The sequence below is a fragment of the Castor canadensis genome, chromosome 4 (genome assembly GCF_047511655.1).
Source record: "Castor canadensis chromosome 4, mCasCan1.hap1v2, whole genome shotgun sequence".
In the NCBI taxonomy this organism is placed as follows: domain Eukaryota; kingdom Metazoa; phylum Chordata; class Mammalia; order Rodentia; family Castoridae; genus Castor; species Castor canadensis.
The window spans coordinates 50,091,032-50,316,894 of record NC_133389.1 but is presented as its reverse complement, the minus strand read 5'-3'; the positions used below and the strand labels follow the sequence as shown (position 1 = coordinate 50,316,894).

The window sequence follows — 225,863 nt, the reverse complement described above, 5'->3', positions numbered from 1 at the left end:
AACTTCAGCATGCTACTCACACCAGTACATAACTTAAAACTTTTGAACTACTTATACCTGGAATTTTCCATTGAATACTTTTGGACTGCAGATGACTATGGGTAACAAATTACAGAAAGTGAAACTGCAAGAAGGAACACTAATGTAATAACCAAATTTAGTAATCACATAATCAGTTTGTTGCTTCTGAGTTGCTGGTGAGTTTCAAACTTTTATTTTCCATTATCAGGTAACATAATGCTTTCTGTTCCGAAAAATTAACTATTAGTAGCTAGTAAAATGATTTAAGAATATCTTTTTAATTGTGTGATTGTGAGTGATATACGATGTATACTACCTTTGTTTTTAACTCTTAATGGTATCAGTTACGAACAGAAGTTCTACCACCTAGAGTCCCATGAAGGTGATTTGCTGGTCTTGGGTTCCTAAAGCTTTTATTGTTTCAACTTTCACATTTAGCTCTGAAAATCGGCTGGAATACATTTTTGAGGTAGAGATAAATATTTGGTGGAGGGGGGTGGCTTTGTTTTTTTGGTTTTGTTTTTGTTTTTCATATGGATAACCTAATTGGTCCTGCAGGTCCTGCAGCATTTACTGACAAGACTATCCTTTCCTGCATAATAAGTCAGGTGACCTTTTGCCTATTTCTCTATATTTGCCAGTTTCATACAATTTTAATTACTGTTGCTTTATAATGACATTTTATATTTTAAATAAGTTAGATTTGTAGTAGTGTAAGTCCTCTGATTTTGTAATTCTTCCAGATAGCATTCTTGGTCCTTTTCATTCCCATATAAATTTTTTAAGAAAACTGTTAGTTTCCACAAAAAAAGGAAAAGAAAGAAAAAAAAGCTGCTGGGATTTTGATTAGGCTTGCATTTGACATGTAAATTAATTTGGGGAGAGTCAATGTCTGTAATTTTGCCTTCGAATCTATACAAGTGGTAACCCATTGCAAAAATGAAACCAACATATTTGCGAGTGTTGTAATTGTGTATGAAGAAATCAATAGTGAATTCACAAGGACCACTGCATTCAGGGTCAATATACAAAAATAAGTTATTTTTTGTGTGCTAACAGACAACTAGTGAAAAAAGTTTAATACTATTTATAAGAATAAACAAAATCCACTGAAAGATGTGTAAGACTTCCACCAAGAAAATCATGAAGCATCAGAGAAATTTAAGAAGACAAATGGAAATAATTTTTAAAGAATATCATTTTTACATAAAGTTAATAAAATAAATGGTCATGTTCTGAGAAGCTAATGAGATTGTTAACCTTCTTAATCCATACTTTTATATCATAATCACAATTTTATTTGTATAATGTTTACTGCTGAAGTCAATTTCTGATTGGATATATGCATATAAGGCTGCATGCAATACTCGAGGTATACTTTCTTCCACATCTTTTATGCCTTTAGTGTTATTTTGAGTAAAATTTATGCTTATTGGAATAAATTAAATACAGAAGGGTATTGCAGTAAAAAGTCCAAGTTGCCCTACCTAAGCCTTTCCTTCCCCACTCCCAATTCCTTAGTAGCCAGTATTAACAGTTTACTGTGTTTCTAATGAGTTATCACCAGAATATATGTAACTTGGATTTTTGTAAGGTAGGGAAAGACTAATACCATTAACTCCACTTTACAGACGGAAAGCCAGAAGTACAAAGCAATTTAATACCTTCCCTAGTTTTCAAATTAAAATATGACATTTCATGAGCCATCCTGTTTCCCATACGTAACTATTTTGAGATGGTAAAGATAGAATGGGGGGAAATGGAAACTTTTAGAATCAGATTGTATAACTCAACAATCTTTAGTGTAGTATTCACATGCTGTTTAATCCTATAAATGGGGTTCCCTACAGTTTTACATAAATTACTATATAGGGTAATTTGGCCATTAAATTGAGTAATCTCTTTGCCTGGATCACTGTCAGAGTAGAATCTAATACTCACTTAGATGAATTGTTTAAGAACATTTATAACTTATTAACAAAAATGTAATAATGGCCCAGTCATGTAAAAGGAAATATTTTAAGTCTGCTTTCTACTTCAGCTTAATGGATGTTTCTTAAATACTCATCATTACTCTACATCACATGTAATTAATTCTACTTGAATAAGTTCTGCACATGCAACACATTTGCTAAACCCAGTGGCAGTTCTCATTCAAGGTATGTCAGTTTATCACAACAGGGACCATCTAAAAGTAAGCATAGATTATGTTAAAATGTACAACTACTAGAAGAAAAGAAAACCAACTGTGTCCTCTACTACATTTATTGCTATTAGATCACTCGATCTTGAAACTATCAAATATTTCAAAGTCAAAGCATAACTTCCAGTTTACTTAAAACATCTTTATTTAGTACCCAAAACTTTGCCATCCGTAACTTATTGATGAAAAAAACTGAAAATTTAAAGTGTTAATAATGCCCTTTTCTAGGTCACACAGCTACAAATCTCAATTTTCTAGTTAGAATATGAAAGCTAACACAGCTTTGAAAGAACACAGTCATGAATTTGAATCTTGACTGCTTTGCTCAACTGTAGTTTATTTCAGTATCATAACTTACTGTTCAGGGAAGGAAACACTATTTGATTTCAAAGTATGAAAAAATATCAATTGTTTTTCTCATAGTACAAACTCATCACATTCATAGTAAAATGACATACAGATAGGAACATTTCATCAAATACAAAATAACAGGGCTGGAGGTGTAGCTCAATGGTAGGGTGACTGCCTAGCACTTGCAGGGCCCTGGGTTTGATCCTCAAAAACACAAAAAAAGAAAAACATTATTTTTTTAAACTAAGTGAACTCTTCTAGTTGATAGGCTGCGTCTCCTGATAGAACTACTCCATTATGAGCCATATGAACACCAGAGAGAGTGTTCCTGCATGTGTCATTTAACAGGAACTGTTTTCAATGACACCATCTCTGCATGTCCACGGACACATGTTGCCAGTTTTCATTATTTCATAATACTAAGAAACAAATACCACAGTGGCTCATGCCTGTAATCCTAGCTACTCAGGAAGTGGAGATCAAGAGGATCCTAGGTCAAGGCCAGCCTGGGCAAAAAAGTTCATGAGACCCCATCTCAATATAGCTGGGTGCAGTGGTATATGCCTGTCATCCTAGCTATGCAGGAAGCATAAATAGGAGGATTAACATGAGACTCTATTGGAAAAATAACTAAAGCAAAAAAGGGCGGGGGGCGGGGTGTGGAGGTATGGCTCAAGTGATAAGAGTGCTTGTACCACCAAAATGGAAAAAACTAGAACTTGCTTATAGAAGTTCTTTTCTTTTGCATCATATATACATCACTACGGTTTACTTCTATACTGTAACTAACAATTCCTACCTGTCTTCTTACATACCACACTGTTACTCTAACTATCTGTATAATTATATTGCATAGAACAAGGCTATCTGTGGGCCCCTTTATTTTACTTATTTCAGACATTGGGATTCCTTTAATTCTGTAAAAAAGTAACACAAAATATGGTTCAATACCCGCAACCTAGAGTTAGCAAATTAAGTATTAGGAAATTAAATCTATTAATTAAATCTATTTCCTTCAAATCATTTTAAAGAAAGAAAATATTAGGAATATAATAGAAGGTTTCTTTTGTATTCTTTTACTGCCTTTGTATTCTTTTACTGCCTTTCCTTACAAAGGCAGTACATGCAAGTAATTTGATGTATATTCTCATTCATACTCTACCCCTTTATATTTTCATATAAAGTCATTTTATGTGGTTTTTACATTTATACAAATGGCACTATGCTTTTCACATGTAATATTCTGTGATTTGTTTATTTCATCATCGTTATTTGTGGTATTTGTAACCCACAAGCTTTCAAGAAAGTGCATTTGCAGCTGGGCATGGGTGGCTCATGCCTGTAAATCTTAGCTACTTGGAAGGCAGAGATCAAGAAGATTGTGGTTGAGGTCAGCCGAAGCAAATAGTTTGAGAGACCCTATCTTGAAAATACCCAGCATGGGCTGGTACAGTGGCTCAAGCAGTAATAGCGCCTGCCTAGCAGCATGAGGCCCTGAGTTCAAGTCCCAGTATCAGAGGGAGGGAGGAAAAAAGAGAGGAAAGAAACACCCAACAAAGGGCTGGTGGAAGTGGCTCAATGTAGCTAGGATGACAGGTGCACACCACCACAACCAGATTTTTAATTGATTGGGATGGAGTCTCACAAACTTTTGCCTGGACTGGCCTTGTACTGCAATCCTCCCAGATCTCAGCCTCCCAAGTAGAAGTTTTTCAGTCTGGCTTTGGATGCTGTCCAAAGATACAGTAAAATGTATGTGCATCTACAAAGACTGTCAAAAACCAAAACTATCTTGGGCAACTATTAACTGTATTTCAGGGTCTTTTTCTTTGCAAGTTCTCCCAGAGTGTTTTTTTTTCCCCCAGAATAGTGTAGTCCGTATTTCAGAACATGGCATATAAAATTATCCATAATCAGTAATAATAGTACTTTTTTATTATTTTAATAATAAAATAAATAAAATTAATATTTTAATTAAAATAAAATTTATATTTTATTATCATTAATTGTCCTTTAGAAAGCCTTTTTTATTCGCCTCTGGTAAATGGATTACATGTGTTTAATATATTCTTTTTTTAATTTTATCGGTTTTTACATTTACTCACATGTGTATACACTGTTTGAGCCACCTCCCCCACTCAGTATATTCTTTCAGAGTCTAAAGGATCACAGGTTGCAAACAATTTATTCCAGTTGCTTCAGGTGTTACCTTCTTCCTAGAGAACATTCTCTGTCCTTCCAGTTTCTGATAAACTTTACATAACCACAGGATTTCACAGCTTCTATCTCATTATCAGCCTCACATTTAAAAATCATTCTTATTTCAACTACTACTTCATTTCACATACACACAAAAATCTTCATTTCAGGTGTTTTTTGTTGTTCTTTTTGTTTGTTTTTCCTTACTAGGGTTTAAACTCAGGGCCTACACCTTGAGCCACTCCTCCAGCCCTTTTTCTTGAAGGGTTTTTTTCCAAATACGATCTCAGGGAACTATTTCCCCAGCTGGCTTCAAACCCCAATCCTCCTGATCTCTGCCTCCTGAGTGGCTGGGATTCTGTGTGAGCCACCTGCACCGACCTTTAGGTTTTAAAAAACTTCCTATTACTGAACTTTTGTAGATTTGATTCCCTTATGATTGTGGTACTTTTTCAGGATGCAAAGAAGTACAGTTGGTATCCAAACAATTAGTTTTAGAAAAATCTGGAGAAAAAATAATCCTGACATGAATTTCCTATATTTATTAATACAGAGCTGGCCTCATGAGACTTAGAGCTACCTTGACTTTGCATACACAGATCAAATTAAGCCTTTATGAATGTGGCTCTGAACCTTTAGGGTCTGCATGACCACCATGAGACAGTTTAGCTTTGTCATTGCCATAGTTTGGATCTGGAATGTCCCCCAAAGTTCCCTGTGTTAAAGGCTTGGTGCTCAGTAGAGGTGGGACCTAGTGGGAGGAAGCCATTGGGAGCGTGCAGTTGAAGGAAATATTGCAACCTTGACCCCTTCTTTCTTTCTTTTACTGGCCATGTGGTAAGTGGTTTTGCCACTACAGGCCCAAAGCAATGGTGCCGAATCTGGAATCTCCAAAAGTGTGAGTCAATATAAACTTTTCCTCTTTATAAGTTGATTATTCAGGTATCTGTTACAGTAGTGGGAAGTCAGCAAGCATGGTCATCCTATCAGTCCAAGAGGCTACATTATGCTGTAGCATCCATCTTCCAAATCTCATGGCTCACAAAAGCAAAAGTTTCTCCCTGAAGCTGCATGTCCATCATGGGATAGCTGCAGCTTTGCTACAGATCCTGTTCCCTCTGGGACCCAGAAAAATGGTGTAGCCTCACTCTTGAATATTGCCAATCATTATGGCAAAAAGGTGAGAGAGAGAGAGAAAGAGAGAGAGAGAGAACATTGTTACCCATGAGCTAGCACTTAACACTTCTGCCCAGACATGATAAATATCACTGCCACTAGCATTTCATGACCAAAGCAAGTCATAAAGCCAAGTCTGCCATCAAGGGGGTGAGGATTCATAATCCTCCCATATGGAAGAGCAAGAAATACTTGGAAACAATAATGTATTTTGCCATAATTACTTCCTTTGCCTTTGACAAAAAAAATCAAAGTTTTCAGACACGAGCACCTCAAATTAGTCCCTATGTTTTGTTGAACATGGAGTTGTTTTTCTATTTCCTTCCATGTAAAGTGCCCCTTTCCACTTTCCCCTTAAAGCTGGATTTCTAAGTCACAAACTTTTAACGTTGGAAGTGACCAGAGGTAGGTAAGTTTAAGCTACTTACTGTTCAAGGATATCAGTACTCAAGAAGGAAATTTTTGTAACATGGATCATGTCTTCAATTGCAACAACACACACAGAGACACACACACACATACATACATACATACATACATACATACATACATACAAAGCTGACGGAGTAGCTCTGGCTTAAGTAATAGAGTGCCCGCCTAGCAAGTGTGAAGCCATGAGTTCAAACTCCAGTACCACCAAAAACAACAGGGTCTCCCAATTCATAATATAATGTTTCTTTGACTATATAATAGATGGAGTTATTAAAAAGGAAGTGGTTAGGGGTTAAACTGATTTAAGCACAATATATTTACAAGTAAAATACCAAGGCAAACCTCACTGAACAATGAACAGACAAACAATAAAGGGCAGGAATATAGAATAGGTCACGTTACAGGGAGGTAAATGAAGAGGGTAAAGGAGGATGAATATGGTTGAGGTACTTCCTATACCTGGGTGAATATGGAACATTGAAACCTGTCAGTCATTTTTAAGAAGGAGGATGAGGAAGAAGAATAATGGAAGGGATGAGCCAACTGGGGTATGTTGTATGCATATATGGAAATGTTGCAACAAAACTCCCTAGAACTATTATATACTAATACGTTTTTAAAAATAAAATGGATATGCTTTTTAATAAAGGAGAATGTTCAGTATATAAAACATGATTACAGAATACATTAAATATGTGGGAAGAAATGTAAAATTAGAATCCATTTCAGGAAATCATTTTTATGATATATTCATACGGAATCTTTTGGTTGCAAATGGAAAACCCAACTCAAACAGTCTAAAGAAGAGGAAACTTATTGATTCATTAATTTAATCTGCACCTCCCCCCCCATTTTAAGTACTGAGGATTGAACTGAGGGCTTTGTGCTTGTTAAACAGCTGCTCTATCACTTGACCCATACCTCCAGCCTAACTCAGGTAATTTAAAACTTCAGGGGAAAAGTAGTTTTGAGCATGAATTCTAGTGCTCAAATGATGTCATCAGAAACCTTCTATCTCCACCCCAATTTTCTTTGAGTTACCCCTGCTGCCAGAGTCCACCATGTCACTGCAGCACCTGGTCTAAACTCACAAAATGTGGCATTGTCAGCCCCAGGAACATCTATTTTGCCTTATCATTCCAAGGAACTGGGGACTTCTCGTTGCCTGGGTCATGTCTATCCTCATACCAAACACTATTGGCCAAGGGGAGCTGTGTTCTGTTTGGTTGCACCAGGATCATGTGAGGCCAGAGCTGCCCACACAAACCATTTGCATTGAGAGAGGAAGGAAGGTATTGGCTTACAAAGAGAAAATTTGGGGTGTTTCCAAAATAAAACCAAGAGGGAAAACCAACAAAGTTTTCCCATAGCTACTGGTTGCTTTGATTTTATACAGGTAAAATAAGAAAATGATGACAATTTTCATATTTATTTTAAAAATGAGGCAAGGAGTAGTGGCTGAAACCTGTAATCCTAGCTACTTTGGGAGGTAGAGATTGGGAGGATCATGTTTAATGTTAGCCCTGGCAAAGAAATTCAGGAGACCCCGTCTCAACCATATTGGTGTGTGCCTGTCATCCCAGCTACAGCAGGAAGCACAAATAGGATGTGGTCCACATAGCCTAGGCATAAAAGTGAGACCCTATTCAAGAAATTGGAGTGGGATGTGGCTCAAGGGGTAGAGCACCTTCCTAGCAAGCACAAGGCCCTAAATTCACAGTCCAGTACCACCAAAAAATAATAATAATAAAAATCATGAAAAGAATTTGGTAAGTAAATGTACAAGGGGAAAGGGGGAAGTAACACTTGGGAATATTAAGAAATTCGGGGCTGTGGACATGGCTCAAGTGTTAGAGTGCCTGTCTGGCAAGCACAGGCCCCGAGTTCAAACTACAGTACCATAAAAAATTTGAAAAGAAATTAGAGGCAGTATAGTGGTGCACATCTCTAATCCCAACCACTCAGGGTGCTGAGGCAGAAGGATCATGAGTTTGAAGCCAGCCTGCACAACTTAGTGAGACTGTCTCAAAATAAAATTTTTAAAAGGGCAGGAGATGTAGCTCAGTTATCAAAGTGCTTACCTACAATGCATGAAGCCCTAGGCTCAATACCAAATACCAAAAAAAAAAAAAAAAGTGTGAATGATAATATATATACTTTAAAAATCAGTCCATTTTCATTTGGTTGGGGTCTGCACATTTTCCACTATTTCCCTCCTGCATATCCTATCCACCCCAATCTTCATTCAAACACCTTTAACAAAGGAGAGCAATGCTTAGTCTTGTTGCTAAGGTTCCCAGGTGAGTTGTTGATAGGAAAATAAGAATACCACTGTTATTTTCTGACAGAGCATCCTTGAATGTGAACAACACAGGAGCAGATTTCAAGTCAGTGTGTCTACTGCTGCCACTTGTTCTCCACTTTAATTTTCTACTTCAGTATTCCAAAAGTCTTGTTCCAGAATACATGATATTCAAATCATCATTTAATAAATTTGTGAAAGAGAATACAGTGGAAAATGTATACATTTAGATGTACTAAATAAAATGAACTGCAGGATTTGTGTTGATATTTTAAAACAGAAAAAAAATAAAACTAGCTCACAATGTAGTTTTTGTTTGTTTGTTTGTTTGTTTTTTGCAGTACTGGGGTTTGAACTCAGGGCCTACACCTTGAGCCACTCCACCTGCCCTTTTTTGTGATTTTTTTTTTTTTGAGATAGGGTCTCATGAACTATTTGCTCAGGCTGGCTTTGATCTGCAGTCTTCCTGATCTCTGCCTCCTGAGAAAGTAGGATTAAAGATGTAAGCCACCAGCACCCAACTACAATGAAGTTTTTAAAGATGCTGGAGTCATAGAACTTTATAAGAATCTCAGCCCTCCTTTCAGCTTGGTCTAGAGGAACTATACATGTTTCTATATTGGGATAGTGAGCTCTTCCAGAGTTGTCTGAATTATTTTCCAGAACCAAATAAATGGCTCCCATTCCAAATAACAGCTGTGAAAGCAAGCATCACTTCAGTAACCTACTGCATAACTTTTCATGTTTAACTACACTGTACACACATAAACTTGGTCCCCAAGGTGGTGCTATTAGAAGGTGATGGAACCTGTAGGAGGTGGGGCCTTGTGGGAGATCTTCAGGAAATGGGAGATGTACCCTTAAAGTAGAAAGTGGGAACCCAGCCCCTCCCTCTTCCTGTTTCACTTCCTAGTCACGAAGTGAGCCATTTTGCTCTACCAAGCACTCCCACCATGATATGTTATCACAAGCCCAAAGCAACAGGGCCAACTGAGATGAACTGGGACCTTCAAAGGTGTGAGCCAAATAAACTTTTCCTCTTCATAAATTGGTTATCTCAGATGTTTATTCTAGTGACAGAAAGCTGAGGAACACAGCCAGAACAGTTATTCTTGAATTAATCTTATCAAATAGTCTTTTACCATAGGCCAGGAATATCATACTGAAAAATTGTTCATATAATTAAAGGAGAGCAATAAATGAGCAGGAGCTGGGATTATGGTATGTGTTAGTTTCCATCATTATGACAAATCCCTGAGAGAAACAGTTTAATGGGGATAAGATGGTTTTGGCTCCTGGTTTCAGAGGTTTCAGTCCATGACTGACTTGCTGAGAGGAAGAGAGAGAGACAGAGAACTGGGAAGGTTCAGCTCCCAAGGACATCCCTTCTCCAGTGACTTACTTCCTCCAACTAGGCCCCACCTCTGAAGGTTTCTATCATCTCCCAATATCACCATCAAATTATGAATACATCAGTGGATTGATCCATTGATTAGGTCATAGGCCTCATGATCCACTCACTGCTCAATAATTGGATCCACCAGATAAGGACCAAATTTTAATACATGAGCCTTCAAAGGACAGTTCAGATTCAAGCCCAGAGTTGATTAAAGGATATTTTGCTCATATCATAGTAATTGTACTGTTAGGCTTGGCTAATGTAAAAACTCTTGAATCTAACATAATATTCTTGACCAATTTTACATGCGTTTGTACACAGTGATGATGAAGCATTGGTGTCTTTTATTTAGCTTGAGATGGAGACTTACTACATTGCCAGGCGGGATTAGAACTTACAGTACTCCTGACTCAGTCTCCTAAGTAGCTGAGATTACAGACAGATATCACTAAGTTTTACTGCATTGGGATCTGTTTAGTCTTATATGGTGGCAGGGACAGAAACACCCTAAAGGGAGCACTTTTAGTTTTGTTATTCTTCATCCATTTTATTTTTCTTCTGGTTTCAGCATCTCAATTTTTTAGTGAATGGGAAGAACTTTGCTTCCACCATTGTATTCTGCTTTGACTGTCAGTTAAGGTGACACACCTATTTTAGTGGTATTATGATTGGGGTTTAACAGTGTGATGGCTAATTTTACTGAGTCATGGGGATACCCAGACATTTAACCATCCATTGTTTTGCGTATGTCTGCGAGGGTGTTTCTGAATGAGTTTAATAATTGAATTAGTGACACATCCAAACAATGGAATATTCTTCAGCACTAAAAAAACCAAGCTATCAAGGAATAAAAAACATGAAGGAGCAGGGCAAGATGGTGGATTCCAAGCATCCTCCAGCCAGGTGCTCATGACTCACACCTTTAATCCTACTCAGGAGGCAGAGCTCAGGAGGATCAAGGTTTGAGGCCAGACCAGGCAAATAATTTGTTAGACCCTATCTCAAAAATACCTAACCCAAAAAAGGGCCAGGTGAATGGCTCAAATGGTAGAGCACCTGCCTAGCAAGCATGAGTCCCTGATTTCAAACCCAAGTACAACCAAATAACTAACTGACTGACTAACTAATTAAATAAATATAAGAAGCATCCTCTATTTTGACTTATAGAAGAATGAGAAGAGTTGGGTAACAAAAGAGATTCTATATTCTGAAGAGAGAAAGAGGAAGGGCACTGGGAATCACAAACAAGGCAAAAAAGCACAGAGACACAGAGAAAAGCACAAGACAGCAGAAAAGCACAGAGAAACAGGCAACAAAAAACAATCCCAAGCCTTGCTCTTGCTCCTTGGGGATGGGGTGAAAGGAAGGCAAAGATATAATCAAAGGTTAGCCAGGTGGCCCTGGTGACAGAATGGCAATTCTAGCTTCAGGTTAAGTATACACCACCCCCACCAACCTTAAATCTAGTGCAGGGATTTGGAGAGACAGTGACTGCTCTGGTGTGGAAGGTTTGCCTCAGTGAAGAAAGACATTCTGACATTCCCCTTATTTTGGAGCCCTAAATCAAGGTACCATCATGAGAGAGGACCTATTGTTTGAGACTGAGGTACTCTGGGGGCTTGAAAACAAGGAACAATCCAGACTCAGAAAGTGGTGGGACTCTAGCCACAACGTCTTAAGTGGGAGATGGCAACAAGAGGCGGTCATGGAGAAAGAGAGGGTCTGACATGGACCTGCAGAGAAGTTCAAGCCGTGGGGAGCTCTGGTCACAAAGGATATAGTCGTGAGATGCGCTAACCTCCCCGGTGAGAAGCGAGTCCCATGGCTGGAGGGTTAAGCCTTTGACTGGCACAGTGCGGCCTCCAGGTCCTGCCTCCTGGCTAGGTGTGTTGCTTCCAGACAGGTCTGAGAGCCCAGACCTTCTGAATCATGTGATTTCCACAGCCTCTTCACTCACTGAGACTCACCTTCAGGAACTGCATCCCTGTGTTGTTTGCCGCCAGGTGGGACTGAGAGCCCTGAGTCTAGACCCTCCAAATCACATTATTTCCACAGACTCCTCACCCCAACAAGGAGGTAAACTGCTAGGCAGGGCCTGAAAACACTGAGAACAGCTGAAAGAGTACCTAGGTCCCTCAGTTCTCCCCTGCCAGTGTAGATCTCAGGGTTCTATTTGGTCTCCCCACTCTCTGATGCATTTGGGGCTAACCCCTAGACTTGCATGGTTGTTGCCCCTGGGGTCACAAACTTAGGGGCTTATAGAGCAATAGGGAACTTGCCCAGCCCACAGGCTATAGAGCTCCCTATGGCCAGCAGTGGCTCTCAGTACACAAAGAAAGAAAGCATCTATAGCAAACCTAGCCCAGAAGTGGACAACCCACCCTTCTACAAGAGATTCCAGCTAGTTTTCCTCAATCTGAGCAGTGATGGAGATCAGGTCCAGTGTCCTAAGCAAGTGAGTGAATGCTTAGCTACTGAACCATACCCCAAGTCCATTGGTGAGAAATCTCACCTCAATCTGACCACTACAGTGTCCTGCCTGAACACTAAAAATATTTCAACTAAAAAAAATACAGGTGATTAAAATTTCCAACTAATGACTTGGTCTCAGATACACAAATCCCAATGCAGAAACACAGAAATATGAAAAAACCATCACTCCAAAACCAAACAATTCCATGGTACCAAACACTACCAATAGTGAAGAGAATGAAATCTCAAAAAATTAAAAAATCAAAACAAAACTAGGGGCTGGAGAAATGGCTTAAGTGGTAGAGCACCTGCTTCACAAATGTGAAGCCCTAAGTTTGAACCCCAATACTATCAAAAAAAAAAAAGGTCAAAAAATGATTAACAAAATTAAAGAGGACAAAAATACATGCTTGAGTAAATTCCAAGAAAACAAAATAAACAGCTGAATGAAATAAAGAAGACAATGCAGGGCATGAAAGAGGAATTCAATTATGACACAGGTAATTACTTTCTGAATAGGACTCCAATTGCTCAGGAAATAAGAATTGAGAAGTGGGATTGCATCAAATTAAAAATTTTTTTTGCAACATACAGAATGAGAGAAAATCTTTGTCAGCTATTTATTGGATAGAGGATTAATATCTACAATATGTAAAGAGCTCAAAAAACTAAACATAAAAAATGCAATTAATAAATGGGAAAATGAGCAGACAGTTCTCAACATTCTTAGCTATAAAGGAAATGCAAATCAAAACTACACTGAGATTCTATCTCACCCAGTCAGAATGGCTATGATCAAGAAAACAAAACAACAGCTGGGCGCCAGTGGCTCATGCCTGTAATCTTATCTACTTGGGAGGCTGAGATCAGGAGGTTCTAGGTGACCTGGGCAAATAGTTTGCCAGACCTCCATCTCCAAAATAACTAGATTGAAATGGACTGGAAATACGGCTCAAGTGGTAGAGCACCTGCTTTTTGAGCCCCTCCTTTGCAAGCATGAAGCCCTGAGTTCAAACCCTAGTCTCACCAAAAACAAAACAAAACAAACAAACAACAAAACAAATGCTGGAGCAGATATATGGGAAAAAAGAACCCCTTGTACACTGTTGGTGGGAATGTAAATTAGTTCAGCCACTATGGGAATCAATATGGAGTTTCCTCAAGAAACTAAAAATGGAACTATCATATGATCCTGCTATACCACTCTTGAGCATCTATCCAAAGGAATGTAAGTCAGCCTACAGTCCAGATGCCTGAATACCCATGTTTTTAGCAGCACTATTCACAATAGCCAAGCTGTGGAATTAGCTCAGGTGCCCATCAAGCACGAATTAAGAAAATGTGATATACATACACAATGGAGCACTGTTCAGCCATAAAGAAAAATGAAGTTGTCATTTGCAGGAAAACGAATGGAAGTGAAACAAGTTAGATTGAGAAACATTCGATGTTCTGTCTCATATGTGAATCTATACATCAAAAATATGAATCTAGACATTAAGAAAAAGAATGACATGAAAAAATGGGGACTGTATGGGCTTAGGAATCAGTGGGGGGAGTGAAAGGAGATGATGAAGTGTGTGTGTGTGTGGAGGTGAGTATGATTAAAGTACTTCACATGCATGTGTGAAAACAGAATAATGAAACCCATGAAAACTGCTTTAAAAGGGATGAGGGAGAATAGGAAAGAGTAATGGAGTGAATTTGGTTAAAGTACATTACGTGCATGCATGGATTTATCACAATGAAACCCCTCTGTACAATTAATATATGCCAGTAAAAAAAGAAAAATATCAAGAGGACTTAAATGCATATTGCTACATGAAAGGAGCCAACCTGAAAAGGCTACGTACTACAGAATTCCAAGGAGAGGGAGGATGAACAGATGGAGCACTGAGAATTTTTAGAGCAGTGTAACTTCTGTTTGATACTGCAATGGGGGCTGGCAGAGTGGCTCAAAGTGGTAAGAGCACCTGCCTAGCAAGCACAAGGACAAATTCAAAACCCAGTGCTGCTAAAAAGAAAAAAAAGTATGCAATGGTGAGCATTTATAGACTATCCAGCACATAGTGAGCCATAATGTAAACTGTGGATTTGGGTGATGTGTCACTGGTGATTCATTGATTGTAACAAATGCACCACACTGACAGGGGATGCTGTGTAAGGCTGGGGCTAGGTGAGAACTCTTCTCTTAACACTCAGCTTTTCCATGAACTGAAAACTGCTTTTTAAAAATGAAGCCTATTAATATTTTTAATAATGAAAGAGGGATACTTTCTTAGACATACATACATACATGTGCACATATGCACACACACCACATAAATTTACAGATGGACTCAACAAGATAAGCATCCCCATAGACCAGAAATGGACCAATCTATCAAAGAGGTGAGTAGGGCAAAGCTGTGTCCTGCTGGCTGAGGTCCTAGAAGCAGGCAGTGATGATGAGGTGAGCTCTTGTAGAAAAACAGGTTAGATGCTCAACTTGACAAAATAAGTAGAAAAAAATTGCTATAAAGGACATTTTGCAATAATTTGAATAAGGCCTCTATATTATGTGATAGCATTATTTTATTAATGGTAATTGAGATAGTCGTCCTATGTTATGTAAGTAAATGCCCTTGTTCTTGGGCATACACACTGACTTATTCAGAGCTAAGAGGACATCAGAAAGAAATCATGTGTGGGGTTAGTAGTGTGGCTCAAGTTGGTATGACATCTGCCTACTGAGTACAAGTCCCTGCACTCAAGCCCCAGGACTGACCCTCCAAAAACCCCTTTAGAAAGCCTTATATAATGTGTGCCTTTAGATAGCTAGATAGAGAAATAAAGTGAACGTGGTGAAATGTTAACAAGTAGTGAATCTGAATGAAGATTACAAGGAATTCTTTGCATTATTTTTGAAAATTTACTGTAAATTATTTCAAAATAATAAAGCCTTGTACAGATAATACTTTATTAAATTTTAAATGCAGATGATATTAATGTGACCTTTTAACTTTGACTCATGGGGATCCTTATATAAGAATTTTTGACTTAGGTTAATGTCGCGAGTTTTCTCACGAGCTCCTGTTCTACCAAACCTAACTGGGGGAGACATGCAGAAAGTTGGGGCCAGGTGTGCTGGGTGCTCGGATGGGGACGCACAACTGACTTGTTGCTTCTTCTCTATTCTTTAAGGCCTTACTTCTAAAGTCTTTCTTGCTTCTTTTCTGTTCTTTAAAGTCTCTTACCTCAGACTCGCACTGTCCCATGTTTCCTCTAATCTCTAGCATAACTCAGCTGCAGCAAGCCTTCAACCAATTAGTCCATCCCCCATCAAAACACCCTCCATCAATTCCCCATCAAAAAACATTTGTGTCCTCTTTCAGTCAGTCTTTTATATCCAGTGGTAAACAAGGAGGTGGAGCAACAGTTCTAGGGGGAGGGGCGTGACATTGTAACAAGAGAAACCTGCTTTCCTACTTCTTTCTCTGAACATAAACAACTTAGGAAAAGCAGCTGTGCTGCATTTTGTCTTCGTCCCTCTCTGCGGCTGGGGCCATGACAAACTCAGCTTGTACAGCACTGGGCACAGCTGCGCTTATGTCAAGTTCTCATAGGCTTCTCATAAGCTGCTCCCCACTTAGATCTTTGCTTTGACATGAAGGATCATCTGGAAACGTTGATACTACTTTTGTGATGAACAGAGACTTTGAGAAGATAGGGAACTCTACTTAATTTAAAGTAAGCTTTTTATCCTGGCACTCAGGCTTTCTCTGTAATCACATATCTAGTACTCATCCTGCCTTATCTATTACACAGTCCCATACATATGTCCCCTACTCTATTCTAGCTGGCCTCCCTCCTTTCCTGCACATGCATTGTTATTACATATTTTATTATTTTTCTACATTTTCTGGTGGACTGTGAGCTCCTGAATGCAGGATCCATGAACATATAATCAACAAGTAATTGCTGAATTAACAGATGTGATTGCTTTGGGATTTTGCTTTCTCTGTTTCTCTAGAAACTTCCTGTCCCTGACTGCTTCACACCCACTTGAATTGACTGAAATTCTTTTGTTTCTGAATTCTTTTTACCATACGCCACACCCTAAGCCATTCATGCAGAAATTTTTAGAATGCCTACTCCATGCTGGCTCTGGGCCAGGTCAAGGGGACAATAGATGAACAAGATAGATGCAAGTCATTGTCCAGATATGAGGCAGACACAGGTAAGGATCTAATTGTAATTATTAAAGTGATTCAGAGCATGATATAATACTGAATTCTCTAATTGAATCAATTGTCAAATATTTCTGAAGGAGGTGCAAAGAAGTATTGAGTCTGAATGGAAAGATAAAATTTGTTTTTCATATATATATAAAACATTTTCTATATAACATATTTCTATACAGAAAACAGATAGTAAACGTTAAATGTTAAAAGAGAATAATTAATATTCTTTCAACACCTTGAAATCTGTGGTTTCAGAAATCCAAGGTGTTTTACTTTGCTGTGCTGGGGATTGAACTCAGGGACTTAGTTCATGTTAAGCAAGTGCTCTACCACTGAGCTATGCCTCAAGACCCAGGCAATGAAATTTTGAATAAAGTAAAAAGCAGTTGCTTACAGAGAGGCAGAAGAAACTTTCCAGTTTGTAGGATTTAGTTACGTGTCAAGGAGCTGGGAATGTAGCATTGTTGTAGAATGCTTGCTTAGCTTGTGTGAGGCCTGGAATTTGATCCCCAGCACTGCAGAGAGAGAGAGAGAGAGAGAGAGAGAGAGAGAGATCGATCTATCAAGTAGGTGAGATATGAGAAAGTGAGTGGAGGGAAATTGGGGAGGACTCTCCAAGGCAGGAGTGGGGAGCAAAAGAACATAAAGCATAAAAGCATAGTACAGTCACAGTTTGAAGGGAAAAATAGTTTTTCGATCCATGGTTGGCTGAGTATGTGCATGTGTGACTTGCAGACACAAAGGGCGGCCTGCATATTCAAATATCATTGATATTAATTGAGATAATATAGGTAGAGAAATACTAGGAACAGACTAGAACAATATATTTGTGTCCAGTTGTGAAAAATTGTGTTTCTGAAAGAAACTTTTGGAGGGTGAGGCTTACAAATCATATACTTTGTTTTGGCTTCAATAATTGGACTTTGGGGTGGTGAAGTGGCTCAAGTAGTAGAGTGCCTGCCTAGCAAGTGTGAGACCCTGAGTTCAACCACTAGTACCTCCAAAAAAAAAAGAATTTCAGAAATTGAACTTAATCTGGAAGGTAGATGTGTGAATGTACAAGTGCACCTATTTGTTCTAATCTAGATCAGCTGTATTTGGTCTTTATTCTTGACATAAGGTGCACTAAACTAGCTCTTTAAATCTTACACTCCTAAGAGTATTCCGGGATAGGTAGCATTTTCATTTTATACTTGCAAAAACTAAACAGCTAGGAATTTTGTCACTTTGTTTAGAGTAGCATTATAACTTTGAAGATTCTTTTCAAAAGAAACCAACATTTGCATGGCAGAGACCATTGGTTTTCTACCAAAATCCACTGTTGCATTTTTGCATAAAAATAGGACTTCAGCTTGTGCACTGTGCTGGGTTACAGACTCCATTTCCCAGGTTAGACATGGCATGAGTTTTCACCAATGAAATATGAATGAAAGTAACTTGTACACATCCCTCTTCTTGCTTAAAAGGAAATTACTGTCCTGTGTCCTTCCTTCCTTCCTTCATCCCTCCCTTCCTTCTTCCTGTAGGCTGAAACCTGGACGTGCCTGCAACACATCTTCAACCAGGGAGAAAAATACATGTCTCTTTACACCTACTGAAGAGGGCAACTATAAATAACAGCATTTTCTGAGAGCTTATTAGACTCTTAGACTCTACAGGAGAACTACAGAATCTAAACCTACTTTTTTTTTTTGCCAGTACTTGTATTTGAACACAATGAATCTGCATTTTAACAGGATCCCAAGTAATTTATATTCACATTCAACTTTGAGAAGCACTTCTGCAGCAGGTAACACAGGAGATGTATGGATGGAATGGTGCCCATGCTCTCCCCTGACTCCTTCGAACAATTAGATCTTAAGGCCTCCTTGTTACAGCAGCGTGCATTCACTTAATATGATTTGCATCATCTGTTCATTCCAAACTACATTTTGCATTCATTTAGCAAATATTTATTAAGTATTTTTTTAAAGTACTGTTCTAAGCTATATATACATATGGAGGATTCTACATTATTTAGAGTTAGCCTTTTTTCCTCCAAACATTTACAATTCAGTAGAGAGATAAACACAGGAATAGTAAAATGATAGCTGCTCTAAGAAACTGTAGTGGATATTTTCTATTTGTATTTTATTTAATTTGTTTTTGGCTCTGGGAGAATAATAATCCCAAAAATATGTCAACATCCTAATCTCCTGAACCTATGAATATGTTCCCTTCTAGACAGGCTTTTCATTTTTTTTTTTTTTTGGTGGCACTGGGGTTTGAACTCATGGCCTCATGCTTGCTAGACAGGCACTCTACCACTTGAGTCACTCCACCAGCCCTATGTTTCCTTCTAGAAGGGAACTGCTGGTGTGATTAAGGATTTTAAAAGAAAATTGTCTTGAATTATCCAGCTGAGGCAATGTAATCATACAGGTCCTCATAAAGAGGGAAGGAGAGGTCAGAGTCAGAAGGAGCTGCCAAGGTGGGGTGATGCCATCACAGGAATGGTGTCAGTGACCAAGGAATGTGGATAGCCTCTTCCACCTGGAAAAGACAAAGGAAAGATTCTCCTGTAGCATGTCCAATAGGGATGCAGTCCTGCCAGCTGGGATTACAAGTGTGAGCCACCATACCTGGCCAGTCAATTATATATTGTTACTCAGGAGCCAGTCTTGAATGATTGAAGTAGACATAGGATTAGGAATTGCTCATGGAAGTGGTACCAGGAGTGGCCAGACTATTTCTGTGACATGACCCTGCCTCTGTTCCATGCTGCCAACTTTCCTTGTTCCTTATTTATTTTCTGTGACTGATTTCACTGGTTTTCCTATTGATTCTGTTAGCTCTCCTATATTTACCAATCAATTCTGTTGGCTCAGTTGCTTCCAGCAAAGAGCTCCAATTTAGAGAGCCATGGAGTTTATGTGTGTATGTCCTAATATTCCTATTTATTCTCAATCTTATTGGAGCAGACCTTTGTTTGATTCATTTTGTATCCACAACTTCCATATTGAGTGTCTTGGACTCACAATATACTTATTGAATAAAAGAAACTAGGTAACAATGTAATACTAGTTGGCAAGAGGGGTATTTGTAGAGTAGCCTTTAAGTTTATCTCAAAGAGTTAGCAATAAGTGGGGAATTTAAAGTTGGACAGGATTTGTTGGCCAGATGAGAAGCGAACACTACGTAGTCCATCAAAAACAAAACACACAAAAAAACCCCTTTCTGATACTTGGTCATATTTTATGGGCCTTATTTATTCATAAACATACAGGTTAGGATCTTACCAATACACTCATTGCTTAAAGAAGTTGATCCTAAGCCAAAATGTGTATCCATTAAACATATATAGGCAGAGCTTAGCAATGTATGGCCTGTGGGGCAAAGTTTATCATCCACAAGTCCCTCCCACATTGAGAAGGGTTGCTTCTGCAATTTTTTTTTTTGGTAATGCTACCATTTAGTAGCATTACCAAAATGGTAATGCATGATTCCACATTCTTGCTCTGCTCCCATTTGTTTTATGTTTAGGTCAGTAAATCCCCAGAGGCTGGCAGAACTAGTTGTACCAAAGGGAAGTGCTGAAAACAAACATGGTCCAGAAGGTTCCTTGGTCACCTATGGAATAAGCTTAAAGTATGTTGCTTTCACAGCAACTTCTCATAACATCAGATAATGCCTGAGTGCCTAACAAACAGCAACCATTCCTGTTATAGTGGTGGTGGTGGTGGTCTGGGTTGGGGGGGCTAGGGATATACAAGTTAAAGAAATACAAGTGTGATGAGAGTTAAGTGCATTTCAGAGGATGATTTGCATTTCTGTGCTTCCATTTTTAGGCCTCCCTCTTTGTCAACTTCAACAAAGAGGAGCAAAGATTGTTCCAATGATGAACTATGCAATGTATTTATACAAATATATCTTTAAATCAGCTTTTTGTTTTGTTTTTGATGGTTTGGACTCAGGGCTTTGCATTTGCAAGGCAGACACTGTATTACTTGAGCCATACCTTCAGGCCTATACAAATATATCTTTAAATATCCTATCAAACATTTGGAAAAGGAGACAATAAAGATACCTGTAGTTTGTTACTCTAACCTAATCTTACAACATTTCAAGGGCTGGTGGAATAGCTCAAGTGGTACAGCACCTGCTGGCAAGCATGAGGCCCTGAGTTCAAATTCCAGTACTGCCAAAAAAACCCCAAGCCTGTCTTTACTGTGTAATTTATAATAGTTGCCACTTAATGCATACTATGCACCACACACTAAGCTAAGCATCTATACATAACCTTAATCATAACAATCATAGTATATGCACTATTTTTTTTGTCATATTGGGGTTTGAACTTAGGGTGTTTGCTAGGCAGATGCTCTACTGCTTGAGCCACGCCTTCAGCCTTCTATGATGTAGGTACTCTTACCTCCAGTTTGTAGATAAAGAAACTGAGGCTCAGAGATCATACAGCTGGCGTAACAGCTGGGATTCAAAATAGATCTGGGTTTATAATCACTAATTTTACGTACTTACTTCCGGTGTTCAATAGAATTTTAGTCCCCTCAATAAATATGATACAGAGAGCTAGGCTTTCCACTCCCAGCTCTTCTACTGGATACGTTAACAAGAAGGAAGAAAGTGTTCCGGTTTTACTGACCCACCGTTTTATGAAAAAGGTGGAAATCATTTTCCAAGTTGCCATTCCGTCAGAGGCCGGGCGGGGGCGCGCTATAAACATGCGGTCCGCTGCGCTAGAGGGCAGGCGTGTAATGCGCAAGCGCTCATCTACTCCGACCAATCGGGCAGCGCGTCAGCAGCCCCCCCCCCCACTCCCTCCCTCGCCTTGCCCCACCCATTCCTGTCCCGCCTGCCCCACCCTCCCCACCCTTCAGGACCCGCCTCCTACCCATTCCGCCCGCCCCTTTCCTTGCCTCCCCTCCTCTCGCCACCTCCCAGGCCCCGCCCCTGCCCGTCGCGCCGAGCTTCTTCCCTGCAGTGGCTCAGCGGGTGAGCTGCGCGGTGCTGCGTCATCGGCAGTGGCCGGTTTGAATGAGACTCGTCGCACCGGAGCCGCCGCCACCTCCACTGCCGCGCGTTCGCCTCGGCCGCCACTACCACCAGTCTTCTTCTGGACCCTCTTCCTTCGCCGCCCGTGCCAGGCTAGCCTCCTGCTCCGCCGCCGGCCCCTCGCGACCCGCCATGCCACTGTACTCTGGTGAGCTCCCTCCTTGCCTTGGTTTTGGTTTCCCGGCCGCCGCTAGGCCTCCGCGTAGGTCAGGCCTGCAGCGGCGCGCGCCGGGCGCGGGCCCAGGTACGGGGCGCGGGGTGGCGGCGGCGCGAGGATCGGCCTGGCACCCTAGATTCCTGGCGGGGTGGAGGGACGCTTTCTCGCGGGGCCGCCGGTGGGTGGAGATGGGGAGTCGTGACTCTGCAGAATAGTTTCTGTCGCTGTTTCAGTGTGCTGGGAAAGGTGAGGGTGTGTCCTGGGGCTCCGGAGGAGACCCGGCTAGAGTGATGTGCGACTGCTCTTGGCTTGTGGATGGGAACCGTGGAAGGGAGCCCGGAAGAAGCATAGGGATGGATGGAGGGACCCGGCCTTGGGACAGCCCTCCTCAGTTTCCCTTTCCTCCTCGCTCACTCTCTGCTGCCTTTGGCTCTACTCCCCCGTTTATACCAGCTTCAGTTCTGTCTGTCCAGAGGCAGGTTGCAAACCTTCGTTTTCATTTCATCTTGGACTTTTTTATCCGTAGCATAGTGTTAGCTTTGAGAAGTATCCGCCGGTGTCATTTTTTTGGCATTTGACAGGGATCATTTACTTTATGGCTATCCAAGGTACTGGCCAGGAATCACATTTTTACTTAGTTAATGTACTTCACTGTTTCCCAGTCTTATTCAAAATGGCACCTAAAATTGTGCAGTGACCCCAATTGGCTGTGGATTTGTGATTCATTGACCATGCCTCTTTGTCATGATTCTTTTGTTGAAGATTCATTTCCAAAGAATATGAATCAAAAGAGTAATATTTAATCTCAAAGTGGATTCTTGATGGTCTAGAATTTTTTTCTTTTATCGGTTTTACATTTACTACTTGTGTGTACAATTGTTTGGGCCACCTCCCTCACCCCCCGAATATTTTTTTAATTTATTTTTTGTTCTTGGTGGTGGAGCTTGGGTTTGAATGCAGGGCCTTGTGCTCGATAGGCAGGCACTGTACTACTTGAGACACAATCCCAGCCATAGGCTAGAATCTTAAATCCAGTGCTTTAATGATTGCCTAACCCCTTTCTAAAGCTGTAGCAATTAGCGGTAGAATGGTTCTTGGAATATTCTGTTAATGCAAAGCAGAACTGAGGGGGCCTCGAGTAATGCTGATGAAAAAAGGCTATCTGCTGATACTTAAAGACAGTGGTAACTTCACACAAGTACAAAACCAACCTTTCTTTGTTCCCACACACAAAAAGCCACCAGTTGCCAAAGTTTTAGCTTAAATATTTTCTTAAATATTTAATAAGATCGTTTCCTTATCCCCAAAATGAGAGTCCTACAGTAGATCCCAAGAACCCTTCCTTGGACATCTCCATATTGAGAATCAGTGTTTTCAGGGTCAGCAAAAAAGCCTTATGTTAAAGAGGGCATTTTAAGTACTGTTTCATAAATTTTAGTAGAAAACTATCCAGATCATAAATGGTTAAATGCAATAAAGATTATTGAACACCTACTGTGTGCCTGACAAAGAGCAAGGGTTTTATACATTTTACATTTTTTATATGTTTTTATGCATATTTTAATTTTTACCATAATTCTTTGCTGCTGTTATGATTCCCCTTTTATGGATAAGAAGTTTAAGTAACTCATCCATAGTGATACAGCTAAATAAGTTTCTGATAGGTTCCTCTCCTTTATTTCTAGTACTGTTATTTATTTATTTTTTTCATGGTTTACTGGTTGAACCCATTGCTTCACTCTTGCTAGGCAGTTGCTCTGCCACTTGAGCCACTCCTCCAGCTCTCTAATACTGTTTTGATTTAGTCCTATATCATCTTTAGTTTGTACTATTATCATCTTTTTCTTTAAAACATTTTTTTCTTGGTGTTGGAGATCAAACTCAGGGCGTTGCCAAGCAGGCAGTCTACCACTGAGGTATATTCCGAGATCCTATTGTCATATGTTTCTGTCTTAGTGATTACAGTTGTGCCACCTTCCAATCCATTTTCTCTGTTGCTGCTGGAGCGATTTACTATTCAAACTAGACCAAGTGGTCTTTATGGAAACCTTTCAGGGTTACACATTCCTAGTTGGGTGCACATGTCTGTAATCCTAGCACCTAGGAGGCTGAGACAGGAGGCTCCTGAATTTCAGGTTAGCCTGGGCTACATAGTGAGACTAACTTAATATCCCCAGCCCCTCAAGAAATCCTTCCTCAAGAAGCATTCCTCATACTTACCTGGCAGGGGAGATACCATGATCACGAAGAAGCATTCCTCTGTGTTCCTGTAGCCTGTATACTAATTATATTGTTAATTATTATAGCATTCCTCCATCCCTTCGTTTCTTTCTTACTAGACTGTAAGTTCCTAGAGTCTCCCTAATGCTTGTCATTAAATCAGTGCTCATTGCATTCATTGAACTGGTGATAAAGTTGGGATTTGGAGTCAGGGTCAGGTTTTCAAATTCTGATTTCAGAAGTTGAACATGAAACAACTATTAGTTTTGAGATTCTTATCTTTGAAAAGCAAGTTTTCACTGGAAACAATGTATATCCTTATGCTTGTTATTATTTGCATATTTCAAAAGTTAATCTATTTTGAGGCTGACTGAGATTTTTTTCTTTTTTTTTTTGTAGGGGTGGGGAGTGCTGGGGTTTGAACTCAGGGCTTATCTGCTAGCTAGGTGCTCTACCAGCTGAGCCGTGCCTTCAGCCCTTTTTGTTTAGTTATTTTTGAGGTAGGGTTTTTCTTTTGTGCCTGCGACCAGCCTGAACATATGCTTCCTGTGTAGTTAGAATCACAGGGGTTCACCACCATACCTGGCTTGTTTGTTGAGATGTGGGTCTCACTAACTTTTTGCCCAGATTGCACCTGGTCCTGATTGAGTTTTTTGTTTTGTTTTGATTTTAGTGACACGGGTTTGAACTCAAGGCGCTCTTGCCGCTTGAGCCATTCCAACAGCCTTTTTTTTTTTTTTTTTATGATGAGTTTTTTCGATATTTTTGAGATAGTGTCTCGTGAACTATTTGCCCATGACTCCTTTGAAATAAGATCCTCCTGATCTCTGCTTCTTGATCTTTCTGCAGGTGTGAGCCACCAGCACCTGGCGAGATTTTTTTTTTTTTGCTGCACTGGGTGTCATTCTTGCTAGGCAGGCACTCTACCACTTGAGCCACTCCACCAGCCCAAGGTTTTTTTTTTTTAATCGTGGTAAAATATATGTAACAAAATTTACTATCTTAACCTTTTTTTTGAGATAGGGTCTGGCTGTGTTGCCTAGGCTGGCTTGAACTCCTGGGCTCACGTGATCCTCTTGCTTCAGCTTCCTGACTAGCTAGCTGGGACTACAGGAACATGCCACAGCACATGGCACTGTCTTAACCATTTCAAGCATACAGTTCTGTGTCATTAATTATACTCACGTTTTTGTACAACCATCACTACCATCTGTCTCCATAACTTTTTCATGTTCTCAAACAAACTGTACCCACTAAACAAAACTCTTCATTTCTGCTTATCCTAGGTGCTGGCAACAAGCATTCTCTTTGTCTCTATGAATTTGACTACTCTGGATTCCTCATATAAATGGAATCATACAGTATTTGTCTTTTGTGACTGGCTTATCTCATTTCACATAATGTTCCCAATATTCATCATGTATTGTACATAAGAATTGTCTTCTTAAGGCTGAATAACATTCCCAGTTGTTTATTATGAATAATGTGGCTCTGAACATGACTTTATACGTATGTTTGAATTTCTGCATTCAGTACTTCTGGGTAGAGTTAAATATGGTAATTCTACGTTTAATTCTTTGAGGAAATGCCATACTATGTCTCATAGCAGCTGCCAGTTTATGTTCTCACCAGCAGTTCCAGTTTCTCCACATCCTAACCAACACTTGTTATTATCTGTTTCTAAACACTTTTTTGTTTTGTTTTGTTTTCTTGTCAGACGTGGTGTAACACACACCGGTAATTCTAGCACTTGGCAGGATAAAGCAGGAGGATTGCCAGCTCAAAACAAAAACAAAACAAAACAAAAAACAAAAGCAGAAAAACAATAAAAAACTGAAACAGACAATTAAAAAAATAGCTATCCTAATAACTGAACCGAGACTTCTATATTTCTTTCTTTTTTTTTTTTTTGAAGAACTGTGCCTTGCTTGCTAGGTAGGTGCCCTTTTTGATTTGGTTGTTTTTGAAATAGAACCTTGAATTTATGCCCTGCTGGCCTGGACTTCTATTTTGTTTCTCATGTAGCTGGGATAACAGGTACACACCAAAGTGCCCGACTTTTATTGGTTGGAATGGGGTCTTGCTAAGGCTGATGTCAAAGTGTGATCCTCCTGATCGCTGCCTTCCAAGTAGCTAGGATTAGGCTTGAGCTACTGTACGTGACCTCATTCTTGAATAGGTAGACTTTTTTTTGTTACTGGAAATAGAACACAGGGCTTTGCACAGGCTAGGCAAGTGTTCTACCAGTTGAGCCATGCCCCCAGCCCTAAGTAGACATTAAAAGATACATAGGACATAGGGCATAAAAAGATGAAGGGCACAGTAGGTGATTCTTAAGTCTTTTCTAAATCTGAAGTCTTATTTTACAAGTGAGAAGAATTTCTGGTTTTGTTTGCAGTTACTGTAAAATGGGGAAAGGAGAAATTTGAAGGTGTAGAATTGAATACTGATGAACCTCCAATGGTATTCAAGGCTCAGCTTTTTGCATTGACTGGAGTACAGCCGGCCAGACAAAAAGTTATGGTGAAAGGAGGAACATTGAAGGTAAAATTAGTCCAGATTTTTATTATGTACTATTATATAATTAATGAAAGTAGTTAAAAATAGGAAATATGCTTAGTGTTAATGTAGCATTTAAAGTATTTTTTGTTTGCTGAGAGTAGATAGTGGTTAAAACTGGTTAAACTGCAGTTAAAACTGTCCTGAATTCATATTGTGTATGGGAGGAACATTGTACCTATATCAAAATACAATATTATAAAAGATTCATTTAAAATTTTATTTTTCAGTTATATCTCTTGGTACCAGGGAAGTGGAACACTTTATAATTATCTGTAATGTTGAATTTTTTTCCTGTGAAGATATATTAAAACTATTAATTTTATTTTGTTTCATTAGTAATTTTATGTTATTGGAATAGAAAATTTTGTTAGACTATGCAACAATACAGGTAAATTTTTAAAAATAATACAAAATATAGTTTTGTACATGCATTTGAATGTCGAAATTCTAAGAACTTCAACATCTTTACCAAAGCCCTGGTTCTGAAATACTGGGAAACTTACAATTTTTTTTCTTTGTCCTTTTGTATATTCTACACATTAAAGAAGAGCCCCTTTCTTTTAAGAGTAATCACTATTTACTCCTATCTTGATGGTAGAAATAACTTTTGTTTTAAGAGAGGCAGTCTAATTTTTCCTTAGTTCCTTTGGAATGATCATACTGCCTCCCCAGTTAAAGAGTCAACTTCATCAACTTTGTTATAAAGGCCACAAGAAAAGATGAGAAGATTTTTTTTCTATTACTATTTTAATACTATATAAGGAGAGTTTAAAAATTATTTCCATGAAGGGTTTGCTATGAAATGCTAAATTACAGTAGTTAATTTCAAAGATAAAGACTAGCTATCCTGCATAAAGACTAGCATAATACCCCTGCTGGGCATTAAAACACATGTTGATTACCTCCCAAATTACAGTATGAACCTTTGGCTTTTTGTGAACTTCATAACCTAGTTTGTGCTGAGCTATGTACTGGTGGCATATTGCGGAGAATTGCAGAAAAATGCAATCAAATGAACCTGACTAGTATAATAGTTAACTTTTATTGAATACTTCCTGTGCTGGCTTTTCATGTATGTGTGTATGTGTGTTTTACTTTATGTTATCTGTATTTTATAAATGAGAAAACTGAGCATCAAAGAGGCTTAAATAAGTATTCTGAGTGGTTTATTATATCTTAAGATTAACAGTAATAGCCCTTAAATTTGAATGGCCTGTAGAAAGTTACTGTTCCATTTTAAAGCAGTGTCCAGAGAGATGATTAGTGACACCAAAGAAGGGAAGTGAAGACAAGCTTATTGAGTACTTGGTATCTTCTGTCAAAAGAAAGGAGTGGGCTGTGGGTATAGCTCAGTGGTGGTAGAGTACTTGTGTAGCATACACGAAGCCTTGGGTTTGATCCCCAAGCACCACAAAAAGGGAAAGAGAAAGGAGTAATATGGAATGGGCTTTATCCTATGAAGGAAAGAGCTTAGCTGTAGTAAGTTAAAGTATGTCTGGACCAGTGATGGATCATATATAAAAAGATCTTGATTCTTATTTAACACATTGAAGTGAAAGTATTTGTTAATTGCTTCGTAGATGTGAAATTTAGGACTTCAGAAATATTTGTGCATATGCAGATACTGTTAAGAGTTTGTTTGCCTTGGGCAGTATGGTCTACTCTCCTGGTATAATCTTTAATCACTTGTATTAAGAGTCTCCTGGTTCAATGATGAGTTATATAGTCACCTTAGTTACTTAGACCTTATTTCATAAGTTACTCTTCATTCTTGTCATGTAAGCTAGTTACTAATTAGCTCTTCTGTTTCCAAACTTGCAAAAAATTAGGATCTGTCATTGCTAAGTATGTTAAGCATGCTTTTAGTACTTGGTGATGCCAAGCTTACTGTCTTAGATTATGCTACCTTATGTGATTTAAGCAGTTGGTACATTTTCTAGCTTTAGAACTGCATTTTTGTTGTTACTTGTTTTTGTGGTACTGGGGTTAGAGCTCAGGGTCTCGAACTTGCTAGGCAGGCACTCTTACCACTTGAGCTATGCCCCCAGTCTTGCATGTGTTTTTTAAAAAACATATTATCTTGATTACAGTAATTTTGAATAAATCTGCAAAAAGAATTAATTTTATTTTGAGATAGCTTAACATTTAGTACATTTGTAGAATGGTTACTTTTTTTTGTTTGTATTTGAAACAGGATGATGATTGGGGAAACATCAAAATTAAAAATGTAAGTATTAAGAACACTTATGGTAACTTAATTATTGAATCAAAATATATTTCAAATGACTTTTTTGCATAACTTGTTCTAGCATCATCTACTCAATAATTTCTTTTTTCCATTGATTTCGTCTAAGTTTTGAAAATAAGTAGGTCTGTTTTTGAGCTCTTACTTCATTGAATCTGTTGATTAAAGTTATCCTAGTACCATGTGGTCTTGCTTACTAAAACTTTATAATAAGTCTTGAAATAAGGTAGTGTAAGTTCTTCAACTTTTTCTCCTTTTTCAAGAATATTTTAGCTCCTTTGCACCTACCTATAATTTTAGAATTAATCTGTGAATTTCTACAAATTGACTTGTGGGGTTTTGTTTGAAATTACATAGAATTCTGTAGGTCAATTTGAGGAGAATGAATATCTTTATTGAATGTCCTTGAATATGGTATACTTTCTATTTTATTTAGGTCTTTATTTTGTTTTATCCGAGTTATAATGTTTTAGTATAGAGATCTTGCATTTTTTTTAGATTCCTAGAACTTAATAGTGCTTTGCTGTTGAAAATGATTTTTAAAAATCTGTTTTCCAGTTTTTATGGCTAGAATATAAAACTATAATTGATTTTTTCCCCCTAAGTTTATTTTCATCTTATGACCTTATAAGTAATTTACTTGATAGTTCTAGTATTTTTTTTTTTTGGCAGATTGCAGTAAGTTTTCAATGTATGTAGTAATTTTATCTGCAGGTGGTTCAACAGACCATACCTCAAAAATACCCAACACAAAGTAGGGCTGGCAGAGTGGCTCAAGTGGTAGAGCACCTGCCTAGCAAATATGAGGCCCTGAGTTCAAATCCCAGTATCACCACCAAAAAAAAGAAATTCATTTTAAATATAAAGAAACAGATGGCTTAAAAGCAAATGATGGAAAGTGGTAAATACAATAATTTTTTAAAAATATGGAGTGGTTATATTAAAATCAAAGTATATCTCAGAACAAGTAATAATACCAGAGATAAAGAATGTTTCATAATGATATAAGTTCAGTTCACCAAGACATTACAGTCCTACATATATCTATACCTAATAGTATAACTTCAAAATATATGAAGCAAAAAAATGATAGAATTGACAGAAGAAATAATCAAATCCATAATTATATTAGAGATTTGAACATGATAAAAAATAAGTAGGATATACAGGACTTGAACTCTATAAACCAATATACCATTTAGGGAGTGCTTTACAGAACCACAGACTACATAGTGTTTTCAAGTGCATACAAGACATTGAACAAATACACTGGCCATGGAACAAGCATCAGTAAATTTCAGACTACTAAAATGATATTGAATTTTATTTGACAACAGAGTCAAATTAGACTGTACCTAGCAAGCATGTAGTTCAGTGTTGCTTTTTTATTCAGTCTGACAATCTCTACATTTTAATTGGTGCACTTAGGTCATTTATGTTCCTTACAATCAATGTGTTTTGGTTTGTAACGACCATCTTTTTTTCTTTTTTTGGTGGGACTGGGGTTTGAACTCAGGAGTTTGCACTTGCAAAGCAGGCACTCTATTACTTGAGCCATACCTCCAGTCCATTTTGCTCTGGTTATTTTGGAGATGGGGGTCTCTCAAACTCTGCTCAAGCTGGCCTGGAACCTTGATCCTCTCAAGTAGCTAGAATTGCAGACATGAACCACTTGGCCACCTCACTCATCTTACCATGTTTTTTATTAGTGCATATTAATTGTACAACTATCATAGTGCTATTTTTTGTATTAATTTTAAAAGTGAGGGTTTTCATTGTGAAATTTCCATATGTGCAAATAATGTACTTTGATTATAATCTCCCACTTTATTACTCTCTTATTCCCCCTATACACCTTCTTTCTGGTGTGTTTTTTTTTTTTTTCCTGTGGTACTGGGGCTTGAACCTAGTGCCTTCACCTTGAGCCACTCTACCAGCCCTATTTTTGAAGGGTTTTTCAAGATAGGGTCTCGCTGAACTATTTGCCTGGGCTGGCTTTGAACCGAAATCCTCCTGATCTCTGCCACCTGAGTGGCTAGGATTACAGGCATGAGCCACTGGTGCCCGGCTTCCTTTCTGTTTTTTTTTTTTTTTTAATTTAGTAGTTTTTATTATATTTTCGTACATGTATACTGTGTACTTCTACCATTTTTATCCCCCATTATACTCTCTTTTCCTCCTCTCCTTTCCTGCTGGTTCCCCCACCATAATCCCCCTTTTATGTTTATGTCCTTTTGTTCAAATGACATTGTTTCTTTCTTTCTTTCTTTTTTTTTTTTTTTTTTTGGGCAGTGCTGGGGATTTCAGCTCAGGGCTTCATACTTGATAGGCATTCCTCCAGACCTTTTTACTCTGGCCATTTTGGTTTTTACTCTGGTTACTTTTTGACCAGTCTGGCCTGGTGACCTGGACCATGATCCTCGTGTGTGTGTGTGTGTGTGTGTGTGTGTGTGTGTGTGTGTGTGTGTTATTAGGGATTTAGGCAAACACTAAATCACTGAGCTACATCCCCAGTCTATGATCCTCCTATTATATGCTTCTTACATTAACTGGGATGATAGACCTGTGCCACCACATCCAGCTTTTTTTCCGTCTGAGTGGGTTCTTACAAACCCCCATGGGCTGGCCTGGAACTGAGATCCTACCAATCTCAGCCTCTCAAGTAGCTAGGATTACAAGTGTGAACCACTAGTACCTGCTTTATTCTTTTCTCATTGTATATACCACATTTTCTTCATTATCTGTTGATGTGCACCTAAACTGATTGCTTAGTTTGGCTATTGTTTCTCCATTGTCTTCTGACTTGCCTAGTTCTTTTTAGTCTTATTTGTGTTCCTTTGCATGTAATGTCTTTTCTCTGAATTCTTTTGAGATTTTCTCTATTGGTAATTTTTTTTTTGACAGTACTGGGATTTGAACTCCAGACCTCACACTTGCTAGGCAGGTGCTCTACCACTTGCGCCACTCTACCAGTCCTCTTTTTGTGTGTGTTAGGTATTTTTGAGATAGGGTCTCAACTCTGCCCAGGCTGGGCTCGAACTGTGATCCTTCTGATCTCTGCCTCCTGAGAAGCTAGGATTATAGGTGTGAGCCATTGGTGCCTGGCTCTGATTTCTATTAATTTAATCATGAAGTGCTTTGTGGGGGGTTTCTTTATGTTTATTCTGCTTCTACTTACAGGTTTATAGTTTTTACCTACTTTTTAATTGGATTATTTGTTTGTTTTTGCTTTTTTTTTTTTGGTATTGGGGTTTGAATTTAGGCCTCGTGCTTACTAGTCAGGTATTCTGTCACTTGAGCCCATGCCTCCAATCCTTTTTGCTTTGGTTATTTTTGAGATAAGAATTTGCATTTTTGTCTTGACCAGACTAGACCACAGTCTTCCTGTTTATGCTTCTGTGTAGCTGGGATAACAGGCATATGCTATGATGCCCAGCTGTTGTGTTTGTTTGTTGAGATGGGATTTTGTCTGGGCTGCCCTGGACCGACAATCCTGATCTCTGCGTCCTGACTAACTGGGATTATAGGTGTGAGGATCTTATCATTTTTAGTTTGTTAAGGGGAGAAAAGATGCTGCTAAATATTAATGACAATTTGAGGAATTCCTTCCCTTCTAAGACTGTAAACATTATCATTATTTTATGGTCATATTTGTTTTTTCCCTGAACTTTATTTAGGTATAATTTATATGGGGTGAAACTTACCTATATCTGGTATAAAGTTTCATGAATTTGGATGATTTTAAACAGTCATGTAACCACCATCACAATCAAGATTTAGAAGTTTCATTACTTTTAGAAGTTCCCATGTGCTCCTTTGCTGATAAATAGGTGAACTCTGGCCCAAGAAGCCACCCCGGTACTTTTTAATTTTTTTAACAATTCAATGATTTTTTGTAGTATATTTACAGAGTTGTGTAATTTTCATCACAATCTAATTTTAGAACATTACTCTTACCCCAGAAAGAAACTCAGGGCTTTTAAAAGCCACTTCTTCCCACCCTCAGCCCTAGGTAACCATGAGTCTTTTTTCTGTGGACTTAACTTTTGTGGCCTGTAGAATCATGTAATATATGTTCTTTTGTGTTTCTCTTCTTCATTGGAACATAAACATTGTCAACTTTTAAGATTTTCATGAATTTTTTTAAATAACAGGGAATGACTCTGCTAATGATGGGCTCAGCAGATGCTCTTCCTGAAGAACCTTCAGCTAAAACTGTCTTTGTAGAAGACATGACAGAAGAGCAATTAGCATCTGCTGTAAGACATACCAGATTTTATGTTTGCTCCCTATTCTTTAGAGGACAATTATTAAGATGTCTTTCAGAAAGTAGCATATATTTTAATTTAATCAAATACCAAGGTAATATTAATGACCTAATCATTAATTTCAAGGTATATATTTTTTAATGTGCATCTTTTATTATTTTTGAAATTAGTTTAAGAGAGTTCTTCTATAGTCGCTTAATCATAAAAGTGGGATTTCTTTTTTTTTAGTATTGTTCACTTTATTATTGCTGTTATAAATTCTAAGTGAATTTACTTAGGCTTAATGTATATTTAACCAGTACAAAGTTCATTATTGTATTTTTGAAGCTTGTACTTTTAAGGACTGGAATTAACATTATCTTATAGATGAGGTGGTTATAAGATGCATGCACAAATATGCAAATATAATATCTAATAAATATGTGTCTGTCTGATAGCAATGTTGAAGTGTTTGCTGATATTTTATGAGAAAAGAGGATCAAAGTAGTTTAAATGCTGGGATATTTAAATTCTTCAAATCTTCCATGTTAAATATCCCGATGATCTTTTTTTTCCCCCTATGGTGTGAGAGAGGGCTTTGAGCATGCTAGGCAAGTACTGTAACACTAAACTATATCCCAGCTTCTGTCCTGAATGTGAATGCAAAATCAGTTTAGAACTGGCCAATACAGGTGTCCAGTTTTTTTTTTAAGACCTAGCATGCATATGGTTTAATTCTTTTTGTTTTTTATAACACAGGGTTTCACTGTGTAACCTGGGCTGATCTTGAATTCGTGATCCTCTGCTTAGCCTTGAATGCTGGGATTAAAGGTGTGCATCACCATGCCCAGTTTATTCATTTTGTTGTTGTTGTTTGTTTTGGGGGGTGTTTTGATGTCTTTCTATGCATATTTTGCTACACTAGTCTCCTAAAAAGCCTCCAAAAATATCAGGACTGGACTGATACCCCTTGTTCTCTTTTTTTTTTTTCTTTTTGGGTGATACTGAGATTTGATCTCCAGGCCTCATGCTTGCTATGTAGGCTCTGTCCCACTTGAGCCACTCTGCCAGCTTATTTTCAAGAAGTAAACTAAGACAGAATTATTGCCAGCATGCTGCAAGTAAAAATGTTTTGTTCTGGAAGATGAAACATTTACTTTAGGGTGAAGGTAGAATATAAATTGGTAGGGGCTGGTAAATGGCTACTGACTGTATAGTATGAACTTTAGTGATTATATATGCCACATCATTTTATAAATGAGTTAACTTTTTTTTTTTTAAACAGATGGAATTACCATGTGGATTGACAAACCTTGGTAACACTTGTTATATGAATGCTACAGTTCAGTGTATTCGTTCTGTGCCGGAACTCAAAGATGCCCTTAAAAGGTAAGACTTAAGAGAAATAGTTTAAATCGTTGTGTAAAGGAAGTTAACATTTGGGTGAGTAGTATTGTTTTTGCTTTTTTAGCATCTTTATTGAGACACTCTTTGATCATGCCAATTCACCCTTTTAAAGTGTTGAGTGGTTTTTATTATATTCACAAGGTTTTGCAACTATTACCAGTTTTAATATTTGAATACCTCCTGTATCCAACAAAAAGAAACTTCTTACTCATTGGCAGTCACTTCTGTTTTCATCCACGTTCAGTCCTAGGCAGACATTTATTTACTTTCTGTCTTATATGTTTATCCATCTGGGGCATTTTTTATAAATGAAATCATGACGTGTAGTCTTCTTGTGATTTTATTCACTTTTGTAGTAATTTCAGGGTTCATTTTTGTATGACATTTATTTCGCTTTCAATATTTCAGTGTATACGTGTACAAAGTTTTGTTTATCCCTTTGCTCTGTTGATGGGCATTTGGATTGTGCCAACTTTTGGTTATTAGGAATAATGCTGCTATGAACATTCGTGAACAGAGTTTGGGTGGACAGTTTTTTTTTTAGCAGTGCTAGAATTTGAATTCAGGGCATTGTGCTTGTAAGCAAGTACTCTCTCTGTTGCTTGAACCATACCTCCAGCCCTGTCTGATTGTATTCTTGTCCCTTGGTTATGTACCTAGGATTGCTCAGTCATATGGTAACCCTGTTTAACATCTTGAGGAACTCATAAACTGGTTCTCAAGTAGCTGTATCATTTTACATTTTCACAAACAGTGTAAAAGAGGGTTCTAATTTCTTTACCTTTGTACCAGTACTTGTTATTATCTTTGAGTATAGCCATCTAAAGGGTGTTGAGTAGCATCTCATTGTTAACCTCATTTATGTTTTCCTGATGTCTGATGATGTTGAGCATCTTTTCATGTGCTTATTGGCCATTTGTATGTGTTTTGGAAATGTCTGTTTAAATCCTTTGTGTTTTAATTGGGTTATTTGCCTTATTTTATTCAGTTGTGGTTTTTAAATATATTCTAAATACCAGACTTTTGAGATAATTTTCCATATTTTTTCTGTGACTTATTTCACTTTGTTGACAGTATGTTTGTAGCACAGTTTTTTTTTGTTGTCATTGTTGGAATTAGAATTTGAACTCAGGGCCTGGTGCTTGCTAGACAGATCTTTACCACTTAGGTTACTCCACCAGCCCTTTTTTGTGTTGGGTATTTTTTTTTTCAGTACTGGGACTTGAACTCAGGGCCTACACCTTGAGCCACTCCACTAGCCCTTTTCTGTGTTTGGTTTTTTTTGAGATGGGGTCTTGTGAGCTATTTGCTCTGGCTAGCTTCGAACCACAATCTTGATCTTTGCCTCTTGAGTTGCTAGGAATGCAGCCATGAGCCACCTGTGCCTGGCTGCTTTTCTTATTTGTTTGTTTTTCTTAGGCCCTGGGGATTGCACATGTTAGTAGACAAGCCCTCTGTCACTGAGCTATGTTCCTAGCCCTGGATTTGATTGGTTTTGACAAATGTAAATGTTCTTTAATCCTATAAAAGTATAGAACATTTCCATCATTCCAGAATGTTTTCTTATAGTTTTTCTCAGTTAATCCTTATCCCCTCTAACCACCTCAGTGAATTCTGATTTCATATTAGTTCATACATTCTGGATCTTAAGATAAATGGAATCATACAGTAAGCCCTTTATTTTTGGCTTGGCTTTTATTTCTCAGCAAGAAGTTGAGATTCCTTCTTGTTTTTGACTGTCTTAGTAGTTCTGGTGGTGCATTCTTGCCAGTGTTGGTGTTGAGTTTCATGAGTCTTTTTCATTTTAGTCACTCCAGTGGATGTGTAGTATGTAAGTTTAGTTTTAATCATAGTGAATATACAGTGTCCCTCCTTCCTCAATATTTGTCATGAATGACAAATCCTTTGTCATAAGATACTGTGTCAGTGAGGACTGTGGTTGATTTTTTCCTTTAGATGACTGGTTCTCTGTATTGTTGTAAATTTACTGAGCATCATAAAGCTGAAAGTGAATTTAGAAATCCTTTAGTAGAAACCCATTACTTTACTATAGATTAGCAAGCTGATTTGAAATCTATGACTTGTTTAATGTTATACAGGAAGTTATGGTTGAGTGTAGGTATATGATTTTTTAATTTAAACATTCTTTTCTAAATTCACATAATGCTTAAATGAGCAAAAAACAGAAGAGAAAAAATACTTTGAGAAACTTACAGTTGAGGGTGTCTTAATATATAAGTTCTTTTAACTTGAGTTTTTCCCATTTTAGTTTCAGGATGGATTTAATTCTGTTACTTGATACTGTCTTGATGTTCCTAGGTATGCAGGTGCCTTGAGAGCTTCAGGGGAAATGGCTTCAGCACAGTATATTACTGCAGGTCAGTATGTTAATTAGACTATATTTGGAGAGAAATTATAATATTCAGTAAATGTTGTTTTCACCCATAATTTGTTTAATACCTTTTCAGTTTACAAATTTTTTTTTTTACATTACCTCATTAAGATTGGACTACTTTTATGCTTACATGTTAAATAAGTTGGGACCTATCCACATTATAAACCAGTGATATATATATATATTTTTTGAAAAATAATCTTTGGAAGCTGGGCATGGTCCATACTGTAATCCCAGCATTCAGGAGGCTGAGGCTTGAGGATCTCAAGGTGGAGTCCAGCTTGGGCTATATACCAAGACCTTGCTTTAAAAGAAAGAAAGAAAAAAACCTTGAATTGTTTGGATTATAGTTTTGTTTTCAGTTTCTTATTAGATATATCTTTGGAATGACTTTGGGAATAGCCAGAAGTAGGTTTTATTGGTGTTGACGCTATCATTATAAAAGTCTTAGTAGCCAGGTGCTGGTAGCGCACACCTGTAATCCTAGCTACTCTGGAGGTAGAGATCAGGAGGATCATAGTTTAAAGCCAGCTGGGCAAATAGTTCAAGAGACGCTATCTTGAAAATACCTAATGGAAGAAAGGGCTGGTGGAGTGGCTCAAGTGGTAGAGCACCTGCCTAGCAAGCTTGAGGCCCTGAGATCAAACCTCACTATCACTCCCTCAAAAAAATGTCTTAATGATTATTAGTGTAAAAAGTGATATGTATGAGGAGAAATACATACACATATATGTATAAGTATGCTTTTGTGATGCTGGGGATTGAACCTAGTGACTAAAGCATGACCTCTTACTAAACTTTGTGTGGATATGTTTTCATTTCTCTTGGGTATGTATCTAGGAGTAGAATTGGCTGGGTTATGTGGTAAATTCATACTTAGTCTTCTGGGGACACTGCCAGATTATTCCTGAAAGGCATTCTACCATCTTACATCTCCAGGAATGTGTGAGAGTTAGGATGTCTCCACATCCTTGCTAACCCTTAGTGTTATTTATCTTTTTTACTATAGCCTTCCTAGGGATGCAAGGTAGTATCCCACTATGGTGATGAGCCATTAATTTTTAGTATATAAGTAGTAGGTTTCTTTGTATCCTTTAGAGTTAGATTACCTTTTTCATGAAAGTAGATTTTTTTGTGAAATGAAGTTTTTAATGAAAAAATATGATCATTCATAAGTAGTTTATTTGATAGTTTGTGTGTCTAGGAGTAACCCAGAACTTAAGCAACATGTAGGAAGAGGCTTATGTATTTTGTGTGAAAAATACTATTGTTTACATTTTTGCTTTTTTTTAACTTTTTGACATTTAAATTTATAGAAAAATTACATGAATTCACTACTTTTTGTCATATTTGGTTTTTCGTTTCTCTCTAACACATGAGATTACTATCTTCTGAACCATTTTTAGAATAAGGTGCCAGACATATCTTTTTTTCCTTAATATTCATTGTGCGTTGGTAATTACCAATTTTCAAAATCTGGGGATTTAACACTAGTTTAAAATACAGACATTATTTGGATTTTGCCACTTGTTTAACTATTGCTCGTTAAAAGTTTTTTTCCCTCTTCTGAATCCAGTTGCTATGATGTCTCATGACTTTTAATCTAAACTATATTTCTTCACCTTTTTCATTCAGACTAATGAAATACCTTTGAGATGCTGGGTTGATGGGATATACTAAAAATTAAATCATCTGGGTTTTCTTTTGAGCAGTGTGTACTTCACAGTATTATCAAAATTTAGATTTTTAGGGTTGGTGATGTTGCTCAAGTAGTAGAGTGTCTGTCTGTTAGTAAGCATGAGGCCCTGAGTACAAACCACATCCAGTATTGCCATAAAAAAAGTATGTAGGTTTTTTATTTCAACATAATGGGCTTGGTAGAGATTCTCAAATTTTAATCTTGCTTCTAAAAATAGTGCTTAAATGTTATGTTCAGTTTTTCTACTGTGGAACATTTTATTGAGCTCCTGCTTGGTGCCACCAGACCATATTTGCTGGGTTTCAGTCTGTATTATGAAAGATGACATTTCATGTATTAGGTATTTACAAAATAATGCAAGTCACCATAAGATATAACATACAAATCTCAATAAGAGTTTGGCCGCACATATAATAAGAGTAAGGTGTGAGCCCCATGAGGTGGCTCACATCTGTAATATTGGGAGGATCATGGTTGTAGGTCAGGCTGAGCAAAAAGTTAGTAAAACCCCATCTGGATCAATAAAAAGTTGGGTGTGATGGTGCATGCCTGAGCATAAATTGGAGGATTACTGTCCAGGCCAGCCTTGGCATAAAAGCGAGATCCTATTGGAAAGATACTGAAAGCAAAAAGGACTAGAGGAATGGCTCAAGTAGTAGAATGTCTGCCTAGCAAGGATAAGGCCCTGAGTTCAAACATCAGTATCTACAAAAATAAAAAATAAAAAAAGTAAAAAAATAAAAAAGAAAGAAAAAACTCAGGTTCGGTGATAGCCAGGAAGTCAGCAGAGGAAAGGTATTCTGAATTCTGAAAACCCAGCTGAGTCCATGACAATAAATGTAATGTTGGTGGGAAGGAATAAAGAGGGAAATGTTTTAAAGAAGGTAAATTCTTTTTGTTCTTAGCTGTTCAGTGGAGTCAGGAAGTGTCTTTAAGGAGCCAAATTTCAATATCCAGGCGTTCAGTAGATGGGAGTCAGCTATAGGTTTAAAGGAATGTAAGTTGGATTACCTCATGGTCTGATACTGGCAGAATGGCAGAGCAGTGATGATAGCCTGTTTAGTCCCTAGACAGATTGTGTGTTTATGGTATTGAATCAATACAACCTGCTTGTTTTGGAAGACAAAGGCTGACAAGAAGAAAGAAAGAAGCAGGGTTCAGAAGTTTATAGCTGTTTGTAGCTGTCATAAGGTCATCTAATGAGTTAAGAGTAAAGATGTTTATTTTCTTTTTCTTATTAGCAGTCCAACAATTGGTAAAGATAAATATACTTAAAGCAGGTTGATTATGGTGTTTCATGCCTGTAATCCCAGCATTCAGGCTGAGAAAGGAGGGTTGTGAGTTTCAGGCCAGCCGGGGCTCAAAAAAAAGAGAGAAGAGAAAAAAATTTAAGTTGTGTTTTTATTTTATTTTTTTCCCAATTTAAGAATAAAGAATTTATAGTAACATGTATTAAATACATCAGTGTTTTTCTAAGGCAATGTTTATTTTGTTTTTAAGCCCTTAGAGATTTGTTTGATTCCATGGATAAAACTTCTTCTAGTATTCCACCTATTATTCTACTGCAGTTTTTGCACATGGCTTTCCCACAGTTTGCGGAGAAGGGTGAACAAGGACAATATCTTCAACAGGTAATCAGGGAGAGGGTTTTTTCATTCCATTAAGTGTGAAATTTAAGTTTCTTACACTTAATATACTTACTGGGAATGCAAATATCAGTCTCCTGTTGTTCATACCACTATGATCTCTTGACTAAATTGGGGTATTTCTCTGTTGACTGATGATGTTGCTGCTGCTTTTGCTCCTTGGCAGTATTTCTCTACACAGGTACCAGTGTCCTCTTAAAAATGTATAATAGGGGGCTCTGGTGGTGGCTCATGCCTGTATTCAGAGCTACTCAGGAGTTAGAGATTGGGAGGATCAAAGTTTGAGACCAGCCTGGATAAGAAGTTAATGAGGAATTTGTATTTTTATATGTCTGTATTCTCCATTGGGACTGTCTTTATTATTTTTTTTTGCTATGTATTTCAAATGTCTAGAACAGTGTAAAACAAGTAGGAGCTCAATATCTGTTGCATGATACCTATTCTGGAATTCTTCATTATTTTCGAAGGTCTTATAATACTTACTTTGACTGAATATTTTGAAAGAAGAAAACCTCTCTTCCCCCCTAAGGAAATGATAATTATTTTGGAAGGATTTCACTCTGTGTCATGTTTTAAATTATAGGATGCTAATGAATGTTGGATACAGATGATGAGAGTATTGCAGCAGAAATTGGAAGCCATAGAGGATGATTCTGTTAAAGAGGTAATTAACATGTATTTTTGACTTTACAGACTTTCATTATATCATTTTTTTGTTGGTGGTGATGGTTTTTGTTTTCGTGCCCCAAAGACTTGAAATAAATTCATCTTGAGGCAGATGTGTATTTTAATACTTTATGTGCTCCCACTGTAGTTGGAATTTGATAACTTGCAGTTGATATTTAATTTAGTGTGGTATTCATTAAATATAATTTATTGCTATTGCTGAGCATGTGTAATCTTTGGTAATGTTTTTGAATCATGGAAGGATTTTACAGAAAGGGACTACATTTTAAAAAATCTTGATATGTATTACTAAACAGGCTTGTGTTAAAACATTCATTAATATCTATATAAAGTAAAACTAGAATTTTAATTTCCTTTTACTTTTGCAGACAGATTCTTCATCTGCATCAGCAGTGACACCTTCTAAAAAGAAAAGCCTAATTGATCAATTCTTTGGTCTTGAATTTGAAACTACGTATCCTTATGAGCCAAGATTTGTATAGACTATATTCATAATTTATAAGAAGTATTAGCCAGGCGCTGGTGGCTCACACTTGTAATCCTAGCTACTCAGGAGGCAGAGGTCAGGAGGATGGTGGTTCAAAGCCAGCCTGGGCAAATAAGTAGGGCTGGTGGAGTGGCTCAAGGTGATGGCCCTGAGTTCAAGCCCCGGTACTGCAAAAAAAAAAAGTATTGACATAGGTAGCATAGTTGGCTGATTGTTATGATGGGTGGAGAAGAAAAATTCATCAGAAGTTTTTTGACTTTTGGCAATATTGATGTTTGAACTACTTATGGCTCTACTGTTTAAGCCATGCCTCTAGTCCTTGTTTGATCTGATTATCTTGGAAACAGGGCCCTTGCTTTTTTCCTAAGAACATCTATAGCGGAGTCCGCCTTACTCATTTATCTCATAGAGAATTTTGAATTGTATGAAACAAAGTATTAATTAAATTCTGTATTTGGAATTCATCTAATTCATAAAAGATGAACTCAAGGAATCATTTTCTGGGTTATGGTTAGAAATCTAAAGACAATTTCTATTCTCTTAATGGTTATTAAGACTATTTAAGATAATACTAAATACCACCTTGTATTTTTTTAGAGTTTATTGCAGTTTAACTTAAGCACATATTCATTACTTGTTTATAGAGTTGTTGATAGGCAAATGAATATAAATCTTTATTGGGAGACAGTGTTTTAAATACCAATTAATTATTTAATAGCATTAGGATAACTCATTATATTCAAGATTATATAACAAATCAAGTATCTGTTGGCATTCCTTATTTTATTTTGCAAAGCATGAAATGTACAGAATCTGAAGAAGAAGAAGTCACCAAAGGAAAGGAAAATCAGCTTCAGCTTAGCTGTTTTATCAATCAGGAAGTCAAGTATCTTTTTACAGGACTTAAATTGGTAAGAACCATAGTGGCTGACTTAACATTTGTGGAGTCCATATTTGTGAATACACCTATTTGCTAAAATTTGTCAACCCAAAGATAGTATTCACTGTGTTTTAATGGTCATTTGCAGACATATTGCAGAGCAGCACAGATTTTGTGTAGGCTGACATACATGGTCCCAGATGAGGTCAAACAAGAAAATGCTGTGTCTTTTAGTGCACATATTGGGTACAAGTGTCTTTTGTACAGAAATTTTGGTACCCTGTTTCTCATGTTTTGCTTTTTGTGGGTGGATTCAGTGTTTAGAATGTTCCTCAAGCAATATAGTATTCGTAAGAGCAGGCGGGCTGTGATGTGCCTTACAAGACTAGACAATGCTTCATTTGGGCATGAGTTATGTATGATTTTGTTGGCTGTAAGTTCAGTGTTGATGAACCTAAGCCTGGCTTCAGCTATACTTGATTGAAAAACATGTATTCCTGGGTTGTATTTATTTTCTTTATGAATTTTAACATTTTTAGTATGATAATCCAAGCACTCAGGAGGCTGAGGCAGGAGGATCACAAGTTTGAGGCCACCCTGGGCTACATAGTGAGACCCTGTCTTAGAGAAATAAAATCGAAGTAAAAATAATGTAATTTTTAAGTGTTTTATCATTATTTGTTCTGATTATTGTTGCATCATTTTTCTCCATGTTTCTTCTTTGCTGCTGAATAAACTTGGTTAAATATTAAAGCTCCCCAGTGATTCCTGTTATAATGTGATTGGTACTTTGTTTTTTTTAAGAAAATCAAACTTAATTATACCAGTGTTACAAACTTAAGCATAAACAGTAAGTTCTTTTCATTTAGATTTCTTTGTTTTAGTAATGCTCACTTTTTATATATAACATTAGAAATAGTAGCTAATGTTTATTGAATACAGACTATATGGCAAATAGTTTCTGATGTTTTCTACATGTACTCACTCTTGTACTTTAGACAACACGCTATAATGTAGATTTTATTAGCATCTTTAACAAATGATGCCCAGAGGGGAAAAGTAGATTGTAGGAAGTAGAAAGGTGGTCAGGATTTGTAGAGTGGCTAATGATTTCCTCACATTAGTTATATTAACAGAGCTTTTTTTTGTGATGTAGTTTTTCAGATTTAGAAATAACTTGACGGTTGCTTGAAGTCTTTTATACGTAAAACATATGGAAAAAGGTTTTCTACATTCCCTTAATTTTCCTCTAATATGAGTATTCTGATAATCCATAAAAGAGGAATGACAGAGGCTTTGTTACTGTGTAAAACACAGTATCATTTCTCTGAATCTGATCAACAGTTGGTTCATAACTGAAAAATTTCAAAGATTATACTGAGAGGAGTTCCTAGTAGAACAGATTATTTGATGCCTTTATATGCTATCTATTTAGTGTTTTTTTTTTTTTAAGACATTAGAGGAGTATTTCTATGTTGCAGAAAAAGTCTTTTTAAAACTGATATTTGGTTATCTGTTTTGTGCCCTTTTAGCGACTCCAGGAAGAGATCACCAAACAGTCGCCAACGTTGCAAAGAAATGCTTTATACATCAAATCTGTAAGTTGTACATTTCTTCTTGAAACTGTTTGAAAAATTTCCAGTGAATGAATTTTACCCAGGCTTTGTTTTTATCACCATGTAATAACTCTGGTATTTGGATGTAAAAGATTTTTTCCCATTTTCTCTCCTTAGTCGAAGATCAGTCGGCTACCTGCTTACTTAACCATTCAGATGGTTCGATTTTTTTATAAAGAAAAGGAATCTGTAAATGCCAAAGTTCTTAAGGTTAGTAATGAATTTCAGTTTGTATATGAAATATAATTCTTTGAAGGTAACCATTATAATAAGCTTATTTCCTTTGGAGATAGTCAAGCTTTCTTTTAAGTATTTAGAGTAGTCATTAACATTACAGTGTGTTTTTTTTGAGACAAGTTCTCTTCCTATGTAATCCAGGCTGGCCTGGAACTCAGACTCAATCCTTCTGCCTCAACTGCCTGAGTACTGGGATTACAGGCATCCATTGCCATGCCCAGATTAGACAGGTGGTTCTTAACCAGGAGAGTGTATTGGAATTATCTATTGTCCTTTTTATTTTTAATTATACACATTTGTGGCTCCTCCCTCCAGCCCCAAACATCTGATTAAGGCTAGGGCTAGGTGGTATCCAAGATCTTATATTTTTCTAAGGATTCATAAATAATTCTGATAGATCATTTGCACTCCTTAGAAATACTACCGCATCCTTTATTTCAGAGATACTGATTCAGTAGGTTTTGATGGGAGTGAAGAAAAAAGTAGGCTGTCAAGCACACTACGTTATGTTTTATGTAGTTTCTTTCAGGTGACAAGAATTAAATCACTGGAGCCTGAAGAGTACTTAAATGGTGGTGACTCCTTGATTTAGGAGCCAGCCTTATGATTTAACCATTCATATTGAGCTGTGTGCTCATGGAATTCCTGGTCATTGGGAGAGGCATTTAAGTCTACAGCCTCTTAAGATGAAATTCTTAACACATTTTCTTACGATCTTAGATTTATATTAGAATAAATATTGTTTGTCTATTAGTGTTTAATTTATTAATATAAGTTATTGGGCTGTATAGTATTGTTTTTGTGTAACTGTCTCATATTTAAACAAATGTTTACAAGTTGAATTTCTGAATTGCTGTTTCTATCAGATGAATTTTAGTACCTTCTCTGTGGTCAGTTTTATGGGTAGAATAGTTAATGGAAAAATGTATTTGAAAAATTCTTGAGCAAGTTAGAAGCAGGTCATTATTGAGAGTAAGTCTGAGGAGGTTTTCAACTGCAGTGTTCCACATGATTTTCGCAGGTTTTATCTTCAACTTCACTTTGAAATGTGATAGATGCTTTAAATAATAATCTGTCAGTCTCTACACATTTTTTTCTTTTTGGTTTGTAAATAGGATGTTAAATTTCCTCTTATGTTGGATGTGTATGAACTATGTACGCCAGAACTTCAAGAGAAAATGGTTTCTTTTCGTTCAAAATTCAAGGATCTAGAAGATAAAAGAGTGAATCAGCAGCCCAATGCCGTAGGTTTTATTGCTTGCTTTCTAATGCCACTGTTTCAGCCTTCAGTCAGTGCTTAGCAGTTACATTGTATTGTTAATGTATGAATGGTTGAGTCTTTCAGTTAGGAGTGTACACATTCTACATAGATTGGTATAAGCTTTTAATGGTTGAGTCTTTCAGTTAGGAGTGTACACATTCTACATAGATTGGTATAAGCTTTTAATGTTTTAGATGTAAAACTAAATTTAGTGTAAGAAGCAGGAACTCTTAGAGTAAACTAGTCCTTTATGGTAGAATAAGCTTTTAAGTTCAGTTAAGATACAACTGAATGATATGATGAATTTTTTTCTTTTTTTTTTAAATTTAAATTTTTTTATTATTCATATGTGCATACAATGTTCGGGTCATTTCTCCCCCCTGCCCCCACCCTCTCCCTTACCACCCACTCCACCCCCTCCCTGTCCCCCCCACCCCTTCGATACCCGGCAGAAACTGTTTTGCCCTTATCTCTAATTTTGTTGAAGAGAGACTATAAGCAATAATAGGAAGGAACAGGGTTTTTGCTAGTTGAGATAAGGATAGTTATACAGGGAGTTGACTCACATTGATTTCCTGTGCATGTGTGTTACCTTCTAGGTTAATTCTTTTTGATCTAACCTTTTCTCTAGTTCCTGGTTCCCTTCTCCTGTTGGCCTCAGTTGCTTTTAAGGTATCTGCTTTAGTTTCTCTGCATTGAGGGTAACAAATGCTATCTAGTTTTTCAGGTGTCTTACCTATCCTCATATCTCCTTTGTGTGCACTCGCTTTTATCTTGTGATCAAAGTTCAATCCCCTTGTTGTATTTGCCCTTGATCTAATGTTTGCATATGAGGGAGAACATATGATTTTTGGTCTTTTGGGCCAGGCTAACGTCACTCACAATGATGTTCTCCAGTTCCATCCATTTACCAGCGAATGATAACATTTCATTCTTTTTCATGGCTGCATAAAATTCCATCGTGTATAGATACCACATTTTCTTGATCCATTTGTCAGTGGTGGGGCATCTTGGCTGTTTCCATAACTTGGCTCTTGTGAATAGTGCTGCAATAAACATGGGTGTGCAGATGCCTCTGGAGTAACCTGTGTCACAGTCTTTTGGGTATATCCCCAGGAGTAGTATTGCTGGATCATATGGTAGATGAATGTTTAGCTTTTTAAGTAGCTTCCAAATTTTTTTCCAGAGTGGTTGTACTAGTTTACATTCCCACCAACAGTGTAAGAGGGTTCCTTTTTCCCCACATCCTCACCAACACCTGTTGTTGGTGGTGTTGCTTTGATGGCTATTCTAACAGAGGTGAGGTGGAATCTTAGTGTGGTTTTAATTTGCATTTCCTTTATTGCTAGGGATGGTGAGCATTTTTTCATGTGTTTTTTTGGCCATTTGAATTTCTTCTTTTGAGAAAGTTCTGTTTAGTTCACGTGCCCATTTCTTTATTGGTTTATTAGTTTTGGGAGAATTTAGTTTTTTAAGTTCCCTATATATTCTGGTTATCAGTCCTTTGTCTGATGTGTAGCTGGCAAATATTTTCTCCTACTCTGTGGGTGTTCTCTTCAGTTTAGAGACCATTTCTTTTGATGAACAGAAGCTTTTTAGTTTTATGAAGTCCCATTTATCTATGCTATCTCTTAGTTGTTGTACTGCTGGGGTTCCACTGAGAAAGTTCTTACCTATACCTACTAACTCCAGAGTATTTCCTACTCTTTCCTGTATCAACTTTAGAGTTTGTGGTCTGATATTAAGATCCTTGATCCATTTTGAGTTAGTGTTGTCATAGGGTGATGTACATGGATCTAGTTTCAGTCTTTTGCAGACTGCTAACCAGTTTTCCCAGCAGTTTTTGTTGAAGAGGCTGCTTTTTCTCCATCATATATTTTTAGCGCCTTTGTCAAAGACAAGTTGGTTATAGTTGTGTGGCTTCATAACTGGGTCCTCTATTCTGTTCCACTAGTCTTCATGTCTGTTTTTGTGCCAGTACCATGCTGTTTTTATTTTTATTGCTTTGTAATATAGTTTGAAGTCAGGTATCATGATACCTCCAGCATTGTTCTTTTGACTGAGTATTGTCTTGGCTATTCGTGGTCTCTTGCGTTTCTATATAATTTTAACGGTAGATTTCTCAATCTCTTTAATGAATGTCATTGGAATTTTGATGGGAATTGCATTAAACATGTAGATTACTTTTGGGAGTATCGACATTTTTACTATGTTGATTCTACCAATCCATGAGCATGGGCGATCTCTCCACTTTCTGTAGTCTTCCTCAATCTCTTTCTTAAGAAGTTTATAGTTTTCCTTGTAAAGGCCGTTCACATCCTTTGTTTGATTTTTTTTGAGGCTATTGTAAATGGAATTGTTTTCATATATTCTTTTTCAGTTTGTTCATTATTAGTGTATAGAAATGCTAATGATTTTTCTATGTTGATTTTATGTCCTGCTACCTTGCTGTAGCTATTGATGGTGTTTAGGAGCTTCTGAGTAGAGTTTTTTGGCTCTTTAAGGTATAGGATCATGTTGTCTGCAAATAGGGATATTTTGACAGTTTCTTTGCCTATTTGTATTCCTTTTATTCCTTCTTCTTGCCTAATTGCTCTGGCTAAGAATTCCATTGGAGTGGAGATAGTGGGCATCCTTGTCTGGTTCCTGATTTTAGAGGGAATGCTTTCAGTTTTTCTCTGTTAAGTATAATGAGCTGTAGGTTTGTCATATATAGCTTTTATAATGTTGAGGTAATTTCCTTCTATTCCTAGTTTTCTTAGAGCTTTTATCATGAAGTGGTGTTAGATCTTATCAAAGGCTTTTTCTGCATCTATTGAGATGATCAGATGGTTTTTGTCTTTACTTTTATTAATGTGGCTTATTACGTTTATTGATTTTCCTATGTTGAACCACCCCTGAATTCCTGGGAAGAAGCCTCCTTGGTCATGGTGAATAATCTTTTTGATGTGTTGTTGAATTCGGTTTGCCATTATTTTGTTGAGGATTTTTGCATCAGTGTTCATTCATTAAGGAGATTGGCCTATAGTTCTCCTTTTTGGAGGTGTCTTTGCCTGGTTTGTGGATAAGTGTAATACTGGCTTCATAAAATGTGTTAGGCAGTTTTCCTTCCCTTTCTATTTCGTGAAACAGTTTAAGGAGGGTTGGTATCAGTTGTTCTTTAAAGGTCTGATAGAATTCAGCAGAGAATCCATCAGGTCCTGGACTTTTCTTTTTGTGGGGACTCTTGATTGCTGCTTCAATTTCATTTTGTGCTACATATCTATTCAGGTGATTAATTTCCTCTTGGTTCAGTTTTGGATGATCATATGTTTCTAGAAATCTGTCTGTTCTTTAAGATTTTCAAATTTATTTGAATACAGGTTCTCGATGTAGTCTCTGATGATTTCCTGGACTTCCATGGTGTTTGTTGTTATCTCCCCTTTTGCATTCCTGATTCTATTAATTTGGGCTTTTTCTCTCCTCATTTTAGTCAGGTTTGCCAGGGGTCTGTCGATCTTGTTTATTTTTTCAAAGAACCAACTTTTTGTTTCATTAATTCTTTGTATGGTTTTTTTGGTTTCTATTTTGTTGATTTCAGCTCTTACTTTTATTATGTCTGTCCTTCTATTTGTTTTGGGATTTGCTTGTTCTTGTTTTTCTAGGACTTTGAGAGGTATCAGTAGGTCATTGATTTGGGATCTTTCAGTCTTTTTAATATATGCATTCATGGCTATAAACTTTCCTCTCAGGACTGCCTTTGCTGTGTCCCATAGTTTCCAGTAGGTTGTGTTCTCATTTTCATTGACTTCCAGGAACTTTTTAATTTCCTCTTTTATTTCATTAGTGACCCATTGTTCATTACATAATGAGTTATTCAGTTTCCAGCTGTTTGCATGTTTTTTGTCTTTACTTTTGTTGTTGAGTTCTAGTTTTATTGCATTGTGATCAGATAGTATGCACGGTATAATTTCTATTTTCTTATATTTGCTGAGGCTTGCTTTGTGCCCTAGGGTATGATCTATTTTGGAGACGGTTCCATGGGCTGCTGAGAAGAATGTATATTGTGTAGAGGTTGGATGAAATGTTCTGTAGACATCAAGTAGGTCCATTTGATCTATTGTATATTTTAGATCTTGGATTTCTTTATTGATTTTTTGTTTGGATGACCTATCTGTTGATGATGATGGGGTGTTAAAGCCTCCCACATCCACTGTGTTGGCGTTTATATATGCTTTTAGGTCTTTCAGGGTATGTTTGATGAAATTGGGTGTGTTGACATTGGGTGCATATGGGTTGATAATTATTATTTCCTTTTGTTCTATTTCCCCTTTTATTAGTATGGAATGTCCTTTTTTATCTTGTTTGATCAATGTAGGTTTGAAGTCTACTTTGTCAGAGAAAAGTATTGCTAGTCCTGCCTGGTTTTGGGGGCCATTGGCTTGGTTAATCTTCCAGCCTTTCATCCTAAGCCTATGTTTATTTCTGTCGGTGAGATGGGTCTCCTGTAAGCAACAAATTGTTGGATCTTCCTTTTTAATCCATTTCATCAAATGGTGCCTTTTGATGGGTGAGTTAAGTCCGTTAACATTAAGTGTTAGTACTGATGGGTATGTGGTGATTCCTGTCATTTAGTTGTCTTAGTTTTTTGAAGGTTTGATTGTGTATACCTAAGTGGAGGTTACTCTCTACTTTCTTGCTTTTTCTTTTCCTGTAGTGTGGTGCTGCTGTCCTTTCATGGTTATGTTGGGTTTCACTTTTTGCATGCACAATCCCTTGAAGAATCTTTTGTAACGGTGGCTTTGTGGTCACATATTGTTTTAGTTTCTGCTTATGGAAGACTTTTATTGCTCCATATATTTTGAATGATAGTTTTGCTGGGTAGAGTATCTTGGGGTTGAAATTATTTTCATTCAGTGCCCGGAAGATCTCACCCCAAGCTCTTCTTGCTTTTAATGTTTCTGTTGAGAAATCTGCTGTGATTTTGATGGGTTTACCTTTGTATGTTATTTTTTTTTTCTCTCTTACAGCCTTCAATATTCTTTCCCTAGTTTCTGAACTTGTTGTTTTCATAATGATATATCGTGGGGTAGTTCTATTTTGATCTGGTCTGTTTGGTGTTCTGGAGGCCCCATGCATCTGTATGGGACTATCTTTATCTAGATTTGGGAAATTTTCTGTTATTATTTTGTTGAATATATTATGCATTCCCTTCACTTGCACCTCTTCTCCTTCTTTGATGCCCATGATTCTCTAGTTTGGTCTTTTGGTGGAGTCAGTGAGTTCTTGCATTTTCTTTTTACAGGTCTTCAGTTGTTTAATTAATAGTTCTTCGGTTTTTCCTTTAATTATCATTTCATCTTCAAGTTCTGAGATTCTGTCTTCTGTTTGTTCTGTTCTGCTGGATTGGCCTTCCGTTTTGTTTTGCAATTCTGTTTTGTTCATTTTTCTGACGTTTTCCAGATTCCGAGTTTCTTCCTTTTTAATGTTGCTTATTTTCTTCCTGAGTTCATTTATCTCTTTATTAATCGTGGTTTTTGTTTCACTTTGGTGTTTATACAGTGCTTCTGTGGTTTCTTTGATTCCTTATTGTGCTTTTTCAAATTCTGTATTTTTGTTTTCTTGGAATTTCTTGAGTTTCTCCTGTACATTTTGGTTGACCATATCCAGTATCATCTCTCTAAAATTCTCATTGATTACCTGTTTCTTCCTTTAGATTATTCTTGTGGGCTTCATTGGGTTCTTTGGCATAGTTTATCTTCATTTTGTTGGAGTCTGTGTCTGAGTATCTGTTTTCTTCATTTCCCTCTGGTTCCTGTACTAATTTTTTGCTGTGGGGAAACTGGTTTCCCTGTTTTTTCTGTCTTCCCATGATTGCCCTTGGTGTTGTTATTGTCCCTGTACTGTGTGCAGTTACGTATTTTATGGCTATAATAATAGCACTAGTGATATTTAGAATGGAAGGGTGAGAGGAGATGGAAAGCAAAGAAGTTAAAGGAAAAGGGAAAAACAAATAATCAAGTAGAAAAAAAACACCAAAAAGAAAACAAAGAAATAAACAAAAAGGGTTCAAAGATATAAACAGGGAGAGACAGTGTACTAATCAACAATAAGCTGAAAAGGCATTAGAGAGACAGAGAGGATTGAAAATAAAAAATAAAAAGAGTAAAGATAAGAATAAAAATAAAGAAAAAATGTATATATTTATATAAAAATAAATGAAATATCTAAAATAAAAAATTAAAAAATAAATAAAATTAAAGAAAAAAACAAACCCTCCAAGTTCGAATGCAGTGAAGTTTCATTCTTAGTAATTTTGGTGTTCGTCCCTTAGCCTCCAATCCTGGAGATGGTGCCTCAGATGTTCTGTAGCTGTCTCATCAAAGGGGTACCATAAGAAAAAGAAAAAAAAAAAAAAAACCCTCGAAGTGTCCCAAGTTCAAATGCAATACAGTTTCAGTAAGTTTTTGAGCATGCAGGTGTAGGTCAGTTGTTTTCTCTTCAAAGGTAGGGAGAGAGAAAAAAAGAGTCTGGAGACAGTTCTGAGAATGGTATCTGCGAGTGTGGCTTGCCTGCTCGCTGCTGTCAGCCTGCTGTTGCTGGAGGCGTTATTCATGCAGATCTCTGAGGTGAGCTTAACACTCACCTGGCCCTGCAGGCTTTGTTTACTCAGAGTTCTGTGCACGATGCCACTGCTACAAGGTGTCCCCTTCCCAAGCACGCTGGGTGAGGTGACACTGCACCTGCTTTCTCAGGTCTGTGTGTTTATTTACAGTTCATGTGCGAAGTGGGCTTTCCCCCCTCTCCTGTGGAGGTTTCCTCCCACTGCTGCTTTTACAAGCTTTCCCGCTCCTGATTGCTGGGCATGTGCTGCTGCTCCTGCTGGCAGGTGTGTTTGTTTACAGCTCATGTGGAGGATGGTGGGTCTTCCCCCCCTCCTGTGGAGTTTTCCTTCCTGACCACTCTCACAAGGTTTCCCGCTCCTGGTTGCTAGGTGCGCGCCCTCTCCGCCCAGGCCCGGCTTCTTTATTTACAATTCCGGGAGAGATTCCCCTTCCCCCTTCTTCGGTGCTCAGGGTGCCCGAATCTCTTTGCTACACGTCTTTATTGTTCTTATTGCTTATTACTCTTTTTCTCTTTTTTCCCCTGGTTGGGTCGGTCTGTACAGGGGGCTACACTGATCTGGCCCAGGGATGTCTGTGGAAGTACCGTGTACCGCTTAGCTCACCTTGTCCGCCTGGGTGCCAGTGATGGCGGCCCAGGGGCCCTCCTGGTTTCTCCGTTCAATTTGAAGTGGAGATGCTCTGTAGGCTGGAGGTGTGGAGGGGTCAAAGTTTTGCCTCTTCTTGGTGGCCTTGCCTGCAAGGTGTGTCTCTAGCTTCTCTCCAAGATTCACTTTAGGAGACATGCTTTCTGCTTCCTCCCTCTAGCCGCCATCTTGGAAAACAATTTTTTTCTTAAGAATGAAAAATTTGTTCAGCTTATCATTGGATGTATTGTTAAAAAAACACTTTTTATAGAATTAAAATTCCTGTTGAGAATCAGAGGCAGTTATGAGAAATAGAACAGAGGTCTGGAGTTCTTTTTGCTTAGTTTCCTCTAGTGGTAATATCTTACGCAGCTATAATGCAACATCACAATCAGGTTATTAATGTTGATGCAATACGTCTCCACCACCAGAAAGATCCCTCATAATTGCCTTTTGTACACATAGACCCGTTTCTGCTATGTTTCTTTTCAAGACAGTTATATAAATGAAACCAAAACTCCATTTTTCTTGGTGTGGGGGGGGGGGTTGACTTTACCCACTAAGCATAATTCCTTGGAGATTCATCCAGGTTCTTTTGTGTATCAGTAGTTGTTCCTTTTTAATTCCTAAGTAGTCCCTGTGTGGGTATGTCAAGGTTTGCTTTACCATTTCCCTATTGAAGGACACCTGGATTGTCCAGTTTTTGTCTGGCATATATAAATATTTAGGTACAGATTTTAGTATAAATATGAGATTTAATTTCCCTAGAATGAATGGAGTGGAGTTGCTATAGTGAATGGTGTTTGGTTTTTTAAGGAAATTTCAAATGTCTCTAAAGTGGCTGTATCATCGTAGGTATCAGCAGTAGGTGATGATCCACTTTCTTCATATTCTCACCAGAAGTTGGTATTGTGACTGTTTTTCATTTAGCCATATTTGTGGTGATCTCCCATGTTTTCCTTGGCATTTCCCTAGTGGCTAATGATGATAAACATGTCTTTATGTGGTTTTACCATGTTTATACCCTCATCAGCGAAATGTCTCTTGTCTGTTGTCAGACATATTTCTATTCTCAATACTAGCTCTTTGTTAGTTATATGGATTACAAATATTTTCTCTTAAGTCTGTAGCTTGTCTTTCATTCTCTCTTTTTTTTTTTTTAGGTACTGGGATGTGAACTCAGGGTCTCTAGATTACTTGAGCTACTCCCCCTACCCTTTTTTTGCTTTAGTTATTTTTCCAGATAGGATCTCATTTGTCTAGGGCCACCCTCAGACTGCAGTTCCCCCATCTGTGGCACTCACAAAGCTTGAATCACAAATGTGCTCACTATGCCTGGCTTGTTGCTCGTGATGAGGTCTCAATAACTTTTTGCCCTGGCTGCCTTGAACAGCGATTCTCCTGATCTCCACTTCCTAAGTAGGTGGGATTATAGGTATTTGCCACTGTGCCTGGCCCATCCTCTTTAACATTAGTGCCTTTTGCAGAGGAAAAACATATTTTGATGAAATCCAATCTATTTTGTTTTGGGTTGCTATGCTTTTGGTGTCTTATCTAAGAAAACACTGCCTAGGTTCAAGGCCATGAAGATTTATACCTATGTTTTCCTTTAAAATTTTTATAGTTTTAGTTCATCCATTTAGATATTTGGTCCATTCTGGGTTGACTTTTTGATATGATGTGATGGTCAGATTTACTAGTTTGCATGTGCATTTCCTCTAGTCAGTTTTACTCTGATTACTTTGGAGATGGTATCTCTGGAACTATTTGCCCTGGCTGGCCTTGAATCACGATCCTCCAGATATCAGCCTCCCTGGTATCTAGGATTGCAAGTGTGAGTCACCAGTGCTCAGTTGAGGACTGAAATTTTGAAGTATGAACTTTCTAACTTTGTTCTTAAATATTTTATTTTTCACCTTTGCTGAATTCATTTATTAGCTCTTTTTTTTCCCTTTTATTTTTTGAAAGTTGTATAGAATTGTTTTATATTTGGGATAATTTGGAAATAATCAGTGTCTGGAGATTTCTTTTTCAGGAATTTATAAATTACAAATAGAATTTCCTTCTTAGGTATAGGGCTTTCAAATGATCTATTTCATGATCCCCAACCCTCCCCCCATAGGTCTGAAGTTTGAATTCAGGGCTTTCCACTTGCAAAGCAGAGCCATGCCTTAATATTGGATTTGTTTTGGTAGTCCTTATTTTTGCAGAATTGATCAATTTCATTTAGTTTATCAAATTTGTGGAATTATTGTTCTACTTTTGATATCTTCAGGATGTGTAGTTATTTAACCCACTACATGTCTAATATAGATAATTGTAATTGGTGTCTTACTCTTTTTGTTTGAAGATTGCTAATTTTATTGATCTTTCCAAATAACTAGCTCTGTCTTGTTGATTTCTATTTTCTGTTTTTAATTTTATGACTTTTTTTGGTCTCTTCTATTTGCTTCAGATTAATTTTATTCTTTTTCAATATTTTTGAAGTGATAACTTAGATTATTAATTTCACACTTCCTCTCAATATATTTATTACTATAACTGTCTCTTTAACTGAAAGTGGTTTCACTGTGTCCCAGAAATTTAATATATTGTATTTTCATTTTAAGTTTGTTTCTTATATTGTAACAGTTTCTATAGCGACTTCCTCTATAGAGTATGGATTTAGAAAGGTCTAAATAATTTTGCTGTTATCTGTTGTTGACTCTAGTTTTATACTATTGTTGTGAGAGACCACATGTGATTTAAATTGTTAGACCATTTACATTTAGTGCAATTATTGCTGTATTAGTGTTTAAGTCTACTTTATTTCATAATGTTTTTGTTTTTGCCATATTTTGGGTTACCTTTTGGGCTTTTTTTTTAAAAGTTATGTTTTGATTTATGTACATGTTTTTAATGTGTTTCTTTGTATAGTGGTTGCTGTAGACATAATCTATGTTATGTAAAAGAAATGGTTGACCTAATTGCTATTTTTTATTGTGGGATTCCTTCAGTTTTGCCACTTCAGCTGTCTCTAAACTGCTGCTATGGTCTTTGTTACCATTATAGTTTTCAAGAACTTTGTGCCATAGCCCTGGCTAAATTGTTACCCTTTTCATCTTATACACTGAAGTGGGTTGAGGCAGTGAGTTCCTACTAAAGGTACCTGTCATGAAGTAAATCATACCTCTTTTAATATAGAGAAATTCTTTGCTCAGTAAGTATTCCAGCTACTGGATTTCAAGTGGTGTGGCTTAGTAGATTAATTTAACTTAACCTGTTTTTGGCTTATAGTACTTTGGTAAAATTATGGATTTGGGTTTCCCTTCGCTACCTTAGAGCACTGATAACTGCTCTGTTTTTCCTTCAGTGACTTATTGTCACAGGGAGGCTGTTGTATTTTGGCAATATTGTTATATTATTAAAGAGTAGGATGTCTGGCTCACAGTTTTATGCTAGTGTAGTTATTTAAGTAATTTATAAGGTAGATTACTTTTAGTGCTTTGTGGACAGTAAATATTGGTGGAATTGAATACTGAACAATACAAATGTTATTTCTATTATTATGTTTTAAAATTAAACATTTTTCTTTCCCAGTGTGACAAGAAGGGTAGTCCCCAGAAGGAAGTTAAGTATGAACCTTTTTCATTTGCAGATGGTAAGTGAAAATTTCATTTGTGTGTGGGTGGGTGTGTTTTGATATAAAATTACTTATGTTGACACATTTATTAAAGTATCATTCTTGTTTTTAAGAGTCAGGTTTCTTGAATTATTTAACATGACATCCTGTAAAATTACTTAGTGTAGTCATAGGTGATAAACTTCTTAAAGCATTATTCATGAAATATTAACTCTAATCACAGTAATATCTTATTGGATTCTAATAAAGTAGTACTTCTTTAATCTGAACTCCAGGGTTATACTTGTTATCTTGCTTGAGTTAAACATGCTTATTCATTGTCTGACATTTACGGATTCACATCTCTTTAGATATCGGCTCCAATAATTGTGGATACTATGACTTGCAAGCTGTGCTAACACACCAGGGAAGGTCTAGTTCTTCAGGTCATTATGTATCATGGGTGAAAAGAAAACAAGGTAAAGAGTCTGTTGTTTTTCAGTTGTTGAATAGTTTTACTATAAATTTTACAGCACTGAGAGATTTGTCTCAGAACTTTCTGTATATTTTTAAAGGCTCTAGAGCTTTTATGAGGTTTATACACCTTAATATTTCCAGTATTAGCAATTAAGGCTGAAAAATTAAATTCACTAAAAATTAACAGTAATAAACATAATACATGTTAATAAAGTTTTTTAAATGATGTTTTCCAACACACAAAATTAGTGGGAAAAGATGCCAATTGACATTTTTATAAGTCTTCCTGTTATCTGGCTTAATATAATACTGCTGGGTTCTCATATCTGACTTTTTTTTTTTCTCTGTGTGTGGTGCTCGGGATGGAGTGTAGGGTCTTGCATATGCTACACAAGCTCTCTACCACTGAGCTACAACTCTTAACTCACATCTGTTCCAGTGTCACATGGCACATAGGTTCTGGAACACTCCAAAGTGCATTTGAGAGAACACAGGTAGAAAAGGCAATAATGCTGTCGTAGCAGTATTGAAATAGCTGTGGCATCGTGGAACCTTTGAGATATTCTCAACATGTGCGGTCCTTGGACCAACCTGGAAGACAGTTGTTGGTAGGCAGATGCCAGAGTATTGCTGTGCATCAAATTGGTGTTGGTTTTGCAATGAAACTCTGAAAAGATTTGTGTTAAATATGTTCTTTTGTTATTTAGATGAATGGATCAAGTTTGATGATGATAAGGTCAGCATTGTAACACCAGAAGATATCCTGCGGCTGTCTGGTGGTGGAGACTGGCACATTGCTTATGTTCTACTTTATGGGCCTCGCAGAGTTGAAGTAATGGAAGAAGAAAGTGAACAATAATCTTTAATTTACTATTTATGCTTAGGTGTGAAATACATGTTACTTGTTGATCATTTCTATAATCCAGAGCTTTAAAGGAGGACAAAGTGGTTTTATCTGTTTCCTCTCATGTGGAACAAGAGAGAGCAGAATCAGACCCACTTGTGCATCAACCTGAAAATTATAGAAACTTACCTTTGGAAATGCTGCCCTGTGTAAAGGTGGCTAGAAGACATTCTGTAAAACCTTATTTCTTGCATTCTTAAAAAGCCTTTCAACCATTACCTTCTGTGGTCAATTTTTTCCTCACCTTTTCAGCCTAAGATTCAGCAATGATGTTTATTGCATACCTATTACCTACTATTTGTTATTCTTGCATGGTTCACATCACCATTCAGTAGCTGTCCATCCTCTGCCTTATCTAACCAATATTTTTCCAGGAAGATGGAAAAGGAAGTGTTGCTCTCATCATGTAACTTGAGTGCTGCTGTCCACATCCCATACATGGGTGCAATCAAGTATTTGTCCAGCCTAACTGTTGCTGGCTTTTCACGACTTTAAAATAAATTGTGATCAATAAGAGTACATTGATTATACATTTATTATTGTGTCTCTCTGATGTACTATGGTTTGTACATTTAACTTTCCAATGATTTTATAGTAATCAGTCTTAAAAAATGTTAAGCTCTGGTTGCTTATTTTTAGAAAATGAGGATATGTAATTAAAAAAAAATGGGGGGGGGAGATTAACAGCTTTTGACCTCTAGTATTTTGTCTTTAGTGTTGGAGCTTGGCTAAAGATTCAATATGTTTTAATACTATACAACTTTTGCAGATGGTTATACTACTGTACTGTGAAGCATCCATTTAAAATACTTAGTATCTTTGCCTGCCCATATTCCATTCAAAAAGCAATGCAGAGTTGTAAAAATAATGGATTCCTTTGGATGCTGAATGCAGTGATGTGTATTGATTCATTCCTTGGCTCATTTGTTATTTGTTTTTACTCTCCTGTTCCCAAAGTCCTGACGTCCATCTCAAAGTTTATTATCAGTGATTTTAAAGTTGTGGTAGAAAATACCAAGAGTACAAGATATCTGAGTATGATTAGTTATGTGTATTTTAATATATTCTAATTTGTTATTGATCCTTGTTTTAGGAGCCCTGATGGATTGCTGAGGAAGGGAAAAAGGATCACTTATTAGTTAATTGGTCTGAGGATTATCATGACATCTACCTTTGCTTATTTTGTTTTAATACTCTGCAGAGTTACAACACTAGTAACTATTAAGATTCCTAGAAAATAATGGCCATTTTCCTCTCAAGTCTGTAATCTAACACTAGGAGATAAAAATGAACATTTCAGGGATATGCTTTTGTAAATATATCCTGAACTAAACTCTTGACTACTGGCAATCAATACTTTACTTTGGTGGGAGAGTTCAAAAAATAAAATGGGGAGAATGACATCCTAAGAATTTTAATGATTTATGTTTGTGTGATGCCTGTGTTAGCATTCTGTTTTTATTGTCTTACTTGGTCTGAACAATTTTTAGAAGGAATAAATTTAGCAATCAGAATTCAGATTTTCTGACCTGATGGATGATCAGGTGAGGTAGGTTTAGGGTAAATTATGGAAAAGCCTTGTATAGAATGTATTAAGAATTTTAAAATTAAAAACTGTATTTCCTTGTCATTATAAAAAGCTCGATTTCCAAAAAAGCATTATCCCAAAGACATTCTTAAAGTAGAAATTGGATATCTACCAGTGTTGTTTAGAACTAAGGCTATTGTAGAATTCAGCTTTGCATAGGTCTTTGAGAAGGGAGAGTAGGCAAAAGTCATCTCAATTCCTGAATGTGCCTTATATTTGCTGTGCCACTGACACTGAGGCCCTTTCAATGTTAGAACTATGCTAGGTCACTTCTTACCTCGCTACTGGAAATGAGGCCCAAACAAAAGCATTTACAGTGTTCTGTGCTCAGTAGCTCTTTTTAGGATCATCAAGAGTGACCTAAGCTTATTGGGCTGAGTGCCCTTCATGGAGCTGCTGTGTAGGAACAGTAGGTGACACTACCTATCATCTTCAGCCATTACTACACAGTGTTGTGCTGTGTACAGAGTGCTCACACATACATCTCATTTAAACTTCAGTAATTCCTGGCATAGTTTAAGGACTTGAGAGGTCAAATGATTTTTAGAAGGCATAAAAAATGAGGTTTTAGACTTCATTTCTTTTAAAATTAAGGTCTGGCAAACATTTCTGTCTTAGGCCACATAGTAAATATTTTAGGCTTTGTAGGCAGGCCATCAGCTGTAACTTTCTACTGTAGTGTTTAACAGGTGACATAGACATTAGGAGTAAGTGTAGCTGGGTGCCAATAAAAATTTAATTATAAAAACACATAGCAGAGCACTACTGGTATTCTGCCTTAAAACATGGAAAAGAACAGTCTTAAGACTTCAAAAAATCATTCTGGGATTTCAGAAGAGCTAAATTTTATAACTACTAACAAACAGCATGCAGGAAACTTGGTGTAAGAATACAGCATCCATAAATAGTGCTTGCTTAATTTCATAATAAATATATTTAACAAAAATAAAGTTTGTGATCTTGAGGTCACTCCACTTTGGCCATTTTTCTAACCCACCCTTCTATCCCCCAAACCCTGAGGTTTGAGCCAATGTGTGTTCTATTGTTTTTGGAGCACCAGCCAACTGTACAACAACTGTTATAAAAATGTTTATTGTTTACCAAAACCAGTGGACCTCTTATCAAATGCTGCTTGGTAACAAAATCTTATCACAGTTTTAATAAAAAGAAAAAAAAAAAAAGAAAGAAAAAAAGAAAGAAGCTAACTATTTGTCTCATTGTCATTAGTTAAACTTTCTGCAAGGTCACTTAATCCAGACTTGTTTAGTGCGCTAATCAGATTATCAGGTGTTGCATGGACTCCTTCTTGATCTTGCCAGGCAACTAGGAGCTGCTTAGCTCTCATCTTCATATCTTCACTATCACACTCAATCTGCCTAATTTCGGAGTCTTTCATTTCCAAGTAGGGAGCCAGAATCTTCCATTGTTCACCCAGCTTGTTGGCAAATACCTCTATCTGTTCCCCTGTTACAGGTTTATCCCGCCGAACATCAGGACCTAGAAAACAGAGAATATAAGTTACGTACAAATGACATGTACGACTGTAAGTATATAACAGAACTGGGACGCTAAGGGGCCTTTGGATTATTAGTCACCTCAGTAAAGTATTAGATTAAAACTTTTTTTTTTTTTGTGGTGCTGGGGTTTGAATTCTGCCCTTACAATTCATGATAATTAGATCATCCCTTCTACTGTAATGAAGACTTTCCCTGAAAGGAGTTGCTCCTTTCCAGTTCCCAAGAAGAAGTAGGGTGGTACCTTAAAATCAGTATCTTCTTTCCCTGTAAAAATACATCACTTCCAATTTAATTACACAAAATGTAATATTTTAAGTAGTAGTTTTAATTCCTCACTATAAGCAGAGGTGAGATAAAAATGTAGAAGTTGAGAAGTAGGTCAAATTAAATAACATACCTCTCAACAAAGAACCCCAATCTTTTCCAATTTTGTAAAATTGCCAAGAAAATTCAATTCTTACTTTCATTTTCCTTCAGTAAAGCATCATTATCTTCCTCATCTTCATCCTCACCTGTTTTTATTTCTTCAGAAGGAGGCTAAAGATGAGAAAGAAGAACATTTAAAAGAATGCCAGCTTCTTAAGTAAGATAACAAGAGATGCTTTTGTTTGAGAGTTCATACCATTCCCAGTGCTGGGCTTAGAACTTCTCCCACAACCCCCAAGCATGGGCATAGGGAAGGTAGTGAAAAGCATAGTAAGCTGATTTGCAGATACGTAGGGTTTAGATAAGTAAGGTATCCATTATTACCAGACTGTAACTTGTACTGCAAAGATGGGCCAAGTGCCCTACTCCTCTGACCCCGTCTTTGATAAGAGACAGTATACTGCCTTGGCAAACAGGGTAAATGTCTGAGTTTACAGGTCGATAGTAACTTTGCCCAAAGAGCATTTTGAACATGTATTAAATTACCTAGTTCACAGATCTGTAAATGTATATTCAGATGCATTTTCCCCATTCTAAAACATGGTTTGTGGATCACTATTTTTTACATGAGAAACTAAATTCAGCTATTTGCTCAAAAAGTGATGGCAGTTTTAAAGAAGATAATGTCAACATGGAGTATGGAAAATTATGTATGTTACTTACTGGTAATTCCTTGGCTAGCTTTATTACCATGTTTTCGAGATACTCTGGCAAACTTTTGAACTGTTGGTTGGTTGGCTGGAAGAAGTGAGGGCTTCTTCGTGCTAATAGTCTCAAGGCTCTCCAACCATAATTTGAATTATTCACAGCTCTAGGAAAAGAGATGTCAGTCTTGTAACTTAAAGTTTTCTATTTCTATACTCCCTTCTACTTAATATAATTCTGCCATATGAAACTTTACACTCCACAGCAAGTAACTGCTCAAAGTACCATTCTTTTCATTTTAATTTTACTCCTAAAGGACCTCTCAGTGTGCAGTCCACACATTCAATAATAGAAACCAGCATTCATAATCATAAAACTAAGAGTTAGGATCAAGTGCAGAAAACACATTTTGAAAGTTTTACATACATTTTACTCTAACAACAATGAATATTATATATCCCCAGTGCTGGCTAGATGCTATATGTGTAGAAGAGGAACCACCCATCAAGTTCTTTGAAAGAAAAATTTAAAAACTCAACAGGTAGCTCTGTTCAGTGAGTACAGCCCAATAATTGCAACATTTCCTACAGATGTGAGTTTAGAGTATTTTGTAAGCTCAGTTTATGATGTTAATTTGACTAACAGGTCAAACATACCTAATCCAAAAATCTAAAATGCTCTAAATCTAAAACTTTGAGCACATCAACATGCTGAACTGCTAAAGTCTATGCAAGTATTTCAAATGAAAAAAACCACTGGCCTCAAGCATTCCGGGTAAGGGATACTTCAGCCTTTACCTGTTTCCTATTTATGCAATATCTAAACATTAATTCAGCTAAAAATCAACCTGAATGGTGGCTCAAAATGCCATTAGCTAACACAGCAAGCAGTGATGTTAAGAAAGGCTGTGATATCAAGAAAGGAATCATGAACCACTCCCTAATGAAATGTAGCAATTAGATGAGGTAAGAAACAGAAACCTGAGAACTTCTAAAGATAATGCAGCAGCAGCAGAAACAGTGAACTTCTGAAAAAAGGTAATGCAGCAGAAACAGACAAAGTTGCAGAAAAATTTAAAGCACAAATTTATTTCATTTTTAGTTTTTGGACGTCTCCCCTATCCTGCTAAATTCACAGATTAGCAATCTCATTTATTTGGTCTATATTACCTTAAGATGTGATTGTATCACTAAAGACCCCCAAAATTATCCCCAGATAGTTTGCACCTGTTATGTGGCTTTCTTTGCCTACCTCTCTGACACCTGAGTTTAAACCACTTGGTTCTTTTAAGCACCTTCAAAATTCCCTGTCAATTATACATAGGAATGTGCTTGTTTTTCACAGATCTGTAACATACAAGTTCTTAAGCCAATCCTAGATAACTACCACTTTAAGAATATGGCTGGCAGAGGGGCTCAAGTGGTAGAGAGCCTGCCTAGCAAATGTGAAGCCCTGAATTCAAACCCCAGTGCCACCAAAACAAAAAAAACAAAAAGTCTAGAACCACCTATCTTGTCTAATGTCTGCATTTACTAGCTGAGAAATTCAGGGAATTACATATCCCTGACATACAAGTGACATGGAATGTGTTGGTGAACATTACTGATAAACACAAGGTATAAAACAATTTTAGATAGTGATAAGGATGACAATAGGAATTATGGAGCATAGTAAAAGATGTTAGGAAATAACAGGAATACCACACAGGGACTGGTGTGGAGAGCAGAACCAGTGGAGGGGAAGTGCAAGCAAGAGGGATGGTGAGTGCAAAGGTCTGAAGGGAAAGGCCTATGAGGTGAACAGAAATAGCTGGTGTGATTACAGCAGAAAAGGAGCAAAGTTGTGGATGGAGAGGCAGGTGTGAGACTGAGGGGGACTAAAAAGACCTTGGAAGGAGTTTGGTACAGGTACTTGCTATAAGATTTTAAGTATTAAGATTGGACTTGTGACTTAATTAAATTTAACTAGTTTTTAATTGTATAGACAGGATATCTATGTAGTCTAGGCTGGCTTCAAACTCAATACTGGCTTAGCCTCCTGAGTGCTAGGAATACAGGGGTATACCACCATGTCTGGCCTTTGTGCATTTATTTTAAAGATCTCTTCTGATACACAGAAAATTGACCCGGACTAGTTGAGAGGTCACAGTAATTGCAAAAGATTATCACAGAGTCACGGTAGTCATGAATATTGAATGGTTCAATGTGAATCCTTTTATTTGATCCTGAGAATAATCCTGTGAAATGGGCTATTACTACTTAACAGATGAGGAAAGGGGCATAGAAATTACTAAGTTAGTCCTAGACACCTAGTCAGTAAGTGATAGGGGGGAATAAGGGTACTAGTCTTTAAATCACAACTCTGTAATGTCTATTTAAAATTATGAGACTGTGGTATTAACCTGGAAGATTTACGATAAAAAGGCTGAACTTGAGTCTTGAGGTTACCCCAAATTTGAGAGCTAAATGTGAAGAGCCAGCAATGGAGAATGAGGTGGAAGGGCAGCAAGGTAAAATGACACATAGTACGAGAGTGGTTTCATGGATGCCAAGAGGGGAAAATGTTATCTCAATATGGAGCAGGTCAACTGGTGAATGCTGCTGAGGGGTCAAAGAGGTGACCTGGATGGAAGCTTTATCAGTGGAGTGATAGAGAAGGAGTGAGCTGACAAAAACAGGGTGAGGCAGTGAAGGCAAGAATTACATGAAGGGAACAGAGAACAGAGGCAACAGCTGAAGGGAGACATGGGATGGGGGAGGGGCACTGTGATTCCAAGTCATGTTTGATAGTCATAGGAATAATCCTTGAAATCAGGATGTGTAGTATTTTGAACTTGGTACATAAACTCACCTAAGAGAATTACTACTCTGAATAAGTTTGCTAGTGTGTGTGTGTATATGTATATATATGTATATATATATATATATATAAATGCCTAGGGAAGAATACTGGACGAAATTAAAATCAGCTCATGAGAAATATTACTTACTTATATTCATTTTCAACCATATTTTCAGGGTCTGCTTGTTCAATGGCTTCTTCAAAGAACTCCTCCAAAGTTGGCATGTATTCCCTGGAATTACAAAGTAACTAGTGAGGATCATGCATTAATAATACTCAAAATGGTAGCATAAAAGATTCTAAAGTACTTGGAACGTTAGAGCTAGGAACAAAACTTTGGAACTCTTCAGATTTTTAAGGAGGTAAAAAGACTAAAAACTAAATTATCAAAGGGAATAATCAAGAGCCTGTAGTCTGATAACTATATTATATGTCACCCATTATTTATCACACATGATATGTATTATTCTATTCACAATGAAATGTAAGTATAATGCTACTCTGAGGGGAACAAGGGCTAACAGCCTGTGAGTTTCACCAGCAAATATGAAATTTTCACATTCAGCCCCCACTGTTCAGGCCAGAATTAATTTAACCAAAACTAATAATTGAACCATAATGGGATTTCAACAGTTTCACTTTTAATTTTTATTTTAGATTACCATGGTAACATGGTTGGTTTTAAATGAATCTTTCGAATTAATTCGTAGAAATAAAATTTGGAAACAGTCAAAGAAACTAGATCCAAGGACCAGAAGTTCCACATCTTTGACTGAAACTAAAAAAATGGGCTCAGGAAAACTCAGGTGTCAAATCTTACGGCATATTTCATTGCAATAGCAAGATTCCTGATCAATAAATACTACAGGCTTGCAAGGCTTCTTGTGAGATTACCATCACTCTTTCCTTCTACATGTCACACCAGGAAAAACAGGATTCACAATACTACCAAGCCAGGCCTGATTGCCACTCACATAATATTCTGAAACCATTTGCTACTTTTGAGATTATTATAAATTTCAAAGAAATCAAGGCTAATGTAACAAACATTTCTGAATCCTCACCCCAGGCTTCAACATTTGCTTCAGATTTTTAAGCCCTCCCTGATTTCATTTTCTCCCCTAGAGGAACTATTATTCAAACAAACAACTTATTTTGAATCTTTTCCAAATTAAATTAATGGGATCCTTTGTATCTTGATACAGTTTGAATTTTCTGAAGTATGCCCAGGCTGATCCAGTAGTTCTCATCCATTAATTCTCTGATACTGTATATATAGTATTCCATTTTATGAACATGCCACAAGTTGCCCGTATCCTATTGATAGATATTTAGGGTATTTCTCCACTTTTTAGAGCTTTGACAATGACAAACAGTCTTACACTTGACTCCTTGTCTGGATGAACTAGTTTCTTTAGGCACTGGGCCCTTCATAATTGTACTGCAACCCACAGCAAGAAATCCATTTTATGTTGCAACCCAATACACATACAAATATGCAAGTATTTGTTTACCATATTTAAGTAATGGCAGTATTTCAAAAAAGTATGTTTTCTATTTCTCTAAAAAAGTGCTGATTGAGGCCAGGTATGGTGGCTCAACAATGCCTATACTCCCAGCACTCAGGAGGTGGAAATTGGGAAAATCATGGTTCAAGTAAAACAACCCCAGGCAAAAAGTGAGTGAGACCCCATCTCAGTCAATAAGCTGGCATGATGGCACATGCATGTGACCCCAGCTATGTGAGAGACTGTAGGTGGGAGGATCACAAACAAGGGCTGGGTTGTGATACTGGTAGAGCACTTGCCTAGCAATCACGAATTACTTCAAACCCTAGTACCATCAAAAAGAACCAAAAAAAAATAAACAACAGCTGATTGAAATTACTAGCTTGGGTTCACAAACCACCAGTGATTCTCAGCCTGAAGTCTTCAGAGCACTGTTAGGATCCTGTGGCCGGGAGTGGAATGACTAAGTCACAGGGAACACACTTTAATTTGTCTTTCAAGGTGGGTTTTATCTGATTTTTTTTTTTTAAGTAATGGTGGGTCATTCCCTTGAATGTATGTAAATTTTACTGGTGGGCTTATCTTTAGACTCTGATCTGCAGGAACCTTTTATGGCTTGATTTGAAGATACGAGCTCCATATAGATTTTTGCCGCCACTCTGAGACTTTGCAGCACACTGTTCTAGCTTAAGGGTTCCTTTATGCTGCTTGTGGTATAAACGTGAACTGTAAGGTTGCATAAAATCAGGCTTGTCTTAATTTCTCAGGAAATATCTTTCCTTTTTACTCACAATCCTGTACAAAAAGATAAGCTTCCAGGTTTCCTGTGCCAGAGAGCATGTGTCCCTACTTTCTCTGCCCCTTTTTCCAGAGGGTATAGTGTGTCAACAGTCTCGGCTTTACGTAGGAGAAAGTTGTTCACAATTTGTGCAGGCCTAAGGCCTTACCTCTTCTGTCTTCCAAAACTGAAAATCATCCACACTGCTCTCCAGGTCAATGCAACTGCATCAGGGGAGTGCAGCTACGTGTATGTCCTTGACCGAAGAACGGACATCCTCTATCAGGGATGGTCGTCCTCTGTGACTAAGTGTGCAGCTTCGGGAGGGATGCGCATGGAGCGGTGAGGAAGGGGATGCCTGTCTAGCCAGCCAGATCAGCTGAATCAATCAATGGGGTAACAGATGTTGCAGCCAGATTACCCTCACATACATTGATGCAACCACATCAGTTTACAGTTTTACTCTTCTGGTGTTTAGTTCCGATTTCTATTGTGAATCTGTTATTTTTTTTTGTGATCTAAAATTATTTTATCAGTATTTCTAGATGTTTTATGGTGAGAAGTTATGTTTTACCAACCACAATAGACTTTTAAATTTCTTTTGAGCTCTTATCATAGCTAAGAAAAGCTCCATTCACAATAAGAAAAGTAATACTTGAAGTTTTAAACTTGCCTTGTCTCTGATTTACAGGCTTCCATGTTATCAGGACACAGATTCCAAAGTCTTGTTAACTCCTCACTACAAAATACAGAGACATAAGTTTTATGGAGACCATCCTCACATGCCTTAAAAGTGAACAGAAAAAGAATAAAACAAACAGTAGATTTCTGGGTGGTGATGAGTTTTACTTTTCTCCACCATAATTTTTTGCACTTAACAAGTTTTTTTTAAATATGAACATACATTTAATAATATAACTACTCATTTTAGGAAATGTTCAAGTACAATAAAAAACAATGAACAGTTAACTGGAAGGTAACACAACTCAAGAATTAGGATAATTCACAATCACTAGAAGTGAGTTACATTAACCTGTTTAGGACAATTTTATTGTTGAAGACATGGAAAAAAAAAAAAAAAGCACAGCCTAGAGCCAAGTATTTTGGAAGCTGCAGACAAACTAAAGATTTATCTATTGCTTGAACTCATATAATGGCACCATATTTAGTTTTAGTTACATATATCTAACACAAATTCACATTACAGACAGATGCAAAAAGGAATATTTAGTTTTAGTTACATATATCTAACACAATAAGGAATATTTAGTTTTAGTTACATATATCTAACACAAATTCACATTACAGACAGATGCAAAAAACTGCAGCGTTCTTATAGTAATATCTTCAAAATATAAAAATAACTGAGAATATCCCACATATGAAGACAAGTTAACCTACTTTCCCATCAGAATTTTCTTGTTTGGTCCCTTGCCTAGGAAGTCCTCTGGGGCTGTTCTCTTCCGTACCACTCTTGTAGGCTTGGTATCTGATGTTCTGTGAAAAAAAAAATACATGTTTTTGGAATTCCAAATGGGCAGCAGAAATGGAGAGTCATTAAAGTAAAACAAAATTGAGGGCTGGGAGGGTATAGCTTAGTGGTACAGCACTTGCCTCGTGTACAAGGCCCTGTGTTCAATCCTTAGTACCGCAACAAAACAAAACAAAACACAAGAAAATTTAGTTACTGTTTTTTTCCTAAAAAAGATGAAAACAAAACTGGGTATGGCGGTGCATTATCTGTAATCCCAGCTACTCCAAAGTGGAGGCAGGAGGGTCATGAGTTGAAGGCCAGCCCCGTCAAAGTTAGACCCCATCTCAAAACACAAAACAAAACACAAAAGGGTGAGGAATGTGGCTCAAATGGTAGAGTGCTTGCCTGCCATACACAGGCCCTGAGTTCAATCCCCAGGATTGAAAGAAAAAAAAAAAAAGCTTCTTATTATGATAGAACACTCATCAGACAAAAGATAAAGATTACCACATAATAGGGCAAATTACATTTTAGTCCCTTTTTTTGTGGTACTGGGATTTGAACAAGCGGGAACTTGCTAAGCAGGTGTTGTACTGCTTGAGTAATGACCTCAGCATTTTTTGCTTTTATTATTTTTGAAAGATTCTAGCATTTATGCCCATGCCAGTATGGACCACGATCCTCCTGCTGGTGCTTCTCGTGTAGCTGGGATGACAGGAGTGTGGTTGCCATACCCAGTTTTTTACTGGTTGAGCTAACTTTTTGCCTTTAACCACATCCTCCTAATATCTGCAACAGAGCAGCTAGGATTATAGCTATGAACCACTGCACCTGGCCTACAATGTTTTTTTTTCAGTTATTAATATAGATCAATTTGTTCTTAAAACTTAATTATAAGGAATTTGAGGCTAAAAAAATACAAACAGATGTAAATTAAATTTGTTTTACACTCTTACAGAGTTTAACTTACTTTTTTGGTGGTTCTACTGGGATTTAAACTCAGTCTCATGCTTGTTAGGCAGGTGCTCTACCACTTGAGTCACACCTCCAAAGCCCTTTTTACATTGTTTATTTTTGAGATAGGGTCTTGCTCTATGCCTGCCTGGCATAGACTAAGATCCTGCTATTTTTGCTTCCCCACACAGCTAGAGATGACAGGTGCAGACCTCTGCAACCAGTGATTGGTTGAGATGGGTCTTAAGGACTTTTTTGCCTGGTCTAGCTTCAAACCTCAGTTCTCCAGATCTCCACCTCCCAAGAAGCTAGGATTACATGCTTCAGTCAATGCATCTGGCAAGCTTACATTTCTTACGTGAAATACACATACATGTATTATACACAATATAAAAGAATCACATCAAACTGTATTTTGGAATTCCTTTTTCCTATTTCTTGTGGTGAGTATTTACCTTTCTTTCACAAAACTTGGACAGCCTTCATTTTTCCATGAGTTCCAATTTTCTTCAGTGTTTAATATATGCTGGGAAAAACAAAGAGATTATATTTGTATAATGTAATCCTTTGAAATTATATTTGGTGCTAAGAAAACTATGTAAATATTAAATACATACCTCTACCATCTTTGAAAATCTTTCTCCATCGGGGGGATTTTCAGATAGTAGCTGTGATTAGAAAGAATATACTAAGCTTTCAACAACTTTCTGCATCATAGGAGTGGTTTGTAGGCAGAGAACCAAGAAGTGTTTGTGTTCTTGTACCTGAGCTTAACTTTATCCTTATTTTCCTATTTGGGGCTGAAACAAAGAAAATTCTAAATTTTCATTGTTTTCAATCATGGGTTTGTTGCATGTTGGACTTACTTGATAGACTGACTTTGTAGTATCTTCAATCCAGAGTGACTGCTCATCAGTTAAAACATAGTTTGAACTAGGGACAGAAACAATAAAAGAATGCTTGAGTTCCAGGAGTGTATATTAGTTTTAAGGTGTATATATGGTTTTGAAAAACATACAAGGCATGTACTAAATAAGTTAACCATGTTGTATAGTGTCAAAAATTACAAAGGTAAGAACTATCACAAATGAAAGGATGAGAAAATGCTTGAATTTCAATCCTCAAGATAAGTGCTAGAATTAAAGACATGAAAGTGTATAAGGGAGAACAACACATTCAATTACTGATCTGATTAAAACAGCAATGAATGTTTTGTAAATTTAATAAGAAATGAAAACCTCTGGACAATCTTAACATATTCTTATACACGATGCACTTGTAGATAGGCATGCTTTATTTTTTAAAAACTCATTCAAAATACACTGGAAAAAACCTAAACCTAAGCCCTAGAAAAGGTCACAGGCAAACCCAAATTGCTAACAGCTCCCATTACCTAAGCTCTGCCTATATACTAGAGTTATACACTACAGCCATTCAACAAATACTGAGATTGCCCTGTACCAGGACCTGAAGCACTGGACACATGTCACTCATTGAACTCTCTGAAAAGTCACATATATAAAGTAAATATAGATTACTGTGGCTCAAAGATGTGCCTGAGGCTGCAAAGCTTGGAGTCAAACCTAGGTCTAAACCCAATGGTGTTGATCTTTCTACTACACTATACCAAACCTCTGAAATAGCTAGAAGGATAAGAAATAATATTTTGGAGTATTTACCACATACTACCTTAAAATTCTAATTCTGAAAGAGCAGCACTGAGATCAGAGAAATTGACATTGGGATTTGAATTCAGTAGGCAGTAAAGTCATGTCCTTTACACAACTCATACTGCACTGCTTTTGTATGTACTTTAGTGTCAAGCAACAGTGGGGTTTCTTCAATTATGGATAGGACAAGAAGAAATGGGACCTGGAGGCATTGCTCAAATGATAGAGCACCTGCTTAGCAAGTGCGAGGTCTCAAGCGCAAAACCCACTAATCATCCACCCACCCATCCACACACAAAAGAACAATGTGGAGGAAGAGGAGGAATAGTACAAGTAGGTGGACAGATCCTGATGAGGTTTTCTGAACCCCAAAGACAATGGAACTTCAACAGAACTTGTCTTTGCTTCATGATTTTCTTTGCTCCTTTTAGTTCTGATGTCCTAGACAATGCCACACCTTGTGAGTATTAAACATTGCTCAATGTTCAAATTAGTTTGGAAGGAGGTCTGAGTGAGAAGAGAAAGGCAAGATTTAAGTCTACATCAGAGACTACCATCCACCAATAGAAATGAAACTGCATGGGAAGGCTCAGCAAGGAGACTTACATTAGCAGACTCACATTAATAATAACCTTTTCCTCAAAACAAACACCCTGCACCAAAAAGCTCATAAATGGCAATATGCCTGCTACAATAGAAGCGCCTAAGGCATATAGCCCATATACATAAAATGAGTCCAAGACATAGGAAAAATTCTACAAGTGAGTCCTTTTGTTTGCCACTGTTTAAAATCCCTTTGCTACCTATATGAACTTACCTTTTGAATTTGACCTGTCCCTTGAGATACTGGAATAAAATGAGATACTGCAACAGGATATGTCGGCGAAAGTTACTGTCACTCAGTTGCAAATCCATCAACTACTCAAAAAACAAGCACACACAAAGCAGCACATTAAAATCAAGTTTTGAAAAGGTACAGGTTATACTACCATAGAAATGGAAGATTTCAATTCAATTAAAAAACATACGTTGTGAGCTCGCTCCATGTAAAATATTACCACACAAGCTCAAGGACAGCCCAGGAAAGGTTAAGTTTAGATTTCTTGGCCATTTTATGGTGTGGTATATTCACACTGATGAATGACAATGTCCTGACAGCAGGATAACATAAGGCAGAAATGTTAGTAGCTGTTACTTGTCCACACATAAAGGAGTAATGGCTAAAGGAGAGGGCCATGTGGGAAAATAGTGTAATAACCACAGGCACCACTCATTTCTGGAGCCTACATAATGCCCGCACCAGGAATGATTAGAAGGGCAGAATTACCTGTGAATTATTTTTTAGATTTTAGAGAAAATTACATCATAGTATATTATCATAGAATGTGGACAAAATGAATTTGAAGATCATTAATGAGAAAACTCTTCTTCAGCAACCTGCCATTAGGCTGGTTCTACTATAAAGAGGCAGAAAGCCCTGGTGATTGTTTTCTAGTTCAATGTCCCCAAGTTCTATTGCCTCAGTTCCACAGGGCATGTCTCTACGAATACGGCCCATCATGTACTCGCCACTTTATTCACTAGCAAGCTCTTCCACACAGCTGGCTCTTGTTTAGTCAAGCCCATCTTTTTTATTTTAAACATGATTGGCCTTCTAATTCGCATTCCTTCATCCTTACAAATTTATCTTATTTTACTTTTTTGGTGATACTGGAGTTTGAGCTCAGGGCCTTGTGCTTGTTAAGTAGGTGCTCTACCAATTGAGCCATGGTCCCAGCCCTTTGGCTTTAGTTATTTTTTTCTAATAGGATCTTGAATTTATTTCCTAGGCAGGCATGGACTTTGATTCATTTATGCTTCCTGAATAGCTGGTATGACAGGCATGCACCACTGCACCCAGCTTTTATTGGTTCAGATGGGGTTTGGCAAACTTTTTGCCTGGGTTAGTCTCAAATCTCAATCCTCCTGATTGCTGCGTCCTGAGTTTGAACTCAGGTCCTCCAACTTGATAGGTAAACACTTTGCCAGTTGAGCCCCAGGCCTAGCCTAAGGAATTGAATATTTGATTCTATTATTTATCATACTGACTTTCCCATCCCAAACTGGCAAATGTAAACAGCATACCATCAGTTTTCCATTCCTCGAAATCCTGGGTGACTTTACTCTTGCCACACAGGCTCCAGGTTTCTGGCCCTCAACCCCACTGACAGGTACATCCTCTCTCCTTTGGCTACTCATGGCATGGCCATAAGTTAGACCTAGTGATTGCTCACAGGGGCCCCAGCTCTGAAGTCTTACCTCACTACAACCTCCTATCTGTCCTAGGTCTCTCACCCACTTGCTCCCAATATAGCTGAGACCTTAAGTCCTCAAACTCTATTTTCTATCTGTAAGTTCTATCTTGTTTTTATTATAATCCTATTTCATTGTAGATGGGGTGGGGGCAGGGTGGATTTCAGGAAACATTTTCCTGAAGGGACAAAACAGTAAATATTTTCAGGCTTTGTGGTCCAGGAAGTGTATTATGTAGGTACTTAAGCAAATATTTTAAATGTAAAAATAAAAGCAGTGAGCCAGGTTTGGATGTGGGATGTAGTTTGCCAAAAGTCCATGGTTTCTTTTCAACCATTTTCTTGCCAAATTCCTCAATGCTTTGTCCAACGGTTCTGTCACATCTATTGAGCACAGGACAACCTGGATAAACCAACTTAAGTCACCTTCTCTGCACCAACCCTAAGCTTCCACAGAAGCTGAACATGGGGGTGTCTTAGAGAATACACTAAATCATACAGCTACACAGACCATACTACCACTCTGTTGTCTCCAACTTAAAAATTTATTTCGATGGCTCAATGTATACACGTGAGTAAATGTAAAAATGATAAAATAAAAATAAAACCTTTCTCATCTCTAATCAGCAATCTATTCTTTAAGATTATCCTCTCCTATTCCCCACAACTATTTAAAATCTTTCCACTTACCAAAAACACTATTTACTACCCCCATCACTTTTAATTGCTTTCAATGAGGAGAAAAATTCACTAAGTTGGAAGTCATTTAATTTCTTGACCCCTATAACTGCAAATCTGTTGCAGCCACAACTCTGTTTTCCCATTTCCTTCTGTCACATCTTCATGGCTAAAGGAAATCCTTTCACCTGGTCATGTCAATCTCCCTAGGACCTGAGTTGCACCAGTTAACTGCCTGCTTCCTGTATTTGCTGCTCCTCCTCCTTTACTGGGATTAAATAGCCTTTCTCAGAGAAGCCCAACATCTGCATCTTGCCCTCCCTTTACTGGCAAAGATTCTTGAGAGAACCAGCCTCGTCCACTGTCTCTGCTCTACCCCTCAACCTGTTCTACTTTGGCTTTCTCACTCTCTAATCCATTCTATGAGTTTTTGCCAAAACCACCAAATGACTTATTCACTGTTAAATTCAATGAACTCTTTTACAGTCCTCATCCTACTTGATATGCTTGACTTCCATGAGTCCATGCTTTCCTAGTTCTGCCTTGCTCCCCTTCTCCCCTCCTCCATTCAATGTTGGTTTTCTCCAGGCTTCCAATGAATGGTTTCTTCTCTTTCCAGTCCAAACTCTCCTCCTTGGTTGATCTCTTAACATACTACAGCTTTAATTATCACTTAACAACAGACAACTCCCAAATCTATAGTCTCAACCTGGATCTCATTCTAAATCTCCACATCTGAATACTTAACAATCTACTAAAAAAAAAAAAAATCTCTATTTGAATATTCAACTGACATCTGATCAGATTTCACGAAGAAAATAAAACATCGATTTTCCTCACAAAGCTGGTTCTCCATTGCTGGATAATTCAATGAGTTAAACCATCTGTCCATTTACCGAAAGAACTCTAGGACAGCTTCTTGGAGGAAGCAACATTTAACCTACAGCAGTGGGAAACCTAAAGCTGGAGAATACATGGGAAGAAATGAACAAAAAGAAGGAAGAAAAAAAACCAAAGATGTTGAGTCATATAAGAGATTGGCCCAGTTGAAGAACCTAACTTAGGTAAGTCTGAATGGAGAGGTGGTCTTCTGACTTCAAAAGATGAACCAAAAATGATTAGACATTGTTTACTGGCTCTTCACCTATCTTACACTCTTTTAGTCCCCTTTATCATATTTCCTTTTATTTTGGAAGATGATTTTTCTTGAAAGAAACAATGAATTCAAAATAGCAGTCAACAAGACTGAATCAGATTAGAAGGGGATAGTGTGATAATGCAAACTAATTGCTTCATATTATATTTAAGGAAATTGGGCTCAGAGATGACAAAAATGCCTATTTAAATATATATAGTTAGCACAGCTGAGACCAAAACTGACATACTCAATAGAACTCTTTCTTTTGTAGTACGTACTTTCTAGTTCCACTTTTCTTGGGTTTTCTACTAAATTACATCATTTTCAGCATGCATGAATCAATCATTTCTTTGCAAATGTCTTTGTTTCTGGAACTAAGGGTCTTTTTGGCTTTTATTGAACCTATGAACTCAGGCCTCAGCCTTCCTGGTATTATTCTAAACCTAAAAAAGGCTCCTGCTATTGCTTTTGGTAATCTTTATACTTTCTGTCAACTTTACATGTAAACATTATTCCTGATAAAAATTAAAGCAAGGTATGAAATCTTCCATTTCTATAAATTTAACACAAAATGCTTTAATGATCTTTCTAGAAAAATATTCAAAACATGTTGATTATTTAAAATCTAATTATCATTAACACAGCACTTGAGATCAATGATTCCATTTTAAAATTATGAAATATTAAAAATGTTCAAAAATGGTGCAGTTACAGTTCAACATTCATGTACTACTCCAGTTAGATGCTACATCCTGACATTTTGCTTATCCCACACTGTTAACAGATTATAGCACTAGTGAAACTCTATGACCGCCCTACTCTGATTCGCCCTTCCTCTACCATATAAACCACTACTGTCATGTCTTTGGTGGTTAGGATTCTTATGCATATTTTATAGTAGTAATACATATGTAGACAGCTATACTCTATAAATGTGTTTTCAAACTCTATGCTATATTATTCTGCACTTTGCTGTATTTACACAATACTAGGTTTGAAATTTACACATGTTGATATGTAGCTCTAGTTCAGGGGCTGGCAAATGTTTTTCTGTAAAGGATCAGTTAGTAAATATTTTAGGCTATACAGATATAGTCTCTGTCACAACTGTTCATTTCTGCTCTCATAATGTAAAAGCAGAGACAATAATGTAAATGAATGTTCCAATAAGTCTTACTAACAAGCCAGATTTGCTGACCACTGCTTTAGTTCATCCATTTTCAGTGCTTTATAGAATTTGTTGTGTAAATTTACCACCCAGTTTCTTTTGCTTATGAACATTGAGGCTGCTTCTAAACTTTCACTTACAAACTATGGAACGGTGAGTCTCTGTATTTCCCTGGCACATGTGTAATTCTTTAGGTGCTACCACTAAAACAAGTTTGAACTTCACTAGTTACTATAATATTGCTGTGAAAGTGGTTGATTCAATTTCTACTTCATTCAATAGTATATGAAAGTTCTCATTTTCTTACACCTTTGCCAATACCATTTATTAAGCTTTTTTACCTTTGCCAATTTGCTAAGTATAAAATGGTCATCATTCTATTTCTACTAGAGATGTTTAGCATTTCTTATTAGCTATTTTAGCTTACTTATTAGCTATTCAGGTTTCTGTATCTGTAAACTACTCATATCATCTTTCTACTTTTCCATTTGGTTGTCTTTTCCATTTGTTTACCAATGAACTACTCTGAATACTAGTCCTTTTCAGTTATTTAGGTGGCAAATCCCTTCCCTTGGTCTATGGCTTGTCTTTTCACTTTGTCTACAGTATCTTCACTATTCATTACCTTTTAAAATTAAGAATATTAAATTGATCTTTTCCCTCAACTTGTGCATTTTCTGGTTCTAGAATTTACCCACTCTAACCTACTCTAAATTTACGTATTTTGTATTTCTTTCAATTAAGCTACAACTCATCTTTATGCATGTGCAGTGGTTGAACTTAAGTTTTCCATATGGATGAGTTGTCCAAGCAACAAAAAATATAATTCATCCTTTCCTTATTAATTTATAATGAAACCTCTGCTTATCAAGCTACTCTATAATTTGAGCTTTCTATTGTTCCAGTTTTTTCTTCTTACACCTGCAGGACTAGTTACCTTACTGTCTTAATTACTGTAGCTTTATGGGCCTTGATATATGAAGAAGTGTCCCCACCTTCTTCCACTTTTTGTTACTCTTAGTTTTTCCATGAAAACTTTAAGATCAACTTTCTGCATGCCCTTGAAAAACCGATTTGGATAGTGATCCAAAATACAGTGAATGTATGGATAAATTGGGGAGAAGGTGAACTGGGTCTTCCTACTTAGAAATGTACTAATATCTCTCTGTCTTTGTAATTTTGAAGATTACTTAGAGTTATCAGTTCTCATTGCTATTTTGAATGATATTATGTAATGACTAATGACTTACAGGAATACTACTGTGTTTCTCTTGCACCATTACTGAAGCCTTGTTAGTTCTAAGTTTGTTGATCTTCTTGAATTTTCTCTGTAGCCAATTATATTGTCATCAAATAGGGACAGTTTTAGTCTTTTCTTTCCAATACTTACAACTCCTATTCCTTTTTTTTTTCCCTCTAATTGAAATGGTTAGGTCCTCCAGTATCATGTTGAACCGAAATATGGTTAGTAGATATCCATGTCTTGTTCTTGAATTTAATGGGAACACTTTTGAAAGTTTGATCATGATGTATGATATTTGCCATTAGGTTTTATCAATCTCCTTCAACTTAAAATTTCCTTCTATTTCTCAGTTGTGTGGTGAATAGTAGACTTTATTGAATTTTCTTGGCTTTTAACTGAGATGATCATACAGTTCCTTAAAACCTTAATCTGTTTGCTAATTTGATATTACAATAATCTTTTTTTTTGGTAGTACTGGGGTTTGAACTCAGGGTCTCATGATTGCTAGGAAGGCACTCTACCACTTCAGCCATTCCACTAGCCCCCTACAATAATCTTTCTAATGCTGAACCACACTTCTTATATTGCTAGGAAAAATTCTTTGTAGTTTCTATTAAAAGAAACTTTAAAAAACTTATGAGTTTTAAAACATTTTTTTTCATCTCTATAGATGAGACTCAAAAATATACTTCTTTTCTTATTCTGTCCTTATTAGGATGTTGAAAGTGTTCTTATATCATGAATGGGGGTTCTCTTTTTCAAATTTCAGAAAATTTTCACTTACACTAGGGATCATTTATTCTTTAAGTGATAATATGTGCCTAACAACTCTGGTACTCATGTCATTCAAGAGGTGTCATTTTTCTGCTATTGCTTTAATGGTATGCATTTACTCCAGTTTTCCACTTGGTTTTGGTGATGTTTTTTAGTATGGATTTTTTTTTCTCTCAGGTTCTGCTTTTGAATGTAGTTTCTCTCTTGCATTTCATTAATTTATGCTTTTACTTATATTTTCTTGACATTTATTCTGCATTTTTCTAGCTCCTTGAGCTGAATGCTTGATTTACCACTCTTTTCTACTACAGTCCTTTGTACTTTGTTTTATTGGTAATTATTACACTGACACATAATCCTTTCCTGTATTCTGTACCACCTGGAAATGCACTTTTGTTTCCATAATTGCTCTTTTGAAACTATCCTTTTTGTATTCTAATTTTATAGTTCTAATTTAGTTAAACTGTGGCCAGAAAATATGTTCTGAATGATATGTAATCTTCAAAATTTGCTGACTTCCTTTATGACCTAATATGTAGCCAAACCTTGTGAATGTTCTACATATATGTAAAAAGAAGGCATTACCTGTTTTGTATAGGTTTCCACACATACTACATCAAGCTCAACACTTTCATTGTTCAAATCTTCCATATGCCTACTAAATTTTGTTTTGAGACAGGGTCTTGCTATGTAGCCCAGGCTGATCTTGAACTCACAATCCTACTGCCTCAACTTCCTGAGTACTGGGATTACAGGTGTGTAACACCATGTCTGGCTGCATCCTACTAATCTTTAGTCTCCCAGACCTATCAGCTTTTGATGAGAGCCCTTAAAAAAAAATTTCTGCTACAATTCGGTTCTACCAACTTCTCATAATTTTACAAGTTTTTGCCTAATTAATGTATTTCGAGGACATATTGTTAAGTACATATAAGTTCATGTTTTTTCCTTGGTGGGTCATTCCTTTATTTTATAATGTTTTTATTTTACCCTATTTATACTTTTTTGTTTATGTAGTTTTCTTTTAAGTTGGTATTAGCCTTGTATGTCTTTTTATCCCAATATTTCAATTTTTAAATAATTACCAAATCTTTAATTAATCCTAACATTTTACTTGTTCCACATTGTTAATAATAAGAGTCCTTCTGGTGTAAAAGTAGCATGGCTATAGACATTGCCTATTTCTCAGAAAAAAATTAACAAGTATTTTTATTAAAGCAATAATAGTTCATACTATATGTAAATGACCAGGTTGTGTGTTTTGAGAGGTTTCTTTTTTGGCGGCATTAGAGTTTTGAATTCAGGGCCTTTTGCTTGCTAGGCAGGCATCTTGCTGCTTGAGCTGCTCTGCCAGTCTTTTGTAATGGGTTTGTTTTTTTTTTTGTGATCCTCCTGATTTCTACTCCTGAGTACCTAGGATTACAGGCATGAGCCACCAGCGTACTGGATTTCCTTTTTAAATTGTTTAAAAGCATCACTAAGTATTTATATAATATTGGGTGAGGTACTGAAAATCTTACCAGAAAATTCAGAAATCAAGCTCAAATTACAAATTTTTTTTTGGTGGTGGTATCAGTGCTTGAACTCAGGGCTTCACGCTTGCTAGGTGGGTGTTCTGCTACTTGAGCCACTTTGCCAACTCCAAATGCTTTTAATGTGTTCATTTTCTCTCCAGACTGGGAGAAAATCCAGGTTTCACAATCATTAGGTTCACAAAAGTGGTCAATGGTTTAAACTTTTAATTTTCACAAATAATCAGATTAGAGGCTAAATTAGGGTTTAGAAAACTAAACTATAATTTCTGATTGAGGCTAGGTATACCTTCCACAAATCTTATTCAACTGAGTTATAAGGCATTTGGTTTCTGAGAAGAGTTGATAAACACATATAAAAACTAAATTATAAACTTAAATAACATAAATACCCCTGTTTTGTAAAAATTCTTTCTTTGGTGGGTCTGGGGTTTGAACTCAGGGCTTCAAGCTTGGAAAGCAGGCAGTTTACTGCTTGAGCCATACCTCCACCCCATTTTACTCTGGTTATTTTGGAGATGGGGGTCTCACAAACTATTTGCCTTGGCTGGCTTTAAACCGCAACCTTCCTGATCTCAGTCTCCTAAGCAGCTGGGATTACAGGCATGAGTCACTGGTTCCCAGCTTCTAAGAATTTTTTTAAAACTTTCTTTCACAAAAAAATTTTGGAAAATGAAAAGTCAAATTTTCGTCTTGGTGTATCTGCTGAATTGACAGAAAGATCTCCACTGAGCTGTCATGTATCTTTAATAAAAAGGTAACTGTATTTTTATACAGCCACAAATTAAAAGGTTTAAAGAAACATTCTGGGGCTGATTGAGTAGCTCAACTGGTAGAGCATGTGCCTAGCAAGCATGAGCCCAAGTTCAACCTCCAGTACTACTATCCACCCAAAAAGAAAAGAAACCTTACACACTAATACTTTTAAGGAGATCCAGAAGACTATAACATTCCTCAGCCAAATAAACCCAAAAATTTAAATATTAATCCCATTTCCTTTAATACTTCAAATCAACCTAAAACACACTTTTTAAATTTACCTGTGACCTTAGCCCTTTTCTTTAACCATATTATTAAAAAAAGGAGTAAACATGGAATTTTAGCAAATGTAAGGGGTTTCTCTTTTTCTGCTTCAAACGCTGAATTAAATGAGACTTCCCAAATAATTGTGTTGCTACCTATACTAATGATTATTTAAGCATAAACATGGGTGAACACCTAAATCATTAGTTGTGATTAAATAGGCAATGTCTATATATTGTTTTTCATAAACTTCAGACAATAGTACTGATAACATAAATTCTCACAATACTCCTGCAGTTTTAATAATCTGGACTAGTAAAGAAACTTCTAAGGAAATTAAAATTAAGGTACAGAAAAAAAAAAAACAAAAAAAGTACCTAACCATAATGATTCATGTGAGTTTTAACCTATGTATCTTTGACCATGTATAAACACAACTGTCCTTGATAATATCCAAATTAAAATGAACTCTGCTAATGTATACATGTTAAACATCTTTGATACGATTGTTTTATAACCAGAATTGTAAAGTGTTAAATTCTGTTATTAAACACTGTTTGATCTATTAACTTGGAAATCAAAGCATATTTAACGTTAATAAACAGTTGGGCTGGTGGAGTGGCTCAAGTGGTAGAACGCCTCCCTAGCAAGTGCAAGGCCCTGAGTTCAAACCCCAGTACCACTAAAACCAAGAACAAAAAACAAACAAAAAAGCCCCATAAAGTTAATAAACACTTAATTAGGGAACAGAGCCTGATTAATTCAAAGAGAAAATTTCTTTTTTTGTCTATGGGTATGTAGTCCACTCTCAAAGGTCCTAAAATGGTTTTTGAGCCCTCAATATTCTGTCCAGAAGTTAGCAATTTCTTTTTGAGCAATTTCTTTTCAATGATCCTTTTGACATTTATGAATATACCACCTTCATTCTGCTTTAGTGTAAATCATGAGTGTGCTGTTGCAAACATGAAGCAAACCAGAAGGTAATCTCAGCACATGGAGGCTAAGTTCCAGGCCTGCCTCAAAAAACAAAAACAAAAAACCCCAAAAAACTTAGGTTAACAACAAATATCAAGGTTGGACCATTTCTTATTCTAGCTTTGCTTTTTCTTTATATCTGTTTTTCTTATCTTATCAAGTGACCAGCCTCCTCTACTACCAAGCTTTTCAGAGTTTGTCCTTCTCCAAAGTTAAGATTCAAATTCAAAGTCTACATTGGCAGAGGGTCTTTTGTACTCTATTGTCTTCAGTCATTCCTAGATGACTGTTATTAATTTGCTGTTTTCTATCTTGCTTGTATGACCATGACTAGGGATTCCACAGGTAATTTAGATAGAATGATGATTATGCTCTAAATTTTCCAGTATGTTTAAACGCATTTAAGAAGCTGTTCTATTTATCCAATCCACAGCGTCGAAAGCATCACAACACCCTCTGCTTTATGGACCACTTCAAGTCAATTTTACTTATATAAAAAAATTAACCATCTGAAGAGATTTTAGTAATTGAATTTACCTTTTTAGGATAGGTGGAAACACACCCAGATACTATGACTGACATGACTGTCAGCAAAAGCCTTTTAAAAGACTGCAAATGGCAAAGTTTGTGACATTCTCAAGATTCATCAATGCTTTCACTGCCCACAGAACGTGGATTCACCACAGCTAATCAAACAATAAATTAGAATTGTGAAAAATAAACTAACCCTAGAGTTTAAGCTAGTTCAACTAAAGTGACAAGACAGATTGCCTATATAGCTCATAAGACGATGAAAACTGTAACAAACAGAAGATTTGGTTTCCTCTTACTGAAATATCAATAGTAGGCTAATAAATGTATCTGAATTTTAATTTCTTTAGAAGTTTCTTTAGGAGTGCAGAATTAAAACTGGAGTATTGTGAGAATTTATGTTATCAGTACTATTGTCTGAAGTTTATGAAAAGCAATACATAGACATTGCCTATTTAATCACAACTAATGATTTAGGTGTTCACCCATGTTTATGCTTAACTAATCATTAGTATAGGTAACAACATAATTATTTGGGAAGTCCCAAATCTGCTACTTCCTCAGTGGGCATCCAACACAGAACAGTGATATACTAGATAACATTGTGTTGGATGAAAGCTGTGAGAAGACCTAGTAGACTCAGATGGGCAGTGTTAAGCCATAAAGCCTGATAAATGATTTACATAAAGGTCCATCAATGGAAAACACCACTCCAATCTTGCTGAGACTGCTCAGTGTTAATATGGCTTTTAAGTAAACATAAGGCCTTTTCATTATGAATCTATAAGAAAATGTCAGTCCTACTCATTTAATAGTTTTTTGCTATTAATTTCTTTTTTTATGCATAGACAAATGATCTAATTTTGAAAACCTGCATGTAGTTCATGGTTACCAGGGTGGCTAGCTCTGTCTCTGGCTTGCAGACAAGGAAAACTCAAGCCATGTTGCTATAGCTGTCTAAAAACCTCCCCGACCTATTTAAAGTGAGTTAAATAGGTAGTTGTTTTCACCTACACTGAAAACAACTGATGAGACTAAAAGAACTGTAGGACTGTGGTTAGCCTGCCTGCTTTTCAACAGGAGGGTCTTGCTTCTGACTTCATTTGCTCCCAACTAGGTAATGTCTTAAAGAAACAGACGCATCTTTGCCTGTACTACAGAAAGACAGCCTTAGGTACCTCACATGGACACAGAAAATACAAAAAAAATTAAGGAAGAACCTTTCTATTGATAAGTTTCTGACTATCAAGAACATTAAAAAAAAAAGTCCAATTATTGGGACATGCACGTTCCGGCCAAAGTGGGGTAAATTTCCCAACTCCAGGAATTTGTGGCAGAGGGCAAATAAACATGGCTCTCCTGGTGCCCCAATGCTCACACTATGTCAAGGAGCAAGCTGGTGAGACCCCAGCACATCAACCCAGAGGACCAGGGCGAGCAGCCAGTATAGCAGCCGACGCCAGAGCCTGCAGATGCCCGACTCAGACACCCCACTTTCTGCGAAGATGGTTGCTACTTCTTGGCTCCCGAGCCTCCCCATTTTTGTTGGGGAAAGGATGTAACTTCCTAAGTTTATAATAGTTAAATAAAATCTCCATTCCCCAACCAAAAAAAAAAAAATGTCCCAAGTCCTAATGTGTGGTCTCTTCACACAATGCTGAGACTAGAGAACTGATTTTTTTTTTGTTCTGCCACATGAATAAGCATGGCATTAATGACCATGAATGTCAAAAGTATGGGACTGCAGGAGGCCACCCTGGTATTTCACCTGATTTTTTTTTTCATTTGGTCAAGTCTCAACTGGAGCACTGAGTAATCCTGAATCATACACTTACTAATACTATACTCTTTTTTTACTTCTTGAGACAAGGGGCTGTTGCCTAAGCTGGCCCCGAACTCACACTCCTCCTGCCTCAGCCTGCCAACTGCTGGTACCACGAGCTTGTGCCACCACACCCATAAACTCTTTTATGAGAACTCAAATGCAAAAAAAATACTCCTTTAACTATCATGATAATATTCATGGTGCTTAAACTTTTTAAAATGTTGGTTCTGCATTTATATGCTAGAGCTGAGGAAGGAATCAGAATAATATCAGGACAGTTAGAGGTGAATTCTTCCTTTAAAATTTCTGAATACAACTCTAGACTAACCTAGAAGAACAGGAAATTCTCCATTTCACTAAAAAAATTAAATAAGAACTAAAGATGTTATACTACATTTAGTGACTGACACATTCCTGAACTATTTTGCTTTACTAACAGGGGACATGTACTATTAAGAATCAGTGTTTGTTACCATACCCTAAACAGCACAAAAAAGGCGTCCCTAGAAAATTATAATGTCATAATGCTCTACAGGAATCTTATCTTTAAAATTGAAGTTATGGTAACTAACAAAGACATTGCCACATGATTGGTTTGTCTCTAAATACAAAGGCTACATCATCCTTGCCATGCATCCTCCTGACTCTCCCAAGGCAAAGTCTGACCACATTCATATAAACAAAACACAATGCTTCTGGGTAATAGCATTCCCGTAAGATGGGGTCACAGGCTCTATTACAGTGATGAAAGACCTAACCTTGCAATGCCAAAACCACTTCTCTAAACTTGCTCACCAATGAGATGATAGGCTATGGAATTATGCTACAAGTAAATCACAGCTTTAGATTTCACTTTACCTTTTCCTGGCAAAGAACAAGGCACCTACACCCCTAAACAAAACAAAAAACAAAACAAAAACCTCAGAGCTTTGAATGCCATATATTTAGGTGGGATGGACCTTTTGGGAATTCTAAAATTTAAAATACATGTAAGGTATTTTAAAGTATACAAAGACTAGTGGGCTCCTTTCAGTGGAGCAGTAAAGTCTATAGAATATTTCATATTTCTAATGCTACAGATAATGCATTACAAATATTTTCACTGGCTATTAAGTAGTAAATACTGAAAATACACTAAAAATATGAAGAATATATAAGCAGGGTCCTAAATTTAAGATAAATTTGTTGTTTACAAGGCAACAAGGGCACCAAAGATGCAAAACACTATAGAGCCTCACATTCCCTTAGAATACAATTCTCTTTTTTTCTTTTTTCATATTGTTAGTTTTTAAGTTTCTCAAAGCTGTTTTTTTTTTACCTACTTCATGGTATTAACTAATGAAATTCCAGCATTCATCCCTGAAAGCTCATTCTTTCATCTAGCTGTAAAAGCAAGCCTCAAAGTTTCAGAAAAGGAGACAGTATTTGAAAGCCAGGATAGATAATGTGAAGAAGGATATAACACCATCAATCCTATACTCCTATGTAGAGTTCTGTGAAAAATATTTAACCCTGCTGTTTTTCATTACTGAAATGTCCTCAGAAATGCTTTATGTACCAAAGTGTGTGTGGGGGGAGTGAGTATTAAGACACTCAGAGTTTTGAATTGACCGTCATGTACTAGTAACTTGTAACTCCTAAAAGTACATAATTCTTGGTTGTTTTATTTTATAATGCTTTTGCCCTCAGCCCTTCTGTTTGTTTTTATTTTTAATTTGCATTTATTAATTGTACAAAGCAGTTTCATTGTGATATTTCCACACTCTTACTTTTCCTTCTCTTCCTTTTATAAACAATTTTGACAGGTTTTACTATTCTATTTTTATACGTGTGTATAAAGTACTTTGATCATACTCATACCTCCTTCCCCATCTCCTCTGCCTTGTTTGTTTTAAGAAGTTTCTTTGTTAAGCAAGAGTTTTGGGACTCTCTTTTCCTCCTCTATGTAGGATAAAATGAAAGTTTTGAATTCTTTATTCAACCAAAGAGTTTATATGTTTGTTCCACTTAAATTAATAAATATAGCTCAAGTTTTAAAAATTCACTCTGATCATCAGTCCTATTAGGTAAATTAAATCAACTTATACTTACTACTGATGTATTTGGATCTCCTGATATATTTCTACCTCCTTTATGCTCCTTTTGTCTTCCCTTTCTGCTACTTGTTGGACTTATAAGGTGGTCTAGATTCTTCCCTGCCCTCCATGTGATCTCTTTGCTGTTTGAGAGCTACATGTTGTTTTTCTTTTGGTGGTTACCCTTTTAACACACATACAAAATCTAAACTTACTGATTATTCCTTTCTTCCTTTCGAAGATTATAAAATCTGTAATGAGCTTAAATTACTCACTAAACACCTGCTTCCTTCCCCATATTGTTACTGTCATCTAGTTAAGTTCCACATTAATTTAAAAATCACTTGTTCTGACTTTGTTTTTATAGTCAACAGTAAATTTATTGTCATATTTTTCAATTTTTGTGCTCACCATTGCTTTCTGTATCCCACTCCTTTCTTGTGGGTTCATTTTCCTTCTTCCTGAAGAACATCTTTTAGTAGTTTTTTTTCAGAATGAGAGTCTTTGAGTGGTAAGTTTTCACAGTCTTTGAACAGAAATGTTTTTCTTTTATTCAGTCTTGAGTATATTTAGCTGTGTATGAAATTCTACAATCACAGCTATTTTTTTTTCCTTAGTACTTTAGTATCTCCCCACTGTCTTTTGGTATTGATAATTGATAAAAGTCAGAAATCTCTACCATCAAATAGCTTTTCCTTCCCAGTATTATCTGTCTTTTTATTCCTTTGGTGGCTTTTAAGGTTTTCTCTGTATCCCCACAGTTACATCACGGTGTACTGCAATGTGGATTCATCTTTCTTTATTCTACTTGGTAGCTGTAGCATACGATTTGAGGACTTGAGACTTCCTTCAGTTCTTTTCAATATTGTTTCTATGCCATTCCCTCCATTTTGTTTTTTGTTGACCTCTTATTAGCTATTGGAATTTCTCAATCTATGTTCCATAGCTTTTAACTGCTCTTTCACTTAAAGCAAATCTCTTTGTGCTGCATTCTGGATGAAGTTCTCATCATTATCTTTGATTTACTAGTTCTCTTTTGACCTGTGGTCCAATCTATAGTCCTGCGTGTTACACTCTGGTTTCCATGATCATTACTTTTCATTTTCAAGACCTGCCATCAGTTCTCATATTCGATTGTCTTACTGTGTTTCTGCCTGTTTCTGCTTCCCAACTTTTCAGTGAATGCCATCTCACCAATTATCTCTGAGGCTCCAAAACATTTATAAAGTCTTGGTCAGGCTGTATATTTCATCTGTAATAAACATATGTATTTCCCAACGGTGATTTTTTGTGGGTGATGTCTCATGGATTTATTTAGAGATTTTGGAGTTTCAATTTATCAGAGTTTGAATGGGAAGCTTTTGTTTTGGGTTATTTCCTTCTCTGTGTATACCCTTCCCTGTCTAGCAGAAATTTTGCATTTATTTCCATCAGGTCCCCGAGGCCCAAAGTCTTTTTGGAGCAGATGATTCATAAGATTATAAAGGATAGCATGTATCCAGTCACTGGGCAACAGATGGACACAAAGCTGTGTCTTTGTTATCCCTAGACCTGTAACTTTCTATAAAATCATAGCCTTTGGCAGAAGATTGGTAGTATTTTTTTTCTTAGCTTCTTTTTGAAAGTGGGTAAAATTCCACCCCAGTTCTCAGCTTCCAGCAGTGAATTTGGCTCTGGCCCTTGATCCTACATGAAACACATCTGGTTTCTTATTTTCAGCCAAACGTCTGGTGCCACCACCTGCTTTGGATTGAGTCCAACAGGCCAAGGCTTCAGTTTCCTCCATTACTTGGCATTGCTGGTCCATGAAGATATTTATCTTGTTTCTGGAAGCCCAGCTTTGTCTTTTTGGCTTTCTCTTTTTATATTTTACCTGTCACTGCTATGTGTTTGGAGCAAAGGGAGTGAGTCGAAACATAAACTCAATGTGCCATTTTGACTAGAAGAGTTATACAATCTCTTAGCATTGAATTTGAACAAAATTTACTTAATAAAATGTATAAATAAGATTAACAGGGAACTTTTAAACCCCTTGTATGTATATAAATAATAAACTAATTACAAAGTATTACTTTCATAAAAGCGTATTAAATCCTAATTTAAGATGTAAAATATATACTTCATATAATTAAGTTGCATTTACTCTAAAATAAGTCTACAATACAGACATAATGTGGAAACTCTTTCATCTTTGAAGTCAAATTAGTCCTACTCGTTCAAGGAAGTGAGACTCTCAAACTGACATCAACTTTCACCAAAAGTAAAGTAAGAAATATTTCTATTGAACTTAAATCAGCTACCAGAAGAAAAATCTAATTATACTTAGTGAAAAAAGAAAGATTTATACCTTTTCGCTTGTTAAAAATTTTGCAAAATATACATGTTCTCCTCCCGTTTTCAACTCTTCCATTTTTTTCCTGGAGGCCTGAGTATCATCTAATTTATAACTCTTAAAAACAGCTAGAACTTCCTCAGAATACTGCAAAGTGAAAAATTCAGTTAGCTTTTTATCATTGTTACCAAAAATTCATTTCATGCTTTTCTGTATCAAATACTCAACAATTTGCTCCCAATCATGTATGTATGGTATAAGGCACACTAAACAAGAAAAAATATGATAGCAAAATGGAGCTATAAACTATTTCGTATGTGATTTCGTGGTATAGGAATAAACTCTACTCCTGAAGAAATATGATTTTTTTTTTTTTTGGTAGGACTGGGGTTGAAACACAGGATTTCACACTTGCTGAGCAGGCAATCTACCACTTGAGCCATGCCCCCAGCCCTCATACATTGTATATATGCTATGAAAATTTATTTGTTACACTGTATTATTCGGGGAAAAATGACAAGCAAAAAGTCTGTACATGTTCAGCACAAATGCAATTTTCATAAATAATTCCAATCTATAATTGGTTGAAGCCATACATATAGAACCCACTGATATGAAAGACTAAACAATTAATTGTTTAACCAAGAGTGGAAACTCTGAAGCATTTCTTGTGCTAAGACTGTCCAAGCAAAAACCATGATGCCAAATTCTGTCCAGCTGGAAGACAATTTCTTATGATATGATTTCTTACTGACCACCTAATCTGAATTTGGATGATGCTGCTTCTCTAAATTGCATATAAAATAAAACTATTAAAAATAACACAGAACACATAGCATGGTACTTTAAGAGCTGCTTATTTATCCTGGATTTTGACTACAACAGAAAGGACAACTCATGTTTAGGATTAAAAAAAAAAGGAAAAGAAAGAGAATTCTAAAATGGGCTGGCAAACTTTTTGTGAAGGATCAGACAGTAACTATTTTAGGCTTTGTGGCACATGTAGTCTTAGTCTTAGAGGTTAGTTCCATCTGCTAACCTCTGACATAATAAGCAAAAAACAGATAAATAATCATTATGGTTGTATTGTAATAAAACTTTGTTTACAAAGCAGTCAGCTGGGATGGTAGAGTGGCTCAAGTGTAGAGCACCTGCCCAGCAAGTACAAGACCATGAGCTCAACTTCCAATACCACCAAAAAAAAAAAAAAGAAAGCAGTAGGCTGATTTGGCCCAAAGATCCTCATTTTTAATAGGACAGATAAAATAATTTTGTGTAAAGACAGGATATATTGTGCAAAAAATGATCAATATATGCTGCTATATATATCTTGAATACTTACATATATTCAAGGTTTTAATCACTAATTTTTAAATCTCCAAGTCATGTATAAACATTCCACAAAGTCAACATTTTACATGTTAATTTAAAATTTAGTTTCGATACATTATAAAATAGATGTAAAGATATTAGGGGCAGAATTCTATAGTGAAAAGCATGCTAGACAAGAGTAAGTTTTAGTTCTGCCATTAGCACTGCCACTAAACTTTTGATAGTCTGTGATTGGCAACTCACCTTAAGAAAAGTTTTCCATGAAATCTTCTCATAGCATTGCACTGGATTCCTGAAGTAATCCTGAAGTGACCAGAATTTTCTATACAGGTTATAATCGATTGGAATGGAGCTAGTGAAATAAACATTATGTCAAATCATTTAAATTATTTGATAAATATGTAAACATTCTTAAATTTTTCATGGCTTATGAAAGGCCATGGCCTCTTTTCCTAGAAAAGTGTACATTCACAAATAATTACATAAACTTTTACAAACAATGTGAGGGGATTTAGAGACTCCAACAGACTCTCTGTCTGTAATGGTGGAACCCCTGAATTGTGAGTATTCTTCATGGTTATTTAGAATGGGAGACTATGCTTCTTGACCTCTGTTGTTGATAGGGGTAGCCATATGAAATCACCTGGGAGTAGAGGTCATGTGCAACTTTTGGGTTGTGTTTTATCATTTACTTTTCCCTGTTCCTGGTGGCTCATATGTAGATGTGATGGTGAGCCATACTTCACTATAGAAAATGCCAAAGAATACTGGAACAAGAAGTTAGAAGAAATCTGGATTCTAAGAAATCTCAAGAATTTAAGAACTGCCCTGCAAGCCCTGGACTGCCTGGTTCCAGACTATAACATGGGAAAGAAATCAACTTCTATGTTGTTGAAAATAATGTTAATTTGAATCTGTGTTGAACACCACAGGCATTATATCCTAGCACGCTAAGTTAAGAAGTCCTAGTTTGGGCTTCAAGTGCTAAGAGTACTTGCCTAGCAAGCATGAGGCCGAGTTCAAACCCCAGTGCTGCTAAAAAAAAAAAAAAAAAAAAAAAGTCCTAGTTTAAGACAAATACATAAAGTAATCAAGTTATTACTACAAAAATCTTTCTCCAGTGACTTCATTGTGATGTGACCATACTAATTCAACCTCTAATTTGGCTATGTTATAAACGTCTAATGCCAATAGACATTGTTTTCATTTTAAAATTTATAAGTAATCATTATACTATAACATTTTTTAATATTAAAGCCAAAATTTCAGACTTCTTAATCTAAGAAGTTGTTTTTAGTATATCATTCAAAACAATCAATGTAATCATTTAGTTACTCATATCTATTTCCTACTCTAAACTTCAACTTATCTCTATAAAATTGTCTGCAAATGCAGCTGTGTATTACCTTATTCCATTCTTTCAAAATAAACCTTAGTAAGTTGAACCTATGCATTATAGTTAGTATTTCCCCTTGGCTCATGCCCACACAAATATTACAAGTAAGATTAGAATTTTACATGGGAAACATCAACTTGGTTTAGTCACCCACAATATTACCACAATCTAAAATCCTGCCTTCTGTCTTCTGACCAATAAAAGGAAGTAATTTTATTCCCCATTCTTTATCTTTGGGATGGGTACTTAAAACTACTTTTTCTGATGCATAAGAAATATTATAATGCATTTTAAAGGATTATATTAAAAGCAAACATAATTTTTAGCACATACTTTTGTACAGTTTTTTTGGGGGGAGGGGTAAATGATGGAAAAATTTAAAAATGCTTTAGTTCTTTGTAAAATAAGGAGGTTAGACTAGAAATGTATAAGTCTAAATACTTATAAATAATTTATAAGTCTAAAGTTAGTTCTCTATAAAAGAGTTTCAGAAGGTATAAGAGATCTCAAAGTATTTTTAATAAAACACGCAGAAGCACATTTGATTGAGAACAGGAATCTAATTCCTATAAGTTTATAAATTGTAAATCACTATCATAAAACATCTTTTTAAAGAATTTTATTAAATTTATACCAAGAAAAACATATATACGTCTATATGCAGAGTAATATCACTTATCTTACATTTAAACCTCTGTTCAACTAATTGGAACAAAACTGTGAACTTGGAAGTAACTGAAAAAGTCCTTGGTCTGCAAGAATTAGTTGTCACAAACTTCATCCACTTTACAAAAGAGGTGTGAAATTCTGCTTAGGTATACTTAACTCTGGTTACACTGGCTTTGAAATATGTGTACTGTGAAGTAAATAAAAGGAAATATACCTAATTTTAATAAAAGAGTATTAACTTTGCCAGAGTAACAGCTAGTATCTGCAGCATGCAGTCCTTGCTTCAAGCCAAAAATGAAGACTACTGACAGTTTTAATTGACAAAATCTAGCTCCTCGGGCTGGGAGGTGGTTCAAGTGGGACAGCGCCTGCCTAGCAAATATAAGACCCTGAGTTCAAACCCCAGTACCACAAAAACAAACAAAAGCAAAACAAAATCTAGCTCTTGCCAAAAGTTTTTATAAAAACTAGCAGTATTTGAAAAAATCTTACGGACTTGTTAGCTTTCATTCTTCCCAAAACCAGTAAGTACAACTCTGATAACAGGAAAACAATGATCTGAATATCAACCTTTCTACAAGTAAAGCAACTTCACTGATTTACAACGTGATTATATCTCTGGGTTTTCTATGGATTGAGTTAAAAAAGAAAAAAAAAAAGCACTATATAAATTATTTGTACCCATGAAATACCAAGAACCAATATTTGTCAAGTTCAACACATTTAATAAAGGATATTTCTGAAACAAAACTGTTTTTGAAGATTACATATAAAAATGTATGTATGTACACACACGCAAGATTATACACAACTGAGGTCACTTCATTACAATAGATCAAGAGTGATCATAATAAATACCTCTTGAATACAATACTAGGGAACTTTGTCTAAAGAAAAATGGAAGGCTATTTCTGTCAGAGACAATCATAAAATTATAAGCCAATTTATAAAAAAAAACCCTGTATGTCCCTTTTTGCCTCAGTTGCCAGGAAGCTAACATCTAATCTAATGCTTGACACCAATAACAATCTTATTCAAACTTGCTAATTATCATCTCCCTGTATAGGCTTCTGATTTCTCTCTTTATTTTTAATTGGCTTGGTATGTGTCTGAGGTGCCTTACAGAATAAATTTTATTTACTTATTTATTTATTGTGGTGGGGATTGAATGCAGGGCCTTGAGGGGACTAGCCAAAAGCACTCTACCACTGACCTATATCCTCATCCCCGGAATCAATTGCAGAGTAGTTCTATATATTAGGAAACTTTCATAGTTGAGGCACTAATGTTTTTAAAAAATCCTCCCTTGATGGTTATATTTCCATTTGCTAGATGCTCTTTTCATTCATGGCTAGACTTCTTCAAAGAGTTGTCTATACTCAGTGCTACCACTTCACTATTTTCCATTCATTACTCAATCTACTGCAGTTTACCTTCACCATTCTGCAGAAGCTTTTTAATTTCTTGTCCATACAAAGCATGTGTAACTACTTATTACATTTTCAAGCAATAATAAATTGGAAGTTAGAGTTTCTATCTTATATAGAATGTCTAAACTCAAGTGCAGTTGAGTGTGATTGTAGCTCTAGCTATATGAGAGGCTGAGGCAGGAGGATCTCTTGAGCCCGGAATTCAAGTCCAGCCTAGGCAACACAGCAAGACCCCATCTCAACAACAACAAAACATAAGAGTGCCTTGTAACTATTTCAACCAAAATGACCTATAAAACCTGATGTATGTTTTAACCACTGAACAATTTTATAGGATGTTACACATTAGAACTTTATCATAAAAATTTTTATTGGTGTGGGGAGTGGATTACGAGAAGCCTATGAGAACTTAACATAAGCACAGTTGTGCTCAATGATCTGCTGAGTTTGGCACGGCCCCAGCCACAGAAGGAGGGGGCGAAAGAAAATGCAGCACAGCTGCTTTCCTACGTTGTTTACATTAGGAATGCAGGTTTCTACTATTACAATGTCACCTCCCCCACCAAGGGCTATTGCTCCACCTCTTTGTTTCCACTGGATATAAAAGACTTGCTGAAGGAGGACACGGAGGGTTTTTTATGGGGTTTTTTGATGGGGGATTGATTGGTTGGCTGCTGCTGTTGAGTTATGCTAGAGATTAGAGGAAACATGGGACAGTGCAAGTCTAAGGACCCAGACTTTAAGAGTTACGCTAATGCAGTTTTTAGACGTGGCTGCTGTTGTTTGTCTGCAAGTCTGAGCACCAAGACTTTAAGAGAGAACATGGGACAGTGTAAGTCCGAGGGCCAAGACTTTAAGATTATGACCATAACCATACAGCTGAATTGTCTCCAGAGCCTGGGCAGAATCTAAGAGTGTCTTTGGGTGCTCTGTTTACACCTCAGGTAACCCATTACCTTAGAGCCTACTACCTTGGCCCAGAGTTGCTCATAGAACTAAAAGCCTAGTCTATCTATCCATAATGTACAGAAATAAATAGGTCTCTAAAAAAATTAACTATAGCTAATAATAGCTAGCTAGTGGACACTGAACAGCACTGGTCCAAGTGCTTTTAAATTTTCCACTATATGCAACATCAACAACTACAATAACTAAGTGCCTTAGACCATTTCTGATCATTATCTTATTTAATCCTCTCAAAAATTATAGTTAGAAGCATTGCAGTATTTTAAAGATGTTGAATCTGAATTGTAGGGAAAGAAACTTGCTCAAGGAAGTACTAGAATTTAGCTTGGAGTCACACTACTTCTCAACATTTCTTATGGGATATGTGGTTGAATTTAAGATCTGTGATACCAAGAATACATCTTCCTGTGCAGAGAAAGGAATCTCCTTCTTGATCTTTTAGGCAGTAATGATGGAATTTTTTTTTGTTTTTTATATTACAACTGATGGTAAACTTCCATCACCCCAGATCCTGGAAGAGTGCTGGTGAAAGTTTTCCTTTACATCATTCCTTCCCTTCCTCATTGCTTCTAATACTATTTAGAAATTATTTGGAAAGAAGGATTAGGGGTGTAGAGGATCAGAAAAGACAGAGTGGTAAGAGCAAGAAGAGAGAGAGGAAAGGGAGGTTTCCTTTCATTAAAAGTCATTCCAATACCCACAGGCACCAAGAAGAACAAGGGGAGGAGCTCCTAAGGTTGACAATGATTGGCTTCTCAAACGCTGGCAATATGCATAAGGTAGGCTATATAAACAATGAACTATTTGTACATAATTTAGAAACCAACAGTAGCTGGTTAATGATTTATGATTATTTTAATCCACACACATGAAAGCTATATATAAACAAGAAAATCTATAAGCACAATTTCCTGCCTCCTTGTCTGTATCTTCAATCTAGTACTTGATAGGTCATTAAGAGACTATCTTTGTAAGTCAAGAAATCATAAATTCTAACAACTTACCAAGTTGTTGGAGCTTCATCATCTCCCATTTCACCTTCTTCTACATCCATCCCTTCTTCTCTATCCTCAGTGTGCTAAATTTTAAAAAAAAATGGACAGCCTGTCATGAAGCAGTCATCAGGCAGAATATAAGTGCCACAGCATTAGGCCATTTACACAATTCTACACAACCATTAGAGAAGTATAGTTACAGTAACTATTCAGACATATAACCATCTGAGGCAATGGGAATTATATGTGCAGGAATCCAAGAACTTGAGAGTAGTATGACAATGACATAACACAATCATGAAGACATAGTGTACACTCAGCCTAGTTATTTCTCTAAACAAGGTCAATGGATCCTTTCTGGGAACAAAGGGTTCATGGCAAAATATTTTGGAAATATATATGACAAAGACAATTCCAGAGTAAAATGGGTAAGTAGCAGGAAGAGGCAATTCATTCATAGAAGAAAAACAAATGCTAATAAACATATAGTTAAGTCCCTCAACTTTAAAAATAATCAAGAAAATATAAAACCAAACAACCTATTTTTAAGTTTTTTTCATCAATTAAGCAAAGTTTCTTTTTATTGGTGGCACTACGGTTTGAACTCAGAGCCTCATGCTTGCTAGGCAGGTGTTTTGCCCACTTGAGCCACTCCACCATCCCCAAAGATGGTTTGTTTGTTTTTTTTTAAAATGGTAATTCCCAGTGTGAGACAGGTAGGCATTCTCTACCTGTCACTGGTACAGAGCTGGGGTGTGACTTAAGTGATAGAGCATCTGCCTAGCAAGTACAAAGCCTTAAGTTAAAAAAAAAAAAAAGTATAAATGGTTATACCTTTTTGAGAAGTAACTGGGCAACTGCTATCAAAATTTGAGATATATTTTGACCTAGCAACATTACTTTTCCTAAGGAGACAGCTGCATAATTTAGCAATGATATAAACTATACTATTTGCTATAATGCTGTTCACAATTTTTTACTGTAAGAGTTTATCCCACTGATAAATTGTGGGATTGTGACATATCCAATTCAAAGACTAACTTGTGAGCTCTTAAAAAACTGAGACAGATCTAAATGTACTGATACAGAAATATCAGTTAAAAGAAAAATAAATTTAAGGACTATGTTGTATGACCTCACATGGGAAATAACAACTTAGATTTGTGCACACACACAAAAAGTCCTATTAGTTTAACAAAGAACATTATGAATGTTTATGGACATAATATGTATTTATGGAAATAAAGTTGGGTATGGTGACACATGCCTGTCATACCAGCTACACAGGAAGCATAAATGGGGGGATTGTGGTCAGATATAAAGTTAGATACTATCTCAAAAAGAATAAAAGTAAAAGCAAAAAGAGGCATTACTCAAGTAACAAGAGTTCCTGCCTAGCAAGTAAAAGGCACTTAGTTCAAACACCCAAGTTTTGGCAAATCCTCAGGTTTGCCAAAAAAAAAAAAAAAAAAAAAAAAAATCATAGCTATTCCACAATCCACCTTATGATTACTATTATTAAAATACTAAATACAAGCCAGGCACTGGTGGTTCACGCCTGTAATCCTAGCTACTCAGGAGGCAGAAATCAGGAGGATGGAGGATCAAAGCCAGTCAGGGCAAATAGTTTACGAGCCCCTATCTTGGAAAAAACCCATCACAAAAAAGGGCTGATGGAGTAGGTCAACTTGTAGGCTCTGAGTTCAAGCCCCCAGTACTGGAAAAAAAAAACAAACTAACTACAGTTACTCTGATAATCCATTTTAATAAAAAGTACAATTACTCCATAAAAAACTTACCATAATCTACTTTTGATTAAAGAGTAGTTATACTTTGCTTTAAATATTGATTTTTTTTTACACAGAAGACATATTACTTGTATAAATTAGAAATACTTCGTATTTTTGATGACTTAGCAGTCCATTCATATGAATTATCTTAACAAAAGCTTATCAGTCTCACCTTCTGACCCAGGGTGCTTTCCTGCTCATTGGTATTGAAGACAGTGACATTTTCCAGGTTGAATTGACTTTGCAAGTTAAGACCTATTTAAAAGAGTTTTTCAATGTAAATCCAAACTTATGTCATATACCCAAAATATGTTAAATACATAATTAAGCAAATTATGTCATATACCCAAACTTATGTCATATACCCAAAATATGTTAAATACATAATTAAGCAAAAGAACAAGTTAGAAACAACATATTTGATTTCCAAATACTTTCTAAAACTTACATCTTAAAGGTACCTGTAGAGTACAAAGAATTATAAATTATGACATATGTTTGATTTTTTTATTAGCATAAAAGAATCATACACAGGGGTTTCACTGATACCTATACACATACATCCCGAGTGAGGTGTGAGCTACCAGCACCCTGCTAAGTTTGTTTTCTTGATGACAGCCATTCTGATTATGGTGTGATGGAATCTCAGTGTCATTTTGAGTTGCATTTTCTTTTTTTTGGCAATGTGGGATTTGAACTCAGGACTCTTACTACTTGAACCACTCTGCCAGCCCTGATTTGGATTTTCTTTATGGCTAAAGATACTGAACATTTATTTGTGTATTTATTAGCCATTTGCACCTCTTCTGAGAAATTTTTGTTCAATTTGTTTGCTCATTTGTTACTTGCATTATTATTATTATTTTTTTTTGCAGTACTGGGGTTTGAACTCAGAGCCTACACCTTGAGCCACCCCACTAGCCCTTTTTTGTGAAGGGTTTTTTTTCCGAGATATGGTCTCATGAACTATTTGCCTGGGCTGGCTTTAAACCATGATCCTCCTGATCTCTGCCTCCTGAGTAGCTAGGATTATAGGTGTGAGCCATCAGCACCTGACTTATTTATTCTTTTGATGTTTAATTTTTTTGAGCTCTTTACATATTCTGGATATTTATCCTTTGATGAATAGCTTGCAAAGATTTTCTCCCATTCTTTGGCTTCTCCTTTACAGTAACTGTTTTCTTTGATGTGTAAAGCTTTTTAATTTGATGATTTGTCAATTTTTGCTCATTTCCAGAACAATTAAAGATCTATTCAGAAAGTAATTACCTATGCCTACCTTACATCTTCAAGTGTTTTCCCAAGTTTCAAAGCTTTAGATCTTATATTATGATCTTTGATCCAGTTTGAACCTCAATACTTCCAAAAAAAAAAAAATCTATGATCCATTTGGAATTGATTTTTGTTTGGGTGAGTCTTCTGCATGTGGGCATCCAGCTTTCCCAAGACTATCTTTTCTGCAATGTATGTTTTTGGCTCCTTTGTCAAAAATCAGATGGTTGTTGTTATATGAATTCATTTCTGGATCTTCTATTCTATTCCACTGGTCTACAACATATCTGTTTCTAAGTGTCAGTACCAAGTTGTCTTTGTTACTATGCCTCCGTAGTATAATTTGAAATCAGGTATTGTGATAACTTTCAGCATTGCTCTTTTTGCTCAGGATTGCTTTGGTTATCCAGAGGTCTTTAATTCTTCAATATAAATTTTTAGATTGATTTTTCTATTTTTGTGAAGAATGACATTGGGATTTTGATGGGGATTGTCTTGAATCTGTAGAGTGTCCTTGTGCTTGCTAGGTAAACACTCTGCTCCTTTTTGCTTTAGGCTATTGTTGAGATAGGGTCTCCCATTTTTGCTTAGGGTCAGTCTCACACCCCAATCCTCCTACCTATGGCCTCCAGCACACCTGGGATCACAGGCATGTACATCATACCAAGGTTATTAGCTGAGATGGAGTCTTGCTAACTTTTTGCCTGGATTGGCATCAAATCTCGATTCTCTTGATATCCACCTCTAGGGTTTACAGGTTAAGCCACCATGCCTAGCCTTTTTTTTTCTTTTTTGCTGTGTAGTCCAGGCTGCCTTTGAACTTACTATGTAGTCCAGGCTGGCGTTCAACTCTCTATCCCGCAACCTCAACCTCCTCACTTGCTGGGATTACAGCTGTGAGCTACCACACCTGGCTTAGTCAATCCTTTTTATTCAAGAACAAAGAATAAAGAACAAAGAATGCACAGAGTATATTTTTACTAAGGCATAAATATAGATTGTATCAAACAATAATAAGCAAATATATTATAGGTAATGAGAGCCATGTTTCTTACTGACAGAGAAAAAAATTAAAGATAAGCAGTTCTTTACTCTGGAGGCAGAGATAGGAGGATCATGGTTTGAGGCCAGTCCAGGCAAAATGTTTGTTTGCAAGACCCTATCTCAAAACACAAGCTAGGTGTAGAGGTACACACCCATTTCCTCAGGAGATAGCAGTAGGAGGATCTCAGGCTGAGGCCTGCCTGGGCAAAAAGCTCCAGACCTCATCTGAAAAATAAAGCAAAAAGGGCTGGGAGTGTAGTTCAAGCAGTAGAGCCCTCTACTAGTAAGTGTGAATCTCTGAGTTTGAACCCCAGTAACACACACACACACACACACACACACACACTCACTCTCTCTCTCTCTCTCTCACACACACTCACACAAACAACAACAAACAGGTGTACTGTTTGTTGGATTTGACTCAGAAACACCAGTATGATTCCATGGTTTTTGTTGCTGTTCATTTTAATATATGGACACTGAAATAAATATAGGTGTGTGTGTGTACATGTGAGTAAGTATTACACCCATATCTTTTCTAGCTCTGCCCACTTAGATGGCCTAGAAGAAGTGATACTCCAATAGCAATGAACATATCTAAGGCTCAGATCTTGGTTTAACTACCATTTTTAAATAAAGGGAACTAGGCTTTTTGGAAAAGTGGGCAATTCCAGATACGGGGTAGGGAAAATACAAGATAAGCCTGGATAACATCCTGCCAAAAAAATCTGGAAGAGCTACCACTAGCTAAAAATGGGAACAATTTGAGCAACCAAGTAAATAATGATAGATGGGATTACAGCACAAAGAACAAAATAAATATCCATGAGTTCATTTGGAAATAGTTGAAAAAATTAATAAGTAAATGAGAGAAAAAGAGACAACTTTTCCTTATGGTAGAATCTCTGTTAATAAATGTAGAAGAAACGAGAGACAGAAATAGTTAATGCTGTATCAGTGTTAATTTCTTAGTTTTGATAACTGTACCATGGTTAAATAAGATATAAACACTAGGGTCAGGTGTGGTAGTACACACCTGTAATCTCAGCTACTTGGCAGGCAGAGATTAGGAGGATTGCAGTTCAAGGCCAGCCCAGGCAAAAATGTTGAGACCCTACTTCAACACACTAGCCAGATGTGGTAGTGCACACCTGTGGTCCAAGCTACCCAGGAGGCATAGGTAGGTGGTCCAAGGCCACCCTAGAAAAAAAGTACAAGACCCTATCTGAAAGATAACTAAAGCAAAAAGGGCTGGAAGTGTGGCTCATGTGATAATAATGAATAAAAGGGCTTACAGAAGGAAGAGCTGGCACCAAGACCCTAAGGTGGCAATTATCTTGAAGGTATAAATAAAGAAGGCAAGATGGCAGTCTAAATGAGGGAAAGAACAGTTTTTCAATGAATGTGCTGGGACAACTGGTATCCACATGTAAAAGGATGAACTTGAGAGCTGGGCGTTGGTGGCTCATGCCTGCAATTCTAGCTACTCGAAGGCTAACTAAGATCAGGAGAATTGCAATTCGAAGCCAGCCTGGGCGAAGTCTGCCAGACCCTACCTCAAAAATACCCAAAACAAAAAAAGGCCGGCAGAGTAGCTAAAGTGGTAAAGTACCTTCTTAGCAAGCAAGAGACCCCATGTTCAAACCCAGTATTGGAGAAAAAAAAAAAAAAAAAAAAAGTACCTGAATCCCTACCAAACACACATATAAAAAAGAACTCAAAAGAGATAAAACAGATCACACACAGACTTAAAGGCAAGAAAAGAGGAGCAAATCTCTGTGACCTTTGGTGAGGACATGTTTTTTTAGATAAGACATCAAAAGCACAAGCGACAAAAGAAAAAAATAGATAAATGAAAATATGGACAGGGTGTGTAGCTTAGTGGTAGAAGATGTGCTCTGCATGTATGAGGTCTTGGGTTCAATACCCAAAACCAAAAAAGAAAACACAAAATGTGAGGAAATGTTTGCAAATTTAATCTGATATCCAGAATCAAGAATATAAAAATACTTTTATAACTCCACAATAAAAAGATATGTAACTTAATTTTAAAAGTGAGTAAAAGATTGGAATATGTCAGAGAAAGACATAAAAATGACCAATAAGCATATGAAAAATGCTTCAACATTATTAGTCATTAGGGAATCAAAGCATAATGAAACATCACTTTACACTCACTAAAATGACAGTAATCAAAAGGCAATTTGTCTTGAATAAATAAAAGTGTTAGCGAGGATGTGGCAAAACTGGAATCAACATGCATTACTGATGGGACTGCAAAATGGTAAGCTTCCTTGGCAAACAGTTTAGTTCCTCAGACATTTAAATGGAGAGTTATTATATGACCCTACAATGCTCCTCTTGGATCTATGCTCAGGAGAAATTAAAACTTAAGAGTTACCACATGACTTAGCAATTCTTTAAGCATTTATGTAAGAAAAATGAAAACAAACACCTACATATAAACTTGTACAAAATATTCATTGTAGTACTTATAATAATTAAAAAGTGGAAATGACCCATATGTCTATCAATTGATGAGTAGATAATCAAAATGTGACACATTTATATAGTGAATATTAACTGGATATAAAAAAGGAATGAAATAATAACACAACATAAATAACTCTGAAAATACTATGCTAAGTGAAAGAAGCCAGTCACAAATGAACACAAATTATATTGTTCTACTTATATAAGTGCCCAGAATAGGAAAATACATAGAGAGATTAGATTGTTAGATTAGGGAAAAGTAGATTAATGATTGCTTAGGGCTTGAAGGAGAGGATAAGGGTTGGGTAAGTGGGGAATGACAGCTAATGCGTGCAGATACATTTGAAATGGGTGAACTTTCAGGTATGAATTTACATCTCAATTAAGCTATTAAAAGAAAAGCAATTTTTAAAAGGTGAGATTTCCAGGAATGGGAGACTAAATTACTCAGATTAATCCTCTCATTAAGGACAAGCAAAAAGTTAGGACAAATTGTATTAATTTTATAAACATTTACAGAGTATACACCATGTTCATGTTTCAGGCAATGAAACAGAAGAATGATTTTAATTTTTTGCAGTGCTGAGGATTAAAACTGGGGCTTCATGTGTGTGAGGCAACCACTCTGTCCAGCTACACCTCCGGTTCAGAAAGATTAATTTTTTAGAAACAGTGAAGAGCTGATGTTAATGAATACCTGGGAAAAATCCAAAGTCCAAAAAGATAAACAATGTATGGCTAGCACTCGAAAGCCACTTTTACCTGAGGGCACTTCCCAAACAGGAGGAATCACTTGCAAAATTGAGCGACTCTTTCTTTTTTTTTTTTTTGCTTATCGTTTTTATATTTACTTACATTTATATAGATTATTTGGGCTACTCCTCTCCACTCTTGCCCCAAGCTACTCTTTTATTAGCTTCCTGGGCCTAAGAAGGAAAGGAATCTAATAAACTAAGAAATCCTATACTCAGCCATCTTTAAAGCTGGGAATTTATAGAGCTACATCTAAAGGTAGAGATTAACCAAACTGTAGCCTAGTACCATGTCTTCAGAATGATCTGGGGAACCACAGGCCTACAACTGGGCTGGATTACAGTAATACTGAATTGGTAGTAGTCCCCCTTTAGGGGACTGACAGAAGCAACGAAAACCCTATCTGGAGAAAGGTATCTGTCCCACGCCTCAAAATTATTGCCTTAGGTATTTCCTCAAAAATAACACCTAACAATAAGCAGACATACAAAGAGAAAAGAGACCATGAGTAAGAAATAATTGAACCAGACAGTTAAAAACAGATTCACAAAGAATCTGGAATAATCAGATACAGACAATAAAAACTTCCCACGTTTAAAAAATAAGAAGCAATCTTGAAGACATTAGTAGGATATAAATTAAAAAGTGATATAACAGAAAAGATCTTCTGAAAATAAGAAACACTATGGTAATTAAAACAAAAATCAAATATGAGAGAGGAAGGGTAAAGGAAGGAAGTTAAGAAGGTGAATATGGCTGATGAAATTTCTATACAAAAATAAATATAGAATTTTTAAACCTGTTCAAATAACCTTAAGAAAGGAACTAAGGTAGAAAGAAGAAAAACAGAGGAGTGAATCAATTCGGGTTATAATACATAGGTACATGGAAATGTCACAAGGAAACACCTTGTATAGCTATCTTAAATAAAAATAGCATTTTTTTTTCTTTTACAAAATTGGAGAACAGGAGGGAGGATCAGGTCCTATCTGCAGGGAGGATGTGGGGAAAGGGTGTAGGAGTGTGAATATACTGCAAATACTGTATAGACATGTATGTAAATAGAAAAATGAGACCAGTTGAAACTATTCCAGGAATGGGGGGAGAATGGGGATAAAGGAGAATGGTAGAAGGGGTGAATTCAAGTATGATACATTTGATATGTTGCAAGAACTTTTGTAAATGCCACAGTGTACCAAAGCACAACAACAACAACAACAAAAAACCTAAGTGTAAAACAAAAAAATAAACAAATAAAAAATCCTTATCAGCAATTATTGAAAGGCGAAGAAAGAAGCACTAAACTGGAAAACAGTTCTTAAGAAATTATTCAGAATTGGATAAAGAGATCTGGGCGCAGTGGCATGTACCTGCAATCCCAGTGACGGGGAAAACCAGTCCCAGCTGGTCTGGACATAAAACGAGACCCCATCTCATAAACTAACAGTGCAAAAAAAGGACTGGCAGAGTGGCTCAAGTGTAGATCACCTGCCTAGAAAGCACAAAGAAATGAGTTCAACATTGGTATGGCAAAAAAAATTTTAAAAATTCAAAAATTAAAGAAATAAAAAGGGCAATAGATAGAGGATACAGTGAAAAGGCATAGTGGCTATTTAATTGGAGATACAAAAAAGGGGAAAAAGAAAAAGAGACATAAACAATACTGAAGAGAAAATGGCTAAAATTTTTATGAACTGAAAAAAAGATACTAATTTGTAGATTTAAGATGTCCAAAAATCCCAAGCAGGATAAATAAAAAGAAGCCCATGCATAGATACATCAGAGTAAAACTAAACAAAAGCAAAGAAGGGGGAATGGGAATATAATAGAGAGGGTGAACTTGTTCAAGGTACACTGTAAACATGTATGGAATTATCACAATGAAATTCCATTGTATTAGTAAAGTATGATAATTCAAAAATAAATAAAAAAAAAGACAAAGAAAAAATTTAGATTATCTTTAAAAAAGTTAGACATCTGATTTGTCTATAGAACTATGGCAGACCAGAAGATAAAATAAAGATTGTATCTGATGAGATGAAATCTCTTATCTAGTGCCAATCTAGAAAGAAATCTCTTATCTAGTGCCAACCTAGAACTGTAAATCTACTGGAACTAGGAACTACTGTACAAGAACAAAAGAGAAATAAAGATTTTCAGGTAACAGACATGTACTGAAGAAAAGTCTAAGGGAAAATGATCACAGCCAGAAGGTTAGAAATACAAGAAGTGGTAAATCTGTATTAATCCTGAGTACATACGTAAGGATGACTACATACATACTAGGCCTAGTATGACAACAAGAAAGCACATAAACCCCTATCATACACTATAGAACTTACTACAAGCAGGCACTATTGTAAGCTCTTCACATATTTACTACTACTATTACTATTATTATTATTGGCAACATTAGGGGGTATGAACTCAAGGGCTTTGTACTTTCTTCACGTATTTTAATTCATTTAATCCTCACAACAATTTATGAAGTAGATGGTATGCTAGCTCTATAGTAAGATAGCAAAAATGAAGTGAAGAAATTCTAAAATCTGGCATACTTGAACAGATTTGCACACAAGGAAAGCTCTGGAGAACTGGTGTTCCAGTTATTGAGCTAAATGACAGTGGTTATTCAAAGTGTGTTTGCTTCATAATTACTATACTCTATATCTGCTTTATGTACTTTTCTGTATGAATATCATATCTCACAATGAAATTCTGTAAAGGAGAAGGAGGAGAGGGAGAAAAGGAAGGGAGGAGAAAGAGGGAAAGAAAAGGAAGGAAGGAAAGGAACTATGGGTAAACAGTAGTGATTCAGGGGAAAAGTATAAACAGAAAACAGGTTTACATTATGAAATAAAATGTAGATAGTATGGTTGTAATCCACATATTTCAGTGATTCAATTGCACATTATTAATAAGCTTTCAACTTATAAAAAAAAACCAATGAGTTTGATAATTTTCTGTTATCTTTCAATGTCTTATAATAATTTTTCTTATTATGACAGATTTTAATCCACTAAAAAGTGGAAACAATTTTCCGGCAGAGAACTTATTTAATGTATAAAAGCTTACCTGATTTCTCAGAGAGAGGAAAAAGCCTGGCCAAAAAGAGTTGAATTCGTCCACAGAAGACTGTATTCTGGGATTTAGATAATCTTCTTAGGAGATCTAACAATGTATGGAAACAAACATTACATAGAAAAGGTCATTCTGTTTATTACTACCATAAATTTCTTAACCAGTTTGTCCAGTGCTTTCCTAAAGCAATGGTTCTCAAAATGAGGGTAGAAACCATTGTTACAAAAAAGTACTATAAATTAGGAACAAAACAAGTTCATCATGGAGAAGATATATTTTACTGAATTTTTCTAATTTTCATTAAGTTTGCACCTAGAAAAGGAACAATTTTATTTAAAGTGAATGATGAGTTTTAATCAATGAAACTGTCACTTAGTAGACACTAATCTATCTAGATACTGTTATCTATCTAAAGACAGATACTAATCTATCTTTAAAATGTTATTACTGACACTTCATAAAACCACCAGTTTTGGGCACATTTATCAATCCTTTATTACTGAATTACTTACCATTGCACATACGAAGTAAATAATTTTTCCCAGCAGAATAGAATGTATTCTGAAATTAAGAGAGAAATTACTATTCTTCAGTTGTGACAACTCCTTCACTAATAAGTCACAGGTAAATAATAAGGAACACTAACATACTGTGAACCTACTATGCTACTTTCACTTTTTAAATCTAGTAATATTTTCAATGAAATAAAAATATTTTCAGACATATAAGATAACATGACCCTAAATAACTGTTGTAAACATCTGATTATTATTATTATTATTATTTTTGGCAACAGGTTCTTGGTATGCAGCCCAGGTTAGCCTTCTGCCTGTGTTTCTTGAGTGGTGGGATTATAGGTGTAAACCATCACGTCTGGCTGAAAGCAAGTGTTTTCAAGTTAATTTTTACTACTCAATCAAGTTTTACACTTTAAATTTTTCTCTACACAAGGTTCTTATTTGGCTCTCCCAAGAAAGCACAGTATATAATTCTTTCACAGGGACAAACCTTTTGGCAATAAGCAATATTAGGAATACAAGCAAAAAAACACAAAACTATCCTCAGAACTCTAAATCTATAGAGATAACGTTAGCAGGAAAAGAAACTAAAGCACTTACTGATTTCCAAGTAGCAACATTTTTTTCCACAAAAGTGAATATTGTGTCACACTGATCCAAAGGAAGACAATCCAAAACATCTCCCAACAATACAAAAGGTGTAGATGCAGTACAAATACCTTCAAGTGGAGCACAAGTCAATTTAAAAGTTTAAGAAATGCAGAGTAAAAATAATTCTGAAGAATATCTTTTTTTTTTTTTTAATTTTCTTTTTGGGTGGGACTGGGGTTCGAACTCAGGCTTCATGCTTGCAAAGTAGGTGCTCTACCACTTGAGTCCATTTTGTTCTGGTTATTTTGGAGATTGGGTCTCACAAACTATTTGCCCAGGCTGTCCTTAAACTATGATCCTCCCTATCTCAGCCTCCCGAATAGCTAGGATGGCAGGTGTGAGCCATCAGCGCCCAGCTCTGAAGAATATCTTAAAAAGGTACACTGTCACACATAACAATGCTTTTAAAGAAGAAATAGAAGCAACCTAAAAGTCCAAAATAGGACATACTTAAGTAATTTTTGATGTGTGCACTCAATAATAAAAGATGACATTACAGTAATTGTTGATAAGAACCAGAGCATTTATTATATGTTAGGCATACTTAATGGTTTACATATAATAACACAATCTCTACAACCTGTGAGGTAAATCATATCTTCATAGAATGGGAAAACTGAGACACAGAGAGATTAAATAACTTGCCCAAGATCACAGAGCCAGTATGTGGTAAAGCTGGGATACGAACCCAGGCAGTCTGGCTCCACAGTCTGTTCTCTTCACCACTAAGCTATTCAAAAGAATATAATGCAGCCAATTAAAAACGATGGTTATGACGACTATAATAACTTGGAAAAATACTTCTGAGATAATGTCAGGTGAATAGGGCAGGATTAAAAACTATTATATTATGGTTACAATAACTTTAAAAAAAAAACTAGAAACTAAAACCATAAACCAAAATGAATGGTAGTTTTTAAAAAGCAGAAAAATTATGACTAGTATTTTCCCTTTTTCTCATTTCCAAATGTTTTGTAATGCTGCTAAATTGTCTTTGCGATATGAAATAATTACTTTTAAAAAAGGTAACAGAAAGGTTTAAATCGACTTCAAATATGATTTTAACATTTAAAGTAACAGCATCATATTAGAGAAAAGAATAAATACAAAGTTACTGCTTATCTCTAAAGTCAATGCTTGTGAAGACTAGCAATAAATTAAAGATTCTCCTTAAGGTCAGTTAGACTAACAAAAAAAAACCTTTCATATCCCTACTCATTCTTCCTTCTATTGTAAGATAATAGGTACTTGCTAACAGTATGTTTAAAAACTGCAGCCTATTGCATATGGTATGTGGGGGGAAAAATCCATGGGTAATGTAAGCTCAAAACATTGCATTAACATATGTCCAGAAAAAGCAAGTCCAGCTTTACTCTACACTGGTGAGGCAGTATCTGGAATGTGATGTGAGGAATACCGCCTAGAACCAGTGGGTGGCATAAAGCAGCAGATTTTACTTCAACACAAGGGTTGAGGTAGTCAGACCATCAAACAGGACTCAAACAGTGAGCTCTTCAATGGGCATGGTCCAGAAGAGGCTGGACAATCACTGGTCAGGGACGTGACTAGGCCAGAGATGAGACTGGACTAAATGACATCTAAGTGACAGTTAAGATTCTGTGACATCATATGTCCTCTGCATCCAAGAGATTTGAGAGATATGCTCTCTGCCTTTTGTTGCTATATAGTCTGGCATAGTTAACTCATACAACTTGAAGAAACTATATTCCACTGCTAAAGATTATGAACCAGTAGAACTAAGCAAGGGTCTGGTAATCTCATTTAAAAATAGAGATTAGCTGGTAATTCTGATGAGCTGCTAGGTGTGGGAACCACTGATTTATACTACCTCCCAGAACTTTCACAACCTATGACACAGCATCCATACCGATGTCTCTGCTTACCTTAACCTTGGCCACAGATATTTCTCTCCAGTTCTTAAAACATGGGTGGTGCTATGTTCATACTTCCATGGTTTTGTTTACAATATTTTTTTCTGCCTAAATAGTTTTCCTCCTCTTTATCATATGGCAAATTTTGACTCCATCTTTCAAAGCATAGAATAAATGTCAGCTAACCTAATAAAACTGTACTATTGTTGAGCAAACTACTTCATCTATGCTTCTGAAGCACACTGCACATAAATCTACATTAGTCCTAACTAATTACTTCTGAAGTACAGACTCTGAGTGTTTTAAAGGTAGGCATTTATTTATTTTTTTAAAATATTTTAGCCAATGTCTGACATGGAATAGTACCTCAATAAGTATCGGCTAAGTTGAATTAAATAAAACATTTATGGACAATTTGAAAACATGTCACATAAATAAACAATAATAATTTCTAAAAAGAAACTTTCCTCCCCTCAAACTAAAATTAAAATATATCTAAACCTTTACTTACAGTTTTAAGTTCACAAAAGTTCTCATCTTTCTCAAAGTAAAAGTTCTAAGTATAGGCTTTACAACTTTGTGTTAAAACCATCACCAGTCTTGCAAGAGTAACGTATCAAGTTAATCAATGAACTAAGCATACACTGCTCAGTTATGAACTAGGCAAGGAAAACAGCACTGTGAAACTCATTTAAGTATGCTTAAGGGATGAATGGATGATTACGCAGCTTGTATAAAACTTTAACAGGTAAAGATTAGAATTTAAGAATTTAAGTTTCCAAAAATTTGGAGGCTACTTAAAAAGCTGGACATCGATCTACCATTTGATCCAGCAATACCACTCTTGGGGATATACCCAAAAGACTGTTACTCCAGAGGCACCTGCACATCCATGTTTATTGCGGCACTATTCACAATAGCCAAGTTATGGAAACAGCCAAGATGCCCCACCACTGACGAATGGATTAAGAAAATGTGGTATCTATACACAATGGAACTTTATGCAGCCATGAAGAAGAACGAAATGTTATCATTCGCTGGTAAATGGATGGAACTGGAGAACATCATTCTGAGTGAGGTTAGCCTGGCCCAAAAGACCAAAAATCATATGTTCTCCCTCATATGTGGACATTAGATCAAGGGCAAACACAACAAGGGGATTGGACTATGAGCACATGATATAAGCGAGAGCACACAAGGAAGGGGTGAGGATAGGTAAGACACCTAAAAAACTAGCTAGCATTTGTTGCCCTTAACGTGGAGAAACTAAAGCAGATACCTTAAAGCAACTGAGGCCAATAGGAAAAGGGGATCAGGAACTAGAGAAAAGGTTAGATCAAAAAGAATTAACCTAGAAGGTAACACCCACACACAGGAAATCAATGTGAGTCAATGCCCTGTATAGCTATCCTTATCTCACCCAGCAAAAACCCTTGTTCCTTCCTATTATTGCTTATACTCTCTCTACAACAAAATTAGAAATAAGGGCAAAATAGTTTCTGCTGGGTATTGAGTGGGGGGGAGAGGGAGGGAGCGGAGTGGGTGGTAAGGGAGGGGGTGGGGGCAGGGGGGAGAAATGAACCAAGCCTTGTATGCACATATGAATAATAAAAGAAAAATGAAAAAAAAAAAAAAAGAATTTAAGTTTCCAAAATAGCTTGCTGTGACACTGGAAGACCACTTTTACTTTGTGTGTTCCAGTTTTTGTACATGTCAATAATGAGTTAGAGATTAAAGGCAGTTTTCACATATATGATTTGAGTTAATCAAATGAGTATTTTAACCAAATTGGTTAAAGAATGCTCACAAAGTACTTTTTCATTTCTTCTTTCTGAAAATATTTAATGAGCTCCTACTCTGTGCCTGATTTAGTTTGTCCCATACTGCCATTGTTCCATTTTAATAGTCTTCCCCCTACTTTTCCTACCAGCAGTCTCTCCCAATGCTATCACTCTTCCGCAGTTCTTTAGCATGGCAGATAAAACTCTTTACATGTAACCGTAATCCACCTCTCCTGTCTCTTTCGTCACCATTCTCATTATCTTTTCACCCTCCTGTTCTGTACAGCTCTCTAGCCTAGCCTCTGTACATCTATTTCCTTTTGTTTCTGACAAATTTGTTATCCCTCAAGTCCCTCCTCTCAGGTTATACCTTCCTTTCAAAAACCTTTCCGAATTCATTTAAACTCTGACTTTAGGGAATCACTTTTGCTCTATTCCATTCAAGCACACTTCAACCACAGCATTTACAGCACAGTAAAACATTCCAACATTTGTTTCCTCCATTACCCACTAGTTCCTTACATGTAGGGAATATGGTTTATTTACTATTGAATCTAGAAGTCCTAGCTCAGTACCAGGCACAAAGTAGATGTTCAATAAATATTTACTGACTGAATAAAACAACTGGAGAACAAAAAAAATGCCAAAATGTGCACTGGGTAATAGAGCTGAGAAATAAGTGAACTAACTGATAGGGACAAATTCTTGGCAAATGTGGGAGTCAGGCAGAACTTAAGAATGAACAAGGGGTTGGGAATGTAGCTCAGTGGCACAGTGCAAATGTGAGGCCATGCCTTTGATCCCCAGCACTACCCATGCAAAACCAAAACCAACCAACCAAACAAAAAGATAAAATAAAACAAAACAAAAAACCAAAGACAAATAAAAATTAGATAGGTGGAGAAGTATGTGAAGAAGTTTTAAATAAAACGTGTCCTGCCCAAGATAACTTTAAAAAAAAAGAAACAAAACCATACTTACCTTCAGTTACTCCCCCAATAGCAAGAGAAATAATAGCTAAAACATTTTCACATGATGAATGATTTATCTACCAACAGAAGAGAAATAAGTTAGGAATAAAAGTTCAGACTGATTTGGTAACAATAAAAACATGTTCTCTGACATTAAATAGTTACATGTACGGAATATAGGTATTTCTTATAGAAAAAAATTACTTTCTAATATGAAAATACAACACATAATAATACGCAGACTATTTGTAGAAACATATCAATAAAAATCAGGTGATTCAATCAAAATCCAGAGGACTCAGGAAAATGGTATATGTGCATGATGGCTAGAAGCTAATCAAGCACAACCATGCTGAGGCCATGACTCAATCAGTGGTACATAGCAAAGGTAGGGCCTGAACATTAATACTGTGGCATGAATGTCTGAGGAATGGTCTTATAAAGGAGGGAGACAGTACAACCATATAAGCACTTATTGAGCATTCATTATGTTGTTTCATATAACGCTAAAGAATGGGATTTCCCTTCTTACAAATGAAATTGAAGCTCAGAAAGGAAAGTAACTTTCCCAATGCCTTACAATGGATAAGTGACAAAGTCTTTGAAGTAAAGGAAAGAATCAGTTTGATCTAGAATTGTCTGAGAAAAAGGGACTCTATATTATGGCAAATAAATTCAGATTCCAGGATGTGCCACTGTTTGTACAGCAAAATGAGATAATCCACCTTCAACCACTACAGTTCTTGCTCACTAAGACTACATGCCACCTTTTCTTATGCCAAACCCTTAAATTGCACCTGTGCTAGCAAAATCTTTATGACATAACCCTATACTGACTATAAAATCAGCTTTCACAAGGCAATATGCTCAAAAAAGGAAAAGATGTCGAAATATCCCTTCTAAGAATAAAAGCAGTTTTCTGGTAACGTAGTTTATTAATTAGCCAGCAAAATTTTAACAATAAACAAAGAAGAAATATACTTACAATTTCTTCTTCTAGAACACCTCTGAAAGCTTGGTCAAGAGTGCATTTTTTTTCATTTTCACTATTAAAAACAAAAGACATCCTTGTTTTGTAAACAGCTCAGTGTAAATATAAATATTCAGGCAGGTATTTTTCATGGACAATAATGCCTTACCTGCCAGGTAACTGGCTGAAGGTATTCAACAACGGCTTGATATTTTTGTTGTTCAAGGCCTCTCTGGTAGATTTCTAGAAAAATAAAATGGCAAATAATTGGAGAGCTTTTGTTTATTGTTTACTGAAAAAGTATTGCTCATCAATAGTCTGTCTTTCTAACTATAAGAAATGTTTATACTTGGGGAAAAAAAGAAAAAAAAAATGACCTGACAGTCATTCACAGTAATCCTTACTTCAAATGCCACTTAATGAAACAGATCTCCATCACTTTAAATATGGCAAGAGCTTCTAGGCAGACTATTTCATTCTAGATATTTTTCCTCCTACAATCTCTTTAAATATCACATCCATAAGAGTATTCTGCTTTTAAAAAGAAATCTCCATATAGCTTCTTATTTACATGCTTTGGTTTTGAAATTTTGTAGCTCCTTCAAGTTCCTTGACAATGTTACCCTCAACTAAGGTCTGGGCATTCTTTCACCATTTCCTATCAAACTCATTCTAGCTTGTTCACACTTTCATGCTGTTCCTCCCACCTGCTCAAGCAAGTTCTATTCATTCTTCCAGACCAACTCAGTTCCTACCTCCTCAGATACATTGCTCAGCAGTTTTTGACACAATAAGCAGTGAATAAAAACATCTTCTGGTTGTCTTAAAAGTGATCGGAATGTAAACACAAAAACATTGCAAAGTCATTTATTCTTTATAAATTTACATACATTTGGTAAGTCATCATATTACATTACAAAGGGTTAGATTTATACTGTAAGTGTCCATTCCTGGCTCTACCACTAGAACCTGAGTAATTTGGGGCACATCCCTTTATGTCCTTATGCTTCCTTTTCCTCACTAGATAAATGGAAGGATTCTTGTAGATCCTTACTACCATGAGCAGCCATGGCTTCGCCTGGGGCTTTTTTAGAACTGCAAGATCTGTGGCCCTCACTCTAGACTTAATGATTCAGAATCTTTTAATAAGATCTCTAGGTGATACCATCACACATTGAAGCAGATGATCTCCAATTAAATGATCCCTTTGAGGGCAGGGATGTAGCTCAGTGGTAGGGCGCTTGCTTTGCTATCATACACAAGATCCTAGGTTGGAAGCCCTCCCCCTGCCCCCACCGAAAAAAACTGAGAGGGGAAAAAGTCCCTCTGAGGGCTACTGTGATGGAAGAAAATGATTCTTGAGACATAAACAACATATAATCCATCAAAACCTTATCGGGGAGGGAGGGAACCATGCAAACCAAAGTACTAACTACAAAGAATTGTTTTCTTTCACAAAATTTTCATTCTGCCATCACTATGACTACCTAAACACAGTTAAATACCTGACTAGTTAAACTATGCATGAAATGGTGCAAGTGGTAAAGCAGTCGAATGGCTTCTAACAGTTCTTCATGTATATGTTGCTGTGGTGGGCATCATTCAAAAAACAAACAAAAAACCAGGGAAGTTCCAAGGTCAGAAAACCCAGAGCATTTTGTAATCACTTTTTGAGAGTTTCAGTTTCTATCTCATGTACGATGAATAATAAAACAGCCTACTTTAATGTTATTCTAATAGCTAAATAGGCTCACATGAAAGTGCTCCGTAAAGTGTTTCCCAAATGCTCAAACTTCTCCATTGGACAAGAACACAATGCAGCTGGTAATCCTTGCCAAGACGGTGTTTGCTACTGCTTAGCCATCTCTTAGGATGAGATAGTAGTGGTGAACCGGGTTCAGCAACACCCACCTGGCAGCTTAGGAGGCGGGGCGGGAACCCCGGCTCCCCTCGGAAACCATTCCCACCCATATCCCTTCATCAGCCTGGTTTCTGGAGACACCTGCCCAGCTGAATGACCAGAGGAGCTAGACCGGCCCGGAGGCAATCTGCTGCGAGCGCTCCACGCCGGGCACAAAGGCGCCCGGAACGCTGGGTTCCGGGACTCGGCCGCGGGTGGGCGAGGCGGACAGAGGACCCACGGAAGAGGCAGGTAGTGCGCCTTTTCCTACCTCCCAGTCCCCGAGGGGGCCGGGAGCGGGCGCCGCGGCGTTACCCTCTGTCCCGCTTTATCCTGGGGGAAAAAAATTAAAGTAACTGCAGGGAGATGAAAGGGAAAAGTAGCACTGGGTCAGGTCCACATACTCCCGCCTTCAACTCACCGTAAACCGCGTCCGCGCTTCGGGCAAACTGAAGAGCGGCGGCGTCGGAGACATCTTTTTGGTTGCGCGTGCCCGCCACGGCGCCGGGTGATGACGTCATCCCAGAGCAACGAGATTGCCTGCTCCCAGCGGGGCTAGAGCGGCCTGTTGGTGAAAGGCCAGCCCGCGGTGGGAGTTCCCGTACTGACTGAATTTAGGTGCGGCGTTCGACGCCTGAGTCCGGGTTCTTGGGTAACCCTCGGCGTGGAAGGGACGTAGGCGGCCTCGGTCTGCCAGCTTTGCGCTGCTGGGCGGGAAAAGACCGGTGGTTTTCCTGGTTTGGGGAAAGTGGACGAATGGGCGCAGCCGGAAGGCGGCCGCTGCCCGGGAATCGTAGGCGGGTGGGTTATCTAGGGAAGTGGTGGCCGCGGTGTCACATTGGTGACAGGCTTCGGATTTGTGACTCATGGGCCCTGTGATTCACGGACTATTCTCTCTTCTCTAAAATAACAGTTCCCGTTTCACAGGGCCGTTGAAAGGAATGCAGTAACGGCCGGAAGTATGGATTCTAGGTTAACATAGCTAGAATTTGTTTTTAATATCTTTATTCTTGAAATCAAATCGGCTGGCACGCGTAGTTCTCTACTGAAAGGGATTGGGATATGGATGGCACAGCGTCCAGGATAGAGGGATCCCTTGCCAAAGATAAGCAAAATCTCCACGTCTCCTCAGCAGCTGTCTCCTCCCTTCCTCTTTACCGGGAGAGGCTTAGCCTGTGAGAAGGCGATCTCGGGTGGAGTTACATGCTGGAAAAAGAACTCAGACACAAAAGCGGGGAAATTTTTTACCAGCTCTTCTCCTTTACATGTGCCCCTACAGGCACACACTACGTTTGTTCTCTTCATTGACAAACTAAGACTACAGGGGACTAAGGAAAAGAGAACAGTCCTTTAAGGGGAATTGTGAGCAATAATGACTATCTGGAGTATTGCAACCTTTTTTTTAGAATCAACAAAATCGTTGAGGTTTGATGGTAAATTAAATTTATCAATTGGCAGAATAATGATTTAATTCAGAAATATTTTGTTAATCTGATGGTAACTGATGTAATAAGACTATCATTATTTTACAGGTGACTATTAACCATCTGGAACACAACTAAGACCTCAGAGGTAAACACAATTATTGTTAACAAAAGTGCAAACCGAGGAGATGGAATTTATTGACTCACTCATCAAAACCCAGTAGCTTAGAGTTCTGTTTGTTTCTTCAGCAAACATTTGTTGGGCACTTTGTGCAGAGTTTACAGTATTAGTTAAGTGAATAATAAATGGGTGAACAAATGATGAGTGAACATATAGTTCAGTTCCTGTTTTGTGGAGTTTCTAGTTTGATTGACAAAAGAGGAGCATAACTACAGTATAAAATTTGGTAGGATTAGCTTCCATGATAGCTGTAGTAATAAATTGAAAGCGAGTGCTAGAGATGGGTACAATTTGAGGTGGTCAAGCAGCCTCCATGGAGAAGTTACAATATGAGTTGGACCTTGAAAAGTTTCAGTAGGCATTGGAAGGGTGGATAGGAAAGGCATTCCAGATGGAAAGGATGGCATGAGCAGAGGTGTGGAAGGAAGTAAATGACAGCTGTTTACTTTGATGTATTCGTAGGGTTCTGAGAAAAATAAGACTTAAAAGCAAACTTGGAAACAAAGTGTATTAATATGTGAGGCCATAGAATATCATGCATTTAAAACTATCTTTCATAATTCTTAACAAGTTACAGCTGGCAGTATATTTTAGGAGAAGGAGAGAAATAAGCTTTTTTGCTGCTAAAATGAGCAAGGCAACAAAAGAGATGAAACAGGAAAAAAGCAATCACGGTAACAGGGATTTAGTATACAGAGTTTCAACTAGGGATAATCAAAAAGTTCTAGAGATGGATTATAGTGATGGCTACACAGCAGTGTGAATGTACTTAGTTCCACTGATTTTGTGTGTATTGCACCACAAAAGCTGCTTTTGAAAATTTATTCATTTATTCATATGTGCATACATTGTTTGGGGGGGAGGGGGCAAAGGGGAGGAAAGCTGCTTTTAAAAAAGAAGCAGTCTGGCTAGATAACTTGAAAGTGCAAACATATCATGGACATATGATCTTGAGCCCTCAAGATAAGGTTATATTTAATAAACCAACAAAGTAGATAATGCATTTTAAAAAGATGTCTATCAGAAATCACTGCAATAGCTGGAAGTGGTGACACACACCTATAATTCTAGCACTTGGAAGGCCGAGATCAAGAGGATTTGAGGACAACCCAGACAAAAAGTTATCGAGACCCCACCTCAACAAAAAAGCTGAGCATGGTGATATACTGCTATAATCTCAACTACATAGAAGGTGTAAATTGTAGGATAGTGTCTAGATGGGTCAGGGGAAAAATATGGGACTCTATATGAAAAATAACTGAAGCAAAAATGGCTGGTGGTATGACTCAAGTGGTAGAGCCTGAGGCCTTGAGTTCAAAACCCAGTACCACCACCTCCAAATATCTATATCACCACAGTAAAATACATTAGCATTTAGATTGTGTTACTAATAGCTTTATAATTCATAAAGTACCTAATATAAGGTACCTCATTTGATACTCTTAGTATTTTCAGGTAAACAATACAACTATTCATACTCATCTAACACATAAAGAAGCAAGCTCAAAGAGTTCTTAAGGAATTGGCAAAAAGTGAGACTACCCAGGGTTTTGATGCCAAATTTTGTGCTCTTTATGCTATGTTATACTGACTTAAGTAATGACCAAGTTTCGTTGTATCTTCTACGAACCATGCACCTTTCCTTATATTAATTCCACTCCTTCCAACAATTTATTTTTTGAGATAGGGCCTCACTATGTAGGCCAGACTCGCCTCAAACTCATGATCCACCTTCATTATTCTTGTTTTCCTTTGTGTACTCTTGAGTTCAGTTTACCATTAGAATGGTAAGATCTAGGACAAAAGGAGCAAGGGGTCAGCAGTCTGTTTTTCTAGGCCTTATTCCTGACAATTGCCCAGGCAATTGCTCCATGCTCACCAGTCACACACATTAGGGTGCCGGATTACAGGTCTCCCTTTCTCTCATCCTTTAAGTGAACTGAAATATTTATAGGGAACTGATATTTGTGAGGTAAAGTTGGACAAAATAAATAAGATACCTACACTGAGAAAAGAATGGAACTAAAGAATTAAAAATAGAAAGATGGCACTTTGTATGTATTTTAGGACTTAAATTTTTGTGGAAAAGGAACTTAGGTGAAAACTCTGGAGATACTGTATTTTTTATAGAATGGTGGCAAATTTCAACTGGTTTATATTGTTGATACTATGGTATTTAGCACAAATTTTATTAAGTGCTTATATCTGCCAGGCATAGCTATGCTATTATTGGATTATATATGTAGTATCAAATTATTGTATTGAAGGTTCTATATTGCTGTGGTTTAATATGGTTTGTCCCTTTTAAAACTCATGTCAAAATTTTTTTTTTTTTTTGCAGCACTAGGGTTTGAACTCAGGGCCTCATGCTTGCTTATGTTGAAATATAATTGCCATTGTGGCAGTGTTGGGAGGTGGAGCTTTGTGGCAGCTGTTTGGTTCATGGTGGCAGAGCCCCCTGTGAATGGACTAGTGCCATTCTCTCTTGGGTGATGTTTTGCTCTCAACAGGACTGGATTATTTAGAGCCAGTTGTTATAAAGTAAGTCCACCCCTATTGTTGTATTTTGCAAACACCTGCTTGCCCTTCCACTTTTCACCAAATGAGACTATTGAATCCTAGGCTTCCCAGCCTCGAAAACTGAACAAAAAACCCCTCTTTTCTTTATAATCATCCAACCTCAAAATGAGCTAAGACATGTATATATCATTATCTAGTGTGCATTTTATAAAATCCTGTTTGGTGTGCTTGGTTGAACCACATAAATGAACACAATTCAAAATGAGAAATAGAACAGTAGGCAACTTCTGGTTTTGGTATGCCTGTTTCTCAACAGCGTTAAGCAGGTTTTTTTTTTTTTTGTCTTTGCCTGAAACTATACCATTGCGTGTCTTGGTTCTCTTCCCTGTCTTGTTTCTCTTTCTGTCTCTCCCTTAGCAGTTTCTCTTGAGAACATTTAATCATTTACTGATGAATTCTCCCCTTAGGGTCTGCTTCTGGCGATCCTACTTATGTTAGCCTGGGTCTACAAAGAGGCAGACACCAATACAGGGTTAATTGTAGAAGAGATTTTTTATGGAGGGACTAAGGACAAGGAGGGAGAACTTGCAGGCAACAGTGCAGGTATGACACCTGTGGAAGAAAGGAGAAGGAAGGATTGAGTAGGAATTTTCAGCATTTGGTTCAGGACCAGGAAAGGACTGGCTTTGCCAATGTGGAGTCAAGTCAAGCTTCCTTGTGGAAAGAGTACTACAGTGTGCCAGAATGGGCCTATACGTAGTCATTTACTGGAATCAGCCCTCAGGAAACATGGCCTAGTGCACATGTGTTGGTAAATCCAGAGGGTAGCACTCGGACTATAGCAGTATTCTCTACCCCATCCACAGTTTCATTATCTGTGGTCAACCATGACCTGAAAATACTAAATGGAAAATTCCAGAAATAATTCATACACTTTAAATTGTCTACCTTTCTGAGTAGTGTGATAAAATCTGCCTCCTGTGCTCTCCTACCTGGGATATGAATCATTCCTTTGTACAGCATATCCACATGTTCCCCACCCACCTGTTGGTCACTTAGCTTATGTATAGGAAAAAAGCACAGTACATGTAGGATTTGGACCTGTCTGTGGTTTTGGCATCCATTTGGGGATCTTAGAACATGGATAAGTGGAGACAACTGTAGTAACTTATCCATGTTCAAAAAATATTTATTTGTTCTCAACAAATATATTTGTGAAACTGACACCATGGACAAAACAGAAGAGTAACTACTCTCATGGAATTTTTAACTACTCTCATGGACTTTTTAAAGTCATACATTTTTAAAAAGTAAAAATATAAAAAAATTCACAATGTGATAAATGCTGTGAAGGAAAAAAAAACACCTATTAAGTGTTATCTTGTACTTGAATTCTGAGTGCTTTTAATTTAATCTTCCCACAACCTTATGAGGTTGTTGAAGAAACTGGGTTTTTCAATAACTTATCCCAACATTACTCAAAATCAAAGAGACTGAGATAGAGAATACTGGCAGTGTTTCACTTTAAGCAGGGTTGTCAAGAAAGCCCTCAGGAAGTGATTTAAGTTAAAATGCAAAGGGTTACATGTATAATTTGAGGTGGAGATTTGTCAGGGGGAGGCAAGAAAGTGTTCCAGGTGAAAGGAACAGTAGGTGCAGTGGTTGTGTTAAGGAGGTTTGCAAGTTTAAGAACTGAAAGGCGCTTGCAAGCAAGATGAAGTGGAGGGCAGCACAAACAAGTTATTGAAGGGAACAGGGTCAGGTTGTCTAGGACCTCACACCTCTTTGGAAGTCTGTTTTCTACTGCACACTATAGTCTTCTGGAATTTCTGAATATATAGTACTTTTTTTGTTTTCCTTTTTGGAAAAACTCAGAGGGTCATTAGCTTTCATCTGTCACTTTGCTTTCACTTTGTGGAGCATCTGACTTCTTCAGTGAGCAGTGCTTTTCCATTATGTATCCATGGTTATACACGAAGGCCAATGTAGTTCAGCCCATAGCTATTGCAGGGGCTGCACAGCACATTTCCTCCTCACTTCCACCCCCTTTCTCATATCAGGCAAGATAGGTGGGGCAGATTACCAGGGCTAGCTAGTGATAGGTCTTTGAAACTTTAATTCTGAGAGCTAGAAAAGATGATTGCTGGGGCTGGGAATCTGCCTCAGTGGTAGAATCCTTGATAGCATATGCAAGGCCCTGAGTTCGATCCCAGCACCACAAAACTAAAGTAACTGCTAGACCAGAGTTTTAAATAAACAAGCCTACTCTAGTTAGAAGTTTGAGAAATTAATTATTGGGAAGTTAGAAATTAAGTGAATGCTGGAGATTAAATGGACAGGCCTCAATGCAAGTAAGGCAATTTCAGTTCTTGTTTAAGAGTTTCCTTCTAACACCATCTATAGTGAGTTGGCTCTGCTGGGTTCTGCAGTCACCAGACACTTGGTGACTATACCATACTGCTATAGCTGTCCTGAATAATCTCCAGCTCTCAAACCTATGTACCTCTTCTTTAGATTTAGGGTCATGAGTGGGAATATCTGATTGGCCACCCCCAAATCTTACGCTCTGTGTTCTGGCACCTAGAGAATAGAAAAAGTAGCCAGGCACTGGTGGCTCATGCCTGTCTTGAAGAAATCCTATCACAAAAAATTGGGCTGATGGAGTGGCTCAAGGTGAAGGTCCTGAGTTCAAGTCCCAGTACTGCAAAAAAAAAAAAAGGAAAAAGAAAAAGTTACACCTGTTCCTTTCCACTTTCAGTTTCTGTACAGGTGCAGAGATCTACTTTTGGTATTTCCCTCGGTTGAAATGATATTTTGGTACCAAACAACTAGTAGGGTAATATCACTTGGTCACACTGGCTGTCCTGTACAGTTTCCTGTTACCTCAGGGAGCCGTGGCAAATAATGAGTTGTATTGTCATCTTCCCTGCTGCTTGAAGGAAGCCCATTCACAGAAAGAGAAAATGAGACCAACACATGAAACAGAACTGAAAGATGGGGTGTAGGAAATGAAAAGAGGGAGGAGAAGGATGTTAAATGAGGAGGAGATGTGAAGGGACAAGGAGAGGCGGGATGAGAGATCAATTTTATCATGGTTTGAGCTCTGGGCTTTCTCATGTCATAACAGCTGTACTTCTATCCATCTGCTACACAAACCAGTAAATCCTTTTCATAATAGCTTAATGCTGTTAGAAATTAGATTTCATTCATTTGCTATGAAAAAGTCTCCTTTGATTAATGCAGGAACCGATGGCATTTCATCTATGAAATGTTATGTGGGTTATCATTTAGTTTTCATTTTTCAAATCTAAAATAAGGTTGGACCACTGCTCTGAAATTCTCCCATCCAAGTACTAACCAGGCCCGACCCTGCTTAGCTTCCGAGATCAGACGAGATCGGGCGCGTTCAGGGTGGTATGGCCGTAGACTGCTCTGAAATTCTGAATGAAGTAGATTGATGATCCACTATGCTGGAAATTATGGTTTAGCAAATGTTTACCTCCATGACCTCCTGTAAGCCAAGTTAAGTTGATAGTTGGATTTTGCCTCTGAGCAGTGGTAGTTAGTGGGTATTTTCCTAGTTGCACAGGAAGGTATCGTGCACATCCCTCTCAGGTGAGGGGCTCTTTGAGCAGCTGTAGAGGTGAATACTAATCTTGTCACTATATGGCCAGGAAGTAATCTAGTAATTGGAATTCATTCCTAATCATAAAAATAGTACCAATAATTTTGTATCATGATATGTTTAATTTAACATTAAAACATGGATATTTTTCTTGCTAAAACCAGGAAGGGAGTCTTTAAGAACAGTAGTTCAAAATTACAAATACAAATTATGCTGGCTACAGTAGTATGTGCTTGTAATCCCAGCTACTTGGGAGGATGAGGCAGGAGGATCATGAGTTTGAGGCTAGTCTGGGTGACATAGCAATACCCTGTCCCAAAAGGGAAAATACAAAATTAGATATGGATGTGAGTATTTATTTGGATGACAACATATTACAGATATCACAAACGTCATAAAATCCAGACTAACATTAACTATCTGATATCCCTCATAATTTCCCCAACTTGTTTTGGCTGCATATTCTTTTATCCCATTATTAAATGACAATGATTATGTTAATACTTTAATAAAAAGATCAGGAAAATAGTTCATCCTAGCTGATTTGTTATTGGTAGTGTAGAAAAAGTGTTTTTTTTTTCCCCCAGCATCACAACTCACTATCGTTTTGCCACATCTGTGACTTCTGCAGTTTCTTGCTCTGAGAACTGTAACCTTTTGATATCCCTTAGTATGTCACCTACAGCCAGAGCTGGCCAGCCAGAAACATCATCCATGCCAAAGGTCCCCTTCCTCCCTGTCCCCACTAAGCCAGCCCTTGGTGGGAAGAGGTAGCCATAAAACTTGAGTGTTGAGCTTTCTGTTGGGAGCAGAACAACATTTTATTTGTTTATTTTATTTTATTGATATGTGCATACAATGGTTTGGGTCATTTCTCCCCCCTTCCCCCCCGCACCTTCCCTTAACTCCCCCACCCCCTTGCTTCCAGGCAGAAACTATTTTGCCCTTATCTCTAATTTTGTTGAAGAGAGAGTATAAGCAATAATAGGAAGGACTAAGGGTTTTTGCTAGTTGAGATAAGGATAGCTATACAGGGAGTTGACTCGCATTGCTTTCCTGTACATGTGTGTTACCTTCTAAATTAACTCTTCTTGAACTAACTCCTGGTCCCCTTCTCCTATTGGCCTCAGTCGCTTTAAAGTATCTGCTTTAGTTTCTCTGTGTTGAGGGCAACAAATGCTATCTAGTTTGTTGGGTATTTTACCTATCCTCATACCTCCCTTGTGTGCTATCGCTTTTATCATGTGCTCAAAGTCCAATCCCTTTGTTATGTTTGCCCTTGATCTAATGTCCACATATGAGGGAGAACATACGATTTTTGGTCTTTTGGGCCAGGCTAACCTCACTGAGAATGATGTTCTCCAATTCCATCCATTTACTTGAAAATGTAAATATTTCATTCTTCTTGGCTGCTTAAAATTCCATTGTGTATAAATACCACATTTTCTTAATCCATTTGTCAGTAGTGGGGCATCCTGGCTGTTTCCATAACTTGGCTATTGTGAATAGTGCTGTAATAAACATGGGTGTGCAGGTGGTTTTGGAGTAACCTGAGTCACATTCTTTTGGGTATATCCCCAAGAGTGGTATTGCTGGATCAAATGATAGATCTATGTTTAGATTTTTAAGTAGCCTCCAAATTTTTTTCCAGAGTGGTTGTACTAATTTACATTCCCACCAACAGTGTAAGAGGGTTCCTTTTTCCCCACATCCTCCCCAACACCTGTTGTTAGTGGTGCTGCTGATGATGGCTATCTAACAGGGATGAGGTGGAATCTTAGTGTGGTTTTAATTTGCATTTCCTTTATTGCTAGAGATGGTGAGCATTTTTTCATGTGTTTTTTGGCCATTTGAATTTCTTCTTTTGAGAAAGTTCTGTTTAGTTCACTTGCCCATTTTTTTGGTTCATTAATTTTGGGGGAATTTAGTTTTTTGAGTTCCCCATATATTCTTTCCCCATATATTCTGGTTATCAGTCCTTTGGCAGAACAACATTTTAAAAAATACCTTTTTTCTTTGAGGTCCTGGGCACTTGATGGGGTTCACTAGAGAGAGGGTCAATATGGGCCCAAAAGATGTCTGAAGTACTGCAGGCTGTTCTCCAGATTAAAATGGAGTACTAACAATAATGACAAAAAACAAAAAACCCTGAAAGCAGTTAGAAAAGAAGGAACAACAATAACATGGGAAAAGTAGCATGTTGACAGATTTAAACCCATCTATATCAGAAATTGCCTTTAAAGTCCTTGAAAGTAATATGATGAAATAAAAATAAAATTAGTAGTATTCAAAATAAGTGCAGACTATTCACAATAGCCAAGTTATGGAAACAGCCAAGATGCCCCACCACTGACGAGTGGATTAAGAAAATGTGGTATCTTATCATTTCATGATAAAAGCTCTAAGAAAACTAGGAATAGAAGGAAAGTTCCTCAACATTATAAAAGTTATATATGACAAACCTACAGCCAGCATTATACTTAACGGAGAAAAACTGAAACCATTCCCTCTAAAATCAGGAACCAGACAAGGATGCCCACTATCTCCACTCCTATTCAACATAGTACTGGAATTCCTAGCCAGAGCAATTAGGCAAGAAGAAGGAATAAAAGGAATACAAATAGGTAAAGAAACTGTCAAAATATCCCTATTTGCAGACGACATGATCCTATACCTTAAAGACCCAAAAAACTCTACTCAGAAGCTTCTAGACATCATCAATAGCTATAGCAAGGTAGCAGGATATAAAATCAACATAGAAAAATCATTAGCATTTCTATACACTAACAATGAGCAAACTGAAAAAGAATGTATGAAAACAATTCCATTTACAATAGCCTCAAAAAAAATCAAATACCTAGGTGTAAACCTAACAAAAGATGTGAAAGACCTCTACAAGGAAAACTATACACTTCTGAAGAAAGAGATTGAGGAAGACTATAGAAAGTGGAGAGATCTCCCATGCTCATGGATTGGTGGAATCAACATAGTAAAAATGTCGATACTCCCCAAAGTAATCTACATGTTTAATGCAATTCCCATCAAAATTCCAATGACATTCATTAAAGAGATTGAAAAATCTACTGTTAAATTTATATGGAAACACAAGAGGCCACGAATAGCCAAGGCAATACTCAGTCAAAAGAACAATGCAGGAGGTATCACAATACCTGACTTCAAACTATATTACAAAGCAATAACAATAAAAACAGCATGGTACTGGCACAAAAACAGACATGAAGACCAGTGGAACAGAATAGAGGATCCAGATGTGAAGCCACACAACTATGAGCAACTTATCTTTGACAAAGGCGCTAAAAATATACAATGGAGAAATAGCAGCCTCTTCAACAAAAACTGCTGGGAAAACTGGTTAGCAGTCTGCAAAAAACTGAAACTAGATCCATGTATATCACCCTATACCAAGATTAACTCAAAATGGATCAAGGATCTTAATATCAGACCCCAAACTCTTAAGTTGATACAAGAAAGAGTAGGAAATACTCTGGAGTTAGTAGGTATAGGTAAGAACTTTCTCAATGAAACCCCAGCAGCACAGCAACTAAGAGATAGCATAGATAAATGGGACCTCATAAAACTAAAAAGCTTCTGTTCATCAAAAGAAATGGTCTCTAAACTGAAGAGAACACCCACAGAGTGGGAGAAAATATTTGCCAATTATACATCAGACAAAGGACTGATAACCAGAATATACAGGGAACTTAAAAAACTAAATTCTCCCAAAACTAATGAACCAATAAAGAAATGGGCATGTGAACTAAACAGAACTTTCTCAAAAGAAGAAATTCAAATGGCCAGAAAACACATGAAAAAATGCTCACCATCCCTAGCAATAAAGGAAATGCAAATGAAAACCACACTAAGATTCCACCTCACCCCTGTTAGAATAGCCATCATCAGCAACACCACCAACAACAGGTGTTGGCGAGGATGCGGGGAAAAAGGAACCCTCTTACACTGTTGGTGGGAATGTAAACTAGTACAACCACTCTGGAAAAAAATTTGGAGGCTACTTAAAAAGCTGGACATCGATCTACCATTTGATCCAGCAATACCACTCTTGGGGATATACCCAAAAGACTGTTGCTCCAGAGGCACCTGCACATCCATGTTTATTGCGGCACTATTCACTATAGCCAAGTTATGGAAACAGCCAAGATGCCCCAGCACAGACGAATGGATCAAGAAAATGTGGTATCTATACACAATGGAATTCTATGCAGCCATGAAGAAGAACGAAATGTTATCATTCGCTGGTAAATGGATGGAACTGGAGAACATCATTCTGAGTGAGGTTAGCCTGGCCCAAAAGACCAAAAATCGTATGTTCTCCCTCATATGTGGACATTAGATCAAGGGCAAACACAACAAGGGGATTGGACTTTGAGCACATGATAAAAGTGAGAGCACACAAGGGAGGGGTGAGGATAGGTAAGACACCTAAAAAACTAGCTAGCGTTTGTTGCCCTTAAGGCAGAGAAACCAAAGCAGATACCTTAAAAGCAACTGAGGCCAATAGGAAAAGGGGACCAGGAACTAGAGAAAAGGTTAGATCAAAAAGAATTAACCTAGAAGGTAACATACACGCACAGGAAATCAATGTGAGTCAATGCCCTGTATAGCTATCCTTATCTCAACCAGCAAAAACCCTTGTTCCTTCCTATTATAGCTTATACTCTCTCTACAACAAAATTAGAAGTAAGGGCAAAATAGTTTCTGCTGGGTATTGAGGGGGTTGGGGGGATAGGGAGGGGGCGGAGTGGGTGGTAAGGGAGGGGGTGGGCGCAGGGGGGAGAAATGACCCAAGCCTTGTATGCACATATGAATAATAAAAGAAAAAAAAATAAGTGCAGAATTCAGTGAATTCTGGAACATAAAAAAAGACATGGAAAAACGTGACATTCAATTAAAGTCTGGAGTTTAATAATTGCCAATTTTTTTATTTTGATAAATGTACTATAGCTATGTAAAGGTATTATCATTGGTGGAAATTGTATGACAGGTATTCAGGACCTCTTTGTAATAACTGTTTGCATCTTTTCTATAATTATAATGTTATTCTAAAATAAAATGTTTCTTAAAAAATTCAGTGTTAAAAAAAATTGTAGAGTGTCAGTCTGGATCAAGAAAATAAGCCATGGGGCTGCATATGTTGGCACTTACCTGTAGTCCCAACACCTTAGGAGGCAGAGGCAGGAAGATCTTGAGTTGAAGGCCAGCCCAGGCAAAGGTACCAGGGAGACCCTGTCTCAAAAACAAAAGGGCTGGGAAACACAGTCCAAGTAGTAGAGTGCTTGCCTAGAAAGCACAAGGTCCAAGGTTTAATCCCCAGTACCATGCCAAAAAAAAAAATCAATTATATGCAATTTTTTAAGAATAATCTTTAAAAATAAGTTTAGACTGAGCATGGTGCCTCATGTGTATAATCACAGCTACTTGGGAGGTAGAGATTGGGAAGATCACAGTTTGAGGCTAGCCCCAACAAAAAGTAATGAGACCTCCATCTTAATCAATAGTATGCTTCTTTCTGTCTTCTCAGCTGTGTGGGAGGCATAAATAGGATCACTATCCAGGCCAGCCAGGGCAAAAATGTAAAACCATGTTTCCAAAATAAAGTAAAAAGGGCTGGGGGCATGGCTCAAGTGGTAGAGCACCTACCTAGCAATAATGAGGCCCTGAGTTTCAAACCCAAGTACCACACACACACACACACACACACCCACCCACCCACCCACCCACCCAAACATAAGTTTGTAAGTACAGAAAAGTACTCGAACACGCACTAATCATGAGAAATACAGTATTACCATATAGATATACTTCATTTTACTATGATTTGCTATATTGCATATAAAAGATACTGTTTTTTTGCAAATGAAAGCTCTGTGGCACCCTATCTTGAGCAAGTCTATTGGTATGACTTTTCCAAAAACATGTTTTCACTTTATGTCTCTGTCACATTTTGATAATTCTCACAATAATTTAAACATCATTATGTCTGTTGTAATTTAAGATCAGTGGTACTTTGTGACTGTTTTGGGGGTATCATGAACCATATTCATTAAGTTCAAGATGTTGAACTTAATCTATAAATGGTATGTATGTTGTCACTGCTCTATCAGTCAGCCATTTCCACATCTCTCCCTCTTTCCTATTCCCTACAACACAAAGATACTGAAATTAGGCCAGTGTTCAAGTGAATGGAAGAGTAGCATGTCTCTCACTTTAAATCAAAGGCTAGAAATGATTAAGCTTAGGAGGAAAGCTTGTTGAAGGCTGAGATAGGCCTAAAGTGAGGCCTCTTCTTCCAGTTAGCCAAGTTGTGAATACAAAGGAAATATACTTGAAGAAAATTGAAACACAGAATGATTAGAAAGTGGAACAGCTTTATTGTTGACAGGAAGAAAGTTTGAATGGTCTGGATAGAAAATCAAACAAGCCACAACACTTTTAGGTCAGAGCCTAATCCAGAGCACAACCTTCTTTTCAATTCCATGAAGGCTGAGAGAGGTAAGGAAGTTGAAGAAATGTCTGAAGCTGGCTGATGCTGTTCATGAGGTTTAAGGAAAGAAGCTATCTCCATAAAATAAAAAAGCAAGATGAACCAGCAAGTGCTGATACAGAAGCTACAGCAAGTTACCCTGAAAATCTAGCTAAGAATTCATAAAGGTGGCTATGTTTTGATTGGTGCTGGTGACTCACGCCTGTAATCCTAGCTATTTAGGGGACTGAGATTGGGAAGATCATGGTTCAAGGCCAGCCTAGGCAAATAGTTTTCAAGAGTTCATCTCCAAAATAATGAGCAAAATGGACTGGAGGTGTGACTTAAGCAGTAGAGTACCCACTTTGCAAGTGTGAAGCCCTGAGTTCAAACCCCAGTCCCATAGAAAGAAAGGTGACTATGCTAGACAGATTTTTAATGAAGATGAAATCACCTTATATTGGCAGAAGATGCCATCTAGGGCTTTCATAGCTAGAGATGAGAAGTCAATCCCTGGCATCAGAGGATGGGTGACTTTCTTGTTAGGGCTAATGTAGCTGGTGATAAAGTTGGAGCCAGTGCTCAATTACCATTCCAAAAAACCTAGGGGCCTTGGGAATTGTACTAAATGTATTGTCTGTGCTCTGTAAATGGGAAAACAAAACCTCAATGGCAGTACATCTATTTACAATATAGTTTACTGAAAAAAATATTTTTGGTGCTAGGGTTTGAGCCTGGGGCCTCACACATGCTCAGAATGTGCCCTACCACTGAGCTACGCCCTCAGCCCCAGTTAACTCACTAGTTTAAGCCCACTGTTGAGACCTACTGCTCAGAAAAGATAGTTTGAAAAAATTATTGCTCATCAACAATATACCTGGTCACTCGAGCTTTGGTGGAGATGTATAATGAGATTAATGTTTGCATGCCTCTCCACACAACATTCATTCTGCAGTTTATGGATCAAGGACAATATTAACTTTCAAGATTTATTATTGAAAAAAATGTATTTGTAAGTCTATTGCTGATACAGTGATTTCTGTAATAGATCTGGGCATAGTAAATTGAAAACTTCCTGGAAAGAATTCACCATTCTAGAAGCCATTAAGAACATTTGCAGGGCTCTAGGAGTGACTCAAGTGGTAGAGTGCTTGACGCCCTGAGTTCAAATCCCGGTACTGCCCAAAAAGAGCCAAAAAAAAATCTGCAGTTCATGGAGGTGGCAGAAGATCAAAATGTCGACATTAACAGGAGTTTGGAAGAAATGAATTCTAATCTTCATGAATTACTTAGGTTTAAGAAGGAAGTAACTCAAGATGTAGTGGAAATAGCAAGAGAACTGAATTTAGGAGTGGACCCTAAAGATGTGACTGGATTGCTTCAGTCTTGTGATAAAACTAATAGATAGGGAGTTGGTTATATGGACAAACGAAGAAAGTGGATTTTGTGTGTGTGTGTAATACTGGGGTTTGAACTCAAGGCCTACACATTGAGCCATTCCACCAGCTCTTTTTTTGTGAAGTTTTTTTTTTTTTTTTCAAGATAGGGTCTTATGAAGCTAGGCTTCAGACAATGATTACAGGTATGAGCCATGTCCGCCGGCTAAGAAGGTGGTTTCTTGAGATGGAATCTACTGGTGAAGATGCTGTAAACATTGTTGAAATGACAATAAAAGATTTAGAGTACTACATCAAAGTGCCTGTACAGTTTGCATTCCCATCAGTGGTACATGGAATTAATTTTACAGTGGGGCTTATATCCTTATCAGTACTTGGTATTAAATGTTTCTGTTTTGTTTTTTACTCTTTTGATGTGTTGTTTTGCATTATATCATTTTTGTTTTGTTTGTTTTGGTGGTACTGGGATTCGAACTCAAGGCCTCAAGCTTGCTAGGGAGGTGCTCTACCATTTGAGCCACCCACATGGTATTTTCTAGATATGGTCTAGAAAATAGACCCTATTGATTATTTTCTAGATAGGGTCTTGTGAACTATTTGCCTGGGGCTGGCTTTGAACCACGATCCTCCAGATCTCTGCCTCCTAAATAGCTAGGATTACAGGTGTAAGCCTTGGATAAATTACTCTTTGATGCAGGATTTTTTCTTTTTGTCAGTAAAATGAAGTTTTTAAAAATTTATTTTTATTTTTATTTATTTATTTATTTATATTGCATACAATGTTTGGGTCATTTCCCCCCCTTCCCCCACCCCCTCCCTTACCCTCCTCCCCCCTCCCTTACCCTCCTCCCCACTCCCTCTCCCCAAGATTTTTTTTTTAAAGCCTCTTTCAGTGACCAGCATACAGGAGATGCTCAGTAAATTTTCCTTCCTTCACCCAATTTCCACTTTGAGGCATTTGCCTCAAACATAAGGGATAAGTAAATTATGCAATGGGAGAGGCTGGGACTGACTTGGGTAACAAGAAGAAATTTGTTTTGTTTTTGGAGACACAGTCTTGCTATTAGACCCCAGGCTGACCTTGAACTCTTCATCCTATGGCCTCCACCTCCAGAGTCTGGGATTACTGGCATTCATTCCCAGACCCTGCAAGGAATGAGTTTGTTCAGACTGATTGAAATGTGGGAGACAGACAGTAAAGGTGGTGAAGAACAGAAACTGTACTAGATCTTGTGAGTATGGCAGATCCCTAGGGGTTGACAGGGAAGGAGACACCTAGATGCTGTAATGTCAGCTTGCCTGTTGTCTTGGTGTGGGCTGCTAACAAAAATACGACAAACTGAGTAACTTGTAAACAACAGACGTTTATTTCTCAATAGTTCTGGAAGCTGGCAAGTTCAAGATAAAGGCAGGTTTGGTGTCTTGTGAGAGATGGCTTACTAGATGGTGGTCTTTTCACTATAACCTTAACTGGTAGAACGGGCAAGGGATCTCTTTTTCAGCCTCTCATAAAAGTTGTTTATTTAGCTATTACTACTATTCTACTATTATTCTTGGATTTTCTTTTTTTGGTGGCACTGGAGTTTGAACTCATGACTGCACACTTGCTAGGCAAGTGCTCTTACCACTTGAGACACTCCCCCAGACTTTTCTTTTTGTGATTTTTTTTTTTAATAGGGTCTTGAGAACTGTTTGCTCAGGGCTGGCTTCCAGTGGAGATCCTCCTGCTCTCAGCCTTCTGCCTTCTGAGTGGCTAGGATTACAGAGGTGAGCCACCAGGTCCCGGTTTGGTTTTCCTGTTTGTCTTTTTTTTTTGGCAGTACTGGGGTTTGAATTTAGGGTCACACAATTGAGAAGCAGGTGCTCTACCACTTGAGCCATTCCACCAGCTATTCTTGGATTTTTCAGATGGTCTGTCTCACTATGTATTTTAGACTGGCCTCAAAATTGCAATCCTTATTCCTTACTCTTCCCAAGGCTGGGATTACAGGCATGACCAGCATGCCTGGCCTTTTTATTTTTAACTGACAAATAATTGTGTATTCATAGGTTACAATGTGATGTATTCATATATGTACACATTGTTGGATGAATCATACTAACTGAGATACTTATAATTTTTGTGGTGGGCAAGGGGGACTCTTTGATAAGGACCCTCATTTCCTAATCCTATTACGATTTCAACATTTGAAATTTCTTGGCAGGGGGGAACACATTTACAACAACTTGCAAAATCTCCTTAAATTTTCTACAAACATATCCATCTTATGATGGTTAGAAATTAAACCATCATCTCTGATTAGATCACAAAGTGGCAAATTTTTCCATGTTCCAAATACTTTTCAGTTACTTGAATTTATGATCATAGTGCTAGAATTGGAGGATGGAGAAGCCATTTCTCAGGAGCTAGATATGCAAACAATTCAAATCAATTACAGGTGATGGAGACATACCAAACAGCAAGTAGTAAGAAAGAAAAATTCCATTTTAGGTTTCAGATATTTCAACTCTAAAATGATGGGGAAACAGGCACATTTCACAGATGGTAAGATTATACACTATTCTTATTTTCATAATGACAACTGTATTGCTAATTTTAGCGGCAGTTTTGAGTCAAGCCACAAAAAAAATCACTGCAGAAGCACGACTGAGTTCTGATCCAATTTCACCTCTGAAATCAGTCCTCCACATTTTTCTCTTGGAAAACCAGAGGCTGAGGAAAATCTAGTTCAGGCCTTTTCTGGAACACAGAACAGGGAACACCAAGGGGAGGAGGACTGACGCCGCAGTTCTCCAAGGGCAGTTTGCCCCTTGCATGTGACATGTTATTTGCAACCTGTGGCTCCAGGCTGGCGATTTGGGTGGCGGGGCGGCGGGGCACCTGCGCGAGCGCTCCGCGTGGCTGTATAAACATGGCTGGCGTAGCGGTGTCGGTCAGGAGTGCGGCGAGGGGCTTTGAGGGCCGGAGGGTCTACACTTTTTGAACTTTCTGGCCGAAGTGACGCCGTTGAGGGCGCCCCGGCCGGGGTCAGCCGCCGGGGGACCGGGCTGAGCTCCCTGAACCGCGGTGCTGCAGAAGGAAAACATGATCGTAAATACTTTGAGTTTTCAGGACACTGAGAACGAATTATTATATTGGGCTGGGAAAACCGAAGGAACTCACTACACTCATTCTTAGGGCTCTGCTGCAGCCAAGTTAGTAAGAGTGAATTGCTTGAACGGTACTTCTTAGGTTGTGTGAGAGATTGTCCACATCCATGGGTTTTTAACCTTCCCCTTGCCAGCTGCAGCAGCCACAGTTCTATTTCTGTGGCCTCTGAACATTCGGTGAAGTCTTTTTCTTTTGCGGCACTGGGGTTTCAACTCAGGGCCTCATGCTTTCTAGGAAGGTACTAGAACCACTCCACCAGCCCAGGGAAGTATTAATAGTTCTGAAAAGTAAAAGCTTGTGTTTATTTAGTTAGTGCACAATTGTTGGACACTGATTATATTTGTAATTTTTTTGGTGGGACTGGGGTTTGTATTTGTAATTTTTATAAAAAGGGATAACTAGGAGTTCTGATCAGGAGTCTGAATTCAGATGGGTGGGAAAGTCTCTATTAAACACAAACTAAATTTCTTTCAACTGTGACTATAGGCTACAAACCTTGGAGCCCTAGAGTGCTATATTATCTTGTATACCTGTGACCCTTACAATCAAAATCACTGATATTTTTGTATTTTCTCAAATGTTAAAGTTATGTTGAAATGTTGTTCCTGCTTGTTACCACATTGGAATTATGGGAGTTATTAGCCCCACTTTTGACGTTATTTAATGTATTAATAAAGAAGGTACAACTCAAAGAAAGCTTTAGTACATATAATTGTTCTGAAATAGTATATCTGGGTTACTTAATTTTTTCTTTGGATTATTTTTCCATATATATGGGTTGCTCTTCCTAATATAAATTGATACGTGTTTTAAGCCGAGGTGTTCCTCAGTGGTAATCTAGGGCAGTAGAAATTCCCCAAAATTGAAGTTAATGTGTTCACTTTGAGGGGTACAGCATGTCAGCTTGGGGTACTTCAGGAACAAGAACTTAGAAACCAGAACAAGATACCATAGTTCGTTGTTTGACTATAAAGGCAAATGTATGTGTTAAGAAACTTGAAAGTATTTATCCTATTTATGGTTGTCAATATTTATTTAAAATGACTTGAAACATGGTCTACTCTTGTAAATATAGTACAATACAGTATTACAGAGCTTTCATGGCTGAATATAATACAGACTCTGAAGAGAGAAACTTACTAACTGCACAGAAGCCTCAATTTCATTAGCAAAATCTCTGGAAGGATCCAGAAGAAATGCACAGTAGTTGTCCTGGGAGAGCAGGTCTAAGGGTAGGAGGAACACTTCATTTTCACTGTTGTCTTTGGGGCCTTCCTCTATATTTACTAAAATTGTGCTAATTTTAGTTGCAATTTTTTATAATTTTTTGGTTGTATTGGGGTTCAAGCTCAGGTAATTTTTTATTTAACCTCTTTTGCTCAACGTTTCATTTCTTCTAGTCTTCATAGTTCATCAGTATTTTTAATTTCCTTCCCATTTTTACTCTTAAAACATTCTTGTTTGATAGATACACCATTGTTTCTAAAGTGGGAGTGTTACAGGAGGACATTTTCTTAATAGCATCCTGCCCTTTCTGTGTTGTATTCTTGTAGAATGCAAGCATTTAAGTAAAAAATGACTGCAGTGCTCAGTTTTGTATGTGAACTGTGAACATTGTTCTTTCCCTTCTGTGCCTCAAGCTTTTCTTGTGCCCTATGACTTAGGTTTTTTTTTTGTTGTTTTTTTTTTTTTGTAATGAGGTTTGAACTCAGGGCCTTGCACTTGCTAGGCAGATAGATGCTCTACCACTTGATTCGCACCCACAACACTTTTTTGCTTGTGTTAGTTTTTCAGGTGGGGTCTGGCATTTTTGCCCAAGGCCAACCTTCATTGTGATTCTCCTCCTGCTTAGTTGGGTTCACAGGTACACACCACTGTACCCAGCTTATATTTATTAAGATTGAGAGTTGTTAACTTTTTCCCCAACTGGCCTCCAACCTTGGTCCTCCTAATCTTCACTCCCTGAGTATCTGGGATTATGGGCATGAAATACTCTTCCTGGCCCCATTATTTTGTCTCTGAAATGAAATGTTTGCTTTAACTCAGTGTGATTTTCTAAATTAAGATTCAGCTTGTCATTTCTTGGGGTAAACTTTTTGTCCTACAGGTGGTGGTAGAGTCACACCTCATTCTGATAGCAGATGAACAAACTAAATGAAATTCTTTTCACTATAAAAATAAGATAACCCCTTTTTGTAATATTCTTTGTGCTTGCTCTAATGGTCTACACAAAGTCAGCTTATTTGAATATAAGATTATCAGTTGTTCACTGTGCTTTATACTTAAGAAAAAGCAGGAGATTACAGGACAGAAGACTCTTTGTTTTCATATAAAGATTTGCTATTTGAAATACTTTTAGAGAAGCACTAGGAATAATTTTTGAGGACTTCTGTATGCAGCACTATATTTCACAGACAATCCTAGGACAGTAAGTCCCATTGTTGTCCTTGCTTTTTGCAGACAGGAGTCATAGAATTAGGAGGATTAAGTGACTTTTTTTGCCTGTAGTTAATATTGCAGCAGATGGCAATGAAAGTAGGTGGGTGAGAATGAAACCCAGATCTACTAGAGTCCGAGTTCTTCTGTGTTACCTGGCCATTGACTATTAGAGCATCAAATACAAGTAAAGATCTCAGCTCATTTGCAGTAAGATAAGTGTGCAGTGAGGTACTGACAAATGTATCATGGTAATACATATCTAATTGAATTTCAGTCTGTGGCTGTGCCTACCAATGTGGTCACCATTACTCCTGCCAAAGTGGTGAGTACTGTGACTACCCTGAAGCCACCAAGTTTGGGAGCATCATCTACCCCCTTAAGTGAGCCCAGTCTCAAAGCAGAGAACTCAGCGGCTGCTCTGATTAATCTTTCTCCAGTAAGCGCTTATTTATACCTTGTATCAATACAGTTCCTTACCTGTATTAACAATTCTTGAATCCTGTTGCCAGCTAACATTTGTGATTGCTTGTTTTTCCATATTTAGATAATGGTAGAAAATGTGAAGAAATGTCAAAACTTCCTTGCAATGTTAATAAAACTAGCATGTAGTGGATCTCAGTCTCCAGAAATGGGTCAGAATGTGAAAAAGCTGGTGGAACAACTTTTGGTAAGTTAGTATGATAAAATTTTGCAAGATATACGAGAGTCCATGGGACATGTTTTGTTGTTGTTGTTGTTGTTTTGTTTTGTTCTGTTCTGGCAGTACTAGGATTTGGACTCAGGCCCTTACACTTGGTAGGCAGGTGCCCTAACAGTTGAGCCACTCCAACAGTCCTGTTTTGTGTTGGGTGTTTTCAAGTTAGGATCTCATGAACTATTTGCCCGGCTGGCTTTGAACTGTGAATCCTCCTGTATCTGCCTTCCAAGTAGCTAGGATTACAGGCGTGAGCCACCAGCAACTGGTGAATGTAATGTACTACTACTTCTTTTTTCTTTCCTTAATGTACTTCTTGATGATATTTGGTTTTACTTCTTGAAATCTTTGCAATGATCGTAGACAAGTTTATTGTAACTTTAAACATTTACTTTTTATTTTTCATCATACATGTCATGATGTCTTAATATATATTATTTTCTGTGTATCAGTCTTGTTTCCCTTAGGCTGAACAGGGCCTTGGAGAGAAGGGTGAGTGTTTGGTCACATAGGGAATTGTTATTAGAACTGTAAAATGCTAGAAAGCCAGGCTTTCAACAGATAATGAAACTTAGTACTGTATGTCCAAATACTAAGCTTAGGACCTGTCCCACTTGAGTGGCCTTTTTAGGCCCCATTTTCCCTTTAAAATGAGAAGAGTAAACCTGATAATCATTGTGGTTTCTACAACTGCCAAGTTGCTGTGTCTCTTAGCTACCAAATTACACATCCTTGGCTTCTTAACTTCACTAAAGAGGATGAAGGTAGATGTTAGAAATATTTACTATTATGTGCTTAAGAACTATGTTGAGAATACAATAGAAGAACATAATTTAGAATTTTATAGCTAAGATTTCTCTGCTCAAATAACCAATTGTTGTGGGTTTTTTTGTGGTATTGAGGTTTGAACTCAGGACCTTACGCTTGCTAGGTCAGCAATCTAGCACTTGAGCCACTTTGCCAGCCATGTTTTGTATTGGATATTTTCGAGATGGGGTCTCATGGCTTTTAATCACAATCCTCCTGATCTCTGCCTCCTGAGTAGCTAGGATTATAGGTGTGAGCCACAGCCGCCTGGCACTTTTTGTGTATTTTTGAAACGTTAAATGGTCACTTTTTGCCAGTAGGAAACATGTATGCATTATATTTTGTTCAGGGAAAGCAAGCATAGTTTATAAGCATTAAAATATCTTCTTTATTTTTAAACATGTTCCCTATGTGATATTAGAAATAAAATGATTAGCTTTCCATTTGAGAAGATATTTTTGTGTTTTATATAAAAATTATTAAGTTATGCTGAGTATGGTGGCTCATACCTGTAATCCCAGCACTCAGGAAGTGGAGACAGGAGATTATGAGTTCAAGGTCAGTCTGCGCTACACATTGAAGCCTTGTCTAAAAAAAATATGGTCCAGGGATGTGGCTAGGTGGTAGAGTGTGTGCCTAGGATGTGCAACAGTGTGGATTCAATTCCTAGTACTGCAAAAAAGAAAGAAAGAAAGAAAATTAATTACAAACTATAAACAAGTTTCAATGTAGATTTTGAATGTCTATTTATAAGTAAATATTGAGCTTTGCTTTTCCCTGTCAGGATATGCTAATTTTGACAGGGGTTATGGAGACTTAGAGATGCCCTGGATGGAGAGAGATGATGATAAAGAACATAACCTATACGATGTTTTCATGTTTCTAAACACAGAGGTGTGTGAGTTTTGTGGAGAAGTAGCAAGTTAGGAATAAATGAAATATCCTTTCTGCTTAACAGCTGTCTTAGAATAGCAAACAGCACTTCTCAGACATTTTGGTCTCAGGATACTTTTATATTTTTAAATCAAAGGCTCCTCAAGGCATTTTAATTCTTTGTGGGTCTGGAATTAAAAATATATTTATTTTTGTGGCAGTACTGGGGTTTGAACTCAGGGCCTTGCACTTGCTGGTAAGTGCCTTGTTCTTGCTAGGGATTGAGCCTAGGGCCCAGTGAATAATAGACAAATGCTCTGTCACTACCTACCTCCCAGCCCAATAATGAGTGTTTCCATAGCTCTCTCCATGTGATCCTGCATATCTCCAGATGACTGTGCATACCAGAGTCTACTGGTTTAACTTAACACTGTAAATAGCTCTTTTACCCAGATATGGTTTTTGTAATACAATGCATTGGTCATTTGGAAAATACTGGCTCTTTGAGTTATACAGCTCCCTCAAATGCTTTTAGATATTTTATTTAAGATACCAAAATAAAATGTTCACTAATTTCATCCAACAGTCTTATCAGAGAATTCTTGGTGGGAAAAAAAAAGACTATTCTTGAGAGCTTGTTTGGAGGTTCTAGCAGGGGAGCGCAGCTGTTGGTATACCCTTGACCGAAGAATGGTCCTCCTCTATCGGGGATGGTCGTCCTCTTCGACCGAGCACGCAGCTTCGGGAGGGACGCACATGGAGCGGTGAGGGAGGAAGGGGACACCCGCCTAGCCAGCCAGATCAGCAGAATCAACCCTGGCGATCAATGGGGTGACAGATGTCGCAGCCAGATCACCCTCACATCCAAAAGACTATTCTTAATGGTACTAGCACTTGAACTCAGGTTTTGGGCTTACTAGGGAGGTGCTCTACTTCTTAAGCCACTCTTTTAGCCAGAAAACTCAGTCCTGTGGAGCCATCAAGTTTAGAGAAGTAGTTATAAATTTTCCATAATTGTAGGTTTTTGGCTCAGTAGCTTTTTATCATTAGCAATAAATAACTATTAGTTGATTTCCCCACAGTAATGTGCTTGGATGCCTACCAAGCATCCAATTTTGAATAACCACAGTTGCTTTGTCATTCTTCCAGTAAAAATGAGGGGTGGAGGGGGAAAGCAAAAACAAAAAACCAGCTTGCTTAGTTAGTGACTCAAGACAAAGTGCTTTTCCCTGAGTATCTTTCTTTGGTCTGCAGCAGAAAGCTTTATGTGTGGTTCAGGAGTTGTTGTATATGATATTAGATGTGTACTGCAGAGCTGAGATTGAATAAAATTCATTTTCCTTGCTTCATCAAGGGTGTTTTCAGTGAAACAGACTATATATTTTCTTTTTTATTACAGTGACAACTGTTTCACTTTGCTTTCTTTTTTGCCTACTCTTTCTTACCAGTAGTTGTACCTACTGTTGCTTGTACACCATTACTGCAATTCTCAGCACAGTGAAAAAGTTCAATTCCCATCCCCCCAACAAAATGGTAGTATGAATGTAAGAATATTTACCTCTCACAGACCCATAAAATGCTGAGCATAAAATAATGACTGTAGGAGTTCCTCTGTGCTTTGAAACTGACATTATGAATTTGCAATAACCTTCCAAAAATACGATCTGATTTATTATGCTAATTTTAAAAATCCTTAAAGCCCCCAAACCAAAGAACTTCCTATTCCTTAGCCTATGAAATTCATGAGTTGTGTGAATTTATGTGGTGGTTTTTACAGACCATAAAAATGTAGCATTGTTCAGCTTTTCTCTCACTTTGTGTACCAAAAGTCCCTTACCCACCCCCCACATAATCCTCCCTTCATTGTATTGTCTATGACTTAATATCTCTAGTGTTTGTGTTCACTCTTTTCTTTGGTGACATGAAAAAAAAAAGTCTCCTTATAATGGAGCAATTTACCACTTGTGCAAAGATTGTCTTCAATCATCAGTTATGTACTTTCCTCTTTTTAAATTTAATTTTTATTTTTTTTAGGAGATGGGGTCTCGCTCTGCTGTCCAGGCTGGCTTTGAACTCCAGGGCTCAAGCAATCCTCCTGCCTCAGCCCTTTGAGTAGCTGTCACTACAAGCATGTATTATGCCTGGTTTTGCCTCTTAAAATATTTGTAGACTTAAAAGTGTTTTCTTTCTCCCATTCCTTAGGATGCAAAAATTGAAGCAGAAGAATTTACTAGGAAACTGTATGTTGAATTCAAGTCTTCCTAGTTCTTTTTCTTACGGCAGAGTAGTTGTGTGTTTCTTTAAAAAATTGTTTGGCGTGAATTTCTTTAAAATAATTTAAAATCTGTATATTTCAATATGACAGTAATTCAGTGTGAAGATACTAACAATATGGGAAAAACCTTAGCACTTTTGCAAACTTTGAAGCATATTCATAGTATTGTTTTGCTTGATCATTCTGAAAAAACAGGAATATCATCTTACTCAGGAACATACCTCGATGATATTGCTTGTGCAGGAGTGTACTAAAAGATACTTGATGCGTGTGAATGTGTGTGTGAGAGGGAAGAGAAGAGGGAGAGAGGGGAAGAAGAGAGGGAGGAGGTGGGGGTAGGGCCTTCTGTATTGTCTTAACAACAAATGTTCTCATAGTATAGTAAAACACATAGTGCCAAATTTGGTGGGAAAGTTTTAATTTTTAAAAATGAATTTATATTATTAGGCATATTCTTCTCTATGTTCTTTTTGAGCTAATAGAATTGTGATGAGAGCAATACTTTGATAATAAGAGCTTGTTTTGGCAGACTAAAAGAAAATTCCATTTAGATTCTCAGAAATTAAAAAGGAACCACATTGAATTTATAAAGTCATTAAAGAACCAGGGCTATAGTGAACCAAAAACTCATCCCATAAATTTTGATGTAATACACGAGATGTTACCTTTTAAAGTTTTTGGGTTGTCATAGGAAATGAAAGAGGCTTCACTGAAGGAGACTCTTTGTTGCCTCATGAACAATGTGAAGAATAATGGGAGCACCCCATTTTCATTAGGATATTTGAGAGGGTGAGCAAATTGAGTAGGAGGGTGCAAATCATGTGATACAAAGTGTGACTAAAGAAGCTGAGAATATATTAGCTGGAGAAGACTCAGTGTGGGGAAGGGAAGTTGAAGGATTTGTATTGTCCCTCATATTATATGACTTAACTACATTTGACCTTTGTAATTGTAAAGCCCATCACTAGGATTAGGTAAATTTGTCTAAAAATGTGAATGGCTATTTTGAAATGACTCATGCCCTTTTTTGGATGACCTGACCTACTTGATTGAGGCATTTCTTCCAGGGTCCCTTTCATTGCAAAGTTTCTTCTGTTTTGTACTTATGAGATATACTGTGAGGGAGGAGGAAAATTACTCTTTACTATGTGACAGATGCTGTATTAGTTAGTTTTCTATTACAATAACAAGTACGTGATACAATAAAGTGGTTTTTTTGGAGACAAGGTCTCATGTAGCCTAAGGCTGAACTTGAACTAATGATTCTCCTGTATCAGTCCCTGGAGTGATGGGATGACTGGTGTGTGTGTTGCCATATCTGACTTTAGATAATTAATTTTTAAAGAGAAAAAGCTTATTTTTGCTCATAGTTTTAGAGGCTCTAGACCATGATTGGTTGGCCCTGTGGCCAAGCAGTATATCATGGCAGGAGTGTGCATGGCAGAGCAAAACTGCTCACCTTATGTCTGAGAATGAAAAGGGAAAAAGAGGAACCAGGGTCTCCCCTTTGAGGACATGCCCCTAATGATCTACCTGGTAAAATTTCTACGCCTTCCAATGACGCCAAGCTGGGGATCAGTCCTGTAATGCAAGGCCCTTGAGGGACACTCAAGATCCAAACCATAGAATGTTTGCTAGATCCTTTAAATACGATTTGCATTGTTATATCACTTTTTTTTTTCTTTTGGTGGTACTGGGGTTTGAATTCAGGGCCTCACACTTGCTAGGTAGGTGCTCTACCATGTGAGCCATTCCACCAGAGTCCTGTTATATTACTCTTTGAAAATGGGAATTAGATGGTATTTTCAGTTTTAGAGAGGACAAAAACCATTTAAATGGACTGACTTTTGATCAAACTCACAGGCCTGAAATATAGGCTGTTCACTCTCTTTGTTAGATAACACTACCTTAAGATACCAAATATTACACTGAAGGATTTGCACTTTATATCTGTTTTCAAGGACCTAATAATCTGAGTTATTTTTCTTCCTTTTTTTTTCTTTTTTTGCTACCGGGTCTTGAACTCAGGGCCTCACACTTGCTCGGCAGTCTACCACTTAAGCCATTCTGTCACCCCTTTTATGAGTTGGTTATTTTCTAAATAGGGTCTTGTGAGCTATTTTTTTTTGTTATTATTCATATGTGCATACAAGGCTTGGGTCATTTCTCCCCCCTGCCCCCACCCACTCCCTTACCACCTACTCTGCCCCCTCCCTCTCTCCCCCACCCCTCAATACCCAGCAGAAACTATTTTGCCCTTATTTCTAATTTTGTTGTGAGAGAGTATAAGCCATAATAGGAAGGAACAAGGGTTTTTGCTGGTTGAGATAAGGACAGCTATCCAGGGAGTTGACTCACATTGCTTTCCTGTACATGTGTGTTACCTTCTAGGTTAATTCTTTTTGATCTAACCTTTTCTCTAGTTCCTGGTCCCCTTTTCCTATTGGCCTCAGTTGCTTTTAAGGTATCTGCTTTAGTTTCTCTGCATTAAGGGCAACAAATGCTAGCTAGTTTTTTAGGTGTCTTACCTATCCTCACCCCTCCCTTGTGTGCTCTCGCTTTTATCATGTGCTCAAAGTCCAATCCCCTTGTTGTGTTTGCCCTTGATCTGATGTCCACATATGAGGGAGAACATATGATTTTTGGTCTTTTGGGCCAGACTAACCTCACTCAGAATGATGTTCTCCAATTCCATCCATTTACCAGCGAATGATAACATTTCGTTCTTCTTCATGGCTGCATAAAATTCCATTGTGTATAGATACCACATTTTCTTAATCCATTCGTCAGTGGTGGGGCATCTTGGCTGTTTCCATAACTTGGCTATTGTGAATAGTGCCGCAATAAATATGGGTGTGCAGGTGCCTCTGGAGTAACCTGTGTCACAGTCTTTTGGGTATATCCCCAGGAGTGGTATTGCTGGATCAAATGGTAGATCGATGTCCAGCTTTTTAAGTAGCCTCCAAATTTTTTTCCAGAGTGGTTGTACTAGTTTACATTCCCACCAACAGTGTAAGAGGGTTCCTTTTTCCCTGCATCCTCGCCAACACCTGTTGTTGGTGGTGTTGCTAATGATGGCTATTCTAACAGGGGTGAGGTGGAATCTTAGTGTGGTTTTAATTTGCATTTCCTTTATTGCTAGAGATGGTAAGCATTTTTTCATGTGTTTTTTGGCCATTTGAATTTCTTCTTTTGAGCTATTTGCCCAGGATGGCTTCCTTCTCATCTCTGCCTCCCAAGTTACAAGGATCAGAAGCATCAGCCACAGGTGCCTGGCTCCCTGGCTCCTTGAGTATTTGTTTGTTTTCTCTCATTCCTGGAAGCTTTTAGGGACAGACTGTTCCATAGGGATAAATAGTTGAAAATTTTGGCTTAACCTTGGCTAAGTGATCAAAAGATAACTAATTCAAATACACATTTACATTGTCTGTGTAAGTATCCTTACTTTAACATTTCTTTCCAATTATGCATTTCAGAGAATCTGCTCTTAGATTTCAAGTTTAAACTTAAATTATTTTTTCATGTACTTCCAAAACAGTTTGTTTGTGTTGCTTTTAAATTTTAGAAAAAGATTATGAGGGATCTTCTGCATATGTATATAAAATCTGCAGATAAGCATGCTTTTAAGTTTTTATGATGTAAAGGAAGAAGAGCAGAGGTTCTCATGCTTCTTAGGTCGTGACTGTGGTTTATTCTTGTTTTAAGTCCTTCCATTGTTTTTGGCTTAGTAGGCTCAGCAAGGAAATCTTCCCAAACAGTCCTTGAAAATAACCTTCCACATATAATTTTATATCTTACACAAAACAAAAACTCCAAGGATTATAAGCAAAGCCTGCTAGTTTTCCTTTTGACTTGCCTTTTATTTCAGCAGGATACAATGATAGACACTGATTTAAAATCCAGTCAGAAAATAACGCTTGCTCAATTAAGGATATTGTTTCAAATCTGAAAATTCTCTTTGCATATACTTTTTTTTTTCATGTAAATGGTTTCTTTTTGTTAATTTGGCTAAGGGGTTTTCAGTCTTGTTGATCCTTTCAAAGAAAGGATTCACTGATTCTTTGTATGTTTTTAGTCTTCATTTCATTAATTTCTGCTTGATTTTTATTATTTCTTTTTGTCTGTGAACTGTGTTTAGCTTGTTCTTGTTTATCTGAGTTGCTCAGTTTTACTAACTGGAATGTTTGTTTTTTTTGGCAGTTCTGGTGTTTGAACTCAGGCCCTAACGCTTGCTATGTAGGCGCCCTACCATTTGAGTCACCCTATCAGCCCTTTTTTGTGTTGTGTATTTTTGAGGTAGGGTCTTTTGAACTATTTGCCCTGCCTGGCTTCGAACTGTGATTCTCCTGATCTCTGCGTCTTGAGTAGTTAGGATTACAGGTGTGAGCCACCTGAACCTTGCTAATGATGATTATACTTATAATGTTAATGCTTCACAAACTATCTTAAATATAAATTTCTCTGATTGCAAACTAGAGAATCAAATAAACTATTTGAAGGAAGGAAGAACCATTAGAAGAAAAGTTACGCAAGTTCCCACCATCACAGATACCCACCAAGGCCATCAATTCCTCCTTCCCTTTGGTTGCCATAGGTGATGTTTTTTTTTTTCTTTGATCTGTTTTTTATTAAAGCTTAACCCTGCCACTTGTGTACCAGGTTTCATCCCTTGTTGCCTTCAAGGACATGACATCAACAAATCTCCCTTTTTTATCCCTTTATTAGCAATTTTTCCTTCCTACTGGATTACTGCCATCAGCATACAAAGCATATTGTTATCATAAGGAAAATCTTTTGCTTGACCTGTTCCCCTCCCACCACTAGCTCATCTCTGCTCCACTTTACATTAAAACTTCAGTCTTGGACTGGCAGTGTGGGTCACCTGGTACAATGCCTGCCTAGCAAGTATTAAGCCCTGATTTTATTTTATTTTATTTTATTTTTTTCATTTTTCTTTTATTATTCATATGTGCATACAAGGCTTGGTTCATTTCTCCCCCCGCCCCCACCCCCTCCCTTACCACCCACTCCACCCCCTCCCACTCCCCCCCTTCAATACCCAGCAGAAACTATTTTGCCCTTATCTCTAATTTTGTTGTAGAGAGAGTATAAGCAATAATAGGAAGGAACAAGGGGTTTTGCTGGTTGAGATAAGGATAGCTATACAGGGCATTGACTCACATTGATTTCCTGTGAGTGTGTGTTACCTTCTAGGTTAATTCTTTTTGATCTAACCTTTTCTCTAGTACCTGGTCCCCTTTTCCTATTGGCCTCAGTTGCTTTTAAGGTATCTGCTTTAGTTTCTCTGCATTAAGGGCAACAAATGCTAGCTAGTTTTTTAAGTGTCTTACCTATCCTCACCCCTCCCTTGTGTGCTCTCGCTTTTATCATGTGCTCATAGTCCAATCCCCTTGTTGTGTTTGCCCTTGATCTAATGTCCACATATGAGGGAGAACATACGATTTTTGGTCTTTTGGGCCAGGCTAACCTCACTCAGAATGATGTTCTCCAATTCCATCCATTTACCAGCGAATGATAACATTTCGTTCTTCTTCATGGCTGCATAAAATTCCATTGTGTATAGATACCACATTTTCTTAATCCATTCATCAGCGCTGGGGCATCTTGGCTGTTTCCATAACTTGGCTATTGTGAATAGTGCCGCAATAAACATGGATGTGCAGGTGCCTCTGGAGTAACAGTCTTTTGGGTATATCCCCAAGAGTGGTATTGCTGGATCAAATGGTAGATCGATGTCCAGCTTTTTAAGTAGCCTCCAAATTTTTTTCCAGAGTGGTTGTACTAGTCTACATTCCCACCAACAGTGTAAGAGGGTTCCTTTTTCCCCGAATCCTCGCCAACACCTGTTGTTGGTGGTGTTGCTGATGATGTTAAGCCCTGATTTTAAACCCTAGTACCACAAAAAAACCCAAAACCTTATGGTAATTTTTGATCGTGCAACTATTACACATTCACTGTAGCAAAATTAGAAGCTACAAAGACAAGAAAATTATCACTTAAAGATGTGAGGAAATCAGAAACTCATTCATTACTAGTGGGAATGTAAAATGAAGCGGTCATTTGGAAAATAGTGTGGCAGTTCTGTGTTCTGTAGGGGTGATAAATACATAAGGTTTTATCCACCACTACAATGATACAGTACAGTTCTATAAAACACTTCCCCATACATAATTTCCTCCAGATTCTCTGTAAACAGTATCTCCACAATCCCAACTTCTGACATCCACCACTGTGAAATTTCACAATAGTTTTGCTTTTTCTAGAATGTCATATAAATCATATATCTAACGTTTTGATTCTCACTTCTTTCACTACACTACATGAATATGAGATTCAGTGTTATATGAATACATGTTGGTCCTTTTTATTGCTGATTAATTGGTATACATACTCCACAGTGTTTTAATCCATTCTCCAGTTGAAAGATAGGAGTCGTTTCTAGTTATTATAAATTACAAGTAAGCATTCACCCTCAGATTTTTTCTTTTCTTTTTTTGTTTTTGGCAGCACTGGGGTTTGAACTCAGAGCCTCATGTTTGCTAAGCAGGCACTCTACTACTTGAGCCACACCGCCAACCCCTCTTTTCTTTTTTGAACTCAGGGCTTTGAGATTATAGGCAGTTGCTTTACCACTTGAGAGAAATGCCTCTAGTCCATCAATTTTGTATCTTTTTTTGTTTATTTTTTTTTTGTAAACACAAGTTATCTTTTCTCCTGGGTAAATAACTAAGAGTGGAAACTTAGTTCACTTTTAGTGAATAACTAAGAGTGGGTAATGTGATAAATGTGTATTGAACTTTTTAAAATAAGTTCCCAAACTGATTTCTGTAGTACCTGCACAGGTTACGGTCCCATCAGTGGTACATGGAATTAATTTTACACTGGGTTTACATCCTCTTCAACACTTTGTATTGAACGTTTTTGTTTGTTTATTACTATTTTAATATTTTTTGTAGTATATTATCATTTTTTAATTACATTACCATGTACTGGGGCTTGAACTCAGGGCTTCAAACTTGTTGGGCACTCTACCACTTGAGCCACTATACCAGCCCTTATTAGTCCCTTTTATGTTGCTTTAACAGAATGCCTGAGTCTAGGTAAATTATAATGAACAGATTTAGCTCACAGTCCTGGAGTCTGAGAAATCCAAGACTGAAGGCCTACAACTGGTGAGGGCCTTCCTACTATATCATAACATGGCAGAAGGCATCATATGAGAGAGAGAGAGAGAGAGAGAGAGAGAGAGAGAGAGAGAGACAGGAGAGAGACAGAGACAGACTGGGGGGTGCTTAACTCATCCAATTATTTGAAATCTATACTGAGATAATAAATCCATTTTCAAGACAACAGTATCAATACATTCATAAGAGCACAGTCCTCATTTCATAAATGTCTCATCTCTCAACACTATTGCATTGATGATTAAGTTTCCAAAACATGAGCCTGGGGATGTAGCTCATTTGTGGAGCACCTTCCTAGCAAGCACAGGGTTTTGATCCCAGCACTACAAGAAATCAATGCAAAACAAGCAAACAAAACAAAAAGAAGGACCTGAAAAAAAAAAGTTTTCGATATTTGAATTTTGGGGGTGCATTCAAATCATAGCAATGACTTTTTGTACCTGCTACTACTAGTCACTTCTAGTGAGTACTAGAAGTGACTAGTAGTAGGACTTCTGCTTTTGTAGCAGTTACTCATCTTTTACTAGTTAATAATTTTTTTGACGGTACTGAGGTTTGAAGTCAGGGCCTTGTGCTTGCTAGGCAGGCACACTTACCACATGAGCCATACTTCCAGCCCTTTTTGCTTTAGTTATTTTTCAAATAGGCTCTTGTGTTTTTTGCCCAAAGCAACCTCAAATTGCAATCTTCCTATCTACGTCTCCTATGTAGTTGGGATTATAGCACATGCCTCCATGCCCACTTTGCTAATAATTATGTTAAAATTTACATCTTCAGTTGGATGCTGGTGGCTCACAACTGTAATCCTAGCTACTGGGACACTGAGATTGGAACAACTGCAGTTTAAAGCCTGCCCAGACCCCATCTCCAAAATAACCAGAGCAAAGTGGATTGGAGGTGTGGCTTAAGCAGTAGAGGGGTTACTTTGTAAGTGCAAAGCCCTGAGTTCAAACCCCAGTCCCATCCCCCCAAAAAATTACATCTTCAAACAATGAGTTAGCATAAAACCTCAAGATACTGTGAAGAAACTGTTGGTTAAAACAGTAAAGTAACACAGACCACTGCCAAGAAACTTTGAGTGTACTGGGAAGACAGAAGTAAAGAATGTACCGGGAGGAAAATGGGAACTCAGTGGCGGGTATTGAATGAAGAGGGTGAAGGAAGCCTTCCATGGGAAGCTGTGCCCCTACTTCTTTGCTGGCAGAAGGAGCATGGCAGCCCATTTGACACAGCCCGTTACTTTCTTCATGTGAAACTAACTCATGTTTGAGCTTCCAGGACTCCACACCTTTGATTTTCCTCTTATTAATGGAGATTTTTTTTCCACCATCTTTTATTTCTGGGTCCTTTCTCAACAAGCCAACCTTTGATATTAGAGTACCTGGGAGTCTTGCCTCTTCTGTCCCCACTTATCCTTCCTTTGCCCTTGATCTTATTAAGCCCAGTGACTTTAATAATGCCATGTGTATGCTGGAAAATACACAGTCATGTTTCATTTTATTCCCCTTCTCTTTATTGTACTTCACAGAAACTGTGTTTCGTTCATATGTTTTAGATTGTTGAGCTCTGCATCCTGCAATTTATCACTGCCATTTCTCCCCACAGTATTTTTTACTTTATGTTTCTGTGTCACATTTTGGTAATTCTCACAATATTGCAGACTTTTTCATTATTATTGTATATCTTATGGCCATCTGTCGTCGGTAACCTGTTTTGGGACTCCATAAGCCAGGCCACATAACATAATGAACTTAATAAATGCTGTCTGCATTCTGACTACTCCACAACTCTCTCTCTCTCCTCAGGCTTCTGTATTCACTGAGACACAACAATATTGAAATTAGGCTGATAAATAACCCTACCATACCCTGTAAGTGTTAAGTGAAAAGAAGAGTAGAGTAGTACAGCTGGCAGAGTGGCTCAAAAGGTAGAGTACCTGCCTAGCAAGTTGAAGCCTTGAGTTCAAACCCCAGTACTGCCCCCCCACCCAAAAAATGTGAGTCATTCTTCACTGACTTTGCTACTTTTTCAATCTAAGACCCATAGATCTTACCTTCAAAATATATTCAGAAGGCTTAGAAGTTCAGGTAATCCTTTGCCCAAAATGTACTTTCTATACAAAGAGTTGTCATAAGTGTTCATAGCACCATTAATAAAAACAGTGTAAATTTGGAAATAACCCAAATACTTAACACAGATAAATGGATAATGTACATTTATACAAAGAACTAGTCAGCAAAAACTGCAAGAAAATTAATCTCAAAAACATTTGGTTGCATGAATGAATTCAGACACAAGAGTATATACAGCTGATACCATTTGTATAAAAATCTAGATAAGGGAAAATAAATGAATGGTGACAGTAAATATATCAATGGCTGACTGCAGATGGGAGTGGGTTAGGGCAGGTGAGAATGTTGATTACATAGAAGCAAAAGGGACTTGTAGAGATGTTGAACACATTCCCTGTATTTTTTATTGTGGTCATAGTTACATGGGTGTACACAAATGTCAAAATTAATCATACAGTATTTAATTTAAATGTTGGTTAAAGTTCTTCCTAAGGAATTCTTGAATTCCTACTTGAATTCTTTAGGAATTCAATGATGGGATTCTTGATGGGATTCCAGTGAGCCTCTAGATTAATTTGAGTCACCCAGTCTACGAATCTAGTATATTTCCCTTAGATCTTCTTTAGGTGCTCCTAATAATATTTTAGGGCTTACTGTTGTATTAGTCAGCTTTCCATTACTGTGACAAAATGTCTGAATCAACTTGTATGGAGAAAACGTTTGTTTTGACTCACAGTTTTGGAGGTTCCAGCCCATAGTCAGTTGGCCCTATTGCTTTTAGTCTTAAGTCACGGCAGTACATCACAGTAAGAGCATAGCAGAAGCTGCTCAACTCATGGCAGCCAGGAAGCAGAGAAAGACATGAAGGTGCAGGGCTGAAATATCCCCTTCTAGACTATGTCCCCAGTGACCTAACTTCTTTCCACTAGGTCCCACCTCTTTTTTTTTTACAGAATTAAATATCCCATTTATTCATTTAGAAACCGTAGAAACCCAAGCTGGTCATTCCCCCTCACCAGCAGGTCTTGTGTGGAAAAGGAAAACACATCAATATACAGATTGCAGCAACAGCAGAAACTTCATGAAACTCAAGCAGAGGCCCAGTGCCCTTGGAGCTGAATGACAGGGTCACCATCGTCACGACTACCATTAATACCTTCTCAGTGTGGCTCTGCCGGTTCTTGTCACTCGACAGACACCATGCCTTCAGGTAAAGGTTCCCTTATCTTCCAATAGTGCCAGGGCTAGAGACCAAGCCACCATGTGGCCTTTGAGGGAAACTTATGGAAACCATATCATCCTATATAGGTAGACAAGTATTTTTTGGATATATATTATCATACCCGATATTTTATTAATTTCATTTTGTTTGTTTCTAATTTATAGATGCACAGTTGATTTTTTAAAATATCAATCTTGTGCCTCCTGACCTTCCTAAATTCACTTACCAGTTCTAGTAATTCACATTTTATTTTAAGCTCTTCATTATGAATATAATTAGGGCATCTGAAAGTAATATACTTTCACCAGATGTGGTTATTCATGCGTGCAGTCAGTACTTGGGAGGCTGAGGCAGGAGGACACAAATTCAAGGACAGCCTGAGCTACATATTGAGAACTTGTCACAAAATAAACAAGAGCAAACAAAAAATACAATTCGTTTTCTTCTTTTCTAGTCAATAGAATTTTTTTTGTCTTGACTTACGGTATTTGAAAGGACTGCCAGTATGAAGATAAATAGAAGTGATGACAACAGGCATCTCATCTTTCTTGGTAAACATAATGAAAAAGTTCCCACATTTTCCATCAAGTATGATGATTTCTTACAATTTCTTGGAGAGTCCTTGGCAGATGAAGAAAATTCATTCTATCTTTAGATTATTAAGTTTCAATGAAATTATTACAAGATGGTAAGCTTTATTAAATGCTCTTCTCCAGTTTATGACGTAAATTTTTTCCTTTATTCCCTGAGTCAGCAGACTTTTCCTATAAAGAACCAGAAACTAAGTATTATAGGCTTCGCAGCCCCTATAGGCTCTGTTGCAATTATGCAACTTTGCCATTTTTGCAGAAAAGCAGTGATAGATAATACAAAAAAGAACAGGCATGGCCTGTGTTCCAATAAAACATTATATACAAGAACAGGTAAAGCAGTGTGCCAGATTTATTTATTCTTTGGTGAATATTTGGAAAAATCTAGCCTCACAAAGAGATATATTAGAAAAGAAAATATTTAAATAGTCTTAGATGTAGAACAAGTCTATTTTTAGTTCACCCTTACTTCTAGGCTGTAGGCTTTTTTTACCGTAGTTGACAGGTTTCAATTTTACTTTTGGGTATATCAAAGGTCTGTTTACGTTTTTGTCTGTCAGAGGTCTACTTTAATTTCTCAGGTAGTGGGAAGAAGAAAATACCTTGAAGGAAAATGCTAACCTTATCCCTTTGAGTTTTCCTTCTCTTCTGAATCACAGTACCAAAAATCCCAATTTCTTGTTAGTTATTTTGCCCAGTATTTACAGTTGTTCTTAGTAGAAGATCTGGCCCAAGTCATTAAGACCACCATTGTTGACAACTTTGTGGCATTAAACTCTTTTGTTGTGTTTTTCTGTTAAGGATACAGTATGCTTGTTATAAAAAATTAAAACACTGATGTACATATGTATATGTACAGGTAGTTTAAAATGGTAACTTTTCTCTCCTTGTCTTCCTAAACTCATTCAAATATTGCAAATAAAATCTCTTTTGTCAATTTTGCATATTCCCTTTCATTGTTTTCACTATACATTTAGAAATATACACTGTGGCAGGAAGGCAGGGAGGGGGAAGAGACATTAATGAGTGCTGCAGTAAAACAAAGGAAAACCAGAGCTGGGGAATGTTACCTGGAGACCAGAGGAGGGTCACCTTGCCCCAGAAGTTAAAACAACCAATGAAATAACATGTGATTATATATGGGACAAGCTGTACCCCCTATTTCTGTAACCTGCTCTAAATGGTATATAAGGAAAGCCCCCTTTGTTGTTGGTGCTCAGCCTTTGGACATGAGTCTGCTGAATCGCTGCCTGTTTGCTTAATAAATTTGCTTCCTGAAAGCTTTGGTGCCCTGTCTGTCTGAGCCCTCCTGCAACAACACTTCTAGCTAGATGTGGTAACACACACCTGTCATCCTAGCATTCAGGAGGGTGAGGCAGGAGTAAAATGAATTCAAGGCTAGTATGGCTTCATAGTTCAAGGCCAGCCTGAGTTACAAAGAGAGACTCTGACTCAAAAAATTCTTTTTTTTTTTGGTACTGGGGTTTGAACCCAGTGCCTACACCAGACCTTTTCTGTGAAGGAGATACGGTCTTGTTTTAAATTGAGATCTTCCTGATCTCTGCCTCCTGAGTAGCTAAGATTACAGATGTGAGTCACCAGTGCCTGGCTCAAGAAATTCTTTAAAAAGTCACAAAAATTTACATGCTGTATAATTCAATTGACATAAATTTTTTAAATGATAAAATTACTGAGAGAATAGTGGTTGAGGTGGAGAAAATGGAATGTTTTCTAAGTGGACAGCACAAGGGGTCAGTAGTCATGGAAGAGTTTTGTATCTTTACTGGCAGTTCTGGCTTTGTTACTGTCCTATACATGTCAGATATTACCATTGGAGCACTCTAGGTGACGGGTACAGGGGATCTCTCTACACTGCTTTTGTAACTTCCTGTGAATCTATAATTATTACAGTTTAAAAGCAGAAACTGATTATTAGACAGGAATAATGACGCACCAGGTTAGAAGGGTAGGGAGGAACGCATCCACTCTCAGGCACTGTTGGGGTCACAGCTGCGCAGGCAGAACGGGCACTTCCGGGAGAGCCGGGGCAGCGCGGGGACTTCTGGGAGACAGCTGAAGGGGCCTGCACCGCTGCTTCCGGGCGTTCGCACGAGGTGGCGCAAGTGAACCGGTGGGTCACGTCTCAGGCTGCTTCTGAGGCCTGGAGGGAATCCTTGTGGTCCTTGCTATGGCCTCTCGATATGACAGGGCAATCACTGTCTTCTCTCCAGACGGACACCTTTTCCAAGTGGAGTATGCGCAGGAGGCTGTGAAGAAAGGCTCCACTGCGGTGAGCCAGGGCCCGCATGGTTCCCGGCAATAAGGCCTCCTTACCGGTCTGCCCCAGCCATGTTCGGCCATGGGGGCCAAGACAGCGAGGCCCCCAATGTGACATGACTCCGTCCTTTCGATGAAGGAGGTGTTCCTTCTGAGATTAGGGCCAGTGCAGCAGAGTAAAACTTGTCAGATTTCACTGTGTAGCTGCCTTTGGCGAGAGCTATAGACACAAACTAGTGTGTGTGTGTGGGGGGGGGAGGTAGGTAACCTTGACCTTAGTGTGTGACAATAAAGAAAACAAGACTAGCACAGCCTACCTGAATGCTAATGCTCACCTCCTCAGGAATTCACACAACCATCCATGGGAAGGTGTTCAGTTCCTGCATGTTGGAAGCCATTGTTTAATAAGAATTAGGATAAGCTGGGTGCCAATGGCTCACACCTGCCTAACTACTCAGGAGGCAGAGATCAGGAGGATCGCTGTTTGAGGCCATCCTGGGCAAGTAGTGAGACCTTATCTTGGAAAAAACTCATCACAAAAAAGGCTGGTGAAGTGGCTCAAGGTATAGGCCTTGAGTTCAGACTCCAGTACTACAGAAAAAAAAATTGGGATAAAAGTTAAATATTGGCCAGTCCTGTCCCCCAAATAGGGACAAATTAATACAGTATTAATTCGTTGTTAACAAGGAAATGATTAATAATGGTAATCCAAATACACTTGTTAAAAATATCCACTCCAGTATTTGGCAACCTTTAAAGGCTCAAAACTGCAAGACTGTCTACTCTTGCCACTTTTGTTTATTTTTAAGTAATACTGGAAGTTTTATGAGTGATTGTACTGTATTTCACACTTATGAATCCATATCAGTGAAAAACTTTATTTTTATTTTGGTGGGACTGGGTTTTGTACTCAGGGCTTCACTGTCACCAAGTGGGCTCTCTACTGCTTGAGCCACACTGCAGTCCATTTTGCTCTGGTTATTTTGGAGATGGAGCCACTCAAACTTTGCTCAGCCATACTCAAAACTGTGATCCTCTGAATCTCAACCTGTCAAGCGAGTAGTTGTTAAGTACTGGTGTGAATCACTTGTTCTGGCCTGAAAAACTTGTAAATACTCAAGGTAGATGTAATACTGAGTATATTGTAATACTGCTGCCAATTTCAACTACATTTTCAATAGTCTTAGTGATTTAAAAAAAAAAAAGGACTGTGGGGCTCTGGTGGCTCACTCCTCTAATCCTGGCTACTCAGGTGGCAGAGATCAGGGGGCTAGTGGTTCAAAGTCAACTTGGATGAACAATTTGAGAAGCCATATATTGAAAAACCCAACACAAGGAAAGGGCTGGCAGAGTTGCTCAAGTACTAAGAGCACCTTGCATGCCTTGCAAGCATGAGGGCCAGAGTTCAAACCCCAGACCCAAGAGTGACCAAGATCTTTTACCCTCATAAAGGAGGATCTTATTTCTTTTTAAATGTCCTAAACTTAATGAGCGTGTTTGTTGTGTATTTTAGAAACTAGACAGTAGAGCATCTTTAAGTTTACAAGTGTCCTGTTTTCCATATCAACTTGATAATGGGAAGGAAATAATTCACTTTCATTATGAATTTGTTAAATGTAAAGTAGCAAAAAGTACTTAAAAAAAGCATCACTTTTAAGTATTCTACTTCATTGACCCCACTCCTTAAGCTCTTGTTATATAAGTAATTTTTTTTAGAATTGTAAATTTAAGAAAAGTCTGATGTAGCTTAAACCAAAAGGGTACCATTTTGGTAAAAACAAAAAGTCATATAATCCCCAGCATGGTACATAACATCTGGTTAGAAAATAATGCCCAAGATTTAGAGCCTAAAATAAAGGGAGTGATGGGAGAAGGCTTGGGTGTAATTTGAAATCACATTGGCTCATTGAAAATGTTTGGAAAATGCTACAGAACTGATTGATAATTCCTTTGTAATGAGCTGTAAAGGGCTAAGGACATAAAAATACCTGTAGTGGGCATTTGAAAAGATACCTTGAAAGGATGAGACTTGAATTTCAGGATTCTGAAATTATCCTTTGCACTTTGTATGGAATTATTTATTGTGTTTCCTTCAGAGAGCCCTGATTTTTTATGTTGTACTTGTTTATAAAAATAAGCAGTGGGATCTTGGGGATATACCCAAAAGACTGTGACACAGGTTACTCTAGAGGCACCTGCACACCCATGTTTATTGCAGCACTATTCACAATAGCTAAGTTATGGAAACAGCCAAGATGCCCCACTATTGACGAATGGATCAAGAAAATGTGGTATCTATACACAATGGAATTTTATGCAGCCATGAAGAAGAATGAAATGTTATCATTCGCTGGTAAATGGATGGAATTGGAGAACATCATTCTGAGTGAAGTTAGCCTGGCCCAAAAGACCAAAAATCATATGTTCTCCCTCATATGAGGACATTAGACCAAGGGCAAACACAACAAGGGAACTGGACTTTGAGCACATGATAAAAGCGAGAGCACACAAGGGAGGTGTGAGGATAGGTAAGACACCTAAAAAATTAGCTAGCATTTGTTGCCCTCAATGCAGAGAAACTAAAGCAGATACCTTAAAAGCAACTGAGGCCAATAGGAGAAGGGGACCAGGAACTAGAGAAAAGGTTAGATCAAGAAGAATTAACCTAGAAGGTAACACACATGCACAGGAAATTAATGTGAGTCAACTCCCTGTATAGCTATCCTTATCTCAACTAGCAAAAACCCTTGTTCCTTCCTATTATTGCTTATACTCTCTCTTCAACAAAATTAGAGATAAGGGCAAAATAGTTTCTGCCGGGTATCGAGGGGGTGGAGGGGAGAGGGAGGGGGTGGGGGCAGGGGGGAGAAATGACCCAAGCATTGTATGCACATATGAATAATAAAACAATAAAAAAAATAGGCAGTGGGAAAAATGGCCCAAACAATGTATACACATATGAATAAATGAATAAAAAAATAGGTAGTAAAATATTATGTGTATAAACAACAGTTGATATGACGAGTTAACCAATTCACCAGTTTTGACCAGTATGTACATACCATATTATTTAGTAATATAAAAAAGTTATGTGGGCCATAGTTAGAAGGCTTGGGTTCTGTTTCCTTCTTTATTATCTGACAGCGCAAAGTGGGGCCAGACGGCTGTTTTCTTTTTGCTTTACCTTCCTTTTCTATAAATGCAAAATAATGTTTGGATGACATTTTGAGAAAGCACTACTCTTCTTAGGGGAAAGAGTGAATCACAATTTTTGCATGAAAAAGTAAAAATATTACCTTCCGTCATTATCCTTTCTCTGATCCCAGACTTTTCTTGCCTCCATACTTCCTGCTTTATCAAGTCTCAGCTCTATGGTGTGGCCATCAAAGTCTTCCATAATATTCACCCAGCTCTTTAACTAAGGGTCAGCTTCTTGTTTTCACTAATGTATACTTCCACCCTTGTAGGGTTATAGGGAAACACCTTTCTCTCACTGCTCTACAGTTTACTTATTCTGTAATGCTGCTTTGCTTATTTATTTGTGTGTTTTTGTGGTGTTGGGGATTAAATCCAAAGCCTGGGGCATGCTAGGAACACACTCTACCACTAAGCTACACCCCAGCCCTAACTTATCCTTTAAGAACCTCCACACATTTCTCCTCTGCTGTGAAACCTTTTCTGATCCACTCCAGTCATCATGGATCTTTTTCTGACTTTATTGTCTATTCTGCAGAGTATTTACTACTTGGCATCATAGTCTCTTTAATTTCAGACCTATTTAATAATGTCATACCAACTGGATAAGAAGATTATGGAGGATCTAAATGGCATAATTTCTGTTTTGTATTTCTTGGGTTTTTTTTTGTTTTGTTTTTTTGGTGGTATGGTGGTATGGCCTTGCTAGACGGTGTTCTACCACTTGAGCCACTGCATCAGCTCCTGTTTTGTATTTCTACCATATAATATATGTGGGGAGTGGATTATGAGAAGCCTATGAGAATTTGACATAACCACACCTGTGCCCAATAATTGGCAGGCTGAATTTGGCGTGGCCCCAGCTACAGAGGAGTACAGGATGCAGTACAGCTGCTTTTCCTAAGTTGTTTATGTTCAGAGAAGTAGGAACACAGGTTTCTCTTGTTAACAAGGTCTTGTAACAAGTCATGCCCCTCCCCTAGAACTGTTGCTCCACCTCCTTGTTTACCACTGGATATAAAAGACTTACTGAAGGAGGACACAAGGCTTTTTGATGGGGGATTCTGATTGGCTTCTGCTGAGGCTGTTACTGGCTGCTGTGTGTCTCCACCAGAGCAGCTTTCTGCACTGAGAACTTTATACATGGGCTTTAGAAATGCTAAGGAGAACATGGGACAGTGGGAGTCTGAGCACCGAGGCGTTAAGAAAGCTAAAGAGAAAACATGAAACAGAGCAAGTCTAAGGAAAGAAATTTTAAAGAATAGAAAAGAAGCAAGGTTTTAAAGAAAGACTTTAGAAGCAAGGTTTTAAAGAATTGTGAAGGAGTAAGGCCTTAAAGAAAAGATAGAGAAAAGAAGCAGAGCAAAGAGAAGTAAAAAAGCAATGAAGCTGTTGTGTGTCTCCACCCTAGTGCCCAGTACACCTGGCCCCAGCTTTATGCACGTTTGTCTATCGTTTGTCCTTTCTGCATCTCCTGTTGCCCCCAGCTTATCCCAGTTAGATTCAGTAGTAACAGGAGCAGGAGGTGTTAGGAAGGAAGTAACTATCATTTTGGTAGTTTTTTTGTTGTTGCTTGTTTGTTTTTTGGAGACAGGGTCTTGCTATATAGTCCTGGCTGGCCTTGAACTCTTGATCCTCCTACCTCAGCCTCCAGAGTGCTGGAATTGCAGACTCATGCTACCATGCCTAGCTTAAGTAGTATTTTGTACCAGTCATTTTTCTGTACATTATCTAGTATTAAGGAAAGTATTTAATTCCTTACCCCCCCCCCCTCCATTTTGAGAAAAGATCTCCCTGTGTAACCCAGGCTGGCCTTAACTCACCCATTTTCTTACTCCAACTTCCCAAGTGCTGGTACTGTAGGTGTGAACCACCATCTCTGGCCTGAATCCCTGTTTTACATATGTGGAAACTATTATACATAAGCTTTCACACCTTGCTGAAGGTACCCAGGTAGAAAGTGCTGGAGCCCACATTCATACTTAAATTTTTTTAGTTCTAAAGCCTCTACTGTATGCATTATACCATGCAATTTGCATTTATATATTAATCCACTGTGATGAGTGTTGAAACAGATACGTCAGTTAAGTCAATTAACTTCTCTAAGCTTTAGGTTTTCTTTGTAATAAAACAGGCATCAAGATAGTATCTACTTCACAGGATTGATGTGATGAAAATGGGTGCTGGGCCCTAGCATTTCACCATGAACAAGGTGAAATACTATCTTGTCCTCAGAGAGCTTACTGTATAGCAGGATAGATGACTAAGAACATAGACTTTAGCAGCCATGGTAGCTAAACCTATAATCCCAGCACTTGGGAGTCTGAGGCAGGAGAATTTGTAATTTGAGGCCAGATTGGGCTACATAGTGAGATGCTGCCTCAAAAAAAAAGAAAAAAAAAAAAAAGGAAGCATTCTTACAAGGCCCAAATTAGTATAAAAATGGAGATGATATGCAGCATTATGGGAATTCTAAGTATAAAGGAACCCCCCTGAGAAAATAATATTTCAGTAGCTACCTGTAAGCTGAAAGGTAGCTAAGTCAAAAAGAGAAAGTGTAATTGTATTTTAGACAAAGGAAACAGCATGAGGGATGACCAGTGGCAAAAGACATCCGTGTTCTGTGAGCTAGAAAGTATTCAGGAACACTGAAGCCATGGAAAAATAAGAAAGGGATGATGCTAGAAACAGCTTACAATGTCTTACCAGTTTGTGCTAGGGATCAAACCCAGAACCCTGTGTATGCTAGGCAAGTACTCAATGTCTGAACTATATCCTGAGCCTTTGAGTATCTTTAATTGACATTTTTATTGAGGTCATTATAAATTCACATGCAGTTGTAAGGAATAATGCATAGTGATTCCTTGTATGCTTTGCCCATTTCTGCCAGTGGTAACTTTTGTAGTACAATGTCAGAACCAGAATGTTGACGTTAGTATACCACTATTCAGATATCTCCAGTTTTACTTGTGCTAATTTGTATATAACATTCTATCAAATTTCATGGCTTGTGTACATATGTGCATCCACGTTCATGATACTGAACAGCTCCAACTCCCCGAGATTCCTCATGTCACCCTCACGTAACCCCACATACCCTTCTAGCTATCTGTCATCTGGCTGCAGTCATCTGTCCTCACAGTTCTGGATGTTCAATGGCATGACACTAGCATCAGCTTGACCTTGTGAAGGCAGCATGACCCATGATAACACAATGACAGGAGCACATGAGAAAGGGCCAGACAGGACTCCAGAGCAAGGGGAGAGCTCTGGTAGGCTTTTTTTTTTCTTATGAAAACTGGCTCATAAACCATCTTAAGAGAACTCAGGCTTAATAAGAGCAATGTTAATCCCTTCTGAGGGCAGCACCTCAATCACCTATGGGCCTCTCATTAGACTCTACCTCTTTTTAAAGCTCTCATCCTCTCAACACTTCTACCCTAAAGACGAAGGCTCTAGCACATGAAACCTTGAGCAGATATGCTCAAGCCATACCCAGTCATAAGAGAAGATGAGAACATTAGGTTTTTCTCTTGGCAGTATATGGCCCCAGTCCTAGATCATTTAGGCTGATGTAACTAGATATCTTAGGTAGGTAGGATATAGACAACATAAACTTATTTCTTGCAGTACTAGAGAAATAGTACTGTGATCAAGGCTAACTTGGTCTGGTGAGGCCCTATTTCCTAGTTCACAGATGGTGCCCACTTGCTGTGCCTTCACATGGTGGAAGAGGCACAGGAGCTTGGTTGGGCCCCTTATAAGGACACTAATCCAATTCTAATTACTTTGCAAAGGCCCTACCTCAGAATGCCATCACTGTGGGGTGTTAGATTTCCATGTATGGTGTAAACATTCAGATCACAGCAGCCCCCAGTTCTTGTCCCTCCAAGTGGTATGATACATGGGAGTATATTTGCAGAATCTTATCTTTTCTTTCTTTCTTTTTCTTTTTCTTTTTTTGTTTTATTGGTACTGGAGATCAAAGGTCTTGTGTATGCTAGGCAAGTGTCCTCCCACTGAGCTACATTCTCATCCCCTTAATTTCCGTTACTACCACCATTACCAGTGCGGGTACTGCCAATCTAAGGAGTTCATGTGAATTACCAACATCTTTTGTCATTTTGGTCAACATTGCATATTTAGGAAGCACTTTTTCGGGTGTAGCATATAAGATTAGAACACCAGTGTAGGTTCATCATTGGTAGTATTTTCTTTGCAGTTTACCTGTTTGTCTTCTTTCCTTTGAGTTTGGGAAATGGGCTTTCAGTACTTAACCAGCTTTTTATTATTATTATTATTATTATTGTTTTATTATTCATATATGCATGCAAGGCTTGGGTCATTTCTCCCCCCTGCCCCTACCCCCTCCCTTACCACCCACTCCTTCCCCTCCCAGCTGTTTTTCTTGAAGTTTGCTTTTTTCATTTTTATTGAATGTTTAAGGAAAAGCTCTTTCCTGTAATTGGTCTGTTAGAATAACTTGATTGTGAGTTTTAAGTTGAAAATTATTTTAATGATTTGACAGGTCGGAATTCGAGGCACCAATATTGTTGTCCTTGGGGTAGAAAAGAAATCTGTTGCCAAACTTCAAGATGAAAGAACTGTGAGGAAAATTTGTGCCCTTGATGACCATGTCTGCATGGCTTTTGCAGGTATGTGTGGACCTACGCTAATGGTGCATAGTATTTTTGTGTAGTAGGGCAACACAGTTCTCTCTGCTACTGCAGTTTTGATATGGTTATGCAACATGTGTAGTAATACTGTATTTCTTACTAAAAACAGTACCTTTAAAAGGAATTCACAAGTATGTAAACTGGGATTTCTAATAATGAGCTTTGATAATAACACAAAATTTTAAAAGATGTATGCCATATCACCTTATTTGTAATTTTAGGGAGCTAGTTTCTTTTGTAACTGGCTGTGTGTTTTAAGTTTTGTTTTTTTTTGCAGTCCTGAGAATCAAACCCAAGGCCTTGCCACATGCTAGGCAAGTGCTCTACCACTGAGATATATACCATCAGCTCTAAAAATTGTACTTTGAAATAATTCTAGTCACAGGACATTTCCAAAAAACACAGGAAAGTCCACGTTACCTTTACCTGTTTCCTTCAATGGTAGCATTTTCAAGATCAGTAAATATTTGTATAATCCACACGTCACCAGTTTTCTGTGCATTCATTTGCATGTGTATGTGTGTAGTTTTATTATACTGTCACGTGTAGATTCGTGTGGTTGCATCCTCAATAAAGATACTCAGCTCTTCCATTACTACAAGTCTACTTTGTGTTATTCTTTCTTCACTTCTCTAACATCTGGCAACCACTAATCTCATCTGCATTTCTATGATTTCGTCATTATAGAGTGTTAGATGATACGTAATCTTTCAGATGGTCTTCTCTCATTCAGCATGGTTCCCTTGCAGTTTACCCAGATCATTGCAGATATCACTGCACTGCTCTTTTATTGCTGAGTCGTGTTGCATTACATGAATGCACCACAGTTAACAGCTTCCCCAGGGAAGGGTATCTGGTGCACTTTCCAGTTTTTGTCTATTGTATGTAAAGTATGAACATTTGTGTACAGGTTTTTGTGGGAACATAGGGTTTCATTTCTCAGAGATAAATATCTCAGTGTGCATTAGCTATATTTTATAGTACTGCTTGCTTAGTTTTATAAAACACTGCCAAATTGTATTCCAAAGCCTCTATATTACTTTACAGTCCCACTGTCATTGTGTGAGTATTCATTTTCTCTGCATTCTCAGTAGCAGTTCATGTGGTTACAGTTTTGTATTTTAGACATTCTTATAAGAATGCACTGATACCTAATTGTGGGTTCAATTTGTATTTTCCTTATGACTAGTGGTGTTGATATTTTTTATGTGCTTATATGCCTCTGTACAGTGTCTCATCATTTTGCTCATTTTCTAATTGTGTTCTTAAAACTGGAATGTTATACTAAAAACTTTACTTGCCAAAAAAATAGCCTTTACCTCACTGCCTCATGGGATCATCTGGCTACAAACAGGTCTCAGCAGAAAAGATTGAAATCATACAGTATATCTTTTCTGATCAAAATGAATGAAACTAGAAATCAATAACAGGAAGAGAACTTAAGAATCCACAATATATGGAAATTAAATAATATATTCCTAAACTACCTGTGAGTCCTAAACTAACCCATAAACATGGGAAATTAACAGATGTCTTGAGAGAAATAAAAATGAACATATAAAGTATCAAAATTTACAGGATATAAAATAGTGCTAAGAGGGAATTTTATAGTTGTGAACACTTAACATTAAAAAAGAAACTGTAAGGTACTGCTGAATAAAAACCATGCCACGTGTGGAAAAGAAAGATTTATTTGGATCCAGACTGCAGGGCTGCCCCTTCCCCTCCCCCCCACAGAGATCAGGGAGCAGTGGCTTGGCTGAAATGAGTAGTGTGCTTTATAGGAGGGCCCAAGCCATAGGGAAGGGATAGAATTTCTGGTCTGATTATTTGTGACCACCAGATGAAACAGGTCGACATGCCTGGATAGTTGAGTAACTAGAAGTTCTTGAGTTGTTTTGCAAGCCAAGAAACAAACAATCAGAGAAAAGGCAGGGGAGTTGGGCAATCAGTCATAAATCAGGGGGTCTGGTTTCAGTGCTAGGCTTCGGACCTTCCACCTGCCCCAAGAATGCCAGGGACCTAACATTCCAGCCTTTTGTTGGTATTATGGGCACTGATCAATGTAGCTGCTTCATGCTGAGTGGGGTCATCGTTAAGGGGGGTTCGGCTGGAATTTGGAAATTTGTGGCGTTCCCAGGAGTGGAGGCTGATGGTTTTTCCCAGGCTTCATTTGTAGACAAGGCCAGTTGTTGGAAGAAGGTTGTAGTAGCATCTGGTGGGAAGTCTGTCTGCTGAGTTCCCTGAATGATCCTGAAGGTATCTAGGATTAAAGAGTATTTTCCTGGTTTAAGGGTTTGTATTTCCATAGCATCATTACATGTGCAGCTGTTTTTCTTTCTATGGTAGCCTCTATAATGGACCTAATAGATCGTATAACCAAGGGAAGGAAGCAGGGAAGTATTTATGCATGCTCCCAGAATTAGGCCCACTGCCCCTACCAGTGTTTTAAATCCACCTATGGCAGAAAACCATCCTCCAAACAAGCTTTTAGGATCCCAGCTTTTCCAAGTCTGGACGGGTACATGGGCAAGCTTTGTCGTTCCCTCAGTGATCTCCTCTATGGAACTCTCATGGGTAACAGGTGTTAACTTAAGGAGTAACAGAGTCCCGGGGTCAAAGCCTTGGCCATCTATCCTTACATGGCCAGGAGTTGTCTCCCTGGCACATATATTTTTCATTTGATGTATAGGTCCTTTCCCAACCCAGGCCCCCACAGCCACAGCCTGTACCTCCACATAGCTTGTCTATGGCTGCACATGTATCAGACACCTGCATGTGAGTAACAATGTTCCCAGCAAGGTGGCCACTCCTGAGTTCTAACCATTGTTCCACAGGGCGATAAGTGGGGTTGAAACAGGTAAATTGATTATCATGGGAGCACACTTGATAGATGGTGTGATTGTGAGTGCATGACCCAATAACAGAGCCTGCACAAGAATAGTAAGTGTGGAACAGTCAAGTCTTAGTAATAATACGTCCTGCCCAGCAATGTGCGTGCATGGGTCACAGGAGGAGGATTTCTGGGCTGCGAAGGGAAAGCAGATCGAGACCCAGATGAGGACTAAGAGCTTATGTAAGAGTGGAAGATAGAGTTTACAGGAGAGGAGTAGCCACATGGGGCCCAGTGGTACGCAGGAGTACTCATCCTTTGCTGTAGTGGAAGAGTCTGAAGTTGGTGGGCACTATTTTATCCTTGAGAGGTGCTGCCACTGGGGGGGTCCCTTTGAGCTTGACAGTGGTGGGCATTGTGAGGATGACCAGATGAGGGCTGGTCTACCCAGGTCCCAGTGGAGAGGGTCAAGGATCCTTGAGGAGAACAAGATCTCCTGGTTTAACAGAAATTGTTACAGGGACCTCTGAGGGGTGGGGCAGGATCTGGTCTGCCTGCTGTCTGAGAAGTTCCCAGAGGAGGTTAAGATAAGGCAGATAGTCAGCCAAAGGAGCAGAGTCTGTTGGAGGCAAGTTTCCTAAGAGAAATGGGTGGCTGTCCATTATTTAAAAGGGGCTCAAGAAGGAAGGGCTTCAGGGAGCCTGTCCCTTTAAGACTACACCTAGGTAGGTGACCTGAGGGAGACATAATTGTTGCCTTCTCCTTAGAGACTTTGTATCCCCGGAGGCCAGAAAGTTTTTTTTTTTTTTTAAAGGACTTAGATGAGGGGCTCTGTGGCTCTGCACTGAAGTAAGTCATATTGAAGAAGGGTGGCCTCTGGGTAGTGCCAATCTAATAAGTCTCTGGTTAGGGTCTGTTCAAAAGGATGAAGGCTGTCTTTAAACTTTTGTGACAAAGCTGTCCAGGTTAGTTGCTATGAAGGGTTTGTGGAATCTTTAAAGGCAAATAGGGGCTGACTATCAGAATGCAGGTTAAATGTAACATTTTTGGATAAAAGAGAGCTTTAGGTCATTATTTTACATAAACTGACACTTTTAACTTTGTAAATGTAATATATTTAGGTAAATATAGACACAGAACACAATTATAAGATGGTCATTTAAGACACATGAGCAAATATGTAAATGAACTCTGATTTAGTAGTACTTAAAGCTTGACAAGATCAGTAGAAATAATTTCTTTGATAAAATGTTTCCCTATAAGTTTTTTGTAGATGTTATTTAGAGCAGAACAATATTAAGATAACCTTGTTATTTTATAGACATAGAGAATTTGATTTTAGTTTGACATGACCTTAAAAATCTTTTAGGCAACTTTAAATTATAGTCAACTTTAACTTTATCATGCATTGAAGTTTATCTATCTATATCCTTTCCAGTAGTTTACTTCAGTATTTTACTTTGTAGCTTGTATTTTTAAATTAACTTTTATAAGAATTTTTAATTTGAATAAAACTGTCTTTCCTCTTTGGCTGGTGGAGGAGACCATCCACCCCACCACAGAGATCTGTGAAGGATAAAGTGTACCTGAGAAGTCTGGTAGCACCAAGTAGGTGATTGAGGCCCACCTGCTACTTGGATGGTGACCCTGTGTTCCTCTGAGGTGATCTTGAAGGGGGCCAAGGTCCCAGGGCCACATCAGTCTTCTGCTGCCAGGCCCAAGAGGTCCATGAGGCCTTCACTCTGTTGAGAGTGGTAGTGGGAGACTGACCTACCTAGCAGAAACAAAGAGGGGCATTCGTCCTCCAGTGTCCATTCTGGCTACATTGTGGACAGGGTCCTGGTGGCAGGTGAGGTGAAGGGCATTTTTGCCCAATGTCTTGTCTGGTTGCACTTGAAGCAGGCCCCTGGAGGTGTGCATTGTTGTCTGGCCTGTCTTGAAGTTGGAGGAGGTAGCCTCAGGGCAGCCGCCAAGAGCTGGGCCTTTCGCTGGTATTGGGCCTCTTCTCGGCTATTACATACCTTAAATGCCATTTTCACAAGATCTCCCTGGGGGGTTTGAGGGCCACCCTCTGCCTGTTTAAGTTGTTTTAGAATATTAGGGAAGGATTGGGAAATAAAATGAGAGTTGAGATTAATTATTCCATCCTTGGTAGATGGGTCTCATGCCAAGTCATATCATATGCTTGGGTTAGGTATTAAATTCTTTAATATAGGAAGTTGAGTCATTAGAAAAGTTTAGTCTCTTTTCAACTTGAGAGAGATCAGTCACAGAAAAACGGCACATGAACTCTGATAATGCTGTCAGCTCCTGCCACCTCCTGGAGTTAAGATAAATGAGAGTATAGCAGGTTAGGGTTTCTGTCAGGCATCCCAAAAAGTCGGCAGGGTTTTTAGTTGGATGCTGGATAATTTCTCTAAGTTTGTTAAAATTGACTGCCCTGTGGGAAGCAGTCTGTAGCCCCACAAGGAGGCAGGTGAGCATATAGATGGCCTGGGCGTGCTTGGGAGGAGGTATGGGAGTGGGTATAGGATGTAGGTGGGGAGGAGAAGGGAAAGGGTGTAGGAGGGGCTGAGGGAAAGGCTGGCAGTATTGGTTCCTGAGGAGCTGATGGCTCAGGGTCAACAGTGACTACTGTAGAAAGAGAATAAGGTGGCAGATGTTTGGGAGAGCCAGCAGGGGTGGAAGAAGGGGGGTCTGAGTCATGGAAGGATGGGATGGGAGAAGAGATTGAAGCAGAGGACTGGCAGGAGGAGTTGGGAGTAGGGTAGACAGGGCCTGTGAGGTCACAAGTAAGAGAAGAGTCTTCAGGAGAGGGTTCAGTGGGAGGAAGAGACACAGACTTTGAGGGGAGTTTGTTGCTGACAAGAAGGATTTGAGCAGCGTTACAAGATTGAGCAGGTAGGGTTGAGAGCAGAGAGAAAGAAAAGCTTGGACAAATGGAATTTTGGATTACTTGCCCATTGCGATGGTAGAAATTGTCAAGACCTAGAAGTGTGTGAAAATCAGTCGCTTAGGTTTTATATCATCTTGGAGACCAAGGGGGAGGGTGCAAAGATGGCATCCCAGTGGACGCTTCTAATGTAGAGTGGGAGGTCCCCATAATGTAGAAGAAAAGCAAGAGAGAGAGAGAGAGAGAGAGAGAGAGAGAGAGAGAAAGAGAGAGAGAGAGAGAGAGAGAGAGATGACTTGGTGAGTTTACCCTTCAGGCCAATATAGACCTAGGTTAAGATCTAGCCTACTTTATGTGACTCAGGCAAGGAGAACAGAATTGTCTGGTTGCCGTTTGGTCATAGTAAGCTGGAGGGGCTGTTGAGCTCTCACCTTGGGCAGAGGAAAGGAAAATAGAGAGGAAGAACAAGAGGGAGAGAGAGAGAGAGAGAGAGAGAGAGAGAGAGAGAGAGAGAAGGAGAGTGTCACCTGAATGGGTTCCCTGGCCTGGGTTGCCGTCTGACAGAGAATGCCCAACTGGTTAGCCAGGTGTCTTCATGCTAAGCGGTGGGCATTCCAAGCAGGGGTAGGAGGCATGCCTGATGCAGCACCTGCACCTTCCGAGACCAGAGAGAGAGAGAAAGAGAGAGAGAGAACAGGCAGCCCCGAGGAGGGTGACACCGAGTCTGAGGAGAGGAGTAGGTCAGGTGGAGAGCAGTGGAAGAGAGAGGCTAATGATGGATGGGAAAGCCGGCAAGGCAGTAAGGTCTGAAATCCACAGTCCGGAGGCACGTGGGGTCAATACAGCAGTCTGGGTTTGGGAGAGGGCAGGATACAAAGGCCAAGGGAGCAGCCCTGGGCCAGAGTGTCCTGTTAACCCCTCCTGGATTTCGGCACCAGATGTAAGGTACTGCTGAATAAAGACTATGCCACATGTGGAAAAGAAAGATTTATTAGGATCCAGACCATAGGGCTACCACCCTCCCCCCCCCCACCCCCCCCCCCGCCCCCAGATCAGGGAGCAGTGGCTTGGCTGAAATGAGTAGTGTGATTTATAGGAGGGTCTAAGCCATGGGGGAGGGAGAGTTTCTGGTTTGACTATCTGTGACCACCAGATGGAATAGGTCGACATGCCTGGCTAGTTGAGTAACTGGAAGTTTCCTGAGTTGTTTTGCAAGCTGAGAAACTACCAGAGAAAAAGCAAGGGAGTTGGGCAAGCAGTCATAAATCAGGGGGTCTGGTTTTGGTGCTAGTCTCGGGATCTTCCACATACCCCAAGAATGCCAAGGACCTAACAGAAACATCTCAATTCAACAATCTCACTTTAAATATTAAAATTAGAATTTAAAATTAAAATTAACATTTAAAATTAAATGTTAAAATTAGAATGACAGCTAATTTCAAAGCCAACAAAGGAATTAAAGATCAGAGCAGACATAAGTAAAAAAAGAATAGAAAGCTAATAAAATAAAAAAATAGAAAATTCCCTCCTTAGAAAGGTATATAAAATTGATAAACTCTTAGGTATGTTGGCTAAAAAAAAAAAAAAAAAGGAGAATGCTCAATAAAATGAAGAATGAAAGCTGGGCTTGGTGGTACATTCCTGTAATCCCAGAACCTGGGAGGATTACAAATTCAAGTCCATCCTGGACTACATGGTGGGTTCCATGCCAACCAGGGCTATTTTTTGAGCTCTGTCTCTAAGATGAAAAAGGAGACACTGCAGTTTTTACAGAAATACAAAGGATTTTAAAGCAGATGCTAAATTATCAAACAAGTAAATGTCCCTGCTCAGTCCCTGATCATATAATAAACAGTGTAGTACATATTTTAGTTATAGTTTTGTTATAAATACAACTTATGAGGAAAAGTTCGATAGGACTAAACTGTACATTACTAATTTTTTAACCCTACTGACAACTCTTATGATTCACAGATTCCTTTATATAGTATTAAGTGCACCCAAATCTTAGAATTGATTCAAGTAAAGTAGCTAAGTGACTTCCAAGTTAAACTCTTCAGTCTGAATCAATTTTCCTAAGTCTTCTTCAGTGTGTATGTTCTTAGTACTGGAGTTTCTTATGCCCTTCGTTCTTTTGGTGGTTGAGAGCATAGTATTTGGAAGAAGGTTAAGAAATATATTTGGAGAGAATGAAACAGAAATTGAGCTTTCAGGGATATCTTTGTGGTAACACTGGATTTATTTTTCAGATTTAATTTCTGGGTCTGGTAGTTAATGAATCCCACAGGTCTATGTAATACTTTAAGTGTATAAAACTCACTTGTTACTTTATGCTTAAATAGTTTTTCTGTGTGCCTTTTAAACCTGTTCCAATAACTTTGCTGAAATATTAACACATTAGTAAGTCTTTTCTTAAACAAAAAAGAACAGAGAACTTTAAGAGAGTATTATGTATCCTTGTGTGCCAAAACAAAATTCCTTAAAACACATGATACCTAAAATTTTTTAATTTTACACTTTCTTTTTTTTGACAGTACTCGGTTTGAACTCTGGGCCTCACAGTTGCTAGGCAGGCACTTTATCACTTGAGCCACTTCATACCTAAAATTATTTAAGAAGACACAGAAAATTTCAACATACATAATGAATAAAGGTATTAAATCAGTTACAAAACCTCCCAACAAGTAAAAGTCCAGGACATAATAGCTTTAATGGTAAATTCTATCATTTTAAAGAATTGATACCCATCCCTCTCAAACTTTTTCCAAAAGTTTTATGAAGCCAGCATTACTGTGATGCCAAAACCAGATAAAGGCACTACCAAAAGAGAACCTGCAGAACCATAATGCTTCTGAATAGTGATGCAGAAATCATCAACAACATGCCAAAGGACCAACAGGTAGAACTGGGCATATTAAAGGGATCATGCCCTGCATCCAAGTAGGATCCATTCCTGGAGTGTAAGGATGGTTCAGCATATGAAAAACAATCAGTGTGATTGCCAGCAAAGAGGGGCTGGCTCTGGTTGTAGAGTGCCTGCCAAGCAAGCATGAAGCCCTAAGTTCAAACCCCAGTACTGCAGAAAAGAAAAAACAAAAACAGGAAAAGAACATTGAAGGAAAAACTACATGAGTATATCAACTAATACAAAAAATGCGTTTGACAAAATTCAGCACTCTTTCTAAATCAAAACACTTAACAAACTTGAAATAAAAGGACATTACCTCAGCATCATAAAGGCCATTCATGCAAAGCCCACAGCAGCCATAGTCATCGGTGAATCAGGAACAAGACAGGGATGCCTGCATTGCCACAGCTATTCAGTGTACATAGTAGTGAAAAAACCTATCCAGAACAATTAGGAAAGAAAAAGACATAAAAGGTACCTAAATTATAAAGGAACAGGTAAATTTGTGACTGGTCTCAGACAACATGTGTTCTGTGTGAAACCCTAGATTTCACAAAACATTCGTAGACTTACTGAATGAATTAAACAAAGTTACAGGATACAAATTCAACACCCCAAAACTTACCTGCATTTCTTTTTTTTTGTCGTTTTTCTTTTATTATTCATATGTGCATACAAGGCTTGGTTCATTTCTCCCCCCTGCCCCCACCCCCTCCCTTACCACCCACTCCACCCCGTCCCAGCAGAAACTATTTTGCCCTTATTTCTAATTTTGTTGTAGAGAGAGTATAAGCAATAATAGGAAGGAACAAGGGTTTTTGCTGGTTGAGATAAGGATAGCTATACAGGGAGTTGACTCACATTGATTTCCTTTGCGTGGGTGTTACCTTCTAGGTTAATTCTTTTTGATCTAACCTTTTCTCTAGTTCCTGGTCCCTTTTCCTATTGGCCTCAGTTGCTTTTAAGGTATCTGCTATTAGTTTCTCTGCATTAAGGGCAACAAATGCTAGCTAGTTTTTTAGGTGTCTTACCTGTCCTCACCCCTCCCTTGTGTGCTCTCGCTTTTATCATGTGCTCATAGTCCAATCCCATTGTTGTGTTTGCCCTTGATCTAATGTCCACATATGAGGGAGAACATACGATTTTTGGTCTTTTGGGCCAGGCTAACCTCACTCAGAATGATGTTCTCCAATTCCATCCATTTACCAGCGAATGATAACATTTTGTTCTTCTTCATGGCTGCATAAAATTCCATTGTGTATAGATACCACATTTTCTTAATCCATTCGTCATTAGTGGGGCATCTTGGCTGTTTCCATAACTTGGCTATTGTGAATAGTGTTGCAATAAACATGGATGTGCAGGTGCCTCTGGAGTAACCTGTGTCACAGTCTTTTGGGTATATCCCCAAGAGTGGTATTGCTGGATCAAATGGTAGATCGATGTCTAGCTTTTTAAGTAGCCTCCAAATTTTTCTCCAGAGTGGTTGTACTAGTCTACATTCCCACCAACAGTGTAAGAGGGTTCCTTTTTCCCTACATCCTCGCCAACACCTATTGGTGGTGTTGCTGATGATGGCTATTCTAACAGGGGTGAGGTGGAATCTTAGCGTGGTTTTAATTTGCATTTCCTTTATTGCTAGAGATGGTGAGCATTTTTTCATGTGTTTTTTGGCCATTTGAATTTCTTCTTTTGAGAAAGTTCTGTTTAGTTCACTTGCCCATTTCTTTATTGGTTCATCAGTTTTGGGAGAATTTAGTTTTTTAAGTTCCCTGTATATTCTGGTTATCAGTCCATTGATGTATAGTTGGCAAATATTTTCTCCCACTCTGTGGGTGTTCTCTTCAGTTTAGAGACCATTTCTTTTGATGAACAGAAGCTTTTTAGTTTTATGAGGTCTCATTTATCTATGCTATCTCTTAGTTGCTGTGCTGCTGGGGTTTCATTGAGAAAGTTCTTACCTATACCTACTAACTCCAGAGTATTTCCTACTCTTTCTTGTATCAACTTGAGTTTGGGGTCTGATATTAAGATCCTTGATCCATTTTGAGTTAATCTTGGTATAGGGTGATATACATGGATCTAGTTTCAGTTTTTTGCAGACTGCCAACCAGTTTTCCCAGCAGTTTTTGTTGAAGAGGCTGCTATTTCTCCATCGTATATTTTTAGCTCCTTTGTCAAAGATAAGTTGCTTATAGTTGTGTGGCTTCATATCTGGGTCTTCTATTCTGTTCCACTGGTCTTCATGTCTGTTTTTGTGCCAGTACCATGCTGTTTTTATTCTTATTGATTTGTAATATAGTTTGAAGTCAGGTATCGTGACACCTCCTGCATTGTTCTTTTGACTGAGTATTGCCTTGGCTATTCGTGGCCTCTTGTGTTTCCATATAAATTTAACAGTAGATTTTTCAATCTCTTTAATGAATGTCATTGGAATTTTGATGGGAGTTGCATTAAACATGTAGATTACTTTTGGGAATATTGACATTTTTACTATGTTGATTCTACCAATCCATAAGCATGGGAGATCTCTCCACTTTCTATAGTCTTCCTCAATCTCTTTCTTCAGAAGTGTATAGTTTTCCTTGTAGAGGTCTTTCACATCTTTTGTTAGGTTTACACCTAGGTATTTGATTTTGTTTGAGGCTATTGTAAATGGAATTGTTTTCATACATTCTTTTTCAGTTTGCTCATTGTTAGTGTATAGAAATGCTAATGATTTTTCTATGTTGATTTTATATCCTGCTACCTTGCTATAGCTATTGATGATGTCTAGAAGCTTCTGAGTAGAGTTTTTTGGGTCTTTAAGGTATAGGATCATGTCGTCTGCAAATAGGGATATTTTGACAGTTTCTTTACCTATTTGTATTCCTTTTATTCCTTCTTCTTGCCTAATTGCTCTGGCTAGGATTTCCAGTACTATGTTGAATAGGAGTGGAGATAGTGGGCATCCTTGTCTGGTTCCTGATTTTAGAGGGAATGGTTTCAGTTTTTCTCCGTTAAGTATAATGCTGGCTGTAGGTTTGTCATATATAGCTTTTATAATGTTGAGGTACTTTCCTTCTATTCCTAGTTTTCTTAGAGCTTTTATCATGAAATGATGTTGGATCTTATCAAAGGCTTTTTCAAGTGGTTTTTGTCTTTGCTTCTGTTGATGTGGTTTATTATGTTTATTGATTTTTGTATGTTGAACCACCCCTGCATCCCTGGGATGAAGCCTACCTGGTCGTGGTGAATAATCTTTTTGATGTGCTGCTGAATTCAGTTTGGCATTATTTTGTTGAGGATTTTTGCATCAGTGTTCTTTGAGGAGATTGGCCTATAGTTCTCCTTTTTGGAGGTGTCTTTGCCTGGTTTTGGGATAAGTGTAATACTGGCTTCATAAAATGTGTTTGGCAGTTTTCCTTCCCTTTCTATTTCATGGAACAGTTTAAGGAGGTTTGGTATCAGTTGTTCTTTAAAGGTCTGATAGAATTCAGCAGAGAATCCATCAGGTCCTGGACTTTTCTTTTTGGGGAGACTCTTGATTGCTGCTTCAATTTCATTTTGTGTTATAGGTCTATTCAGGTGATTAATTTCCTCTTGGTTCAGTTTTGAATGATGATATGTATCTAGAAATCTGTCCATTTCTTTTAGATTTTCAAATTTATTTGAATATAGGTTCTCAAAGCAGTCTCTGATGATTTCCTGGACTTCCATGGTGTTTGTTGTTATCTCCCCTTTTGCATTCCTGATTCTACTAATTTGGGTTTTTTCTCTCCTCATTTTAGTCAGGTTTGCCAGGGGTCTATCGATCTTGTTTATTTTGTCAAAGAACCAACTTTTTGTTTCATTAATTCTTTGTATGATTTTTTTGGTTTCTATTTCGTTGATTTCAGCTCTTATTTTTATTATTTCTCTCCTTCTATTTGTTTTGGGATTTGCTTGTTCTTGTTTTTCTAGGACTTTGAGATGTATCATTAGGTCATTGATTTGGGATCTTTCAATCTTTTTAATATATGCACTCATGGGTATAAACTTTCCTTTCAGGACTGCCTTAGCTGTGTCCCATAGGTTCCGGTAGGTTGTGTTTTCATTTTCATTGACTTCCAGGAACTTTTTAATTTCCTCTTTTATTTCTTCGATGATCCATTCTTCATTAAGTAATGAGTTATTTAGTTTCCAGCTGTTTGCATGTTTTTTGTCTTTACTTTTGTTGTTGAGTTCTACTTTTACTGCATTGTGATCAGATAGTATGCACGGTATTATTTCTATTTTCTTATATTTGCTGAGGCTTGCTTTGTTCCCTAGGATATGATCTATTTTGGAGAAGGTTCCATGGGCTGCTGAGAAGAATGTATATTGTGTAGAAGTTGGATGAAATGTTCTGTAGACATCAAGTAGGTCCACTTGATCTATTGCATATTTTAGATCTTGGATTTCTTTATTGTTTTTTTGTTTGGATGACCTATCTATTGATGATAATGGGGTGTTAAAGTCTCCCACAACCACTGTGTTGGCGTTTATATATGCTTTTAGGTCTTTCAGGGTATGTTTGATGAAATTGGGTGCATTGACATTGGGTGCATACAGATTGATGATTATTATTTCCTTTTGGTCTATTTCCCCTTTTATTAGTATGGAATGTCCTTCTTTATCTCATTTGATCAATGTAGGTTTGAAGTCTACTTTGTCAGAGATAAGTATTGCTACTCCTGCCTGTTTTCGGGGGCCATTCGCTTGGTAAATCTTCTTCCAGCCTTTCATCCTAAGCATATGCTTATTTCTGTCAGTGAGATGAGTCTCCTGTAAGGAACAAATTGTTGGATCTTCTTTTTTAATCCATTTTGTCAAACAGTGTCTTTTGATGGGTGAATTAAGTCCATTAACATTAAGTGTTAGTACTGATAGGTATGTGGTGATCCTGCCATTTAGTTGTCTTAGTTGTTTGAAGGTTTGATTGTGTGTACCTAACTTGATGTTACTCTCTACTGTCTTGCTTTTTCTTATCCTGTGGTTTGGCGCTGCCTGCCTTTTCATGGTTAAGTTGAGTGTCACTTTCTGTGTGCAGAATCCCTTGCAGAATCTTTTGTAATGGTGGCTTTGTGGTCACATATTGTTTTAGTTTCTGCTTATCATGGAAGACTTTATTGCTCCATCTATTTTGAATGATAGCTTTGCTGGGTAGAGTATCCTGGGGTTGAAGTTACTTTCATTCAGTGCCCGGAAGATCTCACCCCACGCTCTTCTTGCTTTTAATGTTTCTGTTGAGAAGTCTGCTGTGATTTTGATGGGTTTACCTTTGTATGTTACTTGTTTTTTCTCTCTTACAGCCTTCAATATTCTTTCCTTAGTTTCTGAACTTGTTTTAATGATGATATGTCGTGGAGTAATTCTATTTTGATCTGGTCTGTTTGGTGTCCTGGAGGCCTCTTGCATCTGTATGGGAATATCTTTCTCTAGATTTGGGAAATTTTCCGTTATTATTTTGTTGAATATATTACGCATTCCCTTCGCTTGCACCTCTTCTCCTTCTTCGATGCCCATGATTCTCAAGTTTGGTCTTTTGATGGAGTCAGTGAGTTCTTGCATTTTCTTTTCACAGGTCTTGAGTTGTTTAATTAATAGTTCTTCAGTTTTTCCTTTAATTACCATTTCATCTTCAAGTTCTGAGATTCTGTCTTCTGTTTGTTCTATTCTGCTGGATTGGCCTTCCATTTTGTTTTGCAGTTCTGTTTCATTCTTTTTTCTGAGGTTTTCCATATCCTGGCAGTTTTCCTCTTTAATGTTGTCTATTTTTGTCCTGAGTTCATTTATTCGTTTATTCATTGTGTTCTCTCTTTCACTTTGGTGTTTATACAGTGCTTCTATGGTTTCCTTTATTTCTTCTTTTGCTTTTTCAAATTCTCTATTTTTGTTGTCTTGGAATTTCTTGAGTGTCTCCTGTACATTTTGGTTGACCCTATCCAGTATCATCTCTATAAAATTCTTGTTGAGTACTTGTAGTATGTCTTCTTTTAAATTATTCTTGTGGGCTTCATTGGGTCCTTTGGCATAGTTTATCTTCATTTTTGGAGTCTGGATCTGAGTTTCTGTTCTCTTCATTCCCCTCTGGTTCCTGTACTAATTTTTTGCTGTGGGGAAACTGGTTTCCCTGTTTTTTCTGTCTTCCCGTCATTGTCTTTGGTGTTGTTCCTGTCCCTGTACTGTGTGCAATTAAGTATTTTCTAGCTTGTAATAATAGCAATGGTAATATTTAGAATGGAAAGGTGAGCTGAGATGGAAAGCAAGAAGTTAAAGAAAAGGGGAAAACAAATATACAGACAAGAGGGAGAAAGCAGAACAAGGTATCAGACTAGAAAGTTTCAAAGGTATAAACAGGGAGTGTTAGTGTACTAACCGACAGTAAGCTGAACAGACATTAGAGAGACAGAGAGAGGATTGAAAATCAAAGATAAAAAAAATAAAAACTAAATAAATGAAAGAAATATCTATATATAAAAATGAATTAAAATAAAATGGAAAATAGAAAATTAAAAAACAAAAACAAAAACCAAAAAACTTCCAAGTTTATATGCAATGCAGTTTCAGTCTTAATAGTTTGGGTGTCCGTCTCAATCTCCAGTCCTGGAGTTGGTGCCTCAGATGTTGTTCTGTAGTTGTCTCATCAAAGGGGATGCATAAAGTAGAACAAAACTACACACTCACACACACACGCACACAAAAAAGCCCCACCAAGTGTCCCAAGTTCAAATGCAATACAGTTTCAGTAAGTTTTTCGGCTTGCAGGTGTAATTCAGTTGTTCTCTCATCAAAGGTAGGGAGAAAAAGAAAAACAAGAGTCTGGAGACAGTTCTAAGAGTGTTATCTGCAACTGTGGCTTGCCTGCCTGCTGCTCTCAGCCTGCTGTAGCTGGCAGCGTTATTTATGCAGGTCTCTGGGGTGAGCTTAGCACTCACTTGGTCCCACAGGCCTTGTTTGTTCAGAGTTCTCCTGTGCGGGAGCCTCTGCTACAGGCTTTCCCCTTTCCAAGCACTGGGAAAGGTGACACTGCCCCCATGTTGTCAGGCCTGCGTGTTTATTTACAGTTCATGTGGGAGGTGGGTCTTCCCCCCTCTCCTGTGCAGTTTTCCTCCCACTGCCACTTTCACAAGCTTTCCTGCTCCTGCTTACTGGGCGGTGCTGCTGCTCCTTTCGGCTGCCATGTTTATTTACAGTTCACGTGGGAAGTGGGTCTTCCCTCCTCTCCTGTGGAGTTTTTCTCCCTCCGCCACTCTCACAAGCTTCCCCGCTCCTGGTTGCTGGGTGCACGCCCCGCTCCCGCCAGAGGCTCTCCGGCCTGCCCGGCTTGTTTATTTACAATCCCGGGAAGGATTCCCTTCCCCCATTCTTCAGCGCTCAGGGCACCCCACCCTCTTTCCAGCGTGTCTTAATTGTTCTTATTGCTTATTACTCAGTTTCTCTTTTTTCCCCGGGTGGAGGTCAGTCTGTCCAGCGGGCTTTGCTGCTCTGGCCCAGGCTTATCTGTGGGGATACCACGGTACCGCGAAGCTCACCTAGTCTGCGTCTTCCCAAGCCGTATGGACGCCGGCCACTGGTGGCCCCGGGGTCCCTCCTCGTTTCTCCGTTTAACGTGAAGTGGAGATTCTCTGTGCCGGCTGGAGGTGTGGAGGGGTCAAAATTATGCCTTTTCTCAGTGATTATGCCTGCAAAGTGTATCTCCAGATTCTCTCCAAGATTTCACTATAGGAGGCTCGCTTTCTGCTTCCTCCCTCTAGCCGCCATCTTGGAATCCTGCATTTCTTTTTTTATTAAAAATGTTTATTCATTTTAAAAATTTGAAACATTTTTTTGTAGATGAGCTTTTATTTATTTTCTTTTTTTATTGTTGTGCTGGGTGGGAGTACATTGTGGCATTTACAAAAGTTCTTATATCATACTTGAATTCACTCCCTCCTATTCTTCTTTATACATCCCCTCCATTCCTGGAATAGTTTCAACAGGTATCATTTTCCATTTTCATACTTGTACACAGTATCTGCACTATATTTACCCTTCTACCCCCTTTCTCCACCTATTCCTCCCTCCCATGTATTTCAATATACTGCCAATAAATAATTTAAATAATAAATTTAAAAGTTTTACAATAACAGTCAAAAAGAATAAAATACTTATGTGAAATAAACAATTTAAGGAGGTGAAAAACTTCTACACTGAAAAATACAAAATATTGTTGAAAGAAATTAAAGAAAACACAAATAGATATACCGTGTTCATGGATTGTAAGACTTAATTTTGTGAGCATGCTAATACTACCCATAGCATTCAACGATTCATTGTCATTCTTAACAAAAATCCCAGTGATGCTAATTTTAGAAATAAATAAATCTGTACCACAATTTGCATTGTAATCACAATGCAAATCACAGGGATCTTCAGTAGCTAGATAATCTTAATAAAGAACAAAGTTGTGGGTCTCACATTTCTTGATTTGAAAACTTTCTGCAAAGCTTCAGTAATCAAAACAGTATCATTTTGGCATAAAGACAGACACATAAACCAGTGGAATTGAACAGAGTCCAGAAATGAACCTTCACATATATGGTCAAATGATTTTCAACAAGGGTGCCAAGTCTTTTCCATGGGGAAAAGACAATCTTTTCAACAAATGTTGCTGGGAAAACTGTGTAAGCACATGTAAAGAAAGAAGTAGAAGCTTTTCCTAACTATATATAAAAATGTACTCAAAATGGATTAAAGACCTAAACATTAGAACTAAAACTGTAGTAATAGGGGGAAAGCTTCATGATCTTGGATTTGGCAATGATTTCTCAGCTGAGACACCAAAAACACAGGCAAAAAGAAGAAAATATAAACTGGACTACTTTAAGTACTACTTTAAGCACTACTTTGGTGCATCAAAAGGCATAGTCAACAGAGTGAAATGGCAACCTAAGGAATGGGGGAAAATACTTGGAAGTCATGTATCTGATAGTGGATTAGTAATCAGAACATATAAAGGACACGTAAAACACACAAAAATAACCAACCATAAAAATACAGGCCAAAAAACTTGGAACAGACCTTTCTCCAAAGAAGATGTACAAAAGACCAATAGATATATGAGATGATCAGCTCCACTCATCATCAGAGAAATGCAAATCAAAGCAACAGGGAGCTACCATGTCACAGCCATTAGGACAGCTGTTTTCAAGCATACAAAAAGAGAGACAATACCAAGAATTGGCAAAGTTGTGGAGAAATTGGAATTGTGGTGCACCTTTGGTGAGAATGTAAGTTAGTGCAGACACTGTGTGCCACCTCTTCAAAAAGTTACCATACAGTCCAACATTTCCACTTCATGTATATCCAAAATAATTGAAAACTGGGATTGAATAGATATTTGTACACCCATGTTCATAGCAGTATTATTTACAATAGCCAAAAGGTGAATTCAACCCAAATGTCTATTGGATGGATAAAAAAATGAGGCATATACATAAAATGGACTATAATCCAGATAGAATGTGAGAATTCTGACACATGCTATAATGTGCATGAACCTTGACAATACACTAAGTGAAATAATCCAGTCACAGTAGGACAAATCAATATGATTCCACTTACATGGAGTACCTAGGGTAATCCAATTCAAAGAGACAGAAAGTAGAATGATGCTTATCAGGAAATGAGTGGTAAAATGGGGAGTTGTTATTTAATGGGTACAGAGTTTCAGTTTTGTAAAATGGCAAGTTCAGCAGATTGATGTGGTAATGATTACACATAGTAAATGTGCTGATGTCACTATACTGGATATTTAAAAATGGTTAAAATGAACCAGACATGGTCATCATTCCTGTAATCTCAGTACTCAAGAGGCTGAGGCAGTAGGATTGAAAGTTGGAAGCCAGCCTGAGATACATAGCATGATCCTGATTTTAAAAAATGGTTAAAATGGTAAATCTTGGTGTTATATATCTTACCACAAGAAAATAAAATATAGAAGGAATCATTTTAATATAAATGATACAGAACACTTTAACTTCTTGCCCACATTACTTTCTGATGTTGATAAAACAGTAATATATATGTATCTTTGTGTATATATATATATATATATATATTTTTTTTTTTTTTGGAACAGCAAAATAAGCACTTTGGGAATGTTCTCTACATGGTTTTTTTTTAATTTGAAAGTATCTAAGTGTCTTTTGTTGGGGGAATTGATATTAGAAACCTTGGTATATCATTGCAATGGCTTAAAAGTATATGTTCTGAGCCAGGGTCAGTAGTGCATGTCTGTAATCCCAGCTACTTGGGAGGTTCAGGCAGGAGTATTCCAAGTTTAAGGCTAGCCTGGGCTGCATAGTGAGACCCTTTCTCACAACAACAAGAAATAATACAGGTTCTAGAGTCATTATACCAACTGGGATCTAAGCCAGACCCCATTGTCTACTATACCTGTGTGTGTGGGCAAAGCACTTAACTGACCCTTTCCCTTGATTTATTCATCTGCATGAGTACTTTATTGATTTTTTACAAGAATAAAGAGAGTTAACACCTGTGAAGCATTTGGAACAGCTATTATTGCTGCTGGCAGTACTGGCACACCATATCATGATTATTTAGAGGCAATTAGAAAAGGATATATGTACATATTGTATATGTGTACAAGCTACATGTATGGGTGTGAAAAGTATCTATATATACCCATTTTAAATAAAATAATTGGTTACAGAAGAATATGTTTAACATAGTTATATTTATTAATTTTGGAATTATGGTATCTTTTACTATATCTGTTGAAATATTTTATAATGAACACATCAGACAAAAATGTAGTTCCATTTTGAAAAAAATCATGCTCTTGCTGATGTTGTTAAATTGTGCTTTTAATGTTTACAAAACAAGCCTTAGGAGAAAAAAATAATTTGAAAAAATTTATTACCTGTAACATGTAGAGTTCCATTTTTCAGTATCAATTTTACATTATTGTAATATTGTTAAAATAATGTTGTGGTATAAATTTAAAAGCACTAGACTGAGGTCATATTTGTTCCGTAGATTTCTTGCTTATAAACAAAGTGGAATTATGATTTTAAATGGTTTCCTTAAATAGGATTTGTTCTCTTTCACTTAGCCATTTAATATTGGTTGGTGTAATTGCTACTTCTTCTGTTAAAAGCAGACAGCTTTGTTACTCATATAGTTTGGTAAATTTGTGACTAATTTTTTTCCGTCAATCAGTTACATCACTACTTCTGTAAGTATACTAACTTTTACCTTTTTCTAGTTGTGGATCATATTCATACTGTAAAGAGAAAAACTTTGAAATACCATATCTGATCATATTTCTAGTAGGGTTAAGTTTTAATCTAGAGGGTCAATTAAGTCAATATTTTGCCGTTTCTTAGGCAACTTTTATAAAGAGAAGCTAAATAGTTTGTCTTCCTTTAACTGGGTATCTAGTTATAGGTCACAGCCTACCTACGAGTGTGAAGGTGACTTTAAACAGTGGCATATTCAGACAGCTTCACTGCTGACTAGTATTAACTGTCTTCAGAGGTATATAGAAACAGAGTTTGAAATGATATGGAATGGAAATGTGTTTGTGACTGCAAAGTTGATGGTTATGTGAGAAATGGCAAGTTTCCAAAATTTTATGAATGAACTTTTTTTGGCAATGGATATAGTGTTAAGAGTGAGGAAAGAAAAAAAAATGGCCATAGAAAAGTCAATGTCAAAGAAGTCCTTAATACAAATGTCGGCAACCATTGCATTAGTTAAAGTTTGTGGTCAGGTTGTCACTGTTTTGATAGAACACATTCTTTTTCCTTGTAGAAATGATGAGGAGTGATTACAAGATGTGTTGGTATTGCAAAACCGAGGTCCACTGTTTTCTTTTTCTGTTTTAACATTCCCCATTTTCAAACCCTTAGTTTTGATAGAAAACTGAGGAGTGACATATCCCAGTTGTAATAAATGCACTTTGAATTCAAAGGATTTATGTTTGACAATGAAGTCATGTTCTTGTTTTCATAAGAAAAAACCCAGCTTACTCTTAGTATTTAAACCATGATGCTTTAAAACTATGTCCTTTAAAAACTAAACAAAAATGAATCAAGTTAAGTTTTAAAAGGAAATCTGAATGTAAGTGGCACTTTACAATTCCTTCTAAGGAGCATTATTGAGGAATAAAGGAGGTGGCTGAAACCCCTTCACAAGGAAAACTGTATTGTAAGAAATACATTCTTGTAAAGTTTTGACTGTGTCTATAGGACTGACTGCTGATGCTCGAGTAGTGATAAACAGAGCCCGAGTGGAGTGCCAGAGCCATAAGCTTACCGTCGAGGACCCAGTCACTGTAGAATATATAACTCGCTTCATAGCAACACTAAAGCAGGTAAGATAACATTCTAACACTTCTTCAAGCTTTCTCCTTTCCCATCTTTGTAGGTTCTGTCCTATAAATGCTATAATCATGCCAATCTGTCTATTAAATCGATTAAATTGCTCATTTATTCTCACAGTTACTTAATACTAACACTTATTCAGGTAGATTGCATTGATTTAATCACTGGAAATCTCAATAAATAAAAGAGCAGTAAAAAATATTTAAAAAATTAAAGATCAGTAGCCCAATCTTTTGAGGAAATTGCTACACTTTTGGAGATACAGTAATAACAACCATTCTGTAAAGTTTTCCGAAAAAATGCCCATTATTTCACCTGTCAACCCAAACACCCTGATTGGATTTGGATATGATTTCTTTTAAATATATGTGTAAATACATTATTCAAGATTAAGCATAATAATGATATATGCAAGTATTGTTTTTTACTTGTTTTCTGTGTACTTTATATATGACTTCATCTTTATAGTTATTCTCTTACTAACTATATTCTAATGTTTCTAATTGCTATTTGAAAATTTATGTTGTTTCCGTTTCTTTTATACGCATTCTCATTTTCCCTGCTACCCTAATAACATTAGTTTATCTTAGTCATGGCTTTTTTTTTTCTTTTTTAAAATTGTATTGTTCAATTAATTTTTAGTAAGGGGTTACTAGATTAGAGATTGTAATTGATTTTAAGTCTCTTGTTATATGTTCCAAATTATTTTTATTGCACAACTAGCAATCCCTGAAGAATCTTCAACATTGAATTTCTCATTTTTCTTTATTTTGCAAATAAGTATTATAGAGTACTGTAATAGTTGTTTTAACTTGTGTTTTTGATTAGTTAGATTAAAGTATTTCCACATGTTGATTTGCTATTTTCATTTCTCCTAGTGCAAGCTTCTTTTAACAAACAATTTAGTGCCCAAGAGAGTGCCTGCAAGAGCTAGAATTTGGGGATTTGATATTTGGCTGTTTTACTTCTTACTGTCTTTGGAAAAATAATTGAGCTTTTTCAGTTTTCTCATGCATAAAATGGACATTGCAGTCATACCTACTTTGTTCTCTGGCATAATGGATGATTTATTACATTTCAAGCACATAGAACACTTTTTGGCATGGCTGTTACCATGTACCTAAAGCAGATATTTTTCATAAATTCTTTGTATATTCTAGATACTAAAGTTTTGAATGATTGACTTATAACATAATTGCCCTGTTTTGGTTTTTTGTTTGTTTGTTTTGTTTTTCTTTTATTATTCATATGTGCATACAAGGCTTGGGTCATTTCTCCCCCCTGCCCCCACCCCCTCCCTTACCACCCACTCCGCCCCCTCCTTCTCCCCCCAACCCCCTCAATACCCAGCAGAAACTATTTTGCCCTTATTTCTAATTTTGTTGTAGAGAGAGTATAAGCAATAATAGGAAGGAACAAGGGTTTTTGCTGGTTGAGATAAGGATAGCTATACAGGGCATTGACTCACATTGATTTCCTGCACATGTGTGTTACCTTCTAGGTTAATTCTTTTTGATCTAACCTTTTCTCTAGTTCCTGGTCCCCTTTTCCTATTGCCCTCAGTTGCTTTTAAGGTATCTGCTTTAGTTTCTCTGCGTTAAGGGCAACAAATGCTAGCTAATTTTTTAGGTATCTTACCTATCCTCATCCCTCCCTTGTGTGCTCTCGCTTTTATCATGTGCTCAAAGTCCAATCCCCTTGTTGTGTTTGCCCTTGATGTAATGTCCACATATGAGGGAGAACATACGATTTTTGGTCTTTTGGGCCAGGCTAACCTCACTCAGAATGATGTTCTCCAATTCCATCCATTTACCGGCGAATGATAACATTTCGTTCTTCTTCATGGCTGCATAAAATTCCATTGTGTATAGATACCACATTTTCTTAATCCACTCGTCAGTGGTGGGGCATCTTGGCTGTTTCCATAATTTGACTATTGTGAATAGTGCCGCAATAAACATGGATGTGCAGGTGCCTCTGGAGTAACCTGTGTCACAGTCTTTTGGGTATATCCCAAGAGTGGTATTGCTGGATCAAATGGTAGATCAATGTCTAGCTTTTTAGGTAGCCTCCAAATTTTTTTCCAGAGTGGTTGTACTAGTCTACATTCCCACCAACAGTGTAAGAGGGTTCCTTTTTCCCCGCATCCTCGCCAACACCTGTTGTTGGTGGTGTTGCTGATGATGGCTATTCTAACAGGGGTGAGGTGGAATCTTAGCGTGGTTTTAATTTGCATTTCCTTTATTGCTAGGGATGGTGAGCATTTTTCATGTGTTTTTTGGCCATTTGAATTTCTTCTTTTGAGAAAGTTCTGTTTAGTTCACTTGCCCATTTCTTTATTGGTCCATTAGTTTTGGGAGAATTTAGTTTTTTAAGTTCCCTGTATATTCTAGTTATCAGTCCTTTGTCTGATGTATAGTTGGCAAATATTTTCTCCCACTCTGTGGGTGTTCTCTTCAGTTTAGAGACCATTTCTTTTGATGAACAGAAGCTTTTTAGTTTTATGAGGTCCCATTTATCTATGCTATCTCTTAGTTGCTGTGCTGCTGGGGTTTTGTTGAGAACGTTCTTACCTATACCTACTAACTCCAGAGTATTTCCTACTCTTTCCTGTATCAACTTTAGAGTTTGTGGTCTGATATTAAGATCCTTGATCCATTTTGAGTTAATCTTGGTATAGGGTGATATACATGGATCTAGTTTCAGTTTTTTGCAGACTGCTAACCAGTTTTCCCAGCAGTTTTTGTTGAAGAGGCTGCTATTTCTCCATCGTATACTTTTAGCTCCTTTGTCAAAGATAAGTTGCTTATAGTTGTGTGGCTTCATAACTGGATCCTCTATTTTGTTCCACTGGTCTTCATATCTGTTTTTGTGCCAGTACCATGCTGTTTTTATTGTTATTGCTTTGTAATATAGTTTGAAGTCAGGTATCGTGATACCTCCTGCATTGTTCTTTTGACTGAGTATTGCCTTGGCTATTCATGGCCTCTTGTGTTTCCATATAAATTTAACAGTAGATTTTTCAATCTCTTTAATGAATGTCATTGGAATTTTGATGGGAATTGCATTAAACATGTAGATTACTTTGGGGAGTATCGACATTTTTACTATGTTGATTCTACCAATCCATGAGCATGGGAGATCTCTCCACTTTCTATAGTCTTCCTCAATCTCTTTCTTCAGAAGTGTATAGTTTTCCTTGTAGAGGTCTTTCACATCTTTTGTTAGGTTTACACCTAGGTATTTGATTTTGTTTGAGGCTATTGTAAATGGAATTGTTTTCATACATTCTTTTTCAGTTTGCTCATTGTTAGTGTATAGAAATGCTAATGATTTTTCTATGTTGATTTTATATCCTGCTACCTTGCTATAGCTATTGATGATGTCTAGAAGCTTCTGAGTAGAGTTTTTTGGGTCTTTAAGGTATAGGATCATGTCGTCTGCAAATAGGGATATTTTGACAGTTTCTTTACCTATTTGTATTCCTTTTATTCCTTCTTCTTGCCTCATTGCTCTGGCTAGGATTTCCAGTACTATGTTGAATAGGAGTGGAGATAGTGGGCATCCTTGTCTGGTTCCTGATTTTAGAGGGAATGGTTTCAGTTTTTCTCCGTTAAGTATAATGCTGGCTGTAGGTTTGTCATATATAGCTTTTATAATGTTGAGGTACTTTCCTTCTATTCCTAGTTTTCTTAGAGCTTTTATCATGAAATGATGTTGGATCTTATCAAAGGCTTTTTCTGCATCTATTGAGATGATCAAGTGGTTTTTGTCTTTGCTTCTGTTAATGTGGTTTATTACGTTTATTGATTTTTGTATGTTGAACCACCCCTGCATCTCTGGTCATGGTGAATAATCTTTTTGATGTGTTGTTGAATTTGGTTTGGCATTATTTTGTTGAGGATTTTTGCATCAATGTTCATTAAGGAGATTGTCCTATAGTGCTCCTTTTTGGAGGTGTCTTTGCCTGGTTTTGGGATAAGTGTAATACTAAGCAGATATTTTTCATAAATTCTTTGTATATTCTAGATACTAAAGTTTTGATTGATTGACTTGTAACATAATTGCCCTGTTTTGGTTTTTTAAAAATTTGTTAATTCATATTGAAAAAAAAATCCCACATTTTAAAAAATTATGCTACTCATTTGTTTGATTTACTTTCATTTTCCCAGTTGCTAAAAAGGCATCCAACAAAAATGAAGGCACAAAATAGTATACACACACTGGTTTCCATTTGTGGTTTTGAAGATTTCTTCTACAAATGTCAAGGCTATTCCTAAAACATTTATGGAAACATAGTTGTAAGTCTGTAACTGTGAGATTGCCACTGGAGAGCCTAGGGACTCTGAGACAGAAGATAGATACCTCTTTTGTGCCTTTTGTACTTTTAAATTATTTTAACACTATGCATGTATTGCTTTCTCTTTTAATAAAATGACTTATAAGCAAATAGAGAGATTTTTCCTTTAACGGATATTTACAAAGCATGTACTTCTGCTTTATACCTCCATGTGACCTGGAATCATTAGGAAGTACAGAGGAATTAAGATAAACCCTATTTTTAAGAGTGTTTTTACATTCATAACCCAATTGCTTTCAGATTTTGAAGTGGCTTGTAAAAATTCATATAATACAATAAAATTGAAAAATAAGAAAATAGATCCCATAAATAGATAAGACCTGGAAGAAAGCTACTATAAAGCTACTTCAAGCCACAGAGTTATATACAGCAACAACAGGTATGCAGTTAAATAAAATTGCCTATGTCTTTAGTTCATAGCTTTCTGTCAGGGCTGTTTGTTTGTATGACTTTTAGGAGTACCAATCTCAGTGTGAAGTCTACTCCTTGGAGCACAAATCCAGGAAGTTCCATGTCACTAAAGTGATAAAAAAGATATAGTTGGTTTCCAGGGCCCCATTGTCTGTGAGATTATAATTTTTTTTTTTGTGCTACTGGGGTTTGAATTCAGGGCCGCACACTTGCTAGGCAAGTGCTGTACCATTTGAGCCACTCCACCAGCCCCTCAAAAGTATTTTTTAAAAAGAGAAACACAGAATCCCTTTTCATGGCACTAAAGGAAATGTTTCGTTTGGATTTTTATGTAGAGATAATAAGGATATAGTAAACAGAGTATTTGATCATAATAGTATCAAGTAAGAATACTTAATAATAATAGTAACAATTGTTATGTTCCTCAAGCTAAAACAAGGACGTGTTTCCACACTACAGTTTGTTAAGATAGGCTTTACTGAGAACCAAAATGGTATGTAAAAATCCACATTCTTTATATTAGAGAGAGTATAATATAGTTGTTACTAAAATGCACACAAAGCAATAAAAACACATTTTAAAATCATGAATTTTTAAAATTTTTCCAATTAAATACATTACTTTCTTAAACTTTTCATTGCTAATTGAAATTAGTCCAGAGAGAATCCTAAAAATCTGCAGAATAACAATTAGGCTTGGGAGGTAGAAGTAGGAGGATCACAATTGGAGGTCAACTGGATAAAGTTAGTGTCATACCCTACTGGAAAACAAATAAAAAAAGCAAAAGGACTGGGGCTGTGCCTCAAGTATAAGGAACAAATGTAAGTACAAGTGTAAGTATAAATCCTCAGGACTGCAAAAAAAAAAAAAAAAACAAAACCAAAAAAAAACAAAAAAAACAAGAACAGCAAAAGAAAAAAAGCGGAATATAGATCAATTTGAAAATAATGCTTTATTTATTATTAGAGTTTTTATTTGATAGGTAATAGTGTTATCCTAAAAATACATTTTGTTTTTTAGAAATATACCCAAAGCAATGGACGAAGACCTTTTGGTATTTCTGCCTTAATTGTAGGTTTCGATGATGATGGTATCCCAAGATTGTATCAGACAGATCCTTCTGGTACTTATCATGCTTGGAAAGTGAGTAATGAATTTGTTAATATATTTTAGAAGTTGAATAAATATATTCATCATAAATGCTCTATTGCTTTTAAGAACCTGATAAAATTGTGTTGCATTAAAATATTTATGTTGACACAAAAACTTTATAAATATAGTCATTTAATTAGTCAGAAATGTAATGATTTTAGATTGTGAAACACCTGGTTTATTAATTACAGGATATTTTCCTTACTTTTAAAAAGATGTGACAAATGATTCTATATTGGCCAAGAGAAATACTATCTACTTCCTATCCATTATTCTTTTTTCCAAATTACTGTTCCATTGTATAGATGCTTGCTTTCAGTAGAAGTAGTATTTTTGCTTTTTTTTTGGCAGTTCTGGGTTGAACTCAGGACCTCACACTTGGTAAGCAGGCACTCTACCACTTTAGCCACTCCTCCATAACCCCAGTATTTTTGCTTTTAATAAAAATTAGATGGGCATTTAAATCCCATACTGAATATTCAATGTATCTTCTATCCTAGGAGAGTCAGAGCATCCCAAATTATGGTATATATAATTTATACATAATATAATATACAAAATATATTATATATATATATTTTGGCTTAATGAGGAAATTAACTTTTAATAAAAACACAGTCAACAGCATTTTATTTGGGCACTTACTCGGTATTTCACAGATCCTCAAGCTTTGAGGTGGGTTACATATTAGCATTATATTTTACAAATGAAAATTCAAGCAGATGTTATGTCACTTGTCATAAACCACAGGAGTCCTATCATGATCAGGAATAACATGATCTTTCAGATTAGTCTTATCTGATATTGGAATTTAATGGTAATAGCTTGCAAATATTCATGAAAAAACAAGACTAGATAATAGAAATTTTACTTTGGGATATTTTAAAAAATTCTTAAATTGATCTTATAATGAGTTATACACATTGCAGAATAATCTACTTGCTCTCATTATAAATATATTTATATATAATTGAACCATAAAATTAGAAATGAGCAAAGTACTGAGTTTGTCTCTGCTCTGCCTTTTGAGGTAGGTGAACCAGGACAATGAGCCATTAAGTGCAGATGCTGTGTTCAAGGCACCCTCTACTATAATTTGGAATCTCAGGAAAATAGGTATACTAATGTATCCAAGACCTAAAAAAGATGCATGGATCCAAAAGATGGTAGGCTTTGTGCAAATCAAAGGCAAAGAGAAAAATAGTAGCTCAGGTTACTGATCCTTATCATACTACAGCATTACAACTTGGAAAAGAGCTCTAAGAAGATGGTAAGTTTGTCCGGATAAAGTCTGGTAAAGTTCTAACTAGATAAACTACAAGTACAAATAAATTATTTTATTAAAATGACATCAATAGAAGGATATCCTGAATGTTTTTAAAAATATGAATGTTTTACCTGTATGTACATTACTTTAATTGTCTCAAGCCTAATTCTCTTAGCTCAACATAATTATTTACCAGAATTCTGCTTATCCTGATATAGTTTCCTGGGCCAGTCTTCTCAATTATTTGGTTCATTATAAAGTTCCTTTAGGGACAGTGGTGTAGCTCATTGCAGAATGCTTGCCTTGCTGTGAGAGGCCCTGTTTGATTCCCGACTCTGAAAAATCTCAAAAGTATTTTTATTTAAATAACTGTCAATATTAGTAATAATTAAATGTGGTTAACTGAGCAGCTAGAAAGAAAACACCATTACTGTGTTGTAAAACACAATGTCCAACAGAGCAAATTTAAAGAGTGAAGACATGGACACATGCTTCCCCATAAACTGAACTGCCCAATACCATGAGTCAAAGAAGACAGAAAAAAAAATTGAAAAAAAAAGATTGGTGGGAGGAGAAGCAGAAAATGCAAGCCTTGGGGGGAGATCTTCTGGGCACTGAATGAAAATAACTTCAACCCCAGGATACTCTACCCAGCAAAACTGTCATTCAAAATAGATGGAGCAATAAAAGTCTTCCATGATAAGCAGAAACTAAAACAATATGTGACCACAAAGCCACCACTACAAAAGATTTTTCAAGGGATTCTGCACACAGAAAGTGAAACCCAACATAACCATGAAAGGACAGGCAGCACCAAATTACAGGAAAAGAAAAAGCAAGAAAGTAGAGAGTAACCTCAACTTAGGTATACGCAATCACACCTTCAAACAACTAAGACAACTAAATGACAGGAATCACCACAAACCTATCAGTACTAACACTTAATGTTAACAGACTTCATTCACCTATCAAAAGGCACCGTTTGACAAAATGGATTAAAAAGGAAGACCCAACAATTTGCTGCTTACAAGAGACCCATCTCACTGACAGAAATAAGCATAGGCTTAGGATGAAAGGCTGGAAGAAGATTTACCAAGCCAATGGCCCCGAAAACAGGCAGGAGTAGCAAAATACTTATCACTGACAAACTAGACTTCAAGCTTACATTGATCAAACGAGATAAAGAAGGACTTTCCATATTAATAAAAGGGGAAATAGACCAAAAGTAAATAACAATTATCAACCTATATGCACCCAATGTCAACGCACCCAATTTCATCAAACATACCCTGAAAGACCTAAAAGCATATATTAACTCCAACACAGTGGTTGTGGGAGATTTCAACACCCCATTATCATCAGTAGATAGGTCATCCAAACAAAAAAATCAATAAAGAAATCCAATATCTAAAATATACAATAGATCAAGTGGACCTACTTGATGTCTACAGAACATTTCATCCAACTTCTACACAATATACATTCTTCTCAGCAGCCCATGGAACCTTCTCCAAAATAGATCATATCCTAGGGAACAAAGCAAGCCTCAGCAAATATAAGAAAATAGAAATTATACCATGCATACTATCTGATCACAATGCAGTAAAAGTAGAACTCAACAACAAAAGTAAAGACAAAAAACATGCAAACAGCTGGAAACTGAATAACTCATTGCTTAATGAACAATGGGTCACTGATGAAATAAAAGAGGAAATTAAAAAGTTCGTAGAAGTCAATGAAAATGAAAACACACCTACCGGAACCTATGGGACACAGCAAAGGCAGTCCTGAGAGGAAAGTTTATAGCCGTGAGTGCATATATTAAAAAGACTGAAAGATCCCAAATCAATGACCTAATGATACATCTCAAACTCCTAGAAAAACAAGAACAAGCAAATCCCAAAACAAGTAGGAGAGAAATAATAAAAATAAGAGCTGAAATCAACAAAATAGAAACCAAAAAAACCACACAAAGAATTGGTGAAACAAAAAGTTGGTTCTTTGAAAAAATAAACAAGATCGACAGACCCCTGGCAACCTGACTAAAATGAGGAGAGAAAAAACCCAAATTAGTAGAATCAGGAATGCAAAAGGGGAGATAACAACAAAGACCATGGAAGTCCAGGAAATCATCAGAGATTACTTTGAGAACCTATATCAAATAAATTTGAAAATCGTAAAGAAATGGACAGATTTCTAGATACATATGATCATCCAAAACTGAACCAAGAGAATATTAATCACCTGACTAGATCTATAACACAAAATGAAATTGAAGCAGCAATCAAGAGTCTCCCCAAAAAGAAAAGTCCAGGACCCGATGGATTCTCTGCTGAATTCTATCAGACCTTTAAAGAACAACTGATTCCAACCCTCCTTAAACTGTTGCATGAAATATAAAGGGAAGGAAAACTGCCTAACACATTTTATGAATCCAGTATTACACTTATCCCAAAACCAGGCAAAGACACCTCCAAAAAGGAGAACTATAGGCCAATCTCCTCAATGAACATTGATGCAAAAATCCTCAACAAAATAATGCCAAACCGAATTCAACAACACATCAAAAAGATTGTTCACCACGACCAAGTAGGCTTCATCCCAGGGATGCAGGGGTGGTTCAACATACGAAAATCAATAAACGTAATAAACCACATTAACAGAAGCAAAGACAAAAACCACTTGATCATCTCAATAGATGCAGAAAAAGCCTTTGATAAGATCCAACATCATTTCATGATAAAAGCTCTAAGAAAACTAGGAATAGAAGGAAAGTACCTCAACATTATAAAAGCTATATATGACAAACCTACAGCCAGCATTATACTTAACGGAGAAAAACTGAAACCATTCCCTCTAAAATCAGGAACCAGACAAGGATGCCCACTATCTCCACTCCTATTCAACATAGTACTGGAAATCCTAGCCAGAGCAATTAGGCAAGAAGAAGGAATAAAAGGAATACAAATAGGTAAAGAAACTGTCAAAATATCCCTATTTGCAGACGACATGATCCTATACCTTAAAGACCCAAAAAACTCTACTCAGAAGCTTCTAGACATCATCAATAGCTATAGCAAGGTAGCAGGATATAAAATCAACATAGAAAAATCATTAGCATTTCCATAGACTAACAACGAGCAAACTGAAGAAGAATGTATGAAAACAATTCCATTTACAATAGCCTCAAAAAAAATCAAATACCTAGGTGTATACCTAACAAAGGATGTGAACAACCTTTACAAGGAAAACTATAAACTTTTGAAGAAAGAGATTGAGGAAGACTATAGAAAGTGGAGAGATCTCCCATGCTCATGGATTGATAGACTCAACATAGTAAAAACGTCTATTCTACCAAAAGTAATCTACATGTTTAATGCAATTCCCATCAAAATTCCAATGACATTCATTAAAGAGATTGAAAAATCTACTGTTAAATTTATACGGAAACACAAGAGGCCATGAATAGCCAAGGCAATACTGAGTCAAAAGAACAATGCTGGAGGCATCACGATACCTGACTTCAAACTATATTACAAGGCAATAACAATAAAAACAGCATGGTACTGGCACAAAAACAGATATGAAGACCAGTGGAACAGAATAGAGGACCCAGATATGAAACCACACAACTATAACCAACTTATCTTTGACAAAGGTGCTAAAAATATACGATGGAGAAAAAGCAGCCTCTTCAACAAAAACTGCTGGGAAAACTGGTTAGCAGTCTGCAAAAAACTGAAACTAGATCCATGTATATCACCCTATACCAAGATTAACTCAAAATGGATCAAGGATCTTAATATCAAACCACAAACTCTAAAGTTGATATAGGAAGGAGTAGGAAATACTCTGGAATTAGTAGGTATAGGTAAGAACTTTGTCAATGGAATCCCAGCAGTACAGCAACTAAGAGATAGCATAGATAAATGGGACTTCATAAAACTAAAAAGCTTCTGCTCAAAAAAGAAATGGTCTCTAAACTGAAGAGAACACCCACAGAGTGGGAGAAAATACTTGATAGCTACATATCAGACAAAGGACTGATATCCAGAATATATAGGGAACTTAAAAAACCAAATTCTCCCAAAACTAATGAACCAATAAAGAAATGGGCAAGTGAACTAAACAGAACTTTCTCAAAAGAAGAAATTCAAATGGCCAAAAAAAAAAAACACATGAAAAAATGCTCACCATCTCTAGCAATAAAGGAAATGCAAATTAAAACCACGCTAAGATTCCACCTCACCCCTGTTAGAACAGCCATCATTAGCAACACCACTAACAACAGGTGTTGGCGAGGATGCGGGGAAAAAGGAACCCTTTTACACTGTTGGTGGGAATGTAGACTAGTACAACCACTCTGGAAAAAAATTTGGAGGCTACTTAAAAAGTTAAACATTGATCTACCATTTGATCCAGCAATACCACTCCTGGGGATATACTCAAAAGACTGTGACACAGGTTACTCCAGAGGCATCTGCACACCCATGTTTATTGCAGCACTATTCACAATAGCCAAGTTATGGAAATAGCCAAGATGCCCCACTAATGACAAATGGATCAAGAAAATGTGGTATCTGTACACAATGGAATTTTATGCAGCCATGAAAAAGAACGAAATGTTATCATTCGCTGGTAAATGGATGGAATTGGAGAACATCTTTCTGAGTGAAGTTAGCGTGGCCCAAAAGACCAAAAATCGTATGTTCTCCCTCATATGTGGACATTAGATCAAGGGCAAACACAACAAGGTGATTGAACTATGATTGCAAGATAAAAGCGAGAGCACCCAAGGGAGTTAGAAGGATAGGTAAGACACCTAAAAAATTAGTTAGCATTTGTTGCCCTCAATGTAGAGAAGCTAAAGCAGATACCTTAAATGCAACCGAGGCCAATAGGAGAAGGGGACCAGGAACTAGGGAAAAGGTTAGATCAAGAAGAATTAACCGAGAAGGTAACACACATGCACAGGAAATTAATGTGAGTCAACTCCCTGTATAGCTATCCTTATCTCAACTAGCAAAAACCCTGTTCCTTCCTATTATTGCTTATACTCTCTCTTCAACAAAATTAGAGATAAGGGCCAAATAGTTTCTGCTGGGTATGGAGGGAGTAGGGGGGAGAGGGAGGGGGTGGGGTGGGTGGTAATGGAGGGTGTGGGGCAGGGGGGAGAAATGACCCAAGCATTGTATGCACATATGAATAATAAAAAAATTAAAAAATTAAAAAAAAAAGAATTATGCCTAAAAATAAAGTAAAAAAAAAAAAAAAGAAAAAGAAAATGCAAGCCTTTTACTTTAGTGTCCCCAGAGCTGAGTGTGGAAATATTAAGTTTCTACATTTAGAAAGTTTATATAAATTACATGAGTTGCAATTTTCATAAAAGTCAAAATGTTCTGCGTAGGACAAAAGATATGTCTAAGCAACATATAATATTTGCACAAGGTCAGCGAAAGTCATGGATGTTAGATACAAACAAAAAAAGGTTAATTCTATGGGAAACTTAGCAAAGGTTTCAGTTTGGTATACTATAAGCCCAAGATTGTAAACTATTCTTATTTTATAAACCTGTAATAACATTTTGAGTAGGAAATCTTATGCTTCTGATTGGCACATTATCTCCTTTCTAGTATGTGAAATTAATACAGACGTTTGTAAAAAACTATTCTATTTACAAACGTAGCACAAAAGTGAATGCAACAATCAATGTACATGCATACTTCATTCACATCTTCAACAACGAAAGGTATTCTAACACTACTGAACTGAGTAAGACACTAGTTTCAGTGATAGCTGTTAGCACTGAAGTCACATAAGTTACACCAGAATGGACAAATATTGTCCAAGTAAAATTCTAAAATTAAAGTTTAAACAGGTTTAAGGCCATTCAATTTCAAGCACAGTTAGTCAAATCCTTTGGAGCACCATCTATTTGTGTCTGAATTATGTGATTGCTAAGAGTTTCTGACGGCTTTCCCAGTAGGCTACCTCAGGGTGACATAGAACATGATAGGCTGTGAATCCCCTTGGCATATGCCCATTTCACCTTTCCTCACAACAGATTTCTCCCTCAGAAGCAGCGTGTTGTGGGAAACTATGGTGTTTAATACTGAAGTCATTCAGTAAGTCCACAGGTGGAAAAGCCATGAGAAGCTCTTGGGATACGTAGGAAATTTATATGTGGAATAGGTTTCTCTTCCAGTAGGGGCAAGCCATTTTAGATTGTTTTCTTTGCAAATTTTCTTGTTGAGAAATAGCTTTAATTGGCAAGTGAGAAATTGTATATATTTATGGTATAATGTGATGTTTTCATAGATGCATACATTGTGGAATAATTGAACCAAAGTAATTAATACATCCATCAGCACACAGACCTCTTTTTGTAATGCAAACATTTGAAGTCTATTTTGTTTAACCAGTTTTCAAGCACACAATATAGTAACTGTAATCACCACGCTGTACAATAAATCTCCAGAACTTATTTCTCCTAACTGAAACATTGTACCCTTTAACCAACAACTTCCCTTTCCCCTCCCTCCACCAGACCCTGGTAACCACTGTTTTCTCTGCTTCTATGAATTCATTATTTTTACATTCTACATTTCAGTGAGATTATACATTATTCATCTCTCTGTGCTTCAATTAGAACAAAATATCTTTTACCTGGAGTAGCAGGTTCTGGGGTTTGGCCAATTACAGGAACTGAAACTGTCCTGTTAAAAACACGTACAATGCCTGAGTGACCATTATCTTGTTTGGTTTGTGCGGCTGCGTGTGAAACCCAAGGGCTTGCAGAAACTAGCTCACTCTTTACCACTGGGGGAACTCCCCATTCCTTTTTTACTCTATTTTCAGCAGTGTCTCTCTAGATTGCCTGGCTGATCTTGAATTTGCAAACCATCCTGCCTCAGCCTCTGGGGCACCTGGGATTACACTTGTACACCATCGTGTCCAGCCTACTGACATTTTTAAATGTGTTACTTTACTCACAAAGAGAAAACCTGAACAAGCCAGAAATAATCCCAAAAGGAATCTTATAGCAATAAGCATACAAATTGATACTTCTGTACTTAGGGATATTAACTGAAAGGCAGAATTTACAAAGATCATTCACCACTGAATGTTATATATAAAGAATTTATCATTCAAGGCAGGCACCAGTGGTTTACGCATGTAATCTTAGATACTTGGGAGGCTGAGATTGGGAGGATGGCAGTTCAAGACAAGCCTGGGGAAACAGATCCTCATCTTCAAAATAAGCTACGCAAAATAAACTGGAGGTTGGTTTAAGCAATAGAGTGCCTGCTTTGCAAGCATGAAGCCCTCAGTTCAGACCCCAGTCCTAGTTAAGAAGGAGGAGAAGGAGGAGGACAAGGAGGGGGGGGGAGGGGACGAGGAGGAGGAGGAGGAGAAATAATTCATCATTTAACATCTATTCAGTCTGTAAATGCAGAGATTTTCTTTTCCTTGAGATGAGGTCTTGTGATCTCCCAATGTCAGCTTCCCAAGTAGCTAAGATTATAGGCATGAGCTTCCAGGGCCCACTGCAAAATTCTTGTTACATATCAAGTACTGCTTTAATTATAGAAAAAATACCTTCCCCTATGAATAAAGTAAGAGAGAGAAACAGACAATGTAAAAGTTCATAGTATTGCAGGTGGTGTATAGTATATTTAAATGCATGGGCTGTGGGGGAAAAGAGAACAAAGGTAGGAGGATAGAAAGTAACTCATAGATACACAGTGGTCAAGGAGGCTCTTTTGGAGAGGTGGCATTTGCACAGAGACCTGAAGAAAGTGAGGGAGCAAACCAGGCTGTGCTTTGCTATGGTATTCCACACAGGGGACAGAAAGGCAAATTCCCAAGGCCACTGCATGTCCTGTATGTGTGAATTTTTAAGGAGGTGGATACATCCAGAGCTACAGCTCCATGCTGCAGCATGTACCAGCTACAGCAAGTCAACAAGGTAGAGATGAGAAATGAAGTAACAGAGGGAAGAGGGGCTAGATCTTACATGTTTGAAGACCATGGATAAGATTTAGGATTTTAAAGAAAAGATATAGAAAGCCATTTTGAGGTTTTTGTGTATTGGGAGTAGCATAATAGTAACATAATATTAGCATAATTTTTGTGTATTAGAAGAGCAGAATATTGAATCCCAAGTGAAAACAGGATTCATGAGTCAATGTCACTGATGGGACAACTAAGAAGAGGACTGGGAAATGACTGGATTTGGCAACCTGTAGGTCATTGGTAACCTTGACAAGAACAGCTTGGATGGAATGGTGTTATGAAAGCCTGATTTGAGGAAAAAGATGTCTGGGAAAAAGATATTTACGTGGCCACACATATTATTAATCACAAAGGAGAAAGGAACCATTCTGGTGGATACCACCATCTCCTATAGTGGCTAAGAGTGCCTCCTGATGTGATGCTATGGAAAAGAAATAGCATCACGTTTGCAGTATCTGTGCCATTAGATTTAACCTGAGTCTGATCAGAAGGGAAAAATCAGATAAATTCACAATGTGGAATATTATACAAGACATTTAAAAAATGTTTATGTTATTGAAAGAAAAAAAAAGGCAGGGGGATTCTCCAGTTTATAGGAATCCAAAGAGACTAATGCAGTCCTTGATCACTGATTGGATTCTGGATGGGGAAAAAAACCACAAAGGACATTTAAGAGACCAGCAGCAGTACTTAAATATAGAGTGCATGCTAAATTAAAATAATGTGACATGTCTGGAGTGTGATAAATATAATGTGGTCATATAATCTTAAGTTAACAGGGAAGTTGCTGAAGTACTTAGAGATAAAATGTTATGTCTGCAAATTTAACATTAAAAAAATGTGTGCAGTACTTGAGTCTGATCAGGAGGGAACAAACAGCTACACAGGAGGTAGAGATGCAAGAATTATGGTTTGTAATTTGAGCCAGCCCAGGCACAAAAGTTTGCTAGACCCCCCATCTCAAAAAACAATTTTAGCGTTGTGGTGTACAGCTATATTCCCAGTTAAACAAGAGATGCACATAGGAGGATCATGGTCCAAGGTTGGCCTTTTCTATCTGAAAAATAAATTAAGCAAAAAGGACTTGGGGTGTGGCTTAAGTGGTAGATCCCTTGCCTAGCAAGCATAAGGCCCTAAGTTCAGTACCGCAAAAAAAACGAAATCAAACCAAACCAACCAAACAGAAAAAAACCCTGAACCTATTGTTTTAAAGAAACACCTGGGTGTATTTGTTGCCCATAAAATATATTTGTGCTTGACAGTTTTACACTGTTTGATGAGACTGGTGGTGAAATTAATGGACATAATTATTTGATGTTTTAGAAATCAGGTGGGTCAACACTTGGAAGATCTACATAATTCAGTAAGCCAGCATTTTCCAGGGGACCAAAGCGTAGAATTGCACATTCTTCTGATGTAAAAGATCCATCAGTGCAAATGTCATGTAGGGTTCCCATCAGTGCCTGTTGACTAGCAGAGATCATAACTGAGAAATTAAATTAGAAGAAATGAGACAGGCACTCACTGTGTAGCCCAGACTGGCTACACGATTCTCCTGTCTTAGTCTACCAGGTACTGGGATTGCAGGTATCTCCACCATGCATGCCTAAGAAATTTTACTTTTTAATTCATTTAAAATAAAAATAAGCCAAGAGGTGTTAGTACAACAAAGTAGAAAAGATTCCCTTGTGTGGTTGCAGATTCCAAGTTGCAATTAATTTTTTAGAAGCTACCACCTGCTGAATGGCATATTAACACTTTTCTCAGAGGGACATTAGGTTATTCCTCCTTTTCCTAACTACATATTTGCATATTCAAACCAAAATAACAATATTGCAAAATAAAGAATTCAAAGTGTTAGGAAAAACACTACTCACAAAGAAAGCTCATGAGAAAAGTCTCACATCCAAGAGCAAAGTTTAATGGCAGGCCTGAACTGCCAGGCTGGCTGGGGAAAGATGGCGCAGCCCAGACTCTGGGCCAGGTGTGGCTTTTATAGAAGAGGGAGGTTAAGGAAGTTAGCGCATGTGTGGGAGTCTCCAGTAGGGGTGGAGCTTGTCTTGGAGTGAGGGAATTTCTGTTTAAGGTGGGGGCTGTTACTGGGAATGGCTCCATTCCTCAAGTGAGGCCTGAGGATACAATGGCTGCCGATTTACAAATGGTGACATTATTACTCTTATCATTCCCCAACTTTTTCTTTAATAATGATGAGGATAGAGGCTGAGGATTGGGAATTAGGATAAAGCGTCAGTCTTTTAGCTGCTTCCTGCTGGCATGGGGCACTGTATGGGGCGAGATCCTCAGACTCTTGCATCCTGGTGGGGGCCCTCATAGCAGTCCTCCGGACGGTTTTGGAGAGGTTGATATCCCTGGAGGTACAACTGGTTAAATTTTTGATTAGCAATAGCAGACATGCAGTATGATAAGGGAGGAAGCTTAAGAATAGGAGAGCAAGAAACATAGGCATTAGGATGGGCATTGGCCAGGAGAATCACTGTAAAAAATGTTGTTCCTTGGAGGATTCCAAGAGTCCTCCAACTCCCTTCTCTGTTTTTCTAACTGTTCGTTGAGAGGTGCCACCACTGGGGGATCCCATTGAGCTTGACAGCAGCAGGTGTTGTGAGAATAACCAGATGAGGGCCAGTCCACTGAAGTCCCAATGGAGAGGGTTGAAGATTCTTTAGGAGAACAAGATCCCCTGGTTTAACAGAAATTGTTATGGGGTGGGGCAGGATCTGGTCTGCATGTTCTCTGAAAAGGTTAAGATAAAGTAGATAGTCAGCCAGAGGAGCAGGGTCTGTTGGAGGAAAGTTTATTAGAAGGAACATAAAAGGTGTCTGCTAAGGGACTGCATATCTAGGGATCTAAATTCTGCAAAATCCTGTAACTCCCAAGAAAGCTCTAAGCTGCTTTATGGTATGGGGGAGAGAGAAACAGAAGATTGGGTTGATGCACTCATGACTTAGGGAGTGAGTCTGTCCCTTTAAGGCTACACCTAGGTAGGTGACCTGTGGGAGGCAGGGGCTGCCAGGATTTAAATGTAACATTCTTGGATAAAAGAGAGCTCTAGCTTATTTTTTATATAACTTTGTAAATGTTTGTACCATATTTAGATAAAGTATAGACACAACACTGTTACAAGGTGGTCATTTAAGACACATGGGCAAATGTGTAAATGAACTCTGATTTAGTAGTACTTAAAGCTTGACAAGATCAGCAGAAAACACAAATAATTTTGTTGATAAAATCTTTCTCTGTAACAGTTTTTTGTAGATGTTACTCAGAGTGGAACAATATTAAGATAATCTTGTTATTTTATAGACATAGAGAATTTGATTTTAGTTTGATATGACCCTAAAAATCTTTTAGGCAACCCTTAGATTATAGTCAACTTTAACTTTATCACACACCAAAGGCTTTTATTATATACTTTTAAAACTTATTCAAACCTTTATATAACATATTAAACCCTTTGATGGCTTGTCTTTATCCCTCCTATTTGAAACAATCTTTAGGACAAACCCTTCTTTACAAAATCCTTTCTCATCCAAAAACATTCCTTTTTCCTTTAACTTCTCAAAAAATACATTCACTACCTATCTTTATCCTTTCCAGTTGTTTACTTTGTAACTTGTATTTTAAAATTAACTTGTAGAAGAATTTTGAATTTATTATAGGGGCTGAAGCAACTAATTAGTAGCCCTTGTTTTAAGGAATTTATGATAGGCATAAGGCCTCATTGTCCCTCAGGCTTGAGGGGATATTGTTTTTGGGTGTGGAAACTGTGAGGGATTTTGAGTCTTATTGAATAGGGAGGGCCGTCCTGGCTCACCCTACATTCATCTCATCAGTACACACTGTGGAATCTATTTGTTCCTGAAGGAGGGGAGCAGCAGAAATAGCCTGGGGGGAGGAGGATTTGAGCTTTTAGTTGAGACAGTAAATCCCATCCCAGCAGGAGCACTGGAGTTTCAGGAACTATGAGGAAAGAATGACAGAAGAGGAGGTCTCCCCAAGAGCAGGCCAGAGGCCGGATAAATTAGCTCTCTAGGGGCTGGCCAGATTTGCCCTGAACGATAACTTTTGTCATTGGACTGGGGAACTGGAGAGAAAGATAAGACAGAGAAATGAGCTCCACTGTCTAGGAGGAAAATGACATTTTGTTTTTCTGCCATAATGGCTACCAAAAGGCTCTTCAACATCGAGCCAAGAAGTGGAGTGTGGACAGGGGGCCAGGATCCATCAATCCATAGGAGGTGGCACCTCACCTTCCATCTGGATGCAGGGGCACTTAGGCTTCCAGTGGTTACCTTTGCAGAGAGGGCTGGGTCCCGGTTGGGGACAGGGCAGTCTCCCAGGCTGTCCCCCTTAAGCATTCTCTGCAGAAATGCCCCTCTTGTCCACCATGGTAGCAAGTTCAGGATACAGGCCCCAGTCAGGTGGGGGCAGCAATGAAGTCATGATGTCTCTTATCTTTCTGTTAGTAGTGTCCTGGTTATAGTATACAGACATGGCTAGTTGTATTAGTTGATCCAGTGACTTTTCTCCTTCAGCCGCAGACTGAGTTTTCTACAAATATCTGGGGCTGACTGTTAGAAATTTATCTTTGAGGAGAACCTCTCTCACCTGTGACTCTGGGTCCACCGTGGTATGCTTTCTGATAGCATCCTCAAGATGCTGCAGAAAGGTAAGGGGATTTTCTTCAGAGTGTTGCTATAATGCAAAGTTGTTATTTCATATTGACACCTGACACTCTGGAGAGCAGGTCTCTGAACCATTCTGGGCCTCAGTTTCCTCACCTGAAGAATGAGGATCTGGTCTAGGTTAAACTACTTTCTTCCACTATAAGATGGTTGAAGTGACATTAATACCACTTATCTTCCTTATCATTTTTTTTTTTTGATTTAGCAATGCTGGGGAATTGAACCCAGGTCCTTGCACATGCTGGGCAGACATTCTCCCACTGAGCTACATCCTTATCCCCAAATATTTTTTTTCTCTTTCCTTTTGCTGTACTGGGGCTTGAACTCAGGACTTTATGCCTGCATAGTGACACTTTACAACTTCAGCCATATCTTCAGCCCCTTTTGGTGTGGATCTGTCAAGGGGACTGCTTGAGCCCCTGTAGGTAGACACATTTATCCCCACATTTCTAGGTGCCACTAGTATTGGGGCTCATTGTAAATGGTAGTCATTTCCAACCTGAGGTGGCCTGGGCCAGAACCCATTGCTTTTCTAATGAGAAAAGAGTCTGGTCTAGTAGAAGCATAATATCCTTTCATGCCAATTCAAAGGTTTGGATCACAGAGATAAAGGCTTGAATGTATTTGTCTGGGCATCAGTATAGCTGTCACAGATGTCTGTTAATTTCCCTTAGATCTGATAACTGGAAGGGGACATAAGATTTGCCCTCTTCCTACCATTACCTGTTGAAGAGGGAAGCACCCATTTGGAGGTTCTGAATATTAGGGTGACTTAGAAGGTAGGGCAGAGGGTGTTTGAGTATCTAAATAGCAATTATGGAGCCAATCTGAGTGGTCTCAGAGATGACAGAAAATTTGTATAGGGGACCTCAGTTCACTTTTTTCCCTTTTAAAAGTTCTAATTGGAGTATGGTATTGTAATTTAAGGAACCCTGTGAAGGCCACTTCTCTTGGTCACCCAAGGCATACTGAGGCCAGGCCTCAGTACAAAGCTTCCAACATCTACAAGCCAGAAGACTGGAAGATGGAGGTCCCATCTAGGAAGAACAAAATACTAGGATCATGCCTTTTAGCTAACAGTAGGCAGGCTCTTTAATAAAGGCTACCTTTTTAACAAAGGAATAAATAGTCTGTAAAGTTAGAGAAGGGCATTCAGAGGGCATCCCGGGCCAATAACAGTACCATATGGGACAACTAGTGTTAATATTTGGAGGGAAAATTTTATGCTGAGGCTGAAAGTATAGAAAATTTTAAATGAGAAATTTAAAGATCACAGTAAAGTCCATTTTGCTATTTCTGGGATTATAACCTTGAGCTAACAATTGACTTACAAGGGCTGGGTCCCGTGCCCCACTGTGTGAGGTGGAGCTAGGAGCAGGGCGTGCGCAAGGCACCAACCCCCTCCACACACACCCGGAACAAACGAGCCTGACTGCCTAGGCCTGATCCTACGGCCTGTTGCCCCCCCACCCCTTCCTGTGTACTCTGCATGCGTTTATTCTAGGGGAAGTGGTGGTGGGCCACAGCCACTGCCATGTGTGGCTGGCAGCCTAGGATGTGTGTTGGGTTGGCCTATGGATTCTTTTAGCTATGGCAGGCGTTCCTGCTGTGCATGAGTGTGACTATTTGCTTTCCCTCCTCCCCTTGTGGGGGGCGGAGTTAGGGCGTTAGCATGGCAGCTGCAGTTTTTTGTAAGCACTTTTGCCTCACTGGGTGCCTAGCAGCTGATTTAAAGTTACTTTAGACTGAGAGACCTGGCAAACTAGTTGGAATAACTTAAGTCATAAGGTGCCATGCTACAAGCTTTTCATGGGAGGCAGGGTCCCAGTAAGCCTAGGGAGAGGAAGGCAGACAGAGACTAAGGACATGTGGTGAGACCATGGAAGAAGCAGAAAAGGTGTCCCAACATCTTAGGTAAGGGAGGGGAAGGCAGAGCCTGGAGGCATGACACATGCCTGAGGGATTAGCTATCACCTGTGCCTCTAGGGCACTCCCATTGACTGGTACTGGAACACTTTCAGCAACACAAAACCTCCACTCTCTGGTCACTGTCTCAGGAAAAAGGGGCATTAGATAGGGGGGAAAAGAGAAGCAGTTGTCAGATGCCATAATCAATCAGGACTCCCCCAACGTAGCATGAGGCATACCTGAATAAACCCCGGGCTTGATGTCAGCCCACAGGGAGGGAGCATGAGCTCCCCCAGAGCTGGAATCACCTTGAGGCCAGAGTTGGCAAGGAGTGGCTTGACACCATGACGGGAAAGTCCCTCAGGAAGATAGCAAGAGACAGGCAGAGTGAGCAGCGCAAGAAGTCTGCTTACATGGGGAAGGAGGAGGTCCAGGATAGGATTTGGTTTGTTTGGAAGCTGGTTTAGAGGCTAATGGAACCTGCACAGAGGAACAGGAAGTACAGAGGGAGGGATTGGTGTGGAGATAGAAAAAGGATTGGGTGTAGGGTATTTCCTTCCAGTTACCTGCACGCTCACAGAAATTGTATAAATCCCTTAAAATACTGGGATTGAAAGTGCCATTAAGTGGCCATTTGGAGACATTGTCTAATGGGTATTGGGGCCATGCCTGATTACAGAGAAAAATGAGCTTTCCTGGCTTAACATCAGGCATTAGGCAAAGGGGCCCATGATTGGCTAGGAGACATCCCAGTGGGGAGTCTGAAGGAGTTTGGGACAGTCCAATCTCCATGGTGAGGCCTGAACTGACGAAAGAATATGGCAGGCGTCCCTGAAATACTGGTTCCTCAGGAGAGAGTAGATGTGGGATAGCCGGGAGGAACATCTTCATCACGGAGGTCCATAGTCCTAGGGGACCCGGTCCCCAGGGAAGAGAGTGAGCCGAGACCTAGCGCTAGGATTTCGAGGAAATGAGAAAGAGATCACGGCTCTGTGTGTTAGGAGGACTCACCAAGAGAGGACCTTGAGGGAGGATTGGCCGGTGGTGGATGGCAGTTAGAGGCATTGGGGCAGAGGAAATACCCTGAGAGCTGTGAGGGTGTCTTCTAGGATGAGAGCTCTGGCAAAGCAGCTCAGATCCAGGAGGAAGGGAATAGGAGTTGAGAGAGAGAGAGAGAGAGAGAGCGGGATGGGGTGGCAGAGGCTGGGAAAGCAAGGTCAGTGCCAGGAGCGCACCCCGAATCCCAGGTTTTGGCACCAAAATGTTAGGAAAAATGCTGTCCACAAAGAAAGCTCATGAGAAAAATCTCGCATCCAAGAGTCAAAGTTTAATGGCAGGCCCGAACTGCCAGGCTGGCTGGGGAAAGATGGTGCAGCCCAGACTCTGGGCCAGGCATGGCTTTTATAGAAGAGGGAGGTTAAGGAAGTTAGCGCATGTGAGGGAGTCTCCAGTAGGGGTGGAGCTTATCTTGGAGCATGGGAATTTCTGTTTAAGTGTGGTGCTGTTATTGGGAATGGCCCCATTTCTCAAGTGAGGCCTGAGGACAAAATGGCTGCTGATTTACAAATGGTGACATTATTGTTCCATCACAAAGCAGACAGAAACCTGCTTTTTTTTTCTTATGATACCAGATAGTAAAGTTATTTAAAAATATATAAAACAGTGCCACTTTTCTAATAAAGTTACTTTTTTGCTTTGGAAAATACAAATTTTTCATCCAAGCATGTTATTTATATTAATATGTTAATATAAATTACACCCCCAATATTTATAAGTTGAAATCCTAGCACTCAGTGTGACTGAATTTGGAAGCAAGTCTTTAGAGAGCAAATTAAGGTGAAATGAGGTTGTAAAGGTAGAGCCATTATGTTGCTGTCCTTATAAGAAGAGGAAGAGGCACCAAGTCCTCCTCTGTTCCGTGTACGTGGGCACACACAGAAGAGAGGCCATGTGAGGACACAGTGAGAAAGGAGCTGTCTGCAACTGTGAAGAGTGTCCTACTGCAAACCGATATTGCCAGCACTGTGAACTTAGGCTTCAAGACTCCACAACTATGTTTCAGCTATGTTTAAGCCACCTACTCAGTGTATTTTGTTATGGCAACAAAGCAGACTAATACAACAAATGTAATGGGTTTGTTGTTTTTAAATGAATTAAATATTTTAAAACTTTCTCTGTTTTCATTTCTAATTATTGAGCTTGGATTTGATTTTACACTGTAGTATTTACATGATAATAAATTAGCTTGCTACTGTTTCATGGATGCAAACAGAAGACACAAGACCTCCTGGTCAGAAACAAAGGATTTTTATTACTCACGGCACAGCAAGGGGCATAGGGATCACTATAGATTTTCATTGTCTTCAAGTTCCACAGGGTTGATGTTATATGCTCTGGATGAATGTTGTGTACTACATTGATGTGCTTCATGGCTGAGGAATACTCAGCATAGAGAGAATCAGCTGTATTTATAGCAAACAGTAAGCTAGCTTGCTGTTTATTAACAACAACAAAAAAGACATTACCTGTCTCAAGATTACTAGCTGCATAGGCAACCCTGTAAAACAGACCCTTTCCTAGGGGCCTGTATTAGTTTTATAGTCGCTGTGACCAAATGTGTGACACAAACAACTTAAGGGAGGAAGGATTTATTTTAGCTCACAGTTTCAGAGGTTTCAGTCCATCAAGGAGGGAAGGCATGGGAGAGTAGCTTCCATCATGGCAGAGAGGAAGCAGAGCAGAGGCCCAGAATATCTAGCCTCCAAGGACACATCCCATAACCCACTTTCTCCAACAGGCCCCAGTGTTCACTGTTCTACCACCTCTCAATAGTCTAGTCAAGTTTTGAGACCAGATATTCTTTGATTTATTTATTCATTCATTTTTTTTGGTACTGGGGTTTGAACTGGGGGCCTCATGCTTGCTAGGCAGACTTTTATGCTTGAGCCACTCCACCAGCTCAAAACTTGAATCCTTCAATGGATTAAACCATTGATTAGGTCAGAGCTCTCATGATGTCAATGTCTCTGAAAATGCCCTGACAGATACACCCAGAGGTGTGCTTTACTTATCTCCTAGGTGTTTCTTAATCCAATCAACTTTACAATCAAGATTAACCATCTCAGGGTCCAAGGACCAATAACTTAGCAAATACCAACAGGTATAACTCAAATAAAAATGTTTTAGAGTTCTCAGTAGTTTTTAAGAGTTTAAACTGCTAATCTGTAGCAAGAATCAGCAAACTTCTTTTTAAAAGAGCCAAATGGTAAATTTTTTAGCCTTGCTGGTAGTTCTCGTTGTAACTAATAGTCAAATATTGGCTATTTCTGAATGAGTGTGGCCATGTACTAATAATATTTTATTTACAAAAACAGGGAACTAGATCACAGGCTGTAACTTCTGATCACTGACATTGGTGTATGTATCTGTAGCAAGTAGATACAGACCTTATAGAAGAAGGTTTCTGAATATAGAGTTCTATACATACACTATCTATAGGAATAATCTTTCTTGGAGACTGAATGGGAAGCCAGTCTATTATTTAATAAGAAATCAATCTAAAAGTACTCTCATATCTTTCATCTTAAAGACACAAAAAATCTTGGTTGATGTCCCATTGCTTCCACCTAGCATCTCACCAAGCTCACCACAGCAAGCACCATGAGCTTCATGATGGTGCCAATTCCCATGCCTCCAAATGCCCTGAGGACCGAACACACAAACCCAGATGGATACAGCATGTTATCCTAGTAGCCATGAAACCCTTACCTTGGGGAATCAAACACTTTTATATACCTCTTCCTTCAAGTTGTTTGCTTCTTACACTGTCCTAAGGAACAGTGATGTCAAGAGTGCTCAGAATCATGCATTCCAGGAAGAATGTGCAGTCAAATTATCAACAGGGCAATTCTGTCAAAAAAATAAGTCAGATCAGGTCACCTCTTTTTTCAAAAACTCTCCTTGCCTCCTTTGTAACTCAGAATAAATTTCAAAGCCTTTACTTTTAGAAATCTTTGTTTATTCACCACCATCCCCCTTTTGCTCTCTACCCTCACCTTGCTAACTCTCTTGTTTTCCTGCTCAGCCATATTGGTGCCATTACTTCCTGGGCCAGACATGTGCACTCCTCAGGCTTTTGTTCTTCCCATATTCTTCCCTCTATGCTAAGCTTTCTTCTCACAGATGTCTTCATGGCTGCCATCCTTCCTCTGAGGAATCCCCTCCTCAGCATCTTTCTTAGCATCACGGCCTACTCCCAATGCCCTTTCTCCCCTTGGCTGCCTTTGTTTTCTCTGTTCCACTAACATACTGTCTACTTACATAGTATGCCCTTGTTTGTCACCTGTCCATTCCCCTTTGGACATTAAACTCCACAAGCGCAGGGATTTTTGTCTGATTTTTATGTTAATGAAACACCAGAACCTTATGTACAAGATGGGCATTTACTTAGTAAATAAATAATAAAAATGAATGTATATAATATTATTTACTTGCTTCTCAGCTGGAAATATTCTCTCCCTTTGAACTTTTGAAGCATTTGCAACTTTTATTAAAAAAATATTTCCAAGGAGCCAGTGGCTCAAGCCTGTAATCCTAGCTACTTAGGAGGCTGAGATCAGAAAGATCGTGATCCGAGGCCAACCCTAGCAATTGGTTCTCCAGACTCCATCTCCAAAATAACCACAGCAAACTGGGTTGGAGGTGTGTCACAAGCAGTAGAATATCTGCTTTGCAAGTACAAAACCTTGAGTCCTCCCCCAAAACACTAAAGGACTGGAGGTATTGGGTCAAGTAGTAGAGTTCCTGCCTATCAAGTATGAATCCCTGAGTTCAGACCCCAGTATCACCATAAAAAAAAGTTAAGTATTTCTTTTTAAGTAAAAACTTAGTAGGGGAAATTTGTGTCTTAAGCATTCAATATTTGTTTTACAGCAAACACTAGACATGTACTTTATGATTGAAACATAATATATCCTTTAGATCATGAAATTCTAAATACCTTTTACCGTAATCCTGCTTATTGATTTTTCAAGATGATTTTTATAGTAATGGAGAAATTGAGTATGCTCTTTCTTAGTAATTCTGAAATATAGGTACTTAAATATGTTATCTAAGAAGTTGTACACGATTATAAAAAAAATCTGCTTTCATTCCTTTATGGTATAGCTTATAGATTTGTGAGGTGTAATGTGGCCATTAGCATTCATTTATATTCAAGGCTTTAAAAGGTTGCATTTTAAAGTCTTAAAATAAATTAACTCATAATGAATATTGATGAAAAACAGTATCTAATATACTGTGTGTGTAAATGAAGTGGTTGCTTAATTTAAAATGTTTTCTATACCAACTCTTATCAGGAGACCCACATGACTAACAGTATTAATGATTTGGGGGCCAATTTTGCTGTCTTCCAAATAGGCCATAATGCTTAAAAATGGCAACAAAGTTAATATGTGTGTATCTCAAAGTGTTTTTCTTCTGATGTTAAAAGGTATAAAGTAAACGTACTCTCTAGCTAAGTGATTGTAGGTGTTTCTCTATAAAGAACTTTATTATGTTTCATTACTAAAATAATTTTTGGTCTTCTAAAAAGCATTGTATATCTTTTAAATGCAGGTAAAACAGTGGTCCCAAATTACTTACACTTAGAACCCTTTTCTCATAGATCCTTTCTCCCTCTCCCTCTCTCTTTCTTGTAGTCTGTGGAATCCACTTTGGAAACTGCTGCCATAAAAAAAAAAAAAAGACTTTGAAGGATAAATCGTCCAATTCATTGTTTTGAAAATACTTGGTTTATTTTTCTTTCTGTTGTTTCTCTTTCAAGGATAATGGGAATTACTATTATTTTTATTTATTATGAATAAATCTTCTTTTTCATTTCCACATTTCTTTTTCTTAGTATGGGAGAGCATACTCAAGATTTACTGAGGAAGTTAGTGAGCCTTCAAATGGGAAAAGCAGCTTTGAACCTGTCAGCTGATATCAGATCCTTTTCAGTCAGGTCCTTTTTAGAGTCACATTGCCTCATGCGAAGATAGCCAATATTCCAGGGGGCCCGCCCTTGATTTTTCTCATGTGTCTTGTAAGACATGATCACTGGCAGAGAGCACAGGTATTAAAGAGTAGGACAAAATACTTTCTAGACTTTGAAAGATTATTGTAAATTAAAGTCCATGAAAAACTAACTAAGATAGAGATCATTACTTTTGACATCTATCGGGGAGTGCTGTTGGGATCAGCGGAGGGAGAAAGTCCAGGGCATATCTCAATAACAACCTCAAGTGACCCAGTGGCAAGCTTTAGATCTGTGGTGGCTCCTCAAAGTTGTTCCAAATTGGGGTGAAGAGACAGGTCATTAATAGCTCTTCATCTGCCAGTTATTGAAAGGGCTGCCCTGGAAACATGCATGACCTTGAGTTAGGCAGCTCTAGTAAATTAAGGAACTCCAAAGAGAGTTAAATACTGATGGCTGTCTGCTACCAGCACTTGGAGGAGCTGCAGGAATAAGGTTTTCATTTCTGAAAGTTATGGGCAAGGGTTCCTCAGAAGTATACCAATGAGGCATTGTTTTTTGGCTCCTAACAACAAAGACTTAATAATGTTTAACACATAAGTGTTGAATTTTCTCACGTAGGGAGAAGTTTGAAGATGCTGTTGTTGTGTTTTTTTCTCTTATTCTTAATATTTCCTATGCCTTTAGGGTGGGTGCTAGATGTCCATCCAACATGGTTACATTCTAGGCAGCAAAGATTCCCTGAAGTTCCACCCAATGACTTCCACTTGTATAACATACTTGTAGCAGGCACAGGGCCTGTAGTTCTGTCACAAAGGAATAATAGATTTTGAGGTTGACAGCTACTAGTTTTTACACACACACACACACACACACACACACACACACACACACACACACTATCATCTATCTATGTAGGTAGGTAGGCAAAAAAAATGCAAAACTATCAGAATTTGTTGAAGCAGGCTGGGGTGGGTGACGGGTAGAGGAGGGTGAGGATATGAGTCTGTCAAGAAAACGCTAGATGCTGGGTGCCAGTGGCTCATGATTGTAAACCTAGCTACTTGGGAGGCAGAGATTGGGAGGATTACAATTCAAAGCCAGATGGAGCAAATAATTCTTGAGACCCTATCTTGAAAATACCCAACACAAAAAAAGGGCTGGTGGAGTGGCTCAAGTGGTAGAGTACCTGCTCTCAGGCTTGAGGTCCTGAGTTCAAACCACAGTACAACCACACACAAACAAAAAAAGAACAGGCTAGATCTTAGAAAACCAGTCAGCTGGCTATAAGAGTTAAAGATTTTGACAACAGCAATGAAAGAACACAGACAGAAAGTTAGGAGGAATTTAGAGGGTGACCTTAAGGGCCCAGTGAGGTTTTTAGATAAACCACTGTTTTCTTACGAGGGAGGAACCTTACCCCTCCAAAAAACAAATCCAGAAGCAAGTGGACCCCCAAAGTCATGTGAGACAGAAGGTTTTACCGATGATCTTAGTGACATTTCAAGGCCATGAGTTTTGTTTAAAAGTTTCACAGCTGCTTATTTTAATCCTCTGAAATATAATAGCATAAGAAAAGTTATGTGAAATAACAAGAATGTTCTGCTATGCAAAGCAGTGTAATCTCATGTAGAACTAAAAGTTCATGCCCACTTTCCAAAATCTGCTTTGAAACCCTTTTCCTATAATCACAGTACTAAACAATTATAACTGAAACCTGTGATTTAACACCAGTGGGAGGATGGGCCTTTCTACTATTTTTTTCCACTCTGCAGATTATTGTAACAAAGGGGCTTGAGGCAGCATGTGCACGGTTAAAGCTTGGCTTATTGATCAGACCACTTGGATCCAAAGCCCAGTCTAAGTGATCTTGGGCAAGATAACTTGAGCCAGTAGTTTTCAAACAGGGAACCCATAAGAGACATTGTTTACAATCTCTGGAGACATGTTTGGTTGTCACAACAGCGTGGAGGTTGCTTCTGGTATCTAATTATAGTAAAGGCTTTAAAATATCTTGTAATCCGAGGAATAGTCTATAGCAAAGAACTATCTGGCCCAAAATGTTAACACAGAGCAACATTTTAGCCTTTCTGAGCCTCCTTTCTTCATCCAAGTATTAGTGTTCATAGTAACACCTATTTAATCATTTTCATGATGGTTAAATGAGATAATACTCTTAAAACACTTAACAAGTACCCAGCACATAAATACTCTGTTAGCATAAGTTGTCATCATTACCGTCATTATCATGAGGTAATGATCTGGATACTTTTTGTCTTCCTTTTTGGATATGAATTTAAACTAAAAACTGCCAACTACTTTTAACCATGAAACCAAGAAATCTATTTTTGCCTCTTTCCTTCATCTGATGAAAAATTTTCAAAGAACAAAGAAAATGCGGAATGGAATAGAAGCCCTTCTTGTCGAAAAAGACAATGAATAATTAGGAGACTGCTATACTTTAAGTTCTAAGAAAATAAAGCTCAGTTCTATGCTTATACATAGTTTTCTTTTTCACATTGACATTGATATCTTTTCTTTGTTTATTTTTTGAGATAGGTCTCAGTTTGTTGCTGAGGCTGGCCTCAAACTGTCAATCTCAAGGTCTTCCTGTCTTAGCCCACTGAGTGTTGGGATTACAGGCATTGATGTCTTTTTTTTTTTCTGTCTCTTTTTCTCTGTTTCTTTTACACCTTACTGCCAAGTTATACCTTCTTTCCTCTCCACATCTTTTGGAGTTCCAACTGTTTCATTCTTCTCTTGATATAATAGACTTGGAAACCATTAAGCTAGCAGAGAGCATTGACCAGGAGAAAGCATCGGTGTGTTTGAAAGTAAAGTGATGTCACCAGTGTGGACTACTCGTGACATAACCAAATGGAGTTTCTGAAATGCTTTCTAAATTTTCATATTTATATATTTTAGCCTTGTAATTCTTCTAAGGAATACTGGAGTAAATCCCAAAATTCTAAATATACTTAGTAACCATAAATTCATTCATATTGCAATGACATTAATAATTATTTTATTTTTTAAGGCAAATGCAATAGGCCGAAGTGCTAAAACTGTTCGAGAATTTCTGGAAAAGAATTACACAGAAGATGCTATAACAAATGACAATGAAGCCATAAAACTAGCAATAAGAGCTCTGCTAGAAGTAAGTGTCTAATAAAGCACATTCAGAAAAGCATAGGCTTTTTTCTCATCCACTTTGTTTATTAAACACAAAATTGGCGGATGTAGGGTGTTTATTTGTTTTGTGGTGCTAGGGACCAACTCTAGGGTTTCATGCATGCTAGGCTATCACTTAGCAGCTTATCACTCAAACCAGCTGAAATGTTCTGATGAATACTTGTTCTACACTAGGTTGTCCAGTCTGGTGGAAAAAACATTGAACTGGCTATAATAAGAAGAAACCAACCTTTGAAGGTAAGTCATTAACCAAAGAGGAAAAAATATAGCATATTGTGATAAAAGTTAAAATATTGTTAATATTAGAATGAGGATTTGTACTTTGTGAGATCCATTTGCACCCATTGGCACTGTGAAACTTGTTTTGCTTCTGTAGGCTAAGAGTCACTAATTTGTATGTGCTTATTGCAAGCAGTTGTCAATGCCTGTCTCTTTGTGAAGACTTAGATATGCTGAGATGTCTATATAGGTCTACCCATTTAAGACATGTTTCTGTGAGTAGGAACTCCTACTCTGTATGGAGTCAGTCTAGCATATTTCCTATGGAAATACATTGTTGACACCACACACAGAGCAGTTACGCTTCCTGTCTTTGAGATCTTCCTTCTTTTCGATCTTTTCAAATGAAGATATGCTTCCAGCCAGGGCTTCTTTCTGGTGTCTGATATACTGTTATCCTTCATTGTATCAAAGAATCTCCACCACTTTTTGACTATCTGCTGTTGTTCCTCCCGACCCTCCACCTCTACTCTCACCCCTGTGCGTTAAGGGCAACACATGCTAACTAATTTTTTAGGTGTCTTACCTATCCTCACACCTCCCTTGTGTGCTCTCGCTTTTATCATGTGCTCAAAGTCCAGTTCCCTTGTTGTGTTTGCCCTTGGTCTAATGTCCTCATATGAGGGAGAACATATGATTTTTGGTCTTTTGGGCCAGGCTAACCTCACTCAGAATGATGTTCTCCAATTCCATCCATTTACCAGTGAATGATAACATTTCATTCTTCTTCATGGCTGCATAAAATTCCATTGTGTATAGATACCACATTTTCTTGATCCATTCATCAGTAGTGGGGCATCTTGGCTGTTTCCATAACTTGGCTATTGTGAATAGTGCTGCAATAAACATGGGTGTGCAGGTGCCTCTGGAGTAACCTGTGTCACAGTCTTTTGGGTATTCCCCAAGAGTGCAAATACAGATTTTCTGACCTGTCCTGTGAGTGAAATGGAAAGAAATCTGGAGTTGAAACAGGAGTCAGAGACTAATTTTTCATCCCTCTTCAATTTCTAGCCAAATAACTTCATGAGTAGCAGCTTCCTTTTATGCAAATCTGGTGGTGAACTAATAGCTAAAATCCCTTAATTCTCTAACATCTTTAAAATTTTGGTTTCTCACATGGTTCATTATTCTTTTACTAGTCTTCTAGATACCTTTTTTCCCTATTTAAGATCATTAAATTCAGGTTCCCTATATAAATTTCTTAACTTCAATAGTCTTATAGTAGCAATCATGTGATCTTGGATCCAATTGTGAGAGGTGCAATAGAAATCAAAAATAGCATTGCGATTTCTTAAAAAATACAAACTTTTTTTAGTGAAGGAGTCATAAAGCAGTGCAAACCTTTACCCAGCTCTTTCGACTATTGTATAAACTGATAAAATAGATAAACCTATCACAGTAGGGTGAGGTAGAAGGAGGGCAGTGATGAGTTACTTGCTCATTAAAATGTTTTCAGAGTTCCATGCAGATATAGGATGTATCACCTTTTGCACTGGTTTCTTTTATAGTACAATGATAGTGGAAATGTTAGCGATCTTATTTTGCCCACAATTATTACAAGTGTGTTGCTTTTGAACCTTTTGAAACATTTCATTGTAAATTTAAAGTTATAAAATGCAAAGTTATAAATAGAAAATATTTAGATATTTACCTCCTTGAAATCTACTCTTTAAATTTTTTTCTATTTTTCAGATGTTTAGTGCCAAAGAAATTGAATTACAAGTAAATGAAATAGAAAAGGAAAAGGAAGAAGCAGAGAAGAAAAAATCAAAGAAAACCACCTAATTTTTACGATGAGCACTGGAAGCTTTTAATGTTTTGTTGTATTGTTTGGAATTAGTGAAGTTTAGAGAAAATAAGTTAGTTTGCACATTACATTTAGATCTTACCTGTGCAGCAGTTGAGAATGTAAGTCAGTTGCATAATCTAACATAGGTTAATGTAAAGATTTGCTTTGAAAGCATATTCCTTAACCTGTCCACTATGTTTCTTTCCTTAATATAAGAAAAAGTAATTAAGAAAAAAATACTAATTTAAAAAAATTAGTCAGGTTATGAAATTTAAATATGACTGTTAATTGGCTAGCTATTCCAAAATAAACTGAATATAATACGATATGAGTTGAATTTCCTAATGAGTGATAAAAACAGCCATGTGTTGGTGAACTATCAAAATTTTGTCACTCAGAAGTGCACATGAGACTCACTGTCCCATGCCACATTGTTCCTGCCACTTCATGTATTAAGAGGCATTGGGCCACTTGGCTTAGTGGGACACTCCCCCACCAAGACCCACCACAACCCTGATGGTACTCAGGGGCAAGTCCACACCACTGGCTACTGTTACAGCTGTTGGAAGAAGAGGTTTCCATCCACCTTACGATGTTGCAAGAAGTAGTATTCTATTTTGGAAGTAGTAGCATTCCACGGTGTGGATGTACCAGTTTGACTGCTCACACAGTTAAGTATACTGGGCATTTCAAAAGGTTGTGGACTAGTACCACACACTCTGATCACTAGCATCTCCTGGAAATACATTGGGAATGGCTGGGGAACAGCTACCCTTTAGGTGAGCGCAAAAGAAAATAAGGAAAGTCAGAAACACTCAGACTGCTTAAGCCAGGTAGCTCCCAGCCAAAGTAGCTAGAAAAAGAAAAGTTAGTCAGCAGAGTTTGTGATTTTGCATTGCTGCCCTTTCCCTTGCCATTCTTAAAGGACTAGAAATCTGTCCTCCCTTTTAAAAATTTTGTTTTAATTTTTATTTTACTTTTTCTTCTTTCTTGCATTTGTTTCATTATTTGCTTTTGTAGACACTTTTTTGTGGGGGTTAAATACTTTTTTATTGCTAGAATTCATTTCATCTTTTTGATCTTTTAAAATCACATTTCTTATTATTCATTCATTTATTCATATGTGTATACATTGTTTGGGCCATCTCTCCCCCCTGCCCTCTGCCCCCTCCTCCCCACCCCGCTCACTTTCAGGCAGAACTATTCTGCCCTCTTGTCCAGTTATGTTGAAGACAAAACATAAGAGGTAAAAAGAAAGAAACAGCATTTTTGCTAGCTTGAGATAAAGATAGCTATACAGAGAGATTACTAGCATTGCTTTCAGGCACATATGTATTGCAACCTGAATTGGTTCATCTCTGTCAGACTTCTTCACTACTTCCTTGTCCCCTTCCCATAGTGGCCTGTGCCAGTTTAAGATTACTTTATTTGCTCCTCTACAGTGGGCACATCAAACACTTTCAAGTTTTAGGTTTCCTTCTCTTTCCCTATTCCTCCTGTACATGTTCTCCCCTTAGCTTATGACCCATGTCCAAATAATATTACTGCATTTGTTTTAGGTCTAAAGTCTGCATATGAGGGAGAACATGTGATTTTTGGCCTTATGAGCCTGGCTAACTTCACTTAAGATGATATTCTCCAGTTCCATCCATTTACTTGCAAATGACAAAATTTCATTCTCCTTTGTGGCTGAGTAAAATTCCATTGTGTATAAATACCACATTTTCTTAATCCATTTGTTGGTAGTGGGGCATCTTGGCTGTTTCCATAACTTGGCTATTGTGAATAGTGCTGCAATAAACATTGGTGTGCAGGTGCCTTTGGAATAACCTGAGTCACATTCCTTTGGGTATATCCCCCAGGAGTGATATTGCTGGATCATATAGCAGATCTATGTCTAGTTTTTTAAGACGCCTCCATATTGTTTTTCAAAGTGGTTGTACTAGCTTACATTCCCACCAGCAGTGTATGAGGGTTCCTTTTCCCCTACATCCTAGCCAGCATTTGTTGTTGGTGGTGTTTTTGATGATAGCTATTCTAACAGAAGTGGGGTGGAATCTTAGTGTGGTTTTGATTTTCATTTCCTTTATGGCCAGGAATGGTGAGCATTTTCCCATGTGTTTTTTGGCCAGTTAGATTTCTTCCTTTGAAAAAGTTCTCTTTCATTCAGTTGCCCCTTCCTTATGGGTTGATTGATTTTGGGGGAGTTTAGTTTTTTGAGCTCTCTGTATATTCTGGTTATCAGTCCTTTGTCCGATGTACAGCCAGCGAATATTTTCTCCCACTCTGTGGATGATCACTTCAGTTTAAGAGACCATTTCTTTTGTTGTGTAGAAGGTTTTTAATTTCATATGGTCCCATTTGTCCATCCTTTCTCTTAGTTGCTGAGGTGCTGGAGTTATACTGAGGATGTCTTTGCCTATACCTGATGCTTCCAGAGTATTCCCTGCTCTTTCCTGTACTAACTTCAGAGTTTTGGGTCAGATATTAAGGTACTTAATCCACTTCAAGTTGATACTAATACAGGGTGATAGGCATGGATCTAGTTTCAGTTTTCTGCAAGCAGATAACCACTTTTCCTAGCAATATTTGTTGAAGAGTTTTATCTATTCTCCATCATATACTTTTGGTGCCTTTGTCAAAAATAAGGTGGGCATAGCTGTGTGGATTCATATCCAGGTCCTCTATTCTGTTCCACTGGTCTTCATATCTGTTTTTGTGCCAGTACCATGCTGTTTTTATTGCTATGTCTCTGTAATATAGTTTTAAGTCTGGTATTGTGATACCTCCAGCATCGCTCTTTTTGCTGAGTATTCCCTTGGCTATTTGTGGTCTCTTGTGTTTCCAAATGAACTTTGGGTAGATTTTTCAATCTCTGTGATAAATATCATTGGGATATTGATGGGAGTTGCATTGAACATGTAGATTGCTTTTGGTAGTATAGCCATTTTTACATGTTGGTTCTACCAATCCATGAACATGGGAGATCTCTCCACTTTCTATAGTCTTCCTCAATCTCTTTCTTCAGTGGTTTGTAGTTCTCCTTGTAGAGGTCATTCACATCCTTTGTTAAGTTTACTCCTAGGTATTTGATTTTTTTGAGGCTATTGTAAATGGAATTGTTTTCATATATTCTTTCTCAATTTGTTCATTGTTGGAGTGTAGAAAGGTTACTGATTTTCCTAAGTTGATTTTGTATCCTGCTACATTGCTGAAGCTGTTTATGGTTGTGTAGGAGTTTTTGGGTAGAGTTTTTTGGGTCTTTGAGGTATAGGATCATGTCATCTGCAAATAGGGATATTTTGAGAGTTTCTTTAGCTATTTGTATTCCTTTTATTACTTCTTGTTGCCTTATTGCTCCAAGTAGGAATTCCAGGACTATGTTGAATAGGAATGGGGAAAGTGGGCACCCTTGTCTCATTCCTGATTTTAGGGGAAATGGTTTCAGTTTTTCTTCATTAAGTATGATGTTGGCTGTAGGTTTGTCAAATACAGCCTTAATAATGTTGAGGTACATTCCTTCTATTCCTAGTTTTCTTAAAGCTTTTATCATGAAGTGGTATTGATTCTTATCAAAGGGTTTTTCTGCATCTATTCAGATGACTGAGTGGTTTTTGTCTTTGTTTCTTGTGAGGAGTGGATTATGAGAAGCTGTGTCAAAAAATCTGCAACCTGAGTTTGGCATGGCCCCAGCCACAGAAGAGGGCAAGGGCAAAATGCAGCATAGCTGTTCTTCCTAAGATGTTTAGAGAAGCAATAACAATTTCTCCTGTTACAATGTCATGCCCCTCCCCAGAACTGTTGCTCCACTTCCTTGTTTGTGACAGTATATAAAAGACTCACTGAAGGAGGATGCTGGGGATTGATTGGCTGGCTGTTGACTGTTTGCAAGGTGTGGCTGCTGCAGGTGCTGCTGCTGTTGTGTGTCTGTGAGTCTTGAGAACTGAGACTTTAGGAGTTATTCTAGAGATTAGAGGAAACATGGGACAGTGCAAGTCTGAGGACCAAGACTTTAAGAGAGACTAAAGAAAACATGGGACAGTGCAAGTCTAAGGACTGAGATTTTAAAGAATAGAAAAGAAGAAAGGCTTTAAAGAATAGAAAAGAAGTAAGGTTTTGAAGAAAAGAGAAAAGGAGAAAGGTTTTAAAATGTGTTAGGCAGTTTTCCGTACCTTTCTATTTCATGGAACAGTTTAAGGAGGGTTGGAATCAGTTGTTCTTTAAAGGTCTGATAGAATTCAGCAGAGAATCCATCAGGTCCTGGACTTTTCTTTTTGGGGAGACTCTTGATTGCTGCTTCAATTTCATTTTGTGTTATAGATCTAGTCAGGTGATTAATATCCTCGGTTCAGTTTTGGATGATCATATGTATCTAGAAATCTGTCCATTTCTTCAAGATTTTCAAATTTATTTGAATATAGGTTCTCAAAGCAGTCTCTTATGATTTCCTGGACTTCCATGGTGTTTGTTGTTATCTCCCCTTTTGCATTCTTGATTCTACTAATTTGGGTTTTTTCTCTCCTCATTTTAGTCAGGTTGCCAGGGGTCTGTCGATCTTGTTTATTTTTTCAAAGAACCAACTTTTTGTTTCATTAATTCTTTGTATGGTTTTTTTGGTTTCTATTTCATTGATTTCAGCTCTTATTTTTATTATTTCTCTCCTTCTATTTGTTTTGGGATTTGCTTGTTCTTGTTTTTCTAGGAGTTTGAGATGTATCATTAGGTCATTGATTTGGGATCTTTCAGTCTTTTTAATATATGCACTCATGGCTATAAACTTTCCTCTCAGGACTGCCTTTGCTGTGTCCCATAAGTTCCGGTAAGTTGTGTTTTCATTTTCATTGACTTCCAGGAACCTTTTAATTTCCTCTTTTATTTCATCCATGACCCATTGCTCATTAAGCAATGAGTTATTCAGTTTCCAGCTGTTTGCATGTTTTTTGTCTTTACTTTTGTTGTTGAGTTCTAGTTTTATTGCATTGTGATCAGATAGAATGCACGGTATAATTTCTATTTTCTTATATTTGCTGAGGCTTGCTTTGTGCCCTAGGACATGATCTATTTTGGAGAAGGTTCCATGGGCTGCTGAGAAGAATGTATATTGTGTAGAAGTTGGATGAAATGTTCTGTAGACATCAACTAGGTCCATTTGTTCTATGGTATGTTTTAGACGTAGGATTTCTTTATTGATTGTTTGGATGACCTATCTATTGATGACAGTGGGGTGTTAAAGTCTCCCTAGACCACTGTGTTGGAGTTAATATATGCTTTTAGGTCCTTCAGGGTATGTTTGATGAACTGGGTGCGTTGACATTGGGTGCATATAGGTTGGTAATTGTTATTTCCTTTTAGTCTATTTCCTCTTTTATTAGTATGGAATGTCCTTCTTTATTTTTTGATCAATGTAGGTTTGAAGTCTACTTTGTGAGAGATAAGTATTGCTACTGCTGCCTGTTTTCGGGGGCCATTGTCTTGGTAAATTTTCTTCCAGCCTTTCATCCTAAGCCTATACTTATTTCTATTGATGAGATGGGTCTTCTGTAAGCAAGAAATTGTTGAATCTTCCTTTTTAATCTAGTTTGTCAATCGGTGCCTTTCGATGGGGGAATTAAGTCTGTTAACATTAAGTATTCGTATTGATAAGTATGTGGTGATTCCTGTCATTTAGTTGTCTTAGTTGTTTGAGGGTTTGGTTGTGTGTAGCTAAATTGATGTTATTCTCTACTTTCTTGCTTTTTCTTTTCCTGTAGTTTGGTACTGCCTGCCTTTTCATGGTTATGTTGGGTTTCACTTTCTGTGTGCAGAATCCCTTGCAGAATCTTTTGTAATGGTGGCTTTGTGGTCATATATTGTTTTAGTTTCTGCTTATCATGGAAGACTTTTATTACTCCATCTATTTTGAGAGCTTGTTTGGAGGTTCTAGCAGGGGAGCGCAGCTACTCGTATACCCTTGACCGAAGAACGGTCCTCCTCTATCGGGGATGGCCGTCCTCTTCGACCGAGCGCGCAGCTTCGGGAGGGACGCACATGGAGCGGTGAGGGAGGAAGGGGACACCCGCCTAGCCAGCCAGATCAGCCGAATCAACCCTGGCGATCAATGGGGTGACAGATGTCGCAGCCAGATCGCCCTCACATCCCTCCATCTATTTTGAATGATAGTTTTGCTGGATAGAGTATCCTAGGGTTGAAGTTATTTTCATTCAGTGCCCAGAAGACCTCACCCCAAGCTCTTCTTGCTTTTAATGTTTCTGTTGAGAAGTCTGCTGTGATTTTGATGGGTTTACCTTTGTATGTTATTTGTTTTTTCTCTCTTACAGGCTTCGATATTCTTTCTCTAGTCTCTGTACTTGTTGTTTTAATTGTAATATGTCATGGGGTAGTTCTATTTTGGTCAGGTCTGTTTGGAGTTCTGGAGGCTTCCTGTACCTGTATGGGCATAGTTTTCTCTAGATTTGGGAAATTTTTTGTAATTATTTTGTTGAATATATTATGCATTCCTTTTTCTTGCACCTCTTCTCCTTCTTCAATGCCCATGATTCTCAGGTTTGGTCTTTTGATGGAGGCAGTAAGTTCTTGCATTTTCTTTTCACAGATCTCGAGTTGTTTAACTAATAGTTCTTCAGTTTTTCCTTTAATTACCATTTCATCTTCAAGTTCTGAGATTTTGTCTTCTGTTTGTTCTAGTATGCTGGATTGGCCTTCCATTTTGTTTTGCATTTCTGTTTCGTTCTTTTTTCTGAGGTTTTCCATATCCTGAGTCGTTTACTCTTTAATATTGTCTATTTTCACCCTGAGTTCATTTAACTCTTTATTTATCATGTTCTTTGTTTCACTTTCGTGTTTATACAGTGATTCTATTGTTTCTTTTATTCGTTCTTGTGCTTTCTCAAATTCTTTATTTTTGTTGTCTTGGAATTTCTTGAGTGTCTCCTATACATTTTGTTTGACCATATCCAGTATCATCTCTATATTTCTTCTTTCAGAATGTTCTTCTGGGCTTCATTGGGCTCTTTGGCATAGTTTATCTTCGTTTTGTTGGAGTCTGTGTCTTGGTATCTGTTTTCTTCTTTTGCCTCTGGTTCCTGTACTAATTTATTAATGGAGGAAAATGGTTTACCTCTTTTTTCCATCTTCCCATCATTGCCCTTGCTGTTGTTACTGGCCCTGTACTGTGTGTAATTTAGTATTGTCTAGCTTGTAATAATAACAATGGTGATATCTAGAATGGAAGGGTGAGAGGAGAGGGAAAGCAAAGAAGGTAAAGAATAAGGGAAAAACAAACAAACAAAAAAACCCCAAACAAACAAACAAAAAACACAGCCAAAGAAATAAACAGGGAGAGATAGTGTACTAATCAATGGCAAGATAAACAGGCGTTAGAGAGACAGAGAGAGGAAAAAAATAAAAAATAAAGAAAGAAAACCCCCAAGTTCAAATGCAATAATAATTTTGGTGTTACTCCTTCAGGCTCTAGACCTGAAGACTTCTCAGTGTTTGAGAAGTAGTTCTGTCATTTTTGCAGCAAAGGGGAAAAAACAAAAACCAAAAAAGCAAAAAACAAAAGAAAACAAAACTCCCAAGTTTAAATGCAATATAGTTTCAGTTAGCCCTTCAGCATCTAGTCCTAGTTCTGTCATTGTCTCATCAAAGGAAGAGAAAAAAAAAAGGAGCCTGGAGACAGCTTTGTGAATGTCTATCTGAGGCTGCATCTAACCTGCCTCCTACTGTGAGCCATCTGCTGCTGCAGGCTTTGGTTATTTAGCGTTCTCCTGGGCGCATGCCCCTTTTGTTTTCTCCAGTATACAGCCCTACCTTCCTTTTGCAATTGCAGTCTTTTTTTTATTTAGAGTTTGTGTAGGGAGGTGCCCCTCCCCCACTCTCTGGTGGAGCGTGCCCCACTTTAGCCACCGTTGGCAGCTTTCCCCTCTCCAAGCACACTGTGGGAGGTAACACCACTCCTGCCTTCTCCGACTGGGTTATTTACAGTTTGAGTGGGAAGTGCCCCTACCCCACTCTCTGGTGGAGCATGCCAGACTTCAGCCATTGTTGGAATCCTTCCCCTCTGCAAGCACACTGGGGGAGGTGGCACCACACCCACCTTTTCCAGCCCGATTGTTTATTTACAGTTCGCGTGGGGAGTGCCCCCACACTCTCTGGTGTTCAGGGCACCCCACCGTCTTTGCTATGTGTCTTTTTTTTTTTCAGCTGCTTGTTTATTATTCAGTTTGGTTTTTTCTCTTTTTTTCCTGGGTGGGGGTCAGTCTGTCCAGGAGGCTATGCTGATCTGGCCCAGGGTTGTTTGTTGGAGTATCGCATGCTGCTTAGCTCACCTGGTGGTGTGCTTCTCCCAATCAGGTTAGATGCTGGCATCTGGCGGCACAGGAGTCCTCCTAGTTTCTCCATTTAACGTGGAGTGGGGATGGTATGCGCAGGCTGAGGGTGTGGAGGTGTCGGAGTTTTGCCTCTTCTTAGTGGTTTTTCCTGCAAGGTGTATCTCCAGCATCTCTCCAAGATTTTACTTTAGGAAGCACGCTTTCTGCTTCCTGCCTATAGTCGCCATCTTGGAATCCTCTTCTCCTACTTTTTTAAACACAGAAACATCTTTAATGTGGTTATTGATTTCCTGTGGGCTAATATTTCAGAGAAGTATGCCAAGGCTTATGTTCAGAACTGATCACAGATACGTGCTTTCTGAAATGAAATTTATAAGGTGAAACCACAGCTGTTACTCTCTCCAGAACTCTTCTGTTCCTTGGATAGAGAGAAAACCATCATTTGCACAAGTGAAAAGGTGAATGCTATTTTTGGACAAGTGAGACTTGGTGTAGGAGGACTTTGAGTAAGTTAACACAAACATGAACATTTTTTTGAGTAGATTAATTCAGAGTTACTACAATATTATTGAATCTGCAGCTCATGGGGTTCAGGCCTGACAAGATGTAGCATTTAAAGATGTGTAATCCAAGCAAGGAAAAAGCATATTACAAGGACCTCACTTTTCAACTCCAGGCATGCAGAATATCACAAGGAACCCAGTTTATAGCCTCACCCTTAGCAAAGTTCCTTGTGCTTCAGTGCAGAGATTTCTTCTCCAGAGCATTTCAGGAATTAGCACCCTTTCCTCAAACTTCTCCAAATGTCTCATGCTGCCTTGAGGTTGTCATTATAAGGATTGATTTTTAATGTCTGAACCTGTGTCTCTATACTTCTCAACTTTTTGGTAATATAAAAGTTAGCTGTAAGTATAACAAATGAGTTCTGTGAAAGGTATTGAAGGGGGAAGAGGTCTGGTATAAGAAAAATTCTTCATATGCATACACTTGTAAAGTGGTAAGCAATCACTAAAATGCAGTTTGTTTGGTGTTTTCAATGCTGGTTTGGGTAAGAGGAAGTCAGCTTCCACTGTGGTGTTAAGTTAAGGCCCTAGCATTTCTATGTTTCAACAATTTCTATGTGAGATCTAAGAAGTTTCACCAGCTACCTGCTTATGAGTTGTGGCTGGATAATCTGGATTGGCTCTCCAGTATATTCTTGATCTCAAATTTGCCTCAAGGTGCATCCTATTAGTGTGATATGTTCTTAAGACTTGGAATGTTAAATATGCTTTGAAATATTTAGATAAATCACATTTCTGTTTATTTAACTAAAGTTTTTCTACAATTTTCAGGTAGACTTTATCAAATAAATAAACCTTGATACAGAATTGTACCTATTCATTCTGTGCCTTTTCGTACACCTTTCTCTATTGTGGCTCACAAGTTTTCACTTTTGTATATAGTAAGGAAGTTAGTGTTTGTGACCCTGTGTGTCTCCATTCTCCAATTCACTCAAGCCTTTTCCCCTTGCGTTTAAGGAAACCAGGGTTTGAACAACATATCATCTAACTTTAGAGCCTGTGTTCTACTTCTGAAAGTAGAAGTAGATGTTAAAAAATTGTTTTTCATAT

At 37.7% G+C, this 225,863-nt stretch overlaps 3 protein-coding genes and 1 pseudogene across 8 annotated transcripts; 2 read left to right on the top strand and 2 right to left on the bottom strand.

Moving 5' to 3' along the window:
• Positions 1–21,750: 21,750 nt before the first annotated feature.
• On the top strand, positions 21,751–58,305 carry Usp14 (ubiquitin specific peptidase 14). 2 transcript variants are annotated; one of them, XM_020169082.2, is made up of 16 exons: positions 21,751–21,978; positions 26,606–26,751; positions 28,964–28,996; positions 33,169–33,273; positions 34,547–34,650; positions 36,988–37,046; positions 40,263–40,393; positions 40,992–41,072; positions 41,464–41,549; positions 42,379–42,493; positions 43,995–44,060; positions 44,196–44,288; positions 45,431–45,559; positions 56,384–56,444; positions 56,777–56,884; positions 57,590–58,305. In XM_020169082.2, the coding sequence occupies exons 1-16, from the start codon at positions 21,813–21,815 to the stop codon at positions 57,739–57,741; spliced, it is 1,635 nt and encodes a 544-aa protein (XP_020024671.1). In that variant the 5' UTR covers positions 21,751–21,812; the 3' UTR covers positions 57,742–58,305. The 2 variants fall into 2 exon arrangements, with proteins under 2 accessions (XP_020024671.1, XP_073926232.1); XM_074070131.1 differs by lacking the exon at positions 26,606–26,751 and having other exon boundaries at positions 21,839–21,978.
• A 1,088-nt stretch (positions 58,306–59,393) lies between these two features.
• Positions 59,394–115,436, bottom strand: Thoc1 (THO complex subunit 1). Of its 5 annotated transcripts, none has more exons than XM_074070126.1 (21): positions 115,098–115,436; positions 112,946–113,019; positions 112,792–112,852; positions 111,817–111,883; positions 107,112–107,230; positions 106,506–106,554; positions 105,988–106,083; positions 97,523–97,605; positions 95,570–95,643; positions 90,348–90,456; positions 88,788–88,919; positions 72,005–72,105; positions 70,384–70,450; positions 70,135–70,185; positions 69,973–70,043; positions 68,491–68,586; positions 67,763–67,828; positions 64,952–65,035; positions 61,981–62,128; positions 61,404–61,428; positions 59,394–60,871 (listed from the first exon to the last, which is right to left on the bottom strand). In XM_074070126.1, exons 1-21 carry the CDS (start codon positions 115,149–115,151, stop codon positions 60,576–60,578), a joined length of 1,923 nt encoding a protein of 640 aa, XP_073926227.1. In that variant the 5' UTR covers positions 115,152–115,436; the 3' UTR covers positions 59,394–60,575. The 5 variants fall into 5 exon arrangements, with proteins under 5 accessions (XP_073926227.1, XP_020024670.1, XP_073926228.1 ...); XM_020169081.2 differs by having other exon boundaries at positions 61,353–61,428; positions 115,098–115,431; XM_074070127.1 differs by lacking the exon at positions 88,788–88,919 and having other exon boundaries at positions 61,353–61,428; positions 115,098–115,435.
• LOC109674794 (proteasome subunit alpha type-7-like) lies at positions 114,734–216,243 on the top strand. Its single transcript, XM_074070132.1, has 9 exons — positions 114,734–114,928; positions 136,190–136,351; positions 136,460–136,582; positions 161,654–161,780; positions 182,693–182,817; positions 188,619–188,741; positions 213,695–213,814; positions 214,024–214,086; positions 215,821–216,243. The coding sequence occupies exons 1-9, from the start codon at positions 114,791–114,793 to the stop codon at positions 215,911–215,913; spliced, it is 1,074 nt and encodes a 357-aa protein (XP_073926233.1). The 5' UTR covers positions 114,734–114,790; the 3' UTR covers positions 215,914–216,243.
• LOC141422718 (5S ribosomal RNA) lies at positions 122,122–122,229 on the bottom strand (annotated as a pseudogene).
• Positions 216,244–225,863: the final 9,620 nt, after the last annotated feature.

Coding starts and splice junctions, on each gene's coding strand:
- Thoc1 (XM_020169081.2), bottom strand. CDS start 115,151: ATGTCTCCGACGCCGCCGCTCTTCAGTTTGCCCGAAGCGCGGACGCGG. Junction 70,044..70,134: donor GATTTTCAAAGATGGTAGAG/GTATGTATTTAA, acceptor TGTTTTTCCCAG/CATATATTAAACACTGAAGA. Junction 67,829..68,490: donor AAGAAAATTCTGATGGGAAA/GTAGGTTAACTT, acceptor TGTATTTTGTAG/TGAGGAGTTAACAAGACTTT.
- LOC109674794 (XM_074070132.1), top strand. CDS start 114,791: ATGACCAGAGGAGCTAGACCGGCCCGGAGGCAATCTGCTGCGAGCGCT. Junction 114,929..136,189: donor AGGACCCACGGAAGAGGCAG/GTAGTGCGCCTT, acceptor ATTGAATTTCAG/TCTGTGGCTGTGCCTACCAA. Junction 182,818..188,618: donor TCATAGCAACACTAAAGCAG/GTAAGATAACAT, acceptor TTTGTTTTTTAG/AAATATACCCAAAGCAATGG.
- Usp14 (XM_020169082.2), top strand. CDS start 21,813: ATGAGACTCGTCGCACCGGAGCCGCCGCCACCTCCACTGCCGCGCGTT. Junction 40,394..40,991: donor AAGGACAATATCTTCAACAG/GTAATCAGGGAG, acceptor TTTAAATTATAG/GATGCTAATGAATGTTGGAT. Junction 44,289..45,430: donor TAAATGCCAAAGTTCTTAAG/GTTAGTAATGAA, acceptor GTTTGTAAATAG/GATGTTAAATTTCCTCTTAT.